The sequence below is a fragment of the Trichogramma pretiosum genome, unplaced genomic scaffold (genome assembly GCF_000599845.2).
Source record: "Trichogramma pretiosum strain Unisexual culture from Peru unplaced genomic scaffold, Tpre_2.0 scaffold96, whole genome shotgun sequence".
NCBI classification, from domain to species: domain Eukaryota; kingdom Metazoa; phylum Arthropoda; class Insecta; order Hymenoptera; family Trichogrammatidae; genus Trichogramma; species Trichogramma pretiosum.
In genome coordinates this window covers 277,163-479,190 of record NW_019640792.1, presented here as the reverse complement: position 1 = coordinate 479,190, position 202,028 = coordinate 277,163, and the positions used below count along the sequence as shown (strand labels likewise).

Here is a 202,028-nt window from a genome sequence, read left to right as displayed (position 1 = left end):
CCCCCCACACACACACACACACACACACTCACACACACTCACACACACAACACCTGTACATTAGGGTGGTTCGCTTTTGCAAAAATGTTCAAAATCGCGTTTACTTCATGGCGATTCTTAAAGTTCAAGTCTTTAAGAAAAGAAAGCCGGGTTCAGAACCTAAGAAAAGTGTCGGGAACCGATGTCGATCGATTTTTGAAGATCAACTATTCAATTTATTTTAAACTCGGTTCAGAGAGTAAAAATAGTATTAACAATAAATTTTCTTATGTATTTTTGTCTGCAAAATCGAATGCCATAGTCAGTTTTGTTCTCGACTTCGTTTTCATCGATAAAAATGTTTTTTTTTTTAATTTTTTTGCGTAAAAATCCAAAAATTGTCTTTGCAACTTTAAAAAATGAACAGAAAAAATCTAAAAAATTTTTTGACACTACCAAAATTTAGGATTTTTTTTGACGAATCCAATGGTATATATTATCATATACTTTAAAATTATTTTCGTTTATAAAAATGCAAATTTTCGATTTTTTTTGGCTGAATTTGACGAAGATTCTCGAAAACGAGCTCCTTTCGAAAAAAGTGCTCTTAAAAAATCCCGCTGCAACAGATTTTTTGTATTTTTTGCTGTAAAATTGAATTACGTTGTGATTTTTGTCCTAAAACATCGTTTTAGAAAAAAACGATTTTTTCGAAAACATCTCCTTTTCGAGATTTTTCGTCAAATTCAGCGAAAAAATCGAAAATTAGCATTTTTATGAACGAATATACTTCAAAAGCTTATACTAAAATATACAATTGGATTCGTCATGAAAAATCCTAAATTTTGTCAAACATTTTTTTAGATTTTTTCTGTTCATTTTTAAACGTTGCAAAGACAATTTTAGGATTTTTACGCAAAAAAAATCAAAAAAGTACATTTTTATCGATGAAAACGAAGTCACAGAGAAAAATTGACTTTTGCATTCGATTCTACAGACAAAAATACATGAGAAAATTTATTGTTAATATTATTTTTACTCTCTGAACCGAGTTTGAAATAAATTGAATTGTTGATCTTCAAAAATCGATTGACACCGGTTCCCGACACTTTTTTGAGGTTCTGAACCCGGCTTTCCTTTCTTAAAGACTTGAACTTTTAGAATCGCCATGACGTAAACGCGATTTTGAACATTTTTGCATAAGCGAACCACCCTACTGTACATACACAACAGTAGTACACTACTCGAGTCCGACATATCCATTAGACCGGGTCGTTTTTGCAAAAATTTTTTGTATCGCCTGGGCTCATCGCTGAGCTGAAAGTTCAAGGTTTCAGATGAAAAAAGTCGGGCTGCAGAAGTCAAAAAGTGACCGGAACCGGTGTCGATAGGCTTTTGAAGTTTAAAAACGTGCTTCGGAAATTTAACAAAATCGCTCTGAAAATGGCAATCATATAATAGATTGCTAACATTGCTCAGAAGGTAAAATTTATGTCGACAAGACGTTTTCTTACGTATTTTTGTGTGTAGAATCGAATTCCGTAGTCAGTTTTGACCTAGGAGGACGATTTCATTGAAAAAAATGCACTTTTTCGATATCTTTATTCTGCGTAAAAAATAAAAAATCGTCTTGTAAACGTTTAAAAATGAACAGAAACAATTTAGAAAATTTTTTGACACTGCTAAAATTTAGGATTTTTTATGATAAATCCAACGGTATAAATTAGTATACACTTTGAAATTATTTTAATGCAGAAAAAATACATCTTTATCCCAAAAAACGACATTACGAAAAATTGAAAAATCGAAAAGTGTATTAGTTTCTTTCAGGAAATCGCTAAGTAGAATCAACTATGGAAAAAATTACATGAAACTATCTGATAGGTTTTTTTCTCACCTTTCCAACGCCGGTTTCAGAAGTTAAAAATTCGCAAGATTCGCTGAAATACAGCTATTTTTGTACGATGCATTTTTTTAGCTTAAATTCTACTTGGCTGGTTTTTTAATGAATAGAGCTGGCTCAGAATTATTGAAATTTAAGCTTAAAAAATGCATCGTACAAAAATAGCTGTATTTCAGCGAATCTTGCGAATTTTTAACTTCTGAAACCGGCGTTGGAAAGGTGAGAAAAAAACCTATCAGATAGTTTCATGTAATTTTTTCCATAGTTGATTCTACTTAGCGATTTCCTGAAAGAAACTAATACACTTTTCGATTTTTCAATTTTTCGTAATGTCGTTTTTTGGGATAAAGATGTATTTTTTCTGCATTAAAATAATTTCAAAGTGTATACTAATTTATACCGTTGGATTTATCATAAAAAATCCTAAATTTTAGCAGTGTCAAAAAATTTTCTAAATTGTTTCTGTTCATTTTTAAACGTTTACAAGACGATTTTTTATTTTTTACGCAGAATAAAGATATCGAAAAAGTGCATTTTTTTCAATGAAATCGTCCTCCTAGGTCAAAACTGACTACGGAATTCGATTCTACACACAAAAATACGTAAGAAAACGTCTTGTCGACATAAATTTTACCTTCTGAGCAATGTTAGCAATCTATTATATGATTGCCATTTTCAGAGCGATTTTGTTAAATTTCCGAAGCACGTTTTTAAACTTCAAAAGCCTATCGACACCGGTTCCGGTCACTTTTTGACTTCTGCAGCCCGACTTTTTTCATCTGAAACCTTGAACTTTCAGCTCAGCGATGAGCCCAGGCGATACAAAAAATTTTTGCAAAAACGACCCGGTCTAATATCCATGCGATAGAAACCCTTGTCGCATGTTGAATCCGTAAATAGGATTTCCCTCCTCCCCAAAATAAAAAAAAACACACATACACACGCACACGAAAGAGGGTTGATCAAACCCAAAGGAATGTTCTGTTCGCGCTCCTATATTTTTGATCTTCAGTACAATCACGCTTTTGCACTTCACTGAAGTGAACTTAATTTTAGTTAAATAGGCATTTTATTTGTATCTATATGGCACCCTTAAAATGTCCTTGAGAAAACGCGGGTTTTTTGTGGTTTTTTTTTCTTACTCTCGCTATAGCTCGTAAATAATTTTGTTTTACACTCTAGAAAGTGGCTATTCAGGTGGAGACTCATTAAAAAAATCAATAAAATGAAGTTTTATTAGGAACATCACAAAAAACATAAACAAATGAACGTTAGAAAAACAACTGATCATCAATAAAATAAAAGAAAAATATATACATTTTCTGAACAGGCGGCAGCAGTGACGGTACATTTTTATAATATAGAATAGAGAAGAGATTATGCATTTGTCGATTTTCAATTTTCGAAAAAAATTTTCTACGAATTAATGAATTTAGTATATTTTGTAACAAGTGTGGATCGTCAATATTAAATTTAGAAAGGCGCAAATCGTCAGATAGTTTTGAATAAACCTGATATTTTGAATACTTACGATAATCCAAATATCGAAAAACTTTATTTCCACTTTAAAATTAATTGAATATACTAAAGAAATATTTCATCACAGACATGTAAGAAATTTTTAGTGCTATCTTCCAACATCTTCGTCAAAGACTGGGCGTTACTTAGAGCGCTCGCCCTCTCTTCAGCTCCTTGACTTCAATCTTTAAAGCGGAAATATAACATAATAAAACGTAAGTGTGTATATCATTACACACTACATAAAAATAAGTTATTTGTCAGTTTTATAAAACTTTATAGATACTTTGTTTTCATTTAATAGTAACATAAAACTAAAGTAGCATTTGTTTTTCATTTATATCATACATTATATTCACTAATATCATAAATGATTCATCATATTCGAGGCGTTTTTTGACGCTATAAACATCGGCGTTTCAGAGCTTACTAACTATAAATAAGTACCGAGCTGAACCATCTATCAAGTTCCGATACAAGCCCAGCTGTACGTTACCTATTGAGGTATACAGTCAGTCAATAGTTATACTATAAGGAAATAGTACTGCTTACTAGAACATGTAATGTAAACTTTACTAGTGCGGTAATAGTGATGCTTACTAAAACCTCTTGTACTATAGCGCTCAAGTAACTATTACAAGCACAATTAGTTCTGGGGACTATTTAAAATTTTCAGTTTATGGCCGATTCTCTGTCAACTCAACCAATCAACATTATTTTCTATATCTAATATGATGAATACATTGTTTGGGATGTCAGGAATATACAAAAAAATATTTAGAGCGATTGAGGCCTTCTATCACCCTTTCTAAGAATTCCAAAGTTGGCTTTTTTCGCATTTTACCGTAACTTATCAAAGATTGCAAATTGCTTCCTCATAGAGGAAGCTTTGTGATGGGCTCCGTTTCGGCTTTTTTATAGAATCATCGTAGGGTATATTTAATGATATTTCTATATACTAGATCGAATTTCTGACACATGTTGGTGTGTGTGTGTGTGTGTGTGTGTGTGTGTGTGTGTGTGTGTGTGTGTGCGCGCGGCTGTATGTCTGTGTAGAGTGATTCCTCGATAACGGTAGCACGTATCGTGACGGGGGAGGGCTTATTTTGTTTGTTATGATGTAAGGATGAAGCCAGAAAAATTCATTTATCGATAAACGTAACGTTTTTTTTTCTATTTAAGAAAAAAAATTTTTTTTTGCATTGTTTGTTTGAGAAACCCGATAAAGCTGAGAGACGCTTTCGTTTCGTGAAGACGCAGTGACAAATTGACAATATTTTATAGCATAAGAGCCTAAAAGAAGCGGCAAAGTTGCGATTTTTGGGTTAGAGTGCTTTAAAAAATGTTTATTCGATAACTGCTGAAAGGTCGAGTGTTCGAGTCTCTGAAAAATTCTATAATTTGCTATGCGCAATGCTGCATATACACTTAACAGGCCAAAATTAACTATACGTAGAAAAATTGCATAAATACGTTACTTTCGAATTTTTCCTGCGTTTACTTTTCGGATATAATATTAGTTAAAAATATAACTTCAATAATATTGGAAAAAAATTAGATTAAAATTATTAAAAGAATGTGAAAAGACAATACTAATATTTCAAAGTAAAAAAAAAATATGAAGAAGCTACTTGCCATTACATTGGCAGCGGTTTTTCTTTAACCTCTAGTTTAGTGTAGAATGACTTAAAAGTAAAAGTGCACTAAAGTTTTTTTGTTGGAATTCGTCCAAATTTTCCGAAAAAAATGGGTTCCGAAGCGATCTGAGCACTCTGGAGGCTTCTACAATAGAATTAACCGAGAAAAAACAAAAAACACAAAATCGAATCAAATAGGATCCGGACTTTCCGTTCCAAAACTATTCAAGAAGCTTCCTCAACATGTCAACTACTCTCTTGTACGTTTTTATAATGGTTTGAGCCTTGGTTTGCCCTGCAAATGCTAATATGGCAAAAAAGGTCATTTTGTGTTCTTTTACCTTTAGAGGACCGGGATTTCAAAGGTCATATGATTAATAGATAACTGGCATAAAAGTGTTATATACCTTTTTGTAATGGTATTAACTTTATTATTTTTGAATAAATTGTTACTGTTGCTGTCTGAGGGGAGGAACATGTAATAAGTGTATAATGCTCAGTAAGGTTCACACACAAGACTTTATTACAAACGAAGTGGCTATTAAGAGGAAAATAGGGCACGAAAATTTTTTTGTAGACGAAATATTTAATGTAAAACTCAAGAAACCGGGAATTTTTGTGTACGAAAATTGAAATTTACGGGATAAGTTCATCGACGTCATTTTCACGAAAAAATTTCGTGAACGAAAATTTTTTAAGGGGACATTCCCATTGAAAATGAAAAAAAAATCGATACATTTTTCTTACGTTAAAACGTTCTTTAACGTCATAAAAATATCCTGTTAAAATTTTAGATCGAAATTCATAAAGGAAAAAGTTCTTTCTCTCGGCTTTTTTATTCAAATCTATCATACACCATCGCAAAGTACTCTTTTCAACGAGTAATTTAAACAAAAATAGATCTCTGTACGTTAATTTTTGCGCATTGTAGGTCGTTTTAAAGGTACCATTTTGAGTACGTAAAATCCCTCGTTTTGCTGAAATCGACTCGATTCTTGGGCATTTTGCGTATTTTAAATGATACCTTCAAAGCGATCTACAGGGCGCAAAAATTATCGTAGAGAACTCTATTTTTTTTTAAATTACTCGTTGAAAAAAATACTTTGCGATGGTTTATGATAGATTTGAATAAAAAAGGCCGAGAAAACAAAAACTCATACAGACATTTGTTGGTAATTCAATGTAGGTTCCAAATATGTAAACCAAGTTGTCCTACTACGTCTGGTTCCAAATATCGATTTCAAGCCTATCACAGGACTTCCTCTATGAGGAAGCAAAATTACTGTAGTCCATGGACACGCTTAAACAGTCAATTGTTTTCATGTAATTTTTAGTGTTGCTCTCAAACACTACTGGTAACTCGATATTTCGAATTGAGCCCATACATAATATATATGGATTCAAAGAGGACAAAATTTCCAAGAAATCAAAAAAAAGTTTATGCTCGGTACGATCAAAATAGAGGAAGATAAATGCATTTGAAAATTGATTGATGTGATAATTTTGTTACATAAAGTATTTTTTATGATTACTGTCCCTCTTGATGTGCTTGATGTAACTTGATGTAGTCCCTCTTTAATAATCAAATTCTAGGTACAAATACGCATAAAATGAGGTATTATACATGGGGTAAATTTTGGAGCAACGTACAATCCAAAAACGCAGGTACAAAAATGACCTTTTCGTTACAATCACCCATTTCAATATTTTTCATCATATAATTACAAAAGATTTTGTTTCCAGGTTATACATTTTTGTTTCTAACTATTAAAATTATTCTGTCTTTATAAAACCCTACGAAAATTTCAGTAGAAAAGAAATTAATACAATATATAGAATGAAATGATTTTCGAAATCATTTGAATAAATACGTTTTTTTTGCAAAACGAAAGAAGTTATCCGTTATGTACTTCGAACGCAAAAGTGAAATGATTAAATTAAGTTATATGAGATGCAACTCTTGTGAATGTAGGACAATGCAAAAAAATTAAATGGGCCAATCTAAACATATCATACTTTGACGTCTTAACATGTTATTATGTAAGAAAATGCCTTTAAAAAAAAGTCGTTTTGAAAAAATCGAAAGTTGATCTTGGATGTTTTTGAAATATCGTCAATATTTTGAGCACCTGAGTTGTATTTTCTTGCGTCCCGCTTGCATACTTGCTCTAAGATTTTCCTAAATCATTGATGTATTCAACTTTAGTATCTAGCCTCAATTCTAAATTTTTCAAGTCGTTTTCTTGACAAGCATATAGCAGAGTACAGTAGCTCGAATGCATTCAAAAAATTTCTGAGCAGTGTTCAAGATACATATAAATAATCATTTTTAAGCATGAGAAAGGCGTGAATGCGAATAATGAAGTTATTCAGATGCTGACTAGGTGGATCACCTGAACGCTGTTAGAAGTCTTAGGCCGGACTATGTAATTAGCGTCATTTGGTCCGACGGATGATGTGGTTTTGGCATCGGCAATCCGCTGTGTTTTGACTGTGAATTACAGAGATGCGATACAGCTAATCAAAAATGTTGTTATAAATTGAATTGCTTAATATAAAAAAATTATTAATATGACAAGAAAAACGTGAAAATTATGTTTTGGTATGTTTATTCTTCTACCGATTTATATGCTATGTGAGCTAGAAAACACAATATTTATCTGGAGCAAAGCGTAAATTTATGTGACTGTTAGTATTGACGGAAAAGCGATTATTCTCGAACGTCTTACACATCAACTTGTAATATTAATTAATCTATTCAAAATTAAATATTTATAATAACCATTCAACGTCCAATAGTTTTAAAATTAAGTTTCTTCAGTATAAGAGCATTTGACAAAAAAAATGCCACCAACATTAATGACTATAGAATATTTTCGTAAAAAAACCGCTGCTGTTCATATTATACTTTTAGTAGATTATTTGAATAAGAATAAAATTACACAAGAACATTTAGATAATCAAGATATTTTGGATGATATAATACGTAAGGGAATGGGTAAATCTGTAAGACAACGCCTTCCGCCAAAAGATATTAATGCGTTTAAAGAAACTCTTCGCTTTTTTAACATTGATGAATTGAAGAAAACTAATCTATACCGAATAAATCGTGGTATATTGGCCGTTGCTTGTGTTGAACATATCCTGTACCCTGACAAAGATCATAAAAAATGTAAACAAATATATAATTGCGACAAATATACGGCAAAGAAGGTGTATAAAAAACTGGGTGAACATTGTGGTTTCACAACAGAAGATGAGCTCGATCCTATTATAGTTACATCAATTAGATCGTTTTTTAGGAGCACCTTGTTTTGGAAAAAAAAAACATTCTTGGAGACGATAAGAGATTATTTGAAAACGGTTGACATTAATGCAGAAGAAAAGCACTACATAATGAATGCGTCGGTTCAATTTATGTAAGTCAATTTATTGAAAATGCCTATTACAATTATTAAAATTTAATTTAATTTCCAGTAATAATAAGAAAACTTTTAAAACTATTCACACTGTTCCATTGCCAAGATATATTATGAATCAAAAATATTTTCAAAAAAAAGGAAACGCAGAAGTTCTCATTAATTTGGTAAATTATTTGGAGAAAAAAGAAGTGAAAAAAGAAGATTTAGATAACGAAAAAAATTTAATAGATATACTGCGCGAGGGAATGAAAAAATTTGTCACCTATCCACCTACAAAATTAGAATTAGAAGTGTTTAAAAAAACGATTCTAAATTTTACAATCGAATACTTAACGGTAACTAATCTTTATCGAATAAATCGTGGGATATTAATTGTCGTATGCGTTGAATATGTTCTTTTTCCTGGACAAGATTATGAAGAGTATAGAAAGATTTATGGCGGCGATCGCTCTAAGGCCACCGCATTATATAAAAAACTCTGTGGTATTCCTAAAGAAAATAAAGTCAATGGAGCCTTAGCTAAATCGGCTAGAACTTTTTTTCAGTATCGAAATAGAAATGTGGAAACGATTCGATTATATTTACAAGATATCGATATTGATTCTGAAGAGATCGAATACATAAAAAATGCGTCGATTCAATTGATGTACGTAAATGTGTTAAAAATAATATACAATTATGTACTTAAAAATTTTATTTAATTTCTAGTAGAGGTAATAAAGCTATTGAAGCTGATCAACCGATGGCTGCAATCGAAGATCATCCAATAAATGTGATCACCGACGACGAGGAAACCCTTCCACCTATCCCAGATATGCCATTGGAACATGTTGACTCTCCTTCAGGAGTATTAATACCGGTAAACCAGGGATTTCTTTCCCGTTACTCTCCCAATGAGGTGGTGTTGGCAAAAAGGTTCAAATCGTATTTCTGGCCAGCACAAATTATTGAAGTCCATAGTGATAAGATATATGTTACATTTTTTCCTCTATCGGAAGAAATGGAGAAAGAGGAACTCTCATCGGAAGAAAATGTAAGAGCTTTTACGGACGAAGAAATCGAAGCCGCTGGTGCCTCTTTATGTACAGGTTTATCACAAGAAGCCTTTAAAAATGCAGTGAAATTTGCTTCAGCAGAATTGAATTGAATACATTCTCGTTAATTTGTGCATGCAATTAATCATTTTATGATAATAATACTCCCGGAGGTCGGGGTTTTCATTTCAAAAGATCAAGCGATTAGTGATCAACTGCTAGTGACCCCAAAACGTGACAGTAAATATTTTTTTTGTACATTCAATTGGAGGCCTCAGTGGAGAATCGATTATCGAAATAATCATTCAAATTTATACTCAAAATAAATGCGTCAATTTGCAAATACTCTATAAAAATTTTTAAAAAATGTAAATTTGTACAATAAAAAGAAATAATACGTCTTGTTGTGTCAGATACCGTTTAATGCCACATTTTTTCGACATTTATTTAATTAACTATTTGCACTGAATCATTATAAAAAAAATAATAAAATGTAAAGTTTCATTTACAATTATGGCTACATCATTTACAGAAGATACACATATGCACGCGTAGACATGGCAACTGCACCCACGAACATACAGACAATAATTTCCTCAGCTTTCCAAGAAGTCAGATTTTTGAAATTTCGGTAATATTTCGGCCCGCGTAGTAGCTGTTTCGTCGCGCAGTACTCCTAAACATGAAATATACTCTCAAAAAAATAAGTATTTCGATGAGAAATCTCCTCAGATTTCGAACTATATCACGAAACCTTAAAAATACATTTTTTGAGATTCTTAATGTGTAAAGTTCATTTTTAAACTTTCCCTGGGAAAATGGAAAATTTTCGAAAATCTCACTCCACTATTGTAAAGCTGAGAGAATTTCCAATTAAAGCCATATGTCACATATATTTTTGAAGTGCGTTCAGGGGGTTTTCCGGCGATTTAGAAATTAAGCAATTTCGCCTAAAATTGCAGTGCCACCTCCATGCTAGGACACTTGTGGTATTAAACGCCTCATATGATTGATCGACTTTCGCAAGTGACAATAATATGACGGTCTAAGTATTTCACAGTTTTACGTTTTACCTCAACGAAATTCTCATATCAGTGCACCTATTTAAAAGAAAAGACGCACCCTCGAGGATATTTTGCTCATTCACAAGGACTTTAGTACGATCAAGTTGTGGCGCTCGCCGCATCGAGTACGAGGAACAAGAGTCATAATAGCAGGACAAACCGCGAAATACCACTGAGATAGCTCCTGGAAGTCCTTTTCAAACGCAGTTACCGCAGTGCAGCTCATTTTCCGTCTCTTGCATTATACGCGTAGATACATAACACATCATATCTATTTACCAGTTTTTATGAAAAAGAAACATGTATTAGAATTGTTAGATTTGAATCACATAAAATATTTTTAGCTTACTACAAATTTATGTAAGATTAAATTGATTACTACCTTTATATTAGAAAAGTAATTCTATGTTGCTAAAGATATCCAGTATTTACTGTGAATTTACATCGTCTAAGTTTAACAATTGACATGGTAAATTTCTAATGTATTTTAATAAGCGAAAAATCAAGCAAATTAATATGTCTCCTCAATGAATCACATCATTCATTTTTGTGGACACCAATTACGCTAATATCTGCCCATAAACATATCACGTAGGAGATGATGTCTTCAACGCTGCGCTGACAAGTCACCACACATCGTTGCAAAGAAAGAGTAAAAGGAAATGATGGATCATGTGTTTACGAGGAGAGAAAAGCAGAAAAACAAAAAAAATATCATTGACCTCTTAAGGTCTCGTAAATAAGTAAAATAATGATGAGTATAAGCATTCGTAGGAGTCCATATCAACCAATATTTAAAATTTCTAGCTCTCTCTCGTATAATGAAAATTTTTTTTCAGAGAATCAAGTTTATTTAAAAAACGTCATTCGGCATTCTCTAAATTTTCAATTGTAATGACGTTACGATTGAGGCCTACAACGATCAGATCGTCATGTGCATTCAACGGCACAATGTTATAGACAGAATAGGCCCAAACCTCGTGTATAATTTTCGCTCGTCGTCGCCATGTGTGAACATCGAGCCTTGACTTTCGTGCATCCGAAATTTCACATTTTTCATCGTGCTTTTGTATGCATTTGAATTACAATTGAAATGTTCTCAACGGTTTCACCGATCTACATCGGTCTCTCCGCGAGATAAACAAATAAAAACAAACGTAATATAGACGACTTGTCCTTAGTCGATTAGCCATATTGAAAACTTTCATAACAGCGACTCACAATCGAAGAACATAATAGTTTATGTAAATAAATGTAAATTTTAATATTCGAGAGCAGGAACTGTGTTCTTTAATTTTCATCTCATTCGAATCATGGCTCATATAGCGATGTCCAACCGATTTTAACCGATTTATGTTCGTAAAAACTGGCAGGATATGCGCCACAATGTCCCTTCGATATAAACGAGAATCGGCTTAATTTTATAATCACGAAACCAATAATGCGTCTATACTGCAGAAGGCGTTTTTGATCAATAATAGTTTTTCGCGGCTTTTCTACTGTATTGTAATAAGATAGTCTTGCGATAATACAGGTGCTATATAATGATTTAAATCCTTGCCAAATTTACGATGCAGAGTAATTTTTAGTGCCATTTACGGTTTTAAGAGAGCAGTAGACCATGATGTATATTATTACTATTTATACTAATTCAGATTATCGTTTGAAAATTCGATGAGTTTTTGCACCGTTAATTAATCTTACTTAACCCATTAACACGCAAAAGTGCAATTTTGTGCATGAATTTTCCGTTGTAAAAAAATTATAGATAAAGTTGAAATATTTTCTTGAAAATTTATACCCACTCTTTCAGTATCCGGTGTTATTTTTGCGATAAATAAACATTATCATCGTTAATTTTGCAATTAAAAAAAAAAGTGATTTTTTGACTTAAAATTTTTTTTCAAAGTCTATTTTCTACCTCGCCCTGCCTTCGGAGGGTTTCCATAACACCAGCAATCGTGCACTTTTTCTCTGAACCTTCAAAAAATGCGCTGCCACGATTTTTATCTAGCCCCTATATTTCTAAAATGGTGAATTTATACCGAGCAGCAGTATAAAAATTCCCTCATTTTTTACTCGGAAACTATTTTACATGCGCTCAATATCAAATCAAAAGGAAGATTTGAAGTGTAAAAACTTATTTGAAATCGTTGAAAGAATACGTGTGATTTTTTTCAGCATTTTTCAGACCACTTTGAAAATTTAGCAAACGACGCAATCACGAAGGCCAACGACCCCCGAAGAGCGGCTGAGAGAACGAACCTCGGGATCAGTGATTGCTTGGGTAATCTCGCCGATGAGCGCAGAGCTGGGATCCCAGATGGCAATGTAAAAAGCGATCGAAGATAAACAGGGTTTCGGAACGAGAGACATCCAAGAGCGATAGACGCAGGAAAGTAGCGATGACGTGTTGACACCGAGAGCCAACCGAGGCTCAACCTGTGAGATTTTAGATCACGAGAAAAAATTTGAACGAAAATCGTATTTAATCAGACACCAAAAAGCAGCCCATGATGGTCGGAAGGATTACGCTTGGGACAAGTGCGAGGAGAAATTTAGGAAAAAAACTGAATTTGCTTTTTCATCTGAGGACAGTACATTAAAATAGGAAAAATTTCGCCTTCAAAGTCTTCAAAGATTACTCATGTACCAATTGCGTGAAAAAATGTGGAAATGAACGGAGTTTGCTTGACCACCAAAACACAGTCCATGAAGTTTCGAATGTTTACACATGCGACAAATGCGAGAAGAAATTTACAAGAAAATCAGGTTTTTTGAGGCATCAAAAGACAGTCCATGAATGTCGCAAAGATTTTGCTTGCGACAAAAAATACAATTAATCATGCACCAAAGAATAGTCCACGAAGGTCGGAAAGATTTTGCATGTGACTGGTACGAGAAAAAATTTGGACCAAAAAAAAAATTTGTTTCGGCACCAAAGGACAGTCCACGAGAGACACAAAGATTAAGCATGGTACAAGTGCGAGAAGAAGTTTGGGCAAAAAGGAAATTTGCTCAGCCACAAAAAATAAATCGCTATGCATTTTAAGGATACTTGATTTCTGCAGCTTTTCGCGTCGAGAATTTTTTCCTCTTACGAAGAGTAGGTCGTTTATATGTTCTTATAATTGATACATCTTCTTTCTCATTACTTTTATAAATCCATAATCTTATTTGAATGCCACTGAGGATGATTTCAATGGGTCCTGATATATGCGAACGAAATTCCGTGCAAATGAAACATTTATTTGTCTACTTCGTTTAAACGACAAAATTCAACGATATAAATGTACAATAATTCGCCTGTAAAGGCGCATTGAAGTCTTCAGGTTGAAGTAGCCGCCCAACGACGCGAAGATGACGACGACGACTGCTGACGGGCGTTGCACTGCTGCTTCCAAAACTCCTGCCTCGTCTTCAAGAACTGCAGGCCCTCCTCGGCGTGCGCTATGATGTTCTGCGCCGAGCTCTGATGCGCCGCTTTTATATCTGCAATCGTTATAATATATCACGAGCTGCTTACAATCGAATCAAAAGTATCAGCCACTCACCGGGTCGTTTTATGAGCTCTTGCAGGTACTTCTTGTCCCTCGTCAAATGGCCGAGTAAGTTATTGCCGTTAGTGACATTGGCGGTCGATCGTTTGCTGCTGCTTCGTCGCTGCTGCGGGCCAGTGAGCTGAGTAGTCGTACCAGCGCTCGGTGGTGCTGTCTGAGCTGTCCCGCCTGCGCTGGTGCGTCCACAACTGCTGCGGCACGTTTCGCCCTTGGAATCGGCACGAGTCGAGCTCTGACTCGTGCTGCTCGTCGCCGTCGTCGTCTCTCTCTGCTGCTCTCCTGTGCCGACGGCTGCTACTGGACCAGGAGTCTCGGGTATGGGCACTGGATTACCTGGCCAGGACGATACAAAACAAAATTAGAGTTCATATTATCAGCGGTGGCAGTGCATATTATAATGAATCTCGTGGCTCCGTATAATGCGACTATATATTTTTAACAAGGTAATTTAATACGTGAAGTATTGTGTCGCTGTTATTGAAAACGATAATTTTTCAGTGTAAATCGTAAACAAGAAATGTTTTTGAAGGTGTAGACTATTAAGTTGAATGATGTTGATTTTTTTTTACAAAATCGACATAAAAATGACAAAACGTAATAGTAACATAAATATTATAAGTGTTATTTGTTATGATATTTCCAAATTGGATATCATATCCATTTAAATATATGTATTATTTATATATTTTTTTTTAATTTTTCAAAATATGGATTTTAATTATTTAATACTAAAGTATCCTGTGTATATTTGGAAAATCATTCCAAAATAATATTCAATTTTTTTGTGAAATAAAGTATTTCAAACTGTTATTGATAACTTCAATTTGATATATACTTTGATTATTATTTCGATTTTATAAAAAATTATAGTATTCAAACACAATTATTAAAAAGTTATTCGCTCAGCTATAGCAACAATTTTTGCCACTAGTTAAAAATGTATTAACAATGATTTTAATTCTTGAACAATAGCTTTTTGAGGTAATTTTTGTTTTTCACTGCATTTAACAACAACAAAATTTCTTGTATCCTTGACAAGATCTTGTAGATTGTTTCCGTAAAGCAGCATCGAAGTAATGTTTCATAAAGACTTAATCGTTTTACATTCAAATGCATGCAAAGCCATTTTCACGATCCTTTGCCGCTTTCAGATTAACTTATGAAGGGGTGCTCGCCACCTAGCGAAGAAATCTTCAAGTGACATAGTATTCGAAGGCGGTTGAAAATTGATCTAAATTTTATGAGACATTAAAATTGTTATTTTCAAATCATTCGTAATTCCCAATGGACAGTTATATAAATATTTTAAAAACATTTTAAATGATTATTTTATGGACATCATCGTAATATCGAGTTCAACTGCCATACAGAGAGATAACATGAAAACGTACCACCGAGTATGTTCTGTATGGCCTCCTTGGCCTTCTGCACGCCGAGCCGAAACTGATCGAACTCCGGGCGTATCTTCATGCCCCGATAGAAGTAGACGAGGCTGAGCTCGAAGTCGCCGAGGTAGTAGAGCGCCTCGGCCTTGGAGTAGAGGGCCTTGGCGTTGCGGGGGTCGCGCGATCGGCCGCGCAGCGCCAGCTCGGCGTCGGCCAGGGCCTTCTGCGGCTCGCCCAGCAGCAGGTGACACCTGCTACGGGCTATCAGGGCGTTCTTGTCCTTCGGGCTGAGCTCGAGCGCCTGTAATATACAGATCAAGAAAATTGGGGTTTTTAAAAAATTACCACAGGTAACGGAAATTGCGTACGTGTGCGTTTTATAACGGAGCGATCATCGATTGCGCAGATATTTAATGACTTTTAAAAATTGATAATTGATACAAAGCCCTTATTCGAATCACTGTATTACAAAAAACGCAAAATCAACTTTCACATACCCGCTGACCTCATCGAGATATAAAATTCAATCAAGCACTCAATAAGAGTTACTAAAAAATCAAATTCGATCTTTCAAAGCTGAAATCATCGAAGGCTCGACCTTGTCGATGCAATTGCGGGCGACGCGCACGTTGCCGCACCTGAGCTCTCTGAGGCCGTGGGCCAGCATCGAGCTCGGCTCGGCCTCCTCGGGTATCTGCAGGGCCTTGCTGCGGTCCTGCTTGCGCTTGAGCTTGAGCGACTGCTTGATGTCGCGGCTGCCCATGTTCACCGCGGCGGCCCTGTCCTTGTCCGTGTAGACCTCCTCCTGGCGGTGGGCGTCGCTGCGCCGCCGGCGACGCTTGCGCGACTTCTGCGCCCGCATCTCCTCCTGCAGCAGCTGGCCGATGCTCTTGTGCGGCGAGTAATAGGTCGTCGTCGGGGCAGCGGCGCCGGTCGTGCCTCGGCTCGGCGAGCCGCCGTTGTAATTGGCGCTCACCGAGCGAGACGAGCGGACTCGAGCCTGCTGCTGATGCGGCTCCTGAAAGCTCAGCTGGCCTTTCGACGATGGGCCGCTGCTGGCGGCTAGATACGATTCTTTCCTGATTCGTGCCGCGTGGGAGGGCAAACATTTGCACAAACACAGTTACGAAAAGATAATAGCCGATGCGAACGATTTTAGGTGTATACCTTTTCGGAGATTTTTCGCTGGGCGCTGATTTCTCATTGGGGCTTGGCTCGCTGGGCTCGTCGATGCCGATGCGCACGAAGCTCTGCAGGAAATCGTTCTCGTGCAGGCTCGGCTTCAGGATGTGCGACAGGCCGAGGCTCGCGCTCGTCTCGGCCATACTGTTTTTCCACTTTTATCGCGCGCGACTCGATCAAAGTATCTTCTCGCCTTCGTCCGTCAGTCGTGTCGCGAGTACCAAACGCTCGCTCGCGATAATAACACCACGCGTGAAATATCGACACCTGCTACTGGTTCCAGGCACGAGTTGGCGTTTCCGTAGAAACGGAGACAACAATGCTCGCGCGAATACACGTAATCGTGCGAGACCAGAGGCGCCCGCCGCGTAACACCTCCGTACGCGTGACGGACGAGGGTGGGCGCGCGCGCGAAAATATACCTATGTATTATCGTGGTATCTTGGCGCGAGCAGCTTTTTGAATTTCTGCCGTGCGAGTGAAGATGAAAAGATCGTAAAGAGTAGAATCGAGCGGAAGATTTACGCAAAAGCTACACAACTGCTGATACGTAGCTTTTTAATAAAATATTTAGTGGAAATCGAATTTTATGCAAACAGTTTACGTGATTTTATCGAAAACTGTGACTGTTTTCGTGTCTTATGGGACTAACTTGATAATATCGATGTATTTACATCTGCTGTTCAATCAATTTGGGGAAAAATTTGTCACTATAAAATCAATTTATCAATTTATAAGTTTATGAAAATACACGTATCGAACCGATTTCGTATCATTTTATAAAAACCAAAGAAATTGAACTTTTAAAGTTCATTTTTTCTCAAAACTGTCGAGGAATTCTAATTTCGTAAAACAATATATCGAATGATTTGATGATAATTTTCAAGTATGATTTATCATTTCATACATTTCACAAATCGTATGGATGTATTAATATTATTTTATGTATAACTGGCTTTTGCCTATGAGGACTCGATGTTTATCTTTAGCTAAGAGTTTGATGGATAATCTCGCGATGTACTATTTCTGAGTGAGACTGATTATTTATTTACTTACATTTTCTTGGTGAAAATTGTACGATGTACCTTTTCCAAAATGTCAATAATCTATTTATTTAAAAACCATTTATTTATTACTCACACGTGCGTAATGTATGAGGTGATAGATGACGAAAGAGATGTGTGTGATTGAAGGATATTTCAAAGAGTCATCAGTACTGCTTTTACCGAGCACATCGACTCATATGATGACTTGTCAACAAATAATTGGTTCCAACGTTAAACAATCTATATAGTGGCCCTGAAAAGGGCCGATTGTTTATATATTCAGCTTAGAAAGTCAAATTACTTTTTGGACATTTGGTACTTTGTGACGGCTTTGGTACCTTCGCTCATGGCGTGTTTGGCCAGCTCTCCGGGCATGAGAAGTCTGACGGCCGTCTGGATCTCCATGGAGGTGATGGTCGACTTTTTGGAGTAGGCAGCGAGACGCGAGGCCTCCGTGGCGATGCGCTCGAAGATGTCGAAGACCAAATTGTTCATGATGCCCATGGCCCTGGAGGAGACGCCCAGGTCGGCATGGACCTGCTTGAGGACTTTGTAGAGGTAGGTGGCGAAGCTCTGTTTGCGCGTCTTCTTCTTGGCCTTCTTGTCCTGCTTCTTCTTCGCCGCCGCCGCCGACTCCTTCTTGATGGACTTTCCGATCGATGACGATTTGGGGGCCATTTTCGTCTTTTTCTCTCTGAATATTCGTATCGTCAGCAAAGTCGGCGATGTAATGTACGAACACGAGGCCTGTGTACTTATTTATACGAGTGATCGTGTCGCCAATCGAGTTGCGAATTATCGTCTCGGCGGGGGAATTATCTATTTCGGGGGGTTTTTCTCGACATTCCCACTTTTCCGGACTGTGCAGACTAGTCAAATGATTTTGCTACTAGTATAAAACTGATTTCGTTGGCCGGACGGGAAATATTTTTCTGCTTAGGCCGATCAAGGCCACACGTTTGACTGACGGTCATGATATTGAATTTGACACTCGTACTTTCTTAAGAATACGGGAAATCGTCTAGAGTTAAAGGATACATCGTTACACCGTCAATAAACCAAACATCGGTTTGGTCACACTACAGCTAGGCCCTTCAAAGGACTATTTGATTTTCCTTGGCATGTTTTACTTTTTTTTATGGAATGTAAAAATCAGCGTAATTTTATCGCATATCTTTGAACATGATGGTGACTCGCATGGAGTACGCGAATAAGTTCGTATCCTCGAATAATCCGACGAGGTAAGCTTGGCCTCCGGCAGAGACGAGACAGAAGAGCTCTGGAATCACAAGTCGGCCTTGAAATCTTTGTCGATTTCACGCACGAGATGCTGGAATTGAAAATTTGCGGATCAGCAGCTCGGTTGATTTCTGGTAGCGTCTAACTCGAAGAAGTGCCACAGTTTCGGGCCTGTAGCGATGGAGCCTCTTCATTACTCCGGGGGCTGCGGGGCCATCCCTTTGATAAGCCCAATAAATTAGCCAGGCAAACACTCTAATGTAGAACAAATTAGTTTCATGAATTTTGAACGTTTTACGTCGTATATTTAAAATATTTTTTTCTAAAATTTAAAAATATCCTTTAAAAGGATGAGTTTTTTGGACAGAATAAACAAAACGAAAAAAGATCTCATTCTTATTATGTAATAATAAATGATAATTCCAAATAATGATGTCAATTGCAAATAATATTTGTGCCGAATGGAGTCGCGAGATCAGCGATACTCGACAGAGCGGTAAGGCTGGGTTTACGAGCGAAATTTCTTTATCGTATTTTCTTCAGATGCTCGCGAATTGAATATATATATACGCCCATACGAAATTGTAATCTTATGAATGTGATATATGAAACAGTACACGAGGACAAAAAAATCATCTCGAAATATGCTAGAATGAATACAATTTTCATTACAATTTTGGTGTAGTTTCAATGACATTCGAGCGGTGCCTATACATGTAATATCGCAGTACACATTTGCGTACGATCAGTCGTCAGTGGCAAGGGAAAAGTATCGCCGAGAAGTAATCACAGTCGCGGCATCAACGCGTTCTATATTATACGAGTAGGTATTGCTTTAAGTGTCTGGCTAAGAAGAGACTTTCTCGTACAACTAATGTTTACAAATAAAAGGAGCAGAAAAGTATGAGTCTTTGACTCTCGATCTAAAGTCGAGACATAGTTGTTGGATATTCGATCGAGTGTATTTTTTGAAAATTATCATAGTGATTACATATTTGAATCAAACAATGGAAAGCGTAGAGGATAGAGTTAGGTATTAACTTTTTCGTGTGTACATTATACAATTATATTTCTTGGGGACATCGCTTCATCAAAATTTATTATTCTTCAGGGTGAAGAAAGAGCCAAACGATACTTGCCTGGATGCAGGTGACGATCGCATTTTGGAGTCGGTGAACTTTGACGATGCGAAAAACGTTGAAGAGTCTACATTTCATAAATCATCAGTGAGTTTAATGATTTGAATTATTTTCTTATTTTTCACAATCGTTTTTGTTACGTATTTTCAATTTTAGGCAAATTACATGAATGAAGCCATGGCGTTGCATAACAGTTAGATGGACAAACATTTGTTAATTTTGAGTGTAAAAATTTTAAACCGAATATGAAGTCTCCATCGACTACCATCGTCAAATCTGAGTATCAAAATTTTCAACCTATCGTAAAAATTGAAAACGATAATCAAATAGTTGATATGAAGGAAAAAATATTTATAGACTTTGAGGGCAAAGATGTTAATTTTGAACCAAAATCTTTATCTACAATAATCTTGAAACCCGAACATCAAAATTACCTCTCTTTTGTGAAAATAGAAAACGGAAATCAGATCAATGACATGAATGAACGTATATTCATTGATTTTGCAGAAAATAATCGAAGCAAACCCTTCGAATGTGAAATTTATGCTAAAAAGTAACCTCAATAAGCACATAAATGCAGCACGTAATCGTAGCAAACCAATCGAGTGTGATATTTGTCAAAAATCATTTGAATATAAATCTAACCGTAACTCTCACATCAATGTAGTACATAATCGGAGCATATCTTAAAAGTAAGAAATTTTTCCGGAATTTTGAATTAATCAAAGACTTTTACACTGACATAAGTATGCTATACGATTTTGAAAAAATGTTGTATAAATATATCTCTCTATTGCGTGAAAATCAATAAAATTATTTAAAGTACGTATTTATTTTTTTGTAACCTGTTGACTCACTTACTGTGCATTAACTAAAATATTAAAAATATTTCATCTAATTTTTTAAAGTATTGCTGCTGAATCGATCATTCAACATTCCAATTATCATTTTCACCTTTCTCCAAGCACCTGCCCCATAGCTTTATATAACCATAAATAATTTTTACCTTGTCATTACCTTAAAGCAATTTTTACACATTTATTCACGAATGCGAATTCGCTACTGTGCCGTATGCATGAATCGCACATTGAGCTCATTTGTAATCAACGACTAGATAAAGTAATATAAAGTAAAAATATTACTCTATATAAATAATGCTCTATATAAAGTAAAAACGATAATTTCCTAGAGCTCGATTACAACGCATTTTTTGAGATGGGATATCATATGTTAAAAAAATTGAAATTGATAGGTAAAAATGTTTGGACAAATGATTTTTTATCATATTTACTGTCGGATTTGAATCAGTCGTCTTACGACTTTTTCCGCTATTTTTTGGTACGCTGTGTATCTTTTCTATGCACGGATCGTGAATAAAATAGACAGTAAATAAATATTGTCTCAAGTCTATTTGTTGAAAATAGATTATTTGTTATCAAGGGTGTCTATCTAATTTTCAATTTTTTACTCATCAATGAATTCAGGGCGATTTAATCGTAACGATAATACAGCATCAAAGAAGGTGAATTTAGACTTTTTTGGCGTATAACTATAAAATTAAAGCAAAGCTTCTTTATTTTTAAAACTCTATCATTACCACAAACTACTTCTTCCTAAACAAACGTCGCTATTACCGATTGCACGACTCATTTCATTCATCTATTGTAACTTCCTCAATTTCGTGTGAATTTTAGCATGTTTCTTTATTTTACATAGCCACAGCCCATCACGGATAACGATCGTTCAAATCTAGAAATATCGCGATGCGTATGAATCATCGAAACTAGAATTGAATTGTTCAGAGAGATAATTTTTATTCTCCACTTTTATAATGTAACTCACTTTTCATTTAGTAAGCATAAACAATTTAAATAAACCCCTTTTACAGTTATGTACGATATTTCTAACTAATTTATTAACAAACCTTCTACGCTGGGTCGACGACAAAAAATACTGTTCTGTTCTTTTTTATACTACAACCCTATCATATTAAAATTGAAATATTAATCGTTGATTGTGCCATACTTTTGCAGGATAAAATAATAGCCTCATGAATTATCAACCGAAATACGAAAATACTGTTATATACGGTAAAAATGAATCTGACGAAGATATAATATACGAATTTAAAAGCCACGATGAGAAGCCCAGAGTAAAATTTTCTGCCACCCACATATTCGACTTTAAGTCTCGGAATAGTTTCGCAAATGATAAGACCGGAGATAATGATTTCAATATTCAAGAACATCTATAATGATGTCAAACATAAAAATTTAAATCCTAATAAATATAATATGTATTACAAATCATTCGGACGAAAAACTAATCTTCAAAAGCATATAAAAGCAGTACATGAAAAGTTAATGTTATGTTAGAATTTTTAATGCACCATCTTAATATGCGTTTCGATAGTACCTTTTTCTCCAAAAGCTTTACGACACATACCACATTCATAAAGTTTTAGTTTCTCATGCACTGCTTTCATATGCTTTTGAAGTATAGTTTTCTCTCCAAATGTTTTGAGACATGATCCACATTCATGAGGCTTCCACTTTTTATGAACTGTATTAATATATTAATATATTAATTTTTAATTAGGTTAATTAATATATTAATTCATTAATATAATTTTAATTGATTTAATTAATATATAAATATATTAAATATAAATATATAAATATATTAATATATAAATATATTAATATATAAATGTATTAAAACAGTTTATAAAAAGTTGAAGCTTTATGAATGGGGAACATTTCCTAAAAGATTTGGTGAGAATGCTAATCTTTAAAAGCATGTCAAAGTAGTGCATGAGAAACTAAAACCTTATAAATGCAGTATGTGTCATAAACATGTTTTCAATACTCAGTTTATAATTTTGCTAAAAAAGACACCGAGAGTAGAAAGAATAAACAATCATACCACAGCTGAATTTTTTTCATACATTGTTTCAAATCCCCGAAAAGTTGATTGAGAATAGCAAAGCCAGACCAAAAATTAAAATTTCAATCGCATATCAAAACTCATACTGAATAGTTTTTTATTGAAAGGCTTTATGATTTGATTCTATCAAAAATGAAAATGAAGGTTGCTGTATAGAGAAATATTCAATAGAAATTCTATGAAACGCTATTACAAATTTGATTTTTGGTCTGACTTTGTCATCTCCATAATTATATGGGTCTAGATAAAACAATCTTTTAGATTTTAAACTGAAAGATTTACAAAATTTTAACATTTCATGTACTCAATGTATTTCATGTACTTAAGTCAGAAATAAAATTTATTCAAAATGAAAATTTGTTCAGATGATCATTTTTGTAAAAGTACTTACTTGATTTAATCCATGTTCTCTCTCAACCTTGAGGTTCGATCTGTATTTCACTTTTGTTTCTTAATTGATAAAATTTAATTTTTGCCCTATGAAGGTTTTTTAGCAATTTTAAATCATCCTGAACATTACTTTTTAAATTCAATAGTTTGCGAACTATGAGGGATTCAAATTCTCAATTTCGAAAATTTGTTTCATAATTGTTTATAGCATGAAATCAATGAAAGTTAGTCGTGTATATTAACAAGGCCAGTTTAATTAAAATTTTTTTCTTATTATATTAAAAACGGGCAACATAGGAATTGTCCGTACTTCGCTACATTTGCGTTTTCTTCCCATCATCGAATCAATTCTACCCGGCAGATATGATTATGTATGAGAGTCAAATTAAACACAATCGATCGATGGTCGCTCTCGTATCATCAAAACGTACAATGGTGACGATCGAACGCAATTGACGTAATTAAGGGAAAAAATCGGATCTCTATTACCTTATCGTACACGCTGAGAGCTTGTTGGTAAGTTTTGGGGTTTTTTAGATATCCTGTGGCCTCGTCGACTAGCGTCTTTGTCTGAGCTTTCAGCACCTTCGGATCGACGTACTTCCGCCGCTGCATCAGATTATTTGCCATAACTAAACTTCGTTCAACTGCAATTCTGTATCCGACGAAGCCAATGAAGGATTTCACAGCGATTCCGATAATTAGGTTTTTATTCGATCGTCGAAAGTCAAAAGTATGTAAAGATACAATCGGTTCGAAATCGGCTGTTTATACCAAAGATATTTTGCTGACTTTCGATATTACGTTTGTTCAAAGTAAATCTTCGTTCTTCCTCGGTACAAAATTAAAAACGATTTCTTATCGATATCTACTTTTTTCGTACGCGTTAGAGTAACGGTAACGGCGCGCTCGACAGGCTAAAAGCGCGACGCAGGACTGAGCTCGAGCGAATCTCCGCATAACGAGGCGGGGGCCGCGAGCTTCGCACAGACTACTCCTCGTCTTAGCATTCGATTCTTAACTTTTTTTTCTTTTGCCTCCAGTCCGAGCGAAATACAGGCAGAGAGGTATGTATAAGTGCGCCTAGAAACGGGGTATAATCGAATGATATTTCAAGTCCCTCCCTCCCTCTTCTCCATCTCCTTCTCTCGTCGTTGACATATCCTCGGCAATTGCGTGTCGCTGACTTCTTTATAGATTTAATGCAACAGCGAACTCGTCGTCGTCGTCGTCGTCCTTTGGGCACGGACAATTGGGCGCGCACGATCGTCGTCGAGCTCGGCGTTTCGTGACGCTAAGCGCTTTAAAATAAACTCTCCGCTAATTACGCCGCCGTCGTCGTCGTCGTCGTCGTCGTCGGAGTCCTCCCCCTGCCTGCCGCATTTACAATGTAAGTTCCCGCGCGGGGAACAAAAAAAAAAAAGTAATCAGCGAATTTAAGCATGGTATTTACCAAACAGTTCGTAAACGACCGAGAGAATTTTTTTTTTTTACGTAAAAGAATGGGAAACCCCATCCTTAATTATTAATCGATAGTTGTATAGCCGGAGTATACGGCTTGGAACCCATTGATAATAGAGATGAAACTCGATCATGGATTGCTCGCGTGTCATCGTAAAAATACCGGAACTTACACGGTGGAGAATGTACTATATATGTTTCGAGATATATATAACAAACGGCGACTCATTACATCGGAGTTCGCTTACCAAAAGTACCCCCAGTCACGTTATAGCGTCGAATCTCGACGGTTTTTCTTTTCTTTCCGTGTATATTATATATCGTATATATAGATTCGAATAATTTTTCGTATCTACGATATTTTTTGTGTGTAGCGTCTTTCTCGACGTACGTCATTTCGAGGCTATATTTGATACGATACGCCCACGCCCCGAAGGGGTATAATTAATTTCACGGACGTGCGGCACGGACATCAATTCTTGTTTCTAGTTCCGAACTTTTCAACTTATATTTCATCTGCCTCGATCTCTGCAATGAAATATTCGCGTCTTATGATAAATTTGCTGGTGTAAGTACGACGATCGGAATTGTGATTTGAACCACGCGCACCGTGAGGAGTCGATTCCAATTATCGGGGCTTGCGAAAAAGCGCGCCAAACATACGAGATTTTTTACTACGCCCTGAAGCGCACGTGTCGCGCGACGTGACTCGCGAGCGGGCGATGATAATTATTTTCTATCGATGCAATCGTCAACGATCGTTACACGCCTGAGCCAATAACTTGACAGCCCATGAAACGAGTATAATTTTTTCCGCGAAATTTCACACTCGTGTAAACAATGGCAAATTGTTCGAATAGAGCGTAAAGTACGATTTCATTTGCGACGTGCTCGAGTCTCGAAAAACAATGTTCAATGCGTCGTTACCATATGCATTAACCTATATACCGCAACTCGATTATTGGAAGGATCGGCACAGCACAGTGTGACGATCGTCCTTGGCCACATTTTTACAAACGTTCGTTTTAAATATCCTGGCATGTACGTCGTCCAAACCTGGGTAATCAACGACAACAAAATCGAACTTCGAGGCTTCGAGCCGGCGCTAAACTCACGAGCGAGAGGTGAAAAAAACAACGGCTCGAGTCAATCGAGAGACTCCGAAACACTTTCGAAGAGCGTTCGCGGGCAATTTTTAATAGCGCGGCTGCTGCCGATAGCTGCACGCGCGGTGCAAAAAATCATATACGCCGCGACGTAGCGTAAAGTGGCTCCTCCTCGCGACGAAATCGAGAGTTCGCGTCTCTCGATGTATCGTACACGATATAAGTATACGATAGTACTTTGAGCACGACACGAGAGCGTGTATTGCGTGCGATCATGCATTCGGCGCATTTCGTATTCTCGCTTTCGTCGCCCAATTGTCAATTCTATTTGGCGCGCGATCATCGTTAATATTGCATAGGAGCGTAGCCTCTGTGCCTATATTATACTATTAATATGTTATATACTATAAAACCCAATGTTCACGGTGTACAGTGCGCAAGTGTGACATAAATACATGTAACCTGCACAGCTGCTGCTGCTGCTGCTGTCTCTGCGCTCTGAACACTGCACTTGATAGTTACATTGCTCGGCGAAATCATTCATAGCCAAAAAAGTTCACGTTTTCGTTTTAAAATCTCCCTCTCTCCGTCGCTCGGGGGTCGGCGAGACCAAATTTTATCGCTCGAAAAGAACGCATTTCAAACGTATAGGCAGAGTCGACGTTCACTGTGTCTGCATCATTGAAAACTCGCTCCCGTAAAAACAAAGCGATAGCAGAACAACGACGGAATAAAGGTTTCCTCCCGGTTTCCATCGATAATATAACCAAGGACAGGTAAAAGATCGTGGTTATGAATTAACAACTCCGTTTATCGCTCAGCAGCCGAGAAGAAGAGCCCATTGTACGTATTACGTATATACAAAAAAACGGTGAGACTCGAAGAGTGTGCGCGCGCGCGCGTTCATAATAACGGAGTCGCTGCGCGCCGCCTGCAGGCAAGACGCAGAGGGAGTCGCGCTCGTGTGTCTCGTGCTCTCGTCTACAATATCGTCCATGTTCGCAGGGCCTCGCGCGCACTGTATAAAATAGACTGCCCGACGACTTATGTATATAGCTGCGTGTGCATGTGTGCAGCCACGAGACGTTCTCAGTCAAAAGAGAGCGCCGGAGACTACTTGGATTATACGCCAGTGCGAGGTCGCTCTACCTGTAGTACTACAGGCACGGAAATCGACGAGAGCCCCGAACTTCTTGGCCTGTGCTGCGCTGCGCTGTGTGCGTCTGCATGAGCTGAACGGAACGGCAGCAGCAGCACCACCACCGTCCACCACCACCACCACAGCTACGGATTTCGAAGCCGCCGCCGCCGACGACGACGACAACGACGAGATCGCGCGGATATATTGACAAGCTAGGCTGCTGGCTGCCTCTCTGCGTGTGCTGCCGTAGTGTGCTGCTGCTGTGTGCCGCGCGCGTGAAAGACGAGACCAAGACAGAGGAGAGAGAGAGGAGAGACACACAAGTCGAAATATAGACCGCGCTGTGCTGCTGCTGCTATATAACACAGCACGAGGCACACGACACTTTTTTTGACTCGCATAAACACTTTTTTTATATTATACGCGTATAATATAACATCGGTTAGCAACAACAACGACGACGACGACGAGGCTAAGTCAATCAAGCTGCCACGATGACGACGACGGATATCACTCAGTTCCAGCAACTGCTCGACACGCTCTTGAGCACCGACAACGAAGTCCGGGCCCAAGCTGAGGTGAGTTTTTTTCCATCCTCGATGCTCTATTACATCGTGTGGTTAACCCTTGATTCATTTTTCGCCAAGACCCTCGCGAGCGTAGCCCCCCGCGTGTCTGCGTGTGTATATACGCGTGTCTCTGTGTGTATGTGTTCTTTACAAGAGAGAGACTCGGAAGAACGCGATGATCGTTTTTGCGTCGACCGCGCTCGTGTATGCACGCGGTCAAAATGGTGGTTGGTCGCCGCCGCCTCGTGCGATAATCGTCCACATCGAAGAAAAATACACTATACCGTGGCTGCCTAGAAGGAGCCGTGTGTGCTCCGTACATGGACAGCGATGAAAAAAGCCGCCTGCATACGCGATGCACGCGCGACGTCTTCACGACAGCAGCAGCAGCAGCAGTCGGAAGAAAAAGAAATGCACCTACGCTAGCGCGTTATTTTCCACGTGAACCCGACCACGACGACGACGACGACAATTGATTATTAATCCATTCGTGCTCCGTGCTCTGCATAATCAATCGATGTGCTGCCTGACTGCTCGCTGCTATACTGCTGCACGAGGCTCCCTCGTGCAAGACAGAGCGAGAAAAGCTGCCACTCGCTTCCGGCTAATAAATTTGCATAATATGGTCATCTTTTGATGTCGAAGAATGTCGACGGCGGAATGTAACATCTTTAAGCTCTCGTCTCTCTGTGCAATTTCTCGCTTGCGCGCGCGTGTGTGTGAATGCGCGCGCTCGCGGCTGCACGCACAATACGTCCAAAAACGATCTGATTCTCTGCCAATTTTCCGGCAGGTCACTATAAAATTCCTTCGCCGTCCGATCGAGCGCATTCGTTACTAAGTAAATTCCTCGCTGCATCCGATATAATTGATGTTTGAATCGGCCGAGAGACACGAGACTTGTACTCTTGTCCTAACCTCGAAAAGCATCTTGGTATCGGACCGCGTGGAGAGCCCATAAGCGAGCAGGAGAAACCCGCTCTTTCGGTCGTCTCTCTCTTTCTGTCTCGCGTCGCGCGGTCCCCCTCTCGATCGTTCCGACCTCGCGCGAGCGGCGGTCTGTAAACCATAATCATCATCATCATCATCGCCGTCGTCGTCGTCAAATTTTTTTGAGATGATGATGCCGCCTCCGCCACCACCACCACCGAAGATATGTATAACGAATACGTAGACGACGATAAGTGCAACGAGATGCCTCTCTCTATGAATGAAATTAACGTGAAGTACTCGCGAAATCCGATAACAGCACATTCCCAGCCCCGTCGAGGAATGTCTGCGCGTATTTTCGACATCGCCCGCGGTGGCGGCGGCTACCTACTCTCGTTGAACGTGGACACGCGCGACCGATTTATAATATCGTTACGTGGTGCACGAAAGATGCGACGTTTAATATGTATTAATTGACGAATTATCGTCATCGCGAGCCGTGAGTCACGATATTCACACTACATTAGAGGCGATAAACGAGACCCGTGACAGCGCAAAAATACAAAAAATGAAAAAAAAATAAAAGTACACGTCTCTCATTGAAAACTTAATTCGAGTGGGATAACCGCTACCTATTATACGCTACCGGCGAATTCATCGTCGTTTGATAAAAATATCATCGATTATGAAACCTACATTGGGAATCATCGGTGCGATGGGAGCGTCGATAAATGCCTGGAATTTCTTCCGAGTCTATTAATATAAAAAAAAAATTTTTTGAAAACAAAAAGTATGAAAGTCCGTGGCTTCTCCCCTATTCCGCATGTTATGATAATTTTTTTTTAAATTAATTTGAAAAATGCTTGATAATCACGCGCTGATCATCAAAATTAAGAAGCGATCTCACCATTGCCCCTTATGCACTATATGATGAGTCATTCCATAGTTTTTGTCAGCAGTCAAATGTTTTTAAATAATTTGAAGGTGTTACAACTATGGAATAGTAACCGATGATTATGGCTTTTTATCCTTTGGTTGTCTTAATCAATAGATTTAAAGCTTTTTCATTGGAAGCTCTTGAGAGTTGTTTGTGTCAACAAGTCACAATCATAGTAATTTGAGCATACATTTTATGAATTAACTAAATTTCTATTTTTTATGAATCGATACATTTTGTCTTTGAATTTTCCAAAAAAAATTGAACCCAACATTTATGAATTATTTATATTGTAGGAAGCCTACAAAAATATTCCAATTGAAGCCAAGGTTCAACTCTTGCTTCAATTTATATGCGATGGCTCAGTCCCTGACGAACTCAGAGGAATGGCAGCTGTTTTGCTGCGACGACTATTCTCTGCAGAGTTCACGGACTTTTACCCAAAAGTATGTACTATTTTTTAGTTACTATTTTTCATTACATGAACATTCCATAAAATACTAAATGAAAATTTTAATTGCAGATTGATGAGAACGGTCAAGCAACGTTGAAACAACAATTATTGATCGCTGTTCAAAATGAACAATCACCAAGACTGCGACGTAAAGTTTGTGAAGTAGTTGCAGAAGTGGCCAGAAACTTGGTTGATGAGGATGGCAACAACCGGTGGCCTGAATTTCTGCAATTCCTCTTCCAGTGTTTCAATGGACCTAATGCATCACTCAAAGAAAGCGCACTCCGCATGTTCACGTAAGAATTTTGACATGCTTCTTGTATACTGGTGCATTTGTAGATATAAAAAAGACTGTCCACAGACAGGCATCGGTTATATGAAAAAAACATATAAAAGTGTTTACTCTGTGGGAAATTAATTTGCGATCCAGTATTTGTTCTTTGTGTATACTTATGCACAACGAGTGGTACTATGAAATGCACAACACTGTCAAGCTGAAATAAAATCATAATCAAAAAATCAGTTTATGCAATCTAAATTAAAATACTATATGAATTTTTTAAAATATTTTAATTTTCAATTATAGGTGCGTTCCTGGGGTGTTTGGCAATCAACAACAAAACAACTTGCAATTGATTAAACAAATGCTTTTAGTATCAATCAATGATACGGCCAACTATGATGTAAGTAAAAAAAGTTACTGCTTTAAATTTTTTTAGGAGATAGATACACGAAAACATTGTATTCAATGTATTCTGTCACAAATCTCCTTAGAATAATAGCTTTCTAATGACTGTAACTTGTCAAGTATTAATTTACAGACAGATACGGAGCTAACATTCTATTCTAATTGAACAAATTGTTTATTGTATACAGCATGACTAATATGAAATAATTCTTAATAGGTTCAATTCCAAGCTGTAAGAGCACTTGGAGCATTCATCCAACTCCACGAAAAAGAGCCAAATATTCAGAAACATTTTGCACAATTAGTGCCACCCATGGTGGTAGTAATTGCTCAATCAATTGAAAAACAAGATGATGATGCTTTACTTAAAGTTCTTATTGATTTGTCGGAATCAGCCCCAAAATTTTTGCGGTCATCTCTTGAAGAAATTATGTCAGTTTGTATGAAAGTATTCTCCAATGAAGAGGTTGAAGATTCCTGGAGACAATTGGCGTTGGAAGTTATTGTTACTCTTTCTGAAACTGCACCAGCAATGGTCCGAAAAGTTGGTGGAAAGTACATAGAAGCATTGGTACCATTAGTACTGAAAATGATGGCTGATCTGGATGAAGATCCAGATTGGAGTGTTTCCGATGAAGTTATTGAAGAGGATAACGACAGCAACAATTTGGTAGCTGAAAGTGCTTTAGACAGATTAGCTTGTGGTCTTGGTGGAAAAACCATGTTACCACATGTTGTTTCTAATATTCCTACCATGTTAAGAAGCCCAGATTGGAAATACAGACACGCTGCTCTCATGGCTGTTTCTGCTGTTGGTGAAGGTTGCCATAAACAAATGGAAAGTATTTTACCACAGATTATGGAAGGAATCATGCAGTACTTACAAGATCCGCATCCAAGAGTCAGGTTTGCTGCTTGCAACGCAATCGGTCAAATGTCAACCGATTTTGCACCTACTTTTGAAAAGAAATTCCATGAAGTTGTCATTCCTGGACTCCTTCTCGTCTTGGACGATGTTCAAAACCCTAGAGTGCAAGCTCATGCAGGTGCTGCTCTCGTCAATTTTAGCGAAGATTGTCCAAAGCATATTCTCATGCCTTACTTAGACGCTATCATGGCTAAGCTCGAAGAGATATTGACATCCAAATTTCAAGAGTTAGTTGAGAAAGGCACTAAATTGGTTCTCGAACAAGTTGTCACAACAATCGCCAGTGTTGCAGACACTTGTGAAGAACAGTTTGTAAAATATTATGACAGATTAGTGCCATGTCTCAAGTACATAATTACAAATGCAACTAGGCCAGAGCATAAATTATTGCGTGGTAAAACCATTGAGTGCGTCAGTTTAATTGGTTTGGCAGTTGGAGCAGAAAAGTTCACTACTGATGCTAGAGAAATAATGGATTTACTTATATCATCACACTCACAACTGCCGGAGGATGATCCCCAACTGAGCTACTTGATATCTGCTTGGGCACGTCTTTGCAAAATCCTTGGTTAGTAAATTTTTCTTTATTTCATTTCACTGTAAATTTTATCCATAGTTCTAGTCAGCAGTCAAATGTTTATAAATAATTTGAAGGTGTTACAACTGTGGAAAAGTAACCGATGATTATGGCTTTTTATCCTTTGATTGTCTTAATCAATAGATTCTTAGCCTTTTCATTGGAAGCTCATGAGAGTTGTTTGTGTCAACAAGTCACAATCATAGTAATTTGAGCAAACATTTAATAAATTAATCTCAAAATGTATACAGTATTTAATAGTACAAATCAAATAATGATTGTTAAATGTATTTTATCAGGAAAGCAATTCGAGGTGTATTTGCCTCTTGTGATGCCAACTGTTCTACAAACAGCTGCTATGAAACCAGAAGTGGCTCTTTTGGATAATGAAGATATGGAAGATGTCGAAGGTGATGTTGATTGGCAATTCGTCTCCTTGGGTGAACAACAAAATTTTGGTATCAAAACTTCTGGACTTGAGGACAAATCGTCTGCCTGTGAAATGTTGGTATGCTACGCTCGAGAATTGAAAGAAGGTTTTGCAGAATATGCCGAAGAAGTCGTGAGGCTGATGGTACCATTACTCAAATTCTATTTCCATGATGGCGTTAGAACCGCTGCTGCTGAAAGTTTACCACCTCTTCTCGAATGTGCTAAAGTTAAAGGTAAGATCGAAAATGTGACAAAATCAGTCCACAGACAGGCATCGGTTATACGACAAACACGTATAAAAGTGTTTACTCTGTGGGAAAGTAATTTGCGATCCAGTATTTGTTCTTTGTGTACTCTTTACATAAAGAGTGGTACTATGAAACGCACAACTGTATTAAGATACAATGCAACAATGATGAAAATGTTGTAAAATTTCAATACTAAAATTTTCAATTTCTTTGAACAGGTCCACAGTATGTAGAAGGTATGTGGAACTACATCTGCCCAGATCTTTTGAAAGCAATAGATACTGAGCCAGAAGCAGATGTTTTGTTGGAATTGTTATATTCTTTGGCCAAATGCATTGAAACTCTTGGAGCTGGTTGTTTGCCTGCAGAACCAATGAACGAATTACTGCGCATTCTTGAAAAACTGTTTAATGAGCATTTTGAAAAAGCCGTTGCTCGTTTAGAAAAACGCAAAGACGAAGATTACGACGAAATTGTTGAGGAGCAATTGGCTGATGAAGATACAGAAGACATCTATACTCTCAGCAAAATCGCTGATATTTTCCATGCCTTATTCATCACTCACAAATCCGCCTTTTTCCCATACTTCGATCGAATGGTGCAATATTTTGTAAAATTATTACAACCTGATAGGCCATGGTCTGATAGACAGTGGGCATTATGCGTTTTTGACGATGTAATCGAATTCGGTGGTCCTGAATGCTATAAGTATAAAGATTGTTTCCTTGAATTTATGATTCAATACGTAACTGATAAATCTGCAGAAGTCAGACAAGCTGCAGCGTACGGTTGCGGCGTACTTGGTCAATACGGTGGCGAAGCATTTGCCCCAGCTTGTGCTCAAGCAATTCCCAAACTCATAGAAGTGATACGCGATCCAGAGTCTAGAACCCCTGAAAAAATCAATCCAACAGAAAATGCTATATCAGCCGTCACTAAAATTCTCAAACACAATAACAATGCCATCAATGTGGATGAAATTTTACCACTTTGGTTATCTTGGCTGCCAGTCACAGAAGATGAAGACGAAGCACCACATGTATATAGTTACTTGTGTGATTTAATAGAAGCGAATCATCCAGTTGTGCTAGGACCAAATAACACAAATCTACCAAGGATCATTTCCTACTTTGCGGAGGCTCTAGTGAGAGAAGTGGTAGCTCCTGAGAACCCAACTTACAGAAGGATGCTCGATATTGTTCGACAAATTGAGGTAACTATACATTTTTTGTAAAAATTAATTCTTATGGTTTATGCAACCTTAAACCCTAATAAATGTGTTTTTGGGATTTCCAGAGGAGCAACCAAGCATTTTTCAACGCGTGCATTCAAAATCTAACGGAATTACAATGGGCGACATTACAGGAAGCCGTCGCGAAACCAACGAATTGAAACATACATTAAGAAATCACTTTTAAAGCCTTGGCTTACGAAAACAAAATTTTTCCGGTTTTAATGTATCATAGAATTTGATAGATGAAAAAAATTATTTTGTGGATTATTCGTACGCCTAATAAATTAAATTGATTTTTTTGCTTATAATAGGTAAACCATATACGATGTACCTACTTGAAGCAAAAAGTGTTTGTAAATTTTATGTCTCGATTTAAAAATGCCTAAGCAACTAGTATACAATAATACTACTTCAGGTTCGAAAAAAATAATCGATATTGATGTAATAATTATTTATTATATCTTTATCTTTATTAATATACTGTTATTGTTGATTAAATATTTCTCTTTGATGAGTAAGTGGCAAAAGTTTCTCTCTTGGTGATAAAGAGTTCTTGTCACAATAACAGTCTCCAAAAGTCTAAATTCATTGACGTTTATAAATTCTTGTATTTATTTCGATTGAGCTGAAAAGCCGGAGTAATTTTTACGCGATTTATGTTTCTATTATAGAGAAATAGTATTTTTTGTAAAAAAAATTAATTAAAATATAAAAAAGAAATAATTCTACGTAAATTGAAGTTTCTGATAGAATTGCGCTGAAATCAGTTTTTATTACTTTACTGTTACTTTTGTGATTGGTTTTTTTATATTGTGCTTTTTTGTATAAATTTTTTTTTATTTAAGTTGCGACCTTGAACTCATGATGAGCTTACTAATTTCTTTTGCAAATGTACACTTAAATACCGATTACCGATATACATACCACTCGACTTTTATAAATTATAGTGCGCCTCGATATGAAGAAACCGAGATCATTAATACATTATTAAAATTTACGAGTTCAGTGAAGTCTCAATTTAACAGAATGCCATGATGAAACGTGTTTGCCATTGCACTAAGAGATGACATTGAACATTGTGATTTAGATATTTTATCTTTAAATTTAGATACCTATCCAATAAATGTTATAAAATGATAAATGTAAAGAACTACGACTGATTTTTTAATGAAAAGGGGTGATTTATTAAGGCAGAAAGTATACCGTTTATGTTGACATAGTGCCTCTATAACAATTATCTTCTTGAAAATAAATAATAAAAATGGCAATGAATTAAAAGTTCAAAGCACTAATCGAAGATAATACTTAAAATTATTTGTTCCATTTACCTACATAATGAAAATAGATTCAAATCAACATACGTTTTTGGTGCTGTGCACTAATTTTTTCAAGTTTATCACTTTTACAGTAAAATATAAACAGCAAATATTGCAAGAAACTTGTTTCAAATACATTACCAAAATATGACGTTAAAAGTAACCAAGACGTGTATGAAGTGAGTGAATTCATATTTTAACTATGCTTATTGGTACTAAAAAATATTTCTTTCATACCGCATATTTGTGAAAACGAATCAATATATTTTTTTAATAAAAAATTATTTATGGGATCATAAAAAATAAATTAACAAAGTTACAAAATGAAAATAGCAAAGTGAGATAATTGAAAAAATTAACATAAAATAAGATATCCATAAAATACGATAGTTAAATTGATAATGCGTCTTCTAGAATAAATTTAGTGGCAATTCTATCTATGTACATATGAAGAAAAAATCAAGTCGATTTAATTGTAATGCATTATAAACTCCAATAATTCAGATGCGCGACAAATGGATATTCGAAGTGAAACCTGCAATTTTCGTCAAACTTCGATTTTATTCACATTATATTCGAACGTATGTCACCCTAAATATAAAGATGAAAAATATGTTGAATATTTTATATTTAATACTGACGTCGATATCACTGTTTAAGTTTTTGATGTTACTTTAAGCAATAATAACTGTTTGGGATAATAATCATGCCGCTTTTTTTGCAAAAATCACATGGTGAATCTCCGAGTTGTACCATTGCTATTAGCTCTCAATTTGCTGATTTTAACTTTGCTTGATGCGAGGACTACTTGTACATATTGAAACGATGTTGTAATGACTGTATTAAGTGCGATCGAGGGTAAACAGTTAATACTTATAAAAATAGAATTGTGCGAAAGGAAGGAGAAATTTTTTTTAATACTACGAACGTTGAAGCTTAAAATCTTGAAAATCTAACAAAAAAAAATGTAATCCCCGATATACATTATAGTTGAATCTTGAATGAATTAACAGGCATTTTATTGAGATGTTGACCTCCGTAATTTTTCTTTTATGTTTACGTCTCGATTATTGTAAATATTGATAAAAGTGTTGATGCAAAACTAAAATCGAATTTATATCGTTAATTAATATCTTTTTCACGATTGTAATAGTGATGAATCTCATCAGCAGTTAATTATTAAATTTAATAATAGTTACAACAATCGAAAAGTTGATATTACCACATTAGTAGATATGTTACGCAATTATGTTTAATTCATTACGAGAGAGGTACTTTTTAAAGAGTATTCATCGGCGTATCTTCACTTGTTGAAAACTAAAATTACTTTTTAATTTTTTTTACGCATTATCTTTAAACATACGAAATTTAAATCATATAAGCATTGTTTGATTTCATTATGCATCGAAATAAATAAAACAATCGTATTATACATTATTAATAATCCGCTCATTTACGCCCACTTGGATTTTCCCGATCAATTATATTTTTTTTCGCGATTGAATTTTTATTATCCGATATTATGTCTTGAAATAAACTCGGCGTTGAGTAATTTTATCTCTGCAATTTATTTCTCCGAATTTTACATTGACAGTGATAGCCGTGGCACGCTACAGAGAGGCTCTCAAATACGACTATGGGCTCTTCGAGAAAATGAAATAAAAGATTCTAATTGAAACGCTCGATCGCCTCGAATGGAAACAACACCGGCCACGCACGAGTACTCGAGGGAATTTCACGAATTTCAGTAATTCATTAATTATCATTTTCATTGCGAGCTCAAAAAAGTGTCCGATCGCGAAGGCTGTATATAGCGCATTCGCAAGCGGATCGTTTTTCATTACAATGTCATCGACAGATATAGCTTAATACACATTACACGAGTACATATACACACACTCGTACGTTTCATAATCAATTTACAAGTGCTTGCGATCATGCACGAGTTCTCAAAATCAAATTTCCAAAAAAAAAAAAAAAATCGGCACGTTGAGTTTTGACGCTGCGTGGATGTATATTTTTTAAAATTTCCTACGGCTAAATTGCTCAAGGCTCCTCGAAACACGCTCATTAACAATTTCCATTTTAAATCGCGGTACACGTCAGTTCCTTCATCGCAAAAGAAAAGACAAACAAAAAAATTGGACAAGAACATGCAGATTGAATCGTCGCGTAGGCATCAATGAAAAAAAACCCTTTTTTACGCTCGTATACCCGAACAGCCAAGAAAAAAAAAATTCTCGACATTCATCGATTCGCGGACACGTGCAATGTATCGGCTGCATTGCACGTATCTCTCGCACTCGAAGTATAATATACGTACGTATGTGCTATATACATCCGCGCTGATGTCGGCAAAATTAGCCGAGCGCAATGCATGTGCGGTAAGTACTCGTACATAAATATAAGAACTCGAGATAGGAATATTACTAGCTCTCATGATCTCGCGACGTTCTTCGCCTGAGTATAAAAGAGGCAAATAGTCGTGAAAAAAAAAACATCTTGAATAGATAACGAGAGAGCGCGGGACACAAAGTGGGTCAATAAATTTTCCCCGGGCATTGTAACATGTACAAGCGAGAGTATGATCTCATCTGTCGCGCGCGACCTTCCGAGAGGTACGAAATGTCAAAGTTTTCTCGAGCAGAATGTACAATGCAGCCTACGCGGAGGAAAAGCTTATCGGTGTTTCGAGACGTCATTGTGTTGAAACTCGCTGCTGCTGCACCGCGCTCGGTGTGGTCTGCTAATGTATACACATTAAACTGGCTTTTCATTCGCGCGCGCGCGGGAGTTTTACGCACGTGTTTCGCACGCACCATTTGGAATTTTCATACAAATGAAAAAATTTCAAGGCGCGTTATCGTGTAGACGGGCGTACGGAATCTGTCATTTGCACTTGGATGTCGGGCAGGCAAGTAGAGTCCCAAGTACAGTTTCTTTACATACCACATTCAATAATATCATAGCTACGTAATTGATTATTGAATTAATGTTAACAATAATATAATTAATCATTAAGTTATTTTATCACAAACTTTATATTATAATTATAGTTTTAGAGAAAAAAATTTAGTTTGCTTGAATACTTGTCGAAATGTATTGAATTTCATTTCTATCATAGCTAAGTAATTGATCATCGACGATTTGAAATCAAAAGTTTTATAAATGAGAAAAAGAATTTCAAAGTTAGAGTAAAATTATAAGGATCAGACTGTCATACTTGCCCCTATTTAATCTTTTGAAAAAAATATTACCATGGTTTTGAAATATTTTATTGTCAATATTTTAGTGAGCTAGCAGTTTGGAATATAAAATTGTAAGATTGCATGAATACTTGAAGGAATTTTAGTTTTATTTGGGAAGTCGCGGCGAGCCTCGCTCCTCGCTCCTCGCTCCGTCTCTTTTTAGCTTGTATATGGCCGATTCTCTGTGAAATCGAATGGCCAAAAAATTTTTTTTTCTGCAAATATGAAAAACTTGCTGTTTCCGATGTCAGAAATGTCCCCAAATTTTATTAGAATTTTTGGGACCATCTATCACTCTTTTTCAGGGGCCCGAAGTTGGCCATTTTAGGGTTTTTTTGAAATTCATGAAAAATCACAAATATTCAAATAATTCCTGGATCAGGGTAGAATGATTCAAAAGTAAAAGTGCCCAGCAACTTTTTTGTTGGAAATTGTCCAAATTTTCAGAAAAAAAATATGCCAAAGTGATTGGAACAATCTAGGTAAATGTAAAGCAAAAAAACTGCAAAAAAAACATAAAACAAGAAATCTACTCGAGTTCGAACCGGACTTTCATTTCCTAAACTATGTAAAAAGCTTCCCAAAGATGTCAACTAATGCCTGATAAAGTTTTGTAATGGGTCTTAAAGTTTAACGCAATGTAGACAACAATGTTTGGCGCAAAACGTGCAAAAAAGGTCTGAAAATGGCTGTTTTTGGTGATTTTAGGCATTTTGGGCCTCTTTCTCGGTTCAGCTGCGTCAAGTCACTCATGCCTTTGCTACGCCCACGCGATGTGTAGTATTTGCCTCGCCCTAGTACAACTGCGCACGTGTTGGACGTTGATGCGAGTTGCTCGGGTCAATTCCTATGATGCACATCTTACGCTCGCGCATCATATTGTAGCTTTCTCTTTGACTACGTGTTAAGTGTTCAGTGCGTTGGATATATTCAGTACGAGTTACGACGCCCCCGTGTAAAGAAGGAAGAAAAAAATCTCATAGACAAGTGATTTTTGTGGAAAAGTCTCAATTAGAAAGTGATCAAGTTTGTGAGTTTGTCAATTAAGATGCACATCTTATGCTCGCGCATCATATTGTAGCTTTCTCTTTGACTACGTGTTAAGTGTTCAGTGCGTTGGATATATTCAGTACGAGTTACGACGCCACCGTGTAAAGAAGGAAAAAAAAAATCTCATAGACAAGTGATTTTTGTGGAAAAGTCTCAATTAGAAAGTGATCGTGTTTGTGAGTTACCAGATAGAAAAATGGCCACGTCCACCGTGCAATCCAACGTAAGTTCCGATAACCAACAAAAATTAGAAACTTTGAAGAGACTACGAGAAAACGTCAATTGGGAAATCGAAGACAAGCGATATGAACTGCTCAATCAACTTTATCCCTTGGTCAAAAATTGGACGAATCAACTTCCAAATCTCCGGGACATTTTTCGGGCCGAAGAAATTGATTGGTTTCTTATAGAGTCTATCAAGTCCGCGGATTTTGAGAATTTCAGAGTTTATATAGTTCCATTCGTAAATTTCTTGCGCAGAACCGGCTATAAGGACGAACCTAAATTAGACAAAGATGGCACGCCACTTTGGCGTCACACCACACCAGTTAGCAGTTATTATACCAGACGCGTCATCTTTGATCTCTTTAAAATATACGAAAGATATAGAGGCTGCACTTATTCAGATCTCGCTGTTGTTCGAAGATTCCTCGAGCTCGGTCAGGATCCCAATTGTCTCATACGAAAAACGGGTCGATCGACGCTACACATGGCTCTGGCAGGTGACAACAGTTTATTATCCTCATTGCTACTAACAGAAGGCGCTGATCCTTTATTAGCAGATCAGGATGGATTAACACCTCTTCATATTGCTTGCACGGTATTCCACACTGATTCAATAATCAAAAGACTCCTCAAATATCCGATGGTACAAGTCGATGCTCTGGACAAGTTCGGCCGGACACCTTTACACTATACTGTGATGGTGAAATATAATGTTGTACCAAAACATATCCAAATGTTGCTTGAAAATGGCGCTAATCCGAACTCAGCAGACTTGGATGGATTAACACCTTTGCATTTAATTTGCCAGAGAAAATACGATGTCGACTTGATAGAACCATTTTTTAAGATCTGTGGCAAAAATCATCAACTAGTGCAGGTCGACCCTCAAAATAATCGGGGTCGAACACCACTATATTATGCTGTAGCGAATCTTTTTCCAAATAATGTAGATTCTCTTTTGAATCGAGGGGCTGATTTATCTAGCTTGGTTTTCCCAACTGAAAGTTACTTCGAAGAGGGAATCAAAGTGTGGCAAGAGCGATATTATGATTATAAATTGAGAATAGCGTCTGGGGCTATGGGTGTCGTGGACAATCTTGAGGAAAGAGGATACGAGCTAGATCAAAACAACGTTTTCATGATCATGAAATGGTACGCCAAGTATGGATTGTTCGAAAAGTCGGAGGAACTTGAAAAATGTCTCGAGGACGAGGAGTTTGTTAACAAAGCGAAAAATCAGATGATTCGCACGGGTGTGCCACCTTACCTCAGATGTTGCTATGCTGAATGTTTTTATTATTATAATGAAGATGATGATGATGATGATGATGATGATGATGATGATGATGATGACGACGACGACGACGACGACGACGATGATGACGATGATGATGATGATGATGATGAGGAGGAGGAAATGGTGGATGAAGATCGAGCAGAAAAAGTAGTGAAAAAAGCTGAAGAATCATTGGAAGGTTCAAGTCTGTCGCTCTACGATCTAATCCAGTTACGAGCCGAAGAAATCGAAAAACTATTCACTTACTGGGACTACGAACATTTCGCTCACATACGCATGCGTGAACTCACTGACAGGGCCATTCAAGCTTGTGTTGTTCATCTGTGTGAGATGATGTCCAGGAGATTTTTTCGACGATGGGCAGTCTATCCATTCTGGGATCTTATTCACAAACGTCTTCCGCTTGAGGTCTGTGAGATGATCATAGTGCATCTGACGAACGAGGATTTATATCACATTTTCTTGGCGGCTCAGGGCCAATGCTCGTGATGGACTTTTTTTTGACCATTCAATTGCACAGACATGACATACTTCCTATATTAGAGCTTTCTTTTCCTTGCCAATTAACAAAACATTTTCAAGTACGTACCAAGAACTAGAAGATTGGAAATGACATCAATTGAAAAGTTAAAATTACGATACATACTACATAAATAAAACTAGAATAACGTTAATAAAAACATATCAATATTTCACACTTTATTATTTCTCAATTTCTGATGTTATTCTGTAGAGTTTAAACACGATAAAAATTAATAAATACATTTCAAAAATGAGCTCTGATTTTTATTCAAACGCACCACGATCATGAATGTAAAAGAGCTTAAGTTTTTTAATGCACTCAAACGTCACCCCAGATATTATTACAAAAATTTCAGGATCAGATGCATATGCATTCAACATTGAGAGCCGACGAGTCGAGACTGGAAATAATAAGCCTTTTTTGATGAAATTGTTTGGTAAAACTCCGCGCAACAATCGAACTCGACGCCCAGCCATTTGCAGCTCGTCAACGATTCGTCGCACTTTGGCTTTACCTGCGTATTAATTTTTACGATCGATGAGATTTGTGCCTCATGTGTGCGTTGAATCATATCCGTACTTTGTCGTTGATGGCCAGGTAAAGTTCGGCCGGTAAGTCGAGGCGCTCGAGCTGCTTCACGTAGCCCATCCTCGACGGCAAGAACAGCTGCTCCGACAAGCCCCGGGCCTTACCGACTGCGAGCGTCCCGTTGGCCAACCCCTCGATTATCCTGACAAATGAAAAAATGAAAAATGCGACTGCGACGATCGTCGAATCGGCGTAGAAACCGACCGTGCTGGCGAGCGCCACCAGTACCGAATTTTTTTCTTATACATAAATTTAAAAATGTAGCTGTTCTCGAAGCTATATAATATGAACAGACCATTACGCATTACGCATAATATGAGCAGCACTTACGATTCTAAAATTAATATAAGAACGAGAATATTGAACATGTTTTTTATTTCGCCTGGGTACATTCGCGCCAAAGGGCTCAAAGACCCCTAATTGGCACCCCCTAAACTTAATTTAATACGATATTGTTACTGAATGTGTCGTTATTTTTTGGAAGGATTCTAAATTTAAGATAAGTGCTACGCATGCATACTATATCGACTACTCAGGCAGAAAATATTCACAATTATTCAGACGAAAGTTATCGGTAAGAACACATTCATAAGCGTCATACAATCATAAAACTATGCCAGGCTTCGTACGGAACTGTTTCATAAAGACTACTATGCCAGTAACGCGCCGCGATGAGTTTTTTTCCAGGATACAAGACTTTACACAAATGTCAATTTTTCAAACGGAATCAAGTCGAATCTTGAGAAGGATCATTTGAAGAATTTTGAAGCTCAAGCAGCTTGCTGGAGGAGAAGGCATCGCTGCATCCAAACCTCTGTGAAAGTAACGCCAGATGGCCAAAGATCTCAGTGAACGATCGAAATTTTGAAGTTTCGAAAAATTCAATGGAAAGGGGACAAAAAATCTCATTCCCAAAATGAGATAAAATTTTGTTTTCATACCAGTGACCCGAAAGTGACTACTGCCGCGCAAAACGGAATCGAGAGCTATTTTCGGGCCACGCGGTATTCTCGAAGGCCTGGGGATAGAGCTCGTGCAGCGGCCGATCGCCGCGCAGATCGGCCAGCAGCCCGGAGGCGTGTAATCGGGCCAGAGCCCGGGCTGCGGCCTCGAGCTCGCCGACACCGAACAGTTTGCTTTCGCGCATGATGTAGCCGCGATCGCGCAGATCCTCCAGCACGAGGATCTTGCCGTTGGCCAGGTAGCAGCGCGGACAGAAGTCGTCGTCGTCGTCGTCGTCGATGCCCCCTGCCTCGCGCAGACTGCGCCTCAGCAGGGGCGCCACCCGATTGAAGAACTCGGCCTCGTGATCGAACAGGCCACCCTCCACCACCAAGTCCGGGGCGTTGGCCGAGGTGTCGTCGCGCGCCGGCAGCGTCTTCAGGAAGAAGCTCTTGGACTCGGCGCGGACTGTCGGCCGCCCTTTTATTTTATTGTTGTTTTTTGGGGTTTTGTCTAATTACTTGCTCAATAAAGTCATTCAGATTTATAGTGGAATTCTTATTCTCTCGTTTTTCGTTCTCTGTCTCTTTGTTTTTACAATTAATTTTAACAAAATTCTAGTTACATCTAATCCAGTTGACTACGTACAATACATAGATATACAAGTATTACACAACACAGATGTATAAAGTTCAATTTATAAACAATTACAATTAATTTTTACAATTAATTTTAACAAAATTCTAGTTACATCTAATCCAGTTGACTACGTACAATACATAGATATACAAGTATTACACAACACAGATGTATAAAGTTCAATTTATAAACAATTACGGGCAGGTTTCTCGAATTTTCTCACCCTCCTGCGACTCGTTCTTCCTCTCTATCTTTTATCAAGATTCGATTCGCACATAGCTGGCCTATTATTAAACATCGTACATTGTTAATGTAAATGTGTAAAAAAAGTAGCTACGGATTATAGCACGCGACAAGTGTCTAAGTGTCGAGTGCGCGATGATGTATTTTACTTTCGAAAAAAGGAAAAATCGTCGAGCAGAGGGTGGCAAAAAACGAGGAAACGTCGCGCTTTCCTCGTATCATAAAATAATAAAAATGAAAAATTGTATGCATCGAGAAAACACGAATGAAAGGTTCTTCAGTTTGACTCGTCATCGTCGTATTATTCGTCTTGATGTTGTCGTTGGTCATCGGCAGCTTCGGCAGAATCGGCATTGGTATCAGCGATCATATCGCAGCCCGGCCTGACGCGGCTCGAGTCGAAGCCCACCTGACGGCAGACGGCCTCGATGAGCTCCAGGGTGAGGTCGATGTTGACCCAGTCCAACGTAGGTGGTCCCGTGCTGGATTCGTCGTCCGCTGCAGCCTCTTCGCTGTTGTTCTCGTCTTCGTCGTCGGCACCGCGGGTCAACATCTGTCCCAGGGTCAAGTCGGTCTCGCGCTCGATGATCTCGACGGCGGCGTGATATCGCGCCAGGGACCTCAGGGCGGCGTACAGATGACCGGCGGGCAGCCGGGGCGGCCGCTTGAGCCACATGTACCAGCCCTGCTCGCGCGGCTCCTCGAACACGATGACGCGATCGTTTACCAGCAGGCGGCGTGGCGTGAACGGCTCCGAGCGGTGACAGTTGGCCTCGAGCACCTGCATCAAGCTGGTCCAGAAGTGGACCTCGTTGTCCCACGGCTCAAGGCTGCCGTCGTCTCCCCGCAGAAAGTCGTAGCGATCCAGGGTGCTGATCATCGGCTAGACGAGGAAGCGCATCACTTCGGGCCTCGTCTTCTCGTCCGGGTTCAGGCGGTAATCGACCATCAGGCGGTAGAGGCGATTGACGACGCCGCCCTCGTTCGGCCTCGGTATCGGCCTGGCCACGTAAGATATTATTTCGAGCTGTCTGCCCTCGAGCGTCAACACCTTCTCCATGATTTCCTTGATGTCGCTGCGGCTGAAAGAAGAGAACAACTGATCGCGCTGCGTTTGGGCCCTGGGTCCAGTTCGAATTCGCACCGATTATTCTTTGTCTTGTTGTTGCTGCTGCTGCTGGGGCTGCCGATAATTGACCTGGGAAGCAAGATCTTATTGTTGCTCACCGTTTATTGGCGGCGGCTCATCACATCTTGATTTGAAGTAAAGATTATAAGACGAAGATTATAAGAGTTTTATAAGACCACATTACAATTTAATAAATTTAGTTAAAATATTTTCTTACATTTTGGATATGTATAAAAGTCGAATTTTATCCATATCCTGTGGCTCAAATTTGAAAGAGCGCAAATAATTTTCAATCACAGTATAATCATCCGTTGCAACTTTGCCAATTTTAAAGAATTTTCTGACCTCTCTTATTGCGTCCGTTTCATTAGTTTCCGATAGCTGGTGTGTTGTCATGTACTTATGCAAACTTATCGCCGATGATCTTGAGCATGTAGTCAACATCCTTTTGTGAGCTTCGTGATTCTTTTCTCTAAATTTATACTTTGTTACAATGGCAAAAGCCATAATACCATAATTAAACAAGTATAAGTTTAAATTTTTAAAATTATTCATACCGATCTCAGAAAGGGCTTCTTTAAAATCAGTGACTGTACTCGAAGGTGGTGAATCCCCAAATATCTGTGATTCCCGAACGATTTCCGTTACAAGTTGTCGGTCAACATTTTCATTCAAATCACTCGTTCTAACTAAACTTTGAAGTCGTATAACATTTGCCGCCATTGATTTATTAGTGAGACCCGTATGGGATAAATCTTTACCTGACCGGGCCATTCTAATTGATTGTACTGATCGATCTCTACGACTACTTAACGAAGACTGAACGTTTGTTTGTTCACGAAAATTAGAATACATAGAAATTGAGAGAGAATTGAATACTTAGAAATTGAGTAAAGTAACGTATAATATCTCCCATAAATGTATACAAAAACAATATAGTCAAGCTTACTCTATCCTGCTCATATTTATAAGTAAACATCCAAGAAACTATAGAATATTTCAGCTCACCAAAACACACAGACGAATTTTCCAAGTTTTCGTTACAATTTTCCAGGCAAAAAATCTTAGTACAGTATGAAGTCGAGCAGTAAAAATCATCGTCGTCGTCATCGTCATCATGAAGGTGGGCCCCGCCGCGCTCTCACGCGGCCGTCGAGACCACCGAGCGCGAGGCCGTCTGCCGTCAGGTGGGCTTCGACTCGAGCCGCGTCAGGTCGGGCTTCGTGCAGGCCTTCGGCTCCATCACGAGCTTCGAGCAGACCAACCAGCTGGTCAGGCACACCCTAAATCAGGCCGACCTCTGGCCCTGCCACCTGTTCTTCAAGCAGTAGCAGCCGGGCGAGGTCATACCCTCGTGCCGCAAATTTTTGGATAATTGTTGATTTTTCCTTGTGAAAATAAAATTTTTCGGAAAATCTAACTGCACCATGAGAAAGCTGTGAAAATTTCCTATCGAAAGCATATCTTCATTTATTTTTTGAGTCTAATTACGAGCGAATTTCGATTGTAGTGAGCCGTGCAACGCTAAAAACCTCAAGACCGCTCTGAAAACTGAAAACGGAGAACAGAGGAGTTAAAATACGTTTGTATAGGATTGTAATTCGGCTCAAAAAATAAATGAAGATATGATTCCGATAGAAAATTTCCTCAGCTTTCCGATGGTAGTATCAGATTTTCCGAAAAATCTCATTTTTACAAGGAAAAATCGAAAATAATCCAAAAATTTCACTTTTTGCGTACTGAATTTTTCGACAAATTTAGCCCTCAATGTTTGATGGCGATTTTCACGGTGAAAATTGGATATTTCGGAAAATCGAATAGTACCATCAGAAAGCTGAGGAAATTTCCTATCGAATACAGTAATCAGTTAAATTTTTCAGATGAGTTTTGATACTTTTACAACGACTTGGAAATCGAGTAACAAGTCGTATTTGCGTGAAAAGATGACTTTTCGGCGTCTAAAACACAAAAACGCCCCGAAAAAAATTAACTATTTTCAAATTTCATGTTTACGCGTTTTTTTTCACTTCTAGAGGTCCTAGGAAACAATTTACATGGGTCCGGGCCGCTGGGCACGCAAAAAAAAATTTCAGCTTTTTTTGTTGAAGAAACGGAATTTTATTTTGAGATTTGACCATATATATAGGCGCGCACCTGCTGCGTTGCAATTCGCTTATATAGGTATAACGGTTACTCTCCTCTCGCTCGAATGAGTCAGTACAATATAAAATTGCAATAATGATTTGTCGCGACGTCGATTACATACGATGACTAATAGCCGGACTGCATATACGAGAAATCGACGAAAATCCGTTCGAGCGAGCGAGCAAGAAGAACCCTTTCGTCACGCGGCGATAATAAAAGAGACAATTGCAGCGGCCGCGTAGTATATGTGTAGGTATGCGTAATGCACGTGTGTGTGTGTGTGTGTAACGCCGCCAGAGACGCGCGCCGCCGAGTCGCAGCTGCAGAAAACCACGTGTCCGAAAGCAGCAAGCTCGATCCGCGATCACCCGATCTTACGTCATGCGCGTGTATATTGTATGCTACGCTGTTGCATCCCCACCTCGAGCCTCGGAATCTCGCAATAGACTTGCCGCGAATTCCACCACCCCGCGAGCTGCGACGCGATATATCTATACAGTTCGCATACATGCAACAATAAACGCGGGCACCGCCGCCGTTGCCACCGCTGCTGCTTTAATACTGGTTCAGGGCGTACTCGGCGCGTCTACTGCTGATCCGAGAGAGCCAATTGTCATCTATCCTTCGCCGTTTCAAGTCTTTCGCTCGCTCTCGACAATAATAAGAAAACTTTAATAATAATAATAAATATACCGCCACTGCTTATCGCGGCTTTTTCCAAGCCGCTCCGCGCGAGTATATAAATCTTCACCGATTGACCCCCGGGGTAATAATATAACGGACTCTGTAAGGAAAAATCGAGGAAAAACATGCAGTAACAATATAAAACAGTGGATATCTGCAGCGAGTGCTCATACGACCGATAAACAAACAAATAATTAATAATAAACGAGGACGCAAACAATAATGCCATACTGCGTGTGCAATCGTTGTTTCGTGGCTCGCGCGTTAATATCGTAACAGTGATAATATAATTATAACGCGGCCCGGCACAAAAAAAAGTTACGAGGGGAAAAAAACAAGCGACTCTCGTACGCCGCAGAATAACACGACAATAATTGACAGTAAACATTTTGCACAATTCGATTCGGACAATAATAACAACAGTAATATTGATAAGTGTCATTGAGTGCGCTTGTGCGCGTGTTTTCAACTGCGTAACGTGTGTAATACTTTTTTTACGTTATCGTAAAGATTTGTGTCTATCTTGGACTCGTCTCTCCGCGATTAAGAGCTTCTTAGTCGCCGTCGTATCTGCATAATAGGCTGTTAACAGTGTCAAACGCGTAACTGCCTCGGCGGAGCAGCTACAATAGCCGAGAGAGCGTCTACTTTGAGCAGCAGCGTCAAACGCCCGGGAGAGAAAAAAAAACCCCGTTCGTGTGTGTTTTTTTTCGTAACTACGCACGCAGTACCTGCACAACAACAACAACAACAACACAACGCGCGTCAAATCAGGTAAGAATTGCATTTGCCTTTTCAACCCGCTTACATGTATACATGCGGTATATCGCATAGCGTCGTTTAGAGCGTATAGAGGGTCTACTGTCGGACGGGTCGAGCGAGTGCTGCTAAAAATAGTGCGAAAAAATTGAGTAATAATTTTAGAAGCAATCGAAGTGTGTGAGCGCAACTTTTTCATGACTCTCTGTACTTGCTGCTGTGTAAGTATATTGTAATATTAGACACAACAAAAACTCGAGTGAAAATATCGATTCGGGATAAATATTTATTGCTGGCGCGGGCTCCTATACCATGGTATAAGCGATATTCCCTTCGACACCACATGATAAAAATAATAATAACAACAATAACAAAGAGACACAGCATCAAATAATAACAACAATGATAATAGAATCGGAGAAGCAGTGCGACGACCATGGAACAGGTGACGTACCCTACCTATCTCTATAGGCGTCAGCTTATAAAATAAACCGACTTTCATGCATGGAAAAAGAAAAGCCGCGCGCGCTCGAGCTGCATCGAGGCATTAAATTGTATTATTTTATCATATATATGTACGTCGGTGGAAAGAGCTCAAGTGCGCCGGGCCGAGTGTCGATGAACCGGCACCTTTATATATAGAATGGAACGCGCGTGTGTGTGTATGTATAAACCTAATGCGATGCACACACCGCGCCTATGCTGCTGCGCCAGGCCCGTTATACGCGTCGTCGTCGTCAGGCCATCGCATGATGCTGAAACGCGCGCCAAATTGCGCGCGCGCGCCTCCCGATGCATGCGATAATACCGAGAAATAGTATGTGTGTGTGTATCGGTGCGAGTATTGTATATATAGACAAAATTCAGCGAGACGAGATGGAATACTAATAATAAAATATTCCGATGGCAAATGGCAATAGTATTATAATATATAGGCACGCGGACTCGCGCGCGAGATCCTCGTTATAAACGTTCGAGTGCACGTGCACTCGCGGAGCCGAACGAACGAGAGATTCGAGATTGTATATACATGTAAAAAAACTCGACGCGCCGCTGTACTGCTCCGCAGGCCGCGCTTTAATACACCAAGCCACGTGAAGTAATTACTCAACGACGACGTTTCTCGAATTATGTTTTTTTTTTCCTCACCTCGCTGCCTTTTTTTATTATCTATACACGCGCGGGCCTGCGTGTATAAAGTCTGTTTATAACAGAGTTACGTTATTCGGGTATAATATTATTCATTGACTCGGCTTAATTTTGAAATCTAACGAGTCGAGCTAACGCGCGTCACGCGTTTGCGATGAGATCGTCCGTGGGTAATTTTTTTTTTTTCTATATAACATATATCGTGCGAACAAGAGAGGTTGACAATGTTGTGTATATTACTCTGTCCGTATACGTATACGCTGTACACTATAGCCATTGGCAGTGCTCTCGAGTGGGAGGTGAGCAAGAAAAAAAATCAATTACTCTTTTATGTATCGGGTATATATATGTCATTAAACTAAACTCGAAACGATGACGCGGTCCTCCGACTCTAGGATATATGCCGCATATATTCTGCAGCACTCGAAAACTATACTCTGCATTGTATCGCGCGATTCGTACAAAGAGTGTCTTTCGTAGACTCATGTCTATGTATATATTGAGCGGTCTAGTATCACGAGGAACGGCGCAAGATTATATGTATACATAGAAGATGATCGTAAAACACGCGACTTTTGCCGTGTACACATATAGACTTTTTTCGTTGAAGTACACAGCTGCCAACAATTTTTTTTTTTTTTTCAATTTTATTATTGTAACTGCCAACGATACGTATACAATTGTGTTTCGAGACTTTCCTTTTCGTCGCTGTCGTGCGCGCATACAAAAAGTAATTGCATCGTCGTGACTTTTGTGATACATACTCGGCCGCTATGCGCTGTCTATAATGCGGTAAGCGTCGTTCCAGACCGAGTTGTCCGCTAATAGACACACACACGCGCGGAATGCCGCGAGCGAAAAAAAAAAAAAGAAAGAAATGTCGACACAAAAAGCTCGACATCTCGATTTTTGGGATTTACAAATCGCAATTGCGTTATTGTGTATTTCGGTACTACACACGCTCGTGCTGCATGATGCACGATATCGAAGATGGTTGTACTGTATAGGTGATACGTCTACGTAGTAGCGTCGATCGAAGTTTACAGCATCTCTGCCAATAAAAAAAAAAGAAAGAAAGAAACGCAAGTGCCATTCTCGTCATTCTCAGACGTCGATTTCGTGAAAAGAAAATCTATATAGCAAAGAGGTTTTCTATTTTTATATCATGAAACGTAACGAGCTCGAACGAAACACGAGATCGAAGCAGATGGTAATATCTAATATTGTGATATTAAAAATGTTGCACCCGAGTGTGGCGCGATCGGCTATATAAATCGGTTTTTCCCCGTCACGAACTCCTTCTTATACGTATATATCAATATTATATATATCTGTCATCGAGCAGCAGCTTCAATTCAATTTCGCTCGAAAATTCTTGACCGTGCATCGTTATCGTAGAGATACATCAACTTATGTTTGACTGCGCAGCAGTCAGCGAACAGTACAGTATATATAGAAATGCAGGAAACCCTTGCGAGACGAGTTTCCCAATGTAGGCCGCCAACATACTTAAATGTGTATACGCGCGCGAGTGTGTAATAATATGTGCCGCGACTATTGCTGGAAAGTCGCGTGCATATGTGGCGACTCTCATAGGTAGATACGTATAGATATATAAGGTAATACATATAAACCCGCGAACGGATCGTCGGAGACCTTCTCTTTCTCGTCTGGAAAGGTATGCGAGAGAGAAGAAAATAAATAAAAAAAATTCGAGTTCTACGACGGACGCGTGTACCGCACCAATGCAGCGATCTGATTTTTCGCGCAGCCGATCTGTCTGCCCGCGTGTGCCCAATCTTAATCCTCGATCCAATTAATGGCGCAAAAGACTCGCGCGCGAACGCACGTACATACACCGTCGCTGCATGCATCGCTCGAATTCCCCATTGATTCTCGGTCGTTCCACTCTCTCTCCCTCGCCTCTTGGTATATTTGACAAAACGCGCGCCTCGTTAGACGAAAGGCTTATCTTGATTCTCATTTTACTGCAGTATATAAACTCGCGGACTCTTACCGCCGCGCGAGTTTTATAGGTACACAATTATATGTATAATACACCTTTACGAATGTACGAATACATAAAATCCCGCCACCGCTGGCGCCGCCGCCGCCGCTCGTACACCGCGAGCTCCGTTCTCGGAACGTTTAGTATCGCTCCGGCTCTTCAGCGAACGAGTATATAGAAGAAGAAGAGGAAGAAGAGGAGGAAGAGGGAAAAAAAAGGAGGAAGACGCGCGTTTACCTGTGTGTACATACACAAATACCTATATACATACCTGTAAATGTAATGTATATTTCGCGTGTGGTGTTGTGCTTCTGCCGCTGAGTTGTCAGTGCGCGTCCGGGCCGTGTGATATCGTGTGCTCGTGCCCCGTATTATATTTTTTTTTGCTTCCATTATTATCAATTAATAATGAAAACATACGCCGCGAGCGCGTACATTATTCGATAGCCACGGCGATGTGATGCAGACACACGAGACTTTCTTAACGGTAAATCAATCGAGTGATCGTGTGCGTTCCTCTCGTGGTGCTACATACAACGAGGCATTTTGCGCATACGCGCAATAGTGTATATAAACATTTTTACAAGTCGCACACCGCGAAGCAAGAGAGACAATGGAGTTCTTGATACAAAAGTATCTGAGACAATCGCCACTGAGTTCCATTGTACCGATCAAAGGTATATTAATGCATAATTTATACATATATATTTATTGTCGATGCACAATTGCCTGGGATAAATAATAACAATAACGATGACAGCGACAGGCAGCAAAACGATCGTGAATTCTACGTGCTGCTATGTATCTCAAGCGCCGCCGAGTAATCGCGCGCGTGTCCGTTGTACTCAGGAATTTCTCTGGAATTAGTATTATAATGATAGGCGTCTTTCTGTGTGCGTGTATGTAGCAGTGCGCCGCGGCACCTGTGGGTAACTCTCGGTGCGCAGCGCGCTGCACTTGCAACTATTATAAACATTTTTCATCTCGCCCCTCTCGATATACCAAGATATTACGAATATCACTCGCGATCGGTTCGTTTTTGAATAATTTTTTTTTTATATTGTTGTTTTTAATCGAAGATTCGAGGCGCCCACCTCGCTGCTACTGCTGCTGGTCTACCAATGCGATCGAAGGAAAAATTTTCCACTCGCGCGTGGCTGCATCGCAATTTATTACTTCACGCCGGCGACGTTTATATTTTTATTACGCGCGCGCCAATAAATATAGAATACGCGCGAAAATCATCGATTCCGCACGATTCGCGATCACGACTGTTAAAACGAGGTAGAAGCAGAAGTTGGAAGCCTATGTATACGATCGACGAAACTTATCGAAATTTACATATTAATCGAGGTTCCGTAAAATTGAATTTCAAAGTAACGAGGCGTGTAGCTATGTAAGTAAGTAGTAACGCATGCCGCGCGCCACCGATTCGCTATATCGTCACGATATACATTACACATCGTTCATCCGTCATGTGAATCGTATATACATAAGAGAAAAATCCGGGGGGACAGAACGTGACGACGACGACTCTTTCCCAATTATACACAGGCGGCGCCGGTATAGGTATACGTGCCACTGTGCACAGTCTCGAGTCTTTTCCAATTCAATTTCAATCTTGAAAAAAACCTCTCGATCGACGTTTTCTCGATCAGCGCCGCATTGGAGCAGACGACTGTATCGCGCACGCGTTTGCTTGCATATGCATGCCCCGTCCACGCGCACTTGTTTACGAGCACGCGTAATAATAATAATTTTTTGAATAAATAGCGCGTAACTCGAGTCTGGAAATCAAGGTCCTCGGCCGATTATTGTTTTTTTGCGTTATATATACATGAACATTCACGAGCCATCAACACGCGCTAAAAACTGCGCGCGTGCCCGCGATCTCACGTGTAAACAGAACGTGTGGGTGTATAAATCACCTGTTTATCGAGCGTCTGCGTACTGTGGGTATGTGCACGTTTAAAATTATATTGTCAGATATCTATTCTCTCTCTCTCTCTGGAACGGAATTCCTCGAACGCATGAATTTTTTATGCAGTACTTGGACTTAAATTTAATTGTCGTGAGTCATTTCAAACTTTTCGTTCTCCGACTTGCGCACAACACGCTGTGCTTTGACTAGTCGCCGTTTATTGGGAGCTCCACGATATTCGACTATACACGGAGAAGGGGGCAAATCTAGACAAAACTGACGCGCGCAACACAGTTAGTGCAAAAAGGCAACGCGGCGGCCTGGTTAGGTGCGCGCGACGACGTCTGCTCGCAGAGTGTGATGATGATGATGTGGTCTCGCTGCTCGTGCTGACAACACAGAGTGTGCAGTGTTAGCGCACAGAGAGACAGCTGTTTTCCGCGAGTTCCGTTTCGTCGTGCGAACGCACCAGTAACTTACAACGTTGTGTTACATGCATTGAAAAAAAAAATAAAGAGGAAAATCGCCTATAGCGCCCGAAGGTAATTCGTGACAATAGTCAAAGGATAGGAAGCAATAAGTACACGAGTAGCCGGACGGGGGCACACATATACGCTTGGCGTGTTTAGACGAGGAATGCGGCGGGGACCGATCGCCCCGTGGCTTTCTATTTCTCTTCTTTCTTGGGGAGTGGTGCGTCGTGCTGCCTATTGACAAAGTGTGTAAATTACAATAAGGCGATAGTCGCCCCTTTCGGAGACATAAAACGTCGATTATGACATCGATTGGTGAATCTTACTTTTAATCTCAGGTTCGTTACGATGACTGAAATCTGTGCATTTTCATTGGTATATACATCTGTCTGCATGGGTGCATAAACATGCTGTTGATTAATTAATGCTTCGCGATATTGATTATTTTACCACTGTACGTAAAGTGTAGTGCATTTTTGCAATTCCAATGATCTTGTATGATAGCGCATGGTTAATTGACTAAATAAATGTATGCACTTGGTACGTGTGACACTTTTTAGTGACTTGAAATAAGTGAAGCATTTACTATGAATAAATAGTTGTGATTGTTCTGTAATTCAAAGAATATACAACTTGTTTTTATGTTTAAAAGTTGCAATGTTGAGCGGTGCAGCAATTAAACCATAAAGATTTGAAATTGTATTAAATTTAGTTTTTACTTGAATTTTGACCTTGAGAGTCAATCAAATAGTTCAGAAGTTTTTACCAACATTCAGTTACATATAAGCTTGATAGTGTACCTTATAATTTAACGATTAAGTTTCAAGTCAGGCAAATTTTTTAAGCATTAAATTAGTTTCTGATATAATTTCAATTTGTAAATTAATACTTATTTTTGGTTTACAGAGATGCAACAACAAATAGATGTGCCAGACTTGAAAATGTCTAGAAAGCGTGGACGAGAAGAAAAAGAAAAAACAATGACGTCAATAATGAATAATAGCACTAGTGCAGGAGAAATGGATATTAACAGAGAAGGCTCACCAGTGTCTGCTGTAAGTTTTGAAGAAATTTGCGTTGATTATTTCCTTACTGACTCTGCACCATTTATTTTATCAGTCAAGTATTACATAATCTTGAATCATTTTCCTTAAATTCCTTAAAGTAGTCATGAATGTCTTTTATCAATGAACTTTCAATTGATAATAAAAAGTTAAAATGTATACTATAAGATAACACGAGAGTGGTGTGAGAAGAACTGGTGATCAAAACATTTGTAAGATATTGTAGGTTTATTCCTTAGTTCATAATCATATCTTGAAGTAGTCAGACACGCTGCACAGAAAGTGTTCTCGTAACTTGAAATTTTAAGAATTATTACTTCAAATATTTAATCTTTTTTCTATACTAGAAAACAACTATTTTTTAAAATGGTGTCTGGATTTACAAAATCTGAAAATCAAAAAAACAATAACTCACATAAAAATATTCCACAAAATCTTAACCAAAATTATTTTACTGTGAGTACTATCTATGTAAAAAACATGTTAGGATCATTAAAAAAATATATATTGCATATAACTTTCCAGTCATTTGTAAACAATTAATTTATGTCTAATCTTTTCAGTCCATTTGTAAAGAGGCGCCATTCAGTGATGAACCTGATGCTCTCCAAGAGGCAGACAATTGTGATTATAATATAAAAATAACAGTCAAAATTGCAAAATCTGGCAAAGGTTAGTTGCTATATTTTCATCACATTAAGTGTACTTTTTTTTAAAACTTTATCACTAAGTTGATGGAAAATTATTTTTTTTCTAGCTCCCAGGAGAGTAAGAGTATATGCTGATGGCATTTATGATCTTTTTCATCAAGGCCATGCCCGGCAGTTGATGCAGGCAAAGAATTTATTTCCCAATGTGTATCTCATCGTTGGAGGTAAGTAATAAAAATGATTATGTAAAATTGAACATATTTTAAATATTGTTTAATGAATTCTCTTAAGTTTGCAACGATGAATTGACACACTCAAGAAAAGGCCGTACTGTCATGACCGATTTGGAGAGATATGATGCTGTCAGGCACTGTAGATACGTAGACGAAGTTGTTCGAGATGCTCCATGGGAGCTAGATGATGAATTTATCGAAAAACATAAGGTAATTCATTAATATAGTCTCAATAGAGATATATGCAGTTCATATTTATTACAACTGAGGATAACTTTACAGATAGACTTTGTGGCCCACGATGATGTATATAACACAGATGATGGGCAAGATGACATCTACGCGAGACTGAAAGCTAAGGGAATGTTTATTGCAACTCAAAGAACCGAAGGTGTTTCTACATCTGATATTGTTGCAAGAATAGTAAAAGATTATGACATTTATGTCAGAAGAAATTTAGCCAGAGGTTACAGCGCCAAAGAGCTGAATGTTTCATTCATAAATGTAAGCTTCTTTGACTTTTCCCTATTGAGTATAATCTTGAATTTTAATTGAGATGCTTCAATCAATAATTCTCTTATCATCAACAGGAAAAAAAATTCAAGCTACAGAACAAATTTGATGACCTCAAAGATAAAGGAAAAAAAGTTATGGACCATTTTGGCGAAAAACGAAGTGATATGCTAATAAAATGGGAAGAAAAGTCTAGAGATTTCATCGACGCTTTTCTGCTACTATTCGGACGCGAGGGTAGATTGGTGTGTACATTTTTTATGCATATAGATTATTTAGCTTTTGCGTTATATTTTTAACAGTTTTGTACAAGAAACTTAATTTTAATTACTTTTTCCATACATATTCTACAAACAAATTTTTTTCTTTTCAACAAACAAATAAACGGGTTTTTTCATTAGCAAAAGACATTTTGCATCTGTTCCTTTGCTTAATGTTGTTATGAATATTTTTATATAAATGTTACTCTGTTTTTTGTTTCATCCAACAACTTACAGTCAACGATTTGGAACGAGAGTAAAGGTAGATTGATGCAGGCATTGTCACCACCAGCGAGTCCAAAGCGTGACGGAAGCCCAAATAGTAGTAATGGAAGTGCAAGTGGTAGCAGTAGCAATCACGATGAAGACATCACAAGGTACCGACACTATGGAGATTTCAATTCAATCGATTGAGTTCTGCTTCATCTGTATATTCCATCTGTAATGGCGTAGTGGCTCTGCTAGTTATAAAACTAAAAAAAAAACTAACTAAAGCATGTGGTACGCTATTGCTGCTTGTATTAGCCTTAATTTGACAGGCAGTGATATTTCAAAAAGCTGCTATGGCTATTTTGTAAAATCTAGCTCCATTTCCCCATTCCTTTGCATGAATAACTTGCATACAACATTTTAAAAGTTGACAAAACTTTTTTGTAATAAAATTAATTTCCATTTTTAGTTTGTTTTTATTTTCGACTCTCAAATCATTATTACAAGTTTGAGTAATGAATAACTTAAGCAACTAATAACTTTGATTGTTTAAAAAAATAATATAAATGTATGGGTAGATATAATTTTTTTCACTTCCATACATATGCACTTTCATTAATTTAGTCTTAATTTAAAAATTAACAATTGAAGTTTTTCCTATTCAAATCTGGCTTCACGACTTGTTCTGTTATTTAACTTTTTTTCGAATATTAAAAAAAAATAATACTGTTTCAGCCCACCACCAAAAAAAGCCGGCCGTTTCGAGCTTGCATCAAACCGACCGTGCCTGAGTGATGATTACAGCGACGATGATGAAATTCAATACGATACCACCAAATGAAGGGACTGCGAAAGTCTTTTACAACTAAAATCTAGAAGACTAAGGATCACATAACTAACAAGATCATGGTCTAGACAATTCATTGATTCCTTTGACTGTTGAATGATTTTTAATTTTAGATAACTTGTAAGTTTAAAAAAAGTATGCGAGGTTGTATGAGGACATATTTTTTTCAAGTATATAACGAACGAATGAAAGATAAACGAGCTAATCTTCAAAACAGAGCAATAGTTTTATTGGCTCTATTTTATATAATATGAAATGTAGATAGATACTCTAATTGTTCATTTTTAGAATGACAATTGTAATGTATGTACGCGATATGTGTCGCAATGATACGTGTAAAATAGAATAAAAAGGTCCAGTGTTTGAAAGTGTTGAGTGTATTGAAAATTTAGAAAAAATTATAACTGTTTATGATGTTATGTTTTTTTAAATTTACAATCGTATCACAACCGTGAAGTTATAGTTAGTAAATTTGCCAAAATCTTCGTTGAATCTCTTCTCTGTTTTTGCTGATAATATTGGTTAAAAGCATTGAAATCAGTTAACATTATAACAGTGAGATAGCAAGTGAAAAAGACTTCATTACAGTGACCATGATAAAATTGGCTATTTTGCAGTATGCAACGAAGTGAGTTATTAATTTGAAAATGACATTTGTTTGACATTTAAAAAAATTTTAATTGTACGTTAATTCTTTAATCGCAATCGCATAGTGATGTTTTGAGAATACTGTTAAACTTTTGTTTACTAAAATATAAACGGCCGGCATGAAACGGAAAGATACGACAATAGTTAGTTATAGTTTTTCAAGGGCTTCTGATTAAGAGATAACACCACATCAACATACTATATTAATTTCAGTTGAAATCAAATTTTTAATTGTTAACTTTGCACTGCTTTAAGCACTACGAATTTGTTTTAAGTTATAATTCTATGAATAATCAATATTTATTTTTCACTTTCACAGTATAGTTTTAAAGAATCATAATAAATAGTAATGGAATTATATACTGAAATTCCAATTAGCCAGAAGCCCGATAAAATGTGGTAATCATCTAAGAAAGCTGTGTAAATATAAAACAGCGATTTTATTTTTTCTGAATAATTTGAGAAAATGCATGATTCAATTTCATGAAGCAATATTTATACACATTGGTAAAAAGATCATTAAAACGCGATAAATGCAGACATTTCTGAACGAGATTCATGTGATAGACTTTCTTCTGAAAAATGTTAAAGTTAATAATAAGTCTGCAACGCATTTTTTTGCAAACAAATGATTTTATATAAGTTGTGAGGAAAAAATTATTGTGAGAAGATTTTTCATAGTAGAAATACGATATTCAACACGAATGATAATTTGTATAATAAAAAAAACAATAACAAGAATGAACTTAAATAGTGTGAAATAAACGTCATTTAATAAATATTGTTCTGATTTCGGAAGCTTCGATGATGATCGCCTTGAATAATGTTGACTATTGTAGTAATTATCAAAATTTATGCATCCATTTTGGAAGTAAAGAAAAAAGTGTAAAGTTGTCTAATTGTGTACTACAATAAGTATTCGTGAAAATGTGTAAGCTGCGATCGAGTTTTTTTTAATTCGATACAAGCCAATGGTGCCTAATAAATAATGATGATTTGAACTCAGGATAACAACAAATTTCATGATCACTCGGAGGCTTCTTTTTTGCATAAAAGTAAATGAAACGAAAATTGAGTTTATTATCAAATGTTTTGAATCATTATGATATAATATACAATCATGAATAGAAAAAACATAACTTTGTGTAAAAATTATTTATTTCCTCCCTTGTTAAATCAATTACACGAAATGAATGATTATTTCATCATCTGAAAATATTAAAGATTATGCTCTTAGAAGTGTTGAAAGCTTCTATACGAAATAAAAATATTCAAGTCAACAATTGTCTTAATTATGACTAGAATATTATTTTTTTGAGCTTGTTCATTATAATTTTTCATTAAATTTCGATCGATTACGTAATTGCGACGATTCTAGTAAATATAGACCAGAGAAAAAAGAAAGCAATAACAATTCAACAATGATGATAAGTAAGTGATGTCTTTAACTTTAAGACAAATGCTAATAATGCGCATGTGGAAAATCGTTTTGGCAGCTCGCACGGTCGCAATGATGTGCTCTAATGTATAAGTTGGTCTGTTAAAAACCACTTATTCAGTTGCAGAAGTAGCAAATGTCATCGAGTGCTTGAATTTAAATATTATTCTCATTTGGGAAACAACATGATCAATGACTTGAAAATCAAAATTGGTAATTTTATTCCATTGGGCCGTCTTCTAAATAATATCAATAGGTGCGTACCAACATGCAAGCAATTTTTCGCATTATTGCGTGACCATCAATAAATAACCTTAGATTGTGTTGTTGTTTGATTTATTATTACAATTAATGTAATGCAACGTAACACTGATTAAAAGTATGCAATGAAAATGTTGATCATAAAAGTATAAGCGTTAATTTTTATTTCCATTATCTAATGTTTTTTCATGTCCTTATTTTTTTAGTTAAGTTTTCTAACTTTTTTGTCTTATTTTTAGATAACAGTACTTAACGCATTGCTAAATAATTCTTAATCATGTGCAGGTAAAATAAATGCGAAATTAATTTGCGGTCGTGCGTAAACCTTATTTTAATGTTTATTTTACTTGCAATAGATACACTGCAATTTTAGACAATTTAACCCATCATTTAAAAGACAAAAAAGCATAAGATATGTATATTCGAAATGGGCTTTTATTGAAGAAGCTCACAAACGATGTGGCAAACCAAGTATCAAAACTGTTCGTTTGGAATGATGATATTAGTAAATGTACATATAAAGTATAAATTTGTATTATAAGAAAAATCTTTGATTAATTTTTTACCGTAATGAATTTTTATTTTTGCGATGTATAGATTTATGCAACAGTGATTTTCGTATGTGCTGTTTCACAAATGTTATCAACTTTGTTAACAATGTGAAAAACTTTACATTATTAAAAGAACTAACTTGTAAAATGAAATAAAACTTGTACATACATGCAAATGAAAAATTTTTTTTTTAATTGCTAGCAACTATATTAAACAAAATTAATTGAAGTGTCAAGCGAATTCAAAAATCTTCAAATTAAATGAAACTAAAACATTGAATATTAGAAAATAGATAAAAAATTATATTACATTTATTCATCTCAAGCCCCATCGCTTGGCAACAATGTATTCACCCGTTTGTGGATCTATGAAATGTACTACGGGTTTGTCAGATGGCAGCCAGTACACTGATGTTCCATTTTTTGGTGATGTATATCCTAAACAGATCGAAATTGAAAAAAAAAGATTAGACCAAAAAAAAAGGTCGAGGATCAATGGAAGCTCTTGAGCGAACCTTTGTCACAAGATCTCTTGTAAGTCGCCACGATGGTGCGGGGCGATGGTAGACGACGATCCGGGTACATCTCGGCGTAGATCCTGGAGGCCTCGCGCGAATTCTTGTTGGCTTTGCCGTAGCACAGCAGCATGTCCGTGTACTCCTCGAAGCTGAAGAGACGCCCGCGATCCTCTTGGGTGGGTGCCATTTTTTGATTGGATTTGTTGGTCGATTAGGATAGCGACGACGAACGCGGACTATCAGCCAGCCGGTCTTACGGATGGAACGTTGCTTTCGAGCAATATTTTTAGTGTTTAATTATATTATTTCACTTTTCATTCGATTCAGTCAGCGTCAACGAAATATGTAAGCATGAATAACAATTCAGACTCAAAAGACGGTGCATATAAACAACTGACGATCGCGAACGAGCGCGGCTGCATGCGAGAAGATAGGGACTAAGCAGGCTGTTGTCTGGCATTTGTCGACCTCTGACGCGTGATATAAAATAAGGGAAATATGCGACGATAATCATGATGTTAATAAAAGCTTTCATGAGCCAACTTGTGGCAAGGTCCCTTACCGTACTGAGATGTAGAGTTTTCATCGGCAACTAATTCGAACTCTGTAAAAAAATGAAATTATATTATATAAAGGCATATATGATTTATTCAATTTCGATACCTTTTAAAATGTCAATCTTCATTTGTAAAACTTCATATAGATGATTAGAATTACAGAAAATCCTCATTTTACTTCGTAGTTGCGTGCAACAAAAGTACCGCGTAAAAAATACATTATACCCCTATGGAAGTTCATTGCCACACTAATTATTAAAAACTTAAAAAATCATTGAAAGTCCGAATAAGTCTTAAAAATTCTTATGAATGTCCGGATTGTATACCATCATTTTAATAAACAGTTAATAGTTCGTTACAATAAGAGTTTCAATTTATTGATAATACATTTTAAAAATTTATGTGAAACATGAAATTTTGGTTTCCGAAATATCCAGACGGGTAAGAACCTGAGATAAGGCACAGCTCGAGTCATCGATGTCGAAGCTGTTTGTTCTCACTCACCTATCACTAATTTAAGTTATTATTCATTAAACCGTGTCGCTCTTATTTTATGTTTGAAATACATCACACTCGATACGTCGGTATACGATTGCTAAATATGCACGTGGTAACAAGCCGTGCAGTTTACCGTCCGAGCGAGAGATGAAATATAAACGAATCCGAAACGGCTCGATTAATAACCAGTCGGAAATGGCATGCAACGCTGCAGGAACCGGCTCTCGTCTACGCTAGGTCGAATCGACTTATTTTCCTCACAAAATTCGAGACGCACCTCTTATTCTCCGCTCAATAAGTACTCGTTACATTTATATACATGAAAAATTATCGTCCTTCGCATTGAACCATTCAGGAGGTTGGACTTTTTGCGCGCGGAGCTGCTCCTCTCGATTGTCTCGGGATAGATGTGTATATAATAAACGACAATCGCGTATCGTATCGTTACGATTTTCAATATATAATTTTTGAGCCGATCGCTTCTTGAAAGTCAGCGAAAGGTTAATTCGCGCATTACCTATATACGAAGCATAAACAACAAACGATGAGCCTCCGATTGGCAATACAACATGGAAAAATCGATATTAACGTATAGCTGCTGCCACGACCATCGATTGCACTTGAAAAGGTGACGCGCGTTCGAGAGAATCCGGGCGTTTGTTTCAGGCCAATCGGGCGAAACGGACACGACTGCGAGACGCTGACAGAGTAATATCGTGTATACGCGTGGTGTATACCGATCCGTAGCTATTATTATACTTATAAATAAGCGTTTGGATATTGCTGTATGTACATCCTATATACGTAACGCAGCCACTATATACGCTACACAGCCAGTGGAATCAATATAATGGCCGCAGTGGTGTCCAAACCCGTTTTTCGAGTCGTCGTCGTCGTCGCCGAGGCGCACGTGTGACGATCATACATAGACACCCGTCGGCGATCGGGCGAATCGATATTTTTAGAATACTCTAAGACGATATCGCATTTTTATGATTTTATTGCTAGAACATGAGCTTGCGCGTGCTTTCGATTATCCCTGCATACAGAGTCACTCGTTTGAAAGTTGATAATTTCGATACGAAATATTTTTCTCATTTGTTCGTATAGCATCGCGAAAGCTCCGAACCGTTTGCCATTTAACCGACTCTTTTTCAGCTAATACGGAGTATCCGACGGAATTCGAAAGATTATCGAGAGAAAAAAAAAGAAGTAATTACTCGTTTTTTATATTTATAGAAAAACACGCGCGACTCTAGCTGGTGCGCGCGTGGCAGGCAGAATTGCATTTTATTGGCCTGTACGTTTGTCGCTCTGTGTGTGTACATCCCAATACACACACCAACGTCGACTCCGTTTGCGAGACTTTTAACTCGCTGCTGCACTTTTCGATTCTATAAATGCATCGTTTGACGAGAGAGGCAGAGTCAGGGAGGAAGAGTAGGGATAATTTACAACATGTATAATATACACATCGAGAGAGGCGAATAATCGAGCTTCAACTCACACACCGCGCAGACTACTCTGACGCATATAATACTACTACTCGTCGCACGATAATATCCGCGCGAATTCCGCTATTTTCACGTCACTTGGGGGGGGGGNCTGGGGGGGGGGGGGGGCAGAGAGTATCCGACGACGGATTGTAATCGAAATTCAGGACGATAAATATAAGCTCGCCGAAAATAGCGAGAGGATCAATTTTCGTCGGTATGTAGCTTTATACCGAGTTAACAGTAAATAATTCACTCGAGTAAATGATATAGATATAACTCGATCCGATGTAACCCGAAAAACAAGACGTCGACAAATGTGTGTATAGCAACACCGTCCAATCAATCGGGAACTATACGGTCCGCACGACGACTAATGCCGCTCTGCTCCTCCGCTACCCCGAAAGACAATCGAATCGATTTTACGCGTTATAATACACCACCAACCTATATATAAGTATGAACGCTCACTTACACACGAGCTCGATTTCTCGCACGGCTCGTTTTTATTACTTATATATAGAAATAAGATACGTATGTACATAATATAATATATATATATCAATTCGCAAGCAGCGAGCTTCCCGCAGCAGCAGCAGCTTTGCGCACAGCAAGCACCAGCGGCCGACGCAGCAGCAGCAGTATTGGCACTAGCTCTCTCTGGCCTCTCAGTCAGTTCAGAACCGCTCGCTTGGCAGTCCACATCAGCTGGCCTGCGTTATATAGTGCACGTGCGCCGCTGAACGTATAAGCTTCTCTTACTCGGAGTCTCTTTTTTACCACCAAACCACACACACACGTACAGTGCGTATTATATATCCGGTCGTGGGAGTACACGACGCAGGGCCATTTGTTTAAAATATTTAATCGAAGCAACGACAACAACATGTCGCAAGCGAAAAAGTTCTTGAGCCAGAAGGCCCAAGAATTTCTAGGGTCGCGCAAATACGCCAACAACTTGCTCGACATGATGGACGCTTGGGAGGTTAGTAATTCCGTTAATCTTCTTACTTGCTCCTTTAATTTTTTTAACTGTCGTGTTTCGAGGACTCGATGATTTTTACTTCGAATCTCTTTTAGTCGTCGAATTTGTCTAAATTCTCCTCTTTAACGAATAAGCATTGTTACGTACTTTTTCATGTGTGTGTATATATGTACGAGTGCGAGAGTACATCGTGCGCGTGTATGTGTGAGTGTGTGGAGTCTAACTTCACACATTGATGATTTTTGGAATAATCCAATGCGTCAGACTCTTTTGTGCTTTACCCTTTCGATAATTACTTCGAATCCAATGTCGTTTACACAGCTCCGTAACGCCCACGACCTATTTTTGTTCGCAGGATTGCACCGAAGATTGTATTTCGACGTTCGAACACGTATTCACGCAACTGCTGAAAAGAGGCGATATGTACATGGAAAGAAATATTTCGCTCACCGAGCCAGGTAAGATTTTCCTCCCGATCCGATGAATCGAGAAAATTGAGGATTTTTAGCTCAATATTAGATACCACACAATTATCATGCTCGATGTGTCTGTTTCCAACTGTCAGTACACATGTAAAATTCAGAATATTTGCATATGTGTACAAGCCAATGTGCATCGTCCAGCAGAATCTGGAGTGAATGTGGTTACAGACGAGTGATTATTATTTTTTATACTGAAAAAGACGGTGATAAATGAATTCATGATTATTTCAACTTTATCTAAGTCTCATCCTATAGTATAATGTTCTGTTGATAATTGTGGATGGGTTTCTAAAAATACATTAGTGATAGTAATTCTGACTAATAAAGAGCATGATATATGCCATAGCATAAGAAATCTTTGCTTTTATATTAATATTTATGGATTAAAGAATTCTCGAGCTTGTTAATTAAACGTAATAATTTTCACACTTATTTTCTGAAAGAAGTCAATCTTAAATGATCATTTCAAATACATTTTTAGAGATTTTTGTGGGATATTTCTCTAAAGATACGCAGATGTCTAAAAAACAACAAAATAAAGGCATTGACATAGCTTTTAAAACAAGAATATTTACATAACTTTTGAAACAATATTTTACTATTAATCTGAGACAATAAGTTGAATATTTTTATTTTTACTCCGACTTTAAAACTTTCTTATCTAATTGTGATTTACACACCCTTAAATTTATTGAAATAATTATTAAGGAACCAATAATAATTTTTTGTGCCACTCCAACCTAAAGTAACATTTTACTCCCGCTGAGCAAAACCAAAATATTACTTTAGGCTGGGGGATTCACAAAAAATTGTATTTGCACCTATGTAGCGAAAAAGAAAGTCTCAGAGCATGTGATTATCAACCTCGGCTTTGCCTCGGATGATAAGTTACATGTGCTCTGAGACTTTCCAGTTTTTCACTCCCTAGGTGCAAAATATACTATTTAAATGTAAATATTTTTTGCCATTACTTTGAATAATCATTCGGTAACTTTTTTACTTGGGATTTGATTGGATGCTAAATTTCTTATTTTTTTACTATTATAGAGAGTAATCCAGAACTAATATACAAAAATTGGCTGCGTGAACTTTATGATGAAAAATTCTGGGATAAACTCGCGAATGCTATGGATGCCACATCAAATGCTATCCAAACACAGGCACTTACAACTGCTATCAATTTGATGGTAGCAGAAGGAAATTCACCAATTGACCCAGTAGCAAATGTGCAGCACTATTTTCCAGTTCATCGTTTGAAACTTATAATGATGAAACTTTTATCGGCAGATAAAAATAATACTGCTTTGATAGAAAGATTTCAAGAAGTAACAGGTTATTCAGATGTTCTTTTTCATACATGGAGGAGTTTGCCAACTTTAACACCAAAAACACAGCCTCCAGATTTTTACATAAAAAATTTATTAGAATTTTTAAAATTGCTGCCTCTAGAAGTAAAAAAAGATGCAGAGTGTCTTTGTGGACCACAAAATGGTAAGCAATGAACTTAAAATAGTGCTACTGTCACCATTATTTTTGTAGACAATAAAATTAAATAACTGTTCATTTTTTTGCTTTAGCTGCCAGTGAATTTAAATTTGATTATGCAGTTGCTAAAAAATCACTCAATAAAGTTTGGTCACGTGCCATACGCTGGGAACTTACTCCAGAATTACATAAGCAGATATTATTTGTTCTAATAGAGAAGGTTATGCCACATTTAGAGAAACCAGTTCTCTTATTAGATTTTTTAATGGACTCACTAGATGTACAAGGCCCAATAGGTGTACTAGCCTTGCAAGGCATGTTTGTATTAGTCACGAAACATAACTTGGAATACCCAAATATTTTCACGAAACTGTATTCCATGTTTGAACCAGAAATATTTCATACAAAATATAAAGCAAGATTGTTTTACCTTGCTGATATTTTCCTTACCTCTACGTAAGTATCAATCTTTGATGTAAAATATTTGATCACCCGTTACATGTGATAAATTGTTTTTAATTTAATTTTTATTTTGTCACAGACATTTACCAGAAGGTCTAGTCGCAGCGTTTGCAAAACGTCTTTCACGTTTAACTTTAGTCGCACCACCAGAAGACATTCTCATTATATTGTTATTTGTTGGAAATTTGATGATGCGACATAGAGGACTCAAGTGTTTGATTGATAACCCGCAAAATAGTCAACCTTCAGGAGTACAGTTGTTGACGCCAAGTGGAGCCGCCGGTGATCCGTACCTCATGGAGGAGCGTGATCCTTTACAGAGCAACGCCATAAACAGCAGTCTTTGGGAAATTAAGGCACTGCAAGATCATGTTTTACCGAGTGTTGCTACGGCTGCTCGTTTTATAAGAGAACCTTTGCCACAGGTAGAATACGACTTGGCAGGTGCTTTAGAGCGTACGTCGGGACAAATTTTTGAAAGGGAATTAAAGAAAAAAGTCAAAGACATTATGTTAACTTATGAAAGACCAACTTCCATGGCTTTACCAAAAAATGAACGTTTGCTCCAATTTTGGGATTTAGGAACTATGTCGTAAATTGCACTCGATATAATTCAAGTTTATTTACTGCAACAACGATGCATTGAGTGGATCTTTTTAAATGCAAAACAAATAAAAATAGCGTATCTAATTCCAATTTAACCCTCAGCTATTGAAACTTACTTGTAATTCAATCTTGAACAAAATGATAATTGTACTAAAATTGACTTCAGTAAGATAGCTAAAGGTTAAGTTATATAGTTATCAAAATAATCTTTGAATTGAAATGTGTGATGGAATATATGTTTTCCGAGTGTTAGTATCCGTATGTATAATAAACGATTATGTAATTATTGTTTGATTGGTTAAACGTCGGTTCTAAATTTTTTTTTTTACTAGAGTCGTTTAATTTTCCTGTTAGATTATTAGCCTTTGTTATTGATGATATAACGAAATATTTTCAATTTAATAATCTCAAAATTAGTATATTTGTATTTATAAATAGTTACTTTCGAAATGCACTCAAATCCAGAATGTTAGATAAAATAAACCAAGTGATACTAAATTTGTTTTTACATTTACACACACGCATACATTCTCGTACGAGTACACATGATGTGGATCTATGGTATTACTTTTTTTTTCTCTACATAGCTATAAATAATAGTTTTTTGTTACTTTGAAAACATAAGAGACTGTTAGGTAGTGTTTTCGATTATTGATAGATCTTTGATCGATCGATTCTGAAAGAAAGTTTACAACTATTCGTTTAAATCTGCTGCAGAAAACATCCGATTTTTACTGTTCATGGCTTCAATTTGCACCGAAGTTCAAGCCAGTAGTGCAATAAGTGTAATAGTTAAGAAATAAATGTATTCCCTGTACATTCGAGCGTTAGCAATGAAACTTTAACATAAATTTTGTAATAACTTTAAACCGTCATTAATACCTATATGTTGAAGAGCAGATTTGAACGTCTGACGATTAACGCGGAGCGTGCATTGTCTAGCCGAATTGCGTGATAGATCACTCGCAATTAATATTGGATATTGTGTGGAAATCAGTTGCTTTATCTTGTAGATAGCACACTGTAATACTTTTTTTTTTTAATGAAGAGCTTTAATTTTCTTCATGTGTATTTGTTTTCGTTTCATTGAATGAAATCTTTGGATGAAGCAACTGTTGAATTTTATAGAATACGGTGATTACCGAAGAAGTTATGAAAGAGATGGCGTAGAAGCGATGAATAGAATTAATGAGAAATAAATTATTTTCAGTTAAAATTATCCAACTGACTTTTTCATTGATTGATTGTTTCCTAACGAGTTCAAAATTGAGATTACATGTAAAAGTATATAATTTACTTGTCGTGTACGTTTTTAAGAAGTATTGTCTAAGGTTCAATGTATATTTATCGAGAAGAAGTTAATAGTGACAAACGCTTGAAAATTTCTTATCTAAAATTCTTATACAAAAATTATTAGTAATCGTTGTCGATCATCAGAACTTTGACCATTTTCAAGCGTGGCGAGACAGTCGCTTTTGCCTCTTTGGACTTTACAGTCTGTTTCAGAGTCGTGAGACTTTTGAGCTTGCGCGTTACGATCGAGCTCCACAGTTCTAGTTCTACACATAAAATATATACAACCGCGCAAGTGCATGAAGCGACGGTCGAATCAGCTGGTCGCGGCTGCTGTACACACTATACTACACACACATACACACGCGCGCAATTGGGCATTTAAATCGTACTCGACCCGCATCGCTTACTTTATTATCGCGATACAGCATGAGGCCATTAAAGAGTGTAAGTATATTAGGTGATGAAAATTTCGGAGTCGTTAATCTGCTGCAGCCGAGCGTGTCCAAGATAAGTAAACAAGCCGCTGCATTCGTAAATGGTCGGTCTCGCGTTTCCTGAAAACTGAACGCACGCGTTGAACTCGAATTCCGGGTAATACGATATCAACTCCTATACGCACATGAGTATATCGCGGCATTGTTTACCGGCGAACGTCGGAGTTTTTATATGATACACAAAAAAGTTCGTCGCATTGTCGACCAACAAAAGAAGTTCATTTTGACCTATGCCTCGCGTTCATTTAGCGCATCTTCGGAGCTACGATACGAAAAACGACTCAAAAACTGCCAATGTTGTTTATCCTACTTTTGACCTGCGTTCTCGGCGAGATATGCGAGAACATATATCATTATAATGTAGTCGTCGTCGTTGTTGGGTGAACTTAATGCGTCTCTCAGCAGGTGTATAAGTACTTGTAATACGTATTTATTCTAACGAGTGAACAATATGTAAACTTTGTCGCGGGCTACGTGTGTTTTCATCTCTTACATACAGACGACCGGGCGCACGGTATTATTCGCAGAGTCGCTTGACGAATTTTTCAGTACTTCTTGGACGTTCGCGCGATTAACAACAGATTCTCTATATCAGGTTGGTAATAGCTAGGATCTCGCTTCCCTTGCCAGAAATTGATAGTGCATCGTGAAAAAAAGTGTGATTCAACTCTAAATCCTCCTACAAGCATTACTTTGGGGGTCTTATAGGCATGAAAATAATTTTCTTTAATTTAATTGTTCACAATGAGCAATCAGTTCCAAGTAAGGAAGACAGAATCCAAGTAATTCGGTAAATCAGTGACACACACATTTTAATCCTTCGAATTGTTAAATCGCCACAGAAGTGAAAAGTGTTTATTCAACACGAGTGATCACATATAATTGTTAGGGAAGATAAATTTCGTTTCGCTGCGTTGGAGGAATCTCATTATTGAGTCTGACACATTTAGTGACAATAATTGAAAGGGTAACAACTGCTATTATGTTGTATATAACAAAATGGATTTCATTCTTACGTGCATAAATAATTAAATCACTCTCATTGCTTTTTTATCATCTGGCCTCGAATTCAGATCTTCGATACGAGTTTAAAATTTCTACATCAAAAAAGAAAAACATTAATCGTTTGTTTACGAAAAATCGCGCCGCGCGTGTTCGACGGCGCCCAGCAGCCGTCGTCGCGCGTTAAAGCGCCGGACATTTTGAGATGCGCTCCGAGTTCGCAATCGGCGCCGCCACCGCGCAGCTCGACACTCACACACAAACACCTGTACGCTGCTGCTGACCGACCGTTCAAACTCACACGCGCACACATGTAAAACTTTTAAATGCTGCAGTATAAAGACTACTATATGCGAGTGAGATAGAAAGTGGGGGTGCTGCACCGTATATCGCTCTCTCTCCCTCTTTCTGCTTCTCATCGGAACTGACTTTATGTGTTCCGTAAACGGAGCACTGCTGGCCCGGCGCTAGTGTATATTGGTGTGTTAAATATCGGTGCATGTGTATAATGTAACAGTTGCTCTCGCCTTTTAAATAATAAATAACGAAAAATTGGTTAACAATTGTCGGAGAGTTCGCGTGCGAGTGTGTGGGTGTGTGTATGTGTGTGTGTTTAGTCTCGTACCACATACGGTGTGGATATAGATCGAATTGTTTAAAGTCCGTGAGTAGGTAGAATATAGGATATATAACAGCCGAGTGTTCGAGAGTCATTGCGAGAGAGAGAAATTTAACATATATATGCACGCACGTATAATATAATATCATCCGGCGCTGCAGCTCAACCATTACACGTCTTAAAGGAAGGCAGCAGCAGCAAGTAGCAGCGTACGAAGGAAGCGAGAGAAGCAGAAGCGAGAAATGATGAGCCTTTCTACTGTATTTTTCGAGAAAAATGGCTGTTGCTAGCTCCGTGTCTTCTTGATCAGGCTTGCTTTCTATTGGTTAAAGAAGGAGTTTTCGAAAACGGTGACAATTGACCACACGTTTAGACGCTGCCCAGTGCACTGCGTGGGTGAAAGTCACATTAGTGCACTGTATACCTATAAATAGTGGGCCCCGAATTTTCTCATCTCACTTTTTCTCTAAACACCAGCTTATTCAAACCTCGTGCGTTTGACCTCGTGGAAATCAGTTAAAGAGACTCTGAGCTGTGCTAGTTGAGCTCTACTGAATTGTCAATTAAGAGTGAGTAAATCATTTGCTATTAATTATTTTTCGTCATTTATCGTATCGTAATCGTATATAATTTCTGCTTATCTGCTAAGCGTAGACGCAACGATTGTAGCGATCACCGACTCACTCATTATTACGTATACATCAATTTCATTAAAAAAAAAAAAAAAAAAACGATATAAAAAGTGTTTGCTTTGCCTCGAGGTTGCTTCGTTGCACGCACATAATCTTATAATAGTTTTACACATCATCGTCAGCTGCTTGTTCTCATCTTTCTCTCCGTCTCTCTCTGTCTCTCTCAGTGAAATGCAGGTGTGTGCATCGACATTTTCACGTATACGATATGACTCTTTGAGCTGTATCCGTGTATAAATGGTTTGTGCATTCTGGCCTGATATTATTTATAAAAGTAAGCCTCCTCTCCATAGCAGCTCAGTGGCTGTTTGCTGTGTTCGATTTTTGTTATTGTTATTGTTCTCCCAAACGTCATTCGCGAGCATATATTTCAATTCACGCCGAGGGCTTTTTATCATATTCTTATCTTCCTCTCTCTCATACATACACACACATTTGCTCTCCTTCTCTCTCTTTCGTTTTAATGCTTCCCATTATACCATCGACCTTTTGCATCTCGGTGGAGGCGACTGTCTGTGCTATTGACCTTACGTCTTACCTTTAAATTACATAACCTCAAAACTCTTTCTGGAACCAATGAAAAAATTCAGTATGTTTGTGTGACTAGTGTTGATGGTAGATACTGGCAAAGATGTCTTCGCTGTTTCGTTCGCGATGAGAAGATGAAGTTTTTTTAGACATGCGTTCAGTTTTTTTGACATAATTTTTTAAAATACTTCAATTTGTATACAACAACATTGAATACTCACATATAAAATTTTTTTATTACTAGTTTGACAGCATTTTATTTTCATTTCAGATTTTATAACCATCTATTTGTAACATAAAGACTTCAAATAACTACCATGGCCCCAAAACGCATGGCAGAAGAATCAATTCCTCAAAGAGTAGCTGCTTATGGTTGTCGACTGCCAGAGAAATTACCTCCTGGTGAAATCTTGACTGACATAACAAAAAAATCATGGAGAATAGGCGAACCCATAGGATCCGGAGGCTTCGGTGATGTATATTTAGGTAAGATTGAGTAAATCATCAAAATAATTTGTCAACTTATTTTTCAGTCTCATATTAAAAACTTATTTTAAATGTTCTTTGTACTCTAGCCTCAAGTGATATTAAGAAACCAGTTGGACAAAAAGCAAAGTACGTCATCAAAATTGAACCTCATAATAATGGACCTCTTTTTGTTGAAATGAACTTCTACATTAGAGCAGCTAAAGCAGAAATGAGTAAGTATAAATTTAAAAGTACATTATGGGTTTATAGAAACTAGTCAAAAAGACAAAATCTTAATTCTATTTTCTAAAAATTCTACTAAATATTTTCTAAAAGGCTCTATAGCAAAATTGATCCATACCTCAGCTAAAAACTTAAATTTTCAAACAATTTTTCTGAAACTATTAAGTAAAAGTGAAACTATTTAGTAAAAGTTTAAGAAAACTTGTTTAAAAGTTTGAATTTTCAGCTGGGGTTCAGATTTCTTTAAGAACATCTGCATAAAGATCGCCATAGAGCATTTGGAAAAATATTTAATAGAAGTTTCAGAAAAGGGGATTAAAATTTTGATTTTAGGGCTTAAATCTGTGTCTCCTGTATGATAAATAGTATAAATTAATTTATACTAACTTGATTGATTTTCCTATAGTTGAAGATTGGTGCGAATCACAGAACTTGAGACAAGTTGGAATACCAACATATGAAGGATCTGGATCACATCACTTCAATGGCGCAAGATACAGATTTTTAGTTATACCAAGATATGGTATTGATGTGGACAAAATTTTCAGATCTAACGGCAGAAAGTTGTCAAAGAAGATCATAAGTAGTTTATCAGTTCAAATGGTAATTATCCTTTCTTTAACTTGAATCTATTATTGATTTTACAATTGATATTGAATGTAGAGATAATGGACCTTGTTCTTTTATTTACAGCTATATGCTTTAGAGTATATTCACAGTAAAGGGTACGCCCACTCAGACGTCAAAGGATGCAATATTTTGTTAAAGAAAACAAGCCGTGATAATAATAATATAGATATTGAAAAAACGCCAGCCTATTTGGTTGATTATGGATTAGCATATAGGTTTAGAAACAGTAACAATGTTCACAAACCATTTGAACATGATGAGAGAAGAGCACATGAAGGCACTTTAGTATACACTTGCAGAGATGCTCATCATGGAAGTAAGTACATACAAATTATTATAGAATTGTATATTATCAAATTTGAAATGCTTATTTTAATTATCTTTATTTTTTCATTAGCTCACTCTAGACGAGGAGATTTGGAAACTTTAGGTTATAATATACTTCAATGGATGTGTGGCAGATTACCATGGGAGCAAGAGGAAGGTGATTTACCTGCAAATACAGATCCAGAAAAAATTCATGAACAAAAGGAATACTATATGAAAAACATTGACTTATTTATGAAAAAATGTTTTGGAACCAAAAATATTCCAGGTAATGAATACTCCCCCCATTTTAAGGTTTAATTATTTTATTTATTTAGTGTCACATAGCTAATTTTCAATTTTTATTTGTTTTAGAAAATATTTCAAATTACATGAAATACATCGTCAGTCTTAAGTTTGAAACCAGACCTGATTATTCGTACTTAAGAAGTTTATTTAGAGAGAACTTAAACTTCCAAAAACTCTTTGGAAAAAGATTTTCGTACGCAAACGAGAACTCGGTGGTTTTCGCGGCTCAGAAAAGCTTAAATTTACCCGAGCGAAGGCCTTGCAAACCGGTCAACGGAGAAATGCGAATAACCAGGAGTACGTCGCAACCTCTTCTGCAACGCATGAACAGCGACGAGGACTTCAGTTGGGAGTCGGTGTTGGCCTGTCATCCCGACAAAATTGCCAGAATTACCGCACAGATCCCTCCGTCGTCTCTCACGCCACCTCCGTCGCCAACGCCACCGTGCATACCCACGTATGCCATGCTTGCCGTAATGCAAAAAATGAAAGACAGGCAGAACGGTACGATAAAGCAAAAGAGCTCAAACAACGATCTGAGACCAAGGTGGATGACACCAGCTATGGAAGAAATATATGAAAGAAAGTTTGCGAGCAATGTAGCCATAATACAAGAGCTCAATGCAAAGTTGGGATACAGAGCTACGCGGTCTCGAACGGCTCAAAAAAGTGAGTGCGATATGGTTCCGTGTAGCAAGTGCTATGACCTAATCAATTTAACTTATATTCCAGGAAAGAATAATCAGACGGCAAGAAAAGCGCCACAGACTGAATCAAAACCTAGCTCGAAAAAGAGGAAATTATCGTATTAAAAATTCGAGATTCGTATTACGTGAGGAAATTAGCGATAAGCCCATCACGGGTAATTTCCACATAAAAATAATATATTTAGTATTATTTAATGATTAGGTTAAAATCGTGTCGACGTTCCTGCGAGAGGACAATATGTTTAAGACTCGTGTGTTTCTCGCCACTCATTCGTAAGACTGCCTTACCGAGGTGCAAAATGTCAGCGCCTTGGTGATCACACATCTATACTTTTATTTCGATTAATTTTTTTTTATCATTTTCTATCGAACAATTGTCAAATAATAGCTGATTGAAAGAGTTTATACGCTATACGCTCAATTATCGATTGAGCATTAATCAAATTTTCAAGTAAATTTTTCTTGTACAAAATAATGAAATTCGTTTTATTTTTGTTCTATCAATACGATCAATTTTGTAAAACAAAAAATGGTTGATAATACTTAATTCGTAAATTTTTTTCACGATTGAAGTCATAAAAAACAGCCGAAATCACGGCCTTTAATACTTAGCATTTTTAAGTAGTTACTATTAATCATAAGATCAATTTTCAGTGGAGGACAAAAATGAATACTGCCCAAAATTTATAATGAACAAATTATAAATATTCATCAATGAATTTAAATGAATTCAAAAAAAAAAGAAACCAATGAACTTCCAGTAATGGTTAGTACGGAAAAAATGCTTCCCACTACGTCGAGAAAGTCGCTATCTTTTTTTTCCTTTGTAAATACAATCAAATAAGAAGTAAAACTATTTTACAATTTAATTGTTCATTTGTGATAGATGCGTTATCGGTTGTTAAGTTGAGCGTACCTGTGCCACATTATCATGCTACGTAATCGAGGATAAAAATAAGAAAATTGTGTATTGTGTTTGTGAAAATTACGTTATAAGTTCGTAAAGTGATACGAAGCGAAAGATTGATGATCATTGATTTATTTTTGTTTTATTATTACGCAAGATGCAGGAGCGCAATGGAAACCGAATCTTCCCAAGTACGTTCTCCGCATCGATATTGGCAAAAGAAATTATTTAAAACCGATGCTTTTTTATTGCGATTGAATAAATAAGTAAGCGAAAAACATGAAAAATAAAAAGTTTTAAAAAATGCAGAAAAAAAAAATAATAAAAACTATCAGATAGGAGGATTAACTCGTAGGCTTCTTTTGTACATTAAAAGCTCTATATGGCGTATCATGTGTATTATTAACAATATACTGTATAACAAATCAAATATAGACTCACAAGGTGCATTTATTTCAACTAATTGCTTGGTTATATCTTCTCATTGACTCCTACACATACCCCTACCTCCTTCGAATCCTTTTTTTTAGAATCCAGTGCGGCATCCAGTCGCCGCCTTTTCCTGCGCGTTGTAACTCTAGACTCTCTTTTTACGCTCTTCCTCGGGCGCGCAAAATTTTTACAGTCAACCGAAATTCCTGCCGCAGCGCGCGTCTGTATGCATGCATTTATGGACGTGTACGTATTATAATGTACCCGCACACCTAATGATAATGCAGGACAAATATACACACACACGCGCGCGCGAATATTATATGCATAAACGTGCGCAGGGGGTCAGGAACGCGTATAACGTTACGATCTTTCGGTCTCGTGTTACATATCGAGCGACCGGTTATTATACATGCATGCATATTACATATATGTGTGTGTGCGTGTGTGTACGTCTCAAGCAGCCGCATCGATATAAGTTATAGGACCTAAACACTTTTCCCACGGAAGTCTTGCACCGAACACCGTTATTATTATAAAACCGTCGCGAGAAATATACGATTACTCCCTTGACGTAAAAAATTTAATAAAAAAAAAAAGTAATAATGTTACTCGTATACCATTCTCGCGCGAATTTTTGACAAATTTTTCACTTGCAGCAATTCGTCACGGACTGCATACAATACGAATTTAAATGATTAAATAAAATACCGGCTCAGCGCAGGGCGATGATAAATCGCAATCAACTCTCGGTTCGCGTGCCCGATCGGATGTAGTAAAAGTTCGCGAGCGATGACAATTCGTAAATCAACGATTATTATTTTCGAACGCGTCATTTTACAAAAAAAGTAACGACGATTCATTTAAAAAAAAACATCGAGATCCGCGCGTACGACTCGCTAATTGATGTCTATCGGTGTTTTGTATAGCACAGTATAATATCAGAGAGATCCGCGCGTCTTATCTCGGCTCGAAGTATATAGACTCGGATTTGCGATCGTGTTCTCTTCCCCCCCTCTTCGTTTGGCGCGCAGACACACCTCGCGTGTATCGTCTGTGCGTGGATGTGCGGCTGACTACTACGGAGTATAGTGTGTATGCATAAGGGCGAGCGCTGGCGAAGGGAGAGGGAGGGGGGAGCAGCGAGTCTAAAAAAAATTTCGCGGCGTGCTATACACCGGCTGCGATTGGCGAACGCAAAATTTCACGTTTGTATAGTCACACACGCGCTATATAGTATACACACAGCTGCAGCGTGCTTACTATACTACTATATGCGAGACACGCCGGTTTTCCGAGACTGTGGTGCCGTCTCCCGCCGCCGCCGCCGCCGCCGCCGATATAGCTGCCTGCCACCAGCAGCCAGTTTCGCGCTCCGATCTGCCGTGTGCAGAGACCGCTGCCAATATATATTGAGAGTAGTAGTGAGTTTCGCGCAGCGGCGACGGCATCATCGTCGCATCGCCATCGTGTATCGTGTCTCTCTCGTTCCGGTTATCATCCGCGTGCGTGATGACGATGTATCATTGATGTCTCTCTCTCTCTCTCTCTTTGTACACCCGAAGACGCGCGTGTGTGCATTAAAAATGTGCGATTACAACGAGGAGGGAAAATCTGCGCCCGGTGCTCGTTAATAATATATCGATGAGATGTAACAGTGGGCGCATCGATACATACAGTCGAGAGCCGCGGTGATAACGACATTTATCGCGTTGCCTTTTGCGCGCTATACGCTCCCGTGTGTGTGTCTCTCTCTCTCGCTCTATCTCGTCATTTTTCGCTGAAATTGTCGCCGTCGTTGTTTCTCGTATACTTCGTACAGTTTTGTGGATGGTTTTTGTTTGTTTGTGAGTTTCGTTAGTTTTTGTGTTCCGTGTATACATAAGTGCGTTTGTAAGCCGCTGTTGTGCTTCATTACAAATTAACAGCGATACATCAATAAGATACGAGTTGAAAAAAATACACAGCAACGACAACAAAGTCGAGATGAAGGAGCGCATCGATTATGGTGGTGGTGATCGCAGTAGTGTCAGTGGTGGTGGTTGTGCTGCTGCGGCTGCCGCGGTACAGGATGCTGTTGCTCACGATGCTGCAGCAGGAGTCGGCAACAACGACGACGAGGATCATCAAGATCCCGACTCCGATGCCTCCATCAGTTGGGAAGAATTTATAGGTACGAATATATATAATAATGTATCCTTCCCTCCTTCGCATCGGCCTTTTTCTTTTATTTACTCGCGAACGCGCGCGCGATATATGTGTAAGTATTGTGTATAAAGACGCCTACGATGTATACTGCATTTTGTGCATATACGTATAGATATTTACGTGCTTTTTTGCATACATGTAACGAGCGACGACGACGACGACGACGATGACGATGCATGATAAATCACGTGTGCGTGACTTTTTTTTACACTATTTTGCGTATATTATACTATACGCACACGCGGGCGTCTTTATCTCGCGATAAAGCGAGCGAAATAATACGAAAAAGAAGAGAGAGAAAATCGCGTCGCGAAGAATGACAGGCAGTGTTTAACGAAAAAATATATAACGAGTCCGTGCAAACACTCCGCGTATGATGTACGTACGTATCGTTAATGGTGCGCGTGTCGTGTGCGAAAAGGCTTTATTTCTTTAATTATCGAAATTGACGGTTGACACGACAGCAGCAGCACGCGGGAATTACCGCGATTCTGATTCCCGATCGATTGGAAGAGAGAAAGAAAGCGATTAACCGATAACCGATTGTTTAAAATTCAAAATTTTCGAACGCGCTGTGTCCGTCTACTTAAGTGGGCGTTCGATGATATACGTCAGCGAGAATCCGTTAACTACTCCACTACTCTTTTTCTAACGCGTATAATTGCTGTATAATGCGAATCCATCGAGTGTCTGTTATAAACACTCGATTTGGCTCGAATCCGTTAAACGAGTCGGGCAAACACATCGTCGTTTGTTTGTCATTAAATAAATACATCGTGCGCTCGTTTGTCGCTCGAGCTCTCGTTACATTTGCTACTACTCTTCGCGCTTAATGGAGTCGAGTAGAGGAAAATCAAAAAAATGAGTATGAGTAGAAAAAAAAACGATAATGCGTATATAGCGATGTAATTAGCGAAAATTGCAAATGTATCGCTTTAGGTATACCTTCGGTGTGTGTGTATATAAGAGTCGAAGGACTTGACTCATCGCGAGACGACCATTGCACATGGCGAGCAGCACACCCATACAGTTCTATATACAGTGGCTATATAATACATTTCGAGAACCGATGAAGTCCTAATGGTAAGTTCGCCGTGGCGCCCCTCTTGAAAACGCATTGATTCATACTTTTTCAGCTCGCATACGCGCACGCACACATTTAATAGCTATATACTATGCGCGTTCACGAATGTTTATGCGTATATTATCTATGTAACGTTAAAGACGCGCACATATAGAAAGAGGGAGAGAGAGAAGCATATATATATATGGAGCCGCACAGCGCATTATTATTGCTAAAACGCAGTCGGGGGGCACACGCATGAAATTCGCCGTATTTATTCCGTATGTAAGATGCGCGTCGTCCGGCATCCCAAAGAAGGGCGCGTTTACGAATATTACAATGGCCTTATAGTGCGACGAGCTTTGTGTGTCTATATAGCGTGGCTTATGTGTCCATGTGCGTCCGTCTCCTCGAGCGAGAGCAAATGCACGGCTCTCGCCTGTGTGTTTGTGTGCAAGGATATAACAAAGGCTAACGACCACACGGAGAGGGGAGCAGCAGCAGCAGCAACGACTCGTCTCTCTCTCTCTCTCTCTCTCTCTCTCTTACTACGATGAGCGAACACCTAAAATTTCGCGTAAAAAAGTTCATCCTGGGCTTCGTCGTCGTTTCGCGCGCGCCCGTGCGTTTTTTCTTAGAAAATTGTTATAATGCCCATGCGAACGCGCGTCGTTGCTGCACACGGCGGTGTGTGGTGGCGGCGGATCAGAACGTACACACGTTCTTCGGAGTCGTTTTTATTACCGTTTCGTTACGATTCGAGTTCTGCAGAGTGCAGATTTTTAGCCGGAATTTGACGAAACGGAAACGAGCCAGAGAACGAGAGAGATAGAGAGAGAGCAGCATAGCAAGCAAGCGCGCGATGTGCTGGTGTGCGAGTACGTGTGCTTACTTATTTGAAAAAGAAGCAAACGAAGAAGATATCGCGGATATAGACATGGCGAGGCGAGGCAAAACGCAGAAGAGTAACAGAGATAGAGAGAGAATACGAGGTTTAATTATCGAGATAGCGCTTATATACATACGCGATGTATAAAGTGCAGGCGCGGCATAGAGCAGCAGCAGCAGCAGCATCGCGTACATATTATAGAACATGCATGTGTGTTGTACGCCAAAAGGCGAAAGTGACTCGCGCTGACGTATTTATATAAAAGGTTCTCGGCTTGGACGAAAGAGAGAGAGAGAGAGAGAAAGAGAGAAGAGAGAAAAGAAAAGAAGATGGATTTTATCAGCTTTTGCCTTGGCCTTTGAAGATGATGATGGCTCTCGCGCGCGCGCGCGCGAGTCGTGCCACAGCCGCAGCAGCAACGCGAGGCACTGCAGCAGACTCGCCACTGCAGCGCTTCAAGAACAAGTGCGAGCCGTTGAATCGCTCCAAGTCTCTCTCTGTCTCTCTCTCTCTCTCTTTTATCCGAGACAGAGAGCGATTTTATAAGTGTATAGCGCCGTTCGGCGTCTGCTTGCTGCTGCTGCTGCTGCCGTCGCTAAGGCTGAGGCTGCATCGATTCCGAGGTCTCGATTCTTATTTTTTTATTGACCCTTCGGTGATATTTTTATGTAAAGATTCGCGCGAGTAAAACGAACGATATACATACGTATATTGTAGTATATAATAAATATATATGTGTGTGAGCGAGGCGTGCATAATATCGCGTATATATATGCATGCGCCTGGAGTTTTATTCGTATCGAACGTTTTGCGCACAAGTGGGAGTTCTTAGGAAAATTACTTTGGATATCGGCGAGAGAGAGAGAGAGAGAGAGACTGCACCGGAGCTTGGTGCACGTACAAAGAGAGCTTTGATTTGATTTTTTTTCTCTCTTTCAAACTTGACATTACGTACGCGAGTATAAATTTTTTGCTCATTCACACGAGGAGCTAATGTACGTTTGCCCTATATGTAAGTGTGTAAAGCTGCCTCTGCGTCGAGTCGTCGTCGTTATACTGCTGTTTCTGCCGCTGTTATTGCCATGTTATTGTTTGCCTCTCGAGTACGTACAATATGTTATAATCGAATAAAGGCACAGGTGAGCAGACCGCGACGACAAGGTCGGGCCGCGCGCGCGCGCGACTCTCTCGAGCTCGTATCTCATTATCCGCTTACGCGTTATAAGCTTTTTTTGTTTCGCGTAAAAAGCAAGAGAAAAGAATGTTCGTAATGGTACTATAGCGAGTTTGGCTAGCCTAATAGAATGCATAATTCATCGATGAAATTATATTCTCCTCCTCTCGTCTTTTGTTTCTCTCTCTCTCTCTTTCTTTTCGATCGTAGCCAATTTGCGCTTGCAGAGTCAACAATCAAAGTCTCTCTCTCTGCCCACGAGTGCATAAATCTATACATTCGTGCCCGGAGATTCGATCCTCCAGCGTGCAGATGCGTATATACTACTTATTATTATAGGCGAGTCTCGGAGCTCGTCGACCCAAATAGCGCAAAACCTGCACTGCAGCCGCCGCCGCCGACGAGCGCGTCTCGAAAAATGGAAAATTTCTCAATTGAAAATGCCATAAATCCCCCCGCCGCGCGCGCGCGCGCGAGTTAACCGCCTCGCGTAAGCGGCGCATTAAAGAAAGAGAGAGAGAGAGAAAAGAAATAACAACGAAGTTGATATTGAAGGCGCTCGCGCATACACACACGCACGCTCGCAAGTGCAAGATAAGTGATTTATTCACAAAGCTAATAATATCGCGGAAGTAGTCTCTCTCGGTCAGCTTTTAAATCAAAAAGAGAAAAGCTTTCCTGCGCGAGATCTCCCACATCAAATGTCGATGTTTATGCGTTCGCTCGCGTGTAAGCGTCCACTGTAATATGTGCCGCTGCGGCCTATAGGTGCGCACCGAATCAGGCCAAATACTTTTTCATTTTTTTCTTTTCTAAACGTCTCTCGTATATATACGTAAGGGAATCGAGAGGACGACGTAGTGGAAGAAGAAAAAATTGAAATAATGAAAATGCAATTGGAAAATATTACGGTGGGCACAGAGAATTATGTTAGTGGGTTAATACCGCGCGTGGTGCATGGTGGTGGACTGCCTCGGTGCAGTGTGTGTGTGATCAAGCTCACTATGTGTACGAAAGAGTCGTCGACGAGTGTTGCGTGGTGATACGCTTGTAAGATTGCAGTAATTGCCCGTGCTTACACTCGTAGAAAAGAAAAAGAAAAGTACGTTTTATGTCATTTTTGTCGTCGACTATGGGTCAGCGAATGTGTCTCCTTCGCAGCGAGCAAATGATGCAACGCATCGTAAACGCATGAGCCCAATTGCAATACACATTATAATAAGTGTAATATAATAAATAGGTACTCGCGATGACATGCGAGATTTCATTGCGTCGAACGCGACGATTGAGCCATTGTCAATTTTTCGACATTGTTTTTGTATGGAATATGGAAGTATATCATTCAGCATATCGAGCACTCTTACATCTGGACATTGCGTGCTAGTCCAGCAACGATACGAGCGAAAAAGTTTTCCTAATTCCGATGTCCGCAACGTCTCGCTATATATAATGCGTAATTTTGCCTTGGCCTCACACGCACGCCTTTTCTCGTGCAACAGCTCAATGAATGCCGTCGACGCTCGCGTTGAATAAACATTATTTTCAAAGCGTTTCATCGGGGCCGCACGGGTAGAGGGGACAGAGGAGGATATTTTTAAAGAGACTCCACCCGCGCTAACGCGCGACAACAACAGCTGAGACTCGCAGACACGATCATTGCCGCGTGTTTATACGGTTCATTGCACTTTCGCGAACGTAACATGTACTTCGAGATATATATATATAACGCGCACGACTGTATCGAACAAATTAATAGCGCATTACGAGGAGATGAAAGTGTCGTATCTCGGGGGTCATTTGTTTCGAACGGTGCACGGCGCGCCGATAAGCTCGCACTCGCTCGCGAGACTTTTCATTTCAAAGAGTTGCAATATTTTCACTAATAGACGCGTTTTTTGCGTCAATCGCTGCCAGCGATTCCCCTATTGCACAGCACGATGACGATATTCTTGATTCTCGGACTCTCTATTTAATACGTTCACGATTCATTTTTCATTCATTAGCACACCCAGCTAAGCTATATCTATGGTAGAGAGAGAGTGCAGCCTCAATTTTTCCGTCTTCTATTATACGTACGTGATAATTTAATAAAAGGGCATTCCGATCGGATCGCGCCTACGCTCCTCTGCAGGCAGTATACACACTCAGCAACTGTATACGAGCAATTCTATGAAAAATCCTATGAAAAATGAAAATGGAGCCTACGATTGGAAATTAAAATTTTTGTCACTTGACACGGAATTATAGGTGTAACTCTTATCGATTTAAGCTATAGGTTTTACTTTATAGATTGATGCCTTACAACGGATGCTTGAATTGAACAAAAAGTAATTAAAAACTTCATGGCACAGATTAGTGTGAAAAAGTTTTAATTTAAAACATATCAATATGAATATAATTATGAATGTGAGAAAACTTTTTTGAAGTATTTGATTTTATAGGACTAAAACATTTCTCGAAGATATTGTCACCAAACTAGACTTGTAACTTGATTCTTAACCATTATTACCAATATTAATTTTCCTTACATAACTTAAATTTTTAATATATAATATATAATAATTCATATAATTTTATAGTTCCATAAAATCAATTAAAGTATCGAGAAAATTTTCAATAGACCTCACTTGGGATTCTGTTTTTGTATTACCTACCCCAATTTCATTAACGGGAGGATAACAATACAATCGGGTACAAGTGATATATTTGGATGGGTCATTTGATGGAATTTCTGAAGAATCAAAAGTAAAATCCAAAGAATTGAATAGTTCTTTAAGATTATCTACCACATTTTCTACACCATTATCAAGCTGATTCTGAGACGACATATCTCTTAGTACTTTTAATGTAGTCAAAACTTCACCTTGCCTCTCTTCAAATATATCAGTGTATGCTGTATAAAAGTTGATGAAGTTTAAACCCCAATTTATTGGAGAAATTTGAATGTTCTCCTTGCGTAAAACAGATAATTTCGAATATTTTTTTCCTATTAATTTTGCAATACTTGCATCCATTTTTTCCATTTCCTTTTCAGTTAATTCTCTATTATTAACAAAACAGCTATCCGATACGAGATGAGAAATTTTGGCCAACATTTCTTCTGCAGCTTTGTGCTTTGCTTCTTTTTTCGTTAGAGCAATTCCAACTCCACGGAAAGTAGAAACTGTACATACAACAGTATATATCTTGGCATGAGCGGGCCCAACTGTATCAATTGTTTCATATTTAAGATCTTTTAAATGATTAATAGCACACAGGTCCTGGGAAATAGAAAATGTTAAGTAAGGAAAAAATTAATTCAATAACTTCGGAAAAATAATTTAAAATAATATTTACCATCAAATGGCCAACTGCATTGTAAAAGGGCTTGTCTAATGGTAATTGAGTGGAATTAGGTAAGTCAATTGCTTGGGGAGTGCGAACGGGTGATTCAGTGACACTTGAAAGCAATTGTGGCAAGTTGTTACGTTCAGCTATTTTTTGTAACAAAGCTCTTGCAGCATTATGTTTGGCATCTAGTTTGCTTCTGCCTGTTGCTTCGGCTTTTAATCCATCACACGAGACTCTAACTGTGAATGTACTGCTACCAGAACCACCATCATAGATAAGTTGGAAATTGGGGAACAAACGTTTCCTACTCATTATTTCTGTTAATAAAGTAATTGGTGTCTTTGTTTGTTTATTTGATAGATTCATAGCTGAAATTAAAATGAATAAATTAAAAATGAAATTGAAATGACCGAAAAATTGCCTGGTCACATTACGAACTTTACAAGTGTAATCGATAGTGAGCTGAGATGAAAATTTTATACAATTGCACTGTGTTCTCAGCCAAAAGGCCGAGATGAACTTGGCGAGGCTCGATCGTCTAATCGCGATACCTAGCTGGTTAAAAGTATAAATTTTTACACACTTTCTTTTGCTGAAAAATTGCCTAATCACATTACAAGCTTTAAAAGGGATGTGGAGGATAAATGTACCTGTTATCGCGCACTACTCAGTTTTCGGAAACTTTTAAGTTTAAGTTGAAAAAATAACCCTGTAATTAATTTTATTATTCGAATTATTCATAAATAAATTATGATACGCAAATACTTAGAGATTTTTTTACTAAAATATTACGTATTCTAGCAGTGTCAGTGAGAATCTGTATATTTATGTCGTGTCGAACACGTGGTCAGGCACACCATAATAAGAGCTTAGATAGTTAAAAATTCTTTGTTCTGAACATTGATTTATTTGAACTAAATAAATTAAAACTAACTAAATATATTGGTAGTGACGCGGTCGCACGCATGTACCACCGACTCATCTAGTCGAATCAAGTACCCGTTATCCGCTGTTTCTTGAGAGTTGCTGATTTGTACTCAATTATGTCCCCAACATCCTTAATTCAAATGATTTAAAATTGTTGATTAAAAGAATATTCATTCAGTTCCAGTAAACCAGTACTTAGAACTAAGAATTTACTTTTCAGCGTAAAAGTATAATTATATATAAAATAATTTAATTGCTTCTTGAATAATAATAGTGAAATTTTCGTTCAAACAATTTTTATCAATTTAAAATAAGTATAAATACTTTAAACACAACTTACCGATTGTAGTAATGTAGGTGCAGCTGAAGAATAAATAAAAAAGCGATGACGCAGGTGAATGGCAAAACGACCTGTTTTGATCGAGTGATCGATGATGAATGAAGGTACTAAAATTAATTAGAGACATTACAGCTTTGGTTCAAGGGGTCGCATTTAAATAAAGTAACCTAGTATATGAGGACAATGTATGAATAGATAAATTTTTGATTTGATTGTAAACAATATATTCATAAATAATCTTGACAATACCTCTTGAACACTGAACATGTGCTCATTCAAACAAATTATTTTGAGTGTTGTCTTTCACAGTTTCATGATACAAGAATACTACCAAAAGAAAAATTTTACTTGATAATTATTTACTGTGACATTAAATAGAAGAATCCATTTAGACACCGAAATGGATAAAAGTGATAAGGAATCTGGGACAGTCACTGCAAAAGATAACTTGAGTGAACACGAAATCGTTATTTCAAATGGCAAAAGCTACGTTAGTGATATTTGTCGAGATTCATTTACACAAAAGCCAAATTCGATGAGAGACCAAAAGATAGTTCATAATAATCAAAGAGATTACGCATCCGACAACGGTGAGAAGAAATTTGAACAAAAATCAGATTTGTTGGTGAACCAAAAGACAATACAAAATGGTTGCAAAGATTTCGCATGCAACAATTGCGAGAAGAAATTCGGAGAACGAGATAATTTGATCAAACATCAAAAAGTAGTCCACGAAGGTAAAAAAAATCACGAATGTAACAAGTGCAAGCAGAAATTTGAAAAAAAATGGTACTTGCTTATCCACCAAAAGACAGTTCACGAGGGTCGGAAAGATTTTGCATGTGACAAGTGCGAGAAAAAATTTGGACTGAAACAGAATTTTCTCAGACACCAAATGACAGTTCACAAACGTCGCAAAGATTATGCTTGTAACCAGTGCGAGAAGAAATTTGAAAAAAAATCGGATTTGTTAAAGCACCAAAGGACAGTACACGAATGGCGCAAAGATTACGCGTGCGACAAGTGTGAGAAGAAATATACACAGAAACATAATTTGCTTATCCACCACAAGACTATACACGAAAATTGCAAAGATTTCGCATGCGACAAATGCGAAAAAAAATTTGGAGAAAAATCTAAATTAATCAAACACCAACAGGCAGTCCACGAAAATCGCACAGATTACCAATGTGACAAGTGCGCGAAGAAATTTACACAAAAATCGCATTGGCTTATACACCAAAAAGCAGTACACGAAGGTCGTAAAAACTACGCATGTGACAAGTGCGAAAGGAAATTCGGGTACAAATCGAAGTTGATCAGACACCAAAAAACCGTTCATGAAGTTTGCAAAGATTACGAATGCGATGACTGCAAAAAGACATTTGGAACTAAAAGCATTTTGGTGAGACACCAAAAAGCAATGCACGGAGGCCTCAGAGATTACGCATGCGACAAATGCGAAAAAAAATTTGGACGAAAATCGAGTTTGATCTTGCATCTGAGGGTTCACGAAGCAGTACGCGAAGATCGCAAAGATTATGCAAAATTCAGAGATCCAAAAAATTTTATCAGCCACCAAAAGGCATTACATGATGGTCGCATAAATTTCGCATGTAATAAGAACGAAGAGGCATTTGAGAATCAAGACAACACGATTAAACACCAAAAAACAGTCAATGAAAGCAATTTAATAAGGCACCAAGAATTAACTTATGAATGTCGCAAAGATGACGCAAGCAACGAAAGCGAAAAGACATCTGGGCCTCCATCGATCTCGATCAGACGAAGAAAAAAAGCCAAGAAAATTCGCAAAGATAAATTTTTCGACAGGTGCTATAATTGTCTGGTTTGCAGATACAATCGATTTTTGTCCTCGCAACTAATAAACCTGAAGAAATTTTAACGCCTTTTCTCAATCTTTAGTCAGTATAAGGAGTAGCGTATAATCTTGCGAGAGGATAATCAATTTCTTATTCCATAAATAATTATTTATTTATACTAATGACTCGAACTTATTTTGTTCGTATCCATCAAATACAATAATACTATAAGTTTGTTTTAAAATGGATTTTTAAAATAAATTCATTTTAAATAAAAAAAAAATAATAATTTAGATATTTGTTCAAAAAAAAGCAGGGTTAATCGAACCCTGACATACCTCAATTTTGTGCCTCTTATCATTACATTTTTATTCACTATCGCGAACTAGATCACGCTAAATTTCGAATTTTTCGGCAGTTTTGGTTCCTACCTTTTCATGCAACGATCGGCCAAGTGTTTTTTTGCGGATGGTAAACGTTCAATCGACTACTTCATTTTTGACAAACCTCACGTAATAGTTTGTGAAGTCGATCAAACTCGTCAAAAGATTTTGATAAATTTACTGACCGATTAATTACATTTCCTAAGAGCGAAACACTTCACTTGAACTTATATTATTCACGCATTATTTTAAGGAAACGTAGTTGATTTTTTTTGGTATTTGGCATCCCACAACCAAAATAATCGAAGGACAATTTCGGCTATATCAAATACGGAACTAGCGAAATATAAAGGCAAAATTTTTTAAAGTCTCGAACTCAAAAATAGCTATGTAAGTCCAGTACGCGCACAAATTAAAAAAAAGTTTGATCACGATTTAAGTCTCTAAAAACGCGGATTCTTTTATAGAATTGCTCATATAAGTTTTGCACATTCTGCCTGTTCTTTCTCTATCTTTCTTTTGCTCTCTTTCATACATGTATGCGTATGTACTTGGTTCACTGACCTTCGCTGGTCGCCACCGCCACCGTCGCCGTCGCCTTGCTGCGCTCTCGCGATCGTATGCTGCTGCTCCAGAGCAGTCTCTCGGCTGTTGCACGCAGCAGCAGCAGCAGCAGCAGCAGCAGCAGCTGTGTTAATATATAGTGCGTATACTCGCACGAGTTGCCGCTGCTTCCAATCGACGCGTGCTAATTTTTTGTCGGTCTGTGCAACAATTTTTTCTCTTCCTCTCTCTTTCTTTCTCGTTGTAGTCTACGCGCACCGATTTATTTATTAATTCCTTCTTTTGGTCGACAAAAATGTGGGATTTCCTCGGGTGCGGGGACCGCAAGCACAAATTTCGTCGATGTTGCGTTCGACGTTCCTGCGTTTCCGCTCTGATAACGATACATTACGATTGAAAAAATCAGACACGTATTTGACACTCTCGACGCAGCAGATCGAGGCTGTTATTTTGGCAAGTAATAAAGGTACGAAAGTAACGTAGGTCGGAAGAGAGAGAGAGAAAACAATCTTTCATTTTCGATTTACATTTTGACTTTGAACTTGAGAATTTCTCTCTATGTGCATTGCAAGATTCGCGTCGATGTTGGCGCGAAAAACGTTCCGAGTTTCTTCCGCGATCGCCGCGATGCATATTACACTCGGAATAGTGTGCGTGTGCGCACTCGCGTGCGTATTTATTTTAATATACACTTATCCGACCACATAACTCGATATATATAAGTGTACAATATTTGCGTATGTACCCGAGGTAAGTATGTGGAATAGAAAAGAAAACGAACGAAATGCAAAACCGCACCGATATATATATATCGTTCTGAATCTAGATTCTTGCCGTGTAATTAACGCCTGTATGCATACTGTATGCGTTTCTAATTGAAAAATGCAGTAAAAACACTTTGATGCAATTAAAAGGAAAATAAAAACACGGCATATCTTCTTTTTTTCTTTTCGCGTATTATGCGCCATTCAGCCGTCGCGCATAATTTTGCTTGGACGACGCGAGCAATTTGTCAGGCCTTTCCTCGCGCGCGCGCGCGCCATTGAAATCATCGTAGGCCGAGCAGAGTTAAAGAGAAAAAAAGGAGGACAAAAAAATGTGTTTACAAATTAGCGCTGCACGGTCGATCGATTCCCTGCAAAATACGTGTAGGTCTTAACTTATAATTTTTGCGTTTCGAGGTAAATAAAAGGCCGGCCGCCTCGTCGCTTCTGCGGAAATCAATCGTCGTTCGTTGAGCAATAAACTCGCAACACATTTTCCTTTGTTTATATTGTTATAATCTTTATTACTTCCATGACTGTTTGTGTGTCGATAGATCCTGAAAAGAAAAAATTGTATTATATGTATAGAATTTCTTTGCTCTTTGCGGGACACAATGTGCGCGCAAATCTCGCGCAGTGCTGTGTGTATATCTCGCTCGCTCGCGAGTCACTCTCGCGTTGTTTAAAAGCGCCTTTATCTAATCATTTTTTGCACTCCGTCGCGGCTCTTATCTGCAGTATATATGCGAACAGCAGCCGTCTCGCTATCGGGCCCTGTCTTGTCCATTATCGGCTTGAGTATACTGTATATTACGAGTGTGCGTGCATTCTCGAACACGCATACAGGCGCACAACTTCCCTTATTTCTTATTTATGCACTCTTATCTTTTTCTAATGCGTACTTGCGCATCAATATCGCTTGTTGTCTCACGTTTGACCATTGGGTAAGAGATTTTTTGGGCTGGATTACGCAAAGGTTATATTTCAACAGCGTTTTTGTTATTCTTAAAATTTTCTCTCTCTCTCTCAATCGATGAAGTACAGCCGTACACGCTCGCAATTTATTTTACATTTTTCGTCAACCAGCTGCGCACCGATAAAAGATAAAATACGAAGGAGACGTGTTTTTTTGTCTCGGGGCAAAGCTCATACTATATTGGCATTGTCGCTGCTCTCTCCCTTATCAATTTTACCTCGGCGAATCGAAACGGCCTATTAACCCAGATCTCTCGTGGATGCAGCACACTGGTTTTTGTCTCTGCCTTCGCGCTGGCGCCGCCCAAGCGCATAAGTAAAACTTTTGGCGCGTCTCGTTTGCTCGCTCACGCGCTTATCAGGTGTGGAAACCTGCACTTGAGTCCAGTGGATCCAATGTTAACTTCTTCCTTTTTTTGTTTAACGGGTCGATCAAAGTCTTTCGAACGTATTTTGGACCGCTTAAATCGAATTTTTTTGAGTGGACAATTGTTTATAAGATTTTAATGAATAAATCATTACGTAGTAGCAATAAAATTATTTTTATAATTTAATTATGGAAACTCGATAGTTCAAGTTTATATGATTCAAATTTTCAATTTTCATACTTCTTTATAACATGAAATCAAATGATCAGAGTTATTTCTGTGAGAAGTTCTTTGAAATTTTCATTCGTTCATTTTATTCAAAAAAAATCACCCATCAATACTAAAAGTTGATGCTCGGTATCATTAATTACAATATCACGATAAATTATGCATCATCATGCATATCATTTATAAATAATTTACCGGTACATATAAACATATTGAATTTATGTTTGTTGCATTACAATTAATCTCCCATTCGTACATTATACAATTAACGTCTAATTAATTAGACGTTGCGGGCCCGCAGGCGTTCACTTCGTCATATCGGAAACGGTGGCGGTAGAAAATCTTCGGTTGTCTGTTCGCACAAGCGGAGTAGGTCCTCGTCATCCATACGTTCGGTAACTGTACGGCACACAACATCAGGCAAGTTTAATTTGCAATGATCAGTCATAAAAAGATCGGCTACAAATAATTCCAACTCCCGCCTCATTAAAACGTTTCCTATGTGTCTTTTGACAGTCATATTGAAGACATTATGAAGTGAGGTATGTTATATATGCCTCTCAAAATCGAGCAACCCTTTTTATAACTCATTTGGAAAATTTGATAGAGTGAGACATTTTCAGTTAGCTTAATCTTTTCTTTACTCGCAATACCAGCCGTCACAACATCACTAGACAATATATTTTGGGCTAGACGATGAACCTCGGTCCAGTCAACGCCGTATGTTGGGTTTTGTTCGCATTGTTCATATTGTTGGCGTAAGAAATCCATGACTTCTTCTTTCATATAAAAACCAAATTTATCATGAATAGATAAGTAACCAATAGTCACCATGACGAAAAATATTGCTTCTTTATCTTGTTCGATCCCTAAATTAAAAATAAAAAAATTCATTGAAATTAAATAAAAACTATTTTATAAGTAAAATGAAATGATTTACTAGTCACTGCAGGGATCAGATAATCGGTATCATTTCCTCGAACTTTCATCAAACCTTTAATCATTCTGAGTTTCATGTGTAAGTTCATTTCGTAGACGTTTGACCGCAAAAATTGTTTCATCTCGACAATGTTCAAAGGGAGAGGATAATTCTCCAATTCGGCTGGTGCAAAATTTCTGTTGAATATTTTGTTTTCGTTCAAACTGTTGAATTTTGCACCGAATTTCACGAGTGCCTCGGCGAGATCAAGATCAAAGCAAGAGACTCATGATATCTGCAAGGCAGTATCCCCGTGACAATCTTCGGGGTCTTCATAGACATTCCTGAAGAAGTTTATACGATTTTTATAAACAATCAATTATACAAACGATACAAACGACTGAAATTTTAAATTCCAAAATTTATTCATATTTGAAACGCTCTTATCTCGAAAACTATCGAGTTTAGAAAAATGTAAACACTATATACTTTTCCGTTTAACGTGGTATATTTGTTTACGAAAATCTCATTTATAACATCTTGAAAAATAAGCAGCTTAAAATACACTGTACTTGAGTACTACATGAAAAACTTGACTATATGCCCGTCGTAGGAAAAACAAACCACGGTGTGGACCTACGGGCTGATAGAAAGAACGAAGCATCTTCATAAAATTCAAAATTTGAAGCTCGCGTTGCGCTGCGTCTTGAAAAAAAACGCTCGTATATTTTTTCCGTCACATTTTAAGCACCATCCATACATAAATTAAGAATGTGTGTCCGTGTATGCGTTCCCAGCAGCAGCAATTCGTGACCGCGTATAAAGTCACAAAGATTTGCTCTCGTTTTAATTGCAATTCATCATATCGGCCGGAATTCTCGCGCCACTTGTGTCCGCAATCGTCGACGTCTCCATTCAACGCGTGCACATGCGAGCCATCCATTTAATGGTCAATGGTTTATACCAGTGGTATATATATAACGCGCCTCTCGCACGTAAATTGCTGCTGTCTGGCAGCGCGTTTAACAGTTCAATCGCGCGGGTCGCTTTAGCTTATGTACCAGCACTGGGGCTGTTTTTTTAATGCTACGCAGTCAAGCCTCACTTTCCACACCTCGACTGTATATATACCGACCTCGTGGTAGTACAGGGCAGGGAAAATTTTCATTTCACACGTTGTAACGCCGAAGCTTTACATACTCGCGCGCAACAATTGTACACAGCACGTACATACGTACGTACGTACTACACATCGTACGTGCGCTCGAGTGAAATTGCCCGAATATTTATGCGCTCGCGATCGGATTGGCTTGCACGATCGTTATACTCGCGCTGCAATTGAAAGTCTGCAGCAGCATGTGCGCGCGTGCGATAAAGTAATTAAGCTTTTTTTTCGAAACTTGCCCTCCCTCTCTCTCTCTCTTTCTCTCTGACGCGCGCATTATTTCTCGAATCGAACGTAATTCGCATCGATAACGTCCGCGAGCGCATAAATTAATTCGAGCGATACATTTTTCCCTCGGATCTTTGGCCCAGTTTTTCCGCGCACCCGCACCGTGGCTTGTATACACTGTGAAACGCAGTGCCCGCGTCGAATTCACTTATCGCCGCATGCGGTATGTATACGCCTATATACAGCTGCGCCGTCTCGACTGGATAAGGCATTCTGTGAAATCGTAACCATGCGATGCATTATATATTTATTTATATATAAAATACAGCAGCAGTGAGAGTGCGAGATATAATAAATGTATTGTACGTGCGCGTGTGTGTGCATCGAAAGCGTGAGTACGAGTGCAGTATGCGTGCTTGCGCGACTCGACCGCTGCGGAGCGCCCTGCGCGCGCGCTCGAAATCTCACGATCTCGTGCGCGGGTGATATCTGCGTGTGCAACGATTTCAAAAAAGGCGTTGACTTTTTGCCGATGCAGTTCGACTGGTCTGTGCGCCTGCGTATACGTTTATATACACATCTCGAAAATAATATTCGATTATTTGTGCGCACACGCGTGCTCCCGTGAAAGCTGGGCAGCGCGTGGCATGGAATTTTCAACTCGGATTCGAACCACTCGGACGCCACCGCGCACGGATTTTGCATTTTGTTGGGGGAAAAAAAAATCCCGCGGTTTAGCTTTCGATGGAAGAAAAAGTATGCCGTGTATCGAAGCGTACACCGGTTTTATGCCTCGGCGGTGACTTGGAGCTTTTTTTTTTTCATTTTGTCACGCGCGGCGCGCGATAACGCCTCGCAACATCCGATATAGCTCAGGGTTATAAAATTACAGATTTTTTTTCGCGTCTATACGCGTGATGTGTGTGTGTCCTGTAATATCGCCACATTTCCGTTCCTCTTTTTTTTTTGTCTTGCTCGCTCTCTTTTTCCTTCTCGCTCGTTTCTGTCGAGTGTGCAGGTCATCAGGTACACATATTAGTACTCGTGAGCTCTTCGAATTTCGGATGATCGAGCAGTTTTTTTTTTTTTTTTTTACAAAAAAAAGGTAGGAAAATGCACGTGCGATTCCTCGCCGAAATTAGCAGAATTGTGAAAGTTAACTATCGTAATGGACACTATACGTCGCGGGAGAGTCTCGGTATCGGCCTCGCGTTTATATGTATAATTTTAACCGCGCTTGGCATTATATTATACGGTATCAAATCCCGAAAATGGACACACCATTAATACGAATCCTGTGTGTAATAAAGCTCGCGAACGAGAGACAAATGCGATGTGAATTACCCTATATGTGTACGTTTATTACCGAACTAATACGCTCTAATTTTCAATAAAATTACTATGTCGCGGTATATACGCGCTGGCGCCTGCGGGGGTAGCAGCGAGCTCTAGCCTTCGTGTATATCCCGGGCAATTTCGAATGCGAAAGGTGCACATCTCGCTCGAATCGCGATTTATATCCTACTCGCGATGTCATACATAATATAAGTAATACGCGCGTGCTGCACACACACACGATGATGAAGAACGAGAAGCGCACGAGGGGGCGAGCTATCTTCCGTTGTGTATTAATATCTGTTACCCGCCCCGAGCTCTTCAATAATTTCACTTGCGCGTCCACTCGCACAAATACGTGCACAGTGTGTATACACCCTCGCAAATCTCTCTATAGTCGTTCCTTCCTTCTTTTTTTTTTAAGTTTGCATCAAATCTCGATCTGATAAGTAGGTATACGTGGGTATATATATTTTATCACCGGGTCACCTAGTATACACATCCGTAGCTTCGAGCTTTGCACGTGTAAACGTATATATGCAGCAACAACAACAACAACAACAACGTGGGTGAGCAATATACGGTATTTTTTTTTTACCAACGACACAACGAATGCATTGTTTATCTCTCTTGCGCGCGAGACCAATGTGTGGACCCCCATAGGCTATACGTATGCAACTACATGGTGTACCACGACGACGACCACGACGATGATGGGAGAATTCCCTGATCTAGATCTAAATCTGCGTTGCTCTCTCTCTCTCCATACACATAGCCTAATGTGTATCTCCTATGTGTATGTGTGTGTGTATGTGTGGGTGAGTAGCCGGAGCGCAAACGAGTTAAAAATAAACCTTTCCAAAGGAGGAATAGACCGAATGTGTGTGTGTAAGTTTTTTAAGTGTCTGCCCGAGAGCTGTTCGCGAGCCGTACGAGTGTTCTGCTTCTGCTGGTTTTGGCCTCTTGGATAGTGTACATTTAGATGGAAAAGCCAGATAACGCCGCGCCAGAGAAACGATTTTTCTCGCGATTTATATACACTTATACAGAAATCTGTGTCTCTCTTGAGTCTCGCGTTGACTTTTTCGGCTGAACACCACTTCTCGCACACAGCGGAACGTTACGCAACGACGTCGCGAGCTTATAAAGACACGCTCGCGGGATTTTGTGTGATTTTGTGTCATGATCGCGATCGCTCGATGTATACTATTGTTATTATCGTACGTGCGACCCTTTTCCCGCGCACACGCCTCGGCGAGACCGAGCATTTTTTTCCTATTATACGCGGATCTATCGCCCTCGCGTGAAAACAGGATCTAGAAGTTACGCGAGCGCGATTTTGTCTTTTGTCGACTACGAGGAGACAATTTATTGACAGCTCGACTCCTTTTTTTTTCCTTCACTTATTTCTGCAAGCAAACATCGCGTCGAACGTTTTTCTCTAGTGTCCAAAACGCCACGCGACATCGTATGGATTAATTTCTTTGGATACGCACTCGTGCCTTTGATGACGCGCGTAGGCGCCTGCAGAGTCAGAATCGCGAAGAGAGCAGTCCCTGTGTGTGGCACGCGGGTACGGTAAAAATATATCTCTCGGATATAACTATTTCTGCTTGCCGCGTCTGGTCTAATGATGTCTGCTGCTCGAACCGAAGAGAGCTGCTGCTGCTCCTAATGTGTGTCACATTTTACGCTCGAGATTACGCACAATGATCATCGTTATACTCGACTGTGGAAAGTAAAATATTATGTTAATCGAAGCCCGCGGAGAACTTCCACCTGATTAATGCCCGTTTCGTTTTTATAAGTCGAAAAACGTGCTCGACGTCAGAGACGTATGTATCCGCGCGCGTGCTAAACTAAAAAGCTTCCTGAAATCTACAAATATATCCTATCTATAATATGCTCTTTGCGATTGATAATTTTTAATTGTACATATCCATTTCTGGCGTGCGCCAGAGTATACAATCTCCCTGAAATTCGATTATTCCATTAATAATTGACGTGTGCGATACACGTATACACAGCAACAGCTGCAGTGGTGATATCGGAAAATGGGATTGCAGCGTGCGCGCGGCGAAGAAAGTTCGCCTGTATACGTACGTTTTGCCGCGTTTTCCATCATCGGGTGTATATATATGGCGCGCGCGATTCGATCGATCATTCCGCGAGCTGCGCGCGCGGTTATCATCCGTCCAATTATCTCGATAGATGAATTCCTCATTAGACGCGCGCGCGCGCACGGCGGTATATGTAAGAAAACTTTCGTTTTGCTAGAAAATTATCGAATACACTTTTATTTTTGGTTTATCGATACGCGTCATATACAGTATGTATACGTATACTCGCACGTGTGCGTGTGCGTCAATATATACGCGAAGTATAATGTTATTCATATAAAAATGAGCCGTGTGTGCGGTGGTGGTGGTTGCTGCTGCTCGTCGGTCTATGTAATAATAAGAGCTCGTTAAGTTGAAAGAAGTACACGCCCGGTACTTGCATAGAATAGGCTTCAATGAGTCGCGAGCCGCCTCGGGCCAAATGTAGGTCTCTCTCTCTTCTCTCTCGCTCTCTGTATCTGCGCGTACACTATAATTAAAGAGGCTATATACGCATTTATATACCACCCGACGACGACGACAACAACAACGATCCACGCGGCCTAAGCATGTCGCCCGCACGCATAAATTCTGGCGTATTTAGGAGGATATAAAGAAAGGATGGAGATAGAGAGAGAAGGTGGACTGCGAGCGGTAAAGGCGCGAAAAGCGCCGTAATAAGCTCGGCAGAAATGCGATCGTTACGAGCGATGACATGGACGGAAAAAAGTCCACCTTATATATTTATATTGTATATCTCGCGTTGCGTTGATATATTTGGAAAGTTCAGGCGCGCGCGCGCTATCGACGTATATCGCGTGGAAAACTCGCGATTACATTTCGTGCGCGAGGGGAAAAGCGCACGATAATTGCATTATATCCCACTACTCTTATATCGAGGCGTTTAAATGAAATCAGGTCACGGCTAAAAGGAATTTCGGATAATTTTGCAGCTGCTGCGCTTAACGAAAGCTCGCTGCTACCAATGCAACGATCTCGATCGCCATGCGTTCAAGTGGAGGCTTTACTCGTATATTAATACGCACAAGTTGACCGTCGACGACAACCGGTCTATTATACGCGTCTCTCGCTCATTGCTCTCTCGTCGATCGCCCCAAGGGCCAGTAGTGGTGCTCGGAAGTACGCGCATAGTCGTCGTGTTTTTCTTCTTCTCTGCTCGCATTTTTTTGTGCCCAAGCTCGCGAGATGCGCGCATAGCGCGCAATAATATATTATATGGTAAGGTGTGGACGCGCGAGGCGATCGTAAACTTGGCACGTCGTGCAATTTGAAATAGACGATCGCGACGAGTGTGTATACGAGTACAAAGTATAATTTTACAAGCTCGACGAGCGTATGGTACTAGAAAAATTAAGAAAAGAAAAATTTGCTCGGAAATGAAGTCGTCGAAAAGTCGCATACGTATTAACCGATAAGAAGTCAAAGCTGGCTCTCTTTGTTTTATTGTTTGTACTTCTTTTTAACACGCGTTACGCATCGATCCTCGATACTCAACTTGCGAACAAAAAAAAAACAGCGAAGCGAAGCTTCGAAGTCGCGTGTATTGTATATTAAAGCAAGCTCGCGCGCGTCATAAATAACGGCTGTGCGTCCGCGCGCGCGTTGAACCGAGAGCGCGCGAGAAAATTTTTGCTCGCGTCCGTGTGTGTGTGTGAGTGCGAGAGATGCTCGCGTTTATATGCGTGTCAAACGAAACTCGACTGACTTCACCGATGATGAAGGAAGTAGGGCGTGATGAGTGCAGTATATTATACGTATGCTGCACGAGCGCCAACGCACCAAGTGCAAACATATTTCGCCATTTTAAGCTCTTCGTCGCGACGATATAATCGCCGATATACGCTTATATAGGGTCGATGCGTGCACGAGCGTGAAATCGAGACAGATATCTCGTGTACTTTGTGCGAGCACACTCGGTGAAAATTGCGGAATCGCACGGAAATTATCGGCTGCGATCGATAAATACCAAAACAGTTCACGCGTACACGCAGGGAAAACGATACGAACGCAGAGATATATATGTGCGAACGGTCGAGTTAACGCGCACACCGATCGCGAAAGCACAAAGGCAGGCCGCGCGCAACAAAGAACTTGCGGGCCGATCTCGCGCGCGTATACCGTGTCTCGCGTACGTTGACTGAAAAATCCTTGGTCATTCGTCGAGTTTCTCGCCTCTCGATCGTGCACCCACTACCGTATACATTTCTGATTTTTTTTCTGCCGAATACAATTTTATTTTCTCCAAAATTATAAAAATAAACACGATGAAACTTCTGGGCTCGGTGCTGATGCCGATCTGCCGCGCGGCTCTCAGCCTGTGCGCGAAAAAGACTTTCTCTGCGCGTATAAACGCAAAGTAAAAAATGCGCGATTGTACGCGTGTGCGTGTGCGGCTTAGGGTTGCGCACGTGCAATTGAATTTTCGCCGTTATATGCGCGAGCGCTCGCCATAGACACCGATATACGTGTATACCGACGATTCCGTTAAGCCGAACGCACACGTGTCTCAATATATTCGCGATTTTAATGGCCATATGTAACTATATAGCAGCATAGAGAGAGAGAGAGAGACCGTAATATATGCACACGCCGCTCGAGCCGAGATTATGCCATCAGCGCAGCTGCAATTTATCGAAACATAATGTTACACATTATATGTATATTTCTTGCCTTTTTGACTGAGAGAAAAACAAGCCCGCGCGTACGTATACATAAGATAGAGCAATTAGTGACGTACAATAATGACGCCCGAGCGCGAGTCATGCTCGTTCGTTGTGTGTATGAATTGGGAGCTGCGCTCTTTATCGAAGCGACGCGTTGAAATGTCCAGGCCCGATTACAAAGCGCGAGAAATGTAAAATACAGTCGTGTGACGATCGTAAGTGTGCCAGCGATCGAGACTCCTATCTTGAAAATTAGAAGTAACAATCGAGTCACTTGTGTGGCGCTTATGTACTTTTAATGTTAGAATGATTTCAGAAAAATTCGGCTATTGAACGTTTCGATAATGACGATATACACCGTTGCTAATTGAACGAATCAACGACTAACTGTTTTTTTTTTCGTCGATACCTCAAGAAAAAGAGTCACGTTCTCGAAGCAAGTATAGTGACAACGAGTCAACCGCGTTAAGATACCTCGAGGACGAAGAACGGAAGAAGAAGAAAAAAATTGCATTCATATGTAAAAGACATCACGTTCCTTTTTCTCTCTTTTTAATTCTTTTTTTTTTTTACAAAAAGAACATTTCGGTCGCGTGCCAAAGTTATAAAATATCTCTCGCGGCGCCCACATCACGTGCCAATGTACACGAAGAGAGGTATTACAAGAAAGAGATGGTGAAAAGAAAAAAAAAGAACAAGTCGAAGAAGGAGAAGGAAGACGCATTCTGCACCAGAGAGGAATTTCTCGGGTGTATGGATGTGTGTGCTGCATGTATGAGTGTGTATATACAAGATATAAAAAGCACGACGACGACGACGACGACGAGCAAGACCGTACATGAAAGGGTCGTGTCGCCAGATCATCGCTCCCGCGCGACACTGCCGCTGTCGTTGCATTCACGAAATAAAGACATATAATATGAAATTGCGCGCCGGCGCTAAAATGTCAAATTTAGCGGATCGACAATTAGCGCACAAAGACGGGTTGCTGCCTGCTGCTGGTTGTACCCTCTGCTTCTGTTCGACATTATTTGTGTGTGTGTTGTGCTCTTTTTTGTTGCGCCAATGTGTCGATGTCATCTTTGAGATTTACTGCTGCTCTCGTAACTCTTTTAAATTGGTCTTTTGTAACAATCAAAAATTCTCTGATTTACGAAGATTAAAAAGCTCTTCGACCGGGCGATTATCTCTACTACAGCAGATGATAATAATAATAGCATTAATAATGTCAAGCGAGAATATTATTAAGTGCCAGATATTATTTGTCGCCGAGCTCTGCGCGAGCATAGAAAAGTACTTTGTTATTGTCGTCGTTATGACCATGTGTTTTGTCTGTCGAGGGTGCCACATAACGGCTCGAGTTTCATTTGTTCATTCACATTGAAACGTGACATTGTTATATTTTCATGCCAAGTAATAGAAACATCCATTGACGATTCTTTCTTCGCTGCTGCTGCGCGAAGCTGCTCGTAATGGTGACAAAAAAAATCCATCGACAAAGTGAGCTTCCATGCAAATCGAATCGATGACGTTTCCTGCGCACGCGAGAATTTATGATTCATTGACCGATGAAACTGCGAGATGAATTTCTGTTTGAATTGCGTTTGAATTTCTGAATTAGAAAAAGAATTGGTAATAAAGAAACCAGATTGAGTCGAATCTTTCTTTGTTTTCAAGCCGAGTGAGCGATTATATCGTGAAAACGTAAAATAACAAAACATCGTCCAGAGCTCAATTTACTCAAATAACTTCTCCTTGTAAAAGATATGATTCGCATCGACTCTTAAGATTGGAAAAATTCATAATTTTTACGCAGCCGTACTGAGATAAAAAATTTTCGATGCTCGTATAAGTTTAAACTGGTTTTCAAACGTCCTTCATTTTCATATTTGAGATCTTGATGAACTTCGTGTCTTTATGCCGCTGCGGTGTAACTTTTCTTCGCGAATGTCCGATGACTTTCATTGCATGCGCGCTCATTTTTTACTCAAAGTATGGCATTTATATGATATGTTTATGAGTTGACTTTATGTACTCTTTCGAGATTCGTTTTATTTTTGAATGAGTTTACTCGAAGGGTATTTCTGAATTTTATGAGCAAAAGTTGTATCTCATTTCAAAACAATCAATTAATCGTAAAAAAAATATTTACTTTGATTATACAAAATTTCGAATTTTTATTTTTCTTTTATATATTATCAAGTATCAATATTTTTGGTTGATCGTACAATCAAAATATAAATTTAAAAATCTGTACATCTTTTTGTTGCGTCTAATTTGAATACATATTTAAAAACTATATTTTTGAATTTAGTATACGAGAAGTTCAACAGAAACAAAATATTAATTCAAACTAACCGTGTTTTTACTTATGAACAATTATTTCTTCTTTTTCACTTATATATTTACATGTAATGGCACTCGCGATCTGGTGGTGAGGGCTGTTACTAATTTTGATTGAAATTTTATACACCTTGCAATTTTCTCCAAAACTAAATCATAGTACTAAAACATTAATTCTCAATTAAAATATTCAAATTTGAGTTAAGGATTATATCTATTTGGTCCAATTTATTTTAACGCAATCATTTAATCATAAAATAATATAAGTTTTGATAATTAAAAAATTTTCTATTTTTATTTTCTTATATTAATTATCAAGTAACGACGATTTAGGTTGATAGTGAATTTTAATTATAATTCAATAGAAAAATGTTATATATTACACCATTATTGAATTTTATGATTAATTCGTTCTTCAATGAAATAAAAATAAAAACGAGTTGAGTTAGCCAAGTGGTAATCAATATACTGTATCAAAATATTTACGTCTGACAAAGTTGCGAAAAATATTGTCATGGCAGTAGTTGGTTATAAGTGTTTTGTTTGTTTTTTTAAATGCAACATGAAATACCAGCTTATTGGATTTTTAGTAGATTTTCTACGAAATTTGTGAACGTATAAATAAGAATTGAGAAAATTGGCCTAATGTCAACAATATACCCAATGAATTTTCAGTTCCGAAACGACACTTGCCCTAACAGATATTTTCATATTTTTAGTATTTATCTAATAATACTCTCGAGATAACAATTCCGGTATTTAAAAATCGACATTTCTTTGAGTTGTCTTATAAACACGTTAGAGCAACGAGATATTAGACGATATAACAAGAAAAAAGGTATATCGATACTTTCTTGAACTTGAAAAAATTCCAACTCGATTCTGACCGATTCATCATTTCTTGACAGTGCAATGTGTCACTTATGTACAGTATGGAGGTACAAGTGATATCTAAAACGAGAATTTTATTTTCATTCGCTTTACCACTAGTGTTTATTCAGCCTTCCATGTATATTATTTGAAATACTTTTAGCCAGTTTCAACTTTTTTTTAGCTACTCTTCTTTTTAGCCAAGCGTTTATTTGAAGAATTTATATTAGTGGAAAGAACAGATACTCAAACTTATCGAATACATCAGTGATCATTGAACTTTGAGTGTTGTATTGACTTTTTTTTAATCTTCTCTGCCGAATGACGAATCCACTGTAAACTTCTTGCTCGACTCTTTATTATTATGCTAATCTTTTAATATGCGCGATGGAATATTCTTCACTGCACACTACATATGAATATTAAAAAGAAAAAAAATTATGACCCTGCGAATTTATAATAACAAGCTGCTCATACCGATGATGATTATACAACGAAAATATATATCATACGCATGCGGCATCGATGGAATGTGCATACGCGCCGTACGAGTTATCATTTTTAATTATTGATTGATTTTAGCAGACACGCACGCACACGCTCAGAGCCACGGGCGCGGGGGCCAGTGTTAATACAGCGGGTGGATAATTATATCGATTTATTAATGAATCCTTGCCGATAGGTACTATAGCGATATCGGCATGCGTGCATCGACTTGTTACACGTGTATACAATATAATATCGATTTATCAAAGAGATGGTGCGGTGCGCGTGTTGTTTATTTTTTGGCGATAAAATCTCGCAGGTGGTTATTCGCGTGTCACGCGAATAGCAAAACGATAAGATTCGTGTGTCGATAGTCGATAGTGGCGATTTTTCTATGTACACGATTACGCGCGGTCGGGTGTTGCGAAACAGTTTCCCAAAAATCTCTGGCGGTACAACGCAACTCGTCGTTAAGAATCATACATTATGCGCCGCTCCAAACAACGTCAGCCTGTGATTATGCCACGAGGATAATTAAGTATGTGTCTGTGCTACTTCAATATATCGCACATTTAATGCGATAGCGCAAGTAGCAAGAAAAGCGGCAGATTCACAGTCGCTCGCGCGGATTTTCCCATAGTGGCGCCAAGGCGCGCGCGTATATTACAACGCGTGTGCGCAATCTTCGCGCGTTTATCGTAAATTCAAACTCTTGGAAAACTCGCGAGAGCCCAAGAAGTGCGCGATGGAAAATTGAGATATCATTTGTAGGCCAAATCTCGGCAGATGTATAATTAAAATATTAATTATTGTTTGCTATTCGTACAAGAGCGTAAGTACAGGTTTTATAAGAAAATTTTGCGCTATTCCATTGTAAACGAGCCATAATAGCGGCAAAGATGAAAAAATACATATATACAAGAACAATGTCGTTGAAAGCCCCTCTTCGTGACTCGGGATCATACTCGTGAAATAGACACTGTAATCACGCAATAAATATATAGTCGCAATGACTTATATGCATTCGATGCGGCAAAAGGACAGAAAAGGAAAATTTATCAGCCTCGGGCGACCAGTAGTAGTCGAGTTAAAAATGAAAATGCGGACCTCGCGACAATAAACCGCGCGTGCGCCTCTTTTTTTCAGAAAATAATTGTTTCTCGTATCTACCCTCTCGGCGTTATATAGTTATTCTCGCGCGTTCCAACATGCAAGAGACGATGATAATCGCGATCGAAAAATCCTGTGTGCTGTGTGACTAATAACAATCGGAAACGGCCGAGAGTCACCGCGATATATAACAATAACAATATCGTAGAGAGAGAGAGAGAGAGAGAGAGAGAAAGAAAGGGAAGAAGACAACGAGTGCACTTTCGATAGGCGCAATGGTCGCGTCTCGTTGTCGTGTATAAACAATTTCACGATGATGATAAATAGGACGAAGTCGGGCCGCCGCCGCCGCCGATCCTCTCTTTCTCTCTCTCCGCGGGCGCAGTTCGCTGTGTGCCGTGTTGTATATGTGCGCACGTTGCACACCGCAAGTATATAGGTATACGAGAGAGAAAGAAGGACGACGACCCTTCGCGAGATCCTTTGTTTCCCACACATATATAGGCTTGCACACATACACACGTGTACTCACATAGACGGGCTGGTATATAGCCGGACCTCACGACACATAATAATACACATTGTACCACGGCGTGTGTCTTTTCTCGTTCTCGTCTCTCTCTCGCTCTCTGTATTAGGCTCTGCTTCAGCCTGTAAGGCTTATAAATATACCGCTACCGATCTCGTTTTGGTGCCTCTTTTATAATTTCCAGCGAGATTTTTTTCCTTTCTTCGCGGCTGCTGCTGTTGTTGCTGCAGCTCTTGCCTATATAATGTGTATACGTATACATACGTGGGTGCTTGCAGCGCCGATGCACACGGCGGGTGGTGCCCATGCTCTGGAGCAGCTTGCGGGCCGCGCGTCTTTTTACATTCGGAAGTCGGACACGCCAGCGCTGCCGTTCGTTGTTGTGGCCGTTGTTGCTGTTGCCGTTGTTGCATTGTGTGTGTGTATGAAATGTCGTGTGCAAACTTGAATTTTTTGTTGAATGTTAAACGCCGCGCGTCTTTGTGTGTGTGCGACGGTGGCCGCGATTTGTGCTGTATTTGTATTGCCATGCGACTTTACTAATATAGGAGTGATTTATTAAGCGAAGCGTACATTATATTATAGTCATGGATTCGAGAAAGTACGTATTATAGGTCGAGTCGTTGAGAAGTGCGTCAATATATATTCGAAAATGGTAAATCAATCGCGGATGACCCTAATTTTTACTTTTATTTTCTCCCTATGCTCTCAAAAATTAGAAATTCGAATATTTATATACTGAATATATGCTAATAATATTTGATCCTTTTTTTTTGTTACAGGTGAGTTTTCTAATTCAGTGAGGCGCCCCCCCGTGCGTTGGCACTTAGCGCCAACAAATATTGGATTTCCAAGAAAGCCATAATTTCACCTGCGCAAGTAGGAAAAAAATCCTTTTCGTATACGATGTAAGTGAAGAAGCTGCCTGACCAGGTGGTGTTTTTTTCTCTCTCTCTCCCCCCTCCCATCTTCGCCATTTGTTTTCCATTTGTCTCGCGCAGGTATGTGTATATGTACGCTCGCCTATACATCCTTTTATATATATTATATATACGTACTAACAAGAGCCTGTAAAATTGTAACAATACCGATCGGAGAGAGAGAGAAAGAGAAAAAGGAGTAAAACAAAAGCAGTTAGCATTGATAGGACCCCGAACATACACATATAGTAATATATATATACGCGAGCATACCTTCTCTCCCTCGCAATATCAAGCGCGAGCGCGAGACTACGCGAAGCTAGGTAGTACACCTTGAACTTGACATTCCAGCTTTGTGTATGTATGCGTGTACACGCTATATATACTGCGCGTTTATATACTCGGGGGCGAGGTATATAGCATACATTCATATGAAATTTTTCGTGCAAAAAAGCACGCGCGCGGCGAGCAAAGTCCCATGGATGCTGCTGCCGCTGCACCCAATCTCTCGCCGTAATCTCTTCTCCGCAGCGCGCTGCAGTGGCGTCGGCGGCGGCGGCGGCAACGCAGGCCTCTCTGCGTATAAATGTGCGCATATACGCTATATTATACTCGCGAAACCAGAGCTTAATATATACTCGTATTTATACTACGGCTCTTATGTATACGTGTTTGTATATAAACGGGAAAAAGAGCAATGTATGTAGCGGAGCGCGCGGCAAAATCTGTGCGCACGAACGGATCGTGCGGTGCTAATATCACTACTGCGCTACTACTTATATCTACTGCAGAAGTGAAGAGAGAGAGAGAGAAGGATTTTTGATATTTGATCGAGATGACGAGCAACGATGATACTGAACTCGCTCGGGGCGTGTTTGTTTTTGGGCGATCGAATTCGTGTATACATGAGAGTGCAAGAAAGTGGAATCAATAATTTAAGTTGACTAAACGAGCGCTCTATAATATAACTATTATGACTTTGCCGCTTGCAGGTTTACACACAATGGTACTCGCCATCTAGTGGCGAAGGCTGCTACTAATCACGATCGGATTAATACACATTTCATGTGACATTTTCGCAAGAACGATTTTCAGATGCAATGCTAAATTTTGTATATAGAGTTAAACTCTTTCGTTTTCGCTTTCATTTTGATGTAAATGTTTATATTTTTCTACATTTTTATGCAGCCTATGTACGGAATTAAATCCGTGCTGGTAAATTAATCCTCAAAGAAGATCCTGTGTAAAAATAAAATATTTATAATACTCAGTATCGATATATTGGTTGAATTTTAAGCACTAACTTTACATTAAATCTGCATCGAATTAAAAAAAAAATTTTATTTACCAGTGTAGGTGTAACGTTTTGCGTACAAAAAGCCAACAGCAGCAGCAGCAGCGACGGCGATCCCTCGCGATACGATCGCGTCGAAATCGAATAAATATAAAAAAAAACGAGAGAGAAAGAATGACTGAAAACCGAGACGACGTTTTGTGTATAATTCGAGAGTCGATCGTCGAGATATTATAATAAGTCGCCGAGGCGCCGCTTCACGAATTTGTAAAGGAATTATTGTTGTTGTCGTTGTCGAATGCGTTCGAAGTAACAAAACGTTCCCTACACACGTTTTTATATTAAAATACACGGGCGCGCGCGCTAAACCGATGCAAAGCGTCTTTGTGGGGGGAAGTCGATTATTATAATACCGCAAGCATATAACGTACGTCGAAAGTCGTGAAAGAGCAGTAAAAACGCGCCCTCACGCCGCGGCGCGCATCTCAAAACCAGCAGCAGCGAAAATCGTGCCTTGCTCGTCGTTTTTCTCTTCCACCTCCTCCTTTTTTTCCAGATTATCATCGTTCTTATTATTATTGCGTTTCCATAAAAAAAAAAAATTGTGCACGTAATGCCGCGCGATCGAAGCTTTTTGTGCCCGGGTGCGTTCGTGCGCGAAACTATACGACTGCGACACACGTGTGCGCGGCGGCGCATTTCTCCGAAAATAACACACACGCACGATCGCGCGCGGGCTGCAACTACTGTATTATACCGCGGCCCATCTAATGTTCGTATCATTTCTCTCCCTCGTATAACGAACGATTTATAAATTCGTGTTGTAATGTTTGTATCCGCGCGCGCACACACACGAATACATGCGCGGACGAAGCGTGACTCATCGCCTATACACACTGCAGCTCGTGCAAACGCATACGTTATAATACGCGTGTTGCTATGCTCCGGCTCTGCTGCTCTCTGAATCGCGCGTAATTCATCGTACATGCAGCACACACACAGCAAGGCCTGCGGTACTGCTGCTCACGACGACGACGATGATGATGATGATGATGATGATGATGATTGACCTCTCTCTTTCTCACTCACTCGCTTATATTCGCACAGCACAACACACTGCTATGCGCGCGGGGCGCGCGGCTCTCTTTTCCTCCGCTCCGAGTCTTATTGCCCGTTTCAGTTGGTCGGCTATCAGGCTACGCTACGGACGTGCCGCATTTCGTGTTATCCCTATCCTGCGTGCCGTACTGCCTGTATACGCGCGCGGAGTATATAGTGAACAAAAAAATTTAAATCTCGGTGGGGCCTGCCTGCCTGCCTGCCTGCCTGCTGTGTCACTTGTGCGCTGAGTGTTTGGACATATAATACACACAGTAGAAAGTGTATGTATAAAATAATCGTCAGCAACTCTCGACACTGACCGAATACGCGCACACATATACGTATCGAATGTTGAGTGAATATGTGTATAAAAACGAGACGAGCAGATAAAGTTGTTATAGAATTTTCGATAAGAGCTTTACCGTGCACACCTTTATACTCGCGTGAAAAGTACGCGGACTAGCTTGTGTTATCGTGCAGGCCAAGGTATCAGCTGTCTCCCGAACCCATAATCGGAACTGCGGACGTATCTCTCATTGGCGCTTAGATTTTTCAGCTGCACACACACACACACACACACACACACGTTTTCGTATTATTATTATTTTGTGTGTACATGTCGACTCCCGAGGTTGTAGCGCATTAAAATACTCGGAAGAACGTACACACATACTAAGATATTTAATACGTGACTGTATGGGCTGCATCGCAACGGCGAAAAATAATAAAAAAGAAGGAAAGAGATGAACGAGAGAGAGGAGAGATGACAGTGACTTCGACGACGACAATGATGTTATAGCCAGCATCGCGACGGCGATGATTCACGCGCGCTCGGCACATACATACATCGCGGCCAATACAGCGAGTAGCGAGCTTACGGAACTCGCGGCATAGTATATACATTCATACGTACACATAGTATATAGTGGTTTATATCGCTTATTATACGTCAGTACACCAGCGGCAGTCGATCACGAGAGTCGGCGAACGAAACAACGTTCGCGCTATACCGCACTTTTATATGCTATGATAATGTGATAATACGTTTATGTGCACACAGCTTCGATCGTGTCCGGTTGTGGACGATGAAAGAATAATATTTTGACACTGTGTTTACGTTTTACTCTCTCCTTCTGCTGTCGAGTGTGCAGTGTGTCTGTGCAGCGCGAGTATCAAAGCGTTGAGTTTACGTGCATTTATCGAAGGATACTACTATGTACAGTGGCGTTTTTCGTTGCTAACGCGAAATTTCGCTCTCTCTCGACCAAAAGGAGCAACAAGTGGTTCTGTGCTGTGGCCGTGTGCTCGTGTTGTACGTGTGTACATAATATTATATAGTTTCTCGGTGCACACAGGAGGAGGCTGCCGTATAATAATAGCAACGAGCGTGCATGCAAATTAACGCGCAGCACCTCGAGAAGCAGCTCGACGAGATTTTCTTATCTGCAGCTCCGCGGTGTAAATAATTGAAGGATAAAAAAAGAAGTAAGTCGAGAGTACGTGCGAGAAAGTTTGGATGAAAATAATAATAAAGACCTCCCCTACTTACGCCTGTGTTTATATTATATATGCGTTATATGAGCCAAGGAGCCCCCTCGCGTGTTCGTCTGCGCTTTAATACTTATATCGTGCATATATATTTTACTCTCGTTGCATTACAATGCAGACGACTACGACGACGACGACGACGACGACGACGTCGAGGCACACAGGAAGTATTTGAGCGATTACAAGTACTGCTGTATATATATACCTACTCCGTATAGATATATTGGAGCGGGCGCACACGCGTTACACAATAACCTGCTGCAGCTATTATGTGTGGTAAGAGGTGGCATCGACGTCGTCCGAATGATCCCTGAGCGGCGCGACACTCCGTCGTATACGAGAGTTGCTCAATCCTCGGCGGCAGCTCTAATGGTCGCGAGAAGTCAACGTTATATGTATAGCACGCAGACACAACAAAAAAAGAAACCTCTACTTTATTTTATATATGTGTATACGTAGTTTTGAATTGTTTCAAGGCAATGTTACGCGCGCGCACACAGACGGTATATAAATATATTGGATGTACACTCGGCGGCGAGATTTCTGGCATATATTAAAAAACCGTTTGAAAATTATTATTTCGTTCAAGGCCGGTATACATGCATTGCCAATTAGAATTTTTCGTTCTAGAACTATATACTTTGGAAAAAATCTGCGTTACTTATTACAAGTGTATAATGTATATACCACCACTCACGGCGATACGATCTCTGATAAGCGTACGACGACGAGTGTCCACACTCTTTAGCTTTATTTTATTTTATTTTTTATTTTTCGTGTATGTAAACAGAATCGCGCGACGTGCAAATATCAAGTTCTTTTTCGTGCATCGCCAACAGAGAGATATATCATCAAACCGAAGCTGCATTCGCGCACGCAGATATAACTCCAGAGTCGTCGTCGTCGTCGTCGACGTCGTTCTGGTTTCGTAACCTGAATACATCTGTTTTTTTTTCACCTTTTCTTTTTTTTCGGAATAGCGATTTTTCCATTACGCAGATAACGCGTGTATCGAGGCAAATCTCGTGCCGCGTGTAATAGGCGAAGAAGCGGAGGCGTTCTATCTCTCTTCGCGATTACGCAATCCGCTTAATAATACGATAATATCTAAACACGAAAGAAAAAAAATCATACCGATAGTGAAAACACTGTTTATATACCACACAAAGTACACATAACGCAGGAGAAGAGTTGAAAAAAAGCTCGTGCTAACATCTCGTTTTACTCCAATCGTGCAGTTGCTTCTTTTTTTTTTTTCTACAATCGCTCGAAAAAGTCGTCATCACGCAGTTGGTATAATTTGTCTCTTTCTGCGGTATCGCTATCTAATGTCACTCTTTTTGTCTCTCCCTCTCATTATCGTGACTCATCCGCGTTAGCTTGCAAATGTGCAGTAGCAACAATAGAAACGACGACGACGTACAAAAAAGTCCCCCGGCAAAAGGAGAGACGAATTTTCGTACCGTTTAATAACGTTTTTTCCATTCTTCGATTATTATTATTATTTTTTTGTTAGTTTTCTTAAAATATTCATGCCGCGCGGTGCAGTACATCGCCTCGTACGTCTCGCGATATATATTGCTAAAAAGGACTGCGAGGCACGCGCGCGGTGCGCAGCGAGCTATTACAAAGAAACTGCATAAATCAACGTAAAAGCCCGGTTTTCTGCTCTGTTATGGACGCGGTGGTTGCTGCTGCTGCTGCTTGTGTCGCGTCTTCCTTCTTCGTGCGGCGCGCCACGGAAAAGCTCGTTAATCAGGAAGCCGTTCGCATAGAAAGAGAGAGAGAAAGAGAGCTAGGCGATCGACCACCGTGTTAGCCGACGACGACGACGATGCTAATGTAGTAGCTCGACGACTAATATACACGCACCCGACTTGCGAGCTACTATACTTGAAAATTATGTATCGGAGATTTTGATGCCTTCGCGCGCCGTGAATTATCAAACTCGTATGTACATTATGTATTAGGATCGGTAAATGAATTAGTGATCGTGCTTATATTTTTGACGTTTTGTTCTCTTTTTTTTTTGCCGTTGTCACTGGGTAAGACAAATTAGAAATATATCACGGACGCGGTGACGAGTGCCGGTAGCTATGTGTAACGGAAATGACATGTAACAAGGATTCTCGCAGCGCCGCGCGACATATTCCGAGGATGATTTGTGTTCTCTCTCTCTCTCTCTTTCTCCGCAGGATGTATGCTCGCTCGCTCGACCACACGACGATGAGTAATGAAAAAAGCAAAAAAAAAAAAAAATACATATCGCCAATATATATACGCACGAACACACGCGGTAGACACATTTATTCGTTGGCAAAAAGCTCGATCGCGAGACTCGTTGGTAGTGGTACGACTCTCGAGACGCAGTGATCCGGCGCGCGGCGTCTATACCTTAAAAGGGTTGTCTCATCCTATTTAGCTTGCGATTCTCACGAACTTACAAACCCGCCAGACAACGACGACGACCACAACGGCAGTATGCAGAGCCGCGCACATACACACATGCATGCATGCATGCATACAGCTGAGAGGAAGAAAATACTGGAGCTCGTATATATATGCGTGAGTGTGTGTGTGCGCGCGCTCGTATATAATCGCGCATGGGGCAGAAAGAGAGAGAAAGAAAGAAAGAAAGAGCGAGAGAGAGAGACAGGAGGGGAGATTGAACTGCACAGCATAATGCACGAGAGAGGAAACTGCATCTCGTTGGGTATAGGCCCGTGCGCCGTATATATACTTTTATAGAGCTCATCTCGCGGGCGCTGCGCCGCTGCCGATGCAGCATCAGCAGCAGTTCGTGCCTGTGTTGCAGCCAAGCAAGTTTCCATCCGTGCCTTGCGCGCGCCCCGCGTTTCCAGCTGACTCCAATTGCGATATACGCTCCGAGTGCGCGCGCGTGCGCGTTTTCCTGTATACATTATTACGTACCTGTTGCTCTTCGACAACGTGTACGAGAATATTTTTTTGTTTCTAAGTTGCGAAAGATTTTGGTTAAATTGTGCTTTTTTCTGCGCCCTCGTAAAAAAAAAACGCGCAGCCATAGTGTGCAGTCGTGGTGTTTGGCAGTGTGCAGCCTCGTCGTACTCGTAACTATAATAATTTGTATTAACACACACGTTCTCATAAACAATACGTATTTTCGCTGCTGCACGTCAACGCAGAGGTCGACGTCGTTCAATAATGTAACTCTCTTTCTGTGCTGGTACGGGCTAATTGCTTATATAGATGTATATGTACGCGCGCTGGTGCTCCGCGTCGCATGATAATTGTGTCCCGTGCAGTAGTTAGAGGCTTGAAAATTAGAACTTTCACAATTATATACGTGCACCCGCGACAACGACACACACACATATATATATTCGTAAGTGAAAATCCGTCCTGACCTTAGGCGACTCGTATAGTGTATTATAACGCGCGAATCTAGCTCGCGCGACGTCGTGATGTGTGTAGCAAGCGTGTACAATAATAGTGAAGAAAAAAAAAGGTATCTCGGTGACTTTGAAAATCGTAATCTAGTGTTGCTGTACACATAATTGTGTAGCCTTAATTCGACGAAAATGTGTTTTCGTTTCAAAATCGCCATGATTGTGCTCCTTATTACATGTAATATCGAACGCGCGTCGCCAACAACAAGAAAAGTTAATACACGTATCGAACCCGCTGTATGCGCGTAGATATTGTATACCTTTGCTATAATATATCATAAGCACGATAAGATATATCAAGCAAGATATTAATCAATCGTACAATTATATCAATAAACCGGTGTAAGAATAATTATTTCACTGTATTCGTTTCGCGACGAAGCTCGAAACTTGAATGCGCAGCGTAACAGGGGACACTTGAAGTACTCGCGACAATAACGAGCAACGACACCGCACTGCGGAGCCCCGATATCGCTCCGTTTACATTTTGAGCTGTGTTGCAGAATTCGAAACACCTTGTATATCGCAAGAAACGCATAATGCGTATCGTGTGTACGTATACCCGCGCGTGCACGTGTCGTTCCGCGATCTCGAAAAGGAAAGAAAAAAATTTTTTTTTTGTCGAGACACGCGAAAAGTATATAAGTTTGCTGCTGCGTACGTCGCGTTGTTGAAATTTATTCGGCATGTGTACAATTGCGAAACGTCGAAAGTATTCACTGTCGCGCACGTATATATTATAATACACGTAGAAAGGAGACAGAGAGAGAGAATATCGCGATATCGCGCGTGGGTGGCCCCGGCCGCACTGTACCTCCATACACACACAGCAAGTACGCGTATATAAAATACAACCAACACATGCGTTTCTATAAAATACACGCTAAAGTTGACGCGCTCGTCTCGTCTCGCGCGCGAGCGTTATAATATATAGATATATATTTATATTATTGCTGCTGCACGTTTCGAATGCCCTATAAATCAGAACTGCGCCTTTTATTGTTCGATCTTAATCTATCGTGGCGGCTACCATTACCCCTCCCCGGTTGGCTCGATTCGTAAAAGATATATTACACGCGTAATATATAATATCGCGTATACGTATTAAAAGAGCGCGTATAGGATAATTTTCCGTTTTGTTGGCAAAAATTTTTTGTTGTTGTTATTACTTACATATATATATCCATCAGCGCGTGCGTACGCTCGAGCGAGCGAACGAATTAATGTAACAGGCCGATTTCGTCATTGAGCGATCGAGGAGTAATTCGTATTATAGCCGATCCATCGATTTCATTGAGCGAAGCAGCTCTCTCGCGTATATAATTGACGCTCCGACTCGACTCTCCGCATTTATATCATGTACATACTCGCGCGCGCATGTGTGTGTATTATATGCGTACATAAGCACCAGCAGCGTAAGTAATTAAGCTTTTAAATTGGCCAAAATAAACATACAAGTATGTATACATAAAAGCCTCTATATTACGCTGCTGCTGCTGGCTACCCGGCGCGCGGGAGAGACGGAAAAAATGCCTGGCGCGTCGCGAATTCTGACGCTTCATTGAGAAACGGCAAAGCAAACAAGCCTTTTAATTACAATAATTGATATATATCCTGCGGGCGCTGCACGTTAGTTTGCTCGTTCGAACTCGAGCTCGCGGTACATAGGAAGGGAGAGAGAGAGAGAGAGAGAGAACGTTTTCATTACGATACGTAAATGAACGTTCACTTCGACAATCGCGCTTGCATACAGCGATTCATCGAACAGTGCGGTGCATCGCGCGAGCGCATCAATGGATAGATATCTCTACGAATTGCACACAAGCACACATAATAGAATGTTACATACATTGCACGCACAAAAGAACAGCCGAGCGGCAGTGCGATTCGGGGCGCTATCGTTCCATAGCGCTGCTGCGTGGGACGTTAGTGGCACTTTTATAAAGTCAACTCTGTGTGCGCACCGCAGTCTCGAGCGCTCGGCACGAGGTGTGGCTGCTGCTGATGCAGTGTATCTCGCGCTGGGCCCCTGCGCCACACTCGATCGCAGCTATATAGCATGGGTTTTTGCGCCTGCGTGCGATCGTGTTAATATTATACGCGTGCGAGAACGCGTTAAGATTTATCGCTCGTTGTTGGTTTTTTCATTTCGCGAATATTTCGGCACACGCGAGAACGATCGCGTGTCTATAGTGCAGTATGAAAATGCAACTCGAAACCTCGAGATACGTAAGGATCCCGGGCCGAACTACACGTCTCTTATCGGCCGCTCCGCCGATTTCGACGTATACAATGATCGATCGTTCGAAGTCGAATTTTTATTTTGCCTCTCGCGATTCGTCGATCGTGAATATATTTTACGCCTTTCTCGCGCAGCCAAATGTTCGGATACTGCGCTTCGGTCTCTCGTGTTTATTAATTCGCAAACATTTGGGCATGTATTATAGACAAGCGATCGGTCTTTTTGGAACTATATACGCGCCTCGAGTGTTGCTGCTACGCGTGAGTTCTTTGACCGCGCGCTCGCGAGAAACGGCCAAATATTATCGCTTCGGCGATTGATTGACAGCCGACTAGCGTTTGACGCGCTATTTTTCTTCAGATATTAGGAGCTCGATTGAAAAATTTACAAGTATATCAAGTAGATCTATATCGCGGACGTCATGCTGATTCGTGTATGGATAATCGTATATCGTGCAGTGAATGTGTATGTGTGTGACTTTTAGTAGCAGAGATGTGCATATACTCGAGAGCTCCCGGTACTATGCTTGTATGACGCTGCAACGCTGCTGCCCTATATTATCGAAGCGCGCTTAATACAGTTATATGCAACACTCGACGCGCTCGCGGATCGGGTGTTGAATTACCCATAGGCACGAATGTCTTCGAGTCGTTCCATTTTGTAATGAATTTCAATCTCCCTAGCGACGCGACGACGACGACGACGACGAGTTTGTATACGTTTTGTACGTTTTGCTTCGAGTTACAAAATGCAGCAATGATAATTACGTACGTGAAATGTCGCGGCGCGCGCGATCGGCGCGCATTAAAAACGACACATAGACACCGTACCCGAGGGAGAGAGAGAGAGAGAGAGAGAGAGTGAGAGATAATAATAACTTTTCAATTACACTCTGTCGCCGTCGGTATTATAATAATAACACAGGTGGCATTATACGGCGTTACAAAAGGCGAATGAAAATCTCATCATCCCGTCGTCGTCGTCGTCGTCGTCGTCCGCGGCGTCGTAATTGCACCACGTCGTCGAGCCTCGAGCCGCGCGCGCTCCGATCCCAACCGAACATCTATAGTAGATAATTAAGCAACTCGAGCGTGCGTTTGTAAAAATACGACTCGAGTGTGTCCCCCTCCGATTTCATATATATAATACACGCACCTGTGCGCCCAGCCATCGTCACGTGTTCATAATGCTTGCGTATACGCACTCGTACACGCATGGACGCTCGACGCGCGGATTTTTTTTTTGCTGCAGGAGACGATATAATACGTACAGGTGAAGCAGCGGCAGCAGCAGCGGCACGACGAGCTTTTGTTTGCTCTTTTCGCGCTTCGGCGATTTAACGACTCGAAGCATATAATAAGCGCGCACGCGAGAGCAAAAATTTAACGAGCTGTGCTGCATGTGGATGGAGCAGAGCGAGGCTTTGACGATTTCATTGACACTCGTGCGTGAAGAAGGAGGGGAAGGAGGAGGAGTGCTTCCCCATGCGCTACGGTGCATGTGCATGTGCAAGCGTGAGTCATTCGCGCTTTAAAGATCGCGAAACGAACAAAAGAAATAACGATAATAAACGATGTCGTGCGCGCGAGACACATGCGCGCGGACAGAACATTCTGCGCTTGTCACTACTCGGCACGTGTCAAGCCTTCTTTTTTTTCTTCAATGTTTCGTACAAATTATGCGCACGCAACGCGTATATCGCGTAGTATCGTCGCAGTAAAATTTTCACCTGTGTTGAACACGCCGCGTCGACCCTCGCGTTAGCGTTATTGTACGTAGCGATTAAATCGCACACTCAGCTGTGTATTATGTACTCCCGAGGGGCTTGTACTCGCACTTTACGGTAAATCCTTTCTCTATTAATCAGCGCGAGCTTTTTTAACTATCCGCGTCTCTGTCTATATCTCCTCTATCTCTTTTCCGAGAAATTATATATATACGCGATTGAAATTACATTAGAGTCGAGCGGCAGAGAGATCGGCAAGCGATCCTTGACTTTGACGAGGATTTGAAACGTAATAACGAGCCTGTCTATAACACGATCGATCGATCGAAAAAACTCTCTCTTTTTTTGACGACTAGGGGGGAGGGCCTCTCGTTGCTTATTATATTATTTATTAATATGCGCGCGCGACGCGACGCGAGAAAACAGTCGAATTAACCGCGAGCTCGCGGCGCGCTTGTAAGCATTAAATTTTACGAGCAAAGTATCTGCTTTTTTTTCCTCGTACATTAATTCTAATAAATTCATTGCGCGCGCGCGCGCGTGGGTATGTGCGCGCAGCTCTCGACAAGTACGCGGATATCATATTATGGTATACGTGCTATACATTCGTTTACGACTTTTACCGGAAGTAAAGTATTTTTTCTCTTTTCGCGAGAAATATCTCGCTCTCGCGCGCGCGCGTCCCTGCTTCCTCCTGTACCATTAAAGAGAGCGCGTGTGCGAACTGCGCTAATAATAGCTCGATATAAAGTTCGACGTCGCCCCCGAGAGAACATGGAAAACGTCTGGATCTCGAGCCAGCGCGTGTTGATACTTCTTACGTGTATTTGCTATCTGTATTAGTTTATTTTCTTCTTTGCCCAATTTTGTTTTTACCCTAATAGGTATCGGGTCGAAATTCTATACTCGCGAGCTGAAGTGGATGTTCTAGTATCAACGTGGAAATTAATAAAAGATGTTTACGTTTAACGTGATTGCAATGACAATCGAAAAATAAATAATTTGGACGCGACACGAGACGGATATGTCCCCATTGCATGAGCTTGGCTTATTTATCGGTCCCAACAAGTGTAATGACTGACGAATGATATTCATAAATGATAAAGCGATTTTTGTAGTTATTATTTAAAATACACATTGAGACATTTAAAAGTAGTGAAACTTTTTCCGACGAACAACCTGAACTTTTCGTCATGGTAGTGCTGAAGCAATTCATTCTATGATATACAAATATGAAAACTACATTCTCAATTTAATTAAGAAAAATAAATGTTCGATATCTGAACCTGTAGCGCCATACAGGTAGATAAACACAGTGCATTTTCAAACATTTTCAATTCATATTAGAATCTAATTTCTGATAAGAAACTCGATTTATAGTAGATTTTAATTAATAGCGAGAAGTATTTTTCTTGGGTCTCGAAAATCAGTTCTACAATGCATATGAGTATAGCATCTGTTTGGATTTATTTTGATTCCCTCCGATTTGAAATTACACGCTAGCGCACATGCGGCGCTTGTATCTTTGCGCCTCGACGACGACGACGACAACGACAACGATGACGAAGAGAAAAAAAGAAAAGGTTCGATGGTATCTCTTCGTCTCGGCAACCCACCCACACGCACACAAACACATGGCGTGCGAGTTGAACATTATTCGCGCTCCACGCGGTCGTCGTGCGGGTCTCTTTATGCATTACTCGCGCTAAAAGCACGTGTGTGTGCGCGCGCGACTGCAGCCGCCCGTGCGGCAAGCCAGCAATAACAGCTATGCAACGCGCGCTGCGCAGCCCCTTTAAAAGGCGTGAATCATTCTGCGGTATTTGCATCCCTTTTTTTTTCAACTACAACCGCTGCACTTTGGCTCTCTCTCGCTCTCTATCTCTCACGCACGAGGCGAATTAGTCACTCGAGCGAGGCGCTTACATACACGCACATACACATGCGCATATATGCTATACGCGCGTGGCGTTGAAGATTTCATGAATCGCGAGATTACGCTTTATTTAGTCTAGTCTCTTGTATATATGCGCGCACAGTCACATAAAGCTGCAGCAGCGGCAGCGGCAAAAACAGCTCGAAATAAAAAAGACTTGAAAATAAATGTTTGTCGTCGGATGAGAGAGGTCGTTCGCACTCCCTTCGTGCGAATTCCTGCGGCTCACTGATATTATACGTATACATGTATATCGGTATTCGCGAAGTTCGTTTACCCAACTCGTTACGTAAAATAAGAAGAAGAGAAATAATAAACCGATCTTGGTGGAAAATACACAGAGAGGGAACGAGAGAAAATAAAAATAATTGAAAATTTCATTAGGCGAAAGTAAAAAAAAACTTTAAAAAATTCAAGGTTTTTTGAGAATCAGTATAGCGATTTAAATCGTTACAGAGACGTAGTAAGGTTACTCAACTTGGATCGGAAATTATTATAATCAATATTCAGCTGCAATAAGAGCAGCAGGATGTGGAAGTTGTTAATTTTTTGGTTAATATGATTGTAATACAAAAAGATAACAATGCAAGTCAATTAATGAATTCAACTTTTTATTATAAAATGATTTATTTCATAACATGCTTATCATTACGCCGAGCTTCGACCTAAAAATGCCAAGCAAATGTTCCACAAATCTTTGATTGCCAAATTGTCGATGACGCTTTCGCAGCAAAGAATCGGCAGCCGGAAGTACGACAACTCGTAGAAACAATCCGCTGCCCATCTCCGGAAAAATCTTCTCTTCAGCTCCTCGCAGAGAGGCACAATACAAGCCTCCGCATACCTTTGGGAAAGCTCGCTAATTTTTTTCGAACGCACAAAATCGAAGTGGTGATGCACGAGTAATCTCCCTGCCTCTTCGGGCGATAGTCGGCACAGGTCCTGGATCGACAGATTCGGACCTATCATAGTATCGTTGTATCTCATCACTTCTTCCATTAAGTCAAATGCGTTTATGTATTCTACCAACTCTCCGATATCATCCTCAATTCGGTCAATATTTTCAGGAACATTTTCAGGAAAGTTCGCCCTATTCTCGTACAATCCGAGCCTATCGAAAAATGACATGATCTGCAGAGCGTCGATTAGTTCCAACTCGTATCCTCCGTTTTCAAGGCGTTCGACGACGGCCAGAGCATTGGCTGCCAGTCTCAATTTAACATAAATAACGTCAAATTCATAGTGGTATCTCTGACCGATTGAATTCGCTCTAGGAAAATAGAAATTCCTTTCCAAATCAGCACCATGACGTATGAGTTGCTCGACGGTATGCGGCAGAAGATTCTCTATAGCTGTTTCCAGCGGCGTACCGGAAAAATCATTCACGGCTTCCACGTTCACCGGCCGCGTGCTGAGCCTGAAGAACGCGTCCACCAAGTCATCGTCCTCGTCTCTCTCGCAAACGAAGTGCAGAGGTGTAGATCGATTCTCGTCGGGCGCATCGGGAACGGCGCCTCTCGTCAGCAGCAATTCCATCACCCTCCGATCGTAGCTGACGGCCCAGTGCAACGGTGTCTTGCCCCAATTGTCCCCGACGTCGAGCTGCACCGGCAGACGTTTCTCGTCGACGACCTCGAAGAACATCTCCGCCAGATTCCCGCCGCCGTCTTCTCTCTGACAGATGTAGTGCAGAGGCGTCTGTCCGTCGCCGTCCGCTAAATTGGGATCGGCCCCGTGTCTCAGCACGAATTGGCCAACGATTCCGTGTCCTCTCATCATGGCGCAGTGCAAGGGCGTTCGACCGCATTTCGTCCGGGCGTCCACCTCGATCGGCTTGTATCGCTCGTGGCTGAGCTCGAACACCATCTCGGCCAGCTCTTGGTCGTCGGCTTTCAGGCAGATGTCGTGCAGAGCCGTCAGTCCGCCGTCGTTGGCCAAATTCGGATTGGCGCCGTTACTCAGCAGCAATCGGGCCAAATTTCTGCAGCCGCTGGACAGAGCCACGTGTAGCGCTGTGTCGCCCGACGCGTCCTGGGCATTGACTCGCAGCGTCACGCGAAGCTCGGCACAGACGTCGATTACCCTCCGCGCCAAGATGTGGCTGTCTTCGGGATGCTTGCAAATCGAGTGCAGAGGAGTCGATCCTTTGGCATTGGCTGCATTCGGATTTGCTCCGTTCCTCAGCAACAACTCGGACGTCTGCACGCGGCCGTTGGACAGAGCCGCATGTAGCGGCGTGTCGCCCGACTTGTCCCGAGCATCGACTTGCAGCGTCACACCGAGCTCGGCACAGATCTTCAATAACATCTCGATCATTCCGTCATCTCTTCTCATGCAAATGATGTGCAAAGCTGTCGATCCTTCATTGTCGGCCATATTGGGATCGGCGCCTTTTCGTAGTAGCAATTCGACCAACTTCCGGTTGTCGGAGTTCATGGCCAATGCCGAGTGCAACGCTGTCCTACCGTGAATGTCTTGGGTATTGACTCGCACCGTTGAACGAAGCTCGTCGCAGACGTCGAAAAACATTTCGGCCAATAATTCATCGTCGCTATTTCCTCTCGTGCAAATAGTGTGCAGAGGAGTGTATCTCCTCGCGCCGCAGAAATTTGGATCCGCACCATTTCGCAGTAGCAATTCGGCCACCTTGCCGTGCTCGTAACGCAGAGCTAGGTTCAGCGGCGACTTCTCGTCCCTCGTGAGGCAGTTGGGGTCGTGCCCGAGCTCGAGAAATTTTTTGACGGCGTCGACGCAGCCAGCCGCACAGGCCACGTGCAAATGAGTACTGTCGTCCCTGTTGTCGATGAAGTTCACGTCAAATCTGTTGTAAATTTTGAAGAGAGCAAAGGCAACGCGGCGCTTCATTCGTTGCCTGAGCACTTGATGCAGCGGTGTGGTGCGACCCGGCGCTGGCTTGCCGTCCTCGCCGTCTTGGGGCTGGTCCTTGTAGCCGCTGCGAGCCACGAACGTAACGAACCGTTCTTGCATCAGGCTTAGTTCGGTAAAGTTAGTCATAGAATCCATGAGAAGAACTTCGATTTCTTCGGGACGAAGGACGCCAAGCAGATCGGGAAGTCGACTCGTCCACTCTTTGATCAGAAGATCTAGTCGCCAGAGAAGGGTTCGTCGCTCGTCTGCTTTCGTAAAATCGACGTTTTCTAGTAAGCGTCTCAAACTGCTCAATTTTTCTTGGTTTACTTCGTCACATTGCTCGATATCAAAATCCCATTCATCGCTGGACGAAGCCATTTTTTCTGCGAACTCACACACACACAATAAACAAAAGTCACTAATTATGATGTAAAAAATATTTTCTTCACTTGTGATCGCTCGCTGCAGTCGACGAGATCTATCTCTGCTGCTCACACTACTGCGTCGTGATCTTCACTGAGTCGAACACGTGTAGTGGCTATGTCTAGTTCTATGACTACGCATGGGTATTACGGTCCGAGACTATGACTACGCATGGACACGCCCACCCAGTGAGATTAGATTCGATCAAATTCGATGTCTTATTGGGCTATGGAGTTTCCATGAAAGAGAAAGGCATAGATACACGATGCTACCAGAGACGTTGCAGTGTTAAGTGCAGCAGCCTAGACCAACTCAAAATTGAAAATTTTTTCTAGACAAGACTAGACAAGTACAGACTTGTGTCGACAGATTTTGTCTATATCTACAAATTTTTGTCGTTTTCACACCTTTCACTTCTGGGCCACGTGCTTCAATATTATTACCTACTTATTCTATGTAAGCCGCGAGCAGAAGTTCCTCAAAAACACCGGCCACTAATTTTGCACGATGCTCAACGAGCTTTAAAAAATTCCATCACTTTTACAAAAAGGAAACAAAAAAATTGAAAGCGAATCCTCGTAATTAATCGATTTATATATATTCGCGTTCCGACTGTTAATGATCAACACGGGATATTACATACTCGCTCGCGCGACCACAACAACCATTTACTGTACGAACGAGCTGAGCGGGGGTATACGTTGATGATGGATCACATTTTCATGGGCTGTCTCGCGGGCGCGCGCGCGAAAGAATGATTAAAAGCCCGCGGAGTACATCTCGTTCGCCGCATGCATTTAATATATAGCACGGTATAAATCGCTACGTTGCGTCGAGCTTGTGCTCGAAAGAAAGCGAACGAAATTTCGCAAGTTCCAACGAGCACACGACGAAGCGCAGTTGAGATGTATATACGAAAGGAGGAAGAAGAGGATGTGACTTTCTGCGCTTATACATATAGCATGATTATACATATAGGCAGGCGACAGATACGTATCGAAGATTAGCGAAGGAAACGAGGTGTATGTATACCGATGTATTTTGAAAGCCACGTACGGCGATGCGACGATGGGCGGTGGCGCGTCTACGTCTGGCTCGCGTCCTCTCTTTATTACACTTTGTTGTCTAGTTTTGAAAAAAATCTGCTCGCAGCTACAACACGCCGCACGCGTCATTTAACGCACGCGGAAATCGCACTCGCGCTCCGGGGCCCCCCTTGATATACCCATATACACACAGCAACACAGCCCATAAGCATAATAGCTCGTGTATAGTGTACACAAACACACACGATATTTATAATGTGCGAGCAACACAAATATCAATGTGTATATATGAGCAATTCTCTAAATGAAACGCATTTTTGGAGGTAGAATCGCGGCAAATTTTTTTTTCAACCTACGCGGATACGGACCCCCGGGAACTGTTTTTGGGGGTCCTAGGAACATGTAACCACGTAGGAACCATTGAAATTTCAATAGTCCTTATTTTCAGAGCTACTTTTGTGATTTAGAGGACGAAAAGTCATCTTTTCACGCAAATACGACTTATTACTCGATTTCCAAGTCGCTGAAAAAGTATCAAGACTCATCTAAAAAAAATAACTGGCTACTGTGTTCGATAGGAAATTTTCTCAACTTTCTAATGGTGCTATCAGATTTTCCGATAAGTCGCACATTCACCGAGAAAATCGCCATCAAACGTGCAAAGCTAAATATCTCGAAAAACTCGGTACGGAAAAAGGGATCTTTGATGTCTATTTTTGATTTTTCCTGTTGAAAATGAGATTTTTTGGAAAATCTGATGGCACCATGAGAAAGCTGAGGAAATTTCCTATCGAAATCATATATTCATTTATTTTTTCAGTGGAATTTACGAGCTAGTTTTGATTGTACCGAGCCGAAAACCTCGCGACCGCGCCGAATCAGCTCGGAAACAAAAAGCAGCGAACAACGTGAAAGAAATTCCCATGTATAACATTGTAATTCGAGTCAAAAAATAAATGAAGATATGCTTTCGATAGAAAATTTCCTCGGCTTTCTCATGGGGTAGTCAGATTTTTCGATAAATTTCATTTTCACAAGGAAAAATCAACAATTATCCAAAAAGTTCACTTTTTCCGTACTGAATTTTTCGACATATTTAGCCCTCAATATGTGATGGCGATTTTCGCAGTAAAAATTGGGTATTTCGGAAAATCGAATAGTACCATCGGAAAGCTGAGAAAATTTCCTATCGATATCACAAGTCAGTTAAATTTTTTAGATGAGTTTTGATACTTTTTCAACGACTTGGAAATCGAGTAACTAGCCGCATTTACGAGAAAACATGATTTTTCGTCCTCTAAATCACAAAAGTAGCTATAAAAGTAAGCACTATTGAAATTTCAATGGTTCCTACGTGGTTACATGTTCCTAGGACCCCCAAAAACATTCCCCGGGGGTCCGTATCCGCGTAGGTTGAAAAAAAAATTTGCCTCGATTCTACCTCCAAAAATGCGTTTCATTTAGAGAATTGCTCATATATTTCGCGAGAGAAAGTTCGTCCATATTATACGTATACGCGTGCTGTGTGCAGTCGCGGAGAGCCCGCGAGAAAAGAGTCTCGAAAGATTAGACTCTTTAGGCGCCGGCGTGTCGATCTCTCATATACGGACGCCGGGGCATGCAGCAGCATTGCACGCACGGCACACAACACACACCGCGTACCGAAAGTTTTCACGAACGTGTCTATACAGATATCGAAGGTAGCCATAGGAGTAGTAGTAGTAGTAATAGTAATAGGCGCCGCAACGAGAGAAATCGGAGCCGCTCATTTTGCGGCTTTGCTGCGGCTATGTGTATATATTCCTCTAATATAATGCAAATAAACGCGCCTGTAAGCAATGTGTAGTAGCATATTATAAACTTTGGGTAACAAACCCATATGTCTAATTATCCTTTATGTAAGAGCGTCTGGACTTTGCGTGCGGACAAAGAGCATTGGCGGCGGCCGCGAGAGTTCGATCGACGCCTGGCCGATTCTTTTCCGATTGATAATCGACGCGGTAAAAACTCGTACTTAATGATTCATCGTAATAACGTGACTGGAGCGATATACGCTCCGTGCAGTCGAGCAAAACTGCCTCCAGTGATAACAAAGAACTGCTGCTGCTGCTGCTACTCTCTATATAGGGTAGAGAACGAGAAGTGCCAACAAAATCAACTTTTCACGAGATCCTTGTTTCTTCTTATGGCTGTGGCTGCTGCTGCTGCTGCTGCTGCCTGCGAGAATCACGACACACCTTTATGATCTGCGCTTCTCTCGGTCTTGGTTCTCGACTCGAAACGACGAATTAAATAATCACGCTCCCGAGTATTGGCACGTCTATATGATATGTTATTCAAATCGCGCGATCCTTATAAAGCGCACGCCACACGACAAAGCCTCTCGATTCGCCGAGCGAGACGTTCCCGAAGATATTACCGATGCAGCATAAAGGCGCTGCAGCGTGCGAAAGCCCACCAAGTCACGTTATTTTATTTTTATATTTTTCTATTCGTTTCTTCCAACTCTTTTTTTTTGTCACAAATAAAAATACATTGCCGAGCGCGTAAAGTAAGTTCGGTACATATTTACGTAAATATGCGTGTAGACCCACGCCAAGAGACTCTTGGAAGAAAATCCATACTTAATTTGTTTTTCCATCGTTATATACATATAGTGGAAAGCAGCAGACCAACCGATGAGAGATTTCATATTTTGAGAGATGAAAGGGCATAATCGGCCGCACGGATGCGCCCGCACATGCTCTCGTCTTTCTTGTGTGTGTCTATTACGCGGTGAAAGATGACAACAAGCCCGTAACCGATTGATTGGTTTTAACGAGTAACTATTTTTACGCACGGCACGCAAGTCGAGTTCGACTCGTGAGAGTAAAATTACGCGGGTTAGGAAAAGCACTCGATCGCTCGATAAATAAGATGTATATACGTTCGAGGGATAATATATTGGAAGCCTTTAGCGCTGGCGCCCCTCGCGTATACGATCTGTGCGCGCCTCGAGCTCGCAGTAAGAGAGAGAGAGAGACAAGTCAAATATTCCGACGTAATTACCACGACGTAATTATCTCGAATGATGGCTTTTTTTTAATAGTTTGCTTTTATTTTCGTTACATAATGACACCACAAACACACACGAGCGCTCCCGAATTGGATTATATACACACACACACACGTATAATATGTATGCATAGAATACGAATTTTGATTTTGTCAGGCTTCATTATGCGCTCTCGACTCGCGAGCGCGACTACATATATGACTTTATGTAACTGCTCTCCGCGCTAGCTCTAGCTATATCATACGTATTATATCTAGGTGACAATTTTCTTTCTCTGCTCCAGTGTGTGTGTTGACTGTGTCACGTGTAGGTACCCCCGTAATAAGAAGCAAATGCTCTCCGATACGTCTATTAGTTAATTTGATTTATACGCCGAGCTAATAGGCCGTTTCAACCGATTAATTGCCTTACACCGCGCGCTTACGCCGCTGTGACAAGTAGTATTTATTATTATAATCTCTTTTGGCTCGCTGCAGCGCGCGACTGCATTCGGCTTTTATGCAACCGAAAAGAAAGAGGAAAAAAAAAAAAAAGAAAGAAAGAAAGAAAGAGCAAACAGAACTCGAGGCAGGTATACGTGTATTCGGTATATATCGACAACGAGGCTCGTTTGGGGGGGCCGAGCCGAGCGATGAGGCTTATATGTAAATTCAGTCGAGCGCGCGGCCGTCTGTACACAATTTCGCAAATTGTTTGCCCCGCGTCATTTTCTCTCTTCTTTGTTTTCCCGTACCTATACCTATACGTCTCTCGTGTGTTACGTACGGTATGAGAATAAAAAAAAAAAGAAAGAAAGAAGCAGAAAGATAGAATAACGAATTTTCCCCACATAGTAAAAATAGATGCGATAAAAATGATGTGCGCTTTTTCCGTCAGTCACTCGTTTTATATAAACCCTATATCTCGCGATGCCATATCGTATAGATCGAGCGAAAGAGAGAATAGATGTTCGTTTATGAGCTTCGAGAGATGTTGTTAGGGATGTATTTTTGTGCGTTTGTGCTAAAAAAAAGAGAGAAAAAAAAGATGAAAAAAAATGGAAAGAAATAAAGGAGAGAAAATAAACCAAAATAGCATAGGAGGCATGGATTTGTAGAATTGACAAGCTCGTAATTACCGAGTTAACCCAATGATCTCGTTTTTATCTAATCAACTTGGCTAAAAAAATAAAAAAAATTAAATATCAAAATAGAAAAGGAGAACGCGTTATGTTATAATGTTTTTGCACGCGTGAAACAACATCTCTCATAAATTCGTATCACTAATTCTTTTTTTTTTCAATAATAAGCGACAAATAAATTCGTACAACATGGATAGTCAATAAAGCTCGCGCGTACACGGAGACGTGTATAGCTATAATATGTAGGTAACGCGAGCCGTATTACAGGCGTCTAGACGTGTCTCTCGCACAAGCTCGCGCGTCGTTCTCGAATTCAATTCACGCACCAGTAAATCGCCCATACATATATGTACGCACACCCACCCGCACCCACACTCTCAAACATGTAGCTTTGTAAATAACTTTGGTTCTGTTTCATCTTTTTTTTAATTTTGCGCTTATCTGTCCGACGCACAGGCACGACGACGGATCTGGTGCCGCAATTGCTGGGCATGTTCGACGAACTGGCACGTGCCGCCAACAACAACAACAACAACAGCATTGACCACCACCACCACCAGGTGACGACGGCCGCCGGACTACAGAAACGCCTGAGCCTCGTGCAAAAGCGCATGTCGCGCGTCTACGACATGCCGAGTTTACTGATAAGCAGCAGCAGCGCTAACAATAGTAACAACAGTGCCATGAACAACGAGCAGGAGGACGGCGACACAGCAGCCGAGGACGGCGACGACGAGGACGTCGAGGAGGATATGATGGGAATCTCGCCCACGACGACGCTTAGGTAAGTTAGACTCGTTTTATTATATGTATGCGCACGTAATTATATATGCGCTCGCGTTCAAAGGCTTACGTATATAACTATGCAGAACAATCATTCAGTTACCGATCTCGTTTATATATGTATAACGACGATTTTGCTGCGACGACTTCGTATAAATATAACGTATACGCGCGTTTATACGTGATTGAAAAATCACGCGTATACGCACACGAGTTGTCAAAGACCCAGACGGTTGATAATAAGCAGGCCATGTACACAGACACACGCGCACAGGGACGGAGACACCCGGTCGGTCTCTCAAAATGAGGCTAACAACTATTAGATTGTGTATATGCCGTATATAATACGGTTTACGAACACGCATGCACACACACAGACAGACACAAGCAGTGTATTATTAATTTGACATTTATCCGGAAATATTTTCGTGTATGCTGCTTTACAGGCGTGCGATTCGTATATACCAGCCTCGAGCGAGCGAGAGCGTACGATAATGATATTTTAGCTCGAACACGAGCTTTATCAGCAAAGACCGGCGATGAATAAGTATATCTTGTACATACAAAGTGTGTGCATTATGTATATGAACGCGGTTGTGTGTACGTTCAATATTATTTATTCGCGAAGCGCAATGACGAGATATCGTTCATTCGCACGAATTCAATAAGTCTCACTGGCGCCACGCGAGAAAGAGAAAAAAATCAAAAGGCGGTTAAAAATTTACGCCCGATCGGGTAATTCGTATGTAAAAATATGTATTTGTTAAATTGTAACGTTAACTTATTATTAGGAGAAAGAATCATTTTGAATCAAAATATTTTTTTTCTCACTCTGTAATTTCCCCTGTACACCGCGACGACGAAAACAACATGTGCGCTCTGTTATGTACGGTATGAGTGCGTAGATACGGTCTCTTTCCTTTTTGTACGCTTCTCTCTCTCTCTCTTTACCTCTCGTTTCCGAAATAAGCTTTCGCACCCGCGCGATCTCGCCGCGCCTCGGTTAACCCGCCTCTACTCTACGCATATCTCGTGGCATGCGCTTTTGCTGATCGTCTTCGTTTTTGAGCTTTCTTCCTCCTTTGCGCCGCCGAGTTTCTCTCTTTTGGGACACGACCACGACGACGACCGACGACGAGACGCGCGGCGCGTTAGAGAGAGAGAGAGAGAGAGAAGAGCTGCACGTTAGGCTCGCTCACGTATATATATAAAGCGTATGCGTACACAAGTACTAAATAACTGCCTCGAGTTGCACGACACCCATTCACGAATATATGCGTATAAATCGAGCCTATAATGCGCGCAGCAGCAGCGGCGCTCGCTCTTGGCGTCGTCGACTCTCCCCGAGACTGCAGCTTTTATAAAATACACGCGGTCGTATGCAGTGGGCAAAATTTTCGCCCGTTTAGTTTAGTTCTAGATACCGAACCGTGTGTGCTGTGCTGCTGCTGCGGCTCACAGAGCATAGTTGCACACCGCTAGTCGCGCTCCGAATTTTCAGACTTTTGGCAAGCTCCTCCCGCGGGGACCGACGCGACGCGCGCTACGGGATGTGCGTATTAGTACGTGTGCGTCGTGCGTATTTCGGCTAGCTCCGAAAATTTTTGGCTGTTTACGTCGAGGAATCGAGGCTATGCATATACTACGATAATACACACGTACGCCCGCTCATGTTTTCCTACGTAAGAGTCCAAAATGTTCGCGTTCAGGTAAGCCCATCGAGTGTAGCAGCACCATATTTTATCGTATATATATTTTCACTATCTATAATAAAGCGATTAATACGCGCGATCGAGAATTCTCGCCTGCGTCCGCGAGCGCGCGCGTGACGATTACGTAAAAAAGGCCATCTTTTTTGCATTCGAGCGAGACTTTCGAGAAGCTTTTAAAAAACGCGCGCGTCCGAGAGAGAGAAACGCTGTAAGGTGTTATATATCGGCCCGTTGATTATTTTCTCTTAGCCTCGTTCACACCTGTCGGTATGTATATAAAAAAAAAAGTAAGAAAGGAAAAGAAAGAACTCTGGCAGTCGAGATTATACTATATATTATTATGTACGTACGAGAATATACACTCGCGTTGGCCCCGTACGCACAGCAGCGCGATTATTTGTTTAACATTTAAAAGCTTCGTTTACGGTTCCGTCGTCGTCGTCGTCGTCCTCCGCGACGTCCGAGGCTAATGCACAATATAACGCGCGATTTGCCCGTTGCGCTTTGTGCATTACAAATACACACATACACAGCGAAGCTCGCGTACACATAATATATAAGACACACCGTTAATCGGCTTTTATGCATACATATTCTTTCGTCCGAATAATGTGTATCGCGCGCGACGTAAAGCGCACATGGGCTCGCCACCGAACGCGCGCATACAACGAACGATGAATATCGCGCAAAAGTGTGGCGCGCGCGCGACATACCGCGAATACCGCGCAGCGATTGTGTCTTGCTGTCTCCGCGCGAACATTTTTTTATCTTACGCGTGCATGCACGTATAAAGGTATATAATATTATAAGTGCCGAGTACGTTAGATCGTCCGATCGGCGAGGATATTTTTTAAGCTCAAAAATTCCACCTTAAAAATTTCGGATTTATAATTCATTATGTATTATGCGAAGACATTATTTAGACTTATGACAGCATATCCAAATAGCGAAAGTTCGCGATATTCGGTAACTTTATATCCGTATATAATGTTACGCGCGTGGGTAATTAATTTCGACGCCTCGTGCGCGCGGCCTATCTTTCTTTTCTCACCAAAAAAAAAGCGAAAAGCAAAAAAAGGAAAACAAAATCACGCATCGAATAGCTGAGAAGATTATCAATACGATATAAAAAGCGAAATCATTATTAACGAACGTATAATTGAAATTCGATGAAATTTCGTTCCAGATGCAGCGGTAGCAGCGGTAGTCGTCGCAGGCGTAACGGAACGAGCCAACAGCCACAAAAGTTACTACAACAACAGCAGCAACAACAACAGCAACCGAATTCCACAGGCAGTCGGCCGGTCTCGGGCAGCTCGATATGTTCCACATCGAGCAGTGGCAGTGGCAGCACGTCCGCGTCGTCGTCCTCGAGTTGCATCAGCAGCTGCGACAGCGGCCACTACAAAAACAACAACAATAGCCATCATCATCATCATCGGCGCTGCTGCAATCGACAGGGCTCCAATGCCTCGGCCACGAGCAGCACGACGACGACGACGACGACGACGACGGCCGGCGGCGACGGTGCTGGCAGTGGCGTTGGTGGTGCAACGAATCCGTATCTGGCGTCGGTCGAATCCCTCGCCGACACTTGCGCGAGTTCCCAAGGTAAGCGCGTGTGCAGTTTATATGCATTATATATACCTCCTCATTATAATTCTCCGGGGCGGCGGTGGCGACGGTGCGGGAGACTCGACTTTCTCTCTGTCTCTCTCTCTCTCTTTGGGACTCCGACGTCCGATAAGTGGACTCTCGTTACCTTTTTTTTTCCTCTTCTTTCTTTCTCTCCGAGCTCAGAAGAGAGATGCTACGCAGGATATACGCGCGCGCGCGTTGTTGCGAAATAAACGCGGCTATAACGACCGGCGATGATACGCGGCCGGAGTTCTGTGGAGCTGCTGTGCGTTTCATAATATTTGCCTGAGCTGCATTGCGCTTATACACACACACATACACGAATGCACGAATATTTACTCGCCAAAGAGAGATCGAGAGTAAGAGAGATATAGAGTTCATAGAACTCCCAGAGCTTTTCCGAAATTATCGCACATGCATACGCACACGCGCGCGTGGACTTGGAAATGCTGCTGCGCTCGTACACATAGACGCTCGACGAGCGTGCCAAAGATAGCGCGCCCTCGTCGTTGTCGTCGACGTTGTCGTATACGCTATACTTGCAATAAACGCGTATAATCATGCGAACTTGCGCCTCTCGTATAGAGAACCCCGTGAGCGAAGGGAAAATAAGAGAGAGAGAAAATTTTCGTGTATAAATCAAAATAATTAATTTATAACCCTGTGTGTGCTTCTCGAAGCTGCTGCTGCTGCTGCTCTCCGAGCAAATAATCCGAGCCCGAACTATTTCCGTGGCGATAAATCAGCGAATTTTGCCGTATTATATATGCTTGCACACACGCGTATACATACGAGAGACCGACCGACTGGTTAAGCCATGAGAGCTCGGTTGTTGTTGTTTTTTTTTCTTCATTCGGCATTATTATCGGTAAACGCGCGCGATATATTCGCGGGGTTTTTTTTTTAACAATTTTCTGCAGCCGGCATCTCTCCGCGATTGCGATTCGCACATGTACTATATTATACTTTTATGCATACACGCACACACACGCAATTCTGTATCTCCGCGGAGTGGTCGATGCCTTGAAAATTCTCCTCGAAAATGTTGTTTTACATAAAACTCCGCGGCAGCGGCGGGGCCCGCTCACGTGCGACGCGGCCACAGCAGCAGCTTTCACTCTCTTATCTTTAGGAAAACAAGTAGCAGAGAGCTGCTGCGGCCGGTTGGCAACTCGGCCCCTGCTTGAAATATATATTGTTAATGGCAATTCGGAAGCTTCGAGCATGATATTATATTTTGTTAAATAAGTGTCTCTCCCGATATATCGTATGTGTAAGCCCACGATGAAACTTTGATTTCTTTTCATTTTATTCAGGATCCGGTGACAGCGGCTGCGTAACGACGATATCCGAGACCGAGAGCCAGTATCATCATCACCACCACCATCATCATCATCATCATCATCGTCACATGCTGATAAACGGCAGCGGTGGCGACGGCGTTGCCGACAATGATAATAAAAACAACAGCGGTGGCATCAGCGGCAATAACAACAACAACAACAACGACGACAACAGCAACAACGACAAAAGCAGCAGCAGTAGCAGCAGCAGCAGCTTAGCGACGACGAGCCAGCACACGGTAGTCGAGCGCGTGCTCCAGGAGATCGTCAAGACCGAAGCCGATTACGTCGAACATCTGCGACAAGTCATTCAGGTACTGCTGCTACATGTGTATATACTACCTATATATGCCGAGATCGGCTACTGACTCTCGGCTGCTGCCTCTTGGCTACTGACTATCTGCTACTACAACTACTACTTTACTTTTTTTCTTCTTCTTCTTGGCTGTTTTTTTTTTGTTTTGCCTATTTATGCCTCGAGTACCGGTTTTTCGCTACTCGTACGTGCGTATCGCAATGCGTGTATATATAATATACGCAGCGTATACGTGCGTCTGGCACGTTAAGCACAGCCAAGGCACTGGCAGTATTCGCTTTTACGGGCTTTGACGTGAAAAATTTCTATGTATACGCGCGTTTACGTATGCGTAAGCACGATCGAGGCTCATTTTTTCTCTCTCTTTCTCTCTCTTCTTTTTAATCCTTTTTGATTGCATCGATAAATTTATATGTATATTTTTTTGTGCTCTCGCGCACGCAGGGTTACTTGATCATTTGGAGAAACGATTCGATGGCGCTCATAAGCGATCGCGATCTCGACGGGCTGTTCAGCAACATCGAGGACATTTTCGAGTTCAATCGGAGCTTCCTGTCGGCGTTGGGCCAGTGCGGTCTCGATCCGATCGCCGTGGCCAATGCCTTCATCGAGCATAATTCCGGATTCGAGGTGTACACCGAGTACTGCACCAACTATCCCAGGTATGCGCGCGTATTAAAATATATTATATACGGCTTCCCTAGAAATCGATGAAAAAAAACATAATAAATAATTAATTTTATTGGCCGTACTAATATACTTATATCCCTCGATTTTGCAGAACTGTGGAGATACTGACCAAATTGATGGGCCAAGAAGAGACGGCTCGAGCATTTGGGGAGCGACAGGCGGCGCTCGGTCACAGACTGCCTCTGGGGGCTTACCTACTCAAACCGGTGCAACGTATTCTCAAGTATCATCTGCTCTTCGAGGTGACTGATCTCCCACTTCACTTCTTTATTTTTTTTTTTTTTAATCTTTCTTAGTATAGATACTGCCGCGAGTAAAAAATCGATTCGATGACTGCCGCGTATCGTTTTACATTGATACTTTGCGATTATCGTGCGTTCGAAGCCGATAAATATACAGTCGATTTCTAAAAATAATATTTACGTAATGCATGTGATTGATTGACGTCGAATATTGTATTTAGTATGACAAGATTATTAAAGTCGGCGATAAAACGAGCTTCAACAGCATTTAAATCCGGATGATAATTCTCTCATCGTAAATTCAGAAATTATGAACTATTATCTACGTCTAATTTAAATCAATTCGCAACAAATCACTTTCTCGCCGCTCGATATATTAATAATAACTCGTCAACCGTGTAAAACTTTATCTGTAACGACGACGATAAATTTTGCGCAGAATCTGTCGAAGGAATTCGAAGCCGACGAGGACTCGCCCACGCGCACAGCGATCGAGTGCGCCCTGGCGACGATGACCGGCATCGCCCGGCACATCAACGCGATGAAGCGCAAGCACGAGCACGCGGTGCGAGTCCAGGAGATACAGTCGCTGCTGGAGGGCTGGACGGGGCCGGATCTCACTCAGAGCGGCGAGCTCATCGCCGAGGGCAGCTTCCGCTTGAGGGGAGCCAAGGCGCCTCGGCATGCATTTTTGTTCGATAAAATGCTACTCCTCGCCAAAAAGCGAGAGGACGGTCACTTAGTTTATAAAACCCATATTCTGGTAAGTTTGTTTTTTCCCTGAACGAAGAAAGGACTTTGCATCAGAAGCTTTAATTATGGTTTTTTTTTAACTAGTGTTCAAATTTAACGTTAATGGAGAGTATTCCTGGCGAGCCGCTTAGTTTCAATGTGATACCGTTTGACAATTCGCAAATTCAATACACGCTACAGGCACGAAATTTGGAGATAAAACGCGAATGGACCCTGCAGATAAAAAATGTGATTTTAGAAAATTATAGCGCAGTCATACCCTCTCACGCGCGCGAACTCGTCCTACAAATTGGCCAAAAAACCGAGGACGACGCGCTAGTACCAGTGGACCGTAGTTTTATCAAAAAGTCGTGGGAGTACAGTAGTACAAGAAAAGCCGACCGAGATCGACGAAAAACGGATGTTGGTTTCAAGCAGAAGTTGAGGAAAGGACGAAAGAGCGACGTATCGTTAAGCACCGCTGATGTAAGAGATCAAAATATTTTACATAAGCACACAATTTCGTTACGAGCTTTTTTCTTAAGGTGAATTTGATTTTCTTTGCAGAATTCACCTACGTGTTCGCGAAAGAATCAGTCAACTGAATCAATCAGCCAGTATGGTTCCAGGGATAATAATCTTAATAGAAACTCCGAGGCTCGAGCGTCAAAGATAAAGGTTTGTAACGGGCTGGTCTTTTTCATTCTTTACCTGAAATATCGAATTCTTCGGTCTAATGTTTCATGTATATTAAATGATCGCTATAAATTCTTACCTTTTTACTAAATTTTTAACCATATCATTTAGGATCGCTTCACCAACTGGCGAAGAAAATCCGAACCTGGGTTCCAATCTTACATAACTATGCAACCCTCGGATAATGAGGAAGCTGACAATAAAAATTCGTCGACAACAGCAACGGACGATACACCGAGCACGTCGTTGTCACCGGATGCAGCAGAAAATTTGGCAACTTCGACGCCTATCGAAGCAAAAGAAACCAAAGAAGCCGTCCAGTCGCAGTCGGAACCAGCCACGCCACATCCTCAAAGCGACGAGGCTATAGTCGGCTCGATTCTTATGCAGAGCGAAGAATTCCGCCGGCGATTGCGTCAACATCGCCGCTACGAAAGCTCCGACGACGATAACGAAAACGAAAACAGCACTCCAAAGACCAAAGCGCGTTTTAATAAACGAGATCAGTGTTTCGTACGTGCCATCCATGCATACAATCAGAGAAGTTTTCGTTCACAGTACGATAGTTTCAGAAATGTTGATTCGCCCTTACAGAGACAAAATTCCACCCCTATCGTTAAGTCACCCCAGAAAAAAGAGAGGCTAACATCGGATAGTGGATATAAAAAACCAAATTTCGTTACGGAGAGTAAACTGATTAAGACTGCATTGCGAATACGAGAAAGCTGTGATTCCGAAGAGGATGAGGCAGTGGAAAATAAACAGGCGTATGTGAACGAAACATCGGATAAAAACGTTCAACCAAATCATGATGTCCGAACAGGCACGAATGAAAATAAGGTCGAAAATAATGAAAAAGGTAAGCAAACTTTCTCAAAATAGACTAAAATGTGACAATTTGTTTGTATGCGTATATTGTTTGTTTGTATGTTTATATCTGAATGTAATTTTATTACTTTTAGATAATTATGGTAACTACGACAATTTGCAACCGGTATGGCAAAGCTGCCTCGAAAAAGGACCGGAAAACAGCGAAAAAGCTGCTGTTTGGTTAACTAAACTCTGCGTAGGATTACCTGATCAGCCGCAAAAATGTGGATCTTTACCACGAAGTTTTCAAATGACCGATGGCGCTCAGCCACCGCAACAGCAACCAACGAAATCTCGATTTTTGCAGCGTGATGGTAAATCTATGACTGATCGACCATTTACCATTGCTTCGGATAAGCCGGCGGAGATCAATCTTGAAGACATGGAGAGGTACACGACGAACTGTAAGAGTTCCAATAGAATAGCCAAATTTCCATTAACCGGTGCTTCGTCGTCGTCGACCTTCTTCTGCTCTCTAGACGAGTCGTCTTTCGGCGATGCCGATTCGGTTTCGAGAACGAGTTTATCGAATAGTACCTACGTGCATCCTGATCATAAAATTTATCGAGCTAACAATGGCACGACAAATAAAGGTGAGCGATTAGTTCTATGCATAAAAATTTATTTCGTCCAAAAATTTGATATCTAATTTTTTACATTTCATTACAGATACGAGCCCTAGCATCAGTAGTACATATCTCAGCGTATCGAATCTTACTCGTGTGCTCTCAAAAGCAAGTAGTCGTTTGCAGGTGTTAAAATCCAGTCAAAGCTCTGAAACACTCGACTGTTCCGAACAAATTAGTCCTAATCGTAGCTTTCTTTCCAAATTCCATAACAGTAATAGTAATAACAGTAGTAATAGCAATAGTATCAACAATAGTAACAGTAATAATAATGCAAAACAATCGAACAATACTGGCGCATTACCGTATCACAAGCAAGGCAGCTCGACCTTGGGTGCACGAATTGCACAATCCGATTATGCCGATCCTGCAAGCTTACGAAGACCAAAAATAATAGAGCCACCGCCAGTCGAGAGTACAGACGATAGCTTTTATGAGCGCTCGTTCGAAACAATCGAGAATTACGTTGACACCGAAGACGCGTCGAGAGACAGCGCGATTTTTAGCGATAATGACGATATTCTTCACAGCAAAGTGCCACCGCCAGTGCCTAACAAGCGAAAAGTCAAAAGAATTGCTTCCGAGAAACCAGCGGTTACGGAAAAACCTGCCCATTTGAAGTTTAAAACTAAAATAGTCAGGTGTAAAGCTTCTAAAGTCACTAAAGAAGAGAAAGCATTGGAAAAAAATATTAAAAAGGACGATGACGTGTCTGCGGGTCAGAGTCAAATAGGGTGGGTCAAGAAGATGGTTGGACAGTTGCAAAGTCAAATGGATACGTGAGAATGGTTGTTACACCAATGGTGTGAAATACGAGTATGTCACTTGTAATCGAGTAAAACAAATTTTCTCTTCCAGTTATAGATAGAATCAATTTCTGATCGTTACTACCAGTTTGTATGTATTTTTTTCTGTTGTATAAAGCGTAGAAAATAGTTTATATTTTTGAATTCTACATTGTAAAAATGAGAAATGTGCAAGACGTAAAATCAGGAATATATTGATTTTGTTGCAATATAGATAAATGTTAATGCGCTATGAATCAAGAGTCAGATTTAATATAAATAACTTCAGCAAATGATCTACTAAAAGTTCATGTATTAGGCCATATTAAAGATTATTGTATGATTGTTATATATGTGTTATTCTACTAGGCATTGAAATTATGAAAATTCACTGAAAAATTTGCTCATCACTTTTTTACGTGTATTATGACTTGATGTGATTTCACAATTTAAAGCTCGTTTTCAAAATTATTGAGTTGTGTGATCGTGAAAAAGATTAAAGTATTAGTGTTTGCATACTTGAGCGAATGGTATTTGTTTTAGTAAGTTTCCTTCTGCGTGAAGTTGAATTGTAAATTTTTCAATTTCACGCTTAATATTATTTGTAAGTTTATGAATAAATGACTTCATAATTATTTGATTTATGTAATATCGTGTGCCTTGACGATATAATCGTATGAGTAAATATATCAAAGATTTCAACAGAAATCATTGTAACGTGAGTAAGTTTTAATTTATTTTAAAATTCTTCTTATGAAGGTATCGAGTTTCTCGATGACAATCCGAATATATAAACCAAAAAATTATCTATTCACGGTTTCAACTATTATTCTTGTAAAAAGAACACGATTGTGATGTTGTTATTTTAAGTATTGATCAAGAAAAAAGCTTTTTCGTAATCTATAAATTGATACGATTGACAGCTTGTAAATTTCATGGACGAAAATTGTTATTAAAAGTAACTGAGAAATTTATATTATGAGTACAAGTGTGTTGTAGTACACTGAATTAGAGCCAAATATTTATCGATTACATGAGTGTGTTTTACCTATTAATTTGAAGTACAAGTATGAACGTTTGTGCAATAAGCTTTCGTCATAGCAGAAGAATCCCATTCGTAATACTTACACTTGGCATTTTATTAAAGGTTTTGAATTAAAAAAAAGCTTGAGATGAAGATAAGGCTGAACCTAATGCAATTAAATTTCGGATGGTGCAAAAGCATTTGTTAGTTTTTTCCATGAACGACACCCACTATTGTTGGCCATATAACTGTGCGATAAGATATAATGTATTTTTAACCATATCATTTTTTAACTTTAGCTTTCAAGTGCAAAAACATGCTAATTTTTTGAATCCATATATACAATATATGCATATAATTATATATGAATTTTACTGTTATGAATACTGTGTTAAATAGTCTACAAGTGCGTATAAGGGTACAAGTACATTGTGTCTATTACCATGCATTAAATCGTTCAGAAAAAGCATGTCTCATTGTCCATGAAATATAGGTTTTATAAAAGATTGCCATCAGTTTTAAATTTGATTCATGTATACATTTGTCCGTTTATGTAAATTTTTAACGAAGCTCCAGTGTGAGAAAAATACTCGTATCGAGTCATCAAAATACATCTTTATTAAAACTGTTTAAAAAAAGTTTATTTATTCAAATCATGTCTTTTTTACTGATTTCTTCAAAATTTTTATAGTTTAAATTTCAATGCAGGGAAAGTTTACTGAATATATGAAGAGGTAAGGAAAGATAGTGAAAATTAACATGAAGTTTACCGAATGTATTTTATGAAACAAGATTTATTATGATACGTTTTTTTTATTTACAATAAAACAAGCTTGCTAGCCTTGAACAAATGCAAGCATATAAATTGTGATGGATTATTCATCCACGAAAAATTGAACATTTGATCGACTCATACAAAAACACTGTTCATACAAAAAAATCGCGACAATACAATAAATACTGTTCTAAGTGTATACAATAGAGTCGATAATTTCAATAAATATTCAATTAAATTTTAATCTCGGGTAAAAAACATGGTCTTGAAAAAATTACAGTTAACACTTAATTTCAAAGTCAAGAAGTATTATCGATAAAAGATGATAAAAGAAAGTAAATAAAATACAAAACATTACGCTCAGATGGAACATTTTTTTAACTAAAAAGCATTTGCATCACGTTCATTATTCTCATTATATACAATAATATAATCGAGGCCCTTCAACACAAACTTTTTTCCTCATTATGTTTTTGAAATTGATATACGCTTTCTTTTCATAAAATCTAAGTACCTTTCGACTGCACATTTTATATAATTCACCATGTACCTAAACTTTCTCGACCTCATAATTCTTTAATTATCACTTTACATTACATACATTTTATAGAATAAAAGTTCGTTTTATTCTCTCGTTGGTTCCCGTTGTGCATTTTTGTTTCTCTTTTATGTATAATTTATCGCCATTAGTTTAATAACTTTCCATCGGGAAATAGATTCGCCGAGGAACATAGTTTTTACGTCGCTTCGAGATTGTCGAAGAATTGTAATACTTAAAATATCGTTTAATTTCGCCTGGATCGACTTTTTCTACAACCACTGACTAATGAGTACGATTCAATATATTATATGTACTTAAAATAATTTTAATTTAAAAATTTGAATTTATTCTCTTATATCACATAAATACTTTAGAATATATAGAATATATATTTTCTCTCTTTTTTTAATTTCGCTATCTATAGTCAACATTATAATCGTGATGCATATGTAACTAGTCAAAATCTCGTAGACTACTTTTGATTTACGTAACGCTTCAATAATGTTCAAAAAATGTCAATTGGTAAGTTGAGTTTGACTGCAGAAAGATATTCTAACTTGAAAGCGGAACTACGAAGGCGATAAGCTTTCCTTTCAAGACCAAAAATTCTAACGGTTGTTGACAGGTACATACTTTTCTTTTAGATAGCTAAATTGAAAGATTTTCATGATAATTTCGAAATTTAATTTCGTTCCTAGTAATTTTTTTAACCAGCATCTGTTATTACATACATTCTATACAATGCTACGCGATAAGTCTTTTCTAGTTGCATAGGTCCTTTAGTTTTGTAAATATTTAAGCTCACGAACTTTGATAGGTCTGTCGATTATTCTTTTTTGATTTCCTTGTTTTGCTACTATCACTCGTTAACTACACACATTTCTCATCTTTGAACTACATTAGTCGAATTATTTGTGAGTTGCCTTCTTTTATCATAATTGAACATTTACATCGTTTTATTGTCCCATATATTCGCACGTAGCTTAATACATCTTTTTTTCTTGTTTTTTTTACACTGCGCACATACAGACTAAAGAGTCACAAGTTACGTATTGAAACGGATACGATGGTGTTGCTTAGTGGCACTCGTCGTAGATATGTATTCAATTTTTACATACAATTTAAAATGCATTCGATTTGGTAATTCTCCGTTTCAAGGAAGAAATCTTTTTTTACAATAACAAGTTATTACGCGCGCAATCCATCGGTCACTCGAACATTATCGTTGCTTCATCGTCGGCGTAAAACAAATAACTTTTTTTTTCAAGGAATGCAAAAAATGCATAGAATTACCGATGCAATCCTTGAATTGTTATTTATCAAAAGTGAAATTATGAATTCGTCTAAAATATTTTTTTTCACACGGCATTTATTACCGGTCTTTCTCTAAACTCTAGGTATAAGATATTTTAATCGTTTAGTTTTTCAGTCTGCAACATATTGATTGAATAAAAAGTTATATTTATAAAATAAAGTTAATAAAAACTAATAATGATGAAGCTCGCCTGGTAATATAAAAAAAAAAAAGTAATCATATGTATACGATGTACGCAGTGAGCGTTGCTTCAGTAACTCGCTTCGTGCCCAGCGAGTATGTAGAGATCAGCTCCGTCGCTCTCGTTCAGTGTGCCCGCGTGCACTAGATGACTCTCCAGCATGACCACTCTGCGTAAGAGAGAGAAAAAAAAACATCAGTTTTATTGTCGCGCTCGTTACGCAATCGCTCTATACGCATTTATATAGCTTACTTATCGGAACCCAGCAGTTTGTAGGTACGGCTCGGATCGCTGATTTCTTGCGTGACCTCGCCATTCTTGAAACTGCGACCTTGCATACCGTATTTGTGGAAGGCTAATACACTGTCTGGCAAGACAACTGTAAAATTCAAACATTTCGGTTGGTCGTCATTGTAAGAATTCGCATACTTATGAAAATTATATCGATTTTTATTATTGCTTACTTATCGATTCTATCTTGAAATTAAATTGTAACTCTGCTAATTGTTTTTTGCTGATGCGAGGTTTTCCATTAAGATTCACGATCTTTACCCAATCTAAAAATGATCGAAAATTTTAGCACGAATTTTTACGACTCTGCGCATACCTGGTGAAATAAAAAATCATTAAAAAAAAATTCAATGACGACGTGTACTCACTATCGTGACAAACAATAATGGCATCCTTCTCCAGCTGTTGCACACTAACTACTTGAAGATTTTCTCTTCGTGGAATGACTGTGGCTAAAGAAAAATAAACGCACGCATTAAGAAATGACGCAATCGTTTGCATGGTTGAAATAAAAAAAAAATACAACGCGTCCTAGATTTTAGAATAAGAAGCTTCCATTGTATCCTACCTGTGCCGTCGACTTCTTCGAGCTCGTCGCTGTGGAACCAGCTGGCTCCGGAATTCATGTTGATCAGGTCGAGCTTGAGCTTGTTGTTCTGCTGGAAGGTCTGCTTCACGGAGACGCACACCATCGGGTACTCCATCTCGGGCGTGATGATCATCTCGAACACGTTGAGCGGATTCGGCAGCGGGCACTCGAAGTGCTTGAGCAGCATGAACTTGTTGAGCGGATCGTACCACTGCATGAGAAAGATGCCGTTGGGCATGGCGCCGCACAGGTACTTGTAGCCGTTGTAGGGATTGCGGCCGACGCAGCACTTGGTGCAGCCCTTGGTGTCGGGCACCCGCGTCGTCAGGGCGAACTTCCTCGGCACCAGTCGCTCGGGTATCTTGTTCATGTGCAGCGAGAACCTGTGCGTCTGTTTGCTCTGCATCGCCAGCAGGTCGTGCCTGTAGAGCTGGGGCGTCTTGCCCGACAGCGACATCAGCACGTCCTTGATCACGTACATCCAGATCGTTCGCCTCGGGTACAGCTGGTCGATCGCCGTCTCGTGCAGCTCGTTCAGGTTCAGATTGTAGATGCCTTCCTCGGCGGCGATCAGCAGGTGCTGGTCCCTCGTGTCCGGATGAATCCAGCTGGCCGTGCAGTGTATTCGCAGAGGGCAACCGTTGAATACCTGAGAGACGAAAGCGAGTTTTCGTTGTGGAAAATTCGGGAGGAAGTGTGAACAAATGAAGAAACGACACGAACCTTGGAGAAACAAGCTCCCATGTGGACCTTTGGCGTGGGTGGCAATCCGTTGCTTATGGGCCTGGGCGGCGTGTGTCTCTTACGATCCCTGCGTCTTGGTGGCACTGGTGGTGTATCTGACAATAGGTCCGGACCGTCTCCGACTTCGCCATTTTCCGACGTCTCGCTGTCCCCTAGAAAATTAGAGAAAGTTCAGTACATCTGTTCAATTTCGAGCCCATTGCTTCGATCGTCGGCTATCATTTTGTGGACACTTAACGAGAATAAATTAATGCAATAATCGTGAAAATCGTCGTGTCGCATGAAATAAATGACGAATGCGTGTGATTTTTATGTTTTTTTTTCTCTGTATTGTATGAAATGATTAACAAAGTCTACTATTGCAACTTTACTATCCTAAAAGCTAATGAACATCACAGTTAAAATAGAAGTAAAGTGTAAAACAACACCAAAAATCACAAAAAAAGCCAAACGACTCATTTTAATCTCCTATACAGTCACCCGTCAAACTCACCATGCTGTATTGTTAGTATAATATGGTGTTAATCGTAAGCCAAATTAGTCATAAGAAGCTTTAGCCGCAGTGAGATTAATATTGATTAATTAGATTAGACGGAAAACCGTATGCACTTATAAATTACTGTTAACCGAAAAAAAAGACGTCGCCTCGTTGTATCGTGCCGTTGGGATATATAATGTGTCTAAGGATTACGGGGGGTGGGCGGTGTTTTCGGGTACATTTGGTTTTACCATGAGTGTCATTGCGTCTATGGCTATCGGAGAGAGATCGTTGCCTCATTTGTCCCTGAGGCTGCAGATGATTATTTTGCTGGAGTCGCGTCAACGTCGAATTCGAGAACGTCGTCGACAGGTCCTCCATCGAGCTGTGCAAACGATTACGTGGACTGCTTCCATTGTTGTTGTTGACGCTGCTCGACGACGTCGTCGTCGTCGTTGTAGTCGGTGTAGCTGTTGTTGTTGCTGCTGCTGCGACGCCCGAAGAGGCTGTCCAATCCGCGCTTTGTACACCTGCATTTTTCACACTTACTTTCAAAGCCTTACCGATTTTTTCGGCCACGGAGGGTATTTTTTTTTTTTTTTGGTTTGTAATTGCAATTTTTTTGGAACCGTAGAGAATGAAATCATCACCGCGATATACAAAGTAAACGGAGCTACGTGAAAACTTTTATACAGTGGTGTCATGCACTTATATAATTGAGCTACCGAAATATCGAGCAATAATGCTGACATAGCAAAGAATACATTTCCTTGAATGAAAAATACACATACTGTACACTATTGTGCTATAAAAGATCGTTTACTCTTCTATTTTTATCGACTGTTAGACTAAAATTTTCATTTGGCTCGGCAAGTACACCTCAAACCTAATTAATGATGAATTTTCAACGATATATGTACAAGCTATATGCTGATCGAGTAATGATTTTCATGTCGATCAAAACCGCTCTAATGTATCGTAAAAGCATAATAAAGTCAAATAAAAAACGAAAATTAGAACACCCAAGAAAAATCACAAAAAACTTCAAAAGTAACCCAAAAAATATTTACAGAAGCTCATTTACAGTTTTACATTATAAATTTTTTTTTATAATGCAAGCTCTACAGAAAACGGAAAGCAAACAAGTCGGAAATTAAATTACGCACCTCTTAGATTGTCGTAAAAGCTTCGATCGCAGTCGTTGGTAGTCTCTCCTAGTGGCAGCGTAGCTCTGCAAAAGAAAAGGAGCCATCGGTTATAATTTGAATTCCATGGATGGATTCATACAACGACGTACATATTTTTGAACAATGTGGGTGAACGAACTTTTTGATTAAAATTATGATCAGATTAGTTAAGATTGACGATGTGCATTATATATTTGTAAATGAAATGAATGAAATAAAATCAAACTCGAATGGAATTAATCTTAAAACAAGAATACACAACTATGTTTGACGTTACGCATACAAAAAAACGCGTGTGAAATGGATTATTATTATCTACAAAAATGGAAGAATGGAAAAAATCCGTCAAAGTAAACAATCATCATCTCGAGCTTCGTCCGAAAATAAATAATATGTATGTTTTGTTTTGTCGCTATTTTTCATTAATATGACTACTTACTGCAGCGAATACAGCTGGTCGCAATGCCCGGCAATCGCATTTCCCCTGAACACACGAAACACACAGTAAACGCTGTTTACTCTATTTTTTATTTTTTTTTTATATTTGAATTATTTTTCCTCTCAATTTCTGCGGCACAACTTTAGAACTTTGAATATTAAATGAACATAATTATTGTTTGGCTGTTTTTCAATGATTTTCAAGAGAAAATTGGAAGTACAAGGAGCTCATTTCTATGTACATACATATCACATTTAAATTTTACACAAAAATCTTCATTCTCTTTTACGAGGGTAAAGGTGGTACGACAGAGCATCAACATAATTTGTTACTGAATATTTGAAAATTAGTCAATTTCAGAATTCGTTCTTTCGTATTTTTCTAATATTCAATATTACCGGATATCGCGAATTTTAACATATTGTTAAGAGTGGTAAAAGCTACAATTAAAAATTAACATATTTTTCAAATCTATAAGTCAACATATTTGGTCCAATTTAATCATGTCAAAGATAGTATAGAATAGTAATAGTAAGTTTGATTATAAGCAAAGCAGAGGCTTAAGCTTAGTTGAGTAAATCATGCAAATGTGAATGTTATTAAAACAGTGACAATACATTTAATGAAAAAAAAATTGGTGTACGATTTATAACGAAACTAAAACAATTGTTACTGTGGACGAATTGCAATCGGATCGCGAGTTCAAAGCTAGCGAAACATAAATAATTAAATGGCATCTCCATGATAACACAAAACTGGTCGATGGACGCATCATAACTAATATTATACTACAAAATTCATAAGCATAAAAAGCAATGGTGCAGCCGTGTGTGTGGTTTTTTTTTGTAAGTTAGACTTGCGCGCGATTGCGTGTGCGAGGAAAAAGGTTACCTGCCGATACCTTAGCAACAACTCCTCATCAATGTACTGCAATAGACTCCTGTTGGGGTGAAAAAATTTTTAAATAATTACATATCGATTCTAAACAGACAAATTATCAAAAAAATTAATTAATTGTTAAGTGGCCGAACGAGTGATTCGGCCTAAACCAAAAATGATAAAAAATATTAATCGAATTACAAAATAAACAAAATTACGAATCAAATGTAATCAAAAGTCAAATCATCAAGTAGTTATGAACAGCACTCAAAAAAACTTTGTTTCTAAGCTCAAAAAAACTTCGTTTAAAACCAAACGCTATCGTAAATAGGCAGCAGATTAAAAAAGATCAAAGAGTAGAGCAACTCGGCATATTTTTATAGCAATGATAATAATTAGAAAAGTTTATGCAAATTTCGAATGAAGTAGAGATAGAAAGAGCACTGCACTCGTAAAAGAAAATCCATGCCTGAATACCATGCACAGAATAGCAATGGACAAAAGTATCGTCGTTAAATGAGAAAAGTACATCTTTCGATACGTCAAATTCAATGCACACCGCATGTGTTGTATAGGCTTTAAAAACGATTTCTTTGTAGCGTAAAAAAAACTATTCACAAATCCGATCCTTGATACTCATCGAATTTTGTTTCGTTTTAATGTTTGTTAATAATCAAAACCGATCCCTTGTGTCATTGGTTGCCACTTTACCTGAGGCTCATACGCAATAGCTCTTCGCCTGTTTTGCTTCTGTGTTTGAAGTTATTATCAGCATCAAAGCTACAAAAATTTTCAAAGACATTGTTTTTGACTTTAGACCGTCACCATATTTGAACAGTTAACGCTTAAAACAGTAGTTTGTTTGTTTATTTGTTTTATGAATAATTGGCAAATCTTAGATATCTTTGAGTCGAGTGACGCGTAATAAGCGAGGTACGTAAGAATGATAAAATCATCTGCATTGCAACTACTATAGACGTATGAATGAAGGCTTGTGAAAGAATGACTATAAAATTAAACATTCAAAGCCTGTTAGCCCTTTCTGAAGTATTAATGCAATTTTGCCAATCCCATTTGATTTGCGGTAGATTTACTTTGATTAATTGTAAAAAATGCACTTACTTCTCTTGTCCATCTTCAAAAACAGATCCTAGCCTGTCTGGATGGACATCACAGTTGTGAGCAGTCTATTAACAAATAGAAAATGGATTTTTTAGACTAGATCATCTATTTTTATAAAATTAATAAACTGTATTAATACCTTAACATTATTCATAATGTCTACAATATCCCAAGCTGGATTATTATCTACTGAAGGCGACTTTTTATCCCTTTGTAAAGTTCCATCTTGTGATAAATTAAATTGATCTGTATGAAAAAATATACTCATGAGTTACTCATAAATTTTTCGTTTTTGCCAGTGAAAAAAAAAACAAGACTTACCCTCACTGTCTAAATCTGAAACAGGGCTCTTTGGTCTTGGTTTAGCTGTTAGTCTAGATGCAATGCGCTGGGGTACATTTGGTACTGCACCATCTTCATCTGGTTCTAACTCGTTAAACATATGGCTTGGATTAGACACTTTTTGTAACAATTCCAAGGCAAGGCGCCTACTCATATCACTTTGGAAGAATGAATGTTGCAAAAGTTTTTCTGCTGTAGGCCTCTTTTTGGGATTTTTTGTGAGAGCAACTTTGACAAAGTTATGGAATGTTGGACTCCATTTATCTTTGTCCTTCAGCGTTGGTGGTTTGAAGCCAGATTTTGACATTAAAAATAGTGCCCTCATAGGATGCAAATCAAACATAGGAGGCTGTAATTCTGCTAATTCAATTGCTGTAATACCAATAGCCCATATATCACATAGTTGATTGTATCCTCCTTTTCTTTCAACAGCTGCCACCTGTAATTATGCATGAAATCATATTCAGATAAAGAAAACAAAAGAATGATTTTGACACTGAACTTTGAACAATAAACAATGAATGTTATAAATACCTCTGGGGCCATCCAGTAAGGAGTGCCAATAAAGCTTTTTCTCTTATTTATTGTAGCTGTTATCTGAGCAGAAACACCAAAGTCGGCAAGTTTCACATCACCAGATTCAGTTAATAAAATATTGGCTCCTTTAATGTCTCTGTGCATTTTTCCCATACCATGCAGGTACGCCAAACCAAGTAGAGTTTCTCTACACATGTATGCTATTTGGATTTCTGTTAAAGGACCAGTAACTGCAATGAAAATAATAGTTGTCATTTTTGTTCTACAATATATTATTACACTGTCAAATAATATTAATTGGTCACACATACTGTGATAGATGTCTTGTAGAGATCCTCCGCCACAGTACTCCATACAAATCCATAATTTATCCCTTCTCAAATAACTACCAAAGTAGGCAATGATATTTGGGTGTCTACAGTCTTTCATCATGAGAATTTCTTGTTGTATTACAGCAAAGTCATCACCTGGTTGACAAAGAAAAGAATTAAAATAAGTAAAAGAATGTCTGAATATAGAGTATACGGATAATGGGATAATTTTTTACAGCTGAATACGCTTCTTACCAGGCTCAAGTTTAATGACCTTGATTGCAGCTAAATCACTCATGGAGAGCCTCTTGGCCTGGGAACAAAGTTAAAGAAGAACAATTAGCTTTAACCTCCTTTACTTGCACTCTAAATAAGAACAAAGCAGACGTATGAACTTCGGATGTGTCTTAGTTCACAGTGCAAAGTAATCACTTTCTGCAGCAAGAAAGAGGAGAAGAAGAGAGAAGAGAGAAGAGAAAAAAAAGGAGTCAAGTGTGTCCCACAGCTTAATACCCAATGAAAGCAAATTATCAGACGCAAAATGGGCTTAATCAATTGGTAAACGCATAACTGTATGAGAGCGCGACTCGAAATAACAACATTTACGGCTGGCAAAATGTTTTGGAGCCACGAAAATTTTTTTTTATTATCCATGTTATAACATCCATCTGGCATCGTCGTGGCTCGCGCAAAAAGTAAACAAATAAACATTCGCGACGACGGGGGGTTGATCGAATCGGAGCACTCAATAAAAGAGGCATTTAATTCTCTCTCTCTCGAGAGAGAGTTTTCTTGCACACAAAGTGGGTTGCAAAAACAAATATTTCTCAGATGGACGTAGCCATCGGAGAAAATCACACACTCACTTTGTAGACATCGCCGTAAGTGCCACTGCCGATCCTCTGGATGAGCTCGTACTCGTCCTGAGGATTGCGCCTGCTAATGTCACTGGACAAGGCATTGGCATTTAAAGCTGCTGCAGCTGCAGCTGCTCCCGCTGCTGCCGCGGCCATGCTCGCGCCTCTTCTTCTTGCAGTATCTTGGAATATTTATAATCTGTCTCTCGTTGCGGGGTTATTCTCTGGCTGCTGCTGCCGTCGTGTGTCCCTTTGCACACGAGCACAGAAAAACACACACGCACGCACGCACACGCACTATAACAGAGGCACAGAGTAGTTGGCACACGACACTTTGGGATGTGGTATGTGTGTATATATGATTCCGCAGATAAAACAAAGCCACGAGACGACTATTTTCTTCTTCTTATTCTTCCTCTTGTCCGTCTCTTGTGCCTCGTCGCTACTGCACACACGACGATCCGCTGCACTGTACTGCAGCACACACGACGACGACGACGAGTCGACGACGGCTATATGGTACTGTAACGCGTGCTGTACATGTACTGATCTGCTACATATATATCGCGCGACTGCTGCTGCTGCACTGACTCGTATTGTAGCACTTTGTATATTTACGTATAACACGTACTGTATGGACGATACACCACATGAGTCGCGAACGCCTCGCGAGAGGATAGGTTCTCTTTCGGAGCAGTGCTTGGAGAGATACTATGTATCATAGAAAAAAAAAGGAAAAAAAAATAATAGGAAAAAAAGAGAGCGATTGTGTGCGCGTGTGTGCCTCGCGAATCGCTCGCACGTACTTTTTTGTCCCCTCTTCTGCTCTCTCTCTCGCGACGACACTTTTTTTTCTTTTCTTGTGCTTGCTTTTTTTCTTATTATCTACTGTTTGCTCTGATTACGATTTGTCGACGCTTAATAACGTCGTCGTCGTCGGCGTAAGCCGCTGCTTCTTGTCTGCTGTTCCGCTGCCGTTGTTACCACCACCGCTGATGTATAATAATTTCGACGACGACGTGCAGCACTGCTCGACGTCGATCGCAGCGACGATAATTGAGATTTCGCGATCGCTACGATAAACGTCGATTATCGCCATATTATAAAATTGCGCGCGGGCGGGCTCGTAGCGTTATATCGTCATTTCATTATGTTTTTTCGCGAGCATCGGCAGCGTGAAAAGATATTGTCACGAGGAGAGAGGAGGCACTGTTATACACAACTCCAACTTTTTTGCGATCATCAACTTCGGAGTCGGTTATTGTCTCGCTCGAATCCGCAATCGCGCGCGTCGAGTCTATAATAAGTCGCTCCGCTCTTGGAAGGAGAGAGACACGCACAAACTCGTTCATTCAACCGCGACTCGTGCTCGTATATACGCCGACTGCTGCTGCTGCTGCTGCTGAAGAGCTATACCAATGTAACGCAGCTGCCTCTCTGACACGCTTCGTATATCATGCCATGCAGCTACACAACAACAACATAATACGTCGTCGTTGCGGCGTAGCAGCAGCACTCGAGAAGTGCATATCAGCAGTAGCCGCGCGACGAGTCGAGAGGGAGAATTTTATTATGCTATACTACTATATATCGTTGTAATGTTCATATGTGCACCGAGCTCAAGTGTCTCTCTCTCTCTGATGCCACACACAATAGCCACGCGCACACTGCTATATACGCGATGCACCGCTCCAAAGAGCGACAGAGAATGAGAGTCAGAGAGAGAGAAAAAAATCCGCAAGAGCTCAGTCTGAGCGACTCTGCAGCACACGAACGGCGTATAGGAGACAGAGAGAGAAGAGCAGAGGATGTAATAACGTATTATATTTTGTAGGCGAAAAGACGTACGACGACGATCGTCGTCGAGACTCGCGCGATCGCCGTTGCGGCAGCCGCAGTATACGCACGTCGCAGCAGCAGCAGATGCACTTGGCACACTGCACCGCTCGCAAACTGCACGCCTCGGCGGCCTCTGCTCTCGGCCCTAATACGCGCGCCTGTATAGCACTCTATACACTATACATATTACTATATAGGTTCTCCAGCCGCGCGCGCGAATTCGCTGCTGCGCCTATATGCAGTTTTTTCGTCGTTGTTGTTGTTATTATTGCAGTGACAGATGCGGCGCTGTATATACGAGTCGGACGGAGACGGAGAAAATACGCGAGAAGTTGCTTGATAATCGATAGCAGCGGTGCGTTCTGCAGCGGTGACTTTAATAAAACGGAGCTCCGCAGCGCGCGCGCGGCGTACATATATAGGATAACGCAAGGAAATATATACTGGTATTAGGCGGAGTGTATAGTTCGGCCAACTTCGCGCGAGTTTTTTAGAGTATATATACATCGTCGTCGAAATACAGGGGCCCGCCGCACACATTTACAAACAGCCACCCACACGAACGCGTCGCAGGCAGCATATGGCTGTATATGTATATACAGCAGTACGTAATTCGTGTGCAGTTGCGTACGCTATACCACCATACTCTGCTGCAGCTGCGGTGCGCGGGTAGTAGTAGTAGTAGTAGTAGTAGTAGTAGTAGCAGCAGTGCAGCAGTGACTCTGACTGCCAGAATACGCGCAGCGAGCGAGAGAGAGATACACACATATCGATAGCATAAGAAGCAGCAGCAGCAGCAAACGCGGCTCCGTGTATTCTTGCTCGGTCGCGTATCATCGTCGCTACTACTACACTACTATAATACATGGCTCTCGACTCGACTCGGTGCTGCAGTAGTGATCTTCGCGAGTGAATTCGTTCTCTGTGCGCGTGTATTCTCGAATTCGGCTCGTGTGTTTATACACGCTCGTGTTAAACGGCGACCTCGCCGAGGAGGAGCCGCAGCAGCAGCAATTTCTTGTTGGTAAACAATGGCAAACGATGCATTGCGAAACCTAACCCATCAAGTAAGCCCCCTCGCTTTATACTCTGACATGATCTGTAGTAGTACATATATATAATACGTGTTATATATAGTTTACGCACGCACACACGAGCGCGGTCGAAAAACGGAGCTCCTGCTACTGCTATCTCTGCTCGCGTATATATACGATACAGAGCGCCCCGTGTGTTTTTGTTTATTCATCGCACTCTACCTTCTAGCTCTAACGATTTCTCCTTTTTCTTTTTGCGTGTCTTGCAGAAGCCGAGCGACAATTGAGAGGCCCGACTGCAGCCGCATGATATGGGTAACAAAGCTTGGATCGACGAAGCCAACAAGTTTCCAGTGAGTATACGATGCAGCACGAAATAAGTAATTCGGTAGGCCAATGATGGAGACTCTCGTATCTACTGTGAAGTGTATACAGCAGTTCTCTCTCTTGCGCGCGATACCATAATGTAACCATCGAAATAACGTCCGATCATATGTTTTCTGTGTTACACAGTCGAGAAAGAGGCTTCACACCTGGATACACAGGCCGAAGAAGTCGTGATACAGGATCGTCGTCGTCGAGAGGATATCGTTAGACAATTCAGCAGGAGGATATCAGCTTGTTGTCGTTGTTGTTGTTGTTGTTGTTGTTGGGGCCTGTCTGCTGCTACTGCTACGAGTGTGCGTGCATAAATTAGCACACGATACCCACATAAACGCAGAAAGAGAGAGAAAGAGAGAGACTACGTAATTGAGGAGCCGACTCCACCACCAGTGATATAGCAACGGCCGAACCTCCCCTTGGCAACAAAACGTAACTACACACATACACACCTACACGGGGCACTGTGCAAGTCAACGTACACGCGTATATATTTACGTGTATACCAACAGAAAAAGTAAAGAGACAGAGAAAGTACGAAGAATAAGAAGAAGAAAGTCGTTATACGTCGTTCGCGCGATTGTAATGAACTGAACGAAGAGAGAGAGAGAGTAAAAAACAAAGCGCGAAATTGTAAGCGACGCGCGTGTTTGTGTTCTGTGTTTTTTTCTGTGTACATATTATTATATAGTAGTAATAAGTGTATGTTTTGTGCATGTGCGGATTGTCGATCTGCCGATGTACATAAATTGTCGATCGCAATCGTACCGGCAGCCCAACGATAATCGTAAAGCGCGTACATGGAGGCGTTCGAGAACACGCTGAGATTTTCCGCTATACTGGTGAACAATCTCCAGAGGTCGCACGGCCATCACCATGTCGCGGTCGCCGATCATCACATCAGCATCGGCCAGAACGGCATCAACATCGCCGGTGTCGGCATCGGCGGCGGCGGCGGAGGTGGAGGCGGAGGCGCTGGCGGCGGTGCTAACGCCGGTCCAGGAGGTCTGGCCTCACAGTACGGCGCCTCGGCCGTCGACCGCTCCAAGCTGCACGAGTGCGACGTCTGCCGCAAGACCTTCAGCCGCAAGGGCAATCTGAAGCAGCACGTGGACGCGATACACAGGCGCATCAAGTCGCACGAGTGCGACGTCTGTCGCAAGGTCTTCAGCCGCAAGAGCTACCTGAAGCAGCACGTGAAAATCGTGCACGCGGACATACGCGAGCACGAGTGCTACCTCTGCCACAAGATATTCAGCCGCAAGAGCTACCTCGACCAGCACGTCAAGATCATACACGAGGGCATCAGGGAGTTCGAGTGCGACGTGTGCTTCAAGCGCTTCGGCCAGAAGCGACAGCTCAAGCGCCACTACGACGTCATTCATCGGGGCATCAAGAGCCACGAGTTCAGGCGGAAAAAGACTTGAGGCTCGCTGCTCGGGTGTGCCGGTGTTTCTTGTAAAGTATATCGATAATTTTTAATTATTAAAAAAAGGAGAATAAAAGTTAACTCTGATACGATTGTGATGAATCAATGAAGAATGTAACGATTATATTATATATATTATATATATTTGCTCGACAGAAAATGAAACAAAACAAATCAATTCATAGATATATTTGTATATCTTTAAATCTAGCCTCCGGGCCGCTCGATGCTGAGCTTTCCGAGGGGCTAGGCTAAAGCTGAGCGTGTAAAATTACGAAGAGAATGGGAAAAAACTTGCATAAACTTTCAGCCTGTATAATTGAGAAAATAAAGGAAAAAAAAATCGGATGAACGAGAAAAAAATTTCAAGTTGAGAAAAAAAAAGAGAAAACTTTATTTATTATGTTTGTAACTGATCTGAAAGCTTTTGAAAGTTATATTTAGATGTTAGGGCATAGTTGTAATTGCAACAAAAGAAAAATAAAAATAAAAAAACTTTTCAGCAAGAGAAAACTACCACACGCTGTAACTGAAGAGTATCAATAATCATTTATGTACGAAACTAGCGCATAATTTCTTTTCAAGTTGAACAGAAAAAAAAAACAGAAAAAAAAGAAGCAAAAAAAAAACGTTTCATTTGAACTTGAATAAAGGTAAAACTTTGTATGAAAGTTTTTAACTTTGAAAAAATATAGTGCAAAATATCTTTTTCTTTCAAAAAAAAAAATTTCCCACCAGAAAACCCGCACCGATTGTTCGAAGCTACATATAAAGTGTGCATTATAACATTTTCCATGTCTGCAGCGCTACCGCATCAAACGCGTTACGCGGTACTCTATACTCTCTAGCAGACGAAGATAAAGAAGAAGAGGAAGTGGTGGAGGAGGAGGAGGAATGAGAATCCGAGTGAAATGTGTCGCGTGTTGCCTCGGTTCGATATGGCTTTTTTAAAATTTACGCGGGAATCGATACATTTTCTGTTTTTCTTATTTATTTTTTCTTTGCGCGTCTATTTCCGTATACGTACGGACAGCTGTCGCTTACTTGTCGAAGTGTATGGATACATTGAAAAAGAATTTGCTCAGTTGAATACACGGCCAAAGTCTCGAAGATTTTTGAAACTACGAAGGCAAAAAAAATTCATTGCGAATACTCTTTAAATTTTTAAATATTTTTTTTATCTATAAGATTACGATCTTCACGCGTGCTCTTATAAAAACTCGATGGAAACACGAAGCATCGGTAAAGTCGCGAGCCACCGGTTGATCGTTCAAGGAAAACAATTATAGTATGGCATCATCGTCATAATCATCGTACGGATAAATACGCTCCAAAAGCGAGAGGAGGCATACACAAACGTATACGGAAGCGGAAGGGGTAAAATGTCAAGGCGCGCACGAAAAAGCTCTACTCTCTGTGCTGTCGGGCGGTCGCCACGCGCGCGCGAAAAGCTCTCGCACTCGCTACGCGTCCGCCGTCATGGATGTTTGTCTCCACGCGCGCGCGCCTCGAACTCTTGTGTGTGTGTTTTTTTTTTTCATTCGTTCTCGCCTCTCTTGCACGCCGAAATATTTTTTTTCTTCATTTTTTTGTTCGTGAGTAACTTTGGACGAAAATAAAAAAAAGCTCCTCGCTCTCTCTCTCGGTCGTTCGGTCCGTCTCTCGCCTTGTCCGTGCGATAATTATAGCGAATAAAAAAAAGACAGATTTTTACTCTGTGTGTGTATGTGTGTGTGTGTGTGTGTGTGTGTGTGTGTGTGTGTGTGTGTGTGTGTGTGTGTGTGTTCACTGGTCTGACAATCGGACAGTCGATTTGTCGCAATCGTCAACATCGCATCCGTACCGACGCGATATTTCGGTTCGAGCGTGGAAAAAAATATCGTACCAGGGAGGAAGAAGGAGGAAAGGAGTGCGGAGGAGCCGAGCTTTTCTTCCGCCCGCATATACTTGAAGAGTCCATTCAAAGTGCAACAGGTACATACACATTCCATACGTATATATTTTACAAGTGCAAGTCCGCACGCTCGATCCCGCGGCGCGCATGAGTTTCTCGCTCGTGTGCTCTCGTTCTCGCGCTGCAATCCATCGTTTCCGCAGTTTTATATACTTAACATTGCACGTATATTCACAAGAGCCTCAACTATAAAAAAACTCGTATGGTTCTTTTTGCGTTGCTCAAAGTGGTAGTACGTAAATAATAAACTTTTTTACGTTTGTCAATTGTGCGTCGACGTGTCGAGCTTAACTTTCCATGTGCATCCGTCCAGCACACACATTTGTACGCGAACTTTATAGCTGGCGATATATACAAGGCGAGTATTCGACTGGAGAATTCTATTAATATCGCGAACGTGTACATATGAAAATAATAATAACAATAACAATAATATATGTACGTGTGTATAACGTTTATGTGCGCGCGTGGGTACATGTGTTACGCTGTTCGTACGTGTCGGAGCTTTAAAAGAAAGGTCCGTGCAGCACTTGCACGAGAGCGAGAGAATTGCCCAGCAACAATATACTAGTAATTTTTTGCATCAAATATAGTACGTAGAAGGATCTCGTTTCGAATTCACGATCAATTCCTAGTCGGCGTTCAATGTCCCACGACGAAAAAAGCTCGACGTCGTCCTCCCGCAAGCTCGCGCCAGTGGAAGATATGAAATCGCTGCTATCATGTCGATCGAATGTAGTCTGAAATCTGCGGCGGCGTGGCGGCTGCTGCCGCTGCTGCTGCTGCTGCTACTGATCTCGGTGCAAGTGCACCCGTCCACGAGTTACGTCGAGCTTCCGAAGACGGTCATAGGTAAAGCTTTCGCACTTTTCTCCATTTTTCACGATCGATACATCTATAGGATCCTAATTTTATAAATTATATTATCGTCATCGCGGCTGCGGCAACAGGTGGCCTGTTCGATCGCAATGGCTCGTCGATGCGCAGATCCTTCTCGCTCGCGGTACGCAGCATGAACAGCTGTCTGTTCGATCGTCACTGGTGCGATCGCATCCAGAAGTGCGAGCCCCGCCACCAGGACTGCGATCAGTTTCACTTCCTGCAGATCTCCGCGCTGGTGCTCGAGGTCGACGGCGGCGTCATCGACGCCCATCGTAAATTCGGCGAGTTGGCCGGTCACGGGGCGCGCGACCCAGTCGTCAATGACTACGGCCTCGCCGCGGTGTTCGGGCCCCACTCGGAGCTGAGCTCGCGCTACGTGCAGGGCCTGTGCGAGCTGCACGACCTGCCCAACATCGTGGTGAGGCGCGAGATCGAGCACGACCCGGTGCGCTCGATCAATCTCTATCCGGATCTCGGCACGCTGGCCCACGTCTACGTGGAGATGGTGAAGAAGCTCAACTGGACGTCGTTCGTCGTGCTGTACGAGAGGCCGGACAATTTCGCCGCCGTGGAGAAGCTCCTGAAGATGTACGGGCCCTACGACTATCCGGTCTATCCGTTCGCGCTGGGCGGCGGCAGCAATTACAGCCTGCCCCTGCTGCGTGCCAAGGCGACCAACTGCAAGAGCATCGTGATCGACTGCTCGTACGAGCGTCTGGCCGCGATCCTCGCCCAGACCCAGCAGGTCGGCATGATGACCGACTCGTATCGCTACTTCGTCACCTCGCTCGATCTGCAGACCCTCGACCTGGGCCCCTATCGTCACTCCGGGGCCAACATCAGCGGCATCCGACTGCTCGACCCCGACGATCCGTTCGTGCGCGACTTCGTCCGAGCTCACCTCGACGAGCTGGAGATCGCGGGCCCGGAGCAGCTGCGCACCGAGGACGCCCTCGTGTTCGACGCGGTGGCCATGTTCGCCCAGGCCTACAAGCATCTGGCCTACGATTACGAGCCGGCCGAGCTCAGGGGCAACAAGCTGCCGCAGAATTACGACGAGCCCGTGGAGTGGCCGCTCGGGCTCAGTTTGAGGAATTACCTGCTCTACGTGAGTTTTTATTACATTTATTTTATTGTGACAAGATTGAACGAGGAAAAATGTATTATTTTATGTTGTAACGCGTTACACAGAACACGATAAACGGACTGACGGGGCCGGTGATGCTCGACACGGACGGCAGTAGGAGGCGATTCGAGCTCGACGTGCTCAATTTACAAAAGACCGGCTTGAAGAAGATCGGCAAGTGGAATCCCGACGACGGCTTCGACGAGCTGCACATCTGGAACGAGCTGAAGATGAAGCACTTCAACATCCTCATAACCATCGTGAGTACAATACAACGCTATGTTATTTTATATTTTACACATTGCACCATCGTAAAATCCAAACTTTTGCCTCGTGAAAGACACCGCCTTACGCCATGCGAGTCAACTACTCCAAGAGCCTCGAGGGCAACGAGCGCTACGAGGGCTTCGTCGTCGACATCATCAAGGAGCTCAGCCGCATCATCGGCTTCAATTACACGTTCCACGTGCAGGAGGACGCGCAGAACGGCGCCTGCAACAAGAGCCAGTCGGGCGTCTGCCGCTGCACGGGCATGATGGAGCGCATAATCAGCGGCGAGATGGACATGGCCATCACCGACCTCACCATCACCGAGGAGCGCGAGCTCTGCGTCGACTTTTCCACGGCCTTCTGGAACTTGGGCATGAGCATACTCTACAAGAAGCCGGCCCAGGCCCCCGCGACGCTGTTCTCGTTTCTGTCGACCTTCGACACCTGGGTGTGGATCTATTTGGCGCTGGCCTACGTGCTCATGTCCCTGATGTTCTTCGCGCTGGGCAGGATCAGCCCGGCCGAGTGGACGAATCCGCATCCGTGCGTGGAGGAGCCCTCGGAGCTGCACAATCAGTTCACCATCAACAATTCGTTCTGGTTCACGAGCGGCGCGCTCATGCAGCAGGGCTCGGAAATCGCTCCAATGTGACTACGACGACAATATAATTATTTTTATTTCTTCCCTTCGTTTTAATGACGCGCAATTAATTTCCCGTCGACAGAGCCATATCCACCCGAGCCATGGCCGGCTTCTGGTTCTTCTTCTGCCTCATCATCATCTCCACGTACACGGCCAATCTCACGGCTTTCCTCACCGTCGAGAGCCCGGTGCGAGTCGTGCGCGGCATCGAGGATCTCTACAACCAGTCCAAGATCAAGTTCGGCGCGAAGCGCGGCGGCTCGACCTTCATGTACTTCCAGAGCTCGAGGAACCCGAAGCACCGACAGCTCGCCGAGATCATGCAGTCCAAGCAGTGGGAGCGCTACATGCCCTCGTCGAACGCCGAGGGCATCAAGCTGGCCCAGACGGAGAATTACGCCTTCATCATGGAGTCGTCGAGCATCGAGTACATACAGTACAGGATGTGCGATTTGGAGCAGGCTGGACCGCTGATCGATCAAAAGTCCTACGCCATCGCTTACAAAGAGAGTGAGTTTGTTACAGAGTAATAATGAATTTATGCGTAAACGCGTTATGGGTTAATTTTGTTTTTGTTTTTTCAGACTTTGAATATCATCAGCAGATCAGCAGGACCATATCCGTTTTGCAGGAAAAACTCGTCATCAAGGGTCTGTACAACAAGTGGTGGAAGGAAAAGGGCGCCGTGTGCTTTGTAAGTCTAATAATTTATTTTTTGATGAATATTTAATAAAATAGTACATTACTGTTCTATACCAAGAAAACATAGAAAAATCCGAGGGTACATGTATACGTGAAATTAATATTAATACGATAGTTGAATAGTGCAAACATTTAAATTGACACCATTAAATTTTCTGACATTAGATATGAAATGAAAATATGATTACATTCACATTATAAAATATGAATATTATAAAATATTTCATACAAAGTAAGCGATGTAAATACATTTTTTATTAAGCCTATATAAAATAATTGGAAACATGTAAAATCCGTGAAATAAAATCAGGTAAATTCGTCACCACGTCCCGGAGAGTTAACGCTTTAAACTCAGAGGCAAAAACACATTTGACCCTTGTGAAAATAAATTAGGGCAACGAATTCTCCAATTTACATTGAGATATTTATCTATTATTATTTCCATTTTTTAAAGAAATAATTCAACATAGTTAGCAACAAAGCAAGCTATATAATAATGCTAACTATAAGTCAAGGCTAACTTATGTGACGCAATTCAATGGCCATGTTATTGATAAATCAAAAATAATTTTCGTTTACAATTATTTTTTATGAATATTGTTGACAAAAAAAACTATTTTACAAAATCGCTTTCAATCGATTATATTTAAGTAAAAAGTTTCGTTTCAATTTAAGAAATAAAAATATCTACAAAAATTTCACATTGTGAAATTCACGTATGTATAAATTAAAAAAGTTACATTTGATTTTGATCCACTGGGTCATCTATTTTTAAGTAACAATTGATATTAAAGCAGTGATGTAAGACATTGTCAAGCGTACAATCTGAAAAAAATTCAAACGTTCAGCTAAAAAAAGAACATTCAAATATGATTCGCCGTACTTACGGAGGTGCACGTTTCAAAATTGATTAATATATTTGGAGAAATGTACTCAGTCACAGTTGGTTTCATAGATCTCACCATCATGGTATGTAAAAGACTCCTTACTTTTGGGGAAAATATATACCAATCGATAAAGTAACTGTTAAAAAACAATTATGAATACTTAAAATGATACAATACAAATTCTTGGTATAGAAGTGACTACTAGAATTTTTTACTGAATTCTATATGTATATTTACCAATTAAAAAATATATCACTGCTTGCATTTGATAATTCTTGCTGGGGATAGGTCATTACAGTTAACAACTGTAATACACCAAGTAACCCACAGCACATCTTTAATGCAAAATTCAAATTACTTCGCAAATGTACAACCATCTGAATGATAAAATGAGCTTAAAGTTACAACTTGGTTTTGAGTTCAAGTATAATATAATAATAAAATCTAAATTATTGATAACATACCATGCCACTAGTAAAAATCAAGTCACATATTGCAACTGAAATACCAACTAGATAAAGAGGTTCAATAATTTTTACGAATACATCAGCTACACTAGAAATTTTACAGATTTAATAGTAGTTTTATTCTGTTAAACACTTAATCATTTTAATTCAATTATTAATTTGAAGGAAAAAGTATAATTACCTCAGAACTCTTTGGTGTTCATGAGCTATTTTAGACAAATGAATATAAATTGATTTTTGATCCGGATTTACTACAAAATCGTTCGTTTGTGTCAAATCAGATGTTCGTTTTAGAAGAAGTCTGAGTAATCAAACGCAATTAACCTTAGAGACGCTGTTATAAGAATCAATTTATATAAAATATAATTTATATCTATATTACCCTATATATTTAAATTTTGCGATGAAAAATAAATCCGCCGATAAGATGACGTGAATGCCTGCTGAGAGTACAATTACAACCCCAGTTGATGCAATCATGGTTACAATGAATAAATAAAAAAAATATTTCTTTTCAAAATGTTCCGTCGTAATATGATATGTAAGTTGCATTTGGTGAGTTTCATTATCCAACAAATTATTTTCGATGAAAGGGATGACCACTGGCAATGTAGTATATAAGAAAAAGCTGATAACTGTGGAAACTTTCAAAATTTGATAAGTAAAAAAAACTATTTTTAATTTACTACTGTCGCATTTACCACTAATAATCTTAGAAAAAAAATTGGAGGCGCTGAAATATTTCCTTAATAATTTTTTTTCTTCGTAAGTAGATTGCAACCAATTTACAGCCACTTTCCGAAAAACGAATCGTGCCTTTGAAAGTAGATGCAAAAACTACAACGATAAAGTTTAAAACTAAAGTGGAGAAACCGAACGCATTACCTTATTTATTATATTTTTGTTCAATCCAAATAAATATAATGCATGTATAATGTATAGAAACAAAAAAATTTGAATAGTGCAATCAGTAATAACGTTAAGACTCCCATCATTTTTGTTTAATTCTAACATTAAAAGCCAGGCCTGCAAAAAGATTCAATTTAAAATTATTAATTTTATAATTAATTTTTTCATAAGTAGAAATAGAAATCTCTGAAAATTTATATATTTTTCCGGGCTTACCGTTGAAATAAATAATAAAAAGAAAAAAGTGAACATGATCACAACCCTTATGATTCGCTTTTTCTCGTTTTCAAAAGGCCACAAACCAGGTATTTTAAGAAGTATAATGGTCAACTCCGAAATCTCCCTGAATAAAATTTCTATGTCAGAGTCACTGAGTTGCGGAGTTTGATGAAATGTATTTATTCTTTTTGTGAAGTATGACATTTTGAAAATTGATTGACGTATTTACTTGTTCGTATTAGTAAATCCGTAGAGTCCGAGAACTAAAAAACTTACCTTACAGTATCAAAGAAGAATTCAATTTGTAAATTGTACAACTCGCAATGTATTACATACAATATTAAATATTCATCTATCATTAATAATAAAGTAGATGGGAAATACAAATATGAAAGACGTTTATAATAACGAAAGTAAAATTATTTTTTATCCGTGTAAATATAATTCAACAATGAAAAACCAAACAAGCTACTCTATAATTCAACCGTTCAAATCGGTTATATTATGAATAATTTCAAAGAAGTTTAAGTTCACAAACGTGACGTTATGTTTACGTGAAAATAGTACTTTAAATCCAACTAAGTAATCGCTTTTTCTTTTCTTTTTCATTCTCAGAAGAAATCCAAATCGACCACCGCCGATCCCATGAATTGGGATCAATTGATGGGCGTCTTTCTGGTGCTCGCGGTCGGAAGCTTCCTGACGCTCGGCATCACCCTCTGGGAATTTTTCTGCGGCGTTCGCAAGGTCACGAAGAAGTCCGTCGTAAGTTTAACAAATATACATGTCCATCTATTTTTTCTTCGTATGCATCATTCATTTAATTAATTATTATCTTTTTGTGGTCCAGGCTACGTTCAAGCAAACCGTAACGGCGGAAATCAAAAACGTCAGCGGCTCCAAGGCGATAAAGCCGGTGCTCAATCGGAAACCGTCCAACGAGTCTTCGTTGACGAACGACTTCAATTCCATTAACTACACGCCTTAGTCGCGCGTGTTTATAAAATAATAAAATATGACATATCGGCGTTGTCTGTACAATGCCTCCGATTCCGTACGATGATGTGCGTGTTTGTGTGTGTATATTCGTATGTTTGTTTATTATGCCCGCACCACCGGGAGGTGTTGAGACATTTTCCTAATCGATGAATTATTTTGTCTTCGACGATTTCCTATTCTCTTTATGGATGTATAGTTTTTGGAGCTTTGTACGCGCGCGAAATATACGTAATGTAAACACTTTTAACAGTTCGTGCGTGCCTGTGCTGTGTACGAGCGCGCTGCACTTTAAAGCTAAAAATACATTTACACTCCCGCGTTGTTTTACTGTACGCGCTTGTCGAGTGTGTATATGTATTTGGCGATGTGTACAATGCTTTTCGTTTTCTATAACGACTGCACGGTATACCCATAATATAGGAGTTCTTTTTTGTATATACAAACGCGGCGTGTTTGTATGTTTAGCAGAAATGCGTGTCAATTGCTCGAAAGAGAGTCGAGCGGAGAAAGAGAGAGAGAGAGAGAGAGAACTTAACGTAATAATAACGACGTTCGACAATTTATGGATCAATATTCATAATTTTTTTTTATTAGAAAAACAACAAACGAAAAGTTTCTTACGTGGTACGATTCATTGTGATGTTACTTCTGCGCTATCGTCACGCGAATTAAACAGAGTAACAGTTATATTATTTACATGAAAAAACAGCGAATATTTGATAGAGAACGTCTATGTACAACGAAACAATCGTCAATGACGTTGCTTGATAATAAAATTTCTTAATTTTTTATAATAATATATAAATAATATGTATAAGAGTTATTTACAAACGTACACATGATTGACTGCCTAGATTTGCTTACTTATAGAATCTATTACAAAAAAAAAAAAAAAACATATGTTCCTGACCGCTATACCTGTAGCTCTACATGATTTAGGAACAATTCTTCGGCGTCGGCGCAATTTTTGCACTAAACATAACAACCATTTAACAAATTCATTCTTTTTCTTCGTCGTCCCAGCCATTTTCATCGTCCCACCCGTCACCTTCATCTGTAGCGACAGCGTCAATGTTCATCGTGAAATTGTGCGGCGTGTCTGGCTTTTCTTTTGGCTTATCTTCGATGTGAACGACTTGAGTTTTTTCGATTACCGGTTCCATATCCTGGAAAAAGTCGAACTCTTCGTCGTTCTTTTTATCATTCGAAATCGTCTTCGAGTTTTTGATGTCGAGCTCATTGATGTCTTGAATAACTATTTTTCGCTCGTATTTCGGCGTTATGCTCACTTTCGGTGGCTCTTCTAGTTTAGCCAATTGCTCTTGCAAAATTATCTCGTCGGGCACTTGCTCCGATTGCAAAGGCACCTCCGGTTCGGGTGTTCCGTTAGCCTCTGATTCACTGACTTCCCAATCGGACCAATTCTCCTCCTCGCTTATTCCTAAAATAATGTCCTCCTTGTCCTCGCCACCGTCGGGCGACGGACGCTCGGGTAAGTACTCGTCTGGAGGATCGTCTTCGCCCTGGACGATTTCGATGGGTGTGCTGAATTTAACGCGATGATTTTTTTTGCTACGATGTGGTTTGTTCGGCCTGCCATCCGTGAACAGTCGGCCGCGTTTTCCGCCTATGACTGTCGCCGCACCTAGAATTGGCACTAGATCGGCCAGAGCACGTAGGGTCGTGCTGACTAAAAAATCGTCGGTATCTTTGATGCCAACGAGTAATTCGGGCAGAATGCGATGCTTGAGATCCTCTACTTGGAACATACTGACGAAATTGTTGAGATGCGTCAAAAGTAACAGTCTCACGGGTGAATCACGAATGCAGAACATTTGTAACAATTGTGGAACTAAACAAGTTTGGAATGTAGACATGGTTAACAAACCCACATCTTGATCGGTTACTGAAAATAAGGTAAGAATTTAAATTATTGGATGTTTTCTACTTTGAAGTATAAGAAGATAAAATATTCTCACATTTTGGTTTAAGAATTAATGGCAGAAATTTAGCTTGAGCAGTAGAATCTAACACAACCAGTCTTGACAGTAATAATTTTCCTAGCTGTTCTGCAACTATTTTTTCAGGGAATTTTTGAAGTTGTGCAAATAAGTCACTGTAATCAATGAACATTCATTGAAAAGAAATGTATGAACTATTTACAATGATTACAGATGGAAAATAACTTACGTAAAAAATTCTTCCTTTTCACTTTCATTTTTCAAAGGTAATTCAGTTAGAAATGCATGTATCTTCATGAAGTCATGCATGAAGAATGGGTGTTCCAGCAAAGATGCCAGACTTGTATCTTTAAATCTAAGTTTACACAAATCTTTGAAATCTGCCAGACCTGGTACATCATCTATAAAAATATGCAATGAATCATTTATTTGTAACAATTATCTCTTGAAAATTAAGATTAAAAGACACCATAACCAACCATCATTTTTGAGTTTTAGCACATCCTCTGCTAAAACTGCAAATGCAAATTTGTCTATTTCTGAAGGAAAATTGGAAATATTTTGCAGGAGCGTATCTTCATCAGGTGAAATTGCTTTCTCATAACGAAAAGTCTTGATTTTTCTCATGTAAGCCTCAGTTATATCTGAGGTTTTACAGAGGAATTCAAGCCCACCGAGTTTCCAATTTCCTTCTGATGTCACGTAAACAGAGCTACTGCAGATGTTGTTGTGCGAACTAGCTGCATTGTTGTGCAAAAACAGCAGAGCCCTGAGTAAACTGTGCAAGCCGATACATATTTGAAGAGTAGTCTGTGCACCCACGACTTGAACCAACGGTCTGACTTCTTCAGACGCTAGGTAGAATTTGCTACCCTTGGACCAGGATGCCACGTACTTGAGTATGCATGGGTGTCGATGGAGCATCAAGTTCTAAAGTCAATAATCATCGAATCAATGACACATGTCAGTTTCTAAGAATGGGCTACAATTCAAAGAGAGGCTACACTAGTAGTACCTTAGCTGCTTTCTCCAAGGGCGATGGCTTGCCGAAGCTGGCATCCGAGTGCAAGGACGGTTCACTGATAAACACCGACAAGTTTTGCGGGTTAGAGCCGCTGATCGAGGCGTTGTGATGGCTCCAGAAATCGGTGATCTCCATGGCCTTCTCGTCGATTTCCAGACCCGTTGGTACGCTCTTCTCGTTGCCCATGATGGTCGTTGATCGACAGGACGAGCGGAGCCTCGGGGCGTGTAGTACAACACACACGCGAGAGTCGCACAGAGGCAGGGCACAGCACACACACGTCAAGTTCTTGTTGTGAATGGATCGATCGTTACCATGATGACGGGTTAGAGTTAGAGATAGAGATAGGCACGAGATAGAAGCAGAACGGAATGCGCCGGCTAATTTACATCGACATACATATTTAGACGTCGCGAAAAGTCGATCGAATTGTTAACAAACGACGTGTCGCGATTTGCGGTGTTGTGAAACGCGATCATATGATACGCCTCCGTCGTGTAGGCAGTAGTTGTCGTCTGGGAGTCGGCCGCGCATACTCGGTCGCGCATCATTGCCACTAAGCTGAGTGACACTGACTGTCAGTGGTCGTCGCGGCGCGGCCGGCGGCGGTTGTATAGCGGATCTTTAAAAAAGCGGCTGCTACGTGTCAATGTGTCATGTATATGCTGCTGCAGCACAATTGACGCTTATCCCACACATACACGCGTGCATTTGTAATCAGAAAAAGGAAATTTATTTTTCCTCGATAATCGTCGATAATTTTATTTGAATTACCTACATAATACATTATAATTTTTTACGTTAATCTTACTACTATGCGTTACTCGATTTTACGCCGATCGAGTTTTTATTTATTTTTTCTTTCCTTACGAATTTCTCGCCGAAAGAATAATACAAGACGAAACATCGCTACACACGAGATTAGATAAATTGACTTATTTGCGAGGCAGGACGATAAAGAGACGTGTTGTTTTCATATATTCTTCTCGATGTTTCGTGCACTCGAAATAATTACATATACGTTTTTGTTGATATACACGATAATAATATAAACATCGCGATCGTCAACTCGAATGTCAAGTGCAGCAAAACGGCAGACGACGACGACGAGCGAGCGAGCCGAGCGCATCGCGAAGGGGCGGCAGAAAAATGTGCGTGATCCATAGAAACCGGTTCGATCTCTGTCGCGGTGCCGATTGGCCGATTTCAAGGTCGCGATCTCTTTTTATAATAAATCACGCGCGAGCTCTTCGCGTTTTTGTACGAGCTGCACTCGAGACTCTTGTACCGGTGGGGAGTCGAAAATATGTCTTGGATAATAAAATTTGCAATTTAAAATATCATACTTTTGTTATTCGCGAAAAACATAATTACGAGCAAAAAGTTTAAGTCGACAAAGAGAGACGATGAACAGTTATGATTCCGTTGCGTTGATCCCGCACACTTATTATAATAATGCATGTGCCAAGTCGTACGTTTTTCGTTACATTATCATACTCAGAATCGGAGTAGCACTTCACAGCCCGACGAATTGATTTGCCCTTTTTTCCGAGCACGAAACCGGTCTCACCTCTGCCACGCATTCACGATTCTATTTATAAAACGTATTCTCTTTTTTGCCTCATCGCGGTATTATCGAATCGATATGCCCTTTTTGGTGACCACCAAACGATGTGTCATAAAAGTAGATGATCGTTTATAATTTTTTTTATTTTTTTTTATAGTCAAAGTCAATCTATTCATTGCGCTATAAAGTCTGCACGTACACATATTAAAGCCGCACGAGTGCAAACGCGCACCACGTTCAAGCGAACGATCGTGCGGCGACAGAGATATATAGAAAAAATAATTAAAGTCGAGTGAGAGAGAAGAATAAAGAAAGAAAAAAAAGAAATAAACTCATTGGTACGCACAAACGAGATATTACACTCGAAAAAAAAGGAGAGGGAAGAATAAAAAAAAGGAGCCATCCTCTCGTACGTGTGCGCGTACGTACTACGTCGCATACAATGTTGCACGCGTGCACATATACATCGCAAGAGAGACAGAAAAAGGAGGAAGGAGTGCCCCGTCCGGCGATCGCAAATCTCTTTTACCGCGGCGCGGGCGACTCCGCTATAATACTTGACGGGCGCGGGGGCAGTGCGTTTATATTCCGCCAAACTGCGGCGGCAGCGATCGCGAGGCACACGCAGCGCACACGAGCGAAGCGCGTGAAACCGGTAGTTCATTATACGTATGCAGTTTCGGTGTTTTTATAGAGTCGAATTGGGCGAAGCATATACAATATCGTTTGTGTACACGTGTGATACAGTGACCGAAACGTCGCAGTTGAGTCGATACAGGTGAGTCGCAATTTCTTCTTATTATTTTTAAATTAGAGCCGTGCGCGTTTTTCCGCGTGCAATTAATCAACGACTCGGTCGGCTTTAGTTAACGCGCATTTTCAACGGTTTTTTTTTAATTTAATTTTTTTATCATAAATTGTGGACGACAAACTTGTTTCGGGCCGAAAGATCGCGCGCCTAATTCGAATCCAAAACAGTCGCGTACAGCTGCGCTCGCGATCTGCGCGTTGTTTATATTATTGTTTAAATACTCTCGCAGGTCAGGCGTGCATCAAGCGATAACACCGGTATATATATAATATGGCACATACGCACACACACACACACACACACACACACACACATTCACGAAGAGCGCAACAAATAACTCATCAACTCGCGCGCGCGTACGATTGCAAAAACAGAAAAAGAAAGAAAGAAATAAATAAAGAAGAAGAGAAAGAGGAAACGAGAGTGTAAATGCGCTGGCGTATAAGCGCATATAATTTTGCATTATGAAAACCTCGTTCGCTCGAATAGCCGTGTGTATCGATCGGTAGAATCGTGCGCTCGGCAATGTATACAATGAATTAGCATGCGAGATCGCCTATACATCACATGCATACATATACATGCGAAGCGCACACGCCAGTGTGCGCACGTGCTTCGTTTGTTGTTTTTCCGAAAGCGCGCACGACTCTCCGAAACTTGTACGTACACGAAAAAACAATCGACGCGCGATATATCGATTTTTCATTCGCGCGCGCGAAATTATCATTCATATATTCCGTGTATTCGCGCACGACACCGAGCTGCGGGGATCTCTCGAACACTCACACACGAGCGTGAATATTTTGTCATCACGTGCGAGAGCCTATATAATCGTACGTATTCAAACATAATCTCTCTGTATCGATTAATGTATTGATGCGCTTTATCGATTGTCAATGCCTATTTAATCGTATTCGATTATACTCGCGGTGTTTATCAATAAAAATTCACACGCTCGTATTTTTAACTCGAAACAGCGTTCGATTTAGGCGTTCATTTATTATTACCGTGTAAATGCTTTGCAGGACATATATACGTATAGTAGTGCACAATGTGCTCGGCCGGCCTATTACAATACACATCGTGCAACACGCGCCACTCGACTTAACGATCAATTATATCGGAGACTGTGTCGACGACCCTTTTTGCGCTTGATCGACACTGTAGCAGCAGCAGCAAGTGCCTTTACTCGTGCTGTAAAACTTATAATCTAACTTTCTCTCTTCTTTAGCGTTAGCCGAAGAGAAAAAAAATGCGATTACGTCGCAGCGCTTTAATAATATTTGTTGTTATTTAAAAACATATATATAATATTATTGCCTGTTTATAAATGCTTTCCGGGGGCAGCAATATAGCTGTGCTCTCGTTGATAAATAAATTTTTGTTTTTATAATACCATCGGCGCGCTTATCGGAGCCACTCCAACGGAGCGTTAAAAATATATTTTCTTTGCGAATCGATCGGTATATAGCATCGATCGTATCGTAAATATTATATATAAAATGCACATGAGAAGGAAACAAAACGAACAAATACTCATCGCTCAATTATTATAACTTTATCAAAAATCTGTCAATTTATTAAATGCACTTTGATCATTGTCTCTTTTTCTCTGTTTTCTTTGTACAGAGCTGCAGTTGTACCGAAACAATTCGAATACTTGAGAGCAGTAATAATTGTACCGATAATGTTCGACGTGTAGCGAGAATTATTTGAATTTTATCGGAAACTTTTTGTGCGTTGCCTCCCCGCACTGGGAGTGCACACGAGAGAGAGAGAGAGAGAGAGAGAGGCACTTGGATATAATCAAGAAAGAGAAAGAAAGAGAAAGATATATAGGACGAAAAAAAGAGAGATAAAGCAAGCGAGAAGAAGAAGCAGCAGCGCTGGGTGCTATGAGCCGCGCCAGCAGCAGTAGCTGCAGCAGATTAGTAGCGGCTACTCGTGCGGCTGCTACTACAGCATCATCGTCTTCCTCGTCGTCTTTGAGGGGCTCGCCATTGCGACAGCAGCAGCCGGGCAGCGACGCCGGAGCAGCAGCAGCAGCAACAGCAGGTCGATTCGCTTACGGTTTCGTCGATCGGGCAAATGAAATGTTGCGGGCCACCACTAGCAAGGTACGATATTTTACACGAGGGCAAAAAACGCAGTGGCTCTATTAAGATTGTAAAAAATCGGTAATTTGCAGTTTAAAAAGTGGCACGGTAATCTGAGCCGGTCGCTTGGCACTCAGACCCCGTCGACATCCACCAGCAACAGCTGTATCAAAGATGCACCGGTCAAAGGCAAAATCGAATTACCCGAGTCCGCCGATGTCGTCATCATCGGTAAGTCTTTCAACGATATTATCTACATAGATTGCGCTACGAAACCGATCTCTTCACAATTGCGTTGGCTTTCGATCGCGCGCAGGTGGCGGAGTGGCCGGCTGCAGCGCGCTCTATCACTTGGCCAAGCGGGGGGTGCGCGCCGTCCTACTGGAGCGCGCCCAGCTGACCTCGGGCACCACGTGGCACACCGCGGGCATGTGCTGGTCGCTCAGGCCCTGCGAGACCGAGATCGGCCTGCTGCGCTCGACTCAGCGCCTCGCCCAGGAGCTCCAGGAGCAGCTCGAGGAGGGCGAGAGCTCGGGCTGGTCCCAGAACGGCGGCCTGTTCATCGCCCACAGCGAGCAGCGCATGGACGAGTATCGTCGACTGGTCGACATCGGCAAGGTGTTCGGCGTGGGGGCGAGCATCGTCGACTCGCTGGCGGCCAAGGAGCTGTTCCCGCTGCTGGACGAGCGAGCCTTCCTCGGGGCCATACACTCGCCCAAGGACGGACTGCTGGAGCCGGCCCAGATGGTCGCGGCTCTGGTGAAGCTGTCGAAGCGTCGGGGCGCCGAGGTCTTCGAGGACTGCCCAGTGACGAGGATACTCATGGACGAGAAGATGTTCGGCGCGAGACACGTGACCGGCGTCGAGACCGAGCACGGCGTGATCAGGACGGACAAGGTGCTCAACGCCTGCGGCGCCTGGTCCAAGAAGCTCGCCAAGAGCATGAAGCTCGACATACCGCTGACCCCGATGAAGCACGCCTACGTCGTCACCGAGGCGCTGGCGGGCGACGCCGTACGAGGCTGCCCGAACATACGCGATCACGACTACAGCATCTACATCAAGGTGCAGGGCGACAGTCTGCACATAGGCGGCTACGAGGCCAATCCCATCATACTGCGCTGCGTCCCCAAGGACTTCAAGTTCGGCCTGTACGATCTCGACTGGAACGTGTTCAACGCCCATCTCGAGTCGATGGTCAGCCTCGTGCCGGAGCTCGGCAAGACGGGCATCAGGTCGACCGTGTGCGGCCCGGAGAGCTTCACGCCCGACCACAAGCCGATCATGGGCGAGGATCCGCGCTGCTCCGGCTTCTTCTACTCGTGCGGCTACAACAGCGCGGGCATGATGCTGAGCGGCGGCTGCGGCGAGGAGATCGCCGAGTGGATCATCAACGGCAGGCCCAAGGCCCACATGTTCTTTTACGATATACGCAGGTAGGAGCTGCACCGCGAGCAGTGAATCGAGCTTACCGATCGTAATTTCACGTAACTGCGATATTTAATGATGAATTTGTTGGAACAGATTTACACCCGAACAAACCAAGGACATGGTCTGGGCGAACGAGCGCTCGCACGAGGCCTACGTGAAAAACTACTCGATCGTATTTCCCCACGATCAACCCCTGGCTGGACGAAACTTTCAAACGAGTCCCTTTCACGAGGTCAGTGAAGTCTATGAGATTCGTATCCATAACCGATTCTCTATAGTATTTATGTCTATGTGTTTGTGCGTGTCTCGTGCGACGTACAGCTGCTGATGAAATCCGGAGCAGTGATGGAGGAGCGCCAGGGCTGGGAGCGACCGGGCTGGTACCTGAGCGACGAGAGCACCGCGCCGGTGCCCGCCTACGACTATTACGGCAGCTACGGCACCACCAGGCACCAGGGCAATCGCTACATCGACCTGCTCGCCCAGGATCACACCTTCGACTTTCCGCCGCACTTCGACAACGTGAGAGCTTACACGATTGTTTCATGAAAAAAAAAAAAATTCTTTCCATTCGAGGCTGAAGTGACGATCGAAATGTTTGTCCCTTGACGCGTGCACTTTGGGAATTGGGGGCTACTTTTGGGGGGTTCAAGGAGCAGAGGAATACGTAGGAACGAGCCAATTTTAGATAGCTAATTTTCTGTTATCGAGAACGAAAAATCGTGTTTTCCCATAACGGTGACTACTCATTCCGTGTTTGACATTTAAACGAAAGTTTCACGCGAATGTTCAACTACTGACTATGAAAAGTATCTTGAAAAAATTACTATATCTTCAGTAATCGTAGGATTTTTGAATCGGTACTGTTTCTATCGGATGAGTAGTGAAAAAAAACTTGGAGAAAACTTATGGCGAGTGATTCGCTTTAAAGAATAATTGACATTATAAAATTGACATCAACTTAAGGAGTTTAAAATTTTATTAACAAAATATGCCTCATTATTTTTCAAAATTTTATTAATTTTTTTTTACAACTTAAACATTGCTTTAACATAGTAGATATCATGGAAGGAACTCATGATATTATTATAAATGAACATATTAAATTTTTTCTTCCAGTAATAGAAATTAAAATGCTTACTTTTATTATGTTTTAATGCGTGAGTGACATGCTATGCAGTATACTTTTCATGTAATCTCTGCTTTATATTTCTTTCCGCTATTATCACGTGCATATGTGGCACCATTATGTTTTTTATATGGATGTGTCATGGAGAGAGCATTTATGCGTGAAAATCTTTCCTCATATATGACATGTATAGCTAATATCATTATGTACCACATTCATGTGACGTTTAAGACTACTCTTACTTTTGAATTTCATTTCGCATATATCACATGCGTAGGTAATACCTTTATGTATGGCATCGATATGATTTTTGAGTCTATTCTGTGTTGAAAATTTCTTGCTGCAAATATCACATGCATGTCTAACACCATTGTGCACTGAATCGATGTGTATGTTGAGATTACCCTTCGTCGAGAATTTCTTTCCGCAAACATCACATGCATGTGTGACATCATTATGCATCGTATTAATATGGATTTTGAGACTCTTTCGCGAACCGAATTTCTTTCCGCAAATATCACATGCATGAGTAATTTTATTGTGCACCGAATCGATGTGAATTTTGAGACTGACCTTCAGTGGGAATCTCTTTCCGCATGTAATACATGTATGTGTGGAACCATTGTGTACCGAATCGACGTGGATTTTGAGACTGCTCTTAACTGAGTAATTCTTTCCGCAAATATCGCATGCATGTTTGACACCATTGTGCGCAACGTCGATGTGTTTCTTGAGATCATTCTTCTGTGAGTATTTCTTTGCGCAAATATCACATGCATGTCTAACACCATTGTGCACTGAATCGATGTGTATGTTGAGATTGCCCTTTGTCAAGAATTTCTTTCCGCAAATATCACATGCATGTGTGACATCATTATGCATCGTATTAATATGGAATTTGAGACTCTTCTGTGAACCGAATTTCTTTCCGCAAATATCACATGCACGAATGATTTTATTATGCACCGAATCGATGTGAATTTTGAGACTGACCTTCTGTGTGAATTTCTTTCCGCATGTAATACATGTATGTGTGGAACCATTATGTACCGTATCGATGTGGGTTTTGAGACTGACCTTCTGTGTGAATTTCTTTCCGCATGTAATACATGTATGTGTGGAACCATTATGTACCGTATCGATGTGGGTTTTGAGACTGCTCTTCTGTGTGAATGTCTTTTCGCATATATCGCATGTATGTTTAAGACCATTGTGCACTGACTCGATGTGCTTTTTGAGATTACCTTTTAGTGAAAATGTCTTATTGCATACTTCACATGCATAAATTGTATCATTACGTACTACACCATTGTGCGTTTTGAGTCTATTGTTTTCCGCAAGTTCACAGTCGAAATTTGATTCTTCTGCAGTGTCACCAACAAATTCCTGTTTCACTTCATTGCACTCGATTGCTGATAAATTAAAATTGGGCTTGACGTCTTCACATTCAATAACCATTTCCACTTCGTTATCGAGTTCAATTTTGTGATTTTCATTTTTTCGAAGAGTATGTGTCTGTCGAAAAATTAAATAGGAGATACACATAATAATGATACGAGTTACATAAAATTATCAACACTTACCGAATTTTCTCCCGAAAATGGCAAGAGATGAAAGTTTTTTAGATCGGGTTTCTCATCAATCATCTCGCGATAGTTTTCAGTACTCGAATTATCAGTTGGCTCCTGTTTCACCCTGAAATAACCTCAATGTCCTCAATAAGATCATGTATTATTTTGGACTATTTTTATAATCTGATTTTCGAAATATGAAAGTTACCTGACTGAACAATTAAGATCATTGGATTCCATCTTTCTCACCTCGAATTGCTTGGAATGTTTCAGCAATGCTTTAATATAGTAAACTAACAAAACTACTGTGCTCGTTTTATTTTGAAAAATTATGTCTGTACGTGATGGAGAGCAATGAGCATCAACTTATGCTCGACTAGCTTTGCTCACAGCCCTCTCCGTGTTCGGTAACACAATTATGGCATGCACTATTATGGTGAAACACTATGCGCGTTCCAGACAACATACGGAGGTCACTCATACGTACACTTGAAATGCACGATGTAAACAAAGTGTTGAACTCGTCTAAATCATCGATGTTGTCTCTTCCCGAGTTTTTACGCGAATAGCTTAAATTTCAAATCATTAAATTTCGAAGTTGTTGATGTGAACGAAGCAAAATTAAATCAACAAAGAAACGAGATTATGTATCTTATGTATAATACATAGTTAAAATATTTCAATAATTGATATATTGTAACGGAAAAATGAGGTATTAGTGTATTAGTTATAGTTTCAAGTAAAAACTTTTTTGTTACAGAGTAAAATTTCGTAAAAAATTTAAATTTTTATGTGAATTTATGGGTATACCTCTCGGTTACTGTAAACATGGTCATTTTTTTTTATGATTTTTTTTTCAATGTATAAATGCACAAATGCGACAACCGTTAACTTTAACAGAAAAATTGTATAAGATAAAAAGGGTCAAAAATCGTTCAAAGAATAGGTGTGAATTCTTAAAGAATTTTTTTATACGTTTTAAATAGTTATTCAATGTAAAAGAGAGTCAGAGAAAAGTTTTGAATAATTTTGACAAGGTCAAACACAAAATGAACAATCAAATACACAAGAATTTTCGTCCTCCGAAACCCATAAGTAGCTATAGAGAAAATATCTATCAACATTTTTATTGTTCACGCGTCAAGTCGCAAAATTTTCAATCGCAATTTTTGGCTTCGAATAAGAAATTTTCTCCAAAATTATTTATAATCATATTTTTGAGTTTCACGTCGCGGAATCTACCACTGCCCGCTCTAATTTTTTTTTTTTGGCGTGTGCTCGCAGATAAGGGAGGAGGCGCTGGCCTGTCGCAACAACGCGGCCCTCTTCGATCTCTCGTACTTCGGCAAGTTCTACCTGTGCGGGCCGGACGCGCAGAAGGCCGCCGACTATCTGTTCACGGCCAAGACGGACTCGGACATCGACAAGACCGTCTACACGACGATGCTCAACGCCAAGGGCGGCACCGAGGCCGACTGCACCATCACCTGGATACTTCCTGGCTCGAGCAGCGTCGTCGATCCCATCTTCAAGGGCAAGGCCCTCTACATCGGTACGATATCGTTGCATTACCAAAAAATTTTTTTTCTCAACCTAATAGACCCTCGATAATTATATTATAATAATAGTCTCGGCCGGTCTGTCGTCGTACCACACCTGGGCGCACATACGGCGCGTGATCGCCGAGAAGGGCTTCAACGTGAGCCTCAGCGACGCCACCAATCAGATGGGCGTGCTCTCGCTCCAGGGCCAGAACAGCCAGAAGATACTGCAGAACATCGTCAACGAGGACCTGTTCGCCGACGACTTTCCCTTCTCCACCTCCAAACTCATGAAGGCCAACGGTAGGAAAGTGCGACTGTTTCGCATCAGTTTCGTCGGCGAGCTCGGCTACGAGCTCCACGTACCCCTGGAGTCGTGCGAGCGAGTCTATCGCGGCATCATGGAGTACGGCAAGAGGTGGCGACTGAAGTTGGCCGGATACAGGGCCCTGTACAGTCTGAGCTGCGAGAAGGGCTATCACCTGTGGAACTCGGATCTGAGGAGCGACGATAGCCCACTGGAGGCCAATCTGGGATTCACCTGTCGCAAGGACGGAAAGTACTTGGGCAGTCAGGCGGTGGAGGAGCTGAGGAAGAGCGGCGTCAAGAAGCGACTGGTCACGCTGCACGTCAAGCAGTGAGTGACGATTACCGATTTTTTATACAATTTTTGCTGATAAATTGACGTGGATGTGATTTTTTTTGTTCTAGTCAAGTACCAATGTGGGGATTGGAAACCGTATACAGAGACGGCGAGATCGTGGGATACCTGAGACGAGCCGAATACGCTCACTACTTCGGATACAGTATTGGACACGCGTGAGTATAAATTAAATCAAATTTTTGTATCGCATATCCTTTCATAAGATTCTATATAATGCTAATGATTTAATTATTTTTCTTTTCAGATACATAAAGCATCCTCGGGGCGAGGTGGTCACCAAGGAGTTCCTCGAGGCCGGCAATTACGAGGTCGAGATCAAGGGCAAACTCTTCCCCGCCGACATGTACTTGAAGAGCCCGTTCGATCCGCAGAACAAGCGATTGCTCAACGTTTATCACGAATTTTACGATAACAACTGACGATCGTGCACGTACCCACCAAGAGCTTGTATAATTTTAGCTGTGATGTTTTATTTTTTATATTGATAACGATAATTGTATTTTTTGTATGAGACTACTACTTTTTTTTTTTTTAATTAATCAAGCCAAGTCAGGAGGTGATGTAATTTTATTTAAAGTTAATTGAGCAAATCATAATTTTAATGTTTCTGTAGTCTGTAGTGTATTATAATGTTTCTGTATACTATTGCGTAATAAAAAATATATTTTTACATGAAAATTTTTGTATTTATGTTTTTATCAGTTTTCAAATAATAATGAATATTATTAATAAACCAAAGAGCTAAAAAACTACGTACGATTAAATGTTGAGAAATACATCGATGATAATCGATACACAATTTCAAACTCGCAATTTCGAGTAAACGCCATCTATTGGATTCTGTAGGTACGCTCGACATTTGACATATATTACGGTTTTTACGATCAATAATGCTGGAAAATTTTAAATATGAATAATATTTATATATTATAATATTTTTACTTGATTTCCACGTAATTAAACAAAAATATTCAACATAAAATGAATTAATCAATATTCTTAGATGTAAAACGTCAATGTCTGCAGCAGAACACAATACTTTGTATGGTAAAGTCGTTTCGAGCTCGTAGCAGAAACCTATGATTCCAACGACAACATTATAGATAGGACTGGTGCAGTCAGTTTGGGGTGTCAATTCTTTTTCAGGCTGCCCACCGATAGAAACGGTAATTATTTAAGTGTTTTTATTCAAAATTGTCAAGGGCTTTTCGTGAATGTTTACTCATCAATCGATCTTCTGTTTACTTCCAGGTTGCAACATTCCACATCGTCTTTCTCACTAGACAGCATTTGAAGGTTAGAATGAACCCAATGGTTTGACACTTGTAATTTATTGTTTTCAAAATGTAAACAAAAGCTTGAAAAACGCAGTATTAAATAGTCTTTTTAGTGATCAGTTTCTTGTAAAATACAGTAAGTTCTTAGTCAACTTTTATATTGACTATCATAGTATTTAGAGCATCTTACATAACTTACCAAACAAATGCATACGATTGCCTCAATGAAAGTGACATGTTTTATAAAAACAAGTAGTAAATCACCATTTGTTAATTAAAGATTGATTGAAAGTAAAAGATAAACAAACCGACAAGTAACTTTATACTGAGGTTGACTCTCAAGTAAGCAAGCTACGTATGCAAATTTTTTGAGTAAAATAATGACAGTGGCTACGCTACGCAGTATTATTTCAAGTTTTTGATTTCTTTGAAAACATAAGTTAATTTTATGTTATTATAATTTTCAAAACAATATTATAATTGCAATATTTTAGTAAAATCAAATAAAATGGTTTTTATAAAAATAATGAAATCAATAATAATTTACAGGTTGTAACTTGGATTCAAAATGGTTGAAACATCTGTCATTGTCCATACAGTTGTGTGGAGTTTTATGATTGCTATGGTAACAACAGATTTTTTCAATGGTAGATGGGATCTAACAGGTCCATATCCAAGAAGACCACTAGCAGATCCCAGTCAAGATAGGTGGCCCAAGAAGAAAAAGGAAGAACAATAATTCAGTCTTTGTTACATCTAATATTAAGTATCATTGAAAATGGTTTAGTAGAAATCAAGTTATGTGGCAATATGCTGGTTAACATAATATTCATGAGAATAGAATTTGAAATAATGGATATCTTAAAAAGCCATAATATATTCAATGGATTCTTTAAAAAAGGAATGTGATGTTATTTATTGTAACGACCGCTAATGATTTTTTTTTTCAAATTTCATGATTCAATTATATATTCTGGTTATTTTTGTTTAAATAAAAAGAAGGTAGAATACACATTGCAACCAACAAACTAATTATGTCAATTTTGTTTTCTAATTTTGAATATTTTCAAGTTAAATTTCAAAGATTATCAAGTTATATTCATTTTATTAAATTATGCTCTTCTTAATTTAAATTCTTAAACAAACAGTTCAATTATTTGTTACTAATTTATATAATTTACAATAAGAAAAAAATTTAATTCATTCTCAGTAAAAGATTCTTCATTACTCTTTCTGTTGAAATTCTGACACAGTAGAATGACTATGTGCACGAAACTAAAATTACTCTTGATCGCTCAAGTAGAAATGAAAATGCTTAAAGTGATTATTATGATTTTTTTCATTAGAGTGCCTTAACCATTTAAAAGAAAAATTTGATAAAATGCCCATCATTTTGTTCAATGAATTATATATTATTAAATCAAGACAAAGTTGTATACTTGCGATATATTTTCAAAACTAGTTTAGATTTTCTAATTTCTCCATAAATTGAAATCAGTCGTGACAATTGAGTTTAAACGTAATAGATTAGTATTTTTTCGCATCAACGTCGTTTCTATACCCTTCATCCATGCCAACCAAGCTTACAATCGCTCCTCGCGATTAATTAAAAGCAGTGCCGCGCGCGCGACGAGATCGGCAGCAGAAAAGCTGCGAAATGCATTATGCCAGGCGTGTCTTCGTCGTTCGCCTATACTATATACCACCGCCGTTCCTCGATATCGACACAGAAGAGTATAGCGCAGCATTCCTCTCGTTATTCTCGTTATGATACTTATTGCCGACGGATGCGTGTGTGTGTGCAAGTGCATCAGCAGCAGTAGGATGGTAGGTAGTACCTGTCATCCCGCACGCAGCGCAGTTATATACGTACAGTATAGTAGCACTTCTCCGCGCGCTTTCCCGAACATCGCCGAGGTAAATTAAATTTTCAGTCGCGCGCGTGCTTAGGAGACGACGACGACGACGAGCGAATTGATATAAAGTACGCGATCCACGAGCGGCGGGGCTTTATATTCCTCGAGCTTCATGCGAGCAGCTCGCTCGGCATAATACGTTACCTAGCTAGCTTTTTTTTACTCTCTTTGTTTTTGCCCTCATCGAGAACGATACGCTATTACTCTCTCTCTCTCTCTCTATTTTCTTTTTACAATTGTACGCACACCTTGGCTGTTTTTTCCTCTCTTTTTTCGTGGGGGTTGACGCGTACTTCTATTGCGCAGTGCCGAGAAAAGCGCGAAGGATATATACTTACGCTTGGAGTTTCGCCTAGGAAATGCATTTGGTATCATTTCCTTATGGTGCTGCTACTGCTGCAGGAGAGAGAGACCTTCGTCGCGCGCGAGAAACGTGAGATGTTTCGTCAAGTCAACCGATATCGATTTTGAGCCATTCGCGCGGCATCGTACGGCACGTGTGCGCCGCGAATGGGCGCCCCTTTGACTTTGCCATGCTTGCGACACATCTTCCTATCCCATTTTTAGTCGTACAATTTTATCTCGCGCGCGCTATAGGCTCGCTTTTTACCGTGAAGATCTTTCCGTTGAGTTTTTCCATATAGGCTAAAATGGCTGATCCAATTATGTAGATTGTTTGTAATTGAATGCAATAATCCATTACACGATCATTGTTCCTTCTTGAGGTAAGACATATTTGTTGATTTGAAAAGAATAATAATAACCAATTAATTTTTAACGATGAAGAGGAACTTTATTAAACATTACAATAATATTTATAAATTGACGGATGATACATTAAATACTTGTGTTAATTAATTATTTATACTCAGACTTTTAATACGGATTTAGACATTTTTTAGTAAGTTACGACGTATACGACGAATTTATAGCAAAGATTAAGGGTTTTTTGTTTTAGTCAACAACGACATCATCATCATCACAATATTCGGTAACTACAATAGAAGGTATTATGAAATTATGTGCATGCTCACTTCGCACCGACTGCGCCTCGACGTAGTCCTTGTTTTGCTCGTCATCCGAGGCCAATGACATTTTTTCGACTTTAACAGTTAAAGTGGTCGTTACACTCGAAGCACCGCACGAAGATTTCTCCTGATCTTCGCAATCCGGCCTCGAACCAGCAGCAGTCGAATCGTCAGACATGATTACTATGAAATTTAATTTAAACGGTTATTTATTGCAGGAAATGCATCGACAAAAGGTCGGAAACGATCCGTACTTACTTCGTATGATTCTCGAATTATGAAAAAGTTTTATTTCGTCAACTCGCCACTAAAGCTCGGTAGTTAATGAGCACTGGTACACGAGACACGATGTATATATCGCGACTCGGCCCAACACCATTAAGATTATTTTGGGATTCATTGTTTACTAATTCGAAATGTAGTCATCGTAATAGACGAATGTATCAGTCAAATCATCGAACTTCGTAGTATTCCTCAAAGATAACTATCAATAAATTACGATTCGTGTATTGAACTAATATTTTTTATAGATGTAAAAATGTCCTTGTCAGGGTCTGATTTTCTATTCGGTTACAAAGTAAGTTTTAATTGATTTGATATGTTTCGTTTGAGCTGCACGGGCAATTTTTATGTAATCAATGAATCAATCAATGAATTGCATTCAATTTTATCAATGGTAATTATTCAAATAAGCCAGTCTAATCCCCAGTTAATGCTACTGTACACAATTACGGAGCAGTTCTTTTCTGTCTATTAATAGTAGATTAGAGGCCCACGGAAACAAAATATAGAAAATGTCAGAGTTCCCACATAAATCATCAACGGAAACGAAGCTAGTATTATTTTTTACTTACACCATCTTTCGTATATTATTTTTTCTTGAAATATTTCTCGGCAGGAAGTAAAGCTATTTCATTCAGGCCCCCACCTGTGAAATAGTAAAATCCGAGATGGGTCACGAAAAAAAAGGTCAAAAGAAGGGGTATCTACGTCACGCGGGGTTCCCAGGCGGTCACCCATCCAAGTACTAACCGCGCTCAACTTTGCTTATATTCGGTGATCGGACGAGAACCGTAGTTTTCAAAGTGATATGGACGTAGACATTAGTGCAGATTCGGAGCACGAACGATTTCGGAGTCATTTTATTATATGATTTTAGAGCCCGAAAAATTTTGTAGCAATTTCTAAAGCTCGATTTCGGAGCATTTTAATTCCAATCTAAATGATTAATTTATGTACGAGAACATCAGTAAATCCTGTACTTATTTGTAGTTTCACGCAGAGCCTCGCATAAAAAATTCATAAATTTCATCCGTCATACATTACAGCTACAGCTAGTATCATATCGAAAGGTTTCCTTTTCGATAACAAAATGATTATTTAGATTGGTACGCGAAGCTCTCACAGTCGAGCTTGCGGGTCGTGGAATGCAGCAAAGTTGAAAAGAATAAAAGTTACGAGCGCGTAATATCGCGCGCATTCCCTATCATATACGCAGTATATATGCGAGTGCAGATTCATACACATAAAAGAAAAGCGAGAAAGAGCGCAAAAGATTCATAAGTTTTCTCGAGTAAATTCAAGCAATTCGCAATGAGTGCTAAGGTATGATCAGCTGCATCAAAGAGCAGCATCATCATCATCGTCGTCGTCGTCCAAAGGCTCGCCTTCGCGCGTCTCACGCATTCAAAAGTATAGATAGTCTACGTGATGCGCGTGTATGCATATTCAGTCTCTGTAAGGCTTCCGGAATAGCGCGCGCACGTTACTCGCACCAGAGAGGAGAGCTTGCGAGAAGAAGCCGGAGCTTGCGCGCACATATAGGGAGCTTTTCCGCGCTCTCTACGTACGTATGCAAGCTCCGGTACAGTATCCATATAGCAGCAGGTATATATAAGATTTTAAGCTGAATGTATAATGCGCGAGAAAGGTGTGTAGCCCCGACTAGAGAGAGAGAGAGAGAGAGAGAGAGAGAGAGAGAGAGAGAGAGACAGAGACAGAGAGAACCTGCGTGCGTACATACGTATAACTGCGCTCTCGCGCGCGAGCTTCGGGCTCTCTGTACGCCGGGGTGTGCTCTATATATGCCGCCGCCGTTGCCGCGCATACAAAGGAGACGCGCTGGTAGTAGACGCCGCCGCCGCGCGCAGAGGATGCACCCGCGTATAAGCAAGAAGATGAAGAAGCAATTATTCTAATGGAGGCTTTGGGAGGATTGTGGTCGAGACAAGTGAGGTAATCCATGAATAATACCGGCGCGCTGCCTGCCTCTGCCTGCCTGGCTGCTGTTGCTGCTGCTGCTGCTGCTTCAGAAGGGGGGTTTCCTGCATGCAGCAGAGAGAGAGAGAGATAGAGAGAGAGAGCTGCCTCGCGCTGTCTTTCTCCTCTCGGTGGTGCGCAAAGCTCCCTTTCTCTTGCTCTATACTCGTCTCATCTCTCTCTCTCTCTCTCTCTCTCTCTCTCTCTCTCTCTCTCTCTCTCTCTCTCTCGCTCCCTCTCTATATATGTATAAATATAGCACGTATATATACAAGACTACACTCGGCCTTTTCCACCATTAGCACAGACATATCTGCTAATATTATGCTAAACTTGCGCGTAATCCTCAAATACCTTCGTGACCTTTGACATGTGTGCGCGGTGGCACATACGCCAAAAGCAGCAGTAGCAGCAACAGCAGGTAGTCATCTGCATCTGTATAATAATAATGGTATCAATAATTCTAATAATATATAATCGCTCACGTTTGTGCGTTCGATTCGTTTAAACAATATAAGCGTATAGAGTTTACAGCAACCACGATAATTTTCTGCTTCCGCTTTAAACCAGTCTGTTTTCTACAATCAGTGGATCAGGCTGAATATTTTCTAAAACTTGTACCAAAGTATTTTCTGATAATCCAGTTATAATACAGAATCCATCATGTGCATCTGGGTTCAGAAGAATGTATACAAGTGACTGTGAAAATTTGGAAATACTTTGACTTGGTTCACCATATCCATATTTTTATAAGTAGTTTCAAATTTCTTGCCCTCTCTATGTCACCGAGTGAGTTAGAAAGTGTGCTGATTATTAAGTTGTTGACTTAATTCACAGTTGACGCTGCAATTTGGTATACACATGATCTTGGGTAGTGCTTGTAAACCATTGTTACATATTTGGCGAACAGTTTCTTCATGACAAATTGATTCGAGAAATTTCAAGCCTCTCTGGTTCAACTTTGGAAACCTTATCCACAACAATAACAAGAACAATTACAAATTAACTTTATTTTATAATAAATACATTGATAAGGTATTTAAGATATATTCAATCAAACATTGCATATGGTCCAAAATACTTATGAGACAAGTCATTGAATGCACCAGTTTGTTGAGAAAAAAACTTATTGTATTAATCGATAGCGACCAACCTTTTACATTGTCTTATTTTTGCAGTTGATTTTATTTAAAGAAGTTCACTCCCGTACATTATGCATATCCAAGTGTATTCAATGATGTTTTGAAGCTGAATGATCATTTCACAGGTTTGACATTATCTTCATCACAGTTGAATAACCTCAACGTTTCTTCTCATTTTGCTAATTACCTCTCTCATCTCTCCCGTTTCCCGCTTCTGCCGCTAGGTGGCTCCGACCGCAATAGTCGCTCTCCACAAGTGACATGTCGCTGCCAGGGCTTAAGAAGGGGGACTCGTTTCTTAGCCAATAGTATTCTCCAATTGATTTGAAAAAGAAAATATCTTGAAAATTGTACCTAGTAAAATGCTGTTTAAAATTTTTTATCCAAAATTCCTGAACGATTTATCTAAAATACAAGTACAATTTACTTGAATTAGACATTTTTTTGTACATTACTAACAGTTATCAAGTAATCGAACCAATTCAATCCTTTTCAAAAATCTTCCGTAGAATTTATACTATGCGTACGCGCCTCTTTTTTACAGATCTCCCAACTCGTGATATTAAATTTTTCAGAATGATTGGGTCAAAGAGCATCGATCTCCAATTGATCAACAACTTTCGTTGCGTACAAATTTCTATTTCTATCCCATCGGCAAAAGGGCGATTCGAACGTCGAAAAGAGCCCCGGCGACTCTCGGCTGCGTAATAAAAAAGCTCGGTGGTACAAAGAATACCAAACAAGCTCGACTCTCGCTGCCTGCAACTGTTACGCAGAGCAGCAGGAGCAGAGCTATAGCAGTATATAGTAAAAAGTCACACACAGTCGACGGCGGCTGCGGCGGTGCACATATTTGCTCCTGACCGGTGTTTCAAGCTCGACGAGTTTTCAAGCCTCGGAACGTACTCGGCCGGGCAGATCTGTATGTAGCACTTTGTGCCATACTGCAGCCACCCACACTCGCATATCCACGTATACCCTCGCACACGAGCTTCGGTATTGCTTTTTCTCGTTTATTTCGCCAAGGGGCCAAAGACTCGAGAAACAGCTCGCGCGATCGAGCTCAAAGCCGCGCGTATCGCGCGGGAGGACGTCCCCGAGGAGCGATTCAATCTTTCTCAACGTGTAAAATAAAATCATCCGCCACATACAAGTACCGGGTCTGTATACCCCCCTCCCCCTCCGCCCACCGCTCGTTTACGTTTGAGGTTATGTCTCGCTCGATTCCAGTTTTATGACGAATTGGCATTTCTCACCAGCGCGCCCGTTTCCAGCAGCTTTTCTCGCGCGCGCTTCATCTCTTTCTCTCTCTCTCTCTCGCCCTTTTTTTTTATATACGTTCGGAGTCGAGGCCAGTCTCGGACCTGCCGTGAACAGAAACAAGTAAAAAGCTTTTTTGAGCAGCAGCTTTTCGTTCCGGGTTACGAGTTGGATGTAAAAAAAAAAAGAGAAAAAATTATATCGACAAGTTACTGCGGTCGTTCAATTTTATACAATTTCGAGAAAAAAACCGTAAAATACTCGGAATACTGTACGAGCATTAGCGAGGATAAAAATTGTTTTTGAATTAATTTTACGCGTCGTATTGAATTTCGCCGATCGAGTATAGATTTACTTGTTCTCCCTCTCGTTTCTTTTAATAAACGAATCATGAAATTTTTCGCAGCTTATAATACAGATGAGTATCGCGGACGAATCGATTATAAGCCGGCTTATTTCTGATTTTTCGATATGATATAACTTTACGCGAGCCGCAACGATATCAATGTCCAGCGGGCTTTTTTTTTTAACACGCAGCGATTTTTCAAACCAGTTGAGTATAAATTTATTGCAAGCTCGTGATATATGTATTATTATGTACCTTAATACAATCGTGTAAAGTATGTGTAATGTCATCATTTCGTACATCAAAAAAAAAAAGCTTTGCTCGCGCGCACAGAAGCGACGATATTAATTTTTTTCTCTTTACTTGAAATCCGCTTTTCGCAGCATGTAACAGGTTCATGTATAGGTGCGTCATTTATATAGAGGCCGAGTGTGCAGTAACGTTTGAAAAAGTCTGAAATTTTTTTATGATTATCTAAGTGTGTATGTCGGATACACGTGCGAGCGAGAAAAACCGGGAGGAAAAAAAAGAGAAAATTAAGGTAGCCTCTCTGCAGCGAAGAAGAAGAAGGAATAGAAGAGGAAGAGCTTGCAATCTGTATATACGCAATCCGCGTGCGCGCAAAAATCGTCGGTAATCACGAGAAGTGAGCATATATACATTTTCCCCAGCCTTTTTTCTTTCTTCGGGCAAAAGCGTTCAAACATTTTCCCGTAAAGCAGCTATAGCTCGCTCGTAGCGATATAGCGCAGGGGGGGCCAACTCGAGCGCGAGCTCGTTGCAGTTATATATACGCGATCGAGGAGGAAATGCACAAGAGAGAAGGAAGCAAGAAGTATAGGTCGACGATCCTCGAGAAGATATAGTTTTATATATTTCGAGTGAGAGAGAGAGAGAAAGAAAAGACGCCGCAAGCCAAGCACCTAAAAGTATGATAGTATATCTGACAAGTTTTTAATGCGTGGGTGTATACGTGTGTAATACACACACACATGTATAGAGAAAGATAGACGTGTAACGTCTGCAGGAACACGTATAGGAGGGCAGAGAAAGGGCCGTTTTCACGGGTGTATTATGTCTGCGGGCGCCGCAGTAGGTGTATGTGTGAGTGTGTGTGCAAGTCTATGTATATATACGCTACTATCCACGAGTGAGCCAAGCGGCTCCTGACGAAGCACTTAGCGATATTAGTAAAACCTATAGAGGCAGGCTAGGCAGCGAGCTAGTACCACTACTACTACACTGCGGCGGAAAGTATTACGCGCGGTAGCAGCAGCAGCAGCAGCAGCAGGGCAAAAGTGAAAAAGAGAAATAGAGAGACAGCGCGAGCGAGCGAGCGAAAACGAACGAGCGGAAGAGAGTGTAGTAGTACGAAGGGGGTGAGAGGGTAGAAAGAGAGAGAAAACGACACACAGAGAGCTTGCAGAGAGCGAGGAGATTCTCCTATACTACTGGACGTGTATCTCGCAATTTGCTGCTGGGCTTTTTTCGCGCTCGGGCTATCAACCCTATGGCTTGCGTGGCCTGCTAGTACTAGTGTAGGTAGTTGGTATAGCTAGCCGGATCCTATTCATACATATATGTGGCACAGCCAATCCCAACCCGAACGTTTTGGCCTGTAGGTACGATACCACTGGCCGTCGAGGGTAGCAGATATATACACTCACAAAAACACACATACTTACACACAAGTATACGAGCCGATCTCTTTCTCTATACGAGGCTAAGCGAGTGGGGACACAGCATCGGCAGGCGCAGCAGTAGATAACGAGTCGGAGAGAGAGACAGAGAGAGACAGAGATGAAACTCGGCAGATTTCCAGACGCATTTCTTTCGCTGCGAATTGGCTCTTATCCCGAGCCCGACGCTATACATAATACGTGGCACATAATAACGCCCGAACAAACGACGGTGAGAGACAGGCCAAGCCTTTTGTGTAAATTGACGCGTGCACGTATCTCTCGTTGTACATCTCCGTTATGAGAGAGCAGTCGTGTACATGACGAATTCATCATAATGTATGAAGCGCCGGATTATCAGACTCACATACACAGACACACACGTGTCTCTTATACGTCCTCCCTTATATCATACTTGTCCCTGTATCGAGCATTATAGTGCTGCTTATTATTATCCGAACGAACAGCGATGCCGATCCTGCTAATGACAAGTCTACTTTAGCCTGTATTTCCCTTCTTTTTTTCAGTAAAACGACAGTGTCATGCCGAAGATCGATTCTATATTATTCATATTATACCCGTACAGCTTTTGGCTTTTGGAATCGCTCGTCATATGGATATATGTATTGTACATATTATAATACCTTCACCCACCCTCAGAGCGTGAAAAATTCTTGTTTCGGTGAAAATTGTCCTCTTTTTATCCTGTCCTGTTGTTCGCTAGATAATGTCTACGGTAAAAAAGCTCGGTTAAATCTGCGCTAAAGTTCATGTTACTCCCGTTACGTTTCTCTGATAACGTATACTGCGACGCATCTTACTTTATTAATAAAATCAATTTAATTGTATACTTGAAAAAAGTAAGGAAATACAAAAAGTAAGAATACCGTTACTTAATATTAAATCCACTCGAAGTAATTGGGAAACGCGCACTCGATCTATATTTTCCGGAAGTCGTAAATCTCTCTTCGACCGATCCGGGCTATTATGTTCAAGTTGACAGCGAATGGCATAAATATTTACTCGTAAAATTCCACAACAGAGTTTTATTCGATACACTAGCTAGCACGTATAGCTCATTGAAAGTAATAATATAATGCGTTAAACGTATTGTACACACAAAGCATTATATTGGGCACGACTTTTTTTCTCAAGCGCCACCCGCACCGGCAACAGCAGCCGAAAAATCGAGTCTCACGTATCGTCTTGCGGGGCCCCACACCGGCTCGTATTATAATAATGCGGCGTACGATACAATGCGCGAGCACAGCACATAATGTATACACAGGCGCTAAAAACGAGTCGCTATAAGTGTATAGTGTATAGTGTATTATAACACGAGTCTATGGGTCAGTTCATGCACAATACATAAAAGTCTGACAGTCCCGGGGACCGCACGCCGCGCTGCAGATCGAGCTTATAATACTGCTCTTATACGCCCCCACTCGCACACACACGCGTGGCTGTTGGCGGCGGCTCCTCTCTTCCTGTTTCTTTCTCTCTGCGTGACTCGTCATGCTCTCGCTCGTAGTATATGTACACGATTTACTTAAGTGTAGGTGTGTGTGTGCCTGTAATTGCGTGTAAAAGTGTGTGTGCGCGCGGCCTTTTGACGCAACGTTGCCTCCTCGCCTCGCGCGCAGTTTTACCTGTAGTCTATAGTAGCAGCAGCGAGCGAGATGCCGCGAGAGAGTCAGCACGACTACGACGAGCAGCAGCGGCAGCAGCAGCAGCAGTGGTGGAGTTGCAGCGGTATAAGCGATATTATTAATTCAAGACGAGTGGCACGTGCTGCTGCTACTTTGCGGTGATTTTTTTTTTCATTCATCAAAAGTGCGCAGAGAGTGAGAGAGAGAGATACGAGCGATATCCTCGAGTGCAACGCGGAGTTATATTGTATACGTTTAAAATTATATACGAGGCCAACGACGACAGGATCCATGTATCGATCGGGCTACATCGGATAGATCTCTCGTGAATGAAAAATCACGACTCTGCGAAAAAAGAAGAAGCGGTAAGTAATCGACGCCACCGTTTTTTTTTTCATACCTACACATCTTTCTCGTGTAATCATCTCTCTCGGCCTGAGATTCGGTAGCTTTCCTCGGTTTCGATTTGGTTGTTTACCTTCCGCGTATAAACGATATATACATACAATATACATACACGCTGCTCGCGGCCACTTGTTGACTCGGCGCGCGCGTGTGTGCGTGGGTGTGTACACCGGGCCCCGATTTCTCCTATACACACGCGAATATGTATTTACGTACACATGTATATACGTTTGTGTGTATACGTACTACGAGTCACACACGCAGATCGGCTGCTTTACAAGACCGTTAAATGCTGTGTACTATATAATTGTTATTCTATATATATAACAGAGCATCGCATGCGCAATGGACACCTTTCCGGAGTCGTATCGTCCAGTCGAGCGAGTGCAGCAGCGTTGTATTACGCTCGGTAATAATATATCGTGCGCTGTATACACGCCGCGCCTTTTTTTGAAATTCACGATCGCCTCGATGTCGTTTTTAATTCTTCAGACGTAAACGCGTATACGATTTTCGAACATCGATTTTTCATTCATCGATTTAACGCCTGTTTACACATTGAAATTTAATTTAATTTTACGTTCCACCCAGGAGAGAAAATCATGAAGACGACGAGGTCGCCGCCGCCGCATCAATGAAATTCACATGAGAGAGCGAGGTGAAGAATCATGGCAGGGGCGATATGCTGGTACAATCGGCTCTTGGCGCGTCGACCCTGGCTCGTACTCGCCGCCGTGTTCTGTCTCTCGACGCTCTGCCTCGTGCTGCCCTTCGCCATCGAGGAGAAGCTGCCGGACTTCTCCGATCCGCAGATCGGCTTCGAGGCACGGGGCACTCCGCTGGCCCAGCGACTTACCGCCTGGAAGAATCTGATGGAGTCGTCGGGTCCGCGCGGCTACTTCTCCATCAATCCCCTCGAGTACTACTACTACCTTCAGGATCTGGACAGTCGCGAGAAGAGCAGCGGAGGTGGTGGTAATCGGAAGAACGGCAACGAGACATCGGCTAGTCACGCGAAGCGGCACAGGCACAAGAAGCAACAGCAGCACCTGAAGAACAAGAGAAAGCACGAGCGTGAGTTGGCCGCGAGCAAGGAGCAGCTGAGCGCCGAGATGGATCGCAGCTCGGAGAATCAGAGTCAAGTTAATAATTCCGCGCAGCCGAGCAGGGAGGAGGACGAGTTCTTCTGCAACAATCCAACCCCCGATTACTCCAAACTCGTCGTCACTTCGCTCAACGAGGAGTTCAACGCCTGGTCGCTCGAGGCCATCCAAGCCCAGTGCGAAATCGACCGCATCCTCCGCTCCAGTTCCCCTCACTTCAGCTCCCTCTGCCAGCGCAAGCTCAAATCCTCGGAACTGTGCTGTCGCACCTGGTCGCCGGCCAATTACATCGCCCTGCTGGCCAACAGGACCAGCTGCGAGTCCGTGACCGGCCAAGACGTCCAGCTGGTCCGTGCGCTGCTCGAGCGATGCGCCTTCTTCTATCGCAAGGGCGACCTCACCTCGGACTGCACCGAGAATCTCACCTGTCAGCTGCGCGTCCCCACCCAGTGCCAGCCCCACAACGCCGTCTATCATCTGCTGCACTATCTGCTGGACGCCGATTATCTCGGCCTCGTGGACAACGCCACGAACGAGCATCTGGGCGCGGCCCTGCTGATACTGCCGGTGGCGGCGAGCTCCGCCGCGCTTGACTACTACGCGGACCTGGCTCGGGCCAATCTGACGGCGGGTGATTTTCACGTAGCAGCTATGGATTTCGGCCTCAAGAGCACGCTGTTCGATCGGCTGCTGGTGGCTGACTCGGTCTATCTGCTGTTCGGCTTCTGCTTCGTCACCGTCTGCATCTGGTTCTACACCGAGTCCTGGATCGTCACCCTGTCCACCCTGCTGATCGTCGTGTTCAGCTGCGCCATATCCTACGCGATCTACGCCCTGGTCCTCGGCATCAAGCTGTTCCCCTTCATGAATCTGCTGACGCTCGTCGTCGCGGTGGGCATCGGCAGCGACGACACCTTCATCTTCTGCAAGCTCTGGGAGTGCAACAGACTGAAGCGCGAGAACAACAACGATAACGAAGCGAATCTGCTGCAGCTCGTCGACGCGACGATGAGACACGCGGTGCCGTCGATACTCGTGACCTCGCTCACCACCTCGGTGGCGTTCTTCGCGTCGATCGTCAGCAACGTCACCGCGGTCAACTGCTTCAGTCTGTTCTCGGGCATGACGGTGATCGTCAACTTTTTCCTCATGATCACCTGGTTCCCGGCGAGCGTGGTCGTGGCCGAGCGCTGGCGCAATTACGAGCTACTGCCCGCCGGCGCCACGACTTGGCTGAGCCGCTGGAGCCGATTCAACGCGTTCAGGTACCTCAAGATCGGCTGCGATCTCCTGATGCGAGCCTTCTCCTACCTGCTGGCGAAAACGGTGATAATCTTCAACGGGGTGTGGTTCGCCCTGTTTCTCAGCCTCGGCCTCGGCTGCTGCTTCGTCGTGTTCGTCTGTCCGGGCCTGCAGCTGCCCGACTCCCAGGACTTCCAGCTGCTGGCCTGGTCGCATCCGTTCGAGCAGTACGACCTCGTCTACGCCAAGCGCTTCTGGTTCGAGCGATCGCGCAACGACGACGCCAGCTACGTCCTGCCCATGCGCTTCGTCTGGGGCGTGCTGCCCCGCGACACGGGCAGCTATCTCGATCCGCGCTCGCGCGGCGAGCTCGTGTTCGACGAGGCCTTCGACGTCGCCACGCCCGAGTCGCAGCTCTGGCTCTCGGCGTTCTGCCGGAGTCTGCGAGCGCAGCCGTTCTATCAGAGCACCCTGGGCCCGCTGCTGCCCAACTGCTTCGTCGAGTCGCTGCAGGCCTGGATGGAGCGCAGCTGCGAGGACCCCATCGATCCTACCATCGATTACTCGCCCTGCTGTCGCAGCAACGCCTTCCCCTACGAGCCCGACGTGCTCAAGCACTGCGCCGCGAGGATCACCGCCGAGATCAATCGCACGCCCACGCATCTCTGGAATTTTCGCTCGTCCGGTGGTGGCTCCACCCTCGCAGCTGGACTGAAATTTCGTAAACAGAACGATACCTTGATGAAGATGATGTACGAGAGCCGAGCGAATCTGAGCAGCCTCAATCAGGCCATACCGGACATCAAGGTGGTGGTGGTCGAGTACGACAGCACGTTCAATTACAGCCTGTCGTTCGCCGAGATGGACAGCTTCTACACGCAGGTGGAGTCGTGGATGCAGCTGCAGCTGGCCAAGGCCCCGCCGGGCATGGCCAACGGCTGGTTCGTCAGCTATCTGGACTTTTACGAGTTACAGCGCACCCTGTATCACGGCACGATCTGGGCCATCGTCGTCTCGATGGGACTGGCCTTCACCGTGCTGGCCTTCGTCACGCTCAATCCCCTCGTGAGTCTGTTCGCCATGGTGGCGGTGGGGGGCTCGATCTGCGTCACCGTGGCCTGCCTCATCCTTGCCGACTGGAAGTTGAACGTGCTGGAGAGCGTGGCGGTGTCGACGGCCATCGGCCTCGCCGTCGACTTCTCGCTGCACTACAGCGTGGCGTATCGAGCGGCGGCGACCACCGCGAAGACGCGAGTCGCTCGGGTCGAGGCGGCTCTCAGGCAGATGGCCGGGCCGACCCTGATGGCGGGCCTGACGACCGGTGCCGCCGGCGCCATGATGCTGCCCTCGCAGGTGCTGGCCTACGTGCAGATCGGCGTCTTTCTCGTCACCATCATGTCCGTCAGCTGGCTCTACGCCACCTTCTTTCTCTGCTCGCTGCTGACGTTCTTCGGGCCCACGGCCCAGTTCGGCCAGTTCAGCTTTCCGAAGGCACTGCGACCTCGAGCCTCGTCCCAGGTGGAGTTCGAGGAGATCGACGCTGGAATTCCGATGACGGATATGAGGAGGAGCGAGGCCGAGGTGCTGCCGATCGAATCGCTGCCTCTTCGGCGGGACGAAGACGACGATGCTGCTGCCGAGCTCGCGATCAAAGACGCGAACGTCTGCGTGACCGAGGTACTGCTTCACGCTCCGCCGGCGAAAATCGAGGAAGAGAGTAGTTGATGATAATCGAATGCCTATTGTACAATAATTCGCTCAACTAAAAGACTGAATTTATATCGAACGAGATACTTGCCTTATATGATGGACTTCAATTTTTTTTCATGTACAAATGTTGTTATAATGCTAGACCGAGATATTTTTGTGACTATTTTGATAAGAGTAAGTTATACTATTGTAAACGATAAGACGTAAATCTAAGATTATCGATTTAAAAATTATTGTACCAGTTACCTGTTATTTCTAATACCGTCGACGACAAGAATTTTTTGTCAAATGTATTATTCCTATAAATGTAAAAAAAAAAATATTGTAATGTAATAAAGTACTTAGTGCTCGTTGAAATACGGACAAAAGTATTATTTTTAGCATAAGATTACGATAAAAGAAAAACGAATTTTCATTAAAAGCATTTTTATTTCAAAGTTATTGGCGTTCTTCACTTTTTTTTTTAATTACAAAATAGCTCGAGTATCAATCGAGTCTTTATTATTTTTCTAATAAACTTATTCCAAGGCACGCGATTACACGCTTGACTGAGAGAGAGAGAAAAAGTAAAATAAGAACTCCGTCTGCCGGCCAGCGCATCATAATGATATATTCACGGTATGTGTCTCCGCGAGCATTATATGAAAATTCAGAGCTCGGTGTTTACTCCCAGCGCATTTTATATATCGTACATATATAAGCTAGCCTCGGAGATCGTCGGGGCTCGCGGATAATAATAAAGTAAGTCCACCCCCGGTCCAGTGCTAGTGGTGCAGTGCGCCAGTACCCCTCTCGGTTCTTCGAAGCCCGACTGCGGGCGAGGGCGCGGGTTATTACGAATAATCGGCAGAGCCGCGCGCGCGCGCGCAGCTTATTGTCTATCTCAAGAATCTCAAGCTTGTTTACCGATACTCTCTCTCTTTCCCTCTCTTTCCTTGGCCAGAAAACGGACTTCTTCGAGGGGCGGAGTGCGTGTGTGTGCCGCGAAAGCTCGAGTCAGTTAAGAGCAGAGCGGAAGAAAAGTATGAGGAAGAAGCGAGGCGTACATAGACATCGCAAAGTCTACTCCAAACACTACTTCATGGAAGAAAGATATTGGTTCGATGGAGAGAGCCGGCTATACTAAGTCGAGTCTTTTCTTTTCACTTTTTTATATTCATATTAAGCTTGAATGCGTGTGACACCGTTCCGTATATTCACGACAGTGTAATTTTCCCCCACTTATAAATATATTAGGATATTGAATGCCGAAAAAATAAAACGTGACGGTCTCGTTTTCGTGACTCGCTCTCGCGATAAACCGAAGCACATTGAAATTGGGGTTGAAAGCATACACACAGGACTATTACACGGCCTCGATGACGCGATCTCGCTGATTAGCCGAAGCACGACACCGCTAATTAACCGGACAGCGGAAATACAAGGGAACAACAGCAGCAGCAGCAACGGAGTCGAGCGAGGCCACGCGAGAGCCAGCTATATAGCCCTGTGTACGTATACGAGGTATACGTTTACAATCAACTCGACACCCACACGTACGTAGTATACACATCGCGAAGAGAGAGAGAGAGAGATATATAGTACGTACGGCCGAGCGCCTCCGCAACGATGAACCATTGATAATTAGTCACAACGAGTTGCATACGTACGTGTATGTAACCAGCGCGCAAGTTTGGTATATATGTAGGTATACGGTGCACATTGTCTGCGATGAACCGGAGAGAGAGAGCGAGCTATCTTTAGATCAGGACGACCTGACACACGTGCACCAGCCGCCGCCGGCGAAACCTTATAGCCAGAGCTCTGCTGAGATTTTAAACTTTGATTGCATTTTCTATTTTCGCGCGCGCGCGCGCGCGGGGCCATGGCTGCACTGCGCCGCGGATCCTTGGACGGACTGCAAATTAATGTTTAAGCGATTAAGCCGAGAGCGAAATATATATACGCGCGAATATATATATGCTTAATTTTGCGGCGAGAGATATATACTCCTCGCAAACTATTTTTACGTGCTTCGTTCGATGAAGAACTGACGATGATTCGTATGCCGAAATCCATCTTTTTTTTTGTATGCTTGCTTTTTTGAGAATTCATTGCAGGGATTTTTTTGAAAAATATTTAAGAAACACCTATTTTCGAAGATTATATTGACACTTTTATTCGAAGTAAGTTAAACAAATAATGGAGTAAGTACGAGCTATTGCACACTTTGGTGTAATGACAATTTTGGAGTTAAAAGCACTGATGTGCTGATTGAAATTGATGAATATGAGGATATTCAATCGCGAAATATCATGGGAACATTAAAAAATATGATTTTTATAAACTGTAGCCATAAAATGACGATGATTACTTGAATAAATTACGCTTTTAGAATTTTTTTCACCTTTTTTACTCTTCTCTCACCGGCCCGGATAGCTCAGTCGGTAGAGCATCAGACTTTTAATCTGAGGGTCCAGGGTTCAAGTCCCTGTTCGGGCGTTCTTTTTGTTTTTTGATGAAATTTACAAAAATCATTGTGAATCAAACATTAATTTTGAATTTTTGTGTCAATCATTTTTTTTTTATATAATTAGAAGCAGCACAACATTTTTGCTTATAAAATTAGAAAATGTTATTTCTTATTTAATAACTAGAAAATTATTCACAATTCTATAATTGGTTGCATAATTTAGGTATACAGTTTAAATTAGGCTAAAACTTGTTACATTTTTGTAAAACTTATTTTCATACACTTCCCAGAAAATGAATATTCAAATAATTCAAGAGAACATATTTTTTTATAAAACTTTTCGTAAAATAAAAATCAATTCTATTCATGTGAAATTTCCACGCCTTAAATGCCTAATTTCTTACTTCAACGTAAAAATGATTATTGATATACTATCGAATAGATTTAGATACATATATTTGAGCGACATGAGACTTCGTATTATTGATAAAATCAATAGCTGAATCTGTACAAATTTCACGTTTATCTTTCTGTACTGTTAATGTTTCGACTCATGATTCTTCAATAGATTTCATAAATAATAATGCAGGTATTTTTAATTTACTCCACCTACATGAATTGAATTTTTGTGAATCGCCAAGAAATATGACTGATATGTTTATCTGCTGCGCTGTTCGGTGGCCATTGGCGAAATTGTCGTCGCCAACCACAACGTAGCTAATAGAACTTATGGAAAAGACTCTCGGGTACCTGCAAGTATGCAACTGCTTTGACAGGGGAGCTAGCAATTGCTCGCTGTCGTGGGTGGCCTGCTAAAATATCAACATGTTAATGTTATGTGCAAATTTTAGTCAGCATTATAATATTATGACAAATATTATATGAAGCAGTTAATACAATTATTGTAAAAAAAAGTTTTCTTAACTTGCAAATTGCAATGCAAATGCAATTCACTTAAATTGCTCATTTTAAATCTTTATAACACCGTAATTGATGACATCTAAATAAGACGTTCTCGTTTTGATTGTTGCGGATAGAATAATGTTATTTTAATGTTCCACATTTTCTTCTAATAGTTTAATTATTTTAAATCTAGGTTTTGCCCTTCTGTCATTTTTTCGCAATTTGGTTGTCTTTAATTGAGTAATCTTCGAGCCTCTTCGAACTACTGTTACCGTGCCCTGCCGGAAAGACATCATTATTTGCTTTGGCATTAATGCGAGGTCGAGTATGATGTCACTTATTAAACTATAGGAATTTAAAGTGAAAGCTCGTTGCTGCGCTTTTTTGCATGTGCATATTTTGGATGTCTTCGAAAGAGATAATATTCGCAAACTTCTGCGAAGGTAGAGCGTACGCATTATTTTAGCTTTGCCGACTCGGCAAGTAAAATGATGCAGCCATGTGTATGTAAATGAGTCTAAACAGGCCCATGGTACGCAGTTGTATTATTGATAATTTTGGTCAAATGATGCGACAAAGAGAGCTCGAAGAGTCAATATTCAATTCATGATACGTTCCTATTTTACTCAATTCAAAGCAAAAAATGAATCAATTCGAAAAAAGTATTTCTGACAGGATGATGATGATTGAGACAAAATGACAGGAAATTCCAAGGGGGAGGTACAGCAATTCTAATCAATAAAAATATTAAATGTACAAACATTGCAATACCTCATACGTTCAATATTTTAGAATGTACAATAATTAAACTAAACCTAGAAAATAAACCTTTATACATAATTGGAGCATATGTACCACCCACAAATAACAGTGGATTTACTACTGACTTAGAATATATTTATAATAAGCTCGAGCTCAATAATAATAAAATCTTACACTTAATAATTAGCGACCTAAATGCCAAACACACAAATTGGCTCAACTCAGTATCTAATTACCGAGGCAGGCAATTAAATCAGTGGCTCTGTGACAATGACTACATCTTTAATACTAAACTATTACACTCAACAACTCCAACATTATATAAAGCAAATAGCTTTATAGACCTAGCACTCATAAGCACAGATATTGACACCTCAAAGAAATTTCTTGACACACATGACTTTGAAAGTGACCATAGAGCAATCGAGCTCACTCTTCTACTTGAGAGCAATATTGAAAAACAAGATTCTAACTATAAATAGAATCTGTTATATAAAAAAACTAACAATAAAAAATTCAATAAATGTCTCAATGACTATAATTCTATAATCCCCAATGATAGAACTTAACCAACAATGAAATTGACGCCTACATTAATGAATTACAAATTGCAATAAGCAATGCTGCTAAAGCATCAACCCCAACCTACACAATAAACAATAATCTTGACAAACTTGTAAATAAAAAAATACAAAAACTATATAAACAAAAACATACTGTGCAGCCAAAAATCCACAAAATTGCACATAAGAAGGATGCTCCTTCAATTGAAATATATAAAAATTTAAAAATAGAAATGAAACAAATTAAAAACAAATTATATGCAGAATTTACTAAGGAAAGTAAACATCAATGGGAAAACATGATTAAAAACATAGATTATAGAGAATCAACAAATTTCTTTCCCAATATAAATAATGTATTCAGGAAAAAGAAAAAAAACCAATGAACTAGATAACATAATTATAAGAGAAAAACATAAAAAAATATTGGCTAAATGTGATATTGATAACCAAAATCTAACAATAATTAACAACAAAGATTACCTAGTCAATGATAAAAGTAAAATTCCTATAATTATTGGAGAATTCTTCCACTTGATCAATACCAAGGAAGAAGATAAAAATTTTTAGTTGGAAAAAACAATTATAAATAAAGTCAATGATTCTATAATCAATATCAACAAACTACCCCCAATTACTTCCTTTAACCAAACCAATACAGCAGATAACCCGATCCTAAATCCCAGCAATAACACAAACAAAGAATTTACTAATGTTAAAACAATAACAAAATTAATCTCAATAATAAGTAACAAAACATCCTCAGGGTGGGATGTCATCCCAAATATAATTTAAACAAAAATCAACAAAATCTGCTTAAAAAATTACACAATACTGATCAACAACTGCATAAACAACGGCTACTATCCAGAAGCCTGGATAACGGTAAAACTGATCATCTTAAACAAAAAACCCAATCAATCTTCAGAATTGGACAACTTAAGACCAATAAGCCTGCTACCATGTATCAGTAAAATTTTTGAAGAGATTTTTGAGTCAATATTCAATTCATGATATGTTCCTATTTTACTCAATTCAAAGCAAAAAATGAATCAATTCGAAAAAGTATTTCCATGGCAACGAAGACGAGGCAGATCTTCATCGTTCGAGCAAAAACAAGAGTTTAGAGTTCGACAATAAAAACCAACTAAAAAATATAGTTAAAATATAGTATATGAGTTCACTTTTATTTAATACATTGATACAAACTTTGGGAATTGAAAATATTTTAAAAATAATACTTAGGAAAAAATGTGACAACTTTGTCTACGAGCCCAGATGATCACGACTATGTAAATCAAGTAGAATGGATTTATTACTCTTTCTATTGCGAACTTTAACGAGAGATGGCGCAGTAAAAACTCGCAAGTGATAAAAAAACTGTCAGTTACTATATAACAAACTTCTACTCTAAGCTGCTTAATTGTGTACGTTGTAATGTCTTCGAAAGTAACTTTGAAAACAACCAGCAACTCTTCAAAACACTATTGACAAATCGTCACGTTTTTCGTCTTGAATCAAAGCTTGACTATACTCTTCTTTCCTTATCACTGTGATCGAACGATTTCGCGGCGTTACGCGGAACAGATGTTTCGGCAGAAATTACACGATCTGATAAAACTATAACTACAGCGATAGTTCTTAAAATCTTTTCTCAGCTGCTAATCATTTATCAAATCCATTTGATAAGCCACGATCATTTCTTTCCATTCATACATATAGCCGTGATTTTCTCTCGCACTATTAAAGTCGCAGTATCGATCGAGACCCACGCGTGGTAACAACAAAATACAAATAGCCCAACGCAACAGCAGTAGCAGCAACGAAATGCCGAGCCCCGCGTCAACGCTACTTGTACTCGCGATCGTCGTCTTCGCGGCTTCGGCGGTTCACTGCGACGACCATCATCCCTACCTCGTGGCTATCAGCTACAGAAATCGTCTGTTGGGCGCGGGCGCGATCATCAACGAGCGCCACGTGCTCACCTCGGCCAGTACGATATTTCACCAGACGGAGCTAGATAATCTGCACAACGGCGTGATCGGATGGGTGCCCATTAAAGTCCACGCGGGTTCGCTCTTCTGGGACCAGTCACCGCAGGTGCACGAAGTGTTCTGCTCGCACTTTACCGAGCATTGGAAGGGTTACATACAGAATGATACGGTCAGCGGAAGGGCCTACATGACGTCGGTGAAGAACGACTGGGCCGTGCTGAAGCTCTACAGCAGCTTCGAGTACAACAGCGACGTGCAGCCGATCCGCATGATCGGGCCCAACGATCCAAGTCCGATGGGCATGCTGGCCAAGATACCGACCTGGGACAGCACCGACGGCCGCGTCTTCCCTGCCCGAAGC

The 202,028-nt window shown here is 40.4% G+C and overlaps 18 protein-coding genes, 3 long non-coding RNA genes and 3 other non-coding genes across 42 annotated transcripts; 14 read left to right on the top strand and 10 right to left on the bottom strand.

Annotated features, from left to right (window-relative positions):
- Window positions 1-7,750: 7,750 nt before the first annotated feature.
- Window positions 7,751-9,728, top strand: LOC106655637. 2 transcript variants are annotated; one of them, XM_023463483.1, is made up of 3 exons: window positions 7,751-8,456; window positions 8,515-9,105; window positions 9,171-9,728. In XM_023463483.1, the coding sequence occupies exons 1-3, from the start codon at window positions 7,882-7,884 to the stop codon at window positions 9,604-9,606; spliced, it is 1,602 nt and encodes a 533-aa protein (XP_023319251.1). In that variant the 5' UTR covers window positions 7,751-7,881; the 3' UTR covers window positions 9,607-9,728. The 2 variants fall into 2 exon arrangements, with proteins under 2 accessions (XP_023319251.1, XP_014231622.1); XM_014376136.1 differs by having other exon boundaries at window positions 9,168-9,728.
- Window positions 9,729-13,885: 4,157 nt separating this feature from the next.
- LOC106655619 lies at window positions 13,886-16,895 on the bottom strand. The gene is made up of 5 exons (XM_023463573.1): window positions 16,573-16,895; window positions 16,101-16,520; window positions 15,509-15,803; window positions 14,112-14,450; window positions 13,886-14,049 (listed from the first exon to the last, which is right to left on the bottom strand). The coding sequence occupies exons 1-5, from the start codon at window positions 16,825-16,827 to the stop codon at window positions 13,886-13,888; spliced, it is 1,473 nt and encodes a 490-aa protein (XP_023319341.1). The 5' UTR covers window positions 16,828-16,895.
- An 821-nt stretch (window positions 16,896-17,716) lies between these two features.
- On the bottom strand, window positions 17,717-18,491 carry LOC106655636 (late histone H2B.L4-like). Its single transcript, XM_014376135.2, has one exon. It carries the CDS (start codon window positions 18,406-18,408, stop codon window positions 18,028-18,030), a length of 381 nt encoding a protein of 126 aa, XP_014231621.1. The 5' UTR covers window positions 18,409-18,491; the 3' UTR covers window positions 17,717-18,027.
- Window positions 18,492-27,045: 8,554 nt separating this feature from the next.
- Window positions 27,046-36,897, top strand: LOC106655666 (importin-5). The gene is made up of 8 exons (XM_014376179.2): window positions 27,046-27,730; window positions 29,885-30,034; window positions 30,112-30,338; window positions 30,629-30,725; window positions 30,948-32,226; window positions 32,535-32,900; window positions 33,134-34,128; window positions 34,212-36,897. The coding sequence occupies exons 1-8, from the start codon at window positions 27,647-27,649 to the stop codon at window positions 34,305-34,307; spliced, it is 3,294 nt and encodes a 1,097-aa protein (XP_014231665.1). The 5' UTR covers window positions 27,046-27,646; the 3' UTR covers window positions 34,308-36,897.
- LOC111694662 lies at window positions 30,759-30,884 on the top strand. Its single transcript, XR_002763689.1, has one exon.
- A 3,062-nt stretch (window positions 36,898-39,959) lies between the features above and the next one.
- LOC111694651 (ankyrin repeat, PH and SEC7 domain containing protein secG-like) lies at window positions 39,960-41,275 on the top strand. The gene is made up of 2 exons (XM_023463572.1): window positions 39,960-41,207; window positions 41,261-41,275. Exons 1-2 carry the CDS (start codon window positions 39,960-39,962, stop codon window positions 41,273-41,275), a joined length of 1,263 nt encoding a protein of 420 aa, XP_023319340.1.
- A 6,755-nt stretch (window positions 41,276-48,030) lies between these two features.
- Window positions 48,031-59,918, top strand: LOC106655663 (choline-phosphate cytidylyltransferase A-like). Of its 6 annotated transcripts, none has more exons than XM_014376177.2 (9): window positions 48,031-48,952; window positions 55,395-55,543; window positions 56,116-56,224; window positions 56,310-56,426; window positions 56,494-56,645; window positions 56,718-56,939; window positions 57,026-57,193; window positions 57,446-57,585; window positions 58,154-59,918. In XM_014376177.2, exons 2-9 carry the CDS (start codon window positions 55,397-55,399, stop codon window positions 58,257-58,259), a joined length of 1,161 nt encoding a protein of 386 aa, XP_014231663.1. In that variant the 5' UTR covers window positions 48,031-48,952; window positions 55,395-55,396; the 3' UTR covers window positions 58,260-59,918. The 6 variants fall into 6 exon arrangements, with proteins under 6 accessions (XP_014231663.1, XP_014231659.1, XP_014231662.1 ...); XM_014376173.2 differs by lacking the exon at window positions 48,031-48,952 and adding an exon at window positions 52,324-52,771; XM_014376176.2 differs by lacking the exon at window positions 48,031-48,952 and adding an exon at window positions 54,309-54,557.
- A 1,561-nt stretch (window positions 59,919-61,479) lies between these two features.
- On the bottom strand, window positions 61,480-62,594 carry LOC106655665. The gene is made up of 4 exons (XR_001339458.2): window positions 62,345-62,594; window positions 62,244-62,285; window positions 61,679-62,151; window positions 61,480-61,601 (listed from the first exon to the last, which is right to left on the bottom strand). It is a non-coding gene; the product is annotated as an uncharacterized LOC106655665 (long non-coding RNA).
- Window positions 62,595-64,866: 2,272 nt separating this feature from the next.
- Window positions 64,867-69,468, top strand: LOC106655632 (nucleolar complex protein 4 homolog B). The gene is made up of 5 exons (XM_014376129.2): window positions 64,867-65,214; window positions 65,570-65,672; window positions 66,744-67,187; window positions 67,274-67,637; window positions 67,723-69,468. The coding sequence occupies exons 1-5, from the start codon at window positions 65,116-65,118 to the stop codon at window positions 68,237-68,239; spliced, it is 1,527 nt and encodes a 508-aa protein (XP_014231615.1). The 5' UTR covers window positions 64,867-65,115; the 3' UTR covers window positions 68,240-69,468.
- A 1,080-nt stretch (window positions 69,469-70,548) lies between these two features.
- LOC106655626 (serine/threonine-protein kinase VRK1-like) lies at window positions 70,549-76,913 on the top strand. 7 transcript variants are annotated; one of them, XM_023463509.1, is made up of 9 exons: window positions 70,569-70,634; window positions 71,845-72,229; window positions 73,152-73,366; window positions 73,456-73,581; window positions 73,998-74,194; window positions 74,285-74,537; window positions 74,619-74,816; window positions 74,903-75,505; window positions 75,569-76,913. In XM_023463509.1, the coding sequence occupies exons 3-9, from the start codon at window positions 73,198-73,200 to the stop codon at window positions 75,646-75,648; spliced, it is 1,626 nt and encodes a 541-aa protein (XP_023319277.1). In that variant the 5' UTR covers window positions 70,569-70,634; window positions 71,845-72,229; window positions 73,152-73,197; the 3' UTR covers window positions 75,649-76,913. The 7 variants fall into 7 exon arrangements, with proteins under 7 accessions (XP_014231607.1, XP_023319277.1, XP_023319273.1 ...); XM_023463505.1 differs by having other exon boundaries at window positions 70,577-70,634; window positions 71,822-72,229; XM_014376121.2 differs by lacking the exon at window positions 71,845-72,229 and having other exon boundaries at window positions 70,549-70,634.
- A 1,353-nt stretch (window positions 76,914-78,266) lies between these two features.
- LOC106655658 (histone-lysine N-methyltransferase, H3 lysine-79 specific-like) lies at window positions 78,267-140,491 on the top strand. Of its 3 annotated transcripts, XM_014376162.2 has the most exons (13): window positions 78,267-79,055; window positions 128,853-129,180; window positions 132,078-132,502; window positions 133,846-134,186; window positions 134,633-134,850; window positions 134,970-135,120; window positions 135,560-135,883; window positions 135,958-136,338; window positions 136,420-136,530; window positions 136,660-137,061; window positions 137,143-137,407; window positions 137,511-138,011; window positions 138,088-140,491. In XM_014376162.2, exons 1-13 carry the CDS (start codon window positions 78,869-78,871, stop codon window positions 138,825-138,827), a joined length of 4,374 nt encoding a protein of 1,457 aa, XP_014231648.1. In that variant the 5' UTR covers window positions 78,267-78,868; the 3' UTR covers window positions 138,828-140,491. The 3 variants fall into 3 exon arrangements, with proteins under 3 accessions (XP_014231648.1, XP_014231647.1, XP_014231649.1); XM_014376161.2 differs by having other exon boundaries at window positions 136,660-137,407; XM_014376163.2 differs by lacking the exon at window positions 78,267-79,055 and adding an exon at window positions 109,828-110,486 and having other exon boundaries at window positions 136,660-137,407.
- Window positions 84,569-86,970, bottom strand: LOC106655661 (interferon-inducible double-stranded RNA-dependent protein kinase activator A-like). Its single transcript, XM_014376166.2, has 3 exons — window positions 86,814-86,970; window positions 85,553-85,914; window positions 84,569-85,476 (listed from the first exon to the last, which is right to left on the bottom strand). The coding sequence occupies exons 1-3, from the start codon at window positions 86,938-86,940 to the stop codon at window positions 84,790-84,792; spliced, it is 1,176 nt and encodes a 391-aa protein (XP_014231652.1). The 5' UTR covers window positions 86,941-86,970; the 3' UTR covers window positions 84,569-84,789.
- On the bottom strand, window positions 92,168-93,109 carry LOC111694659. Its single transcript, XM_023463583.1, has 2 exons — window positions 92,859-93,109; window positions 92,168-92,787 (listed from the first exon to the last, which is right to left on the bottom strand). The coding sequence occupies exons 1-2, from the start codon at window positions 92,977-92,979 to the stop codon at window positions 92,435-92,437; spliced, it is 474 nt and encodes a 157-aa protein (XP_023319351.1). The 5' UTR covers window positions 92,980-93,109; the 3' UTR covers window positions 92,168-92,434.
- On the bottom strand, window positions 120,480-123,828 carry LOC106655660 (ankyrin-1-like). The gene is made up of 2 exons (XM_014376164.2): window positions 123,202-123,828; window positions 120,480-123,135 (listed from the first exon to the last, which is right to left on the bottom strand). Exon 2 carries the CDS (start codon window positions 123,128-123,130, stop codon window positions 120,530-120,532), a length of 2,601 nt encoding a protein of 866 aa, XP_014231650.1. The 5' UTR covers window positions 123,131-123,135; window positions 123,202-123,828; the 3' UTR covers window positions 120,480-120,529.
- Window positions 140,492-141,569: 1,078 nt separating the features above from the next.
- LOC106655662 (mitogen-activated protein kinase kinase kinase kinase 5) lies at window positions 141,570-151,929 on the bottom strand. 5 transcript variants are annotated; one of them, XM_014376168.2, is made up of 17 exons: window positions 150,451-151,929; window positions 149,840-149,897; window positions 149,585-149,740; window positions 149,271-149,503; window positions 148,716-149,175; window positions 148,534-148,640; window positions 148,395-148,459; window positions 147,295-147,333; window positions 146,394-146,438; window positions 145,934-145,998; window positions 145,019-145,297; window positions 144,269-144,441; window positions 143,525-144,194; window positions 143,325-143,408; window positions 143,130-143,222; window positions 142,918-143,044; window positions 141,570-142,834 (listed from the first exon to the last, which is right to left on the bottom strand). In XM_014376168.2, the coding sequence occupies exons 1-17, from the start codon at window positions 150,595-150,597 to the stop codon at window positions 142,735-142,737; spliced, it is 2,901 nt and encodes a 966-aa protein (XP_014231654.1). In that variant the 5' UTR covers window positions 150,598-151,929; the 3' UTR covers window positions 141,570-142,734. The 5 variants fall into 5 exon arrangements, with proteins under 5 accessions (XP_014231654.1, XP_014231657.1, XP_014231655.1 ...); XM_014376171.2 differs by lacking the exon at window positions 145,019-145,297 and having other exon boundaries at window positions 150,451-151,928; XM_014376169.2 differs by lacking the exon at window positions 146,394-146,438 and having other exon boundaries at window positions 150,451-151,928.
- An 820-nt stretch (window positions 151,930-152,749) lies between these two features.
- LOC106655630 (tissue-resident T-cell transcription regulator protein ZNF683-like) lies at window positions 152,750-155,814 on the top strand. The gene is made up of 3 exons (XM_014376126.2): window positions 152,750-153,347; window positions 153,584-153,667; window positions 153,828-155,814. Exon 3 carries the CDS (start codon window positions 154,496-154,498, stop codon window positions 155,120-155,122), a length of 627 nt encoding a protein of 208 aa, XP_014231612.1. The 5' UTR covers window positions 152,750-153,347; window positions 153,584-153,667; window positions 153,828-154,495; the 3' UTR covers window positions 155,123-155,814.
- A 1,986-nt stretch (window positions 155,815-157,800) lies between these two features.
- LOC106655623 (glutamate receptor ionotropic, kainate 3-like) lies at window positions 157,801-164,700 on the top strand. Its single transcript, XM_014376113.2, has 8 exons — window positions 157,801-157,930; window positions 158,029-159,068; window positions 159,152-159,346; window positions 159,427-160,004; window positions 160,082-160,509; window positions 160,584-160,693; window positions 163,802-163,948; window positions 164,034-164,700. Exons 1-8 carry the CDS (start codon window positions 157,801-157,803, stop codon window positions 164,169-164,171), a joined length of 2,766 nt encoding a protein of 921 aa, XP_014231599.1. The 3' UTR covers window positions 164,172-164,700.
- A 49-nt stretch (window positions 164,701-164,749) lies between these two features.
- Window positions 164,750-167,705, bottom strand: LOC106655631 (protein-associating with the carboxyl-terminal domain of ezrin). Its single transcript, XM_014376127.2, has 5 exons — window positions 167,159-167,705; window positions 166,623-167,073; window positions 166,373-166,544; window positions 166,162-166,298; window positions 164,750-166,088 (listed from the first exon to the last, which is right to left on the bottom strand). Exons 1-5 carry the CDS (start codon window positions 167,351-167,353, stop codon window positions 165,181-165,183), a joined length of 1,863 nt encoding a protein of 620 aa, XP_014231613.1. The 5' UTR covers window positions 167,354-167,705; the 3' UTR covers window positions 164,750-165,180.
- A 3,702-nt stretch (window positions 167,706-171,407) lies between these two features.
- Window positions 171,408-178,494, top strand: LOC106655629 (sarcosine dehydrogenase, mitochondrial). The gene is made up of 9 exons (XM_014376125.2): window positions 171,408-171,662; window positions 171,734-171,872; window positions 171,958-173,077; window positions 173,166-173,304; window positions 173,394-173,594; window positions 177,057-177,324; window positions 177,401-177,950; window positions 178,025-178,132; window positions 178,222-178,494. The coding sequence occupies exons 1-9, from the start codon at window positions 171,441-171,443 to the stop codon at window positions 178,394-178,396; spliced, it is 2,922 nt and encodes a 973-aa protein (XP_014231611.1). The 5' UTR covers window positions 171,408-171,440; the 3' UTR covers window positions 178,397-178,494.
- Window positions 178,495-179,041: 547 nt separating this feature from the next.
- Window positions 179,042-180,286, top strand: LOC106655642. Its single transcript, XR_001339455.2, has 3 exons — window positions 179,042-179,143; window positions 179,229-179,273; window positions 179,804-180,286. It is a non-coding gene; the product is annotated as an uncharacterized LOC106655642 (long non-coding RNA).
- Window positions 180,287-181,941: 1,655 nt separating this feature from the next.
- On the bottom strand, window positions 181,942-182,583 carry LOC106655643. The gene is made up of 2 exons (XR_001339456.2): window positions 182,457-182,583; window positions 181,942-182,381 (listed from the first exon to the last, which is right to left on the bottom strand). It is a non-coding gene; the product is annotated as an uncharacterized LOC106655643 (long non-coding RNA).
- Window positions 182,584-183,181: 598 nt separating this feature from the next.
- Window positions 183,182-183,300, bottom strand: LOC111694661. The gene has a single exon (XR_002763688.1). It is a non-coding gene; the product is annotated as a 5S ribosomal RNA (ribosomal RNA).
- Window positions 183,301-191,606: 8,306 nt separating this feature from the next.
- On the top strand, window positions 191,607-195,228 carry LOC106655624 (protein dispatched). The gene has a single exon (XM_014376114.1). The coding sequence runs from the start codon at window positions 191,607-191,609 to the stop codon at window positions 195,006-195,008; it is 3,402 nt and encodes a 1,133-aa protein (XP_014231600.1). The 3' UTR covers window positions 195,009-195,228.
- Window positions 195,229-197,401: 2,173 nt separating this feature from the next.
- Trnak-uuu lies at window positions 197,402-197,474 on the top strand. Its single transcript has one exon. It is a non-coding gene; the product is annotated as a tRNA-Lys (tRNA).
- The last annotated feature ends 4,554 nt before the right edge of the window (window positions 197,475-202,028 follow it).

Bases quoted from the DNA above. Each gene is read 5' to 3' on its own strand.
- LOC106655660 (XM_014376164.2), bottom strand. From the start codon at position 123,130: ATGGCTTCGTCCAGCGATGAATGGGATTTTGATATCGAGCAATGTGAC.
- LOC106655637 (XM_014376136.1), top strand. From the start codon at position 7,882: ATGCCACCAACATTAATGACTATAGAATATTTTCGTAAAAAAACCGCT. The intron at 8,457-8,514 runs GTAAGTCAATTT...TTTAATTTCCAG, and splicing joins AATGCGTCGGTTCAATTTAT to TAATAATAAGAAAACTTTTA. The intron at 9,106-9,167 runs GTACGTAAATGT...TTTAATTTCTAG, and splicing joins AATGCGTCGATTCAATTGAT to TAGAGGTAATAAAGCTATTG.
- LOC106655658 (XM_014376161.2), top strand. From the start codon at position 78,869: ATGAAGGAGCGCATCGATTATGGTGGTGGTGATCGCAGTAGTGTCAGT. The intron at 132,503-133,845 runs GTAAGCGCGTGT...CATTTTATTCAG, and splicing joins CACTTGCGCGAGTTCCCAAG to GATCCGGTGACAGCGGCTGC. The intron at 134,851-134,969 runs GTATGCGCGCGT...TCGATTTTGCAG, and splicing joins TACTGCACCAACTATCCCAG to AACTGTGGAGATACTGACCA.
- LOC106655663 (XM_014376173.2), top strand. From the start codon at position 52,708: ATGGAGTTCTTGATACAAAAGTATCTGAGACAATCGCCACTGAGTTCC. The intron at 55,544-56,115 runs GTAAGTTTTGAA...TAATCTTTTCAG, and splicing joins AAGGCTCACCAGTGTCTGCT to TCCATTTGTAAAGAGGCGCC. The intron at 57,586-58,153 runs GTACCGACACTA...ATACTGTTTCAG, and splicing joins CACGATGAAGACATCACAAG to CCCACCACCAAAAAAAGCCG.
- LOC106655624 (XM_014376114.1), top strand. From the start codon at position 191,607: ATGGCAGGGGCGATATGCTGGTACAATCGGCTCTTGGCGCGTCGACCC.
- LOC111694659 (XM_023463583.1), bottom strand. From the start codon at position 92,979: ATGAAACAATTTTTGCGGTCAAACGTCTACGAAATGAACTTACACATG. The intron at 92,788-92,858 runs GTAAATCATTTC...TTTTTAATTTAG, and splicing joins TCTGATCCCTGCAGTGACTA to GGATCGAACAAGATAAAGAA.
- LOC106655636 (XM_014376135.2), bottom strand. From the start codon at position 18,408: ATGGCCCCCAAATCGTCATCGATCGGAAAGTCCATCAAGAAGGAGTCG.
- LOC106655626 (XM_014376121.2), top strand. From the start codon at position 73,198: ATGGCCCCAAAACGCATGGCAGAAGAATCAATTCCTCAAAGAGTAGCT. The intron at 73,582-73,997 runs GTAAGTATAAAT...ATTTTCCTATAG, and splicing joins AGCAGCTAAAGCAGAAATGA to TTGAAGATTGGTGCGAATCA. The intron at 75,506-75,568 runs GTGAGTGCGATA...CTTATATTCCAG, and splicing joins GTCTCGAACGGCTCAAAAAA to GAAAGAATAATCAGACGGCA.
- LOC106655662 (XM_014376168.2), bottom strand. From the start codon at position 150,597: ATGGCCGCGGCAGCAGCGGGAGCAGCTGCAGCTGCAGCAGCTTTAAAT. The intron at 149,504-149,584 runs GTATGTGTGACC...TTTTCATTGCAG, and splicing joins TCTACAAGACATCTATCACA to TTACTGGTCCTTTAACAGAA. The intron at 148,641-148,715 runs GTAAGTCTTGTT...TTTTTCATACAG, and splicing joins TTCAGATTTAGACAGTGAGG to ATCAATTTAATTTATCACAA.
- LOC106655661 (XM_014376166.2), bottom strand. From the start codon at position 86,940: ATGTCTCTAATTAATTTTAGTACCTTCATTCATCATCGATCACTCGAT. The intron at 85,915-86,813 runs GTAAGTTGTGTT...TTTTAATTTCAG, and splicing joins CACCTACATTACTACAATCG to CTATGAATCTATCAAATAAA. The intron at 85,477-85,552 runs GTAAATATTATT...TCTATTTCCCAG, and splicing joins ATGCAGTTGGCCATTTGATG to GACCTGTGTGCTATTAATCA.
- LOC106655629 (XM_014376125.2), top strand. From the start codon at position 171,441: ATGAGCCGCGCCAGCAGCAGTAGCTGCAGCAGATTAGTAGCGGCTACT. The intron at 173,078-173,165 runs GTAGGAGCTGCA...TTGTTGGAACAG, and splicing joins TTCTTTTACGATATACGCAG to ATTTACACCCGAACAAACCA. The intron at 173,595-177,056 runs GTGAGAGCTTAC...GTGTGCTCGCAG, and splicing joins TTCCGCCGCACTTCGACAAC to ATAAGGGAGGAGGCGCTGGC.
- LOC106655632 (XM_014376129.2), top strand. From the start codon at position 65,116: ATGTCGCAAGCGAAAAAGTTCTTGAGCCAGAAGGCCCAAGAATTTCTA. The intron at 67,188-67,273 runs GTAAGCAATGAA...TTTTTGCTTTAG, and splicing joins TCTTTGTGGACCACAAAATG to CTGCCAGTGAATTTAAATTT. The intron at 67,638-67,722 runs GTAAGTATCAAT...ATTTTGTCACAG, and splicing joins GATATTTTCCTTACCTCTAC to ACATTTACCAGAAGGTCTAG.
- LOC106655630 (XM_014376126.2), top strand. From the start codon at position 154,496: ATGGAGGCGTTCGAGAACACGCTGAGATTTTCCGCTATACTGGTGAAC.
- LOC106655619 (XM_023463573.1), bottom strand. From the start codon at position 16,827: ATGGCCGAGACGAGCGCGAGCCTCGGCCTGTCGCACATCCTGAAGCCG. The intron at 16,521-16,572 runs GTATCTAGCCGC...CTGAGCTTTCAG, and splicing joins GCACGAATCAGGAAAGAATC to GAGCCGCATCAGCAGCAGGC. The intron at 14,050-14,111 runs GTGAGTGGCTGA...TAACGATTGCAG, and splicing joins AGAGCTCATAAAACGACCCG to ATATAAAAGCGGCGCATCAG.
- LOC111694651 (XM_023463572.1), top strand. From the start codon at position 39,960: ATGGCCACGTCCACCGTGCAATCCAACGTAAGTTCCGATAACCAACAA.
- LOC106655631 (XM_014376127.2), bottom strand. From the start codon at position 167,353: ATGGGCAACGAGAAGAGCGTACCAACGGGTCTGGAAATCGACGAGAAG. The intron at 166,545-166,622 runs GTTGGTTATGGT...ATATTTTTATAG, and splicing joins GCTAAAACTCAAAAATGATG to ATGATGTACCAGGTCTGGCA. The intron at 166,299-166,372 runs GTAAGTTATTTT...CATTGATTACAG, and splicing joins GAAAAGGAAGAATTTTTTAC to TGACTTATTTGCACAACTTC.
- LOC106655623 (XM_014376113.2), top strand. From the start codon at position 157,801: ATGTCGATCGAATGTAGTCTGAAATCTGCGGCGGCGTGGCGGCTGCTG. The intron at 157,931-158,028 runs GTAAAGCTTTCG...CTGCGGCAACAG, and splicing joins GCTTCCGAAGACGGTCATAG to GTGGCCTGTTCGATCGCAAT. The intron at 160,694-163,801 runs GTAAGTCTAATA...CATTCTCAGAAG, and splicing joins AAAAGGGCGCCGTGTGCTTT to AAATCCAAATCGACCACCGC.
- LOC106655666 (XM_014376179.2), top strand. From the start codon at position 27,647: ATGACGACGACGGATATCACTCAGTTCCAGCAACTGCTCGACACGCTC. The intron at 30,339-30,628 runs GTAAGAATTTTG...TTTCAATTATAG, and splicing joins AGCGCACTCCGCATGTTCAC to GTGCGTTCCTGGGGTGTTTG. The intron at 32,227-32,534 runs GTTAGTAAATTT...GTATTTTATCAG, and splicing joins ACGTCTTTGCAAAATCCTTG to GAAAGCAATTCGAGGTGTAT.